At 42.1% G+C, this 270,225-nt stretch overlaps 10 protein-coding genes across 14 annotated transcripts; 6 read left to right on the top strand and 4 right to left on the bottom strand.

Moving 5' to 3' along the window:
* The first annotated feature begins 11,939 nt into the window (after positions 1-11,939).
* Positions 11,940-104,939, top strand: col19a1 (collagen type XIX alpha 1 chain). The gene is given in 56 exon segments (XM_070977388.1): positions 11,940-12,026; positions 12,028-12,098; positions 12,877-12,879; positions 13,660-13,781; positions 14,474-14,548; positions 14,622-14,721; positions 19,899-20,022; positions 20,128-20,403; positions 20,986-21,066; positions 21,654-21,773; positions 22,561-22,623; positions 27,721-27,765; positions 31,252-31,296; positions 39,807-39,860; positions 41,636-41,671; positions 43,385-43,414; positions 43,519-43,545; positions 44,109-44,162; positions 60,862-60,906; positions 62,541-62,576; positions 66,171-66,233; positions 66,308-66,352; positions 68,486-68,518; positions 71,331-71,369; positions 71,504-71,548; positions 72,305-72,340; positions 72,863-72,907; positions 74,110-74,154; positions 74,635-74,688; positions 75,760-75,840; positions 77,377-77,418; positions 81,386-81,463; positions 81,840-81,875; positions 82,073-82,126; positions 82,374-82,427; positions 83,153-83,194; positions 85,922-86,026; positions 86,203-86,256; positions 86,694-86,747; positions 87,631-87,684; positions 87,825-87,878; positions 88,368-88,412; positions 89,447-89,497; positions 89,670-89,714; positions 90,662-90,688; positions 91,848-91,901; positions 92,868-92,912; positions 93,237-93,281; positions 93,379-93,441; positions 93,847-93,882; positions 95,433-95,477; positions 95,956-96,099; positions 97,152-97,218; positions 97,308-97,445; positions 100,581-100,658; positions 104,008-104,939. Coding segments are annotated over 56 exon segments (3,591 nt in total). The 3' UTR covers positions 104,109-104,939.
* A 3,090-nt stretch (positions 104,940-108,029) lies between these two features.
* col9a1b (collagen, type IX, alpha 1b) lies at positions 108,030-121,661 on the bottom strand. Its single transcript, XM_070977455.1, has 32 exons — positions 121,434-121,661; positions 120,906-120,968; positions 120,767-120,802; positions 120,610-120,672; positions 119,532-119,585; positions 119,143-119,178; positions 118,992-119,015; positions 118,849-118,902; positions 117,867-117,920; positions 117,633-117,665; positions 117,485-117,541; positions 117,334-117,387; positions 115,846-115,899; positions 115,703-115,756; positions 115,495-115,548; positions 115,354-115,407; positions 115,206-115,259; positions 115,066-115,119; positions 114,881-114,934; positions 114,195-114,239; positions 114,034-114,087; positions 113,893-113,946; positions 113,743-113,796; positions 113,021-113,092; positions 112,773-112,808; positions 112,621-112,665; positions 112,474-112,506; positions 112,213-112,359; positions 111,483-111,537; positions 110,362-110,550; positions 110,158-110,235; positions 108,030-109,018 (listed from the first exon to the last, which is right to left on the bottom strand). Exons 1-32 carry the CDS (start codon positions 121,506-121,508, stop codon positions 108,822-108,824), a joined length of 2,040 nt encoding a protein of 679 aa, XP_070833556.1. The 5' UTR covers positions 121,509-121,661; the 3' UTR covers positions 108,030-108,821.
* A 5,068-nt stretch (positions 121,662-126,729) lies between these two features.
* Positions 126,730-142,177, top strand: fam135a (family with sequence similarity 135 member A). Of its 2 annotated transcripts, XM_070977543.1 has the most exons (21): positions 126,865-127,003; positions 128,993-129,122; positions 130,542-130,621; positions 131,442-131,581; positions 132,307-132,377; positions 132,493-132,666; positions 132,903-133,029; positions 133,954-134,107; positions 134,591-134,668; positions 135,062-135,111; positions 136,234-136,392; positions 136,521-136,594; positions 136,747-136,901; positions 137,021-138,971; positions 139,091-139,251; positions 139,346-139,437; positions 139,566-139,663; positions 139,937-140,088; positions 140,251-140,361; positions 140,460-140,573; positions 141,026-142,177. In XM_070977543.1, exons 2-21 carry the CDS (start codon positions 129,046-129,048, stop codon positions 141,229-141,231), a joined length of 4,224 nt encoding a protein of 1,407 aa, XP_070833644.1. In that variant the 5' UTR covers positions 126,865-127,003; positions 128,993-129,045; the 3' UTR covers positions 141,232-142,177. The 2 variants fall into 2 exon arrangements, with proteins under 2 accessions (XP_070833645.1, XP_070833644.1); XM_070977544.1 differs by lacking the exon at positions 134,591-134,668 and having other exon boundaries at positions 126,730-127,003.
* A 1,204-nt stretch (positions 142,178-143,381) lies between these two features.
* Positions 143,382-153,600, top strand: LOC139341709 (FERM domain-containing protein 6). The gene is made up of 14 exons (XM_070978353.1): positions 143,382-143,524; positions 146,549-146,739; positions 146,907-146,997; positions 148,233-148,312; positions 148,528-148,604; positions 148,757-148,952; positions 149,100-149,255; positions 149,764-149,829; positions 150,305-150,373; positions 150,480-150,654; positions 151,176-151,460; positions 151,792-151,923; positions 152,055-152,125; positions 152,221-153,600. The coding sequence occupies exons 2-14, from the start codon at positions 146,662-146,664 to the stop codon at positions 152,509-152,511; spliced, it is 1,767 nt and encodes a 588-aa protein (XP_070834454.1). The 5' UTR covers positions 143,382-143,524; positions 146,549-146,661; the 3' UTR covers positions 152,512-153,600.
* Positions 153,601-153,886: 286 nt separating this feature from the next.
* On the top strand, positions 153,887-165,895 carry tarbp1 (TAR (HIV-1) RNA binding protein 1). Its single transcript, XM_070978429.1, has 29 exons — positions 153,887-154,817; positions 154,910-155,007; positions 155,098-155,167; positions 155,439-155,593; positions 155,683-155,735; positions 155,845-155,942; positions 156,025-156,160; positions 156,248-156,344; positions 156,834-156,923; positions 157,029-157,176; positions 157,272-157,538; positions 157,799-157,893; positions 157,976-158,134; positions 158,219-158,445; positions 158,574-158,817; positions 158,954-159,142; positions 159,263-159,462; positions 159,538-159,609; positions 159,734-159,854; positions 160,405-160,515; positions 160,589-160,738; positions 160,822-160,908; positions 161,005-161,210; positions 161,304-161,385; positions 161,481-161,652; positions 161,736-161,921; positions 162,521-162,645; positions 162,907-163,043; positions 164,651-165,895. Exons 1-29 carry the CDS (start codon positions 153,893-153,895, stop codon positions 164,829-164,831), a joined length of 4,881 nt encoding a protein of 1,626 aa, XP_070834530.1. The 5' UTR covers positions 153,887-153,892; the 3' UTR covers positions 164,832-165,895.
* A 277-nt stretch (positions 165,896-166,172) lies between these two features.
* Positions 166,173-168,712, top strand: LOC139341520 (5-hydroxytryptamine receptor 1D). Its single transcript, XM_070978074.1, has 3 exons — positions 166,173-166,323; positions 167,098-167,258; positions 167,405-168,712. The coding sequence occupies exons 1-3, from the start codon at positions 166,173-166,175 to the stop codon at positions 168,710-168,712; spliced, it is 1,620 nt and encodes a 539-aa protein (XP_070834175.1).
* A 443-nt stretch (positions 168,713-169,155) lies between these two features.
* slc35f3b (solute carrier family 35 member F3b) lies at positions 169,156-218,984 on the bottom strand. 2 transcript variants are annotated; one of them, XM_070978280.1, is made up of 8 exons: positions 218,722-218,984; positions 217,598-217,812; positions 181,397-181,739; positions 175,539-175,758; positions 172,800-172,925; positions 172,131-172,323; positions 171,909-171,998; positions 169,156-171,633 (listed from the first exon to the last, which is right to left on the bottom strand). In XM_070978280.1, the coding sequence occupies exons 1-8, from the start codon at positions 218,820-218,822 to the stop codon at positions 171,392-171,394; spliced, it is 1,530 nt and encodes a 509-aa protein (XP_070834381.1). In that variant the 5' UTR covers positions 218,823-218,984; the 3' UTR covers positions 169,156-171,391. The 2 variants fall into 2 exon arrangements, with proteins under 2 accessions (XP_070834381.1, XP_070834382.1); XM_070978281.1 differs by lacking the exons at positions 217,598-217,812; positions 218,722-218,984 and adding an exon at positions 191,515-191,870 and having other exon boundaries at positions 169,272-171,633.
* An 8,528-nt stretch (positions 218,985-227,512) lies between these two features.
* Positions 227,513-235,843, bottom strand: kcnk1b (potassium channel, subfamily K, member 1b). The gene is made up of 3 exons (XM_070977605.1): positions 235,302-235,843; positions 233,235-233,630; positions 227,513-230,654 (listed from the first exon to the last, which is right to left on the bottom strand). The coding sequence occupies exons 1-3, from the start codon at positions 235,654-235,656 to the stop codon at positions 230,398-230,400; spliced, it is 1,008 nt and encodes a 335-aa protein (XP_070833706.1). The 5' UTR covers positions 235,657-235,843; the 3' UTR covers positions 227,513-230,397.
* Positions 235,844-238,642: 2,799 nt separating this feature from the next.
* On the top strand, positions 238,643-259,435 carry map3k4 (mitogen-activated protein kinase kinase kinase 4). Of its 3 annotated transcripts, none has more exons than XM_070977775.1 (27): positions 238,643-238,844; positions 244,436-244,626; positions 244,751-246,165; positions 247,840-248,100; positions 248,320-248,472; positions 248,596-248,753; positions 248,977-249,093; positions 249,197-249,296; positions 249,449-249,532; positions 249,631-249,894; positions 249,978-250,127; positions 250,475-250,636; positions 250,854-250,987; positions 251,946-252,024; positions 252,129-252,207; positions 252,669-252,762; positions 253,151-253,273; positions 254,708-254,808; positions 254,905-254,985; positions 255,093-255,284; positions 255,375-255,445; positions 255,541-255,657; positions 255,745-255,904; positions 256,035-256,157; positions 257,747-257,853; positions 258,235-258,414; positions 258,537-259,435. In XM_070977775.1, exons 1-27 carry the CDS (start codon positions 238,813-238,815, stop codon positions 258,555-258,557), a joined length of 4,749 nt encoding a protein of 1,582 aa, XP_070833876.1. In that variant the 5' UTR covers positions 238,643-238,812; the 3' UTR covers positions 258,558-259,435. The 3 variants fall into 3 exon arrangements, with proteins under 3 accessions (XP_070833876.1, XP_070833878.1, XP_070833877.1); XM_070977776.1 differs by lacking the exon at positions 238,643-238,844 and adding an exon at positions 238,995-239,127; XM_070977777.1 differs by lacking the exon at positions 253,151-253,273.
* A 2,830-nt stretch (positions 259,436-262,265) lies between these two features.
* agpat4 (1-acylglycerol-3-phosphate O-acyltransferase 4 (lysophosphatidic acid acyltransferase, delta)) lies at positions 262,266-266,492 on the bottom strand. Its single transcript, XM_070977606.1, has 9 exons — positions 266,192-266,492; positions 265,295-265,476; positions 264,980-265,149; positions 264,722-264,883; positions 264,431-264,584; positions 264,192-264,294; positions 264,025-264,100; positions 263,414-263,612; positions 262,266-262,761 (listed from the first exon to the last, which is right to left on the bottom strand). Exons 2-9 carry the CDS (start codon positions 265,470-265,472, stop codon positions 262,670-262,672), a joined length of 1,134 nt encoding a protein of 377 aa, XP_070833707.1. The 5' UTR covers positions 265,473-265,476; positions 266,192-266,492; the 3' UTR covers positions 262,266-262,669.
* Between the last annotated feature and the right edge of the window lie 3,733 nt (positions 266,493-270,225).

Below are 270,225 nucleotides of genomic sequence, written 5' to 3'. Positions count from 1 at the left end.
ATCAACATGTCAGCAGAATTCAATTTTTTGTCACAGTCAAGGTTGAGCTAATTTTGACAGTGTTAGGTATTCTCATTAAACAATAGATCATATCTTATAAGCTGATAAAATGTTTTTTATATAAAATATTCTGTTTAAAAAATAAGTAATATGGACTAAAAGTATTCAGTACTTTATTAAGTATTAAGTAGTTTAATAAAATATGAGTGTTAAATTAAAATACCTTAAATGTATACTTTGCTTACACTTACAGGATAGTGTACTATCCAGTCAGTAGTGGAAAGTGAACAAATTTCCACCACTACATACAATTAGACTGACATGCACATATCTGTAATCTCCAATATTCTATACAACCAACTGACATCCACAGACTATAGAGGGCAGGAGAAACACCTCTATGCCTGCAGGTTTAGGTTTATGTTTTGGATCAAACTTCAGTTTTTGCCCAAAGGACACATGAAAGTGCTACCTGTGCTAAGCAGTGAGGCATTTAGGCCAAGTTATACCTTGGCCAACCACAGGGCACTTTGGCTTACCTGATGGCCACTTCTGGGACAATTGATCTATCCATTAGGCATGCGGTTCACCAGTGGGAAGGGGTCACTTAAGCTGACCCGAGAGACATTTGGACCACCATTTTAACACATGCTTTTTTAAATCTAGCACCTCTTTCACATGCACCATACTCATATTATATTTGTCCAGTATATCTGGAAAACTAAGCTTTAAATTTGTTGAAAAAGTACAAGTAGGTCACAGAAAATTAGGGTGCAGTGCATCTGTAGGTGCATTCCCATGAATGGGGCAGATCATTTGGGTAATACTTGCTATCAATTATCCACAGTGGCCCACACCAGCAAATAGCCACTGTCTTTGATGCTGAAGGTAGTCCCTCAGCTGACACAATAGTGTACCGTTAATGAGCAAAAATTCCCTTTTAGTGCAGCTTTTGGACCAGTTTCTTTTATGAGGAGCATAGATCTGCTTTCTATACATTACAGAGCAAATTATTCAGCTTTCTTTCTTGGCTTTGGTCTCCTACATGTTTCTCTTTTTTTGGTTATATTTCTTCTTCTGTAACTCTTCTTTGGTTATTGACCAAACATGTGTGGCTTTGATTGCCGAGGTGGGACAGTGGAGGCCAGCTCTGACACTGACACACTAGGCAATAATCACTACGCCTTCCATCTTGTGATTTACATTTGTAATTTTTCGCAAGGGTCTCAGGAATTTGTAAAACCAGTATTTTTTTCACTACCACCTGTTGTGTGTTATATAATGGACAATGTCGAGTCATTTTCAATATGATTTTCACCATATCACATAAATCAGCACTGTCAGATATTTCTGCTGTGACTTGAGAAACTTGTTAAGGTGTTTCGCCTTTTCTATTCTTCAGCTGAATGACTAGAGAGGCCATGAATCCCTAAACGCCACTGTATGTACTTATTTGAAGTATAAAAATGCATCCATAGCAATACCACTCAAATTTTCAAAAAGTTGACTCTTCAGAGGTATGAGCTTCTGTTTCATTCAGCAGGGGATCCAAACTTATGCAGCAATGGGATTATATAAACTTTTCCAGACTCTAAGTGAAGTGTAACAGTCAGCGTGGGTTTTTTAATGCATGGAGAGATTCCACACAAATGCCAGGCACTCTCACCATTTCTTTCGGTTTTTATCCAATTTATCTTGCATGCAGACCCCATGGTATCTCAATATAAAGAAACTGCTGTCGTTTCTTTCTTCTTTTCACAGTTTTTGAGCGCATGGCATCAGGAAAAGTCTATTCCATTTATGGAGTATATTGTCTCTTAAATTACAACAGTCTAAGAGTGTGCAGTCATGCTTCACCATGTCTGGAATTATTGAGACAAAATTAAATTATTGCTTGAGTAATTACTTTTGCAAAGGGTAGGCTATAACGGTCCACAGTGACATTGAGGCTCCAAAGTTTCTGAAAGTGAAAATAATAATTCTCTATATTGTATAGGAAGAAATTAGTCCGTTACTAATTGGAATGAAGAACATTCTTACCAGTTAATTAGCCGGTCACTATTGGTTTGGACACTTTCAAATTCAACTCACTAAAATCAATAACCATATATCTGAACTTCATTTATGTCCCTGACTTCAAAATTTTTAATTAAACTAATGTAATTCGTTCACAACCCATTATTCACTTGCACAGAGAAGGTAGGTCTACTTAATTCATGCAACCTTTCAAAACTGCAAATGGCTTTATCGTGCAGCTTGGCAATCTGCCCTGATGGAAACCATGTACCAAAGTCTATTAAACAAGGCTTGCTGAGAAAAAGGTAGGGAATTGTCAAGATTTCTGCCAATCAAGGAAGGATTTGGGGATTCGATTCCTTACATTTGATTGGTGTATTTTTTTTTTTTTTTCTTTTTTAATCCTTCTTTTAATTTTATAATGATACTAGTCAGCTGCAGGGGTTCCGGCAGTGTGCAGATCACAAAACCCATGTTAGCTATTTCATGTTTCCTCTTGAGGATGATATTTCTGTCGCTGCAAAATTACAGTATCACATCCACCTCTAATCCACTGTTCTTTTTCCCACCTCACCTCAGCTGAGGAGCACAAGAGAAGTTACAGAAATAGCTCCCAATATGTCCAATAGCTGTGGCCCTGAAGTGCTTGCCCCGCTATCGAATTTGTCCTTTAACTCTAAAAATGAAAATTCACTGTCACCATTTAATCTGAGAAAATAAATGGAGCTCATGCAACTGACACACAGTGATAAAGTATAGGGATTTGGTTGGATGTGGGATATGTATGTATGTATGTATGTATGTATGTATGTATGTATGTATGTATGTATGTATGTATGTATGTATGTATGTATGTATGCATGTATGTATGTATTTGCATATGGATGACATCAAGCTATTTTCCAGGAATGTCCAAGACATCAACTTGCTGAACCACCTCAGTAGGATCTATAATGACAACACTGGGATCTCATTCAGACTGGAAAGGAGCTGTTGAATGGGGACAAAAAGAGCAAAGGTTGTGAGAACTGAAGGTACTGCATTACCAGACAACATGGTAACAGACATACTGAACAGTTTCAAGTACCAGGGTATCCCTCAGGCAAATGGAAACCACAAGGAGGCAGCAAGGAGGTCAGCTATAGCCAAATATCTTCAGGGAATGAGGCAGGTCCTCAGGGGCCAGCTCAACAGGAAGAATAAGATCCAAGCCATTAACACATATGCTCTACCAGTTGTCAGATACCCGGCTGGAATAATAAGATGGCCAAAGAAGGAGATAAAGGCTCCAGATATCAGGACACAGAAACATTCAACCTGAAGTCCAGCAGCCTGAGACTGTGCCATAAAAGAAAATATGGGGGAGATTGGTGAGCATTAGAGCCATTATCCAGGATGAAATGAGGAGCATCCACTAGGACATCAGAAAGAGGGCCCCCCGGGATGAACTGCTAAGTGAGTACATCAGGCAGCTGGGACCGCTGAGAAAGAAGAGGAGGTATCATGAAAGACTAAGTCCCTCCATGGGATGTACCATCAACAGACAGAAGATGTGGTTAACATCGAGAAAACCTACCAGTGGCTGGAAAAGGCTTGATTAAAGGAAAGCACAGAGGCTCTGATCATAGCAGCACAAGAACAGGCACTCAGCACCAGATAGGTTGAGGCAAGGGTCTACCACATCACATTTCAAGGTTACCCCACAGAATCATAGCTGCAGGCCAAACTGACATGTTATTGTATCTTTTTAAGCCTTTTTCTTTTTTTGTCTACATACTGGAGGCTTTCATACCCAGGTGAGCCACACCAGTCAAGACCCAAGATGCAGGCTGTGAAAAGATGCTCCTTAGACAGCCCAGCCCTTATTAGAAAGGTGTGGGACTTTAAGATCCAGACTGACAAGCAGGTGCTGGCTAAACAACCAGACACTGTGGTGGTCGACAACAACCGAGAGGCAGCAATAGTAATCAAAGTGGCAATCCTGAGTGAAGGCAAGAAGGAGCATGAGAAGCCAGAGGAATACCAAAGGTTAAAGGCAGATCTACATCATTTGTGGAAGGTGAAATCTACAGTAGTCCCAGTGTCAACAGAGCACCTGGGGCTGTGACCCCAAAACTGTGAGGGAGAGTAATCCTAAGAACAACATCTGAGGTCTCTGCAAGGAACATGTTTAGCCAAGGAGGGTTGAATCAAGGGCAACCGGACCTGGCAGTAGACACTTGAAAACATGACGCCGGTCATACTAAACAAGACATCTGATGACATCACTTTGCTCTAAATTGTGATGGACATTTTTCACTATTTTCTAATTCTATGTAGACCAAACAATTAATGGAGAACCTAATCAGTAGACTGAGGGATAATGAAAATAAGCAGTCCTAATACCATTGCTGTAATAAGCCTACCAGAAGAGTTGAATTCTATACGCTATAGAAATGGACTCTAAACTATATTATAAGACATAAGAATTGCATTTTAAATTTATGCCACCTCACACTGACTATGGTGATTTTGACTGAACACTTTAATCAGAATAATCCACCATACGGCCTGTTCCAAACCACTGATTTTTTGAGTTGATATCAAAGAGAGCAACTTTCACACAGCGGTCCCAATGAGGTTGCCACCAAATGATTTTCTTTCATTAACTTTCAATAGATGGGTCAATTATATGATCATATTTCAAGGTTACCCCACAGAATCATAGCTGCAGGCCAAACTGACATGTTATTGTATCTTTTTAAGCCTTTTTCTTTTTTTGTCTACATACTGGAGGCTTTCATACCCAGATGAGCTCTCAGATGTGATGAATGAGACTACTTAATGACTTTTGTGATTTTTATGAGCACATGAAAGGTACACATCAATGGTTATGTCTACATACAGATTAGTGACACACAGTACACTGTCTTTGTCCCGTGCTTTGCCATATGTCAATTTAGTGAATGATCCAGTAAAAGGGACAGGTGTTTTGCTTTTAAAACCCTTTAACAATAGAGACTTGACTGGTGTAATGAAGACTCAGAGAACAGCGATTAGCCTGTTTGCTTTCAAGGCAAACCACTGCTTGCCCGAAACAATAGTGTTTGTTTGGTTTAGGTCCGTCCATATCAATTATAAGTACGATGGTACACACGCAGAAACACAAGCACACAGACACACACCCCCAAAGAGGGGAGGGTTGTATCTGATATACATGTTCATTATGAGATGCACTTACACTGCATTAAGGGAGGCAGAATAAATAATGAAACACCATGAGCAGTAAACTTAAAGAAAAATTCATATTCTTGAAGCATTTAACATCAAAAGAGATGCTTCACCAAACACTTATGTCACGATCAACAGATTCATTAAAGATGCTGTAGTGCAGGCTGATGCATGTGATGTTGGTGACAGCACACTGAAATCTAATGGTTTGTAAGCAGCTTCTGGTCTCTTGAACACCATATTGTGAAAACAGTGAATCGTAGACAGATTTTACAGTGATCCACTGAAACTCAGGGAGTTGAAAATCTGCTTTATCCTGCAGCTACTGTATCACAGAGAAGTCATTTTGTTTGGAAGCAATGTCCAGGTCATGAATACTATCACTGAGAGTCAAATCAATACACTGTAAATGTGTCCCATAACAAACCACCCCCTTCACAAAATATGAAAAGTAACTTAGAATAACACCAAAATGTTGTGTCAAGCCAAGACAAGACAAGACAGACGGGCAGATGTTAAGAACCGCAGTGTGGAATGGATGATCTCACCCACACAGAGTGTGCTGTGTTTCTTATCCACAGGGGAATCTGACAAAGAACATCCACAGCATTGAACTCCACTGATGGAAATACTAACAATACAGAGTCACAGAGGCACCCAAAACAAAATTTTATGCAGAAAGGAGGCCATTTACTGATCCTGGTTCAGCACGAATCTTCTATTTTTGTATAAGTCATGCACACTAACGGCCACCGGGTAGCAGACAAGCTGAGAATGAGTAAATGAAAGAAGTTGTGAGTAGATCATTGTCAATCAAGTACTTTGCATCAAAATAAGTAAAACTTGTATAACTAAAATTAAAATATGCTTTTTATGTAATAAATCACATGCATGCAAATGTAGGGTTCATGTAATTTGGGTTAGTTAGTTAGTTAGTTAGTTAGTTAGTTAGTTAGTTAGTTAGTTAGTTAGTTAGTTTGTTGAATGCACCTAGAGGTATTTGGATGGAAAAATGGTTTCCACTACATCGTCTGACTTCAGAACAACTGCTGGCTACAGGTATTTAGCTAGCTTTGTGGTAACATTAAGATGATTGTTTTAAAGCCAAGAGAAAGGGAATGAAAATGTTATCACTAGTCCTTTTGGTTAAGGTTACAACAAGAGTTAACAGTTAGCTAGCGTTAGCTAAGTCATAGCTTCTTGCGAATTTAGCTAACTTACAGACAAGGCTATGAGTCCTATGTCACATGAATGTTTAGACTAAGATGTTATCCAAGTGACTTCCTGTTTCATCTTGTTTGACATATCCAAAAATTGAGTTCTGTCAGGTATTTGCATTATTTTTCATTCCAGCTGGATTGACTAATTTTCAGAGATACCTCAAACACATTCAAAAGTGTTGTCAGAGGTGAAGTGGGGTATTTGAAATTTAGGCTCTTTTTTTTTTTTTTAAGTAAAATAACAGCTAACTCAAATGATATCACCAAATGCAAAACAATAATTGAGGCCACAAACTAACATCTAAACATGTTAGAAAAGCACTTTCTGAATAAAACGTGCTGTTTTAAGTGCACAGACTCTGAATATCACATGGGGAAAATCTCTAAAAGGGCAATTTTTGGCATTATGTCTTGGAATTTTTTTTTGTGTCATGTCTAGAGGGTGCCAAACATGTAAATGTTTGTCTTGGGGTCAGAAACAGCACGACCATCTGTTGCTTGCCACATCCCCACATTTCCCTTGTTAGCTGACTTTTCACCCAAGTGTGAACTGTCTGTTAAAGCTGAAATGCCATGAAAATAGTATTTCAAGGGGCAATTCCCCAGAGATGCTACAGGTTTAGAGGCTGCCTCTTTCCTGAGAGAAATTTTGAGAAAATCAGCCCTCAACAACAAATTTACAAAGAGCTTTAAATAACAGAATTTATTACTGACCTCTGACATCTGGTTTAGTTCATATTTCTGTATTCCAGCATCAACGAGGAAGAAAAAAAGAACCTTGTATCTTTTCTTGTAAATATTGGATATGTTGCTTGATTATTTGATATATTATTTTTTGTGATTAAGATTATGATTAATCAAATGTTAATTTGTGTTGTAAAGTGTGAAAGAATAATGAAAAATGACCATAAATCAGTATTGGACATGGCCTATGCTTGTCCTGTTGTACAACAGTTAAAACCCCAAATTATTACATTTTTAATATTCTTCAATGCTGAGATTTTTGCTTGGAATTCAATGCGGCAGAGGTCAGGGGAATAGGATTTAATTTCAGCTGTTCACACTGAATCAACAACAATGTGTCTTTTTGGAAACAATGTCCTGGTTACTGTGCTGGATAATCCCCAGACCTCCCTGAACAGTTTTCATTGGAACTGTCAAAGAAATACCCTGAAAACTTTTGATGGCATGTGATTAAGTGAGGATTTTAAGGTTGGCACAAGCATGGCAGCAACCCTAAATTCAAGTTAACAAATGATAGAATTTCTCCCTTTTTCATACAGGTTTGGCACTCAACACCCAAACACTCTGTCTTTGCCCAGAGAGCAGTGACCAAGCAACAGCATGGCTATCCACAGCATTGTGTGTAGAGGACTGTGTTCCAAACAAAGATAGTGAAGCAGATTAAGTTGGACTTCTATCAAAAATTATTAGTCTCATTGAAAGGAGAAGTCAGAAATCCAAACATTACTTGGATAACAACTAATGAACTCCATCATTTGGAAAAACAATATTTTTAGCATGAGACTTACAAATTTAATTCCCCTATTTTGTGGTCTTCTCAGTTACTTTCTCTCTTGTGTTAATACCTTCTTCTCAAACTACAATAACCTAGAGCCTCCTGTCAGCTTTGGGGACCTTGGAGTTTATAAGATGTCCCTCCAGTTTGGCGTGCTTGGAACATTTACCTTGATGCAGCAATTGGTGGGTTGCATTCGTCGCCTGTTTTCTCACTGACACACACTCTGTCTCTTTAGTGACAGCAAAGGCACACACATTTAAGTGATTTAGATGACTAACTGTGATGTCAGACTAGAGATGGTGCACTTCCCAAATATGTTTGCTCTGTCACTATTAGTAACTCTGGATTCTATTACTTTCTTAATACAAAAAAGTCACTCACTGAAATTTTGCACAATTTCATTAAAATTCTTGCTTTTCATAGTTGTGTGTTGATCTGGACCAGTCTGTGACAGATGCATTTTAAGGTGCAATCCATAGTATCTGCACACATTGGACGTGAAAAGGCAGGAATTTATCTTGTGGTTAAAGACATTAAAGACCAAGACCTTAAACCCACACCAATGAACTCTTTTAAAAGCATATGTGGTGTGGTTGTTAAATGGTACACGATGTGGCCTGCTGGCCCATCAAGGCGCCATGCCCTTTTCATTGCTTCATCATGGACCCAATTTTGCCCTTACCTTAAAGGGTCAGTTCACCCATATGAAATTTCCAAGTGGTGCTGAGCCATTTGGAAAGTTTCTCTCTTTATTGGTGAAGGTTTGGAGTCATCCACAGCTGAGACTTCTGCTGCCACCTCAATACAGTAGAGGTGAAGAAACTGGGACATTGTTTCTTTTCAGAACTAACTGCCCACAGACCTCACACTGAACCATTTTTATTTCAAGCATTTTGAATAGAAGAAATAGATGGCATCTCGAAGAGACGCTGGAATTTCCTCCCGGCATGTCAGATTACAGAAATCCTAATGTAAAATAATCTGATTGCAGATGGCGAGGGTGTCCTTTTTCTTGAATGGAGAAGCCGTCCCTCTAAATGCCTGTGCGCAACCTTTTTATCAATCCATTGTTAGTTCTAAAAAGATCTACCAGACTCTGCGCTGTGGCTGATACAGATTGTGGGAATGAGTGAAAATAAATGCATCAGCACGGCAGCTGAAAAGACAGTCAATTTGCTCTAAATGGATGTTCATAATATCTGCATTAAAATTCTCCCACCAGTACCGCTTTCATGTAATGTGTTCACTTTTTTTCAAAGGAAATTCCAGTTAGAGAAAAATCCAGTAAAGATAGCACTTTTCCTTTGTTAGCTTATTAACAGCTGCTGGTGATTCAAATAATTCATCCCCTCACTCACACAAAACCAAAGAAGTACAGAGAGACCGGAAAATCATGCAACAACTCTAAAGTAAAAATGGTTCTGTTTGCATAAAGAAATAGAGCCATCTGCTTCCTTTTTATCTTCAGTTGTTCATAAAAAACATTTTTCTTTGTTTCTCTTTCATCACACTACTGAAAAGCTTGTCTGTCTCTCTCTCACTCTGTGTGTGCGTGTGTGTCTGTGCATGTTGTGAAGGGGACGATGCATTGAAATCATCTGTCCAAACAGTGTGTGTGTGTGTGTGTGTGTGTGTGTGTGTGTGTGTGTGTGTGTGTGTGTGTGTGTGTGTGTGTGGTGCCAGAACACCTGTTTGTGTGGGGGGTCTTGAACAGCACAAACTTCAAGGGACAAAGTGCCTAAAAATGTTCAAACTTCCTCCCGTCTGGCGAAACAATATATGTTCTCACAGGAAAATGCACACATTTGGGAATTAGAGTGTGTATTACTGATCTGTTTCATTGTACTTGTATACTGCATCTGTATTCTCACACACATATTCAGCTGAATTTCTTGTTTGAGAGGTGTTATACAAATAAAGTGTATGATTATTATTACATTCATTTATTGCTCTACCTCCCTGTCCAGAGACTACAGCTAGAAAATAGCAACTGCTAAACTGGTACTTTATATCTCTGCTCGTTTTATGTAAGATTAATGTTTTTGAAGCATTTTCTCTGTTCAGATAAAGACACATGGAACAGTACACATCTAGTTTTCAGCCACAGCCTCAGTTTTAACAAACACACTAATACGTGGAAAGAAACACACAGCGTAATTAGTCCCTCAGTGGGTTTTGAATGCTGGATGAATTACAGCATTTGACAGAGTAAAGTTGTTGCCTTCCATATAGCAGTATAGTATTGCGACAGGGGCGTCTTCTGACTAAAATAGTACTGTATGTGTATGGAGTATGCTGCTGGAGCACTAGGCCTGCCTTTACAGCTGAGAGCTGCCACTTTATTATCTGTGATCATCTCCAGCCTGTTCTGCCCCTAACACACGTCTAATGTCTGTGCTGTAGGCTATCACGGGATGAACAGACAGGTAAGATTGTTTGTTTTGCCTCTTTTTTTTCCTCCAATCAAGGTGAGTCATGTTAAAACTTTTTGCATTGTTCCGATATTGACTTTTAAGCTTGACTTATTTCTCCCTGCTGCACGGAGCCACCTAAAAGCCGAGCCAAATTGCATGTGAATTAGGCCTTGTATTCAGAACAGTTTGATGAGATGATAATACATCAAACGCTGTTTAATTCCCGCACCTGGTTCAGTCTAATAAGCGAGTTTGTTTGAACCCCCGCTGGGCATTTATTTCCCCTGATGTGAAAGCTTTCGGTGTGTGCTCCTGTTGTTTGCTCAAGTCTCTGTCAGTGCATTTCAGTAATAATGACAGAGTGGGAGGGCCACTCGGTGCAACTAATAAGGACCGCGATCCGGCAGGCGATCCCACTGTGACTTTTATTTCCAAGTCCTGGAATCCGGAATCAAGACTGATCGTAATCACACATGGATTATGCTTTTTGCGCTGTTTTTTATTTCTTCTTGCCTTAGTGGAAACTTTCTCCGCAGCTGTGAGTACTTCTAGAGCACATTCATTTCACTGTAAATGCATAAAATCGGCTCAGTGTAAATAACAGCGTGTTAATACATTGAAATCCCTTTATAACGGACTCCTGCAGCTTTTGCCGCTCGATGTTTAAGTGTGTTATTTTGCAGGCATGGCTTGATCTGTGTAACTTGCCCGTGAGCCGGGACACATGCCTTATGCACAGGTTATTTCTGATTTATGAACGCTCTGCAGCAGTCAACATGTACCGTATTGCATCACTTAACGGCAAAGTGCGAAATGTGCCGGACACTGAGAGACTGTCAACCGCTCCGTCCCGTAATTATCAAAAATAAAACCACCCAGCCAATCAGCGGTCGCGCAGAAACACGCTTCTTTGAATATTGCAAAGTGTTACAGTGAAGTTATGGCCACTGAATGAATGATGGAGAGTGAGCGTAGAATAACTTCACCCTTCAGGTCTGGCGTTTCCTCAAACTGTGAGACGTGTGTGATAAAATAAATAGTTTGTGCCAATTTATTGCTGAAATCAACGCCGTTTCATAGCAGATGGTGCAGCAGCATTGCTGTACGCTAAACTGCATGAGGTAAAACAACGTGTGCTCCTAAAGTAGCAATTAACTCCTCCACAATCCTCAATAATCAGAACCAGCCGTGCAGAGATGGAGGATAAGTGTGACTGCAGGGTTCGGCTTCGGAGCTCCATGTGGTGCATGCATTTGCAGTAATGACAGGAATAACATTACACCTTCACACAGATAAGGAATGTGATACCTCTGTAGTCTGCGGCCCATGCATGGTTGTTAGTGGCATGGTCACTTTACCGCAAAGCGCCATGATGGTGAAGGCCCGCATGCAAAACTTTATGATCCGGTGGGAGAAGGCAGAAGTGTGGCGTGCATGGAGGGAAAAATTAATTTGGATAAGACGGTGGCAGTTAAAGAAGGAGAGTGTCAGGAAAAACAGTATTGGTCACACTTTGTGAGACTGTGCATATAAATGAACTTGTGTCCTGGGTGTATTATGGTCTGTGGAGGTCAAGTTCATTAGTCTACTTTGGCCTCAGTCTCTTCTCCAGTGGAAACAGATGAATGTGCACTAGGAAGGAGGGAAGGATTATAGTCTTTGTAACGGGATTATGGCTGTGTTGTCACAAAACTACATTACAGGTGCTGAAAAAAGGCACACGAGTTCTGATTTGCCACTTCTGTTACTGTACTAGCAGATCCAACCTGTTGGCTGAAGAGATTAATCACAAAACCAAATAGAGTTTAAATTCATTAGTTCGAAGTCACACGTGTGAACCTGATTATATTCCTCTGTTGGGGTTCTTCCTTCTTTTTCAAGTCCTTGAAAGTCCTTGGGGGTAAAAACTCTTGAAATTATTTTCTTTTTCTGTTCAGTCATGGTAATATGGAGTATTCAGGCACTGCAGTTATTTTGCAGGCAAAGTAATCCAAAAGTTACTTTAAGTGTTTTGCTTGAGCCAGAATTGTCTGCTCGAATACTTCACTGACTTACCCTCCACGATTACGCTGGCCCAAAAAAAAATTCTTGCCGTCTTTGCAGTGGCATGAGAGCAATGCAGAAGATTATGTTTGGCACCACAGTCAAATGTTTTGAGAGACTTACTTGTAACTGGAGGTTTCCGGGTTTGATCCCTGGATGTGACGTCCTTGACCAAGACACTGCTGACAGCTTCCAGATCAAAACACTACAGAGTGTTAATAGAGTGCTCACATAGATCAAGGCTTTTCTATTATTACTAAAACCAAACAACCTAGTACAGCGCATGAGGGATCAATGATCATGGATTGAAAATGTATTGAGCACAGTAGACTTAACATTCAGCAATGGGATGATTACATTGCAGAGAAAGTACAATAACAATGAAAACTGCCTCAATTTGCAAGCTTACTTTATCAGACAGAGCAATATCTGCCCATTGCGCTGTTTTTAGCTTGTTGTTGCGGATTGTATTCTAAACAGATGAAGTGCGTCGGCACAGCTCCATGGCTAATTTGTGGCGATGACATACAGAGCTAATGAATTACAGCAACTGTCTATGGGGAACAGGAGGCAGCTTGGCTCACTAGTAAAGTAAACCTTAACATAAACATAGCTTAAAGTATAATGATTGCACTGCGGTTTGGACATCTTCATTCATCACTCTGTGGCAGGTGTTCATGAAAGCTAATGAATGAAGTTACACAGAAGTGCTTTCCCGTGGCTGAAGTGCTTAAAATAAACACACAAAGAGGCTTTAGGGAGTAAGAGAGAGCCAGATGTGATTTACGGTTCAAATTAAATTTCACAATAATACAACTTAAACTAATACAACGCAGACTCTTTTTCAGAGGATGCTTTCCAGAATTAAAACACCTGCTTTGAAGAGAGAGGATGTAACTCTGTGGAACATGAAGGAGTGACAGCTTCTAAGTTGTATCCATCGCAGTTTGCTTAATGATCACACAGACAGCAGATTGTTTCAGTGCCAGGTCAGCTGAATCAATCCAACTGAAGTTGCTGTGTCACCCAGCAGAACAGCAGATGTATAATACAAATCAGCAGCGCCACATTGTTTGCTTGCGTCTGCTGTTCCGTCTATTTGTTCTGCATTTGATGGCACTTGTGTGCGGAAAAATTGATTAGTGTCAGGCAAGTGTTTCATTCATTATTTCAGTTTTACCAGATATGAGGATTAAATTGAACTGAACTGTTAAACTATTCTGTTTGCATCCAGGTTTTCAAGTGGACTGTTGTCTAGTGTCGGAGCCATGATTTGCTTGTTAAGATGGGCTGCTGTCTTTTGGACTGTAAACTCCATTCCTTGCACTTTGGGAATGGCAGTGGGTGAACAAACAGGTATGTACGTTTGTTGTTCTCGACTTGCGACAGTTGTGCTCTTTCTCTTTAATGTTAACATGACGCTGAAAATATATTAAAATGTTGAATTACATGCCAAGTCCCTGCACAGAGGATAACACATCACGCTCTTGTTAAGCATAACTTTTTTAAACAGCTTTATCTTTTAGACATCTTAATCTTATTTATCTTATAATGTTTTTGTTTTACGATTAATGTACAATGATAAAGTATACTTTATAATGCCATTATTTGTGGAATCCACTTGAAAAAGACTGAGTCTGACAGCTTTGACCCCAAACTTTGGACTGTAAAAAAAAAAAAAAGCCTGTGTACAGGGTCCAGAATTTTATGCTTCGCCTGTAAGATTATCAGTATTCATTAAGTCAGTCTCCATTTCATTTTCTTTAAAACAGATCTAGGCTTGCCTCGAAATTACATCTCACAGTCTTGTCTCTTTCGGCGGCTTTTTAAAGTTTAAACTCAAGTTTAAAAGATTAATGGAAACAACTGCGAATTGATTTTCTGCTCTGATGTGGAAGAAGTTTTGTTTTTAAAATGAAAGCAAATGCACTGTGGAAATCATTTCATGATTTGTCATTTGCTTTTCTGTCATCATAATGAAAACTGCTTCCACATATAAATGAACATCTGCACCCAGCGCAGCCAACTTCTTTGTGGCTTTCCTCTAGATGGCTCATGTCCCCCTCTGAGTGTAGAAGACTACAGGTTTTCTGATGTTTTAGATCGTCCGTTGGAAATCACAGGTACGTTCTGTTTTGTAAGTAACTCGACATTGGCTCATTCCAGTCAGGTGAGACTTTATGGTCCTGTTGACAGGGTTTGACCTCACAGAAAAGTTTCTTCAGCGAAAGGGAACAATCACAGAAGACCTGCCGTCATTTCGTTTAGGAAGCAGTCCTCTCATTAAGCCAACAAAGTGAGTAGCATCCTCATGTGTTCTCGCATGCATGTGTTTTTATTTTCTGCCTCATTTGTGTTCAGATGTTGTACTCTGGTTCCTCATAACATGATGATAACTCAGACAGACAGCCTGAATATAAGACATGACCCAGTAAATACTCTCTCTATATGCTGTATGTCACTCATGTTCCTTCAGTTTTCTAACAAAAAAATACCCCAAATCAATGGAGCCGTAACTTTCATGAAAGGATTGACTTGAGGCAACCTAGATATACCCTGCTCAGAGCAATAGTTCCATTTGCCTTGGCTAATAAGGCCAAGCTGTGAGGTGAGCTGTTAGACAGGGAATAATTTGAACAGAATTAATATATATTGCGTTTATTCTAGAAATCTCCTAAGGGCAAAAAGTGGGACATAAAGGAATGAAAAAAAATGTCTGAGCACGTATAATAAGACAGGAATATTAAAATAACTACATAAATGACAGACTGAGGTTCCATTTACTGACGACCTTTATTCCCCTGGTCAACTGGCGGGACCACTGTGCGACTTCACCTTGATGCTGATATGATGACATTGTGGGGATTTGAATTAGATGTAATATTTATTAAGGCCAATTGCGCTTTAGTACCACATTCTGTGTAAAGGACGACTTGTGGCACACATGAACCTGTAATGTTTGGCAAACTTAGCATTCCAGTGATGTTTTGGTTGTTAAAAAAATGTATTTTGAGATGTTCATCACGTTGTGTCCTTAGGCTGAAAGAGAACACTTAGTCATTCTTTCGGGAGGGGAGGATATTTTTAGCATTTTTACACGACACGCAACTGTAAACATTTACTGCCAGTCTCTCTGTGACTGGGTGAAAAAAATCTTTGAGCCAGGTGATTTGTGATCTCCCTCCCCGTTCAGTCAGCCAGCTGAAAATACATTTACTTCAGCCCTTCCCTCAGTCTGGGCCCATAGTGCAAGAAGATGCTGGCTCTCAATGACACTGCTGACAGTGTCATTGGTTATAGTGGCGAGACCGCAATCCCTCTCATATCCAATTATCTAAGTACTTTGACAGGTGATACTGCATGTCAGCTGAGGAGGGAAAGCTAGGGCAATTGCACGGAGCAGGAGGCCCCCCTGCCCCTGCCACAGCCACTAAAACATTGCTCACTTTACTCACAGGATATGCAGCAAAAGATGCTCAACCCTCTAGATCAGGCTAATGTGCTGCCAGCTCCTTGGTACAACACACATTATGGGCATGAATTGGAGCTGACATGCTCAAGGAACATTTGAGTGAGGTGACAAATCGGCCTACGAAATGCAACATGTATTCATAACATGCTGCCCTGCAGTATTAAAGCACTGTGTTGCAGTTGCTGTTCATCTTTAGAAGCATATCTGTGTTTAGCCTTTATATCGTATATGAACCTCTGTCTCATATTTATATGTGGTGCATATGATATTTCCATGCACGACATTCAAGGTTGTGTGAGTCAGGCCACACTGGGCTGACCAACATTATAATTCTTGTTTTTTGCAAGACAAATCATACCCAAATACAAAGGTAGAAAGTACACTCATCTTTATACCGAATACATATTCTCATGCCTTTCTGTATCAAATCACCAGGGTTTGTATTTATTTATCTGACCGTGGCTTCAGTGGTTTGTGACTGTCTTGTCAGTCAATTGATCATGCAAACTTACTGCAACTGATACTGCAAGTACGGTGTGTGTGTGTGTGTGTGTGCGTGTGTGTGTGTGTGTGTGTGTGTGTGTGTGTGTGTGTGTGTGTGTGTGTGTGCACAAGGAAGCAACAGACAGACAGCAAGGTAGACTGAGCAAAGTAAAAATGGCCACTGTAACAGCTTGTTTCAAACAATAACAATGTTGATCGGAGGTCGTGAAGGAGCCTAAATAAATTTTACATCATGTTGTCATGTATTTTTGAGAACGTGTGTCTGTTATTGGTGGCCTGTTGCTGTTGCAGTGCTACCTCTCCATTAATTATGCGTGCAGAGGAACACTTGCTTGCACTGGGACGATGATAACATACCGTAGACTTCTTGTACATCTCAACTACGCACATACATGCACTTCTTCCAGATCACAGGCGTGGAATAGATTTGGCTTGATCAGTAGCAGTCTTCTATCAAGCTGGCAAGCACAGCACCTCCACATTTAAGAGGAAAGAGGAATCACGCTGAGAGGAAGTTATAGTCCTTGCTAGCATGAATGATGCATTTAATAGAAAACTGACATGGCTGAGCCTGCTTTGATCCGTTGGAGGATGGCCGATCAGTAATAGGGATGTGAGCCAACTAGGCGAACATTTGACATTTGATTGTTTCAGCTACAGCAATCTGATTCCTCTGACTCATTTAAAAGGATCCTCCTGGATAGGATTTCTTACAAGCCAGGACACTAAAGCCGCTTCCGGGAGATTCTCTACCAGGCCGGTTGTGTTGCTATGACATTCTGTCAAACCATTGTCTCTGATTATACAAAGGGTAGTGTCAGCCAAGCAGTAAGCATGGTCGAGGAGATTTTCCAACAGTGGGTGATAGTTTCCAGAAAACACATGGCTGTTCCTTGTAAAAATGGAATTAGTGCTGATTATAACGCTGGTGGCATGCAGGGCGTTGCTCTGTGATCTTTTGTTCTTCTCCTGGTGGGTGTGTACAGAGTTTTACAGTGTACAATACATGTGCGCAAGTAACTCGCCTCTAAAAGACATGGTAGTCAAGAAGATGTTATTTTTTTAGCTTTTCCTTCCTGCTGTAACTATTTCAGTGGTTTGGCTTGGGACCAGACTCCACTCCTTCACAACCCTGTAGTAAACCAACATCACGTGACTTGCATTGGAACAACACATTGTCATTGAATGTAATCCAGGGGAGAGTTGCATTTCTTCCAAAACATATTTTCCAGTGCAAAGTCATTATATATAGATGGAACTTGTACAAGACTGGGTTGGCAGAATCCCATACATTATATTGTAAAAGTTGTTTTGGTATTTGGTAGCATGGGAGCTAGAAAAATAAGACATCCTTTTCGTTCACTCATTATTTATCACTTACTTAAACATGCAGTAGAATAGTGTTTTTCTCTAAGAATCAGGACCACCCTGTCCTGTTTAAATGATCTGTAGCACATTGTCTAAAGTTTATAGTGCAAGTGCATTTAAAGGCACTTCTGTCCAACGGTGCATCATCTGACTGCAAAGTGTGGTGCAAGGCACAAGGGGTTGTATTCAGTCTCTTAATTAGTCACAGGTGTGTTTTAGGTACAACATAATTTAAACCAATCAGTCGTCATCTCCCATTGTCTGTTAGAGCCAGTTGTGCTTGCGTGCAGTGCATTGCTATTTAAAAGGCTGATATGGCCCGAAGTTGGAGAAGTGAACAGTTTGCTACGGAGAAAACAGATCTGCTTGTGTGCAAAATGAAAGCTCACGAGCAGACCATCTATGGGAGCAGCAGGACTCCACCACAGCTCTCTGAGGTGAAGCAGATGTGGGAGGATCTTACCATATGAAAAATCTGCCTTTTGATTTTAGACTGACAGCAATGTGCTAACAATGCTCCTGACCGCACCTCATTTTAAGATCAACACACAGAGACGCGAATACGTTTGCTACTTGCATAGTGTTGGCCCTGGGCATGAAAATTACAACAGCGAAGATCAGGAACTAGCAGTAACAGCTGCTTTGCACCAGGTGGTAGATAGGGCTCACAGTGTTCAAACCAACCTACACCGAGCTCAGGGTTCTGCCGTTTAGCCACAGATGTGCAGTCAACACGAGGTCAAGAACTTTAACCCTCTGAGCCCTCACAGATCAAGTGTGCCACACTGTAGACAGACCGTGTTTTGAAATAAGAGTAGCCTTAGCTGGAGACTTTGCAAAGAAGGGTGTGAACTCCAAGGCCCTAACAGAAAACAGCCGTGCTATGTGTTCTGCAGAGTGTCTCAGTGATATTAAACCTGTTTAAATTTATTAGGTTACATAAGTTGTAGTGTAGTACACACACTCTTGGAGTTCGCTTTTACATTTCTCTTTTACGTTACTCCATGCCCCTTGTTATAATGTGTAGTATACTTTGGTACCAGCAGTTACTAGTATGTGCAGCATGGAAATATTCTGTGCTGAGTTTATTTCATAAATCCGTATTGTTATAAATTGCCCTGCCATTTTTCATATTGATTTGCAGCTGAAATAGTCCTTTAGCCCTTAGGCAACAAATAACCTTCCCAGTCCTTGGCCTCTCAAAGAAACATTTGATTTTTTCGAGAGCTTTAACTTGGTGTATTTATCATTTTAGTCATGTACCGTTTACACCGAAATCTCAAAGAATTCAAGGGACACAATAGAAGAGGGTATGAAGCACTGAGAGAATAGGAGATGATATATTGGAGTGAAAACTAATTTCCAGCCTGTCTGAAGAAACTCTCTCTCTCCCTCCCCCAGGCTGTGCTCTGCCTTCTCAATGACCTTATCATTGCATTATTATTATTTTTGCTGATCTTGATTTATTATGTTTATGCTCCTCCACTTTTGACTGTTAATCTGAGTCTGGAGTTAGGGCTAGGGTTAGAGCGTTCTGAAGGGTACAATGCTCTGCTGTTCTTTTTATGCAATGTATAAAATTAGGAAGGGAGTGCGCATGTGGGCTGAGAGATCAGTTACTGAATAAGCTGTAATTCATGTGAGGGTGGGTGTGATTTGAAATATGATATGGTTTTTCCTGTATATCCCCCCTGTTTTCTGTGCATATTTTCTGCTGGGAAACATTTTCAGCTGTGAACACAGAATTGTTATTGGACTTTACGGCTTTGCAGCTGAGGTCACACACATAAACCTATAGCTGCATTGCACTCGGCATCTGTAACCCTATAACTGTAGCGCATGGTATCTCGGTGAGGGAAAAAATTGTCTCCTGTGACTTTGGATCAATGAATGACAGGGAGGCCAGTATAAAATTCATCAAGCTAAATGGAATCAAGTTTGTCAGGTTTATTTATGTGAACGACTCTGCAGTGAGAAGAAATGTTTTATCGATCACTGAAAGCTTTAAAAGATTCAATATTGAGAAATGACGCTTGAAATGATTATTTTTCATTTTTAGGTTATTTTAATTATAGATTTCCTATTCATATTCTGTGATAATCTGACTGTGTTATATGATATTTTTTTAGATTAATATTTCCAAATGGGATTTCAAGTGAATACTCCCTTGTCACCATTTTCCGAGTCAGAAGAACGACAAAAAAAGACCGCTGGTATCTTTGGCAGATATTCGATGAGTCGGGAGGCAGTCAGGTGGGCTTCACTGTATGTTTTAATGTTACATAGAATTTTCAGTAGCTACAGATATGATGGGATAGACAAGATCCCTGTTATCAAGTTCTTTTTTTTGCTTCCCAGGTATCTATTGTGGTTGATGGCGGTAAAAGGGCGGTGGAGTTTTCTTCCCTGGGCCTGCTAAAGAACGCTCTCCGCTACACGTTTAAGAGCCGTGACCTGCATGCCCTCTTTGATCGTCAGTGGCACAAGCTGAGCATTTCTGTCCAGAGCAACATAGTCTCCATTTACATGGACTGCAAGCTAATAGAAAGGAGACTGACTGACGAGAAGGACAGCATTAACGCCAGCGGGCGCACTCTCATCACTACACGAGTGGAGGATGGACGGCCTGTAGATGTTTGTACCACAAAGACTTGTCAAAACATTTTTTTTTGTCTTAAGCTAAATCCACACTGTCATTTAAGGATTTACCAGTTTTTGTGCAGTAGTTTTGCTACCCATCTCCAGTTTCAATCACTAGCATCATATTGTCTAAACACTTTTGAAACGCACTGTCAGTGCTTTCAGAAACACACTTCAGGGCCATATTTTCTTAATCTGTGTGAAACCTCTATTGTGTCATATGCGCTCCACTCATTCTCAGAGATTCCCTGAAGTGCTAGAAAAATACAAGGCCTCTTGGTCACCCAGCTGACTTTTTAAGCCACAAGATGTCAATCAGTAAATCTGAAGCAGCTGCAGCTCATGCAGAAGTTGAATCCTTTTCTTAAATTCCTATTTTAGGTTTAGATGCAATGTTTTTGAACTGATTTGTGACAATAAGAAAGATTAGGACCACTTCAAGCTGACGGTTGAACAAACCGGACTGTCTTAACCGGTGAAGAGCAGACCTTTGTCAGTGAAAAGAGGAGCATGATTTGATGATGAAGCTGTTGTATGATGCTGGAATGGTCCCTTAATGACAACTCTTTTCCACAGATTGAAATGAAGCAATTTTTGATCTACTGTGACCCTTATATGGCTGAAATGGAAAACTGCTGTGAGCTCCTGGAGCCGAAGGTAAAGTGCTATGATGTTTGACCGCAGTAACAACACCCACTGTTTATTGTACATAAGCAACAACATTTATGTCACATGTAATGTAGTTCACAGCAATATGCTTGCGTCCAGAATTTGGAGACAGAATGCTTTAGTCGGTCACAGATTAAAGTACTGTGAGCTTATGCAGCATGATCAGTCAATGGCAGTGAAACAAGATTTTTTTCGTGTCCATGAGGGTTTGCCTCCCCAGATAGAAACTTAATAACAGAGATCTTCCATCATCATCAAATCAATAAAAGCTAATGTTACGCTGGTTCCAAATGGAGAGATGAGCTTTGACCCGTTACCATTACATGCCTCCATAAGCATGCTGTCATGTCAGTGTAAAGTTACTCCTGTGGAACTGTCACAACCTTGAGAAGGACTTATCACTGTTTGTCTACTTAGTACTTTCTAAGTTTCACTGCACAGTATGCATTTGCAGCATGATGTAACGCCAGGTTACCTCGGGTTAAGTGCTGCATTACAGTGGATTTTGGAGGGTTTTTTGGAGCAAATGTGACAAAGGAAGGTCTCTAAATGGTGAAATTTTTGTATTGATCCAGTGTGAAGCCAAGAAGACCTTTAATGGGACTTCCCCTCCCCTGGTTACAGCCCAGCTCCCCCAGATGCTGTCTCAGCCGGCCTCACAGTCAATTGACAGATGTCACTGTCCAGCTGAAAAGGTACAATCAATTTCACCCAACAGGGGCCTCTAATTGAGTAAGTGTACTGGCTGTTGTAACTGAACCAGCACTGATTTACGCTGCAGTTGCTCAATCCTTTATAGGCACTATAGGACATTTTAACCAAAAGATATTTTCTTTGGATGTCTACCGCTGCCTTTGGTGGGCATCCAAAGCCACAATATTTTAGTAAACACAGGTATATTCTCCCAAACTGTTCAAGCATGGTGAATCTGCACCGTGGTATAAATTTGTGAAAATGCAAAGGGATTCTTTCAACTGCAAACATTAATTTTAGATTGAAATGCAAATTGAGACCTGAAAGCTTGAAGCCCTCTTTGAAGGGAGCAGATGGTACAGCTCCAAGGTGATGTCCAATTCCACACCCAGCCTTTTATGATTTTTACATTTTGCCTTTAAGTTAGAAACAGAATCAACTTTTCATAGACTTACAGTCAAATGAACATTTTGGGGTCCTCGATTAGAACATAATGTTGCTACCATACAAACATTTCAGCTATTTCTGTCAGTAGAAAGTGTGTTCAGATATTAGAATATATTAAAAATTGTAAGAGTTACATGGTTTTTTTTTTTTAACGTTCATATTACCAGAGTGTAGAGAAGTAAATAGTCTCCCTTCCAGTAATCTGCTCGCTGTGTTGGTAATAGGAAGGTACAGTCTTAAATCCATTACACAAACCCAGACCAAGATCCAATAGCAACAGCCACTTTCTCTCTTTTATTACGAGAACTCTTTTAATCCCACTAATGTATACTGTGTGCACAGGGGGATGCTGGTCTTCCAGGTGTGGTTGGACTGCCGGGACAAAAGGGGGATAAAGGAGACAAGGTATGGACGATATTTTTACGATGCTGATAGATGCACTTGTTTGTTCTTGGTATTTATTTAAAAGGAAACATGCAGGGGTTAGGTGAATGCTAGAGGTGCAATATTTCCACTGCACTCTTAAGTATACGAGAAGCATCCCATTCAACATCCACAATTCACTGTAAGTCATACATAATGCAGAAACATTGATTTAATCATGCAGAGTATTATCACAGGGCCGCTGTGCTTTGTCCCTTGTTGTAAATAACCACACTTTTTGTTTTCAAATGATGCTCTCAATTGCTGCTGTGGGCTTTCTCTGTGACAGATAAGTCTGGTTTCATGGACATCTACAAGGTCTAAAAGTCAAGACAGAGCACAAGTCCCTGTAGGACAAATTCATACTTATTCATAAAGTCACTGTCAGAGGAAGAAGGATACATCTTTCTCTCACCAAGCAAATGTCTGTGCTGTGTTGTCTGTCAAAGTTTCATGTTCAGCAGTGAAGGTCCATCAGATATGCTACCGTACAATTACCTCTGCAAGGTGAATTTTCTCCCAAATCTCCCAAGGTGTGTGAATTGGGAAATCATACATTTGTCCAATCACCAGAAAAATACATAGTCCAGAACGGGAAGAACCCTTTCTCCATGACAGCTCAATAGACAGGTGGAACTGTAAATGCTAAATGCCCAGTCACTGAAAATTGCGGGTGTTGTGTTGGCTGGAGGACAACAAAAAAAACATAATTGAAGCACCAAATTCGCAGACAAAAGAGTGTTCCCAAGACAAATCACAGGATGAAATCCCTTTTTAGCTGTCTGTGCAAGGTTAAAAAAAGAACCAAGGGAGAATATGTTCAGCTATGAGTGGGATTCATAGGGATGAACAGGTGTTGGTACTGTATGCCTGATAAGACCAGATGGCTTTTGGGGTCAATGTCCTAATTAGCAGGATGTGGCCGTGGGATTAAGATATGCTGGATGACTGTTAGACTGCTCCTGAAAGGTGCACAAGCCATATAAATGGAAAAATCATTATACCTGTAGAGCCCAGCACTGCTATTTCTTTTGTGCTGTCAACACAGTGAATTGTGACAAAGTGTTCAACACTGTTTACCCTGTAAGCAACGTTGTAAGTGACAATTTTGCACTCTAAAGCAATCAAATCTTTGTGTAGAAAATGTGCCATGTTGGACACCATTTTATTTAATTTTGCTATCAGAAATTAAAAAAAATATATTATATTCAAAACTGTCTGTCTATAGCAACAGATTGTACTAATCACATTTGTAAATGTGTTATAATTGGCCTCTAATGACTCGTAATTGACCTAGCAGGGATCGGCTCTCAAGCTGTAATGTGTCCGTGTATGTGCACTTTGAGTGTGTCAGCGGTGCCGCTGATTAATTACTTGCTGCTAATTGATATGACTATATTCTGTGGTAAGAATGCATCAGGCAGTTCATTTCACAAAAGGCAGCATGTATTGTTGACACCGTGACGGGTTCTTTTGCAAATAGTTATATATTCTCCAAGTTCATGTTGAACCAGATCGCATCCAAAGAGATGCTCAGCACTCATCCTTTATCGGCAAAGATCACCTGCGTACAAAAAAAACGCATGTTCAGAGTGTTCTTGTACTTGTACTGAGCTGTTATGTTACAATGCTCAATAGTTATTTGAACACTATTTTCAGGAGCACAGGCCATTCCATTTTTTTCCATTAACTCTGCAGGCCACGTCTTGTGCTATAAGTCAGTGGCTCATACTGTTAACATCTGAAATCTAATTTCAGGTCTTCAACGAATCAATACTTGGCACCATTTGTTTACTTACTGAGCAACAAAATTCATAACAAATCCTATTACAGGCTTGAACACTAAATCAATAAAGTTAAGGAAAAACTTGATCAGGGACTACACATTCAAGACTAAGCCCTCTAGTTTGGTTGTGGTAAACGGGCACGATGATCTGATAACACCCCACCGTTACTTCTACTCAGAAATACATAATCTTCATTTTTTAGTATTTTGATGATGGTGCTGGACTTGTTCCACTTTGTGTTAATTTTAGGTAAATGGGATTTCTTGCCTGAGGGCAGATAAATCCCAATGGCGAGTTGAAATTGAACCCAAGCAAAGTGAAAGCCTGTGATAAAAGTGGTTTATATGGCTGGTATACAGACAACCCACCCAGCTTTATTTAATTAGCACCAATTTTACAGATACTGCCAATCTAACACTTTGTTTTTCTTTTTTTTTTACTCTGTGATTATTATTTAGCCAATATGGCATATGTAAGATAAAATGTTTCTTTAATTACTGCAGCAGTACTTTTTTCCTATATCACCAACCCCTAACGTAAGCAGATTAATTATTATTATTATTCAATTACTAATTACTAACAAGTGATACAAACACTTGCTTAAAATGAGGTTGTAGCATCAAAGAGTAATTTGCTGAATCTGAAGTCATCTGGTTTTCCTGCTTTGTCTGCAGACTTCACTTGAATAATGATCCGTTCAAGTAAATCTGAACAATTATGGATTCTATTCTTGACATTGATTTTTTTGCCGAGACAAAGTGATTGTGGTGTAAATATCTGACCTACTTCTCTCCATGTGTTCCTCCCACCTCGGGTCTTGAGAGGTTCATCTTCTTCATTTTAACCTCCTTTTCCTCCTAATCCCCTTGTTCATCTTGCTCATCTACATAAACTGTACCAGCGTAGTGTAATGAATTGTTGTTGCAGCATGAGAGGTGAAGACGTTGTCGGTGTGGAAAAATACTGTGTAATCTTAGGTTAAATCTTGACTTAATAAATCTCAGGCAGGGAGACATTAAATGACGAGTGAAACCAATGCTTTCACAGAGCAGCAGCTCCAGTGTCATTCCGGCAATTAGTACACTGACAGTGGTGCTTTGAGATAATTTAATTTACACAGGAACTACAATAGCTGTGTTTGATGGGCTGAGGCGCAGTATAGTTGGCGACATGCTTTATTTTTCCCATGAAAAACTAGAAATAAATCATTTTGTGTTAACATTGTAAGGGGTTAAGGTATATTTGGTTGAATAGTGCAGGCAGAGCTGCACATTCGCTGACAATAGCTGAAATTGTCATGAAGTTAGTAGCTGGAACAGAATCATCATTCAGAGTGAGAGCAGCGGATACTTAAAGACAACAAAATGTCACTGATCATCGAGTGAAAATGTTTCCCATGTCTTGTGGGATTTGCAAATGTTCATATGCCACTACCACTTTTGAGCCATCTGTGCAGTATATCAGAAATGTCATGCTTTGACACTATTGTGTGTAATTGCTTTTCTCTTATTCACTCTGACCTTGTTGCGCATTAATCTGCCTGGAAAATTATAGTAGCAGTGCACTTCTGCAAAAGCATGTTTAATTCATATTGATCCCTAAATTTCCAAGGGACTTCCTGTGATTATTAAACGGTGCTGCACTCTTAGATTTACATTGAAAGGGGGTAACAAAGTCATAGCAAATACTGTTAATAAGGTAAGCTCATGAGACTTTCAATTACCAACATGAGAATCTCAATCTGTATGAGATTAAAAAGTAGTCAGAGTGTACTTATTAACAATTTAACTTGACTTTGTAGAGATTAATCAAAGACATCTGGGCAATTTAGAGCATTTAAAACACCCATAATGGGAAGTGCGGGCCAATCATCGTGACCTACACAGAGGGTTTCTTGGGAAAGTGTGTGTGGATTACTTTGGCTGTGTTACTCCACCAGAAAGTACTATCCCGCATTACAGTCAGAGTTTGATGGAGGATTCTAATGCACTGCAAAGGGATTAAACTGCTATGATTAATCCAGAATCCCTCAGGAAATTAAACAGATAAGGATTGGGTTATAAGAATGCAGCTTACTTGAAAGGAAATCCATTTTCTATGGCCTTGCACATAAACCCTGGTATTACTAGATTTACAGCTCCTGCATGTACGTGCAAAAGGAAAAAAAAACACAGGCATAATGGTGAAATTAAAACTTCTTCCCCTTTTACAATACCCTTAATTTGTTGTGCATCATTTACAACCCTCCTGCCCTTATGGCTTGTGTTTTCAATTAGTACCTTCTAATTCAATTTATAGCCGTTCTACCTCCAAAGTGAATAATTCCACAAATTTTATTCCAGTTTATTATTGCACTTATGCTGAATTTTGCGAAGCTGTCAAAACCTTGCATTGTTTCTAGTATATTTTCATATCACTGGTTGAATTGAACATCCAAATGAAGACTACTCTGAACGCATTGTGAACTACGGACATTCCCGTATGCATTTTATCGGAGGTTTATCTGTTCTTAATGAACGGCATCAGCAGCTGAAAATTTCTATTGTCTCATAAAAATCATTTAATTGCTGAGTCCAGGGAAAATATTATATCTTGCCACATGCTTCATATCTAGTCAATTGTTCACCTCACTAAAGACTGTGTTTTATACACATCAAATGCTAAGTATTCATAAAAGGTGGACTTGTAATGTGTCTAGAACAGTGGGCGGAATAATGGGTTCATAACCCGTGGAATAAAGATGGCATCTCAGTTATTGGGTTTGGCTACATTTTCTTGTATTTCTTAAACAAGTCTATTGAGTTCTACCAAACAGAGCTTGAAATGAAGATGTGACCATGAATGGACATCATGTTTAATTAGATTCTTAGCTTGCAGCAAGTTCCACGCTATCTTAATTTGTTGAATGACTATCTACCTCGATCTTCTCTCTCTTAACAGCATTGTGGACAATTTGTTCCCTTTCCTTTCCCATTCTGTTTTGTGTGCAGTTGTACCACAAAGACAAACACACTTTTTTCTCTTTCTTGCCATGTCCTGCCCTCTTTTTTTTTTAAATAATACAATTATTAAGATAATACAATGAACCTTAACAAGGTTCAGATTTGTGCTTTCCAGTTGTTGGGAAATAGTATCCGGCTCTGCAGCTGCTGAGCCACCATGTCAGCAAGAACTTGTGGAACAGCTGTAGGTGCAAGATCGCTGACAAAATGACAAGCCTTCATAAAGCTATTCACTAATGTGTGAACGAGAGACCTTTCACTAACTGTTCTGTGTGTTGTTTCTGTCACAGGGGGACACAGGGGAGGCCGGGTCTCAAGGAAACCCAGGACACAAGGTAGGCTCACTCATGAAACACCTTAAAAACCTTACCCTCAAAAGTCCCTGGTGCTGCTTTGCCCCTAAAGCTGTGATTAAAGCCGCAATTGGCATGAACTCGATTGTCAATGCTGTAAATTTTGTTATAGATTAAAATTGATTTTTGCTTTTACTGCATGGTTTTCATATCTAGCAAATAGCAGATGGCAATTTTTCTTTTAGTGATTTATGGAATCTGTCACTGCCCCTCTCTGAGATTATTTTCTAACACCATTGGATTGAATCATTGCCTGGCTTTGTGTTGACCCCATCACAGCAACACAGAAAACAAAGCAATCTCAAAATCAGATTAAACCAGCAAGTGGGTGCCTGGTTTGCGCAGGGTGAATGGTACCGCCACAGAGACAAAGTTCAGTCCCAAACAGCAGTGCTGCTGGTTTGGCCAGGCGCCCATTTGGACACAGTTGGCAGTATTCCTGGGTGGGAAGCCAGTAAGGGATCGTGTCCTTGTCGCTGCACTAGCAACTTCTACTAGATTGCTTGGCTGTCTGTGCTGAGGGGGGCTGAGATCTGAGTGCCAGTCTCAGTGACTCAGTTATGCTCTTCACTGCGGTGTGAAAAACAAATGGCTTGCATATGTTGCATAGGTGCATGTTTGAAGCAATATGTAACTGTCTACACCCTCCCCAGACCCATAGTGGGGCCACAGAGATTCCTGTGGAGTCAGATGTTTTAAATGGGGAGAGAAATACATATACTATCAGTTGAAGCTTTCAGTTTGTCATGTGTTTGTTTTGCAAATCACTGTTGCTGTGACAGAGCTGAGGAAATTGCCAGATTTCATGTCCTATCAGGAAATTACATTTTACTGGGATCACTATTTCATTGCTTGCTTACTGCTTTCTGTGATATTGCCATCAGTAAGATTGTGAAACCATCAAATGTAGTATCTTGGATGCCTGTGTTAAACTGGGGGTTGGGGGGCTGTCCAGTCACCAGGAACCACCACTTACTGTGATGCCAGTACTTGGCCGTTGTTTCCATGTTTTAAAGGAAGAACTTCTTGTACTACCACTGCATTTCGTTGTCTCTGTTCTGCACTTTGACGATGACAATAAAGTTGAATCTAATCTAAAAATATATTGAAAAGAGAGGGAGTGGGAATCTATTCTCTGCAAAATTAAGGAAGTACACAGAAAAAAAAAATCATATTTCATTACATCCCAGTGGTCAATTGTACTGTAGTTTATGCATCAGCAATAAATAGGATCATTCCTGGATGTGGAAGATGGCTTAATCCTGCACCTATATGCACTGAGGATGTTATGCTCACTGTGGGGTGACATTTTTGCCGATCAACCTTGATAGATGCAATATGGAATAACACTTAATGGCACAGCTCTCTCCACTTGTGCTTTCTGAGATGAGGTTCAGGAGCCAGCTAAAGCCGATTCGTTACACAACAGTGCACAAGAAAAGTCTACATCAAGAGCAGGACCAGCGGTATTGATATTGATATTGATGCTAATGCTGTTGGGAAATGTTTTGTAGTATTTTATACCTAATCTCAATTCCTTGTCAGTGATTCTTTTTCTGTTCCAGAAATGTTTCATGAAACCTGTTTAGTGTCCCAATCACAATGTATTTGGTTATATCATAATCATCATAAATAGCTGTCTTTCCAGTGATGTATTTTTGTGTATGTTGAAGCATCGCTTTAGAAAAGGTCGATGGAAACATCAAAATTCGGTTCACTCGAGGTGGTTTCTATCTTTTTTTTAAAAAGAGTGAAGGAGAGATTGAGGCATCCTTTTTGAATAAGTTCTGACATAGCGAACATTTAACTCACATAACTGATCAACTGTCTGCTCTGAGAGAAGCCAAAGAAGAAGAAGCTGTTTCCACTGTGGGAATATACCTGAAGGCGTCTATCAATTTTCTCTCATAGTTGGTGAAGGCGACTGGTTTTGTTTCTTATCGGTGGCTGACAAATAACTGGGCTTGTTCACGAGCCGTATTTCCTCTATCATGTGTAACATAGCCTAGTGTATTCACTATTTCAAATGTTCGCTTCAAATTTGCCTGACACTTAGATGGATACATGGCCAATGTGTCACTGTGTGTTCGTCATATTATAACACTGTTTTTTATAGATGTATGGACACATGTTCTGTTCAGTAGACACGCACACATTTTCAGGTTTTTTGGTAGCCACATTATGAGAGCAACAATTTCATGCAGCTGTCGATATGAGGGTGTCCATGGACACTATAATATGGCAGTTTGCTTGAGATTTATGGGCCAGCTGAGGTCATGAAAGTGTATAGGTTACACTCTTATAAGAGTTCCAAGACATCTCACACATTTCTGGCAGAGTGTGTGGAAAGTAGGGGTTGGGCAGCTTGAGAAGAATAAATGATCAAGAAGATATTTGTGGAAATAAGCCTCTAACAGCTTATTCCCTGACAACATATCAACATCAAAGAGCAAACAGCACAGAGTATCGCTGGGAATTTGGTATCTGGTTCCCAAAAGTGTTTTTGTATTGGTGTCATTGTGGAACATGTGTATGCTTCCTTGCTAAGCTCAGTTTGCTGTAAGCTGTAAGTGAGTTTTAGAGGTCGGGCTTTTGACTTTATGGCATCAATGAGCACAGGACAAAAAGTTCTAGACACTCTGACCCCCTTTAGCACAGTTTTATTTACACTGCATTTAGAAAGGATTTCTTTTTTATGTCCTGTCACCGTGGCACACGGTAGTACATGTGGTACACAATGGTGGCATCTGTGTCGACTCATTCTTCTAACCAGAACTCAAGAGCATGATCGAGCATGGTAGCATGATGCTAGCAGAAATCATACCAACACCACACTGTCCAACTGTACACAAGGAGTGTCTTGGTGCTTAAGTTTGCATGTTGATGAGGATAAAATTGTTTTCTTGAAGCTACTATAACTCCTTAATGCTTTATCTATAACTTTGTCTGCTTGTTCATACTGCAGTTTGACTACTTTGGTCTATTCTGTGGGGGCGGCTTGCTTTTCCTGATGCTTTCTTCATTTTTTTTTTTTTTTTTTTTAATCTCTTAATTTTTTTTTTTCCTTCACCAAATCGAGATAGAGACATAGGGTGTCATATGCTGTGTATTTTGTAAAGTTTCTTAAGGCAAATTTGTGCTTTGACATACTGGGCTATATAGATGAAACTGACCTGACTTGACTTAAGTGAGTTTATACAAATCGAAGTTTAGTGGTGGATGTGTGGATGAATGTGTCCCTCATCTTTTTTTATTGATCTCTGATCACAGATCATATCCTCCTTATTCTTGGTTCAGAATTTCATTAGTGTCTACTTGGTTCCAATAATACTTAACAGTAACGTGATATTAAAGCACGATGCCAAATTGTTTAGACTGACTGAGTGTAAAAGTGAAAGAAAACAGTAACGTGTGAACTTTTCAAGGGTTTTTCCTTTGCCTTTTTAACTTTAAATCTTGTGATTGCAGGGGGAACTTGGATCAGAAGGGCAAAAGGGAATCGATGGGGAGAAGGTAAGTACCACTATCTCCAGCAGACATATATTCCATACATAGCACATCAGCCAGATCTCGTTTCGTCAGGGAATCAATTCTTATAGGCTTTTCATTTTCTGTGTGATGCCCTGGGGGTAGGAGTGAAGAACACTTTCTGTGTGGCTGTTTTCAGGTGCCTGTCATATCTGAAGCAGATCTAAGTGTGTTCTAGTCCTCAATGTCCTTCTGCAGTGAAATTAATTGATATGTATGCTACCATAGGCTCGGCATACTAATGGCCTAAACTAATTTTTCAAATTACTCTGAGCCCCTTCTGTGTCATTTCAGGTCAAACTTTATTGCATGCTTTTAAATCTGGCTGCAGTGATGAAACTAATGTATGTAACATAAACCACAACAAGAACTATGAGCAAATGATTTTGAATGAAACTGAATGCTAATGCGGATGAAAGCGGAATTAATCCTTATTCTTCTTGGAGCAAATTAGTGCACATTCCTGTTAAGTGTTAGTTAAATCATGGGGTGTTTTATGTTGTACAGCATTTGTTTGCCTTCAGTGGCACAGTCTCAGGAGGTGGGAGCCGTGCAGATGGTCAGTTTAAAGTGGCTTAATAAAGGGACTTCTCGTCATCACCATTCACCACTTGAGCAGGCAAACAGCTGCCACAGAAATCAGCCTCCCTGCTGGACCTGCACTCTGACTGTAACTTTGAGAGAAATCAGAAAAGAAAACCAGGGATAAACAGAGTATTGAGCTACAGTATAACAGTGGTATTGGAAAACTATTTAGCAAGAGTAGGAAGGCAGCCTCTTAAAAATACACACAGAGTAAATTCACAGGAGAGTTTATAGAATAATCTCTGCATAAAGGTGTCAGAATATGGCAAAATAAATTGAGTAGAAATATCCTTTGCAGAGCATTGTGGTGTTTTTGATAAGAGGAAGTAGAGAATGGATAACTAAACCTTTAAATAATAACTTTCTAAGTGCAGTTTTGTACAGACCTCATTTATTTGATGCCTTCAGACAACTTGGATTATATTTATGCATTTTCCATCACTGTAGACAAACTGCTGTGATAAAGTGACATATGAAAATGTCATTCCTTTGTTTAGGAAACTCTACTCTGGCTGAATTTAATTAAAAATAAAACCGCAGAATTTGAAGCAGTGATTCTATCTTTATATGCGTTCAACAACAACAACATTGCAGTTGCTGGTGAAGAGTTGGAAAGACAGACAGCTCAGTGTTACTATACCTTTCATTCAAAAGACCAAGGAAGCTGGTCAGGAAGGGTTCTGACAGGATCGTTTCTGTACTTCCTGCTTGCTCTCCCTCTGCCACCAGCAGTATGTCCCTGAACTAGCCTGAGAAGGTTACCACGGATAAATGTAATTGTGCTGTAATCCAAAGTTCAACCATAAAAAGTAAAATTCAGGATGAAGAAAAGATTAAAAAAGCAAAGAAAAATAAACAGAATTGGCAGGTTATAAACTTGAGCATTAGTTTGTCTTCCCACAACCACCACGGCTCGCTTTGTTCCAAGGTAAGTAGCTACTGGCAGCTTGAAATGTCAATGATGTCATTTGTACATTTGCATATGAATGATAAGAAGTTTATTTACATAGAAATTTCAAGGAGAGCCAGACCACCAAACTGGAAATTAACTCCATCCACATCGAAGACACTGATTTGTAGTCATAATATTACACAAGCTATATTAATAATGTGAATGTATGTGATTCCTCGGATCAGGCTTTGTATGCTTTTGTCAGTGACTGCTGCTGGTGAAAGACTGACAGAGCTTGTGAGCAGCCCTTTTTTCTTTGCTCACTGGTTCATCCTGGGCTCCAGTTGACTGGACATCAGTGGTACATAAACTGGAAACAGCTGGAAACTTGTTCACTATGGAGAGACTGAGACTGTGTTGATAACCCTTTTCCAAGAAAAGCAGCTGCTCCACACTTATCTAGAACTCACCACTTGATGTCATTTGCATATCAGCACGCTGAATCCAGCCCTGTTTGGGGAGGGAGGGGTCTACAGTTACATTCTTCAGGCTTCAGTGCAAATCAGAATTAGCCATTTGTCAGCATAGCATTGTGGTCATATCAATCAATATCCATTCACCAATCAAAGTTATTCAGGCATCCATTCGGTCATTCATTTATGTGCAGGTAAAGGAACCCTCCAACATTTTGAGAATCACGCTTTTATGCTTTTGAGCCCGCAGTCAGATGACAAGATCGATATCAATTTCACCTCTATGTGTCCAGTACAAGGATGGGTGCGGGGCACAAATCTTTTTTCCTAGAAGGAAAGCTGACTCGATTTGAAAGCTGCAGAGCTGACTTGTTTTTGATCTTTGTGCATCCCTTGTGGGCACTTGGGCTTTCTTTGGCCACCCTCACTTGGCTTACCATGCATACCCTCCAGGGATTTATTATACTGTGCCCCACTTCCTTCAGTGATTTGAAACAAAGAAAAGTTGAGAAACAGAAACTACATTTGTGAAGCGTTGCTTCTAGCAACCTTGTTTGTCCAGAATTGCAGACATTCATTGTGGATGATCATGTATGGTTCAACATAGCTTAGCACAAAAACAGCCAGTCAAACTGAATCAAAAGTGAAAAATACACGCTTCCACATGGCTGTATCTTATTAGCTAGCAAACTACCTACCAATACATCCGAGAGTCACTTCATCTTCATGTCCTTGACCTGTCTGTCTCCACTAAATAACTGTAGAGTAGGTTATTAAAGCTTTTCTGCTGAAAACAGTCACCTGAACAGTTAAGTCATGGATGTAAAACCAGACAATGAGCTGATAGACTCTAAAACGCTCAGTAGAGTTTAGGGGAACTGCAAAAGTCGGCTGATATTCTCTGTTGGCTTGTCACCACAAGCAGCTTCTTTCACATACAGGTCATAAGGTATCCATTGTTAAGGTAAAATATTGATTGCAGCTGCTTTAAAATGAAGAAATTAAACAGAATTTGTCATTTTTACCCTCTGAGGTTTTTGGCGAATAATCCCAACAGCCATTTATCACATTTGACACAACACATTACTTTTCCTTGTTCGCACCCTTCTGGTAATTCTCTGGAAATCAAGAAAACCAAAGTTGGAACACAGTCTCCGTACCCTTGAAATTACACCACAAATCAAGCTGTGATGGGATGCTCATTATTCGTCTTTTCTGCAGCTATGCTGTTTTCTGTGATTGATTTGATCTGGTGACCTAACCCTTGTGCTTAATTTAGATTAATATAAAGGCGAGATATGGAATAAAAGATATGAGGTCACCTAGCCCCATGTCTCATCAGTAAGCATTGAGCCCTGCAGGATTAACGGGTTAAAAACAGTATCAGTGGATGAAGTTGAGCCTCATCAGCTAAATGAGACTGCCTGTTCTTAACCACTTAATCACCTTCAGTGACCAGTTGTTAGAATTTATTTGCAGAAGCTACACTGCAGATATTTGAACAGCAGAAGATGCAGGTTACTAACTTTGATTTGAAATAAATTAAAAACTTCTACGTTCCTCGAGTAAACTTGCTAGATGATTTCACTTAACCTATTTACCGTGACTACCAGACTCTATTACCCGATCTGTCCCTTTACTGCAATTAGCTCATATTCCATTTTTAAAGCTAGTATGTTATTTAAGGCTGGAGTAGACACCTGAGAAGGCAGAATTCTATGTATGAGCATGTGATCTGGTATCGTTTTCCAGATACACGTCCTATGGGACAGAAGGAGTGCACAACTTGTTATCTCGTGGGTAATCCAAGTTACATTTGTGGTTACATGATGTTCACTTGAAGAGTGAAGTGTCATAGAAAAAGAAGTCCAGTAGCTCTGATAGAACATGATATCCTCTGCACTAGAGGATCTCCGACACCGAACTGTACTCTGCCTTTTGTTTCCCTTAAACAACTGCCCTTTGTTTCGCTTGATAAATGATATTTATTCATAGAGTGTAGTCGACATGCTAATAAGTTATTTTTTAAGTGCTCAGTGTCAGTGTGATTAGTCTTATAGCACACTGTACATGGTGGTGTATCGCTGAGCAAATGGAAAGTCACAACAGGCATTTCCTGCTGTAACCTCCCTGGCATTTGTAGGCCGGCACTCGAGATATCCGTGTTACTTAGAGATCCTGTTCCACGGAGCTTTAAAGGCCTGTCATTCAGTATACAACATTTCCCCACCAGAATGTTCTGAATACTTCATACATCTATACGATTTTAATTTAGCCTCTCCCCAATAGGCCAAACCCAGTTTGTGATGATTAAATTGTGCACAGTAACTAAAGCTTGCAATTACTCTGACCTGCACTGACCTGCAGCTGCTATAGTTGGTAAAAGGTATAAGTAAACGTAATTAGACTGCATTTGTGCATCCCCGCTTCTCTGGCTCTGTTTATTTTACTTGCTTTAGTTGTCTGGAGCTGGGGAGTTGCCAGATTGTCTTGTGGCCCCACCGCTACAGGAGTGACGAGACACAGTGGTGTGTGTAATTAGCAGGCAAGTGTACACAGCTCCCCACAGTGTTCTGACCTCGTGCTGCAGGAACGACAGCCGCACAGCCAGCGCCAGCCTATTCCCAGCCCCCTCTCCCTCCTTCATCCCTCCCTAAAAATGCAACAAAGCCCACAGCTTGCAACAGAAGCTAACAATATATCCAGCCCCTCTAGTCTACATCTCCCTCCATGTCACTGTGCGCCTGAATTGGGCCTATGGGCTCACAACTGAGTCCATTAGACAGAAGGGCAGCATCTTAACTAGGCTACAGTGTGGAAGGTGGGATGATAAAAAGAAAGAGAAGAAGAAAAAAAAGAAAGTCCCTTAAGGGGTCATTAGATGTTTCCGACTTCATAGATGGGACCCTTTTGACAATCATCAACATACATCATAATTGAATAATTTAGTGTTGGGGCTAAAACAGTGTCATTTTGAGTTATTGCTTTGCTAACAACTACATTTAGCCATTTTGCTTAAGGAATCCTTTATTTCGACTTGGTTTACAGTATATTTCTAGTAATACTACCTAGTTTTTGAAATTCAAATCACCATATTACAAAACATAAGCTTCCCAGAAATTCTTTGCAGCTATCGCACGTGTGTATATGTGGATGCTATAAACATATATATAGTCTTCTATAGGTAAGTAGTATGTCATTATTTTCAGTGGCAGCGTTTAGGATATTGTGACATTTAACATAATTCAACCCCACTTTCTACACTAGCTGATGTAGGCATTTAGTTTTATTTATCCATTATCTTCAATATCTGCTCTCCCAAAGGGGATAGTTGTTAAACTGAATCCTTCGTTTGTTATGTGAGAACCAAATAATGAATTAATTAACACGGCATATTATTAAAACAGCATAAGATCCTCTTTCTCTTTTTGTTTCTTTCTCAAAAATGATCCCATTAAATCTTTTTGATAAAAAAAAAACGAAGCAGTCGTTTGTTACCTGATATTAAATAGAAAAAAATAGAGTGAGCATATTCAAACCAGCAGCTCTGAATGAATTCACAAAGCATGTAAGAAAATTACACAATTAGAGTGAAGATTGGCTTATTGCTTATGTTCATTTTGTGTGTGTCTGTGATTTAATGCAGTATGTGCAAGAATGCCAAAAACCTCAGCCAAAAAAAGTGAGCTCTCACTTCCATCGGTTGCCATTATGTACATTACTGTAGACACATCCAGATGTTGTGCAGTTCCACAGGTCCCATCACTGTCGACACAGGAATTATCTGAATAATCCCAGTTGAGCCAAGTTTTTAACAAAAAGTGCTTTTTTTTCTTTGCTAAAGGATCTCACGTCATACTAAATTAACAGCCACAAACACAAAAGTGAGCATCACTGAGTGTGAGCTGAGAGTGCGCTGTTAGCATTTGGCAAACTTGATGAATCCTGAATCTTTTATGTAAAACTGCTTTGTGTGCTGTTGTAATTAAAATATTTACCAGCAGGAAACATTTTTTTTGTGGCAAACAGATTAGCCGCAACAGTCGCAGAGCTCACTGTAACACCGGGTGTGCGATTCAATATATGGTGAGAGAGTGACTTTTTGATTGACTGAGCTTCTGACTGACCTGAATTTGGTTTCTGATAAGGACGTGTGCCACGGGAAAAATAACTCACGACCTTGCACAATTCCAGTTACATTATTCAGTTTGCATCATGGCAGTTCCCTGTCAACTCTTCTGTAAACATATTGTCTTGTGTCTGCAGTCTGCAGGGGAAGATGGTGGGGAGGGCAAGTTCATTTTGCAACAGTAATGTAAAACATTACCTTAAATATTTATGAGTTATAACAAAAAACCTACATAGTGATGGTATTCTTTGCTAACTGTGTAGTAGCTTTGGCGATTCGTTTTGAGACGGTCCAATGTAATACAGAGCCCACTAATTTAAGATTAGATTATTTGAATTTCCTCTGTTTTCCATGCTCATTTCAGGTGAATTACAAGCATATAAATACAAACAACACAAAAAGCATATAGTGAGAGAGACTGTGTCATAAAACATGGCAATATATAGTTTCAGTTTAAATGTACAGAGTTACTGTAACTGCTAGAGATGGATACTGGTCTTTGTGCTGAAGCAGTGGTTCCCAAACAATGTGCAGCATCACACTAGTGTGCTGTGAGGCAAGTCCAGGTGTGCTGTGGGATTTTGTGACGACCTTATATTGCTACTGCAATACGCAACATAAGCCAGTCAGGGTTTCTTCAGGAGTGACTTCTGAGTTGTCTTTGGTGTTGTAATTGTAAACTGCTGTTTTGTTGTGCGGACATTGTTGCACCATGTGATGCAGCTCTCTATCAGTTCTCTGTACCTTTCTGTAAAAATAGTCTTTAAGTGAAGACAGCATGCTTCTACCTGGAAATTATTGACTAAGATCATACATGTCATACATTTTATTATTACACTCTTTTGTATATACTTGCTGTTTTTTACCTAATTCTATCTTTTACTGTGCTGCTGTAAATTGGAATTTCCCCTTGCGGGACAAATAAAGGTATATTAAATTGAATTGAATTGAATTGAATTGAATTGAATTGAATTGAATTGAATTGAATTGAATTGATGTCAATATAGTGATCAAATACACTTGTACATCGTACTTTGCACATGCCTTTTATTAAATTCATTCAAAGACTTCACTACATATGATGTGGTGGTGGTGTGGTTTTAGAAATGTGAAATGTAGAAATTTGCCCTTAGCTCACAGCCACAAAGCTGTGAATGGGAGCAAATGTCAGCCGTGTGATGACTGTAAAGGATCACAATAAGAAAACATGTACAGGATCCATTTCACTGAGACAATGAGACAAAACGTCCTTATTACGAAAACGATTGAAAAATTCTCACAAAACTAATCAAATACTCCTCCACAGTTGATAGAACCTGAAGTTGTTTACGTCCTTGTTATCAGATGAGCCTCGTGCTCGTTCGTTTCTGCCACAGCTCTGGTAATAAGTGCTTCTGGATCCCCTTGTGTCAGATTGCCCCAGTAAAGTGGTTAGGCTGTCAATTTAAATAAAGAATTGGGCTCTCATGTACAGCTATGAGACAGCTGCCCTATTATTCACGGTGTGCGTGGGCTGAGGGCCCACATAAAGTGATACAATCTGATAAAATCATGTCACCATGAGTGCAACTTATAGGAAAGTTGTATTAGCCGGTGTTACCATAGGGGCAATTATTTTACACCAGTATTACCGCGGCTTCTGTTTTCTGAATGGCAGTGTTTAATATGAGGCTTGCAGGGAATAGGCAATGAATTAGTCACGTTTCTGGTGGAGCCAGACGTAATGTGATAAAGGTAGGTAATCATCTTCTGCAGATATATAATTCACTATTAATAGCCTTTCTGACTCTAAATTTAACCATGACAAATTATTGTATTTCTGAGTCATTTTACAGGCCGCTCACACTCCCCATCTTTCCTCTTCCCCCCCTAACCTATTTCAATGAGTTGCTGCTACTGGCCCAAATGTGTCACACCTAACAAGGCTTGCTGCAAATTTAGCCTGTCAATATGTGTCAAGCCTCATTCATCAGCTATCATCCTTTATCTCAGCTGTCCTTCTTTCACATTTCACCACCGAGAGGCTTGACTTTGCCCTGAGCTCGTGCAGTTCACTTCCACCCCCAGGTCCTCTGCTTCAAGGTGTAAAAGCAATGACAGTCACAGTCCTTGCTAAACCTGAATGCAGCGAGGGAAAACAGAGAAGGTGTTGGGGGTAGACACTGTGTGACCAGCTGATTGTACATCTCTCAGCAGACTTCGGGTACAGGCGGTGCCTAATGATTGACATTATCTGCTCTTTTCTCACTGACTGGTTGTGACAGGCATGAGAATCTCACACCTGCATGAGATACTTGTCTACTGAGTGTCAACATACTGACATACAGTAACACATGTTGGCTTTTTTTATTTTTTTAAACCATCATTTGCCCTAAAATGAAATATATTTCAATATATTGTATATTTTTGTTCCCAGGGTCTGAAAGGTGACCCAGGGCCAGTTGGTCCAGTTGGTCCTAAAGGAAACAAAGTGAGTGACTCTGCCATACGTGCTGGCCTGGACAAAATTGCACCGTAATTGTTTTCGATTTTGTTTTTTTAATGAAAATAGATACTTTGGGGGGATCTACTTGACTTTCATGAGCTGTAATCCCAGTCTCAATAACCGGTTCGCCCATCTGTTTGAAGTGCTGCGATGATTGCTACTCCGAACATGGCCAGCTGAAGAATATGGTTATTGCTATCATGACTTAGCAAGACCTTACTGATGGTCACATAGAGTAGCTTTTATCCCAGCTTAGAGAAAATGTTCCACACAGTATATTTGCAGAGTATTTGGATATTCATAGGGATAGCTGTTTGTAATGAACATACACAACAAAATCCCTTTATCTTGCCCTCTCTAAACAGTTTTTTTATGGAGCTAAAGCTCTCAGCAAAAATGTGGATTGCATACTATTGCCTTCTTGTTTGAGGACTCTTCACAGAGACTCTTGATTTAGAATATATTTGATATTTGGTCTCATATATTACAAACAGATGTGTAGGTATGTCCTGTACACTAGGCTATGACTGGTTTCGTAAGCCTGGGATATAAGACAAGCTGGAAGCGATGCAGAGTTTGATGCAAAACCGTGTTCTTATCTGCAGCCCCTTTATGGTCGATTCACTGACATCACTGACATGAATTAGATTAACTCTTGTTGCAATGCAGAAAATATTGGTCTTTTTAAAGTTTTTCTTTTCTTTTCATCCCACAGTGGGATTATTTTCCATGTATGAGATGAAATGTTTTTCCTGTAATTAGTTGCCATCTCTCCCGCTCTTTTATTTTTCCTCCCATATTGGGGCCTTTTTTTTGCTGTTGTTGTTGTTGTTGTCTTTTGGAAGAACTCACCACATAATTGTAGGTGCAACGCTCTGTCTGCCAGCCTTGAAGTTATAATGAGGTCTGTGTGTTTCTGTGAAGACAACAGAGAATCACAGGGTATTTTATCCTATTTTCCGGATGGGAGGGTGGGGGTGGGGGTGGAGAGAACGTTTGTTTGTATTGAAACTGACAGAGGGAGGCAGATTTGGAAGCATAAAGTAATGAGTCCCCTGAATATCCCATAGCAGGCATATTTAAGCTGTGACATTCATTTAGACAACAAAATGGATATAAACTACAAGCCCCCCTCTTTTTTTCCGTTTCATCCACATCTGATAAAAGGGTATTGCGAGTTGTAAAGTCCACTGATTCTCAAATCAGTGCTTTATGAAGTACTATTGGGTTTGTGGTGAAAGGGGAGAGAACTGCAAAAATACTGGACAGTGATATATGAGTTTTATCTGAAAAGACAAAAAAGAAAAAAAAAACAAGAGAGGCGGTAAAAAGTGTGTGAGATCATTGCTTACATTGGGTTATGCTGTTGTCAAAAGACATCCACTTCTTTCCTTATATGACTTTTTGTGACTGCCTGTATGTCACAGTCACCAAACAATGTTATCATACCTGTCTATTGTTAATACTGCAAAGCTTTTACATGATATAGTATGGCTGTGTTTATTTTAAGGCCTGTCACATTTAATAGCACCAGCCCACCTGCCAGTTGTCCGAACGTGTGAAAGTCATCAGACAGGCTTCATTTCAAGACATACTGTAAATACCATTAATGGTCCTCTATAGCCCATATGTGTCTTATGTTACTTGACCTTCTGGGCTGCATGTTTAAAAGTAAAAAATGTATTGTATTGATTTAGCCTTAGGCAAGATGTTATCGACTGAAGTTAGGGGTTTTCACTGATTGATATCTTCCTTCACAGGGGGATGTGGGTCTGCCTGGAGCTGCTGGGCTGCCTGTAAGTTCACACTGTTTCATTTACATCTCATTATGCTATCTCTATATGTAAGGACATTCAAAGAGCTACAAATGTTGAAATGTACTCATGCGGGTGTGACCTGAAATGGCTGGACAGCTCTGTAAATATCACAGCCTTTTGGCTGACCAGGCACTACACACAGTGTTAAAACATCTGGCCCACAGAGATGGAAAGTGAGGCACTCAGGTGAGCATTGTGTGTGTCACATTACCATCTCCTGGGAATGGGTCAAACAAGGAGCAGATAGACAGGGCTCAGTGGGCATCCTCACTTGGGCCAAAAAGGATAGGCATGAGCAGCCAGGCAGAGACGAACGGGGCTCCGAGCCCTGCGGTGTGGGTGGAGGCTGACAGGTAGTCACCGGCTGTATCCTACATGGGTGAGACATGCACTTATTGGGTTGGTGGCTGTCCCTGAAGACTCCTTCCATTTACAGACACCCATGAAGAACTACACCACGCTTTATACATTTCGATCTCATAATTGGACCGGCTGCACTAGTGTTGTCTCTGTGGTCTTGTAAATTCCAGAGGACAGAGAACATAACCCACAAATGTACTCATTCCAGTGTACACACAAACTGAGGGGACATATGTCAGCACACAGCAGATATATGTATTTGCAGACACTTGCATAGTCACCTATCAACACACACAGTGAATGTGTGGGCAGGGATGCAAACACACAGCCTCTCAATGCATTGCGACCAGGGAGTTGACGGCTACTGGAGATTAAAGGTATACTGCGGGTGGTTAGCTAATTACATACACATCATAATGGGATCAACTTGCCAGTTTTCATCAGCACTGGAGTGATACAAAACCTGTGTCCCACTGCCTCTGGTTGCCCCTTTGATGTCACCAAAGTGCCCACAGAGCACTGCTGCCATCCATTAACTATTCTGTAATGCAAATTTTGCATTCATAAGGACAAACAAAATAACAGTCTGTCACTGACTACGAACATGGCTTTAGCAAACTTTCTTACATCACGCCAGTAAATTGGTTGGTGAGCGTGAACAGAAAATGTTGGGAGGAAGTAGTATGGACACGCTGCGAGAGGATTTGCATTGTATTGCTTTTTACCCAAGGTCAAAATCTGTGCTCACAACAAAAGATGTACCATTGTACATCTGTAATCGCAAAAGCACTGCAGGGAGATGGAGACATGTTTTATTTAGGGTGTCACAGGTCAGAGCTACCACTCTTTCATAGATACAGCTGCAAATATCTTAACCTCCTTGTTAAATAGTTTTTTGTTGTAATTGTTGTTGTTTGTTCTTTGCCTGAGGCCTCTGACTGAAGAAGAAGACGTGCGTTGTGAATGTCCATTTCTGCAGCTGTTTCCAAGAAAAGTCAACAGTGTTTGACTTTTGGATGCCAATTGAAACAGGACACCAATTATTTGGCTTGTATTTGAAAGCTGAGATGTTTTATGTGGCCTTGTGTCCTTTCTGTGGCCCAGTGGATAGACAACTGTCTGCCCTTTCCTGACAATGGCCAGCAGGGTGTCTGGGGACTTGTAATAGTCATGCCCTAACTTCTCTGCAGGTCATGGCAGCCAAGGATAATTACCTCATGACCAATTGTGTTGCTTGCCTGTAAATGGCAAACGTGTATTGCTATACCGTATATGAATTGTGTGAGTCATGTTTTCTTACTGAATTACATGTTTTCATTGTTTGATTCCCAGGCTGACAAAGAGTGTCTCAAAGGCGATCAGGTACTTTAATTCTGTTAATATTGTTTTCACTGAAAATATCTGAACAATGCATATTCTTTACATTGTGCTGTCGCTTTGCTTAATTCTGTATTTGCCACATACAGGGCCCTCAAGGGGACAAAGGAGAGAAGGTAAGAAATGAATCACAACATCTAAGTGTAGTATCTCATTTTAATCTGTGTTTCTTGTCGGACAAAGTGCACAGAACATGCTCTCAAGCAATCACACACAACTGTTACGTTCAACAAGCAATTACTGAAGCACCATAAGCATATCCTTGCACAAGAACTTCAAAACAAGATCAGTCAGCATACCTTAGCATACCGTAATTAACTTAAGATACTGTGTAGAATAATGGAATGAAGCTCTGATCAACCGAGGCTGCAAATTGCCTATTAAGGGGATTTTGAGAAGTCGCCTAGAAACTGTTCATGAGTAAGAACGGGAAACTGCAGCTGTGCTTTCTCCCTTCTATCTATTCATGCAATTTTAAACGAAGCTAATGCTGTGTTTCCTATCATTGCAAATAAGCCCACTAGTTATCCACTGGTCTGCTGAGAACATGTGGCACAAACATCTGTCTGCATCAGTTTTTTTTTTTTTTCTACAAGAAGCAAGTCATAATCACTTCCTGAAATCCCAAATGCACATGAATGTAGCACCCAATTCACTATGATACATGTCCTTTCCGCAGGGATCGGCTGGGGTGCCAGGTCAGGCAGGGGAACCAGGCAAAGAGGGCAAAAGGGTGAGTAAACAGAAACAGTCCACCGGTTGTGTGGCCTGGTTAGTGGTTGCATTGAATGTGAGGACTTGGCCTCAGGAAAGGCCAAACAGCAGCTGACTGGCTGTTGTTGTTTTGGGGAGGTGAAGATGATCTGTGGGCCTGTAAAGAGAGAAGGGGAGGTGTGGGCCTGTTGTATGACAATTAATGAATGGGCCTCATGGTCAAGGGGTCATGCACACTCACAGTATGACTGGCAGCACACATGGTTAAGTCCCACTGGGTGACTGTGGTGGACAGTATTCAGTTTCCTACGTGGCCAGCTTGATTTGGGATAGAGACAATGTCCATGACTGAATAGGCTGAGACATTGCACCACATGTATTTATTCCTCACCTCTGACTGTGATAGCTGTGGGTAAGAATACATGTGTCAGGATGCCTCCCTAATACCTTATATTAAGGTACACATATTGACCATTAAGTAAGTACTTATTAGTATGCAAATTAGTATCATATTGTGCTCTTTATAAGTCATTGTAAAGCACTTATTAATGCCTTACTCTGGGGGTTAGGGGGTTAGCGTTATTAAGAAAATGTACAGCAGCTTCCTTACTTACTATCAATAAGCAGTAATTAGGGGGTTATTGAGGGAAAACTCTTTAGTTAATAGTCTAGTAGTTGCAGACTGAAGCATTAGTAAGTGTTTTATAATGACTATTACATTTTCTTCCATTAATATGCATGCTATAAGCAGCTAGTTCATAGTGAGTATGTGTACCTTATTATAAAGTGTTACCATCAAGATTTGTTCTGTAAATCAAAAGTATCTTCTTGTTTTCAAAGCTTTGTAAAATAAAACTCAGTTTATTATATTTAAGTACTTCAGATTCGAGTATGGTGTCCTGGCAAACATTCTAACACTGAGTTGGGCTGAGATTGCCTAACAGCAAGAATGTTATTGCTCCTTGACATCACAGCTGAAATGCAGCGTTCAAGGACAGGTGGAGAGAGTGTCCTTTTGTGTCCCGCTTAATTGACTTGGCGTGAATACCTACGCCTGTGACACTGGGATCAAAATAGGCTCTTCAGTGTTCTGCTGTTTGTCTTAACAGAGAGTGGTCATAAAACAGCAAGAAAGCATTTGGCCCCACTACAGCAAACTATGAAATATATAGCAGGTTGAGCTGTCGAGCACCCATAAGTAGGTCAGGCAAATGTTCTTTTCAGATTCAGCAAGAGCCGAGATGATGCACAATACTCGAGACATCTGGACACAAGCATCTCAAGAATTCCACCCTTGTGCATGTGTGCGTGAATACATTCAGACTCAAAACTTGTTCCAATAACATTAACAATTTATGACTTATCATCTTTTGTATTTCTCAATGGATCATTTTCCACAATGCAAAGAAGTAACAGAGTCTGTTTTCAGGGAACGTCTTCACGGTCAGCAGAAGTGAGCTCAGAGGCTGGTGCAGATGTTTTTTCGGCGCTGTTGTCTCTCTACCTCATTAGTTAGGTGTTATATTCTGACTTAAGGAGGATGGAGCGTCAAAGGGACCGAGTGTCAGAGGCATCAATTATGCTGTGCACTTTTCTTGTGGAATACAGTTTTATGATGAATCTTTCAATCATAATTGGTTTTGAGGAAATAGAAAGCCGCTCTGCGTTTGATGTTGTGGCTTCTTGGTTTTCCTATACCCGTTAAGATTTCTTGCACTAGCTGCGTCTTTGAAGATTTTGTAGGTAAAACTGCCTCAGGGCTGTCAACTGGTCACTTCAGACTTTCTGCTGTTGTTGTTGCTGAAGACACCGATCTGATCTATTAATACCCTGTCTTTGATGACTGGCTGACTTCATGGTGGCTGTTAATGTACTAAGGTTTCTGCTTATTCTTAGCTCTGGGAGTCACATGTGGCCTCAAAGTTGTTGACCAACCTGTGTTTCTGCAGTTTGACAGCCTATTTTAGGGAGGTGGACGTGTATCATTATCAGGGGCTAGCTAGTGGCCAGCTGATACAGCAAGAGACTCTCACCCAATTAGCAACTCTTGCCCAAGCTTGCAACTCATTGGTTTCACAAAGAGCCATGGCTGCTGTACAAATGATGCAGAATATCTTGACGTAGACTGACCACTATGCAACCTTCATATAATCGCCGGGAGAGGAAAGCTTTCACAAGGCCTTAGATTCAAGCCAGACCATCTTTCACACTGTCTACTTCAATTTATTGTTGAGGAAAATACAACCACTCTAAGCTATTTAGATTTACTTCAAGGAGATGTGGAGGACATTGTAGCGGGGAGAAAGGAATGATGCCATTTGCACTGATCCTTCTCTGAAGCTTAAAGCAACATATGCAAGAGAGAATATCAAGGGCAGCTACCCAACCCCCTTCTGTGACCCCATGTCTAACATTCACAGAATCTTGATTTTATCTTATTACCTTGATGGATGACTAGTTCACTCACGGTGGAGGTAAGGGCCAGTCCAACCATCTCTAGGAATTTATGGGAATGTATTGCCCCCACATTACACATTGCCATTAATAGTAATGTGAATGGCTTGGTTTTATCTATTATGGATGGCATTGACACGGAATGGCAGGCAAAGAGTAGGACTTTGGGATTCAGTGGCACATTACAGCAGATCAAAAAAAGGAAGATGGGGAGCACCAGTAAAAAGGACATGTCCCCCTCACTAACTGTGGTGTGCTAAAATTTTCATCAGGCGCTGTAATGATGTGCTAAGCTCTGTGTTGTCATTGTAGACTGGCCCTGTCCTACACAGGTTGAGGCGGTGAAAGACATGCATGCTGAAGGGAACAACCTTGGAATTTTAGAGTTTCCAGTGGTCGTTTGTAAGCCGAGTATTAGATATGCTCACACAGCATGCAGTGCAGAGAGGCGCCTGCCCGATAAGCCATCTACATATGTGAGGGACTGTATGATAAAAGTCTTGTGTGCATACAAGAGTGATGATGGATTTGGTGGCAGAAAGCAAAAGCACCAGATGACATAATTTTGCATGCTCAATATAGTACTGGAAACCTACGCTTGGTCAATGCACACTGCTTCATGAAAGCCAAAATATACAGGAACGCCACGGCAAGCTTGTTTTATTCATGTCGTGCCAAGTCTTCCCAGCATACTCTGCTTTGGTAGTTGGCACAAGGCTGTGAGTGGGTTCAGTGCAGACATGGGTTCATATTTCTATAGTAGTAGGTTCCTGTGGATTAATAAATAATCACCTTAAGAAATCCCCCATTACAAGGTGGGTCTTGGAGTTTTAATCCGCCATATTAAGCCTTATTAGCTGTATAAATGTACCTGTATAGAAAAATAAGTCCCTTATAAATATAAGTCACTGACAAATGCAGTGTTGATTCCCTTGGCTACGTAATAATGGACTGGCTCTTGTTCTAATTAAAGGTTTCATGACCTCATAAGCGTTATAAATAGATTTTTCTGTACATAGACTTTTTCTCTTGATTAACAATGCGTTGTTTTCTTTGATGCATTTTTCAGAATGCGAATAATGTAAATGCAAAGCATTTGAAATCCCCTTTAATCAACTGAGGGCTTCTACCATATCAAGGATCCTTTGTGCCCTGCTTTGGAAAATGGACAGATGTGCTGCACAGTGTTTGTTCTTATTACACATAGATTTGCTAGTGCAGAGATGATGAAACTCCAGCAAGCCCTCGAGGAAGCAGAACAGTGCAACTGCTCTGTCTACGGATGTGTTCTCTTCAAATGAATTATGCAATGGAGATCCTTTTACTGATTTATTTATTTATTTATTTATTTATTCATTCATTTATTTGAATCTGGTTAGTTGGTTATTTATTTAGCTATTTTGCTTTGAGAGTGAATTAGTTGGCACAGTTGTTGCACCTCATGTAGTAAGCATGTAGGTGTTTTTTTGTTGTGTAAGAGGTGAAGAGATTTCTGTAATCTTTGATGCTGCAAAGAATTTACCATCAGGTAAAAGGTGACATTCTCAGCTGACTACCTTTGCATTGTCTCTAATATCTCTCTTCTGTAAAATTACTTCCGTTTCTCATAGAAATACTCATCTGCATACCTCAGCCTCATGGGTGGATGACATTATGCCACATGAGATGCCTACCTCATATGTCAAGGAGATAAGAGAGCACAAAAGTCACAATAAAGGTGAAAAGGCCTTGAGAGCTAGATGTGGAGGGAAAAGCCATTAAAAGAGAGACTTTTAATCTGTCAGGAATCATTTTCTCACTAAATAATGCAACGTGCCACATCACATGGTACGAACTGTTAAAGGACCAGTGTGTAGGATTTAGTGGCATCTGGCGGTGAGGTTACAGATTGCAACCATCTGAATCCCCCTCACCTCATCCCTCCCTCTCCAAGCATGTAGGAGCACCTACAGTTGCCACTGAAAACACAAAAGGCCCTTCTTAGAGCCAGTGTTGGGTTTGTGCCCTCTGGGCTGCTGTAGAACACGGCAGTGCAACACAGTGGACTCAGTGGAAGAGGACCCACACCTACTGTAGCAATAATGAGCTCATTCTAAAAGATACTAAACAGAAACACAACAATTCTTAGTTTCAAGTGATTATACATTAATAGAAACATCATTAGGAATATTATATTCCATTTCTGCCAAGGGATCCGCCTGAATCCTGCACACTGGACCTTTCATAACTGGTGAAGAAACATTAGAGAGTGGAGCTCTAAGATATGACTTTGATTTTACTACCAGGCTATTCCTCCTATGCTGAATCAGCTCCCCCCTCTCAGCATTTGTGTAAGAGACCCGCTGTGGTCACTAATTACAGTGTCTGACAAATCATTCATTATTTATTTCCAAGTCATGTTCTTACATCTGTTCACTTTACGCTGTGGTTATTAGACTGTAAAAATATTCTTTATGTTAATGTTTTTCACAAGATACGTTTATAGATGCAGGTTCCTCTAATAGTGTCTGTGTTTAACGCCTTTATATTCTGTGACAGTGGACATGCAGCAGCACAGAGTCTCATATCAGTGTACTTCTTGTTTACCCACAAGTGCGTATCAGTAAAGTCATGCGATCCTTATGCCGGAAGTCAAATGAAACCAGAGAACATCTTTGGTATAAACATGATATTCACTCGCTGGTTGTTGGGTATGAAGACAGTTTCTCAATAAGGAGACTCTCCTCCAGTTATATGGGAGATATAGCTACTTGTAAAATAATATGTGTCTCTATCTCAGAACTTCAGCTGCTGTCAGAACACGTTCGACAGCTGTCATCACTTCGAATCATGTGATAGCACAGTCCCAGATCAATGTGTGTCAGTAATTGTAGCGCAGACACACTTTCAGATCTTCACTTGTGTCAAAAATTTGAAACAATGTAACCACCGTCTACAACAGCTGCCGCACGCTTTAAAGTGGCGTGGATGTGATCTGTCAAAGCAGTTGAAAAGATCATCTGTCATGTATTTGCTTGGCAACTGGACGGGTCCACATTTCCAAAGAAGAGGCAGGTAATTGCTGTCTTTTGGAAGCGGTCCTGGTGTTTACGTTTTCCATTCAAGCCCTGTGCTGAATGACTGAGACAGCTGTCTATAAGTCCTGACCAACGGTGCAGGCATATTTTCCTCCTTCGCCCTTGTGCTAACACATGTGCCTACTTGATTCTATTGTAATGTTTTCTCTCAAACAAGGGGACACCTGTATAATCTTGCACTTGTGTCATTTTCTCTGCTACCAACATTTTCTCAAAGCAAAGAGCGCACGTGTGTTTGCTTGACTAGGCCATTTTTCAAAATGCACGCATGTCTGGACAGGATGGAGCAAGGAATCCTTTTAACGGGGCACCAATACTGTACTGGTACTGTCATGTCATGTTGAATGGCATGTTGCAGGAGGTCAAAACATTAGTGTCATTTTAGATACAATAACATTAATCTGCTTTAAAACTAAATCTATGTATCCTCATGCCGCAGTCAATAGCTTTTGTCATTTAACCTAATTTGGTCTGAAAAAGTACGGCGTTCTCTGAAAGCCAAATGCATGCTGTAACTGGAATTTAGATGCCTCTCCTCTACAGGGCCGAGCAAATGTTGTTTTGAGATAATTGAGCCACCACAGTGTATATAATATTCATATTATATCCAATGGACTTGGCTCAGGTTCATTTGGATCAGCCTGTGTGTCTGCAGAGACCAATGCAGGCAGTGACAGTGATAGGGGAAGGAGTTATGGTTGGGTTTGTGGGGACTGGAACATTTGGCAGCGGTTTTCTGCTCCATAGGTGGAGACAGACATGAACAGCGACGCAAGTGTAACAGACTGTTGACCTCTACCAGAGCACCCGCAGGGCGAGATTATTAAGTAACGAGTCCCTGGTGAGAATACCAGCCTTGCTGCCAGAAGTTCTCCATGGGAGGCTGCTGCTGATTTGGGTGATACAGTAAATGCGTAAAATTACAGCAGCTATTTGATTGGAGCTTTTTGTTGTCCAGTGTAGCACACAGCCAACATGATAAATTCATCTCTCCCGCAAGGCTTTTGTAAAAGGAGCCTGCATACAAGCTACATTTCTGTATTAGATTCACATTTATTTTTGAGTTTGATCTGATATGCCACTGATCTGTTTACTATACATAATGTATTTTACATGGGTGAAAAATAAACTATGGCTGCATGTAAATTGTAATTGTAAATTTAAATTGAGGCTGCCTTTTCCAGCAGGGATGTGTCACCTTGATACATTTCACACATCTGTAGTCATTTTGTGCTACATCTTAGAAAGCTATTTAAGAATAATTACAAAGTGGAGTGAAAATGAAATGAGGTGTAACTCAATGTAACATATATTACAATAAACGCAGCAGAGCTCCTATATTTAACCACTGACACACAGTTGGTGATCATAGTGACAGTCTGTGTCTTTAAAGCAGTGTTTAAATACAGTAGCGTGATGTAGATATGTAGTTACAGATTTGGCCCGACCCGTTGGAGCTCAATGGCAAAGTAACACGGAGAGCAGAATTTACAGGTCAGCAGGGCTCACAGCTGAGATTTTATGGCAAGATTTATACCCTGTGCGATTTTACAAGCAGTGGGAGGATTCATTAACCCTTTGTTGCGGGAAATGGAATAGGTTATTCATTTCTCTCTCTCTGCACAAATTCATGTTGAGGAAATCCAGAGAGCCACACTTTTGACACCTGTATTACACCAGGAGGTAACACGTTTGCCCAGTGCACAAGGCAATTAATCTTGTCAATGTCAAGTGCATTGGGAGGGAGGATGAAACAAAGATTTGACCTGATTGGCTATGAAAAGGTCTCACATTTGGGCCCAGCTGGGAAAGAGGAAGGTTACAGGGGGAAGCGTTTGGCACATACAAGGACAGATGCACAGAGCTTTGATTTATCTGTCTGACTCCCGTCTTTCCCAGAGAGCCCCCAGTATGGCTGCATCCATGGGTGTCCAGAATAAACACACATTAATTGGCCAATTAATTACAGGGACGAATACAGGGGGCAAGACTTTGAGAGGGCCACTTTGATTGCACAATGTTCACTGGCTTTTATAGTCACTGTGTGTGTGTGTAAGTTGATGTGTGTGTGTGTATATGTGCAAAAAGCTGATGTTCAACAAGGGGTAATGTAGGTCAACACATCCTCTGAGCATTAGATCGACTTGATATAGTTGGCCAGAGCGCGGCCCTCATTCACACATCTACAACCTCACGACTTTCTCAGGAGACAGAGCTGTGCCATGCAGCGGGGACACTGCAAGCATTATACACGTCCCTGCCGCTCTGGTGTCAGAATTCATCAGGGCCTGGCATCCCCTTGGCCTGTGTCTAATACCTCTCCAACATTTTCAAATGTTGTTTCAATGTCTGCCAGGTCATAGCAACACTAATGGAGTGTCATGTGTCAGATAGGGTCAGCTGAACTGAATTCACTCGACTTGTTGAGTTATGTCAGCGGACAGGAGGTGACTGGCCCCGGTGACTGTTCTAGGTATTGTGGTCCACACCGTTGGCTTCAGTCATCCAAACAATGGGATTTTCTCTGGCTCCAAACAGTCTAGTAATATACAAAGACACTCTGCTGGCATTTTAGGTCAGTTGAAGGAGGAGACAGAGTTTGAGAAATGCTGAGAATGTAAATACCTTTGAAAGGGCATTTTGGATCCAAGATGCTTGGATTGAAGCATGCCCCCATGTAAGCTCTATCTATGTCTGCCGATTCCTCGGGCCAACTGGAGGGAGGAGGACGCAGGGAGCTCAGAGAGCAGGGGCAAAGAGGCTGGACGGGGAGGCGGTGTAGCCTGAACGCTGCAGAACACAGAGGCGCCGTAGTGGGAGGCTGCATCACTGTTACAGCCTGCCATCCATATTCTGATTCTTCACACTCTCATCCTGCCCGCGACCAATTTAGATACATTCATCTGTGTCCACTTTAATGGCATGCCAGGGAGCAGCAGTGGCCTGATATTATACAGATGGTAGTGTGCAGGACCTTAGTGTAATCTGTTATGCGTGGTGAGTGATATGAAGCATAAGACTCGCTGAGGGCTACAGTAGCCAGAGTGAGCGCCCTGTGGATCTTTGCACAGTGTATTCTCTCTGACCTCAAATATTTGGTTTGTAAAATGAACCAGGGTTTATTGAAAGTAGATTTTCAGCCTCTCCTATTCACTTGTTGGATAATGCATTAATGAAACACTCTGTATCTGTAAATATGGGACGGGAGCAATCTGCTCCGGATGAATAATACGGCCAAAAGTCCAGATGAGACTGTGAAATTTCCAAGAGCCAAGACTAATAACAGCATCCATTAGGAGATGAGAACATTCAAGAGGCAATGCTGGCCTAGTGAGGAGCCAGTGCAATATGCACCCAGCTTGCGTGGAAACACTGCACAGACATTCAGCTGATGGGTGGGAATTGAGCTCATGGTTTAATATAGATTTATCGGCTTCACCACATAAAAATGCAAATTCCGATAATATCATCAGCCCTCTTTCCTCTCCTTAGGAGTTGTTAAAGTCAATGAGCTCTTAAAACTCATCGGCGAAGACGTGGTAGAGACGTGGCTGTTGTAAAGAGCTGTTCTGAGGCTCCCATGGGACAGCCTTGGCTTAGTTTCCACAGACATCCACTGTCTGCATTTCCCATGTTTGCCTTTGGCTCCAGTGTTTGCATACTGTGTGGTAGTGAGATTTTGATGTTTGCGGAAATTGCTCTATAATGGTTATTTTATGAAATCATATGCTGCGTTCTGTGACTGGGTACCCTTGTAATGCCACCTGTGTCCCTTTTGTATTGTGTGGCAGTTGAAAAGAGGCATAATGCGGTATGAAAATTATTGTCACTCTCTCATACAGCTTCTTGCACTTGTCTATTACCTTCTCTCATCGTTGTAAGCCCTCTACAGAAAAAATCTCCTTTACGGTATTCAGTGCCTAATTGCCAGACTGCCTAATTAGGGATGTTACCCAACACACATCATACATTCATGCATTGAGGACATCTATCCACTCTCATAGAGAGCTTACAGTCGCCTCATTGGCTCTGTCCCCCGCCGTGTGCAAAATTTGAGATGAAGCTAGTTTGCCATCTAGTGGCACATGTACAAATCACCATTTATTCACTTGGGATCAATGATTGAGTCTCTGTGAGGAAAGCCTTCATGGGAAGCTTTAGCCAAGAGACTATAGGTGCAATCTTGGCCAGCTGAGCTGTGTCTTAAGTCGGCTGCAGTGTCAGCCATCTCTTTATACGTCCCTGAATATTTAGATGGCTGGGAGTTAAAGAGAGCATTGTGTGCCAGTCAGAATGGTGAAAAATGCTAAGCTGCATTTGAGCCCCTGCCAGGCAGCTGTCGGCTTTGCCGTTCTCTTCCTGCCCCGGCCGCTCCTCTTAACCCTCAGTAAACAACTGGAACAAATCCTATTTTATTGAGGCTTTTACCAAGTGCAAGGGATCTCTGCAAGCTCCAGTGCCCAGGCATTTTCTGAGCTTGTGGAGTGTCCTAAGATGGCACCCAACGAGGGCAGTCAGAAGTAGGGAATTTGCACTGCCTGTCTCTAATTGGATCCTTAATCAGAAGCAGGTGAGGCTGTGTTCTCTGCAGTGTGTTTTGTGACATTTCATACGAGCAGTCTAATCAATACTTACCTCAGACGCGCTGATAACAGATTTGACACAGTGAAAACGGGTTTGGTGAGAATTCTGTCAACTGCAGCATATCGAGCTGCACAGTTGGTTTAAATTCTCTGACTATCTGTCCCCTTCTCCAGCTGATACTCAGCTGATATGTTGAAGCTAACGCCCAGAAGCAGCTGTGCTGATGTTGTGTACGTTCAGAAAACATTGTTAATGTAGGTGAAGCTAGAATGCTGCTATGAGATAGTTATAAAATCACAATGAGCAGCTATACTGTAGATTTTACATCACTTTTCTGCAGTCTTTTTGAAAAGTTTTGGAGTGTTCATATTCATTTCCAACGTCTCACTTAATAATTAGACACATACTGGAGTTGAGCTAAACATGATGAAAGGTTCAAGAGGCTGCTGCAGTAATCTTGGTATTTTCGAGATCCTTTGTGCATACTTCATGTTGTTTTTCCTAGTCGTGTTGATTCTTATGGTTCATGGTGCAAATTCTTAGATGAGAAACCACAAAATATTTGCAAGGGGAAACGATGACATTTCAGAATTAATTACAGAATAAATTAGCTTTTGGTGGCAGCGTGACTCAGCGTCTGCATCTTGTCTGATTCTGGATACCACAAGGTTTGACCGAAGGACTGAGGGGATCAAATGTGTCGAGTTGCAATGTTCTTTTTTCCATCTTTCACAGGCCAGGAGCAGACAAGCTTTTTCACTTGGGAATAAATATTGTGACAGGCTGTGTTGTGGCAAACTCTCTCTTGCTTGTGTCTGTGTGTGCATGCAGGATGTGCACATTTGTCTGTTTGTGTTTGTGTCTTTTTTGACTTCTGGATGTCCATGTGTATTTTTGTGTCCAAATCATCCCTTCAACACCGGTGTGGCTCCTCAGTGCACTACCAAAGTACAGCTTGAACACAAAAAACTCAGTACCACCTACTTTGTTCTGTGAATTGTTAAACGACATGAGGAAATTATGAGGGTTTATCATCCTCACTGTTTTGTTTACCAAGCAAATACAGCTGCTGCTCACAAGCGGCGTAGTCAGTCCCAGTTAAAGGAAGTACAGCAGTTAGACAAAAGGCTCAGGTGGCCTGAGTACATGTCCCCAGAGGGAGACAGGACTCAGCTCAGGCAGAAAGAGTGGGAGTGGCATGTGAGTTTTTCACTAAAGAAAAGGTCATCTCTCCCATGAGCTACATAGCATTGTCGCAGACCAACTTGGCTTGGTAATGTCAGATAGTTTCCCCTTCAGGACATTAAACTTCAGTGTCACACGTGAGACAGGAAGAAGAAAGGAGGATGCGTTGTGATAAGCCCCCTCCCGTACATTTGGTTAAAAGTGATGGTGAATTTTGGGGTATGAACAATGTGTGACTTAGCGGGAAAAGCGGGTTTGTCCTAAACATCAAGGCCAAAACATCACTAAAATGGCCATATTGTGACTCTAACATTAAATACAAGTTTAAATTTGGATGTCAAGGTAAAAACAGAATGGATTTATAATGGAGCATGAGAAAATGAAGGTAAATAGCAAGAAGAGATAGAGACTTCTGGAAGCTTCAGTGGTCTTTATCATTTTTACATAAAGTGGCAAATGAGCAAAAATCAAAGATGAGATAGTGTGTTTGCAAAACAAGGAAATTAAAAATGAATTTAAATTGATTTACCTGCTGATAGCTATCTCTGCATATGAAAGACGGCATCTTGTTGTCCCTCTGTGCTGTGTGTCAGGTTTGAGTCGGGTCCTATGGTGTTCATTTCAGAAGGCTCCCCCAGCTTATCTACTGACCCCTCTTGACAGGGGCATTTGTCAGGTGGATTATGTGGCTTTTTTGATGATGTATCTGCTTTTTTGCTAAAAATGCATCAAGTTCTGGCCTCTCCGTTTTATACCACTGTGTTGTCGGACATGGAACATCTCAGCGAACATGTTGGCATTTGGGATAAGGATTACGGAGTCGTCATAAACGGGTGCCTCTGCCGTGTGTTGCCGTCGCTGTTGACTTGTGTTGCAGGACTGAGCCAGGCCACATGTCTTTGCTCTGCTTTTACACTTAACTACACTGCAACTCAGAGTGGAGTTGACGCCATTTAAGAACAAGATCATGTGGATTAAGTTGGACGTTCAGAATATGCTGTCAGTCTACTCAGGCCTCCTCCTCCAGCTCAAGTGTGTACTCACTTTAGCTTTACTAGCACCGGTATTGAATTAGTAGTTAATGTGAAGTGCTTTTCATGCTTCTCTTATACGGTTTGCAGGTTTCTAGAGTGGAACAGATAAATAGTACTAGTGAATATCCGTTTGGTCTTGTTGGCCCGTCTTTCATTTACCTGAGAAGCTAGTTCATCTTTCTCTCTCTCTCCTTTCCTCTCCTCCTCATTCCCTTCATTTTTCTCTTCCTCCTCCCCTCCCTCCCATCCCTAATTTCCTTCCTTGCCTTCCTGTATCCCCCCCACCCCTCCAAATCTACTGCAATGACCTGAAGGAGGGCTTCATACTGCAGCGCTCAAATAATAATCAAGCACTAGGATGTTGTCAAATTTATAGGACACTGAGCGTTGCATAGCAACAGAGATTGGCGGGGTGATCCGACAGAGCTGGAAGTTGGGTGAGGGAGAAACGGGGCGAATGACAGGAGACAGGAGAAGGAAGGAGAGACGACAAGAACAACAGGAGACAGCAGAGAGGGATGAGATGAGAGTAATAGGGCTATGATATTATACACAAAGGGAGAGATAAATGAGAGATGGAGGAGCGAAAAAGGAAATGAGAAAGTTAAGGTTGGCTTAGCTGAAAGAAAAGATTCATACACTCTGCTGGCTGTGCTTTTTGGCTTGCCGCTCAAGTTATAATTATCATCATCTTGACATATTTTACGATGGCATTTTGGCACACACAGGTGGTGTTTAGCTTGAAAGTGAATGTAGCAGTGGTCCAACCACAGGCTTCTCTGTTGCTGTCGCTAAAGCCCTCCAATATCAACGAAAGCATTTTTCGTTTTGTTGTTACACAGTTCTTGCGTTTTTCACACTGTCTCACACGTCTTTTCTTTCTTGGATGTTGAAATCCTCAGTTCCAGTTTCCTGTTCATCCTTGTTGCCTAGAGACTGCTTTGGACTGCAGGCAACCTCTGACACTTAACTTTCCTCTCGTGTTGTGTCTGCCTTCTTCTGCGGAAAAACTGTAAAACAATAAGACAAAACTACAGTGAAGCTTTGACTAAAGTCTAGAAATCATGGAATTTGCTTTGGATCTGGGAAAAAAAGCAGCTTTGATTATCATATTCTTCAAGTGGAAAACAATCATCATCATGTGTTGACAGTGACAACATACTGATTTCTGAGGATCTGAGGTAAATATTCTTTGGGATATTTTTAGTTGAGGTAACACAAACAACAGTTCTTAAAGCAGCTGAAGGAAAAATCTCAAACATGGCTGAACATGATTATAAAATGACCTCAGATCAAACCGTCCAAGTGTCCCTATAGTTACACTTTTACAAAAGTCTAGGATGTCAAAATATGACGTTTAGAATTGTTGAAGTGGCATTAAGACCAAATTCAACACAAAACCTTCAGGTAACACTTCAGGTAAACTGTTGCTGTGATATCCAGGTGCTCGTGGGCACTACGGTGGTTGTGGCAAGTTGATTATCTGAGTAGTCCAGAAGCAGTATGTCCCTTCAGAGGCTGTTATCTCGCTGTGTCACTGGCAGGTGTTTCAGTTTGGAGAGCAAACTGAGTGCAAACGGTGATGACAGCTGTGCTCCAGACTAATTATTTCTTGTCACTGTGCTCAGATTTGTTGGGGATGGTGTGCTAAAGTGTCAGTCTAACCCCAAGGTCACCTGGTGAAGTCTCTTTAATGGATTGCTTTATTGTGAAAATGATTGAGCTGTTGAAGTTCATAAATATTGAACGAATAAGTTATCAAAGAAGAAAAACTCACCCCCAACCAAGATTATCAACACTCAGCTACACATAGCTAATATGCTAAATGCTCCACCCCATTAATGTCAATGAGAGGAGACTAAATATCAGAAACACCTTTCAGAATAATGCAATATAACACGAGCTGCAGCCTCCAAATGACCATAAAGTTGATTCAACACCTTTCCACACCAGTATTATCAAAAACTTAATGTTATTAGGGTCATAAAGGTAGGATTTATAGCATGGCCATTTTATTATGGTGCATTAGAAGTCCAGTGATAAGGGCAGTAATCCAGCATTCAAATCTAGCATTTGTTTTAGCAGAATTAGATTTTCTGAAACAGAAGAAAACCATCCCACCTTATTAAAAACCATGTAGGTAACTGCACGCTTCAGGTTAACGTTTAAAAATATGGAAGTAACCCCAGATCACCATTTAGTTGTTCTGACTTGAGATCTAGAGTACCTCTCTAAATTTTTATGATAATATGCAAACACATGGACATAAAATCCGCATGCCTTTTGGTGTTAAAAGAGATTTAAGGGCAAATGTGGAGAATTCATTTGGAAAGCTGCATAATTCATGAGCTGCTTGGAATAATAGCATATGAAATATTCATTAGCTAAATTACATATCTGTGTAATCTGCTTTTGTTGTGGAGTTCAGGGGAGAAAGGGCAGTGGCAGGGGCTAAGGCTAGAACAAACAGTTTGCTCTTTTTGCTCTGCTCATTTTTTTTGCAAACTTTGCAATGATTCAGTGTCAGCTTATTCGCTATAGGTGAAAGAGGAGAAATAACAGTATTCACCCTCAAGGAACGCTGCCTTTGTTTGTGAGAAAAAGACCATTTACTGCACACAAAAGCGATGTGTTTGGAATCTACATATAGCTCCCAGTGAATGTAAAGGCACTCACTGAATAGTTCGCTGCCGCTCTGACTGCTCTTTCGGTGCCACAAAGGTAACCAACCTCAATTTCATTTCAAAGAGGTTATTCCCTCATTCAGGATAATGGCAGTCATTTGAAGCAAAGGATTTTCAGGTTTTAAGGTGCTGTTCCTGTCACATCAATGCATTCTGACATCTTCCAGTTCTTCTCAACGTAGCACTCATTCATGCTCGCATTAAAGCAGCCTCAGAGCGACATTAACGCTGATAATGAAAAGACGCCGGCCAAGGCTGCGTTGGTACATCAAACAGCGGCGCGCAGTCCCCATGAGGAGGCACACACTGGTTCCACTGTGTCATTATTAGGTTTAATATTTACTGTACTACAGCTTGGCTTCTCCTGTTTTCATAATCCTGTAATCTGTGGACTAAAAACAGAGAAACACACACAGTGCATAAGCATGAGCGCACGTGCAAACAGATGATTAAAAGCAATAGCTCTCAGTGAAGCTCCTTCCTTTGTCTTTGTTGCAGGCAAACGAACATGTCAAATTCGACCCAGTTAATGAAAGTCTGCGTACATGGAGTGTCACAGGGAAGAATCGGGGGCGTTGCTTTGTGATTCTCCACTTTTCTTTTGGCAGCCACTGATCCTTCCCTCTGCACAGATCTACACCACCACTAACTCAGTGTAGGGAAGACGTGTTTTTGTGTGTCATCCATGCTGACACATACAGTAGGAGAGAAATCCAATGTTTCAATATCGCAATTGTGTCAGATGATGAATCTCCTATTAGAAAGAAGTAATCATATTTAGCCGTAATACAGATATCTGCATTGTCTTGTGCGTCTGCCGTAGATTACACTGCTGTACAGTGAATTGATATTGGCCAGAGTATTACCATCTCCTAATTGAGTTGATTTTACATCCGTCTTCTGTGTGTGAAAGCCAGCTAATTTCAGGCCCTCCTTACAACGCACAGCCAGTGATGCTCTGCCAGTTTATAGGATAGCTGTAAGGATATCCACAGAGCTTTATCCTCTTTTCTCACAAGGACATAAACCCTCTTGATGTAAATTATACCAACTTTGGTTTGATTTAGATAGTGTTACATCTCATTAACATGTCAGCATTTCAAGACTTGCGGACTTTCAAGCACTAAGGCCTTTTGCAATTCAGAAAATGTCAAAAAAAAAAAATTATCGCTTCCTTCTGACCTCGTTTTGCAATGCTGGACAGCGCTGGATGGTTTGGCCTGTTTGCTCCTGTATCTGCTCTTTGGGTTGATTAATGCACCAAGGGACTCACACAGCTGGAAAGGAGGCAGTAAACCAGAGGAGGGAACAAAGACTAGTGGGCCACATGGGGTGCAACAATTAAGCTGTTTTCTTGTTGTTAATTAAAAGCAAATTAGAGACTGCGACAAGAGTTGCTGTCTAGCCTTAATTGTTGGCAGCATGCATGCCCAGCTACACCTGTTATTGTATCTTCACTCACTCATCTTAATCTTCTGTATGTGTGTGTGCCCATGTATTTCTCACATTGTGGGGACATAAATCTGTTTATACAGTCACATTGTTGGGAGTCGCTGTACAAAATGCATGTCCCCATAGTGTAAATCATTACATTTTAGGGACTTAACGTTAGGGTTAGGGTAAGTCTCCAGGAAATGAATGCAGGTCTATGTAATGTCCCCAAAAGTGATGAAAACCTACCGTTTGTGTGTCTTCCTTAGGGACGGAGAGGAAAGACTGGAGAGCCTGGACCCAGAGGCCTGCCTGTAAGTGATATACAGCAACACAGACAAACACAACACACATATTACCTGTTGATTTGAGGTAAAGAGATGAACTCCTTTAAAAGCTGCAGCGCTGTTCTATAAAAACAACTAGAAATCCTGTATCTTTTACCTTCATGCGTTGTTCTGACCATAATTCAGAATCCTGTGAAATACATGTCTGCAGAGATTGCATATGAAACCGAGTGATGAACGCCGAAAGCTTAGCTCAATACAATGGCACCTCATTTTCTAGCTTTTCCACCATTCAGAATCAATTTCAATTTAACTTTATTTCACCAAGAATGTCCCTGACATTAGCAGTGTCTTTCTCAGTTGAGACTTGGCAAAAAAATTGAACACAGTTACAAAAGTTACAAAGCGATCGTAATTATAAAAGCATATTAAAGCAAACAGTCACACGTGCAATGCCACTTAAAAAGAGCAATCACACAGGCTGTATTGATCTCTTTAAAATCTTCTCCCATTCTGCCACACGCCTGCAAGCTGGCTATATTATTAGCACAAAACCACAAGGAGTATATTAAGGTAGCACTTGAGAATGCTTGTATTGATGAGAAGGACAAGTCTGCCTGTAAGGCTCGTTGACTCCTTGAATTATGGTCTTTTCCTCAGGCATCCAAACCAATCCCAGATACCGTTTGTGTGTTTGTGTAGTGACCCACACACTAAAGGGCACAAACACCACAATGCGTTAAAGAAGACAGCTTGTCAGACTCTGAGCTGCTCTGATGTCAGGACAAACAGGACTGTTTAGGCATCATGCAGCTCGGATGCTTTGGGTGTCCAATTATTTTCATGCCCTATTGCCCTGATTACACTCTTGATCAGCACATAGGGTCTGTCTTATTTTATTTCATCCAGAAATCCAGAAAAATTCAGTTCTGCTTCTATCACCGTTATGCTCAATAGGTTCAATTATCTTTAGTATAATCGAGCTACTCACTGTTAAACCTCTCCCGCATGACTCAAAGAATCCCCTGCCTCCTTAATAACTCATAAAGTTGTAGGACACGAAGTCATAGGACAAAAGAAAGACAGGCTGGAGAAGGTGTGACATTTCTAAATGGCAGTGTCCTGATGACACCCTTAGCATGTGCCAGCTTTGCCGCCATCCCCTGGCACTGGCATTTATGAGTCACCTGTTTTGCTGAGGTAGATCTCAGGGGCAAAATCGTTCAAAACACACACCGGGGCATCACTCCTTCTTGTCCACTGGCAGCATGACAGTGCTCGCAGTTAAGGGGGGCAGCGGATATTTTTCAAAGTCAAATTAGCATTGTGCGACAAAAGGAAAGTCTGTGAAAGGCACACAACAAAGACACGCTCAAAGATAATCTATAGACTGCTGGGGGCCAGCCACGTCTTTATGAGAGCTGGCATTAGTACAAAGGTTAGAAAATATAATACAGCAGGCTTTTGCTGTAAACAGGAGTATTTTTCAAGTGATCTTACCGGTTTAAATGGGTTAAAGAAAGGCTTAGGATGCTTAAAGAGTGATGATGGAAAATATATTACGTGCTGTTCACCTGTTTTCATATAATTGTGTTTTTGTGATGCAAAACCTTTTGTACTCCCTCTGTGTGAAAAGACTATTTCATTGCTTGTAATTGCAGGGTCCCTCAGGAACCTCTGAAGGAGCAAGTGTCAAGGTATCATTCAAAACATTGTTCATCACAAAACAAAGTACCGGCATGTGGCATTTAAAGTAGATTTGAGCTGTCTTCCTCTTTGATAAACCAACCCTTACCTGCACTTCCAGCAAGGGTGAATTGTCAAGATGACTGAGCAGTGTTCACTGTAGCAGTCCTCCAGATAGGCGAAGAGTTTTATCATCTGTACCGTGTTGTCTGTATAAAGATGTTCCTAGCTGTCCCAGAAAAGCCAGCCCAGGCAAAGGCATGACCAGACCGCCTGTCCTTGACTGACATTTTTGTGTTTGTAGTCAGGAGCTGGTTTGTCATGTTGGAAATGGCACCTCTCAGTCAATTGTAGCATATCTGCTGTGCAAGTTAAATAGCTGTTCCCTCCCTGCACCCCCTGCAGCGCGGCACAGCATGACTCAGTGCTCATACTCCAAACAGACAGATGGCCATTACGTACAGTGCTTTTGCAAAAAGAGCCTGCAATCATTTTCATGAAGCCCAGGGGTGCTGTAGCTCACCAGAGGCACATGAGATATGCGGTGTAAAAAAACCTCTCAGACATGGACCTCTACCAGGCTTCCCACCGTCTCTGTTGCTACCTGCTTCCTTCGCAAGCCAACCCCACCTTCTCAGCCCCACCCGCTGCCAACCAAGGCTCCAGTGGCCCGCTTGTGATCACGCTGAGAGTGAAAGCTATTGTGTAGTGGACAACCTCTTGACCGCAGCTGTTCATTTGATGTATAGGTGCGTTGTTTGCTCGGGTGTCATTTTCAGGCCGCAGAATTCCTCCTGCTCCCTCTGCCCAGAGGAAGGAGAAGTGTCAGCTGGCCAACCTTGAAAAAGAAAGTTGTCTGTATGAGGACACGCTTATTTTACCTCGAAACAAAAGGGATTGCAGTAGGTATACCATAGGCAGAGGCGCAACGGATAGAGGTTTTCATTTGGATGAAAGTAAGATGTTCCGAATAAAATGACAGAGGTTACCTTCATTAAGTTTTCACGCGTTTTTCAGTAATTGCCTGCCGAGTTTCAGCTTAATTATCTCACTTCAATCAGCGTCATATCATAAAATGAAGCCGCAAAACGCAAACCCTCCCTTGGCAGAAAGGAAAACCGCTCAGAAATTGTGGGTTTCAGCATCATTTTTGCAAGTACTTACTGCACTTTCACAGGTCTTTTGTTAAATAAATGATTGAAGAGTTCAAACACAGTGACAAAAAGATGTAAAGCTGATTCCATATAACAATATAATTATTGTAGAACTGCGTGTTTAAGTTTTTGAAAAAGTGCACCTGTTGGCTCACTGTAACTTACAACATTAAACTAAACTCAGAATGATGAAAAGTCCAAAGCTTGAGATTAGATTAAAGATTGCATTATGATATAGCGCATGAGTAAAGCATTTGTTAATATAAAACCGCTGACCATTAGTTCGAGATGTGAGAAACATTGTTTTAACGCTCTAATGCTTACATTAAATGTGCACACCAGCCTTGCCCCTGCCATGAATCAGTCATGCCCTTACATTGCGGATGCGTCTTCGCTTTGTCATTACGAATTCATGCTTGCTGTGGGTGACGAGAAAACCCCCTTGCCTCAGAGAATCGCTTCACATTTGAATCTGCTAAAGTGAAACAAGTATGGCCACGCATTGAAAAAGGAATTTACACAATCCAACATGATAAGTGAGAGCAGCTAAACCAGCACCCCTCAGAGAGGAATGGAAAGGAACAGTTTCCACGAGCAGTAATAATTGAGCGGCATCAGGGATTCTCCCCACTTCTCAATGGCCGACCTTGTGCATTTTTTAGCTTGGACAAAACGGACGCGAGTTAGACTAAACTGCAGCTTGTGTAACATCTGTGTGAGCTGAGCCCCCACTCGTTCACTCAGCAGAGTGTGAATGTTTTCAAGTGAAAAAAAATGGGTCTGTGCAGTGAATGATGTGCAGGGAAGACGGTGTTCTCATGAATCACATCTCCATAACTGTATCTCCCACTGACAGTCTCAAACGGGCTCTGACAGAACGCCGCAGATATTGATGGAGAGACCGCGAGGGATGCAGACAGGCTTAATTGCAGTTTGATGACTTGAGGTGTCTCAAAGTCAACATCACCCACAGACTCCCGCAGGTGGACCAGTTCCCTGTCCTATCCACGCTGGGCTTTGCCATTGTGTAAATACAGTGATAATCTGGATAAATACTGGCCGCGCAGCAGTTAATCTCATTTGAAAGGTTTATTAACTTGTTACATGCCACTCCGCCAAATAAATTGAATTTGAATGATCTTTCATGGAGATGTAACAATAACGAGTCTATGCCAGAGGACAATTTACACTGAACGTCAGTCATAACTCAGCCCACTGCGTCAACAATGGGAAACCAATGTAGTGTGTGGTTTACAGTCACTGTAAGACGGATACTGTACAGATATTGTGTTGTAAGCGGCCTTTGTTAGAAAAAAAAAAGCCTCATGACAACAATGCTTTAATTGGTAAGATTATGGTGGTGAAGTCATGAGATCCCATGTGGTTGATAAAGCTGCACAGGATTCAATTAGTACTCAAAGTCAATTTTGTCACTAGTCTGTCGTCCCCGCCTAAAATATTAATAGGACAATCCATCTGTTCATACATGGCAGCAGTCTGCCGACTTAATAACGGCTCATAATTTGGACGAGGAAACAGTGATTATACCTTTTAAATGAACGGTATCACAGCGGCGGTCGAAGGAATGGGGGAGGGGCTGAAACTGTATGGCAATTATTGACGGTTAGAGTCCAGGTGCCACTAAGGAGTGTGCAAATACGCTGTCCTTTCTCAGATGTCTCTCTGTCTTCTCAGATTGCTGAACAGATGCTCCATAATGTCCCAGCACAGAGTATCTGAAGCGTTCCCTACAAATCTTCACACGTGTCACACAAAACAACAACAACAACAATCTTGGATGAACAACCTTTTTTTTTTTTTTTTCTATGTTGTTCTCTTTTACTTTTTTGGAAAAGAACAAAATATAACAAGTGAGCTTTATTAAACAGTCAGGAGATGTGAGCATCATTCATGTTTTAATGATTTGCCACAGATGTGCTGTGTAGCTAAAATAATAGGTGGTAAAAAGAAGGTGGACCTGCACAGAGTTTGATGAGCCTCCTGCTTATATATGAATGGAAATTATTAGAGATTAGAAATATGTGTCTAATTATTCATTCACTGTATGTCTTGACCGACATGCAAGTATGTTTGTTTTATAGTTGTGTTTACTTAGAGTATTCTCCACATAACTAACAGGGAGAAATCCTATTAAAAATACTCCAAGAACAGCTCACAAGCAGTCATAAAGTGCCATCTATTGGCAGATGGGGGAATGATTTTAACATGAAAAAATGCTGCAATGCAACAGGGGCTCGAGCTGTTCATTATCCTGCTGGACTTCGAACCCCGTAGTCTCATAAAGCCGAGAGACGTAATTACAAACATTTTTTGTCTGATTACTTATTCATAACATCTGTCCTTGCCTACGTTTCATTGGCTGAGCTGTCTGTCTTTTTGCCCTGCCTCTGCTGTCAGTCACTGTCTCTGATCTGCTCTGTTCACATGCAGGGGGAGAATGGTGAGTCTGGAGTCTCAGTGGGAACAGGGGAGAAAGGAGAGAAAGGAGACCCTGTAGGTATTTTCTTGCAGTGACATTTACAATGGCGCCGTGTTACAGAGTCATTAACCAAGGCCTCCTCCCACAGGGTCAGCCAGGTGCTGAGGGGGCCGGTGGGATGAAAGGACAAAAAGTAAGTCACATCAATGTCAAGTGTCATATATGATGATTCCCCCTGTTTGTACTCCCTGAGACTCAGCCTGTGTGTGTCGAGGAGAAGTAGAGATGAGGAAATCAGAGAAAGAGGCGGTGGAGGTAAGGTAGTTCAGGGGATATAATTGGTATGATACACCAGAATTCAGAGGCAAACCCTTTTGAGTTAGTTATCCTCCCATTTCTTGTGAAATCCCCTGCAGGTGGCACAGAGCCAAGGCAAGGGTTTTCAGTTTTGCCCTTATGTCCTTTATTTAATTACCGAAGTTTGCCTGTTTATTTGCCACTTAGCAGAAAAATATATTTTAGCAAAATCTTCAGTAAAGTTGAGCCAAGTGTCAAGAAAGAATGTATCAGTGTTTGTGCAGATGGTGCCACCATGTGACCAATCGCATCGCACTTTACATGTTAATCCATTGACTCCTGGCTGCTGAACTATGAGAAGCTCAACTCACCACTTTCACACATTCACTCATCATATAGCACACACACACACCTGCGAATTCCATCCAATCTTCATCACAATCGAGACACAACAAACAGACTAATGGTTTTGTGAATTCTTGTATCTATTGCCTATTCAGCCTTTTTTACAATTCATTCATGGTCAAGTGAAAATTGAAAAAGGCCCTTTAAAAGGGAGGAATTTTGGATTTCTGAAGTGGGGACTTTTATGACTGAAAGGCTGAAATGAAAATCCAGATTTCAATCTATTTTAGATCAGTGGATTGCAGTTGTTTGCGAAATAAGACGAGTGTACAGCTGTGCTCGCGGCTCTGTGAGGCTCTATGTTGGTACAGTGGTGCTAAATGCTCACAGTGACAGCTATAATGTTTACCATGTTCGACATGATTATTATACCCATGGAACAAAATGACCGAGTTCATCCTAAGGAAGAAGCATATTTGATGGCAGTCCATCCAATATTTGTCAAGACATTCATCCAGTCTCAACCTCATTGTGACACTGGAGGAAAAATTAGAGGATCACCAAAGTCATCAGGATAGACAGCTGGACGCCATGACTGTATGTGTTCAATTATGTGCAAGTGTATCTAGTAGATCTTGAAGTATTTCACAGGTTAAGTTACGATTCTGACCTTCTGGTGACTCCAGATGAAACGTCAGGAGATCGCCACAGGATTCATCCTCTGGCAACCATGAATGTCCCTTTAAAACGTCACACCAATTCATCAAACAGTGATATTTCTGTCAGGACCAAAGTGATGGACCGGCCAACATTACCATCCCTAGAGCCATGTCACGAGCATGGCTAAAAAGCTTTACCTGAATAACATGAGAATAAAGCATTGGAGACGAGTGTTTAATTAAACCATCAAGCCCTTATGTTTGCAGGATTCAGGCATTCGTGTGTATTTTGATCCAGATCCAGATGGGGGATTAAAAACTTCTAAACCTTTTGTGTTATTAAAATTAAAAATTAAGAGGATTATGTTGGTTTGGTAAGGTACAGGGTGCATACTCTGCATACTTTTTAGGTGTTTATAGTACTGCGTATGCACAGATGTTGTGCTATGTTTTCTTGTTTTATTAAAAGCACGAAAGCTATACTGTAGCTTGTAAATTATGAATGGAAGAGTGGAGGCTCCTAAATGCAATGTATCACAATTAAGAACCTCCTATGGTTCCCTGGAGTGTCCAATACACCCATTACAGAGGCTTATGCACTGTATAAGTGTATATATATACACATGAGATGAGTACGACAGCATTCCACATGATGCACATTAAATGCACACCACCACAGCATGCTTTTAGCAAGAACTCTTTAGTCTTTTCTTTCCATTCATTTCATGGCTCCTCTCATATCGCTTGGGTTAGAAGGTATTTTCTCTGAAGTCTGGTCATGTTATTGCCTCCTTTATTGTTGCTCCAGAACCTATTGATGCGGCTGTTCGAGGTCACCCATGGCAACTTGCTTTCAGAAGTAGTTTCTCAAGTCCATTTTCATGCTGTGTATTTCTTTTTTGTTTGTTTGTTTGTTTGTTTGTTTGTTTGTTTCTATTGTATCTTTTTTTTTTTGGTCACTATCTGTCTGTCTCCCTGTCTATCAGTCTGTAATGATTGATGTTTTGTTTCTGCTGTGTTTTCAGGGTGATGTTGGGCCCCCTGGTCCTCCTGGTCCAGTAAGTACATTGTCAATTAGTTGAGATTTTAGCAAAGATTTGTCCTCAAAAGGACAACACGCGATGTTGGATGAGTAACCACAAAATGAATTATTATAGCATCGGTGTTTTGTTCTCTGCAGTTTTACAAATTGTCCACCTTTTGTGCATCAGCAAGCCGCTCATGTCCTACTGAAGAATGTGTTGTGAGTTGTGGTGTGTTCAGGAAAAGGCAACAGCACTGCAGTGTTTACCTTTGCTGTCACACCTCCAACATGGAGGCAGGTTGTCTAGTAACCAATTTCCATTCATTGACAAGCCTGCAGATTTGTTCAATCTTCAGACATGTTAGTTTTCCAAAAAACAAAACAAAACAAAACATTTTTTTCTGTGCAAACAGTGGATTTGTGTTGATGAAGGACAGGAGACATGGGCAGTGGAGAATAGTTGAGTTTCTCAGAGGAAGAGAAAGATAATGAACTGACTGATGTTTGACAGTCAGTTCCCATTCAGTGATATTATCTGAAATATGCACACAATAGCTTGCAAAGGCATTGAAAACTGTGACCTGTGATTCCTTGCCTATCTAGTATCAAATTAAAACATTTGCAGTGGCCAGCATCTGCTGATGTTGTAATCTTTCTCTTGGAACAAAAAAAAAATTATAGTGTGAATTAATGGGGGCCATGCAGCACTTGGCCCGTTCATAATAGTCATAATTGTAAATTATAGGAAAATATTGTTGGAAGACACTAGTGCTGCTTTTAGTAGAGCTGCGGATAAAAACAGAAGTCCTGATGTCATGGTTGTCTGATGTACGCTGAAGGTGACACAGAGTGGGTGGCACTGGGATGATAGAACTCATTGCTTCGACATTTTAAAGTCGAAATCGCGCTGTGGCAAATCAGTTAAGGATCTGTCAGGAGCCAGTGATAACTCCAAAGACATGCTGTAACTGTGAGAATTAGTATCTATTTTTTTATTATTAAAATGAAATATGAAGGCCTGCGTGTCACAAAGTGAGTGGTTTGACGCTTAGATGACTGTCCTAATGGGTTTTGTTCTAAATATCTGCTGCCTATTGAGCCTTTGAAGGCTTCAGACATGAGCTTGGAAACAAAGTTTGATGGCTTTCATTCTTACTCTCATTCTCCGTGCTTGTTAGCAAGTGATTCATATGGAAATAAGACAACTTAATTGTATAGTGAACAAATATCACTCACTCTCCACTGGTTTCACTGGTTTCTCTCACACACAAAAAGTCTACTCCCTTAATAAGAACAGATATCAGTGTAGGCGGTTTTAATCACCATTCAAAACACTGAGGTCTTGCGTTGCAATTATTTTTGAATAGTTGTCTCCTTTCCCTAAGTTTCATTTCAACTGGGAGAGGAAAATAAAGTGAAAGTGTTCTGTCACAAAACTGAAAAGCTAAGTTGTGTTCATTGTCATGTAGTGAGGTATGGGCCACACAGGATATAGGGGGTGTATACTATAGCGCACAGCAGAGGGGAAAGCATTAGTCATTTGATAAATGAGGCTGTTTGAATATTTAGTGCCAGTCTCTGTCTGTGCTCTCTGCTTTCCCGTGGCAGATAATTTTGGCAGTTAAGCATTGATTTCCCTTACACAGCAGAAGCAAGGGTTCAGATCATTACCCTCCCTTCATAAACCTTCTTGTGCCTCTGTTTATTAGTGACGGGGAGGAGCAGAGGGCTTACAGGCATGCACGGCCATCACTTCCCCCGCCGCCCTTAACGGGGCAAAACAGTTGGAGAATGTCCTGCTTTTATTGCTGCCAGTGTTGCTTTACAGTAGAGTTTTATAAAGTATTAAACTGGATCTGTTATTCCAAGTTACACGGAGTAAAAGATTCTTTGCAGTATTTCGCTGCTTTTGAGAAAGAAATCTAATCTGATCTCGTCACATAGTGATGTTACTGAGACATTGTTCGACATCTGAGGCAAGAAGATTGACAGCAGCTGCTTCGGTGAGTGACTGCAGGTTGAAGGTTGACTGATTATGCAGACGCTCCACTGGGACAAAAGGGGATTCAGTACCTCACTGAAGGTTACTTTGACCATGTTGCTGAAGGAGGCGCTTCATGTCAGGTTTATTTGTACTGTATAGCCTTTAATCACAGAAACACTCTCATAGGACTCGCAGGCACACGTTCGTCAGGATAAAAAAATTCTAAATGAGAAAAAAAACAAGGGAAGAGAGCAATGACAAAGGGCCATGGGCGCACCTACCTGATGCAGCTTTCAGTTCCAAGATTGCATTTATTATCTCTTGCTTCTTTTATTATTATGCTAAAACCACCCAAGACTGGGCTGGTTATAACTGCATACAACAGTGAAACATGCGGTTAACACAACACAAAGGGCCTGGGGACGTTCAGATGTAATGAGCTCTGATGATTGTAGATAGATCATTAGATTTTCTCTCTGGATTGCTTTGCTTGTTTTCAACACGCTGGGCCTTAAACACTGCCCCTGCTTTGTGCAGTTTACACAAACATTTCATTGTGAGTCTCACATCCAGATTGTATCTAGACATGCCTGTGCTGCCCACTATTAATACATGTCTGCAGCACTGAAATGTGATCCTGAGCAGTGCTGCTGAAACGATGGCTCGTATCATCAGTAACTGTTCCATTGGTAACAGGAGAATCACGTTTGGCACATAGATTTGTGAATAAAGAAGCTGTTACTTCTTTATGGCTTTAAGAACAATCAGCAGCTCAGAAGGGTTTTCCTGATTTTTCCTTGCAGTAATATTGAAATCAGTGGAGACTGTTCAGACAACACTGTGTCTTTTTCATTTCTTCTAGGTAATGACAGCTCACGGATTAAGACAGCTCCCTGGATCTGTAAGCAGATGTTTATATCAGAAGGCTTGAAATGTTTATGTATAGTGTCTCATCTTCTGTGGTTGCTTTTCAAATTGTACACAAGGTTGGCTTCAGTCAGATTTTGAATTGTCCTGTTTTCTCTCGTGTTTGAGGATGAAATAAGGGAGAGGACCCAAAAGGGAGAAAAGGGAGATCAGGTAACTGTTTCTCTCATTATTATTGCTCAGTGAAGATAATTTAACCAAGAGACTCTCGAATTAACATTAAATATTTGACACCACAGCGTGAAAAATGTTTCCATTGCTTATGCAACATCAACAAAAGCGGCGCTGACATTTGATTTGGGAAAGAACAATTGAACACCTGATGTTCAGAGCTTGGTGTCGCCTTTGTGCTCTGCAAAGGTGGAACACAGAATACATTGCAGAACAATTATTGTTTGGACCTGAAAACAACAGATGCATCTACTTGAGGCAGGCAGATTCCAAAGGCCACTGACACAGCTACTGGCCAAACGTCAAAAGACTGCGAGCTAAATTAAAAAGAAAGAGAAATTACAGGTTGAGATACAAGAATGTGCTAATGAAAGCAGATCTGCTGAATTATGGCAGGCGTCAAAACCCAAACACTCAGCATACGACCAAGATAAGTGGAAGTGGTATGGAGGCAAAAAATGTTGTATGGTATCTCAGAGGTAACTTTTTTTTTTTTTTTTAAGAAAAGTTGCTGCTTTGATTATATTCACATTCTCAGAACAAAGAAGCAAACTTGGCAAAAGAAATACTCCATGTTCTTAACCTTCACACAGTATGAAAGCTAACTTCATGAAGGTCCTTGAGGAAAGTTTTTTTTAAACCTTACCCCAGTCAGAAAGAGGAATGGCTTACTTGACTGTTTTCTTTTATGCACATGTTTGAAAAATGATGGTTGTCTGTCTCCTTTACCTTCTACAGGGGGAGAGAGGCACTCAAGGACCGCAAGGCCTCAAGGTAACTTGTTGGAGACTTGCGTGAAAAGTATCGATATCCACTGCAAGCTTAAATACGTCCTTTATGTCCATTGAGTGCCATCCTCCACTGTGTCTGCGTATGTCGCTATGGAGTGCGCAGATTGATGGTCAAAGCCATTTCTGTTGTAGAAAAGGTTATTTCTTTGACATATAATAAGTCCTGAGCTAGACCGTGGCCCTGCAATATGCCAGAGATTATACTGTAGATCCAGTACATTTTTAAACTGCTGTCAGAGGGCATAAAGTTTTCAGCAGTGCACCAAAGTAATTCTCTTTGAGTTGAAGCTAAAGTTGATCTTCACTGTCTGTTTGTCTGTTGTCGACTTTTATGCCTCTCCTACAAACTTTTGGTGCAACAGTTCTACTGTATCTCGAATTGGAGAGAGAAATCAGATGTGTGTTGCAGGCTCTTTTCTCTTAGTAGTATGTGTTCTAGATTCTGATGTTTCTCTCTTCCATTTTCCTTCCTTCCCCTTTCTCAACCTTTTTGGTGATGTAACAGGGAAACACAGGGCTGCCAGGACTAAAGGGAGATCAAGGGCCAGAGGTGAGTTTTTACTGTATTTATGTCATGTCCACTGTGCCACTCACAGTAGGTCAAACACAGATATCTAAAAACCTGCTGAATATAACAGTGAGACAAAGGCTACTTGAGTTTAGGTAATTCATAGAACTGGAAAAAAAATCCCTGACATGATCATCTTTAACGATATCATAGATAATTCTCTTTTGGGGCGGCAGTAGCTCAGTCTGTGGGGACTTGGCTTGGGAAAGGGTGGTTGGCCCAAATCCAGCACAGACCATGTTATGGAGTGTGGACTGTAGTGGAAGAGGTGCCAGTTCATTTCCTGCCAAGGTGCCCTTGAGCACCGAACACCTAACTGCTTGGAACGACTACATTCAGCAGCTGGTTCAGGCCAATATTAACTAGCATAATGAAAGATTAACATCTTGTTAATATTTGCTGTTTCTTCAGCTGGTTTTGTTGTTTCCATGGTACTAATTGTAATATTAGGAGATTAACAGGATATTTGTCAGTGGAATATGGAGATGAATGCAAAGGAATACTTGCATGTTTAACAAGCTACAGCTTAGTTTGCATATGCACAGTAAATGCAGTCACTCTCAACACACCAACTGAAATTAATTAAATGGAAAGCTCTTATCATAACTAGAAACTTTGAACTACAGTAGGTTGTGAAAATATTGTAAAGCTTTCTCTGTCATGCAGATACCTTTTTTTATCCCAGTCATGGAAAGGAGTATATATATATATATATATATATATATATATATATATATATATATATATATATATATATATATATATATATATATATATATATATATATATATATATATATATATATATATATATATATATATATATATACATAAAAAAGCAGCCAGTATACTGATGCTTGTGAACTCCTTTTCTCAGTTATCAGTCCACATAAGCTCAGTTTCCATGGTAATGTGGATCGTTCAGTTTATGCATGTATACAAAGACAATATCAAAAATGGGAATGCATGTAAACAGCTGATCATGAATAACAGCATAACCAGGATATGATCCTTTTCTTAAAAAAATAATGGGTGCAAACCTGCTGTAGTTGTCATCAAACTAACCATGGTTAGGGTCTACAGTGTACCTGCCTGGGCTTTAACATTTAAAAGCCGAGACAATTCTGTCACCAAACAAAGAGAGAAAATAGCCCAAAGTATTGGTTTTCCTTTGTGTTCTGCCAGGGGAAGCAAGGCCTGCCTGGACTCCCGGGACTCCCAGGCGAGCCAGTAAGTATATTGGCACTAGACACTAGCACTTCATGTCAAGCCTTCTTTTCTCTCATTGCTTCTGCTGTTACCTCGCTGTGTCTTTTCCTCTCTAACTCAGTCTGTCCAAATGAAAGAGAGAGATGAACTGATACACGTCAACAGGCAGAGACAGAGCGGAAGCAGGAAGAAAAGTCCAGAATTTTTACACAGACGATCAGTAATCAAATTTAAGAATTAATTAGTGGAAAGAGGCAAATCTGAGCACTTTATGCCAGGAACGGAGGCAGAGGCCCAATCTGTTCTCCACACCTGCTTCGGTAATGAGCATCTGTCTTTACTCAAAAGCAGGGAGGGAAAAGAGGCATTTCATAAATCCTGGCTAAGGGAAATTATGTTGGAACACGGCAGCCCGCTGAAGCAGTGAGGAGGAGGAGATAAATGTGTGTGTGGAGATGAAGGCCTGGTGATAGATGTGTCTCTTTTCCCCACTATTTACAGGGTTCACCGGGGGAGGGAGGGGTGCCTGGGAGAGATGGCCTGAAAGGAGAAAAGGTAGATAAACTTCAAATCAAGTTCTCACCTCAAAGAAAAATATGAAGCAATGATGTTTTATCACAGGTTGAACATGGTAGACAACTTGTGAAGACACATTTCAGGTTACTTGCCCTGCATGCCATCCTCAATCATGTTGTAACTTTGTGTTCTCGCCTTTGATGCCACTGACTACTCTGTTATTTTTACATTTTTTTTTTTCTTGCAGTAGGGCTTGTGCCAAATACTGTGGTGAAAGTGGGAAAGTGTGCAACTGACATGCATATTTGATGGGGTTTGTCACTTGTCAAAATAAACGAAGCTCTGCTCAAGACTCTCCACCCACTGGAGTCACTCTGTTACACTCCAGGGCAGAGAAATAAACCTAAAGTGCTTAAGCCTCCTACACCCATTCATATTTATAATCCCCTTTTGTCATCTTTGCTACTCTGATGCAAGAGGCAGTTCTGGTTATACATATGAATAAATACATATGAAAAAACAAGCAATGTCTGTATGCTAAATATGAAGCCGGAGCCAGGAGACAATTAGCTTAGCCTAGCACAAAGACTGTGAGGAAGGGGCCTAACTGCAGACAAGCTCTGTGGATATGTGACATTAATCTGCCTAACAGCACCTCTAAAGCTCAATAACTTACACATTATATCTTGTTTGTTTGATCCATACAATCCAAAATGAAGCAAATTTTGCTCTTGTGGCAGATGATTAAAAACATCTGAATGAAACTGTGTCCGCAAGTCACCAAATATTTGAAGCAGGAACCAGAAAGCAGACGCTGCTATTTCTGCCTCGTGGACAGCAACCTACACACTTGATGGTTTTGTAAGAGTCAGGGTGCCACGGTACCAAAAGCTGTCCCCTCTAACAAACACTATTCATGTTTATACCTATTGATGCACAAAATGATTCTGGTAAATGGTGTCTGCTCCTGCTTTACCCTCCAGACTCTTCCTCGTTCACCTCCCTTTGCATAATACTGCACATCCTTTGCATTGCTGCGATGACACAGCCACTCTAACCTTTTCCATCTTTCATTCAGCATCTAGATACTGTCTATCTTTCTGTCTGTAGGGGGACTGTGGTACAGTGATGGGGCCACAGGGAGCTGCAGGTCCAAAGGGTGAGCCTGGAGAGCCTGGAGGTGGATACACGGTGGGTCACTTTCATCTGACCATGTCTACTTCGGCCCTTGAGTCACAGGACTGTTAGACTACTTTCTGTTCGGTAATGTAGAGCATGAAACAACAGAGGAAAATTCAAATTTACAAAGCTTATCATCGGCACACAGCTGGTACAGCAGCAGATATGTTAAAGGAAACTAGCTCCTCCAGCTGTGTAGCTGCCATGACATCATGTCGATGCAGTGCCATTAACTAATCTACCATTGTGTAAGCCCAGCACTATGTAATCACCTGTCCTACCATTTTGCAGCTTATAGCTGTTGAAGCACTCTCTCTCATGCTCACAGCTTTGTATATAGAAATGTTTATTACAGCTTCACGAAAAAGGTGACGCATGTGCAGCCAAGACCTCGGTCCTGGTTAAGGGCGCTTGTACCCCTCAATCACCACCAAGTGCTCTATGGGTGTAAACAATCATGTTTGTTTGTGTGTGGGAACGCTGAACTCAGCATTAAGCCTGACAGCAGGCCTACTCATCAAGCGAGGGGTACTGTGTTCAGTTGGGCAGAGTAATAAGGGAAAGATTGCACTCAGGCAGCAGTATTTAAAGTTCTTTAATGTACTCCAGCACTGTGAAAATAGGAGTGGGATTGGAAAAGCGGGCTGTACGTGTATAAGTCAGGGGGGATGTTTACAGCAGGCCAATGACAAGTTGTTACACAGCTGGAAAGCTAAACAAAAGAAAAGATGTCTATTGTAGCAGACGTCCTTTTGCATAGATACCTGATACATTTTTTGCTTGTTTTTTTTTTTTTTTTACAAATGTCATTTCTGTGGAGGAATTGCAGGAAAATGGACTCTCAACATTTTATGGTCTTTGTTGTGAAAGACAAAGAACAGAAAAGGAAAAAGCGATAAACAGAACTCAATGCAGATGGTCTTTAATGAGGCAGCGCGCTCAAAGAGTTAATGTCGCTTTATTGATTTTGCCTTTAAATGAATAATGACCAATTTACTGTTTGCTTCTTTTGACTTCTCTTATTTGCATAGATTAGTAATCTCCCTCTGCTTTGAAGTACTGATTTAAAGGTTTTGTTTCAGTAGCAAGCGAGAACAAAATGGTACGTTTCTGCCTAAAACTGTAGAATTGCTGTGTTTGTTCAAATCCAACTTCTGCGCAGCTAATTTACATTGTGCAATGTTGGACTTGTAACACTAATACATGCTGACCACAGAAATCAATGTCTCATCTGTACTGTGCTGTAAATAATGCTTACAGTAGCCCCGATTCCAATCAAGGTTTTTCTCTGTGGTATGGCATTATCAGTCTGCATCTTTACATAGAAGCTATTAACAAACGCTGTAAAACAGTATTGAAGATGAGCCCACAATGCAACACTGTTCAGTGTGATGCATTGTGCAGTGTAGCTCATACAGATTCAATGTTCCTGTTTAAGTTGCAGCCCCAGAATGGCTTTTTTGGGGCTGTATCTCTGCTTTGAAAGTGAATTGCTGATTAATCTGGAGTGAGTTCCTATTCTGATGTCTTCTTCCTGTTGTTTTGTAGGGCGATGGGTTGTCTCTAACTAGAGGGTCTCGCGGGCCCAAGGTAGGAAGCACTGTGGTGTTGGAGCATCACCAACACACCCTTCTATATAGCCCACTGTATAGATAGACCCATGATGTCTATGGTAACTATGTATGTTTTATGTGAAGTACTGTTAAGAAATAATGTCATATTCAGGTAAAGTATGGGTTAGTGGTTCCCAATCTTTTTTGTCAGACTTGCCCCTGCAGCTCTGTCCGATGTGCTATTAATTGTATGAGAGTGGATGTTGTTAGCTTACAATAATATTGTCGTGCAATTTGACTATCAGTTTGACTTCAAGTGGTTTTTGTCAAGTTTGCATTTATTCTACAAAAACAGAGAGCAATCCAGGCACTCCAAATACAAGAAAATGTGTCAAACAAAGAAGGAAATGTTGAAAAGCCTTTATTATAGTGGCTAAATCACTAAAATGCCGACATTGACCACTAGGTCTTCATCAGGGCTCCAAACAACATGTGGGTCCTCACCTATACAGTAGCAACAGCCAGTCAGAGGCAATCACATGACCCAGATAATAATGTAACAGGTGAAACAAATAGAGAATAATGCTACATGAGATGAGAAGATATATAAAAATGTACATGCACGCAACATGCAGAAAATAGACACCGATATATATGTGATACCACAAACGGCTGTGAAAAAAGTGGAGCCTATAGCCTGCAAAAAAAGAGCAATCTGTATCCCTTTTGAGACCAGGTTTCGGTATTCTACCACCTCCCCTGACCCTGATTTCATGTGCTCAATGCCCTGTGTGCACAATAAGGAATCACTTGCACTGTGATATTCACTGAAGTGTCTGGCCATTGGGTAAGTGTGATTCTAATGGCATATTAATGCTTGGCAAGACGATCCCTCAGGAATCCTTTAGTACAGCCTTTGTAAAAAAAAAAAAAAAAAAAAAAATCCACACATGAACTAGACAAATGGTAGTGTTACAGTTAATGAAGTCCCATTGTTTATACAGTACATTGTACTGCATTTGCACTCCAGCATGGAGTGCTTTAAGCTGGATGTTTTAGCCATTTATCCATTACTTTCAGCTATCCATCTCAGCCATTTATACCAGGGGTGGGGGAGCTTTTTCCTATCAAGGGCCATTTCAGTTTTCATAACGTTCTTTGAGGGCCATACTAAATTATTCAACACATATATCAGACTAACCTGTGCGATGGCTGGAACTGCTTCTCTTTGGTGAGGCGTCTGATGTCAGATGTTAGTGATGATGTTGCTACTAGCAGCTGGTTGTTCAGGGTTGGGTCAGTCAGTCTTGAGTGGAATAGAGCCTCTGCGAGAGTCAATTTTGAAGTTTTTGTCGCACATCAGCTGGTTCCACATTAAACCACATGGCAGATATGTTGAGTTCTGACAGTTGCCGAGATGGTGTGTTTATGACTTCCTCACGGGTTGGCTCAAAACATCCCAGGGATCCCTGTATGCCTCCCAATCCCTCATCTGTTTCAGCTGTTTATGCATTACTTCCAGCTGTTTATCTCAACCATTTATCTATTACATTTTGCCAGCTAGTTCAACTGTTTAACCATTACCACAAGCTTCCTTCCTATTGGAACTTGTGTGGTCATGGTTACTATATGGAAAGTTGAGTGCATGAAACGCTTGGTGTTCAAGTCGTTAAGTCGTGAGAACACCACCGCCGGGCAACAGCAACATGTTGGTGTCCAGAAGCCCCTGAGGGTGACTAGCAACCTGGCGAGAAGTTGTCCTAATGTGTGAAATGCAAAGGCATAGTCACAGAGGAAAAAGATGAGATTGTTGGGAAAATCAGCAGTTCCCTCAGACATATTATAAAATTACTAAAAAAAACACTCTGTACAACTAAGATGACAATGTATTAACTTACCATCCACTGAAAAATTAACTTCCGTGGGCGCCACCATTTCTGAAAATGTTAGCAAACATGTCAGAACTTGCAAACTCTGAGCTGTCAGATAATTTCCACTTACAAGGTTGTGAATACAACAAGAGTGGAACGTTAATACAGATCCTCGTGTACGTGGTAAAAACAAGCCCATTTCAAGGCAGCAATTGACAGTAGATGCCGCGTTCGGGCTTGAATGCTGCAATCTTGCTCCACGATAAAGCTACATTTATATTGTTCATCTCTCTTGAATAAACATGCAGCCCTAAGTCATTTATTTTCACTTGTTTATCAGTAGGCTAAAAATTACACTACAACTCTGCTGATGCGCTGTTATATTTTTTGTTCTGTGACCTAAAATGTAAATTTTATATTTTTCAAAATAATAACAGACAAAATTAAATCATGGCAGTCATTTTACATGCAGTAAGAAAAAAGAACATAGGCCTAATCACGGGGCTGCCAACCTTCACACACTGACCGCGAGACTCATGCAATTGACACTCATGCAATAGGCGGCATGTGACTTTTCACACGCTCTCATGTCACACGTCTATTTTCTCACACAGTGAAAAACAAATTAATGACTGAAAACGTCATGGCGGGTAAAGAGGACACTGACAGCGTGTGGACAGACAAGACAGGGCAGCACAGCGCGACGGCAGCACCATACAACAGCACATTATTCAGACTGTCAGAGGGAAAGTGACAAATATACACAAATCTATTATGTTGTAATTTATTCCCATGCTGTAATCTCAGTCAGCGGCTCTCCCCCTCCTCTCGCAGACAGTGAGTGACTATGGTTACAGGGACGCTCTGTATGAAACTTTCCCATCATTCCCAATGAGAGGTTTTTAGGTGTGAAATCATGAATGGAATTTCGCCTCAACAGTGAAATCTAGGCAGAAAACACAATTTTGCATTGGTTGCCAACACACTCTCATGCTGCTTAAAAACAGTACCAGACAGTACCATTGGCTAATAGCTTCATTTAGCTGCCAAGATTTCAGAAGATGTATTGCCTTTGTAGTCTTATCACCAAACGTGTGTTAAAACGCCTCTGACATAATCGATCAGAAAAATGTGACAAATCCAAACAATACTTTGCCTGTCTTCTAAATCTAGACGGGCTCTCTAGTTTCATAAAATCTTGTTTGTTTTTAAAATTATTCTGCAGGATCCGCTGTCTTTGAGCAATGTGTCTTTCTCCTTCATTTCCTTTTCATACAATGTTCCTGTTTGTAACCTCCACATTCTCCTGAGAGTCCCATTTTTTAATGCCCCCTTCCCCCCCTGTTCTCCAGACTCCACATTTCAGCAACAAAATGAATCCAGAAATTCACTAGAATACAAGAAAACAATCTTTGAAATTAGCAATTTTCGCACAGAAGATCCCCACATACCCTGGCAAGGTCTGGTCTCCTGTTGCTGTGCTGTCTGGAGGTTGGCATGTATGCTGATCAGCCATAATTATTCATCACTGATCATGATTTATTACGCAGCCCTTTATCTATAAATGCTTTAAAACTGTGAATTTGGCTGCTGAACTTTTTAAACAAAATTCGTCTGGGTTGATGAATAATGACCCCGATCCCTGTAGTGGATAATGGCACAAAAAATGCCCCGACCTAACAGAAACAGAATCTCACTCTACACAAACTGAAAAGTAGGTGATAACATTCAAATAACCCAAATATGCTCATTTACCATATGAAGGCTGCTTCATTTTAAACTGTAGAAGAGATTTCAAGGTTTTCTCATGATAGCATGCTGAGTTTGGTAGCAGGTTTGGAAAATAATACATTAAAGATGCCCCAATAATCAAATGTGTTATCATGGGAAACATAATGATACATTTGAATACACATGCATGACTTCAAATGGAATAGATAATGAACATGTGTATACCGTTGGCCTTGAACATAGTTGTGTTTCTTACCCTTGAAGCCACTGAAGGCAGAAGATAAAGGGAAAATGAGTTCCAGCAGTCTGAATACTTTATGATCATGTAGTGCAGCAGCTCTCCATGACGTCTGGATTCACTATCTCTGAAACCCCACTGACTGCTGCCTTATATGTTTACAGGGAGAGAGAGGTATCCCAGGATTGCCAGGAGAGCAAGGTGAAAAAGGCGAACCTGGAGAGAGTGTCATCGGTGTGCCTGTGAGTATGATGTTATATTGATAAGTCTGCATTTCCCACAGTCATTATGTACTTTAAACTATGATACTGTTAATGTTCTTTATAGATATTGAAAGAAAGAAATCCTCTTGAATATCAAGATCAGTGTTTTCACACCCGCAGATGAAAACGCTGGTCATTACATTTTGGCATATTGCACTCTTTCTTTATCATATATGCTCTGCACTGATAGTTTGAACCTCACAGATTTGACTGTGAGTCAGTCTTTCATTTTTGAAATACAGGATGGTTGGAGACAGAGAATCAATAGAGCAAAAGGTGTCTAACACAATTCCTTTATTGGATCCTGGGTGCTAGAGGGCAGATGGTGTTAACAAGATGTGTGATGTGTTCTTAGGGCCTCATGGGACCCCCAGGAAAGCCAGGAATTGAGGTCTGTGGAAAATTCTCTGAACCCACAACACAAACAGCATGTTCAAGTTTATTTTTGTTGAGTTTCAGCTCACTGATGCTGTGGCAAGTGGCCTTGGGATCATTTTACTAAGCAAACATCACTCATGTTCGTCAGTTGTTAGCTGGTTGAATAAGGCAAGATTATTAAAATCATCAGGGTGTTGGGGTGTTTTTCAGGGCCCTCGTGGACCCCCAGGTTTATCTGGTCCTCCTGGAGCTGCGGGAAGAGAGGTTAGTAGGATCAGTCTGTCCTTCCACTCTTATTCACTCTCTCACATCATCTGCAGATAAAAGACAGCTGGAAGCATAAAAAGAATGTCAGCTACCCACTATGGATGAACAAGTACGATGTATCACAGCTCCTGGACACAAATCCCCACCAACTGAGACGGGTGTGAGGGGAGAGTTATAGCCTTTCGTGTCTGCTTGATGTCATAGCCAGGAGGACTTTTAACTCCTTTCTTTGTCTCAATTAAAGGGCTCCCCTGGTAGACCAGGCCCCCCGGGACCCGCCGGACCCCCAGGTGAACCAGTAAGTAAGAAAATCTCATTCTTGATTCCTGCAGTTCAGCACCACTGATCTGCAGTGAGATCTGAGCTCACCTCAAACACAAAGTTGCTCCAGTCAGCTCCAGTTTTGGGATAATTAGCCAACATCAATTACCAACATCACTTTCTGCAAAAAGTTGCAGTTTGCGACATATTGGCCGCACCCTGTTGTTAGAAAATGTTTTCGCATCTTTTTTGTCTGGTCATGTGTTTCAAGTAAGAAACGTTCACTGTAGAGCGTGCCATACAAACTCTGCTGCTGCTGTTGCATCAAAGCCTTATAAATTTAGCATTTTAACCTATTTACTTTCATGTGTTGTAAAGATCCAGGAAACCCATTTATAGCCTATTTTTATGTTCTTAAAAAATACATAGGCAGCAATTCAAAATGTTTTTCTCAGCTCTAGAGAACAATATTTTGAAGATGTGAGGATTCCGTCTTCCAGCGACAAAGTTATTAAACCATCTCCTCGAGCGTTGCAGATAAAAACAGAAAATGAAACGCTGAAACAGAAATTTGTTAAAAATTGTTTGTTGTGAAATCACATTCCTTAAAGGCACATAAGATGGTCTTCTGAATCGATGTCTTGAGCAATTTACAAGCTGCAGTAGCACCAAACAAACAACAGCAGAATACAGTATTTCCAAAGCATGAAAGATTTGACTGTGGCAGAGTTTCATTGATTTTCCTTCTTCTTCTTTTGACAGACTGCCCTGCCAATTGTTGGGGACATGGGAGCTTTACTTAAGGTATTTTATCTTCATAGTGAATGAGAATTACAGCTTTTCACAAACAAGAACATGCACATGGGGTGCAAAATGGTGCTATTCTATTAATATAGGGATGCTATCTGTTTAGAGAGACAGTAAAAGCCCTTGAGTGCCTCCATCAGGATGACTGCCGGAAGTATCTGTTGAAAAGATCTCACAAGAAATCCAGGAATTCACTACAGGTGTAAAGTCAAACCGTACTGTGTGTCGACAAGTTGAAGCAAGCCTTTCCATAAAGTTAATGGAATTAAGAAATGTCACACCAGTGCAATGCAAATATTCAGTGCAACACTTTAATCCAGAGGTTGCTGTATCAGGGAGCAAACATTCAGCTCTTCACATTATTTCACATTAGTTTATTTCACAGCAATAATCCGCAGAGTAAAGAAGCTTTGCAGGTCTGGTAAATGTGAAATCCTGTCAATAACATTTAATAAAATAAAATTTGCTTCTCTTTGCTGGAGGATGCTGCGTGCCTGACATAAGTTCCTACATACTGTGCAAATCAATCTTAATGGGGCAGCACCTTGGAAACTGTGGTTAAATAACACATTGTGTTCATCCTGTTATAATCAAACTAGCTTTGCAGTCTTTAAAATGTCTGAAATACAGATACAACGTTAACAAGCGTAGATAGAGGTGTTCTGATAGTTCACCTGTGAGGTTGCACACACCGTCATTAAGGCTCTGTCTTTACCACAGCAGCTTAGGTTCACTTCCAGCTGAACCCCTCGCTGTACATCATCCCCTCTCTGTCTCCTTCTTTCCCGTCTCTCTTCAGCTGCACCATCAAATAAAGACCAAAAAGAGTCTTTAAAAAACAACAAAGGTGCAGATAAAAGATAAAAATGCCAAATAATCTGTATCCTGAATAAAACCCATAATTGATTTATAATTCTATTTTCATTTTATATGTGTGTGTGAGTAAATGCATCAAATGCATTTACATACTGAAGCAGCACGCACCAGAGGGGGCTTCCCTGTAACCACAAAGCCAGCTGAGCTTTTGCTGCAGTATGAATTGCGGAGATAATGTCAGGTCTGGCGAGGCGAGACGATGCAAAAAGCACATCCACATTCCCACATCCAAGCTACTGCTGTGGTTATTTAATTGGCTTCAAATGAGGTTTAACATTCTCTTGATTGTCTAACATACTCTAACGAACTCCAGTGATGGTATACAAATACACCAACATACTTCAGGTGTCACTACTTGAAGCGAATCCTGCTTTGTATTGGCCCTCAAAGCAGTGAAATGATTAGTGCACACATGTAGCCTAAGTACAGTATACAGTCCAGTTGTTGTGGGGACAAGTTAATCCACTGAGTCTTCACTTTCTCAGATGAAGTAGATCAAGACTTTTGTTTTAGTTCTTGCAGCCAACAACAGAGAACGTGGTACGTGTTGTTCATAATTTTACCGTCCACATGTTTGTACTACCTGAGTCAGCATTACAGCGAGGAAAATAGCAGTTACTGCATGTAACTCCACTTCTATGAGTATGTGCGTATCCCTCTACCTGCCTGTTATTGCAGCCACAAAGCACATCATTTTTGATATGCTATCATCATAATGACAGTATTGCAAAACCCATGTAGTGGCAGAATGTGACGCAGAATGTGTTTGCAGTCTGGGGTGTACATAATCGTTATTGCCCCAAATTTTTCCATCAGTTGGTACAAACTGCATTCAAGGTCCCTTTTCTAAACCAAATGGAGAATTTGCACTCGACTGCCAGGCAAAGCATACAACGTGAAACCAAACATGAACAGCCTTCATTACCTGAGATTGCAGAGTAAAAGCGGAGATCAAGCAGTTCTTTTGTGGCTGTTACTTTTCAAAATGGGCATTTTCTATTAAAAACTGTGCAAATTACTGATGTGTTCTTTTCTTTTGAGTAGTCAATTAGTCACCTTACTTAACGATAATACCTGCAGGACAGCACTTTGCCAGATAATTTGTAATACTTAATGTACGTCATCTCTAACATTAAATGTAATGCCTTCTTAGATCATAGCTTGATAAAACCAGATGCCACCAATTTTCTGTGACCCCTAGTGTCAACTTATTTTATCCATTAAGTGCTCTGTTAGATTCAGCTGCAGTTTACTGCCTTCATCTGAGTGGCACCCTAATTAGTATACTTTCAACACCGTGTTGACACCTGTAAAACAAAGACCAAACACATGCAAGAGTTTTTGTTTTGTTTTTTCATTTATAACTTCAGGAGTAACATGCTTTTCTTATTTTGTTTCATTGATAGCATTTCCTTTGACTCTTGGTGGAAGATAATTACATGACAAGGATGTACTGATTATTTTGTATTTCGGACTCTAAGCGTATTTCGACGCTTCTAATTTAATGCTACTGCCTCCCTCCAACTTAGAGCTCCTACTTATTTCCTAGAAGATGCAGTGCCTATATCTAGACTGGATCAGGGACAATGATATTTAAGATTCTCACCTAAATGTCACAGTCAATGAGTTTGACAAAGTTCACCACTCACCTAGATGAGAGACACTCGTGGTGGGTTCACATTATTTCTGCTCTGCAGACATTTAGAGAACACTTTGTGTCAGTTGGGGTCTTGTCCTCCACCCAGGGGATGTGACATAATAAAGGGTGAAAATGCAGTGCTCCAGCTAAGCTTGATGAAATCTTATCTGTGCCACCACTTTTGTTTCCTTCCTTGCCTGCACTGGCAGAATGCCTGCAGTGTGTGCCAGACCAGAGTCCCAGGGCTTCCTGGGCAGAAGGGAGAGAAGGGGTCCCCCGGAATGCAAGGAGTAGAAGGCATGGTGGGAGAAAAGGTACAAGTAACTCATCAGCCTGGCAGGCAATTTGGAACAAACACTGTTAACATGTTTATCTAACCAAGAGACTGTGCATTACATGACAACAAATTTCCTCCCTGGGTTGCTTATTAAATACTTTCCGAGCAGGTGTGCTTACACCCACATTCATTGTGTTCTTCTACGTTCAACAGGGGGATCCTGGTGTAAGAGGTCCTATGGGTAATCCTGGGAAAGAAGGCCCAAAGGTAGGCATGGAAATGTCAGGCAAAAATATGCTCAGTAAATAATCGTGTCATTGTGTGCATCTAAATGAATTATTCATCTTCTCAGCATGGCAAAAGAGTCAGGAAGATTATTAATACCCTTATTTATGTGTGTTTAATCTAGCACATAGCGATTTCCACTGACAAACACTTTTCAAAAATTGCCTGATCTCTGGAAGCCTAACCAGCTGTTGTACAACTCATATTATTCTGTATACTATGACCGTGTGTGCTCGCAGTGGATGTTGTTGCTATGGATACAGTGTTGTACCACGGTGAAACAGCTTATCTGATTTCAAGTCGTGTGCTGTATGTAAGAGGGGAAGAGACATTTAGAAGTTTGCAGCCGTCAGCCTTTAGTTTTAGGCCTTTTCATGTTTGGTGAAAAACATTCTGTCACTGGTCCTGACTTCCTGCAGGGAGTAAAAGGGGAGAGAGGGTTCCCAGGCCCCACAGGAGATAAAGGTGATGAGGTGAGTGAAAAAAAGTTTAATCTAAACAAATAAATCCAGTAGTTATCTAACCGAGTCACTGTGACATTGAGAGGGAGGTTTTTCAAAAGGATGTAAATATATTGTAATGTCTGCCTCATCTTGCAGCTCTTCTACTCTGTAAGCACGTCTTCAAAAGAAACTATCAAAAGCCATCCGCAATGCTGCGTGTGCACTTTGGCCTGTCTTTTGCACTCGGAGGAGCTACTGTTTAAAGAACATAGCCTGCCCTGCATGTTTGTGTGTGCTAATTAAAAAACAACGCACTCTTTAGAGGAGCTGAGAAGCATTTCATAGGTCAGCTTTCAGCATTGAACCTCAATGGTAGGAGATTTTCACTAACAGGCATACTTGTTTCTAGGTTTTATAGGCTCAATAAAAACATGTTTACAGCCTTGTTGAAGTTTTTTTTTTCCTTTCTTTTATTCAGTGATAAAAGAATCGCAATGCAATGCCAGCTCTAAAACGATACGGAAAAGCTGTATCTAAACAAGTTAATTGAGATACTGTACTACCTGTAGAAATGTTTCTGCATATTCAAAGGTGCTGTTAAGACAAGAAAATATGAACATATTCCCAGTAGTCATCGTAGTGAATAGAGCAGTATTCAAATTCATCCTCTATATTATAGTTGCAAGCTGTGTTGTATTTTTTAATCTGTGATTGTTGCTGCCAACGGATTCCTGGAAAGCTGTTTCAGGGATGAAGAAAACAGATTTGATGAGACTTGGATCAATAAATGGCATCTCGCTTCATAGGTTCTGTGTGCTTGCCCACATCACCTGTTTTCATCATTGCCACGGATGGAAGTATTATGTTTTTAAATTTCATGTTTAAAAAAGGATCATCACTTTGTGTCCTCCAGGGGCCTGCAGGAGTACCAGGACTTCCCGGTGTGACCGGTCGCACAGGGTCCCCGGTAAGAAGCCTGTACAGAACAGACTATGCAGAATCGCTGTCATTATTTCATAACACAAAGGACCTTTTTATGGTTACGGGTCAGTGTAATTGTTATTGCTTAAAACATATTTCATTGTAAGGATGCTGTTCTGTTTGCAGGGGCTTATGGGTAGACCTGGGCCAATGGGCCAGATGGGAGGAAAAGGAGAAAAAGTAGGTGTTTTACCACTTAACTATATAATATACGTAGTGCACGTGCCTGCATTATTTTCTTGTGCAGTGTACAGTGGGTGAATGTGCGCACTGTATGACTTAAAACTCTGTTTGCTAATTTCCATGCAGTATATTCAGATATGTTTCATTGAATACTACGGCTCAAAGCCTGTAATAAATAAATGGGTTCGACTGGGACTACAATAACTTTTACACCTTTGCCCCTTTAAATGTGGTTTTATCATACATCTTGAAGACATTTGGGTAAAACAAACAAAACAAATACAGAATGACTCCAGCTCCTATAACAAAAATGATTAAGATGAAGTGCATCAAAGATCTCTTAAAGGAATCTTAGATTTTTTTTTTTTGCCAGGGTTCGCAAATGAGGTTCCGTCTCACTGGATTACATTAGCATGGGACTGTGATTGATAAACATTTCCATTTTCACAGACATGTTTAAGAATTCCTTTGGTTTGTGTTTGGCAGGGAAATGAAGGACCGGCGGGCCGACCGGGGCTTCCAGGACCTCCGGTAAGTTCTTCCTGTTTCAACAAGAGCCAAATGATGATGACAAGTCTGAAAACCTCCATTAAGGTTGCAGGTTTGAGACGTATACGGAAATACCTTTACATGTTACGAATATTGGCTATGTTGTTGCACAAACTGAGTTAAAAAAAATTCAAGGTTACAGATATCAGGCATCTTTTCAAGCACGTTGAAAACATTTAAACATTTCCGTTTTTCCTTACTTCTATCAGCACTATCCAAACATCCTCGTTTCCCACAATAAAGTGAAGGCTAGAGTCAAAGCCTTGCCTTTGCAGCTCTTCCTGCATACATGGCCATCAGCGCAGTTATATTTTTCTCAGTCTAACAGCATTTAGTGTAACAAGAAAAACATAACTGACAAACAAGTACAAATATGATGAAATTGTGGCGACCTGCTCGCTGGCATTGAATCATGTTCCCTCCTTTTAAAAGGCCAGTGAGTAAGCGCTTCCAAAGGCAAATCTATAATTCATCAGCCATCCCCTTGAACCTGCCGTGCCCCTCCACACCCTGGTCTCATAAACTGAAGTCTGGGAGGACAGGGGATGGCTCAGTGGCCTGAAAAGGGCACAGGCGCCTGCTTGCTTCTAAATGAGAACCTTGACTCCTGCTACATTTACAATAGCTGCCCTCTACCAATCTATCATGGGAAAAACATTCTTTTATGTTCTAATACTACCCAAGAAGTCTAGATTACCTAGTTCTCATACCCAAATCTCTTTTAATTAGTGTGCTCTTTTGTATTTCTGAGATGCTCTCGTTTTTCTTTGAATTACTGCTGGCTCAAGGATTATTAAGTCTACTTTTCTCTGTTTTTCCTGTTCTTTTCACTTCTCACTCTCTCGCGCTCTCTTCCTCTTTCTTTGTGTAATCACCAAATGAGCTATTGATCTCTCGCGTGTACTTTTTAAGATCTTAACAGTGTATAACTGCTCCAGACCTACTGTACAGCTTTCTGTAAAGACTCCTGGTGCCTAAAATCACAGAACAGAGATTTACTGTCGATTGTGTTTTAGGGTGTACCCTATGTGGAGGGCAACGGGATGAGCAGTCTATACAAGCTACAGGTAAAGGCTTTTAAAATGACTTAAACTCAGTGATAATGTCATTGTGATCCATTGAATGTACTATACAGTGCCTTAAATCACAGTGGCAGGAAAGAATCTGTGCTTGTGGTTAAAATGTGTTTGACCCATATTGTCAAATATATAGTCATAACATAGAAAAATGTCTTTTCAGAGCGGCGGAGCTATTTTAGGACCCCCTGGAGCTCCTGGTGCTCCGGTAAGCATAATCATTGTTATGCCTGAAGCAAATCTTTTGCAGTGTACTGTGGAGAAACACTAGCACACCGGCACATTGATACTGTATGAGCTGCAGAATCAGGGAGAGCCGAATAACAAATAACTTGAATAGCTCTCCAGTGTTATCTCTGCTTCTGAGGCCCCATCACAGTCAATCATGTTCATTGAGAGCTGGTGGTTGGTGAAGGCCAACAGGTTTTCTGACTCTCGAACAGGTGTCTCTGACCTGCCCCAGGACACACAACATCATTGATATGCAAAATGGACTTAGAGATTCAGTTGCTCTGCACGGTGCCGAGCCGAAGTGACCCGATTTGCTTATCAGCTTCCCCTGCTCCCTCTTATCAGACAGTTTGTAATCTGGTCCAGTCCTGGGAGACATTCACTCACAGGCCTCGCAAGGATCCATCCACCACAGCAAACGCTAAAGGTGGTGGCACTAAATAGACACTCCAATGTCCCTGGTGCACAGTTCACATGAACTACAGCTAAATCTTGAGGATGCTCCTCTCTGTACTGCATCCATCAGAGCCCAACAGCTCCCCTGGAGCAATCAATGAGACCATCTTCATCAGTGTTAAGAGGGACAAGGTGCCCAATTTATCAATTATTCCTTGCTTATTTAGTGCGAAACAAACACTGAAATGTTTTATTAAATATTTAAACATGCATGGTGAGTGCTTGTAAAAGCACGTGTGATTGACGGACTGGGGTATATGATCGTGATCCTTTTTAATCTCGCTTGAAAGACCACAGTAGCATATAACTCAATGTAAGCATGATTTATTAGCAGAAAGTGTAGGAAAAGAGAAGCAGTAAGGAATACTATTCATTTTAATGACAATAACATGCAGTGGCCACATGTCATTATTTGTGTGGTTTGTCACATTCGTGGGACTAATCTGTCCTTTTTACCTCTCTTTCAAGGGTCCCAAAGGAGATGATGGACCCATGGTGAGTTGAAGCTTTCCATTCTGGGATGTATTTTACTGAAATATTGGTCTATTTTCTGCGCCGCCCAAGAAATGGAGAAGTCAGAGTTGCCAGCTGCTTTCTATCATTGTCTCTGTGGTTCTCTACAACATAAGTCAATACACCCCCAAGCCTGAACACTTAACCACTCTCAGTAGAACTCCAACACACAGCAAAGAAATGATCACGTCTCCTGCAAACCATTGTAGCATATTGTCTTGCCAGTGGGAACCTATGAACTCTCTCTGCACTTCAAATGCCCTTCCCCCCATACGACGCCTGAAAACAATCCACACAGACGTGGAAACAATTCCACGCTTCTGCCATCAACTTGAATTCTTTATTCTCACGGGGCCAATTGCATTTTTTATTGTTTTGTTGCACAGTGATTTTTCACCAGGATGTTAATTTGACATTTTAATAAATTGTGTGAGCGGCTCCATTGCTGTGGTGGAATTGCCCCAATCCGTCTCACAGCTGATCCTCTGGCTGGCCCACTCTCCTCTTAGCCACACTCGCTTATTCATGACAATCTACATGTGTGACAATTACCTGCACAATCCGTCTATGTCAGCACCGGTTGCCCCTCGATTCTGTATAATGGCATTTCTCCATGGCAGCTTGAGCAAGATGAGGTAGATAGAGGCCATCACTTGCTCGAGCACTGGGAATGGGTCTCTATTTTTAGTGCAGAAAGCAAGTCTGATTGTGATTGTCAAATGGGGCTCTTTTTCTATCCCATCTGTAGCCTACAAGGTGTGACAGCATGTGTCATAGATCATATAATATAATACGGTCGGGCTGAAGTGTTGTCCTCATAGAATTATCTCCATATTGACACATGAAGGGTTGTACTAATACCTGACCGAGAATGTCAAGAGGAGAGATGGAAATGTGTGAAATCTTGGCTCCTGCAGAATTTAATTTACTTGCCTCCAGGTAGCTTTAATCTATATTTGCTTGTTTATGCGTAATGTTTACTGACAGCCTTATAATGATACCTTTTACCTTCTGGTAGCTCACAAAACTCACCCTCCTATTGAGGACTGCGCGACAAAAATAGCACCATTCTTCCCTTAGTCTACATCAGTCGTGGTCTTTTTGTCTTGACACAGCAGGTGGTGTGTTTTTTTTCTCACAGGGGCCACCAGGAGCCATGGGATTACCCGGGCTTGAAGGTCTGCCTGGTGCCAAGGTAAGCAACAGCGTCGACCTAGAGAGGCAACTCATCTGCCGTGGCCTAACCTGATTATAAAGTGCTTTCTCTGTACTTCATTCTCATTACGGAGCATTTAAAGAGTTTACTTCTGAAATGAGATATCCAGCTGAAAAACTATTTTAAAAAAATGTTTGCCAGTGTGAAAGTGAAAAACATTTGTTTCTGTTGAAGTTATGAGTCAAAGTGAGGGAAGAAAGAGAAAAGAAAAACTTTGCCAATTTGTCACAAAGTATTGGAATTATTTTTCTTTAGCAGGCCTAAACAATAGTTTAACATTTTAGAACACACACACACACACACACACACACACACACACACACACGCACACACACACACACACACACATAGAATGGGACTAGTTTAGGAGTTGTAGGAGTTTCAGGTTGAAATATCTGAAATGGATATACAGTAACACCACAGCAATTCTAAGCGAAGTCTTCATGCAACAGTTAACAATGAACTGCTGCTATTGGACAAATGTACCTTAATGGAGCAAAACTAGCCCTGTAAGCAGCGTCCTGTATCTAAACCGGTATGGACAAGTTGCCACTGTTCAACAGTGGAGAGCACGTGTGTGTCTGTGTGTTGAGAGGTGGAATATTTCAGTTAGTGTGACATGCAGATTTATTTATCCTTTAGGGTAATTCTGTCAAAGATGTGATGTATGCAAAGGTGTTTGCTCATGAAATATGAAGAAGACTTAAGTTCATAAGGAGGTTATTTATCATAAATCCCTAGTAGAAAATTATTGTGTTTTTTTTTTTTACCATTGAATATCCCCAACCAGTGAGGAGCCCAGGAGCATTCATTACACCCAGGCTTCGGCTGTTTCTGATTATCAGTATCAGTATGTGCGTCTGCTCTGAAATGACAGTGATTTATGTGCGTTCTTTATGTAATATGTATGTCATCTGTCTGACACGTCTGCAATGTTTCCTTCAGGGTGATATTGGTTTGACTGGTCCTGCTGGAATACCAGGTCTTCCAGTAAGTGAGATTTTTTTTTTTTTTTTCTTGATTAATTGACACCGACTCATGCTCGTCCATGATCAGTCATCTGTGCTGTTTAAGTCTGCTGCTGGCAACAAGTCGATGATGTTTCATAAAGAATAGCAGCTATCAAAACACAAGTCCCATAACACAATGCTTCTTCGATTAAGAACTCTGATATAAACCTGTGGTCTTTTCAGTTAATTTTCTGTGGCCTGGTCGTTATGTTATAAATGGGAGGCTGCAGAGGCGCTATGGATATGACACCATTGAAGACCTGTCAAACACGGTCTGTTCTCTTCCTATGTTTGTGATTGACAGGGGAAGCCCGGCGCTCGTGGAGAGCCAGGGATCCCAGGAGAGCCGGTGAGCCGCAGCCTCTAACGCTCTTTGAGCTGTCAATCCACGTGTCACTCCTTTGTCACTGCCGACTGACACATCGGCTGTCTCTGTTCTCTGACAGGGTGAGAGGGGGCCCATCGGAGAGACAGGATTCCCAGGGCCTGAGGGACCCCAAGGTGTTGCTGTAAGGATGCTACATGAATTCGGTTGCTCTCACTATATAGTCGCTACACAATTTCTTTGATTAACAAACTGCTCCTTTACATTAGCGGGTTTATCCACGCTCGTTTCACTATTAAATGTGGAAAAACAGAATGTGATTCAAGGACAATATGGACAAAATATGTATGTTAGCAATCACTTGTCCTGTAGATGATTACATTCCTCTATGTAATTACCATCAGAGGGTGTCTATAATTTTTGCTGTAAGAGCACAATGGAACAGTGTTCGCAGAGCAATCAGGATCATTATCCCTTGGTTGAGATATCTCATTAACCGTGGAGATTACTAGGAGTGCAACAGTGCTGATCCAATCGAAGGTGGGAGCTGATGCAAAATGTCTTTGTTTGTGTTGTACTGCTTGAGCAGGGGAGACCTGGAAAAGATGGACTTCCTGGATACAAGGTGAGTCATGGGAACACGTTGCAAATCCCCTTATAGAAAGTGCTTTACATCAGCTGAGCTACAGAAAGATGGCACAGCAGATTTTTATCCGCCCCCCCTCTAGCTACTGCATCCTGAGTGCATTAAATGTATTTGCATATTTGAGATTTTAACGATAAAAACTAAATGAAATCCTGCAGATTTAAGGCTTTGTTGACTTTTAGTCTTTTTACCCTAATTATACAGTTAATGCTTTCAGGCAATGATAAAATGTTTGTAATAGAGGGCAGTAGACACTTAGATTAAATATTCATTTTCCTGCCTGATGAACCTGGCGAAAATTGAAACAAATACCGCAGCAAAGTCTGCTTTTACATGACTGATCAAATATATTATACACTATTTACTACATAATCACACAAAATGGGCTCACAGCATGCAGAGCAGATCTACTATTAATACCCATTCCCAACAAATCATACAATCTAATTCTAAACTGGTTGGACTGTAATACTGTTTTGCTCTCTGATTTGCAAGATTTTTGCCACCTAACACCTTAATGACAGCCCCAGCAGTTCATTGTTTTCTTCTTATCCTTCCACCAAAATCTCACCATTGCATAGAGCCTTTCCACAGTTTTATCACCATGTCTCTCTGCCAATGGTGCCTGACTTTCTGGTGGGGCAACAGTGCCATCTAGCAGGTAGCTTTGCACCTCCTACCAAACTCCTTGCACACTGCTTTGAGGTTTAATGTAATACTCAGGGAGGCACATTTCAGTGGGCAAGATGATAGATTTAAACCTCCCATCAGGCATTGGGGAATACGGAGCACTGCAGATTAAAGCAGGCAGGGGAGAACAGCATCACAAAGAGATGCCCGTTTTAAAACCACATCATGCCAGATTGTCTTTTGCATGGCTCCTGTAATCCAGCAGGAAATTGATACAAAGATGCTCCCAGAGGTATTGCTGTGAGCACAGTAAAGGGAGGCAATGAGGAGTGACAGGGAGGGATTGGAAGACACAAGATGTTGTGACATGAAGTCAGAGACAGGTATTCTCTTCCAGCTCCACCATACAGTAGAGACAGCTGGTGGGAAAGCATCTCAAATGAAAACAGGAGTGATGCAGAGAAGCCGTGACATTGCAGAAGGTGAAACACTATACAGGGAGATATTATACAAGCAATACGCCTGAGCTGAGTACGAAGCAATCAATGCACAGTCATCTGGGAAGTGTATGTTTCTCAAAGTCAAGTAATTCAGGAAAAGCTTGCTGTTTTTTGTTTTGTTTTTGCAGAATAGAGACTTCTCCAAATGCCAGAGTAAATATGAGCAATATGCCAATGTGATGGGCTCAAATAGTCGAAATCTTGCTTCATACGGTGTAGAATATGGGAGCATTGTGCATGCCCCTGCATGTTACTGCATCAAGACTCTGTGTGTAGCGCTTGAAAAGCTTCAGGGTCAGCATCATTTCTTTTGCTAATTATTCAAATGTCACTCCTTTTCTTTTTTTTTTTCTTATGACAACAGAGCCTTGAAATATATTTTCTGCTTTTTTTTCCAAGGGAGCGACAGGTAGACCAGGGGACAGAGGATCCAAAGGAGAGCGCGTAAGTAGCATCATTCCTGTTTTCGTAAAGAGAAGCTGCTTTCATGACTCACACTGTAATGCATAAAAGGGTTTTGATGAACAGTAATGAAAGTCTTCACTCCAGCACAAATATGACTAATCCCTACAAGCACATAAGCGCTAGATAAAGGCTTTTAGCGCTCAGTGCAGTTTCCTATTGTATTTGTGAGGCAGAATGAAAGAGCTCTGTCACACTTCCGCTGTAATCTATTGCAAATACAGGGTACAAAATGAGGCTTTTAGCTTTATACTTGGCAACAGAACCTCAGGACAGGTGACTGACTGGACATGTTAGGAGAAACAGGACAGTGCACAGCATGATAAGTCATATATTAGTGACTGTGTGCACATTATGATAGCCAGGAAATGTAGCTTTGATTGTAATACTGCCACACTCAACCAGATTTGAACAGTTTGGTCATACAGAGCTGAGACATATCTGGGCTTCTTTACTGCAGGGTGATCCAGGGATTCCTGGAGTGAGAGGTGTTCAAGGCGAGAGGGGTCGCATAGGAGATCCTGGCCCTATTGGACCAATCGGACCAGTCGGACAAAAGGGCGACCCTGGCCCTCCAGCACAGCTGGGGAGCGCAGACCTCTTGGTAAGATGTAAATTCGCAGATACCTCCAAGTAAACAAAGGCTATCCTCCCAGATGATTATAACCCTTATCATCCAACTTCCTTCCCGTGTTGTGTAACTCGCTCAGTTCTTGTTCCCCGTATGGAAAATGCAGCTACAGATTTCTGCATGAAACATCAAACAAGGCTGTGCAAGGGAGGTTGCTGTTCTCTCTCTGCCGAACGCTTCCCACTCCTCATCTAGGCGCCACAGAAGGTCAGAGAGGGAGAGAGATGGAGACAGAGAGAAAGACAGAGATATGTGGGCGTGCCTAGAGCTCTGCAGAGCGGTGAAAACACCTCCGTATGTCACAGACGTTTTACACACACTGTACGCAGTCACAGCAGTTATATAACATTCACAGCAGAGATGAAGACTGTTTGCAATGCAGCGATCCGAGGTCCAAGGCTACGCTCGTTTGCCACCTTTACTGGAGCAGCCCTGGAAAGCTCTGACAACTTTTGTGAGAAAGATTGACACGACTGACATAAAGCGTACTGTTTTCTTTTAAACTTGCTATTTTCGGTGTCTGAATCCTTTTAGTGGCAGAGCATGTATTGTCATATCTTTAGCTTGATAATACATACATTTAGAGGCATACAGAGCTGCTACACTTTTCCTCTAAAGAACAGAGTGCATTACGACAGAACTGGACATAAAGTAACAAGAAGTCTCTTTATGGAGTTATAACATCCAATTTAATATTCCCCGGCTGAATCCGTTTTATTTCTAACTGTACTTAAGGTGCAGATGTTATATTATAATGTAACGTGGGATTTCACTCAATAGTTAGAAAAGAGATAAAAAATGTGAATTTTCGCAGTAATCGCTCCTCCCTGCCGTTGTTTTCAGCACAGATGGTTTCCATAAACTGTGCTGAGATACATGTCAGGCCTCCATTTGGTTTTCCTGCCATGGTAACTACTGTGTCTCAACTGCTGCCAGTTCACTATGAATGAAAGATGACTTACTGTTGTCTCTTTGTGTTCAGCATGTTTCAGTGAAGTTTCTGTTCTTCTTCGCCACACTCACAGGGTGATTCCGGCTTCATGGAGGAACTCAAAATGTTTATCAGAGGCGAAGTTTTGAGGGTCTTTGAAGGTACAGATCATTTCACATTTATTTTACATGATTTCTCGCCGTCTTCATTCTCGTTTAGAGTGTGAATTTTGATTTTTCTTACCCTGCAGAGAGGCTATCGAGCGCTGCCATGCTGCAGAAGACACCTGCAGGCATCTTAGCTTCACAATTCCAAGGGCCTCCAGGAACTCCTGGCAAGGATGGATTACCAGGCCCGCCCGGAGAGCCCGGACCTCCTGGTCCTAAAGGTAGGAGCAGAGGCTGCCAGACTGAACTGCAGGACATTAACATCACCTTAGGAGAATAACCACCTCTGTTAAAATGTGAATTAGAAATAACACTCCTTTAACCTTTGGTTGCTTAAAACTATTGGTGAAACTTGATTAACCCCTTGTTGCCTGATGTAATCGGTATATGTAGCCATGCCATGTGTCTGTGTTTCAATATGCGAATATCTGCTGTACCACACGTGTATTTAGAGGAGGCAGCTGTTAGGTTGACATGACATGACAACAGCTTTCAGTTAAAGATGTTTTCCTGTGTGAAGATGAAACAATTTGAGACTGGCTGGACTGGGGTGGGGGCACCAATGTAGGTTGTATTTTGTAGGGATTCATGGGTATTTTTCTCTTGCTTAGACCCATATATCAATGCAGACTGAGGGGCGGGAAGCAGAGGAAAGGCCAGGAGTGTGGTGCACGGCGGCTCTCTGGGAAATATGAAGACAAACGGAAGAATTGGCTGTGAATAAGAGAAAGTTTTATCAATGTGGACAGGAAAGAGCCCCAGTATTGATACCTCACTCCAGGAAAAAAAGCTTCTAAAGTACAAAAGGAGCATAGTCAGGAAAGAGGGTGGACATTCTTTATCAAACTGATACAACTTCCTGACTGCTCATACAACACTAATGGTTTGCTGGTCAGGCTTTATACCTCAAACTTGCTTAGATTTGTATTGTGTCCGCAGCTGAACTATGGTGTCTTAACTTTTGAAGGGGAGGAGTGTGTTACGTGTTGGTGCACATCAAAGCACCACTGCATTGGCCTTTCTCTTTGAGCTTTGTATCTACCTCACATTATTCAAGACCATTTACAATTTAACCCACTGCCATAATATACAATGCTGCTTTCATTCATGAATAATGTAGTTAAAGTAGGCAACTACTCACCTATAAATATTTGTGCTGTGTTAATGCCACTTGCATTACACATGTCTTGGACTTTGTGTAGCTTGTTTTATTTTTTTTATGCTTCTAAAGAGTGTTTTATAGGTGATTCTTAATGCAACTTTGCAATAAATATTTATTGAAAACAAAGAGGAAAGTTATTTCCCTAGATAAATCAAAAATTCAACAACTTCTTAATTTTTTCTTTGTTGACTCGTGCCTCCACTCAGCTGGGGAGGGAGTTTGGGGTAATATTTCCTCATTATTTCTCGTCATCCTCTGCTGGAGACTGTGCTCCTCTGGAATATCCAATTTGACTTCTTCTACAATATGCCAAAATGAATTGTTTATGGAGAAAAATAACCCCTTTGTTGAATTTGCAGTCTTTTTTTCCTCATGGTTAGATTTCATGTGGGTGAAGGTCTCAAGCTGTTAGAGAATACCCATAAGGACACATGGTGAAGAGCATCATTTCTTCCTTCTTTTTTTGGGGGGGGGGGGGTGTTTTCCTCCTTTGTTGTATTTGAGTGCTCATTTATTATCCTATTCACCCTTTACTTCAGAGATCGTAATGGAAGCACTCACTGATGTACGTCAAGATGTTTAAGTGCGTATTTCACAAATTCTACCTTTTGTTGTTTTAACATTCATTTTTAATTTTGTATTCTCTTGTGCATTCTGTTTATTTATGAAGACTGACTGAAACAAAGTGTCTTTTATTACATCAGGCTGTAAACTCTGTGTTTCAGAGCTGCTCTGCTTTGTGCTGCATAATATGGAAATATCAGTAAATATCTCACAGTAATTGGTCTTTGATGGAGCACCTGCTCAAAGAAAGGTTGTTTTTTTTCTTTTGTAAGGCATAGCATGAATGAAAACAGGTTGCTGTTAATACTGTTTACAGCATTGTACAACAGGTGCAGGGCTACAGTCCTATCAATCAAGCATGAAAAACCACTCTGTGGCAATGTTATTTTTTATTATCGTATTTTGTCCATTAGTGCCCCTAGAAACAATTTGTTTTCAACCAAGTACAGATGCACATTTTCGATTTATCAGAGTGCACCAATCCAGCGTGCCACCCAAGCTTATTGCCCTGTGTGCTATTCAGTATTTTTTGTGCTTAAGGTACAGTGCTCTTTTCTCCACGGAACGTCTCCTCCCTGAATGAATGCCCCAGGTTCTGTGAGTGTTGAAAGAAGTCTCATTATTGCGGCAATGTGTGGATAGCCCCTCTCTCTTTGAGACTCAGTTTTGGAGCATTCATAAGCCTTTTTTTCTGAGATTTTCTCTGACATGTAAGCGTTGAAGCGTTTCCCCTTTGGGCCAGGCGGTGCAATGCTTGATACTCCTGTCAATGTTTCTGATGCACTCTATGCAGCCGCTGGTCCTGAGACTCCATTACTTTAAGTGCCTCATGGGGAAATATTTTCGCAGAGCCTCAAATTCTTACTTGGTATGCTGCTGTTTTAAAATGTAAAGGCTTACTGGCCCTGCATGGAGTGAGAAAGCCTTTGTGTGCATGTTGTTATAAGCACTGCGCTTGCTGGCCTGACTTGAAGATTAGTGCAAATGCTTTGATTTTGTTTGATTCATCAGCCTGTTTTGACAGACTGAGCATGTCCTTGTGTTCATCACTGCTTGGGTTTTTTTGTTTTTTTTGTCTTAGAGGTAGTCATGCAGCAACCAATCAGCAATCAGCATTATTGGAAAGACTGGACTGACCTCAGATTGAAAAAAGCCTCTTTGCTTGGTTTTAAAATCTTCAAAAGATGTGTGCTTGTGGTCCTGTTGTCGACAGAAAGCTGTACAAGCCCACAACGTCTCCTTCTTGCAACACTAACACACAGATGGCTCGTTTGATGATTTCTATTTTGACAGGATGTCAGTACATATGTTTTATTATTAAAAGGTTCGGGATTGAAACTGGGAATCCAGAGTAGCCTGTCTCTACATGGACTACCAAAGCTGATTTCTCAAAACAAGTGCAGACCTGATGCTTGACATTACTGTTGGATTGATGACTTTTGTACCGTCAAGAAGCTAACCTGTATGGGTCCTGGATAGTATTAAGGTTACAGAGGTGTATCTTGTATGTCATGGCATATATATACTAATCTTACTAACTGTACTTCACGCTCCATGAACATGACACCACACAGTTGTACTTCATCTTTGCAGTATTTGTACTCAGACAGAGTGTTGTGTCTGTCCTCAGGATACAGGGGTCAGAAAGGGGAGCGAGGCCAGCTTGGTCTGGGGTTACAAGGAGATCCAGGACAAATGGGACCTCCAGGTAAGAAGAGCACATCATACTAAGAGGCATTTGATTTTATTTTTAGAGAACAATGGATCAAATGTCTGTGTAAAGAGAAAAGGAACATTGATAGTGATGAAGTCATAGAGAATTATCACCTGACTCTGCGGTTCCCCTCAGCTCTGTGAAGGCTTTTACTGTCTTTAAGATCATTGTTGGTGGTTTTAAGGGCTGGATCATTACTGTTCTGGTCCACATGTCACCACTCTTTAATCAACGTTATTTCCAGCCCCTGCTGTCAACCATTTCTAGCATAAAAGTTGTGATAAACCCATTACATGCTCACTGCCCAGCACCAAACAGCAAAGTCAGTGACTAGTTGGAGAACATAGTGGAGCGTTACACTGCTGAAAAGACATTTCCCCCAGGGGCTGGTGGAGACCAAAACGGAGCTCACAATGGAAATATGACATTTGTGTGAGGAAGGTTATATCAGAAGAAGATGAAGTGATGTTTTAATCGTCGGTAACTTCTTCTCTCAGAGTGGAAACAGCTGATCAGTCATGTGACTTGAATGTTTGCTGTGTCAGAGCTTATTTGACAAAGGTGTTTCTCGAAAAAGGCAAAAACCACCTTAAGTGAACTTAAAAATGTTTCTTTTTCTGCTAAATTTTGATGTTTCCGTTTAACGTTTTCCAGTGTAAATGCACACAAAAATACATTGAGCAACACAGCTAAAGTGTGTTTACAGTTGTGCTGCCAGCCAGTGGCCACAAATATAACATGAATGCTGCTTTAAATCTTTATTTTCAGCCTTGTATTTTGACAGAATTCAAAGTGTTCATCAACAAAAACATAAGAAGGTATTACTATATACATCTATATATACAAGCATTCCTGGCAGTCGTGCTTCAATTACACCACATTTTTCACAGAATGACCAGGCACTGTCCTGCCTCCTCCGTATCTATCATATCTATAACTGTTTATCAGGTTTTCTCAACTGTCCAGTGAAAGGAGGCAAGTGTAGCGCATCTCGCTCTGATATCAGAGAACTGGGATTCTCAAACCTCACAAAACCTTAAATTCCATTTCAGCCTTCATTTGGTATCCCGGCATGTTAGAGATAAACACAGCTCCCAGATAGCATTATGTTCTCTCAAACTCAGGCTGTGACATAAATGGGACCCCGGTAGAGGACAAAATACTGCAGTAGCGGAACAATGACATCCATCCTGAAAAGTTAAAATCCAAGCTTGGTGTTGTCCTGAACGAAAGTTTCACTGCGCTCAACCCAAGATGTCTGCTTGTCCTCTGTCTGCTCCTGTGAACTAAAAAATGACTCCCCAAACCCTGATGGAGTGATGAGAATTGGGATTACTTCACTGCCTGTGACAGTTTTTCACTGAACCTAAAGTCACTCATCATATCTATGTATGTGCATAATGCATGCGCAGGGCAAAGGGAACTTGGCTGCAGCTCCTTTGGAGAGGACAAATCACGGCTGTTGAAAGACGTCATCTCGGGGGTGCGCTGTGATAGGAAGCACCTTCGCACAACTGGAGGGCTTAGACTTCAGCTGTATTCACACTTTGGAAAGTTATGACCGTGCTGGGCCACTGCGTAGGTTTTCCCATTGCACTTACTGCAGATTTACAAGTCCCAGCACAGCGGATGATGACTTCAAGAATCTCCTTTACTTGGCCATCATAATGAGAGTCAGCTCGTACCCCTTGAATTCCACTAAGAGCAGGTTCCCCCTGGACGGGCTACAAGTTCATGAACACTGGGACATATGAGTCACATGCAGGAGACTAACTCAACTCCTATTACTACTAGTTTACAATCAGGAGAGACAATCCTGTCTCCAAGAATGTTGAGACGTTGTGTAAAACAGAAATAAAAACAGAATCACTTCTAAATTAACAGTGTTCCTCAGCCATGCAGTAATATCCTTTATTCAATCATGTGTTCACAAAGTGGTGAACCTCGCTCCATCCTGGCTTGTGAACGACTCAGCCTTCCCAGGATGCCCCTTTCATACCCAATCATGACACTATCACCTGTTAGCAATGAACCTGTTTACCTGTGGAATGTTCCAAACATGTCAAAAAGGATTAACAAATGATCACATGTTTTATTAAGTTATTATTTATATTAGAATTTAACACAGCATCCAAACAACTGGAATCAGGGTTGTCAGAAGCCCTCCTGGCAGGCTCCAGCTTCAGTGTTGTTGGTTGTCATGATGACATTACAGCACTTAAGAAAAGGTTGGGAACATCTCAGTTAATGGAAGCTACTCATAATTTCAAGTAATCTATCTGAGAGTGAGCACAGTGTCCATTTGCAGTCTTTGCCCTCACCTCTTTGTTCCCAAGTTGATGGTAATTACGCCCGATGGCGCTGCTGCCCAAGTCATGCCCACCTGTAGCATCAGTTCTGTGCTAATTAGCAGGGTTGAGCTGTAAGTAGCCACCTAACTGCCTGAGCTCACAGACTGAACAAAAAAGATTTTCGCTACTGATTGTCACTTTGTTCACCCTTGCTCTGGTATTGACAGCGCTGTGGAAGGTTTGTGTGTGAGCAGTTAAGCAGGAGATGGATGTGGCAGTGATGAAAAGGGCAAGATGTGTTTTCAGAGGGAGGAAAAGGACAAGGCAGTATCTTTGATTCCTTTTGTATGAACTGTAGAGGAGGCAGGGCTCCCTTGAGCTCTGACGGGTCTGACTGATGTTATGGACTGCTGTGGAGAGGGTTTTTTACAGGCTTATAGAAACCTGTTGGAAGAAAATGCTCTCACTGGCCCTTGGTTGCGTCTTGTATGGACAGTATATGAGAGACAAGGAGCAGTGTGGACCGCTTTGCCACTTCAGCAAGCTGTTGCTAAGTAACGTGAGATACTAATGTCTCATCTGCCATGATGACCTTACTATAGAGAACGAGGAAGTGGATTTTATCTGTCCTCATTCTCATTACAGTGAAATTTAAGACTTCATTAATTGTAAATGAGACATTCTTGTATGTAATGTTGCCACTCATACACATACAGTGACACGTACACAATACCGATATATGAGCAATGAGATAATATCTCCATAAATATGAACATTATTTATAGTCCAGCTCTAGTAGAAATATCTCCAGTGGACGTAAAGTATACTGTAGCCTTTGAATTAAAACCAGTCATGCATCACTAACACATGCACTGTGTTACCGTTTTAACCAAGAGAGCCACTACTGCTTTTCACAGCCTCCGTTTCTGCATGGACATGTGTGTCTGTGTGAGGGAACCAGCTTTGAGTTTTATCACTAATGGAAAGCTCTCCTGAACAATGATAAAGTGCAGCCCGGCGCAGGAATTAATAATGTTTAATTCTCTGTCAAGGCCCTCCAGGGATCAGTTCTCAGGGCCATCCCGGTCCTCCGGGGCCCCGTGGCCCTCCTGGGACGTGTGACCCCAGTGACTGTCTCCTTCCATCCCTATGAAACCAGCAGAGCGGTTCGAGGACAGACGTCCAGCTCTGAGCTCAGGACAGCGGCTTCCTCGGCTCTGGTTCGTTGGACAGATTTACAACCGACCTCTTCTTGTTCACTTTACAACAGCGTCTGAATGCAGTCAGGATTTTTGTTGGTGGTGGTGTCAGCTTTATTTTGAATGCCATTTATTAGATTTTTTTTTTTTTTTTCGCAATGCTGTACCTTTAAGTTATTTTTTTTTCTTTTCACATCCCCTACTGTGATGTAATGCATTCCTTGTCAACTCTCATTATGTGTTTCAAGACCATGAAATGACTTTGTTTCATCAAGTTCAGTCCTGTCCAATAACATGATCTTAATTATTTGTTTGCCTCCTTAAGGGGCATGTCTGTTCACTCTTCTGTTCTTATTCAGATAAGCCAATGTGCTGGCAGAAGGTACATCTCATGTGTGTGTGTGTGTGTGTGTGTGTGTGTGTGTGTGTGTGTGTGTGTGTGTGTGTGTGTGTGTGTGTGAGAGAGAGAGAGAGAGACAAAGAGCGAGTGAGATTAACTGAATGAATACACGTGTTTTTATGTGTGGGTATAAAGAAAATAACAGATTTTTGAAACTCCTTATGCAACCAAAGTGCAGCAAACGTGTCTGATATAGGAATTATTTATTTTTAAGCGTGTTCTTCAAGAATGTATTTAAAAGATGGCACTAATAATTATAGTTAATATAGCGTGGACATTTAGTAATATTATTACTAGAAGGTGGATTTCTACTTTTTTGGATTACTGAGAGATTTTGCTTTATGAAATTATCACTCATGACACATTTGCATTGTGCATGATAATCTTTTTTTTTTTTTTTTTTCAAAGAACCTGCAGTATAATCACTGATAAAGAGTCTTCCGATTTTCTGTGGGTGAAGCGTCAGTACTGCAGGTTTGCCATATCTTTTCTAATACTAAAATAGTTCATGGAAGACGCATATATATCGAGGGCAGGAAAAGAATGTACTTAACTTGTTGTTTATGTTCAACGAGTGTGACGTGACTGCACATTCACTTTTACTGTTTGTTGAATCTGTAAGTAAGTTGAACGAGTGATCGTGGGTTTTTTTCTCGTCTGATGGGGTTTGTTGTGATGGGACCTGACAATATGATTACATGAGCAAGTCATCTTTTGCAATGACGCGTTAAAGGTTCTCACTTTTTTTTTATAAATCATGTGTTGTTGTAAATGTTGAAGATTAGTGTTTGCGTGTGTTTCTGAGATGATGATAACATTTACTGTTTACATAGTGTTGTGGATGATGATTCCTCTGGTTTTATTTGTATATTTTTGATTTTCTGCCACACAAAGGAAATCGGACTACGACACTACAGCGTCAGACTTTTTATTTTGGTGCAACATATACTCATAAATGTACTTGAACTTTCTTGTTGTCTGTTTTAACAGCGTCATGGTCGCCATCCTGGTGTTTCACTCGCTGACCAGCACTGTGTGTCTCTACCTATCATCGGGTTTCGGGGTGTTAAGACTGGAGTTTTGATTTATTTATTTGCTCTAACAGGTTTCAGTTGTGTTATCGTTCTCAGCTAATTTCAGAAGGTTTTGAGTCAACTTTGCCTAAACAGACCATATGATATATCTTATTCATAAACTCACATTTGGACAGATGAAAATCAGTCCAGTCACTTGCAGACAAAAGTTTCTAGCATTCAAATTTTGGATTTAAATGAATGTCCTGTTTGAGGATTTTTAAGGAAATGCACAATTTGTTCATCCAAAAAGTCACCTAAACTTTATAATCACACTAAACAATGAAGGTTTATGCATCAGAAAAAGATAATTAGCCTGTAGTGTATGTTACTTTCCTCAAGCTGAGGGCTGTTTAATGAGAGTTAGACTCAAAGGCTTTAATTCGTCTTTTAAGTGTCCTGCTGTGATTAATGTTTGAAAAGTTCTGTGGGTGTATCTGAAATTTTGTGACATTAAGAACTCGGTTCTATCTTTATTTCATCCTTGAAAATCCGTTTGACACTTTCTCCCCCTTTTACTTCATGTCTCACATCATCATGCTTCTCTTACACACGTGAATTATAACTCACATCTTACTTTGAAGCTGCACAGCGTTTTTTTTTATTATTATTAATATATTTTCCTCAGCATGCAGTCTTGGTTTTATCTCTGCTAAATTTTATCAGTGTGATTTTAGATGGGTACTGAATCAAATGTGTGCAGACTTCATTTGTGAGTTGAAAGAGCCCCCTGCTGGACATGTATTTTTTCCCCTTTGCTTGTAATGTGAATGGAAAACAATTTTTCTTTGGGTTATAGGCTACATAAAATCCCCTCCCTCTATTGGCTTCTGTCCTTTCATCGCACTAATTTTCATATTCGGTTTAATGGGTTCCCCTCGGAGACAATAACACCGACCTTGACCAAATTCAAATGAGACGGCATCAGCAAACTAATGTGATCTGAACTTTTTGGTGCACTGATGAGAGCAACCCCCTGCATATATTGAATTTAGCCTGAATTGATATTAGTGTGCACCGGTTTGTGACTTCAATTTAGCTAAACAGTATGATAACTAGGGAGGACACAAAATGGCTGCTGATGTCACAGCCTGCTTCGCTAGCAATTTGCTGCCAGCCATTTTACGTCGCTCCAAGTTAAAATCCATTTATTCCAAGTGGGAAATGTCACATGAAAGCTAACTGAAAGGATGGAGGTGTTGTAGGCTGAAGCATCCTTCAAATGAAATGCTGTTATACATCAAAAGAAGAAAAATTCACTTATAGCATTCAGTTTTACACATCAGCGTGTTTGATTATTTTTACAGTAATGCAAGTTGATCCTGTTGCCACATATAATCTCATCTTGTAAATAAGCTCGTAATGAGGGAGAATATGGATCAGCCTCCCAGCATGGTCCCCCAGATTGAAAATGTCTGCCTGCTGCTCTCACTGTAACTCCTTTCTGCTCCTTTTGAGTGACTTAATGTGTGTTCTTTCGTTTCGTTGAATATCTACCTCAATCTTGGTTTACCACATGTCTACATGATTAGCTATTTTGCAAAAAAAATATCCCAACACTGACTGTTGCCTTTTACTGAAAAAAACGAAAGCAATTCAAACCTCACGTGTATGTAATACAGATATATTGCAGTCCTGGATGTTGGCTTCAGAGTCACCTTCGATAGAGAACAGGGCCGGTGGTGTTCCTGTTCTGGAGGTTGGTCCAGTGTGTATGTGGTTACCAGGTATCAGAGGTTATTTTTTACACTTTTCTTTGCAGCATCTTTTACTTACACTGATGAATGGCACCTGCCTTACACGTGTGCAATAAATGTTATTCAGTGCTTTACCTCTGGTGTTCTTGTGTTGTACTTTGAGCACTTGCGCAGCCTGGGTCTCTATTTCATGCCATGTTTCTGTGTGGTCAGCGACAGTTGAAATAACTCCTCTAAGAAGTTACACAACTGAGATGTTTCAGTTTCTTTAAAATGGAAAGAAGTTCAGTCGTGAACGTGTGAAGATGTGTATGAAACATACTAAACGGCTGTGAAAAGTTCATTTTTCTTGACCTCGAGGTCCATTAAGTAGCCGTTCTGGAACCTTTGATAACATCACCTGATCCTCCACAGCGGGTGGAGTTTGCTCAGTTGTCATGAAAAGGTGGAAGAAAAATCCTGAAAAATGAAAATTGGAGCAGAGGGCACATCATCTGCAGATAAAGGTCATGCAAAAAGGCTGAAAGGTACAGAACAGCAACTAAATGGATGTGAGATTGTTCTGTCAGCTGTGATTTATTTATCTATTTATTCATTTATTTATCTTGATGCGATCAGTTTTAATCAAGCAACTGCATTTCCTCATTAGTCACAGTATACCATCACAGACTGATGTCAGTATACAAAATAAATTAAACACTGCTTAAGTTGTGTTCTTTATTTGTAACATTAATGAGGTTCTCCCTCATCCCTAAAATGTATTTCCATATATGCACGACTGCACGCTGTTGTCATTCTGTACAATTAGACAAAATCTCACATCAGGTTGTTTTTTAGGAAATATAATTAACCACAATTCAAACATTTTTTTTTTTACAGATTTACAGCATAAACTGAAGTCAGTGTGACTTGGTGACATTTTCATCCTCTCTCCTTTTTATTTTAAACTAAAAAACAGTCAGACATACGTAGAAATGTATATTAAAAAGGGGTTTCAGGAGGTTTATCTTTGGTACATTAGCACATAGAGAACAAAAGCATTGAAACAGGCCCCTAAACCAAAAACATCCTGATCCTGATTTGTGCTGGATGATTGTTTGAAATGTAGTGTGAGAGGAGCTTTTATTTCAAAAAACAGAGTAAATGGAGAAAATGAGGAAGAAAATACAGGCAGAGGTACAAGGAGAGTGGGATAAAAAACATTTCTGGTCCTTTCATATTTCGTGCACCTTCCTGAAAATTTCAAAATATCTCTCAGGTAGAAAAACACACCAGGACAAGCTAGACTTTTGCAGCACATAAAAACACTCTCTGTTTCTTTTACGACATGAAGAGGCTGGCTCCTTCTGATGGCTGGCGCGAAACATGCTCACAAGACGAGAGGTTAATGGATCAGAGGCAGCACACCGACCGCCGCCCTTTGGAAGACAGTGTGAAAAATGCTGTGTGCTCAGGGGAGCTAATCCAACAGTCTATCTGTCTCTGCCAGAGTGGCTCTTAGTTCCCTGCTGGTCCCTTCACATCCAGGGACTGGTGGGCGGCCCCTGCCTGGAGGTTGCAGGCTGACGGGTCGCAGTAACCATTAGGACCAGCTGAACCGGGAGGCCCAGGTACACCGGGCTGTCCGGGAACACCAGGAGGTCCCCTCTGCCCGTCCCGACCATCCTGACCGTAGCCGGGTTTGCCGGGCTCACCTGTGATCACAAAACTCACTTTAGGATGCTAGTTGCTACATTTAACAAAAAGCTTCACATTGTCTCATGTTAGCAGCAGTCACATGCACTTATATACACTGTAATTACCCTTCCTGTGCATATTGGACATATTGTTTTAAGAAAGACTTGAAGAAATGTGTATCTACTAGTGCTGTCAATCGATTAAAATATTTAATTGCGATTAATCTCATGAATATCATAGTTAACTTGCAATTAATCGCAAATTAATCGCACATTTTTATCTATTCTAAATGTCCCTTGAATTATCATTTTAATGCTCTTATCAACATGGAAAAGTGGATAGGCTTGCTTTGTGTGAATGTTTTTTTATTGAAAACAACAACGTGTAGTGTTATATTTCACACTAACATTCTCATTTTGAGCAGTCATTCACATTTGAATGAATCAAATCTCACACAATTTAACACTGTCAATAAACAGATGACAAAAAAAAAAAATACTTGGTTACAAAAAAGCCCCTTCAACAGCCCTTTCTAAGGGATCAGAACAGGGTGATCCAAAATAAAATTACAAAGTGCACATTAATGCTATTATCGATAAACTAGGACTCAGGCTATAGTGCAGTTAAACCATGGCTTAAACTTTCCTTTCTTAAGTTTCCTTTGAACATAATAGCATCCATATGCCTCTGCTGTCGAAAGCCATCCATTGTCGCCTGGTTTTGACAAGGAGGCGGCGGAGAATTCGCATTCGCCGTGTGTTTAGCCATCAAGTGGTATTTCAAACTGGATGTGCTACAGTGATAATTCAGTTCACACAGATAATACACACAGATAGCTTTGGTCTTGTCAGTCGACCCATCTTGACATCCACACAAACCGATAGCCTACTCTTTTACAGCTGGCGAGCAGGCAAGACCAAAGACGTGCGTGGGGCGTGCCTATTGTTTTGTTTCTGGTTTACAACCGGATCTTGTAATTTTTCTTACGTTACTAGCAGTGGCCACACCTTATAAAAAACTACAAGTTCACTAGGTCACAAAGAGCGTTAATCTTGCGATAAAGAAATGACGCCATTAAAATTGATTTACGTTAACGTGTTAATAACGCGATTATTATCTACCCTTTAAAGGGATTTAAAAGGGAAAACTGACTCACCAGGAAGTCCGGGAGGTCCTGGCTGACCTTTAGGTCCTCGCACAGTGGGCCCTCTGGAGCCTCTGTCTCCCATTTCACCTGCAACACGTATTATGTAATGAAGATATTTGTGCACAACAAACGAAGACAAATGTCATTGTTTTATTTGCTGCATAATCCTCTAACATCACCCTAAACAGTGACATGTGCCAGCACATTCATTACCTTTGGCTCCTTTGACTCCCATAGTTCCTGGTGGCCCTTTGAGTCCTGGAAGGCCTCTTGTTCCAGACTGCCCAGGGAAGCCATTGTCTCCTGGAATCCCAGGAGCCCCTGGAGGTCCAGGTTTTCCAGGTAAACCAGCTATGCCAGACTCTGGCCTCCTTAAACTAGCAGCTAACTGGGCCAGCTGTTCTGTTGGAGCACAACAGAAAGAACAGTGATGAATCTGATGAACCATTCTAAGCAAAACAATGGCACCAAGACGCTGAATGTTTCCGAACAGTTGTAGTTCACATTTATCAAGGGAACATTTCAAGACACAATACTTTGTAATAAATCATGCCGTAGCATAAGACGGCTCATTTCTGAAAGCCCAAAGCAACTCTCGAGGGGTTGATGGTCCAACAGCTCTTGTACTTGAGTTCAGAGTGAAGCAGAGCGAGGTGAAACTGTGGTCACGATATCCCTCGAGCGGCTCCTGTTTTTCAACCTTTTTCTATAGAACCTCTGTAAATTGAGCTGAAAGGAGATAATACTCTTTATTTCGAGCAATCGGCGACAGAAAATTTATGTTCATGGCGTAAAAGATCTAATATTAATCTCCTGTGTCTCCTTGCTGCGTGGTATTTTACGCCTAAGATTCCGGTTTTCTGGCTCCTGATGAAAATTCATGCAGCTGCTGCTTGGCTGCTCTTTTTTTTTAAGATTTCTTCTTCAGGCAGACTCTTTGCTTGGAGCAGAGGCGTGCAGGTCTGCTGGAGGTGAAATTAATTTTTCAGCACATCGGATATAAAAAAATCATGAATGTAGGAGATGAGTTGTGAGGACGCAAGAGCAACAGAATGAAGAGAACAGAGGTTGTGACTTCAGTGAGACATTTCTAAAGCTCGGAGGAAGAATCTTTCATCCATCAAATAAACAAATGCTGAAGCTTATTTCATGTTTAGGCCGTGAGACCTTCCCTTTTTGAAGCTTCGGAGTATTCAGCAACCGCCCAGATCGATGAGACGAAGGAGGGCCGGCTCTGTATGCGGTTGTGTAATGAGGCATTCTGGGCAAAATTAAAGTCATGGAATGAGGCACAAGGCAGTCATAAATGGGGTCAAAGGCCCATCAGTTCTTACCTTGCATTACTCGCATGCAGACTTGTTTGATGTGCTGATCACTTGGCTCTTTACCCTGAAAGCAAAAAAAAAGATGAGTGAACACCACAGTGTCGAAAACATTTATGTCACCTTGCTGTTATCAAGTGAAAACAGCGCTCCTCGTAGTTTACTGACGTGTTTTCACAGCATTTGAGAGATGACTTGGTTCTTTTGGGAGGAGAAAATTCCACTATTCCTGGGCTCATAAAAGCTGTTTAAAAAACTCCTTTCTCCTCTCCAGAAAAGTTTCCCCTTCCAACAAAATATTGAATATACTGAATTTGAGATAGGATTTTACGAGCCTCAATAAGGAAATGTTCTTTTTTGCTTGCCTCTTCTACAGGGACATCAGAGGGCAGGTTAGCTTTTGGTGGGTACAAACATATTGAATTCCCAGCAAAACAACATTTTAGAGTTTAGAGATATCAGAAGTGCAGAGATAAATGTCTACAAGCAGAAGTATTCAGCCCAGAGGAACTGATTAATGGCCTCTACCTAAGTAGTTTTTATATATATGTTCTGTGGACTTTAAGGAAGAAACTCTTAATAAGCACGATTCCAAAAAATCATTGGGACGCTGTGCAAGATATAAATAAAAACAGAATGCAGTCATTTGCAAACAAACTGTGCTTACTGACAATGGTCCCTGAGTCCATGTAGTAATTCACTTTATACAATCATGTAGTCAAGTAATGAACCTTGGACCTACCGCAGGACCCTGGGACCCTCTGACTCCGGGTGCACCCCTGTCCCCCTGCATGCCCCGTGGTCCAGGTGTGCCCGGCGGCCCCTCGATGCCAGGCTGGCCTCGACTTCCCTCTGGTCCTCTTTTGCCAGGCTCGCCGGGATTCCCGACCTGAATAGAAAATGAGGTACCAGACCGGAGAAATTTTACAAAGCTGCAGCATTTTCACAGTTTGATGGAGCAGGAAAACACAGATGTCCAAATAATCTGTTAATCTGAATTTACCTCTCCTTTAGGTCCAGATTCTCCTTCATCGCCCTATGACAGCATGCAAACAACACAGAGGATGGAAACAAGGACAATTGTACTCTGGTGAGATTGTGAATAGAGATGTTGATTAGTTAGATTAATAGTGTAAGTGTGACAACTTACAACATCTCCTTTGTCTCCAGGGTTTCCCTCATCACCTTGTACTCCCTATGAAAACACAGAGTGTAACTGATTTATATAAAGCAACCCACTTGTTATTTAAATGCAGCATTACTCCTAACAGAGAATCAATATTTAGTATCAGGATTTCATACCTGCTCTCCCTTGGGTCCTACTTCTCCACGGTCTCCCTGTAATAAACAAAACAATTTGCTAAGTGGCTAAATGATCATCGTAGTATTGTTCTGTCTTTCACAGTTCAGAAGATCCGAATGTTCGATTTGTCCACACTAGAGGGAGCTGATCAGCTGTTTGTTGTTGACCATTAATCTCTGTCTTACTCTTTGAGACAATAGTCCTGTATTTGCAAAGGTGTCTGAATGGGACTGTGGTGTTTTCTTACCCTCTCTCCTTTCACCCCGGGCAGACCTGGAGGACCAGGGAGACCAGGAAGGCCGGGGTCACCTTTGGGTCCCTATAACAAATAAACAAGCACATCTAATGAGTAGGAGCAAGGTTACATAAAGTATGTTGAGATCCACAGCAAGACAAACTAAAGCACATCAGTTAACATTGCTATCAGTAGAAATGAAATAATAACTTGGATTTAGGCTGTGTGTACTGCACACATGGTGCTCATCGTGACCTTTTAACGCAGCTCAGCATTGCTTCTTATTCTGTGGGGCATTTTTGTGTGTGCCATTCCTGCTTTGATCACTGGCTGAGGAATGCCAGGAGAACAGAGAGCTCATTCAGACTGCTGCTTACAGGTCTCCCCTTACTGTGAAAATAGACCCCATGTGAGATCCAGCCTCAGTCTATTCTCTGGGACGCTCCACCGAAACAACAGGCAGGACTATACACTCTGAGGCTTCCCTCCTACTCACCTTCTGTCATTTAAAGTATAAGAAATGCAAGAGGTAATCACTGTCTGGTGCCTCTCACTGTGTATGTATTCTCTAAAGGTTTTTCTTTATATCACTATTATCATTGTTGGATGCTCCAGTTTAGGCCTTTCAAAATAAAGGCACAGATAAACTGAATTTGTTTTTTCAAATTCAAAACAAGTTCAATAAAATCTCAATTCATTTTAACTGTGCTCTACAAAACTTATTCATAACCTACCCTGGCACCTGGTTTGCCGGCTGGACCCGAAGGGCCTTGCTCTCCTATGGATCCCTGCAGCAAAGACGAAGAGAAAAAGATATGAAAGTTAAAGGGTTGAGTTTAAACATATGAGCAACATGAAGAAATTCAAGCAGGCAGAATACTCACAGGTTCGCCAATAGGTCCGACAGGTCCCACCTCTCCCTGTTCTCCACGCTCACCCTGTGGTGTGACAGAACAATGACACGGTGACACATCAGAGGTGACAAAAACCCCAACAGTGTTTCAACATGTGCTGCTCACACTTACCGTTTTGCCAGCAGGTCCCATTGTTCCAGGAAAGCCTGACTGACCAGCATCTCCCTGTGCAGAAACAACCAAAGTTGCTTTCAGATTTTGACAGTTTAAGGAAAAAACACAACACATACAAGAAAAAATGCTATTTTTTAATAATTGATCAAGAAAACAACCTTAGGGCCGCTCAAGCCTTTTGGTCCGGGTGAACCAGGCAAACCCTGAAAAACAGAGAATGTGTCTTGAAGAGATACGACAAAAAACAAGGAGAACAATTTCTAAGAACAAAAAGATTTCCAGCCGTAAGTGTCATTCCTAAAAAAATCAACCTTGCCGTAAGAAACACTGTAGCATCAAGACAGAAGGCTCAGTGGATAAAAGAATCATTTGTTTGAGCTTCTGACCCAAATAAGCTCAAGGTGATGAGAGTGCTTTGGATATTTAAATCAGGTGGTGATTTTAACACCTATAAAATCTTCCTTAACGCTGCCGCAGGCAGGCTGTTCATGTTTGCCAACTGATTCTCATTAGTGCCTTGCATGAGACTAATCACAGATTACAGAGAGGGAAAAACTTTGCTCTCACTTTGCCGCCTGGGGAAGACAGTGATTACTGGCTCATGCCATAGCCTCGCATCCATCAGCCTCACATCCATCACAGAGGGATGGAATTCTATAGTATTTTGCTTGAAAATAGGTCAACTTTATCTACATTATAAAACATGTCCTGTTTGAACCTCCAGTGCAGCTGCAGAGATATTGTACCACAACATGCACGCTGCTGTAAAGTGTTCCTGGCAGGTTTACTCAGGCGCATCCGATCAGAGTCGGTCTTGACAGTTTGGGTTAAAGGTCGTACTCACAGGAAGCCCCTGAAGTCCGACCTCTCCAGGAACGCCTGCCTTCCCGATGGCTCCCTGCAGGGAAACAGACAGTGAAAAACAGATACTGCTCCAAACAACAAAAGAGCTACGACATGTTAATATTAGAAACTGTAACATTAAAATGTAACTGTTTCATCAGTAAAGTAGTAGAAATGATGCTGTACCTTTGCTCCTGGCATCCCAGGAATACCCTCACGACCATCCACACCCGGTAAGCCCTGGCCACCAAAAAAGCACCAACAAAAATGAGTTTTCTGCAGACGTTGTATACCTGAACATTAACGCTCATTGATCTGACACTCACGGCCTCTCCTTTGGGACCTGGAAGACCTGTGATTCCTCTCAGCCCTTGAATACCCTGAAAAGCAAAGCAGTAATCCATTTAGTCTCGTTGTTAAAACAAATTCCAGTGAATATGTTTCCTTCGTCTGTGTTGTTGTTGAACCACTAACCTGTTCACCTTTAGGCCCAACCTCGCCCATGATGCCCCTCTGGCCTCGATCTCCCTGAAATAATGCAATGAATCATACACTACTCACGCACACCACATCTGCTGCAAAAACAAAAGCATTTGTACTGTGAGACAAGCTTACAGTGGCTCCTGCAACACCCTGTGGACCTGGATCTCCATCGAGACCTCGAGCTCCCTGCCAGAGAACAATGTTAGTATTGGTATTAGAATCTGTTTAAGGCATAAATATTTGTAATAGACAACTACTAACCTTGAATTTGAAAGTCATTCAGGAAGATTCTGGCATATATGAAAAGTATCGTGGATTTAAAAGTCACAGAAGCACTTACCTTCTCTCCCTTGGGGCCCATCATTCCCATGGCTCCACGAATTCCCTGAGGACCCTGAAATGACAACAGGTGCCTGGGTGAGCATAGGGAAGAGCAGACTGTAACTTGAAGACAAATCTCATCTAATCAATAAAGTATCTAACCATGGGTCCTTGGGATCCGACCTCCCCTGGGCTCCCCTGGTCTCCCTCCTCACCCTGAGTGAATGAAAGACAGAGAACATAAGCGGAAACACAGCTTGAAGTCAATCAGATGAACAGCAAATTTAATAAGAGGACAAACAGAGGCTGCTCCTATCAACTGTGTTAATTATGAAACTAGGCAACCATTCTCAAATGTGTTTAATACTCTTGTTTTAATGGATTGCAAGGGGGCAAAAACAGACGATTTAACTCCAAATTACCATTCTCCTGCCTTGCAAATTACACATAATTCATAAGCTGACGCTAGTGGACCTGAGGAGGCATATGCATTAAGACAGATAGTGGTTCAGGTCTGGGGCTGTGCATATTTTCTGCTGTTAAAAAGGCAATTTCTCCTTTTAATTATGTGTGTTAGAATTGTCTATTAAGACAGGCAAACAATACATACAGTTGCTGATAATTAAATATTACGTGAGAGTGGAACGGGATGAGACAGCATTTGTTTACATCACAGAAAGAAAGAGAACATATTGTGAATTCTGCTTGATTGTCTGATACTAAAAAATTAAATATTCATGGTGTTCTAATGGAGACTGTGCTTTTGTTCTCCAAACTGAGCAAGTTGGAAGCCTGAGTCAGCCAAACCGCTGAATCATAAAAAGAAATGTCTTTAATTTGCACTGGTTTGATTAAAAAAAGTCTAAAGAATCTTCCCGTATTTGCTTATGCACGTAAATTTTTATGCTATTGTTATTATGTAATGCCTAATTATTGGATCATATTGTTTCTGTTCTTTTCAAATGCAAAGTGAAGCACTGCATGTTTTGTATGTAACTGGGTCACACAGTCAGGATGCAATTTTTCAAATACATACAAATTTTATATTCCAGTATTCTCCAATATCATGAATTTATGAGCTTTCGGGCCCAGCACAACATCTTCTTATTCTATTGTTAAGTTCAAATTTATATTTGTGAATCTGTGAGTGGAAAACAGGCAGAAGGCTCTTCAAATGAAACTTCCACTAAAGGAGAAAATCATTCTCGGGGACGGAGCGCAGACTGACAGTAAATCATATCCTGGCATGGGGTGATAAAGGGAGATGGGCCCAGACTCATTTCCATTTATATAGTGCACAGACACATTACAGGGAGAGGGTAGTTGTGCTTGAACATCATTTCAAATAAATCATCCTCCGTGCATTACAAGGAGTCGGAGGCATTACACACAGGCTTGTATCACTTCCTCTTGAAATAGAGCAGCACAAATAATGCTTGTCTCAAAGGAGCTGGGAATTCCTTCTCCACGTTTAAGTCGTGCATAATGGTTTTCTGACGTGGAACGTTGCGGCACGTTGAGGGAAATGTATGTTTTCAAGAGCTATTTATACAGCGCTGTTTGAGTATGTTGTTGATGTTTAGAACATTTCACATGACAAAATTGAATCCATCCAAACTAGGATGTTTCCATGAATAAAACATGTTTTACCTTGTGCCCTTGTTTTCCAGGTTCTCCTGCTTCACCTTTGACACCTTTGTGGCCCTTGAAACATGCAGAGAATCACCACTTAAGCACATCACATCTTGAGACAGTAACATGATGTCAGTGCGACACAAAACACCTTAACTCTGCTTCTTACCTTCATGCCAGGGAGGCCAGGATGCCCAGGGGCCCCGGGCGGACAGGAGTTTTGGCACTAAACAGCAAAATAATTGACAGAAAATATTCCTGAGATTTTATGCAAGAAAAAAAACCTCATTCATAACCTCCAGAAAACAATTATTTACCAGGTCGGCACTGCCTAGCATTCCAGCTGCACCCTGAAATTTAGAGAGAGCACAAGTTAAATTCATCAACATGAAGATGGATCTAAGGAGCGTGTCAATTGAGGAAAGACATCACCATCATCAAAGGCCGAATGAATTTCCCGGTTGCATCGGGCTCCTTCCCTTTTGAAATACAAAGACAAATCTAATCGCTCAAACATCGCGTGAGATGTCAAATGAAGCTGTGTCACTTACTCTGGGCCCTGTTGGTCCACGAGGTCCCTGTGGCCCTCTCACACCTATGGCCCCCTGTGGAAACACATTAAGTGCATCAAAGACTACACAAAGAGAAAAAAACAAGTGGGCTCCACAACACTGCTGAAGCTTTTCTTGTTGGATCAGTCCTCGGTGGTGAGATGTGCTCAATGTCAATATTTAACAACTTAAACAAATCTACCTCAACCAGATTTTACAGTTTCAAGTCTGCGCATTCATTGTTAAATGTGCAAATGTCTGTTCCGGGGAATTGTAAGTTACTATTTTCACTCTGAAAGTCCATATTTTCATGCACAGTGAGAGTTCAGGCTAAATTAAATGTACTATGACACATAGCGAGTTAAACCCAGATTGTAAACTTACTCTTTATCCAAAATCACTGCTTAGAAATCCAATCTAAGATGATGCTGACAACTATAGCCAAAGGGCAAAACTTGACTGAAAATAAATCAAAAATAAAGCTTACTTATAAAGTGCAATTAAATATTGGAATACCCAGAGGTGTATATATTCAGGTGAACTGAATATTTTATATTTTGTGTTGATTTTCTAGCCTGTAAATCAATTTTTTAAAAATCTTTGAACATGTGGAGAAAATACAGAATCCATCCACCTTCAATCTGACAAGAAAATAATTAAACATCAAATACAGCACATTTCGACTGGAATGAGCATGCTGTGCACAGAGTATCTACTTATGATGTTGTGATGATGGAGGGTATGTTAGACACCAGGTTTCAGTGATGCCAATGATCCCGTCACAGTGGCTTCACCTACATACAGTATTTCTCCCTTCAGCTTGGACCGACCTTCTTTGTGTTGTTACATGTTCTCTGTCATTGGCCAATGGTAACATACCACCACATCAGTGCTCATGCTGGTAGTATTTGAAGCTGCAGTGTGTTTTCTAGCATGCAGCCCTAATTTAAAACAGATTAAAAGTCGTTCTGTCTCTACTCACAGGTGGTCCAACTTTTCCCAGTTCACCCAGAAGTCCCACAGGCCCGGGTGGTCCCTGTTCAAAGTCACATTTCAGGTATTCAATATTAACCTCAATTTTTGATAAAAACTGTGGTGATTGTGTAGCATAAACAAATTACTTACAGGGGGTCCATCTGGCCCAACACCCTAAAGAGAGACATTATATAATATGACTCAGTGTGATATATAGAATTTGGTGCACACAAGAGAAGAAAGATGGTCATGGTTGATCTGATCTTTGGTCTGACAGATTTAGAGAAGAAATGCTACTCACAGCCGCTCCACGAGGTCCAGGCTTCCCAGGTTCACCCTAAAGGGCAAAGACAAATACATTAGATACACAGAATACCGAAACACTGTGTTCAGGTAAGATTGAGCTGTGTGAGCCTGCAGACGGTCCGAGTTAACATTCCTCCGGCTCATCACATGACTGCGCCGGGCACACTTGACCCAGCAATGTTTAGCCTAATGAGGACCGATGTTGGGGCTTCATTCCCCACGGAGATTACACAGAAGACTTGCAGGATTAAGTCTCATTTGTCATGAGGAATTGGTTTATGCACTGCGGCTCTCGCTGCCATGCCAAAAGACTGGACAGCAGCTTGGCACCATTTCACTGACAGCCTCTGAAGCAGGAAAAGCAAAGGCTCATTAGTCACTCACTTTCTGTCCGGGGGGACCGTCGGGCCCAGGATCTCCAATAGGGCCGGTCAAACCCTGCAGAGGAGAGACATCATGCTTAAGTAACACATCATAACAAGCCTCGGATACCTTCAGTGTCTATATATTTTCACCAAAAATAAAAAAAACGTGCAAGTTAAATGCACCTTCTGCTTCTTTTCTCCTCTGTAAATATTTCTATATTCAGCATCAGATCTCGATGTATTACATCATCATGACACACTCATCCTCCAGTGGGAGGAGTCCTGTGTATTCATAAGTAAGCATAACTTCACGATCACCCCCCCTCCTCTGAAATGTCTCAATATAAACTGCACTGCTGCCTCAGTCTCACTGAGATTAAAGCTCCATTTTGAACTCGTCATGACGTCCGCACGAGTGTGTTCAACTTAGCAGACACACAGAAAACGCCAGAGCCAGGGCAGAGGGCAAAAGTGTCAGACTGCAAACTAAGCAGAGAGCAACATTCCTCTGGCTCCTCTCAAACAAGCACACTGAAAGAAATCATTCCACACTGTTTTGAGGATTCTCAACGGGAGATACCAACAGAGGCCAGCAACAAAGCTGCTATTGTTTTCAGAATCCTGGCCGGTTGAGGTATAACACAGGCTCATAATGGCTCATAATGCATAAAGTATGTGCCTTTTCATGGTAGTCTGAATGAGCCTGAATTAAAACTTTAAGCTGTACTAAATCTACCTACAGCCTCTCTTTGTCAGTCTATCATCAGCAGCAGTATTAAGGTCGGATGTTTTCCTGACCCTCCTTTCAACCCTGAAGGGAGCAAAGTTAATAACGCTCAGGCCCTGGTTTACCCTGCTACAAAGGAAATTTGGATTTGTTCATCCTGTTTCATAAATTCCTCACATTTTTACACCCTTTTCCCTCAAGATCCCCTGCTAAATCTGAAACTTCATGGGTCACTCTACAAGACTAAGAAGAGCAAACGTAACCTATATGGTGGGAGGATCGCAGGTTACAGTTCCACCCCCTGGCAGGTGTGTGGGATGCACGTTGGCTTGATTTAATGCAGCAAATATCTAAAACATAGAGTACTCACATCATTTCCAGGAATCCCAGGTAATCCTGAAGAGCCGGGTTTACCTGCATCTCCATCAGGCCCCTAGTAACAAAGGTTTCACATATATTATTCAGTGAAAAGCCCTCCAGTGAAAAGCAATACATCATTTGAATTTCTTATTAAACGTTATAGTTACAGGAAGACCATCCTCGCCATCTGCTCCCCTTTCTCCCTGAAACAAAAGAGATTCAGAGCTCTTAGGTGAGCCAATAGTGAACTACTTTCAAATCATTTTGGCACAATATGGATAGTGTTAAAGGACTGAGAGCACTTACAGCAACGCCATCAATTCCTGGGACACCTGCAGGTCCCGGAGGGCCAGCAGGTCCTTGGTTCCTCTGAGTAGAATAATGATAATATGGTCAGCAAATATCAGCTCAAATTTATAAAAAACAACCTTACCCCTGTTTGCCATTTATGATATTGACATGCAGCTACACAGGCGAGATGAAAAGAATGAGAGCAGGTGCACTGACTTCTTGTGTGTTTGCGACATACAAACACTGAAAAAGCTTCCAGCATATAGAGCTGATTTCTGATTGCAGGATTCATCAGCATTAGATAACACTTTCCAGAGGATAGAATAAAAAAGGAGACTCTAGACAAAAGTCGCACTCCTGACTTATTTCCTTGCCTGGTCCAATAAATTTATTGGATAAAACTCTCACCACAATTAGCAGGCAGCATGGATTTTGTCATTTAACCTGAGCACCAGGACAACACTCACCTGCACCTCTGTCACATCAGGCTGTAGAGACAAAGAGAGAGGTCAGACAGAGGGAGAGAAACATAGTTAGTCTTACTTGAGCGGAGCAGATAAGGACAAGCTGCAGAAGCAGAAGCAGAAGTGGCCCTCTAACGCTGGGGCCCCGAGCCATGATCTCCCCGTGGGCAGGAAAGGTAAAAGCTGTAAGTCCTTTCTCTGGGATTTGTTGGGCTGAAGGAGCCCCCGACAAAACAACCCAACTGAATCCGCTTCGGCTACCTAGACCGTGCGAGGTCCCATAGCCATCAGCGGCTCATGTATATTCATGCCTGGCTTGGCTACAGGAAGGGATTGGAGGGTTTGCAGGGGGGGCGCAGCAGGGAGGGGCCACGGCGCGGACGCCACCAATAGGCAGGGTCAGCGGGTTATTTGACCTCTGCTATGAACCAAAACTATTTTATTTAAACTATATATTAGCTGTGGCGAATTTAAGCTCGTTTTGGCTTAAGAACTCCGCTTTTTACGCACAGTGTTTGGATGTTGCTTGGTTTTATTTAGCCTCTCCACTAAACAGCAATTTAGGCTCGTCCAGCTAAACCAAAATTTCAGTTTGCAACTGATGGTCTGACGCTTCAAAGCACACACTCAGATTGTTGTTGATTGTGTTTAATTCATCTTACCGATGTCCTGGCTGGGAGGTCATAGCAAGCCCCTGCCCGGGCACGCGTCACGTCGCAGTGAATCAGCATTGATTGGAGTTCAAACTTGATCAATAAAGAAAGGGAAATAATAGAGTAGCATCATCATAACAAGTTCACAGATGGTAAAAGCTGTATGCTAAAGCTCCACAGCCCTGTATCCACACTGCGGCGCAAAGATCAAGAGGCTGTTTCACTAACAATTAAGCCCCGAGTCTGGATTTTCTGCAGCATCCGATAAAAAGCAGAGAGCAGGATATATTTGCACAATAAATTAGTCACAGTCTGGGGCTCATTATCGAAACATTACTGTGGGGTTTAAACGCTTATGTGGTCAAAGATGGTAAATGGGAATTCATAGTAGGATGTTGATTTCGTGGGTAATTGTGCACAACAAAGCGGCTGAATCTGGGCTGCATAGTGTGGTGCTGCAGGGGCGGTTCAGCCTGTACGCTGCTCCTCACCAGAACCTGCAACAAATTCCACATATTTGTCGGCAAAGCCTGAACGGAGAGGCAGCAGGTTTAAACTACCGAGCACTGCCACAGACAAACCAAACGGTAAGGTGAGAAGACACAGGGATTACCAAACTTTTGCATGTGAGAGAAGGACACAGAAACTCCCCTACACGAATCCAAAGTAAGAGAATCTCACAACTGGCATTTTTTTTGGTCAACAATGCTGCTGCCACAACATGAAATCATCGTAAAGTTGTCATTACTCTTACGAATAGCCTTCAAAGGGGAATACACTTTAATGTGAAAGGACACACAGGATGTTCCTCTTCACATCAAAATGTTCTACATTAGGAAATTTGGCGCTCGTGGATGATCAATCAAGTGACAGTGAGTAAAAAAAAAACAAAACAAAAAAAACGAATCAATCCATTCATCACATCCTCCCTCTGATGAAGAAGTGCTGGGATGTCCAGGGAGCGTCTGTGGCCCCTGACAGTGAGTGAACTGTAACACGGCAGGCACACTGTGGTGTTCGCCTTATTGCAAAAGTTCCGACTCGGCGCTGTAATAAACGTACCGGAATTGCCATCACAGGGTTGTCCTGGAGCTTTCCTATCAACGTGAAGCCATCCAGACTGACTTTTTGTCGGGGCGGTGTCTCCTGAGAGCCCACCATGGCACAGTCCACGAACAGGGTAACGGAGCGCCTGCTGACGTCCAGCTGGACTTTGTGCCACAGCTCATTGAAGAGAAAAGCCAGAGGGCCGAAAACAACCGTGTGTCTGCCGGAGTCCAGCGCCGTGAAGGTAAACTCCAGAGACTTCGACTCCCCGTTGAGTCTGACGGCCAGCTGCTCCTTGCCATTCACATCCTGCATTTGCCAGATATTCCACTTCTTATTGATGGTGCTGCCACTCATGCGCAGCACGGACACAAAGGCAAACTCCGGCGGCAGCCCCAGAGGATAAGCGGATCTGAAACACAGAGGAAGGGCTGTTATCAAACCCCCATCTTACATTAGATTTAAAATTAAATGTCCAACAGGAGTTTAATTGAATTGTCCATTTTATTTTTATTTTGAAGTTTTATCTCAAAAGGAATGTGAAAGTACAGATAAGACCAGTGTTTGGTGTTCAGCACCATGGACAGGGTAAATGGTGTTATACCAGCTCAACCACTAGGTGTCAGTGTTCAATCATTTTAACGCCCTGCAGCTTACCTGGTGTTGATTCTGAAGTTGAACGCTGGGCCTATCTGGTAAGCAACATGCTGAGGAGATGCTCCAGTAACCTTTTTAACGGTGCCCCTTCTCGCCAGCTCAGCAATGTGGAACTGGGCCATAATATAAAAGCCTAAGGGTGCAGGGTCAAAAGATGTGTTGCTATAAGGATTTTTTGGAGACAAGATGTTTGTAGTCAAGTGTCAAATAATAGATTTTTTCCACTCTATGATATAATTAGATGATCTTTTACAGCTTCACAAACATACAGCATCTGCATGATATTTATTTTACTGCAACCGCCTATTTATTCTTACAAAGGAGTAATATTAAGTTGTTCTTTCTGAGAGGTAAATTTCTGACAAATTAAAAAGCAAGCTGTTCTCGGTTTTTGTGAATCCACCTGGGAAATAATCCTCCCCATCGCTGATCTGAGGGCATATGGACTGCTGCTCCCGATGAATACCAACTTGAGATGAAAATCCCACAGCTGCAAGATGGAAACAGAGAGCAGCACGTTAGTAGTCGAAGTGTGTGTGTGTGTGTGTGTGTGTGTGTGTGTGTGTGTGTGTGTGTGTGTGTGTGTGTGTGTGTGTGTGTGTGTGTGTGTGTGTGTGTGTGTGTGTGTGTTGTGAAGAGGGAATAAAAGCTCAGTGTTTGGAAAGCTGCACCAGTGCCTTGAATAAATATTAGGCTATCTCTGACTGTTTGTGGTTTCCTCTTTAACACTTAAGCTCTAGATTTCCCAGTTTTTACACATCTGGACAGCAAGTTAAAGGTCTTTATCAAGTTTGAATGAATTGTTCATACACAACGGATCCTTCCTGTCTCCATTTCCTTTTCCCATCCATTGTATTACACATCTGACACTGTCCAAACATGTTATTCAGGGATGATACTGAGATATTATCTTTTGATGCTTCATCAGTGTTGTGTTTATCAATGCATTTTATTCAGGTATTACAATTTAGTGCACACTTGAACTGACACACAGGCACATAGCTGCTAACCCAATAATGTTAGTGCTGCTACACAGATCCACACAGGATACATGTCATAAAATATAGATAAGAGCAGCAGAGTGTACTGAGGGAACACAAAGTAGTGTAAATGCTTCATGGAAAAGAAACAATGGAGTTGTATGCCTTACACTAATAAATGAAAGAGGTCTGCAATATGAAACAGTGTACAGCAGTGTATGCATTAAAGAAAAGCTGCAGAGCTATTCAGCATGTCACATATGCAACAACACATGCCAAGAACAGAGAAACTGGCTTAACAAAAACGAACAGCAGTCACAAGTGCAAACTGATCAGCAGAAATATGTTTAACATGCCTGTTGGGTTGAGAGATACTGATAATTGGCATGCAAATGGACATGACTCACCTTTGCAGCAATGCACCACGCTGCTAATTTTGTAACTTTAATGTGTAAGTGTTTCCTTCTATTAAACAGTCGCACCAATTGCACCGTGCAGTACAGAAGAACGCTACTTACTCTGAGAATGAAGTCCTGTGCAAAGATATTCTGGGATCACATAGCAGCAGCACAATGAGTACAGAAGGATATTTCTGGAATCGAATCAGAAAACACCTTAAGATGAATTTTGAGTGAGAAATGTAATTGTTTTCTTTATGGTTGCCACTGTGGAATTAAAACTGCCAGGCAGCATTACCATCAAGAACATATACTGTCATATTACTCTTACGGTCACTATTAAAAATGATTTACCTTTTGACTCCACCCATTTCATAGCTTGATCTGGAAAGGGAAAAAATAAAAAAAGCACCTGCTGCAGGATGTTTTTACAGATTGGCTTCCAGGAGAGATCAAGAGTCTGGATAGTTGCTTCCTCAGCAGGAGTGGAAAAACTTCAGGTCACAGTGAGGGGTCTCTTATAGGCTTGACTGTTGTCATTTATATGGGGGAGTGAGTCAACAGTCTCCACAGTGTCAACTTTACATTCCACTGGAGTTCTCCTGCACCCACCATGGGTTTAATGTTAATGTTTCTTGAGGCACACAAACACAGTGTTGTATCCCATTTGTAGTTTGTTTTTGTTTTTTGTTTTTTTCAATGATTGTGTACCATAAGTAACACCAAGTAAATTAGCTGCTTTTATTCGCCCATGCACTCCTGGGTTCCACATTCTCTGTGTGCTCTATGGTTGCACGGTATTCAGACAGCATTGTTTCCACCGCAGTCCAAACTGAAACTCAAGAGACGCTGACTAAGAAGCAATTCAAGCTGTGTTTGCTCTGTCAGGCCAAGAGACAGAAAAAAGACTTTCTGAAATAAGATATAAAACCTGTGCTTTCCATTGTAGTGATAACATCCAGGAGGATGTGGAATGCAGTGTGTATTGTGAGGAAGCCCAGCTTTCATGATGTTTTCACAGGGAATTTGTTCTGAATACTGTTCTTAAGAATCTGGAAATGCTGGTGCAGGGAAATAAGAAATGAAACTGCTGATTGTACATGAATGCCCCTTCCTCACATTTCCTCCTCTTATCCTGCTACTTGTTTCAAGTGATGAATTGATTTGCCTCTAGAAGCAGCGGTAGGTTAAACTGAACTTATAACGAGGACTCACTGCACATACCAGAAAGAGCAGTTTGTCTCTTTGGCATTTATTGTGCAGCCAATTCACAGTTAAGTCTACAAACTAAGATGAACACACAGGGAAAGAAAAAAAAAGTCACAGAAAAGCATGTCAAATACACAAACCTCAGATAGTGGTAGTCATTCTTGTGCACTTTTCTAACCTAAATGACATGCATAGTGTCACAAGATGTGAAAAGGTTTAATAATTAAAACATGTTGTATAATTCATCAGTATAAGTCATAAGTCCATGTTTTTTGAAAATATAGCATAGTAGGAATATAACAACAACAACAACAACAACAACAACAACAATATATCTAGCTCTTCAATGTTCCATTAACAGGTAGCAATTCTGTATGTGGCGTCAACTGCGCCTCTGGTATGTGCGCAGCAACGCGCAGTTAGATGTTCGTAAACGTACAGCTGGAGCAGCGCCTACTGTCAGCTCCTCAGATTGAGCACAGTTAGCTCGATGGCTAGCAAACAGTACTGTAGGGAGAGATACACAGCCAGTCAGCTCTGGGTATCATATTAGGGCGGTCCTGCTATAACGTTAGCCAGGCTAGGAAGTGAAATAGTAATCACAGTAGTGTTTTCTGTCATAACCTCACAGCGAAAGGACGGCGGCAGGACTGAAATTGGAGCTAACGTTGGTTAGCTAGCTAATGTTAGCTTGCCAACGCAATGGTGAGTAGCGTTTGCTTGCCTGTGTTGCTAATGTTAGACCCGGTGACAAGTGTTCGGTAGGTGGCTAACGTTACGCTAGCCGTTACCACTAGCTAAGCGGCTACCTACTGAGACTTTCGTCGTTGGTCTATTCAAGTGTCTTATGTTATGCTACGTCTTTGTCGGATTGTTCCCGACCTTTTGTGGGCCCGCACCAAAATGTTGTTTGGTAGCTTCCCACCTGTAACCCTAAGGATACCCTTGCCGAGATTCTGCCCCCAGCAGGGATCTTTACCACCTCACTCTCTCCAGTAATAGCATCTAAACCATTATAACTAAGTTCTAACTTAAACAGCTGTGTCTAAACTGGTCTGTATCTGTTGTGGGTTTTAGCGATTGAAATAACTATGTCCCCTTTTAAAGAAGAAACAATCAGCCGATGTTAAGGCCTTCTCATATATGCTATATTTTTAATACGACTGTTGCTAGATGTTTTAATTTTACTTTGTCCGTCGTGGGTCGTTGACTTGAACTGTCTGAAGTGTTAGTTTAATTTCCCTATCAGCAGTCGTCGGAGTTTGGTTAGGCAAATGTGGCATTCTGCTTTGTTGTGGCTTTTTCTCAAATTACAAGTTTGTGTTTCTTGACGTTTCAGTGAAAATCCATCCGGGTTATTTGCTTTATTGGCCCCAACATTTGTGTATTGTAAACGGTCCACACCTCACTCCACCTTTTATATTGTAAAAATGAATTGACGTTACGTAAATGTAGTGTGACATATTCAGACAATACTCATGACTGAAGACCAAACCTGATAAACCTTGATAAACCAGCTGCTCCGACGGCCCCTAAACTCATCATGAAACCTTTACGGCATCACAAATCTGTAATGTTGACCGGTAATGTCAATTTATTCCTTCGGATGGCTTTCATAGAGGAGTTGTTAGCATAAACATTTGCACATCTGTGCATTAGAAACTTGGGATCTGTGTTTCTGTTGCACAGGTTAAAATGATTTAACTGACTGCCAAACTAATAATTTGTGTCATTTTTTGTAAGTAATGATAAAGTAGCTATTCGAAGGTCTTAGTCTCTTATACTTCACACAAAGTCAGTGCAAAAATGCATTAGGGAAAACCAGCTGATTAACTATTGGTGCCCTTGCATGTCCTCTGCATGTGCCCAGTGTACTTTATTTTTGATTTACAGCTTTCAAAGATCACCTCTTCCAGGAAGGAAAGCATATTTGGATATTAACACTACCTAGTTCTATTTGCTCTGCGTTAGGCATCTGTGCCGACCAGGTCAAAGTCATTGTCTCATATTGGTTTTCACTGGCATGAACACAATGACGTGTTGTCTCTCAGTGGATGATTTATTCATTTCATACATGACTAATTTAGGGAGCGTCTGTATGATTGTTTTTGCCAGCTTTATTTTGCCCCTGCTGCTGCAAAAAGGAACTTATGTGGCCTTTTCTGTAATTAGGTCTAAATAAATCATGAGTGACAAATGTTTGCATTAAATGAGAAGGATGCCTGTGTTTATTTCTAACACTACCAATTGGTGATATTGTATTCCAGGCCTATTTCTGCAACGTTATTCATAGTGTTTTCCCTTATCCTGTCATCCTACTGCTATAATTGTCTGGGCTGTTAACCAATTATGCCTCAAGGACAGGATGCCTCCTATTCCAAATGTAGACCTCATACCCTACTAATAATTCCCTGAAAAGGTTGACCATCACCCAAGTCGCACATATTCTTAAACTTGATCTTGTGACTGTATGACTACTGCTGGTGTTTTATTTTAATTGTTGGCGTCTGATTTTTTAAAATAATAGGGCTCAGCCTTGGCTTTCTGTGACATGGGGACATCATGTTAGCACCCAAGTTCTAGTCTGGTATTTAGGAGTATGTCTCTAGTGGAAATGCTGTGTTTTAACCAGGTGGACATAAAGTTTTACAAAGACCTGTTTGCTGGAGCTGAAATGATTGTTTTTACCTGTAGGCCAACAGGTGTATCCCAGATGACGTAAGGCACCTCTGCCCATAGAGACCAACATGACTGAAGTCCAGGCCACAGTGGAGTTCTCTGTGGAGCTCCACAAGTTCTACAATGTGGACCTGTTCCAAAGAGGGTGAGTATTGTCTCTAGATACCCAATTTTCCATACATTACGCACAAGTTTACCTTGCTAGTTAAAACTAGGACAGCTTTGATGCTACGCTTTGTGGTAGAAGGGGACTGAGATGTATTCTGTGAGTGTCCCAGCCAAACTGGGACAGTTGGCAATCTTGTTAAGGCCTTCAGGGGGCTCAAAGAATGTGCTTTATACAGATAGCGTAGAATATACTAAACAGTGCTGGAGTATACTATTTTAAATACGTGTGCAAGTTTACCTTTTCTCTGTGTCTATGTGATGATGAGGTGAAAGTCTGATATAAAGAGTAATCCAAGGGTACATTTTTACAGTAACTGGCCTGTACTGTAAAAAGTACCCAGTAAAGAACCTTATATCATTTAAGAACTGTAGTGAAGTGTACCACATGGGCACAGGCATTTTTTTGAGTCACCAAATTTTGATCTGTATTTTAATCGCCACAGTGCTGCAGGCAAAGTAAAGTGGTAAAAAAATCAGTTTCATTAAAAAGGTGAAAATGGATGGCTTCCGATGCCCTATATAGCACAATGTATGTAACATTTAGTCAAACAAAACATGAATAAACAGACAACTAATGCTGTTCTTGCAACTGTTCAATGAAAGACAATGCTGTAAATAATAATTAACTGTAGTACAACAAAATAATGTTTGGGTCAATGCTCAGAATGGCTAATCTGCCTTATTAAGAGGTCTGTTGGCTTTGGAACATCTATAATATTTATTGTACAACAAAGGTCTGGTATAGTTTAAGTTATACATTGTTTAAACTATGTATGTGTCGAGTAATACCCCACAGACACCGCTTCAGATAGCCATGTCAGACTCTTGTTGTTTGATGGCACTGAGCTCACATTCCAGTGTAGCATAGCACATTACACTAAATAAACCATGTAGCTGTCACTTAGTGGCTTTTGTGGTCTTCAACAGGAAACAAGCGACGGCTCAGACTTCCTGCTCCCTAATACAACTCTAGTTCTGTGTTATATGGTGTCCTGTGCTTTCCTGTCATCCTGTCGATTAGGAATAATGTGACCAATCACATATATGTGATTTCCATCACCCCCACCTGTTTTTTGTTTTTTTTAACTCTAACAGCTGTTGGTCTCTAACATCTGGGAATTCTTTTTTTACAGCAGCAGTGTAATGATACTTCACTGTGCTGGGATAAAAGATAAAACTCCCACCTCCTGGCTCATCAGTGCTTTAAGAGCTCAGGTTTACCACATGAGTGACTGCAAAAGAAAGTGCTCATTATTCATTAATGAAAGGTGTCGTGTTATTTTACAAGTAGAGCCACTTGACGCTAACCTGTGTAGTTTGTTCCCCTTTCACCGAGCCTCTAATGATGCTCTGGGCCCAGCTGCCGATCACCTCAAAATTTTCTCTGCATCTCCAGGTTCTACCAGATTCGTGCCAGTCTGAAGGTGCCCCCCCGCGTCCCACACAAAGTTGAGAACAGTCTGCTTCACCCGGGAGGTAAATACATTTTTTAAGATATGAGCAGTTTTTTTTTTACCTATATATGGTTGTATGTACACACTTCTCTGTTCTTGGAACCATTTGTGGTTCTCAGTTCTCCAACTGAAGCCATGAAAGTAACATATGGGTAACCTGCAGTGTGCAGAAAGTAAAGCACTGCTGCTTTTCTAATGAGGGGGCTGGTTGCTTCCCTGTAAACGTAGTACTAATTGAGTCATACTAATACTTCAAGTAGACTTGCATGTCTTTTTGAATTCCATTTAAGCTCTCAGATATTGGCGTTGTTGCAGATTTGATTTACTTGTTGTGTTGGCAGGTGGCTCACACGCCACTTCTTGTGCTTAGCATTTCTCTCAGGCTCTGTGCCCATGCCTCACCCCCTTGCTTTGAGACATACAGTGCTCCTTTCACATGAAGCACTCACTTTTTTGTTTCATAAATAAACAGGATCATCAAGGCAATGTATAATTACAGTGCTTACATGTTTTATTTTTGATTTTTATGACTTTGTGAACCTTGTTTAATAGTGTAGATGGGAAACAGCTACACTTTCATCTTCAATACAGACCCAATAAGATATCCTGTCAGATAATTCCTGGCACAGGTTGTAAGATTATCATTGCCTGTGGGTTGGCTCCTGTACAATTTTATTTATATTTGGATCTGAAAAATCCATTTTTGAACTGTCAGCCATGTGTAACCACACCTGACATACCGGTGATCCTGTGCCTGGTCACAGCACCAGATCACGTGTTTCTAAAGGCTCAGCTTGCTTGGTATTTTCCACAAACAGTTAATCATGGTGGTGTTTGTCTAGGCTCTGATCTGGCGTTTCCTGCTTCAGTCCAAGATGATGTAATTTGCAGCAAAACCTTCCAAATCCTGTATAAGAACGAAGAGGTTGTGGTCAACGATGTCCTCCTCTTCAAAGTGATGATGCTGCTGGATGAGAAGAAGGTAAGTTTGAGAAAGCGTTTTTCCTGGGCGCAATCCAAAATATTCAGTATTTGTATTTGCCAGTCATATTTTTCCATATGAAACACTGCTCTCTGCCCACTTGCCATAAAGGAGATTTACAGTGAAAGCCAATCCAATTTAGATGGCTTTGTTTGACAGATGAATATAGCCAACATCACAGATTGTCTTCAAAAGTTTTCTATTGTCTTTTCAATTGTGTCCTTTATTGTTTTGTGTAAAATCAATCGAGAAAGAAGCTGGTGTGGAACTTTTTGTGGCAGGAATATTGAACACAGTTTGGAAGTTCGGATGCCGCCTTCAACCAAACACTTAAGAAGTACGATGCACCTGCAAAATGTGACTGAAATGGAGAAAAAGTGATTTTTTTATGAACCCAAAGCAGTGCAGCTGTCATGATGAATATCCTCATCGAAATTCTTTCTACTTGCCGCTCCTTAGTTTACCCGCTCGAGAAGCCTAGTGTTATGAATGAGGAGGTTCAACTGTTGAAACAGGGTGAAGTGGAGTGTTTTTGACAGCTGGCGCGTCCTCAGGGCAACGGATTACAACAACCAAAGGCTTCAAAATGAATCAGGCTGATTAGAGCTGATACCATCAAATAAAAAACACCTTGATTGCTGTAATACAGATCTTGCAGATCAACTTGTGATGCCACTTGATTTTACACGTGCTCTAAGTATGACTGTCTCCACTGTTTCCATCAGGTGGAAGAGTCCCTCAATGACATGGACTTCCAGCTGTTCTTGGATTTATATTTCACAGACGGTGATTACACGTAGGTGTTGCAACATTTTAACTGCATGTCATGTTCGTGAATTTAATATTTGCATCTCCTATGCAAATATGGCAGTAATAGAGTCCTCTGTATCTTCCTTGTTTAATTTCCACAGGCCAGATGATCCAAGCTCTCTGCAGAATATCAGTGGCCGCACACTTCGTTTGCACTTTAGCCTTCAGCGAGGCATCCACCAACATGTCAATGTCATGTTCGACTACTTCCACCTGTCTGTCATCTCTGTAGCCATCCATGCCTCCCTAGTGGCACTACATCAGCCCCTCATCAGGTCAGACTGCTGCCTAACCCAAAACATGTGGACACTCACAGGAGAGGGCCATTTCTTGCACTGAATATACAATAAATGTTAACATTACAGTTTAAGAAACAACAACATAGCTGTTGAATTTTAACTTGGCATTCATGTCCAGCAGCAAATGAGAAGTAGTGGAAACCTGATTGGAAGTGTCCCATTAAATTCTTGTGCTGAGTAGCTGAGTTTGATTTCACTCTCTGTCTGCCTAGTTTGCCTCGACCCGTGAAAACCACATGGCTTAACCGCAACGCTCCGGCACAGAGCAAAGACTCAGTCATCCCACCTCTGGAGAGTGTGGTGTTCGGCAACAGTTACATCAAGCAAGTATCACCAGATGTAAGTGAACCTTCTTTATAGCAATGACAGTATCTTAATTTTTTTGTCTGTGTGAAAGATGCCGCCATAGTCTCATCAATTAACAAGTTTTGCTGTATTACAATAGGCAAAATGTAGCACCTAAGTTACCTAATAATGACTCCATATATGCAGTAGAACTCAGGTTGTCTTCCTTTTGTGAGATAGAAATAAATCTGAAAGGATAACAAGGGCCTAGTATATCCGTTGTTTAAGCCAGGCTGGACATGGCTGTGGACTGTGGATCTGACAGTTGCACACCTCAGGTAGAATGGTGTGTTCCATTCATTGCATTTGAAGCACGGGGGGGTGCATCAGGCTGTTGACAGGTAGGGCAGAAGAAGAGGAAACTATCAGACCGCTGTCGCATTTTGCCAGCAGTAATCGGCCTCTCCTGACAGAGAAAGGTGGCCAGCTGTGAATGTACCACAGTCATCCAGGCAGAACAGAGGCAGTGCCCCTCATCCCGCCCTGGATGCATCACTAATTGGTTGTATGGAATAACAACCCATCCACTGTTCGTTTCACTGCAGGGATCTGTGCAGCAGCTGCTATGAAGCATTTTCATGCAGACATTGCACACAGGATAAGGAGGGGTTTAGTGGTTGCTGTAATGTAATGAGGCACACAGTGTGCAGTAGCATATATTTTTTAATAATTTCCTCTTTTTTTTTTTTTTTTAAATATATACCTGATGTCGGAACATTACAAAAAATAATTTTCCACTACACTTGTAACCAGTGACTTTAGGTTTAATGCAGGACATTGGCAAAAACATAACGGATATTTAGTTGGTGGCTATAAATCAGATGTTTACACCTGCTTAGAATGTTCAGAACAGCAGAAATTATGTTGATCGAATGAAATCATCTCATGCATCTTCTCTCTGTCCCTCGTGATCCTCAGGGCAGGACATTCCTGGTGTCTGACCACTGTCTGCAGCACGCCTTCAGTCTGCACCATAGCCTTTGCTCCAATCTCCTCCTAGCCTACCAGGGTCTCTTTGGCTACTTCACCTCTATTACTAAGGACTTGCCCTCCTCCCATCGTATGGAACTAGGTATACTGCACCGTGTCTCAGGTTGCAAACAATGAAATCTTAAATCCCAGTCATTGAAAAGCTTTCTTTTGTCGGGGGGGGAGGGGGGGCTTTTGATGCATATGCATTGTTTTGTCTTTTCAACAGTCGTGCTTTGTTGCACATTGCAAGTTTGTTGTGTTCTCATTTCATTTCACCTGATCCCTGCACCATAACATGTTCTGTCCTTTAAACAGACACACCCAGCAACCCACTAGGTTCATTTAAGAATTTAAGGATCTAGCTGTGGTCAACTAATCATTGTACTGACAAAATCTTACTTGCATTCAGTTGATAGGTTTGTTAACCTGCAGACTAAAGCCAGATTGTAACAGCTCCCAAACACAAGTCATCGTTGTAAATATGCCTCACCGAACCTAATCCACAAAGTGGACAGACATTAACCCATCCTAGACGTCCAAGTAATAAAAAGGTTAAATATGCCTATATGTGCAATCTTACTAGCAAAGCCCAGCATGCAAGTCCTATATGAGAGAGTACTCAGAAGACCCTATCCCAGAAGTCAAAGGCACGTCTACATAGGTATGTCCCGACCCTTGCAGTACCTCAAATCAGCCTGCCTCTCTATCCGCTGTCTTCTTCACTCCAGTTTCCTTCTCGTTGAAGCCATCATGTCTTTTCCATGTCCCACTTTCCAGAGACAATATACTTGCTGCTGTCATGTCATTTTTTTCACTCTTGTAAATACTCTATACTCAGTCTTTCTTTCCAACTTTATAACTTGGCCTTGGTCAAAGAGTCTTTTAACAATGGTTCTGTAGAGTTTATAGGCTGTCTCTGGCCTCAGAAAAAGTAATTTCTGACACCACTTCCTTATTCAGCTTGCATTGAAGGTTCTTCTAAAAACCTTCTGTGTGATTAAATATATAAATTATAAAAGTGAATCTTAGTAATACTTTTCCCCTGCCTCCTCAGAACAACTCGACTTAGAGGCCCGTCTGGCTGAGTTATGTGAACAAGTCAAGGTAAGTTGAGTGCTGCAATTTTCTGTCCTGTAAAAGGCAATGATGCAAAACATTTATAGGAAGCAACAAGCCCAGCACATCATCAAATTAGTGCTTAGTTTATAGCCACGAAGGGATAACTGGAAATCTGGCAGAAGGCCATATTGAAGTTGTCGGAAAAGTGGGGAAAAAAGCAATCGTCTTGCATTTCATAAATGATGGAATTAGTACTAAGACAGTTTGTTTTAGTAGGTAATGCTGACCATGGGGTGGAAGCAAATGGTACCATACATGTGAACATGTTGACAGAAGGGAATGGAGTTTACTTTGTATGTTTGTATGTCCAGACATGTAGTATTTTTGGATATTTAAGTCAGTATTTCGATTGCCAGGTGATATTGAACTGCACAGAAAGCTCAACTGGAGTCAGTGGTGAGAACTGTATAGTTGCCAGGTCACTCAAGGTGTGTCAGCAAATTCTGGAGAAGAGAAAACTCTGAATTTGTGACCATACTGGCAAGCATTCTGATATTGCTTGACAGTTAGTAGAATGACATTGAAAACTTGTCTCTGAAAGCATTTTTGTGTAGGTGAGATAACCAGTCTTTAGTGGTTGGGTCCTTGAGTCCTGGTATGTTGGCGCTCTTTAGATCAGGAGTGATAGAGAAGGTTTTGCAGAGCTGTGGAATGGTTGGAATTTATGCAGATGATGGTGGCACATTATGCAGATCATTTGCTTTTTGTGTGTTTCAGGTTCATTGTACTTTCCAAATATAGTATTTCATATTATATAACCAATGACAATGGGTTTGACAGACACAGAAAAGGAAATAGATACACTTTATGTTGGCGACTTCATATGGAATTCAAGACTTGTTTTTATGATTGAAAAACTGTTTTTTTCAGCAGTGCAAAGAGGTGAATTAAAAAAACATTATGGCCTAATTAGGATTGCTGAACAATTGTCCGTGCCAAATGAATCATTAGACAATCAAGAAATGTTAGAGTCTATTTTAGGGTATTTTACTTCTTATAACAAAAATCCTCTTGTATAGAACTTCATTCCATCGTTTTTATGTTGATATCAGGGACATGTGCTCACTTGAGCCCTCTGGTGGGTGACTTGTGTCTCTATACTTTTAGCATAAAGCAGAGTCTCCTGACGAGCTGGCAGAACTGGTAAATATGAACCTGGCCCAGCTCTGCTCTCTGCTCATGGCGCTCTGGGGACAGTTCCTGGAGGTCGTGTCCCTGCAGGAGCATGTCGCTGCCCTGCTAGCTATGGAGCATCATACACTAAGAGTGAGTCCCAACGCCTTCGATCATCTACAGATTGAAATGTCTGACTAGTTATCTTTGAATGAACCTTGAAATCTCTGAACAATACTTTTGACTGAATCTTGACTTTGCATAATGTGGTCTTATTAAAGGTAAGGCGGTTTGCTGAGGCTTTCTTTTGTCTCGAACATCCAAGACAGTCTGCACTGGCTTATCAGGAACTACAGTAAGTTGCAGTGGCATGTCTGTCTTGATTGTGAAATACAGTGTTGCTGTTGCCAAGCCTGTGCCAGTATGTGCTTGTCTGCAATACTATAGCCCAAGTATGGAAACTCTGACTCTTTTTTTTTTCTCTCTCTCTGACTCCCCCGCAATCAGTGCTCACAGTCACCAGCAGATGACTAATGCTATCAAAAGCTCCAGCTACTTCCTCTCTTTGCCTCCACTTCCAGTGGAATGTGCAGACCTGGATGGTGATGTTAGCTCCCTGCCAATCATCTTTGAGGATAGATACCTGGATTCCATTACTGAAGGTCGGGAACACATTATTGCTCCTTAACTACATACAGTCAGTGGGCAGTGGCTTATTTTTTAAATTAAATATGTTTTTATTTGTTGTCTTTTTTGTGTTCCTCCTGGTTTGATTCTGAAGATCGTGATGGACCCTGGCTGGGCATGCATAATACAAGGACTGGCTCAGTGTCCAGCAAAACAGACAAGCCTAATTCCAAGGACTGCAGTGCAGCAGCCAGCCCCATACCTGAGTCTCGGTGTACACCTATGGATAACACCTGGCCAGACAGCTATGATCCACCGCCGAAGTCCAAAGGCAAGTCAGTCAAGCTCAAGAAAAATTCAAAGACTGAAAACTCCAAGAAGCTGATTAGACAGGGCTCCAAGGACTCTGTAGTTCTAGTGGGCTATAAGAACCTCAAAGCTCCGTATAGTGACACCAGCACAAAGTACAAGGAAGGGGAAGCTCCCCTAAACCAAGACGAGGAACGAGATACCTTGCAGGGGGGCTCAAGTAGTTATTTAAGGACTAATACCAGTTCTGTTTTTGACTCTGGTGCCACATCAGCACATTCTGGAAACAGTGCTGTTGATTCTGTTGCAGATGACGATACAACTGCCGCTCGGTGTCAAAAAGGTTTTTCCAAAATTCCTACAAACTTAGACGCACAGAATAATCCTCAGGCAGGTACTGGGGGTATTGCTACATGCAACCAACCACTTAACAAAGATGCGCAAGTTGACCACGGTAGCCAAAAGCTGCCACAGTGGTCTTCTGGGCTGAAGCAGATTGAGGTGAAACCAAGTAACAAGGACCCGTACCAAGGGGACAAAGTAACAGTTCTTCTGCCATGTCGGACTGATGGAACTCTTAGCAGCAATATTCCAGAGATCACCCAGACAAATCTCTGTGACTCAAAACAGTCTGTGGTGGACTCTGTGTTTGAAAGGCCAGGTAAAGAGGCAGCACAGCGGAGCCAGTCCTGTCTGGTCTCAGGACAGGTAAAGAGTGATTGTATCAGGCAGCCAGATGGAGGAGCCCCCAGTGCCTCGTCTCGCCTCTCAGACTCGGGCATTGAGAGTGAGCCCAGCTCCTTTGCCACTCAGCTTGTTCCAGGACCGCAGACTTGTGCAGGGCTAGGCGTCACTGATTCCGGTGTTAGTGCCCCACAGCCCGACAGGCCCCTCCTGAGCCCTGCACCACGGCCTGTTCAGCAAAGCTCAGTGCAAAAACCCAGCGGGGCAGCAGAGATTCTATACCCAGAAAACACTAGTGCTGTCAGTGGAGTCCAGTCCTCCCTCACTTCCATCAACTCCTTGCCCTCAGATGATGAGGGTGAAGGTTCCTCCAGGGGCTCCAGTGGAGCCGAGGTCCGAGGCAGGAAGTCCAGTGTCTTAGTGCAGGAGCAGAGTGTTGTCTTCTCTGGGGACACCACTTACAGACCTGCTACCGATGTGGCCTGCACCCCTGACACTGCTGCAGGTTATTCCCAACTTATAAAACCTGATATGGAAGCACACCCCAAAGTAACAGGAATTTCTGAAGTTGGACTAGAGGGAGCAGGTGGTTCTGGGACTGTTAAAGAATCCCGTAGTGAACCCCACACTGCCTGCCCCTCTAGTAACTCTGCCACCAGTAGCACTGACCTGGTCAAACGTGGGATGGTAGAGAACTACTTCGGCTCATGCTCTAGCACAGATGTGTCTGAGATCAGCCCCGTAGAAACATCTGCTATCACACTAGGAATCCAGACCGGACCACAGGTTGAGGAGGACGAGGACGAGACGGAGCATGAGATGATCGAGAACGGTTACTATGAGGAAGGCGATGGTTATGCTTTTTTGAATGGTGTTGCTGACGAGGAGCGAAGTGCGGTTGGGGAAGCAGCGGCTCAAGAGACAAGTCTCCTGTTTGAACAGCTTGGCATTGGCTACCTCCACGAAACAAAGGATTTATCAAAAGCTCCCATCTGCTCCAATCTAGCCTCCGGCAGTGTTGGGCATAGCCTGGGAAGACCACCCTGTCCCTCCAGGTCCCTTTCCTCTAGCCTGCAGTGGTATGAATGTGCACCCACGCCACAGATGAAAGCGTGAGTCATCTTGCACAGTTTTTCTCATGTCCCACATAATTTAGAGTTTATGCAGATATTTGTCCTGTCTCGCACATTATAAATGAATATTCATCAACTATTTGCTCATAATTATGCAGGTTCATTAAGGCCAAGGAAGAAATGAAGCAGCTAAGGCTGCCTGGCTTCTTGTATAGTGAGGTACCTGAGCTGGCATCCACTGTGCCCTACTTCAGCTTGGAGGAAGATGAAAGCTGTGAAGAAGGCATCCATCTCATAGTCTGCGTCCACGGCCTGGATGGTAGGAAACCTTATCTTCTTCCCGAGTTAATTACTTCCTTTTGAGTCTTTTTTTTTTGGGGGGGATTAAAAAACAACACACTGGTGTCCTTTAGGTAACAGCGCAGACCTGAGACTGGTTAAGACTTACCTGGAGCTTGGACTGCCTGGCGCTCGTATTGACTTCCTAATGTCTGAGAGGAACCAGGTGAGTGGATAAGCACTCGTTACTGTCATCTGATATTGGTGTTAGTGAGCTGTAACACCTCTTAGTGAATCAAACACACCCCAAAACACCCTTTCTTTTCCCCTGATACATGCTCTTTTCATCCACAGAATGACACTTTTGCTGACTTCGAGTCGATGACAGACCGATTGCTGGATGAAATAGTCCAGTACATTCAGATATACAACCTCACAGTGTCAAAGATCAGGTAAAATGTTTCTCTCTACCTAAAAAAGCTGCATGATGCAGTTGCACTCAGCTCTTCATTTGAGTTTATGTGTTCTCAAACGTCATAGTAGATAAATATGTAAGAAGATTGGAAAAAAAACAACTTAACCTCAGCAGCAGTTCCATTTTTCCATGTGTAAAATCCCACTTTATCGCTCATATGACTGAGGCAAACATCATGCTGACTGAGTGTGACTGAGGTGCATGTAAATGTTTGGTGTTTTTATGCTCTCTAAATATTCTCCTTTTGCAGCTTTGTAGGTCATTCCTTGGGGAACCTCATAGTTCGCTCAGTGCTAACGAGGCCTCGGTTCAAATGTTACCTGAGCAGGCTGCACACCTTCCTGTCTCTCTCTGGACCTCACCTGGGCACCTTGTATAACAGCTCTGCTCTGGTCAACACAGGCAAGTTTCAAGCTGATGGTGGAAAATCGCACATGTTGTCATTTTCAGATATTTCACTAATGCTACCTTCAGTCAGCTAATTGGTAGTTGCTATGTTTGCATTCTGTCTACTCTGTCATTGCGGTGAAGCCTGTTTAATAACTGTCAGCCTTTTGTTCTTAGGCCTTTGGTTCATGCAGAAGTGGAAAAAGTCAGGATCCCTCCTGCAGCTGACGTGCCGTGATCACTCTGATCCTCGCCAGACTTTCCTCTACAAGCTCAGCAAGAAATCCGGTTAGCTTTGCTGTTTGTTTTTTACTGAAGACATTTTTGGCTGTGCGTGTGGAATATGAGATTGTAGACATAACTTGCGTATTGATCTGCTTTTGAAGGTCTGCAGTTTTTCAAGAATGTGGTGCTGGTGGGGTCTCTGCAGGATCGCTATGTCCCCTATCATTCTGCTCGGATAGAAATGTGCAAAACTGCGTTAAAGGACAAACAAACAGGTGAGCCGGAGCACGGTCTTTGGTCGGCACGCTGCTGTGACGACTTGCCAGGACAAGATGCGTTTGATAAATACAGGTGTTCTGAACTGGAGAAGAGCAAGCAAGCAGAACAAGCCCAGTCCTATGGGATCTGACATACCAAGCAGCAGTTTAAGTGCAGTTCCTCCCAATTATTTGGAAACAGTTTCGGCACTGCTTTTTAAGGATGAGGGCGATTCTTTTTTCTGTCCCTCCTTTTTTTTTAATATATATATTCTGTTACTCCTCTCCTCAGTTTGTTCTTTCTTTCCTTCTTTGACTGATTTATAAAGGTCATAAAGCAATGTAGACTAAACAGACTAAATATTCTTTAGTCCACATCGTTAGCCTTCGTACAGTTCTGCTCATAGGGACTTACATCAAACAGACCAACTCCTGCCATGTTCAGCCTTTTTCACTCTTGTTTATTCCAGGTCCCGTGTATGCTGAGATGATTGAGAACCTGCTGCTGCCAGTACTTCAGAACAAAGACTGTAATCTAGTGCGATATGATGTCATTCATGCCCTTCCCAACACAGCCAACTCCCTTATTGGCCGGGCCGCCCACATCGCCGTCCTTGATTCGGAGATCTTCCTGGAGAAGTTCTTCCTTGTTGCAGGCCTCAAGTTCTTTCAGTAGAACGGTGGCAGAATCAAACACACGGCTGGACGAGAGGAATGTGGAGCTAATACCTCACTGCATCGAAACCTTATTCTGATTATGGTATCTGGATTCGCTCTTGGTTTTTAAACACCTACACGTATACTCACTTTTCAAAGACATAAGTACGAACAAAACCAGTTTCTTTCATTTCATGTTGTTCATATTGGACTCACGGTGGATGCTCAGTTCGCCATGTTTATTTTTCTACTGCCATTTTTAAAACATTTTTTGTGTTTGGGAAATGATTTCCTCCATCATATGCTCTATTTTCAGTGTTATTTATGTGTTATGTTTTGCCTTTTAATTATTTTTCTCCAAGTTATTCAAATCATTTTAGATGCTGAACTGGAAATGTAGCTGCTACAAAAATGAAATGGCTGTTTTGGTGAGCTGGCCCAAGTCAAGTCTGCACATACTGTCCTCACCATTGCTAATGTTTTTCCACCAATTTTAAGAGACACTGCATTGATTTGCACCACAACTACATTTTACAAGCTTTTGTACTGAAAATGGTCATTTGTACAAGTTACTTTTTTATCAACAATTTTCCATCATTTTTAAAGGCAAAGATTGCATTTGAAATAGGATTGTTGCTCAGAATTTGCAGCCTTTGCTTTGGTCTTAATACTTTATGCTGTTCCTTGCCATTGGAGCACTCTGCACAACATATACCCAACCTGGTGTTGGAAGAATAAAGCTTTGCCTACAACATAACATTTTATTACAGGGGTTTTAAGTAATGGTCATGATTCAGCAAAAGCACATGTTGGTAATATGTTTTATTGAAAGTATTTGGTTGGTATCATTTGTGATTATTTACATGTTTAAACTGGAAAGTATTGGTTGGAATTAAAAAGTGTTTCTTGGAAAATTGTTTATATCATCATACTCTACCATTAAATATGCATATTATGAATTTGTTTATCTGACTTTCTTTCTTGAGTTCAGTCTGGATCTGGAGAGCGGTCACCCCTGATCTCAGAGTAGGTTCGTACAAGAGTTCAAACATAATTTCATATTACCTAGCCGACTAATACGACTGAAAGTGGGGTTCATACATTTTTTTAAGTAAAAATGTCTCATTTTAATGAGCTGACTAATTTTAGCCCCTTTGTTAAAATAAATTACATTGTTCTAGCTCTTCACTTGGCAGGTTTCTTTAGTAGTTGTGCATTTGTTTTGCTGATTATTCTGACCGTTTTCCTTATGTTTGTTAAGATTTTTTCTGCAATGGATCAAATAGTCCTGTAGATGGCAGTGTAATCACAGAAAGATGAGGGACGTGCTCTTAAAGAGCTGCAGTATATGTAGGAATTTATGTGCAGCGATTTGCATAGATCCGGGGATCATTTCACTGATAGATAAAGATAGATGGAGGCTACAAGGTAGTAATGGTAAAGACATATAGGTAGAGTAGAGAGACACTGGATTTCTTCTAGAGAATGGAAGATTAACTACTTCCCCCTATTCTTTATTCAAATATTAAGCCCACAGAAATACATCGTGGAAATACATATTTAAATAAATAACAGCATGAAGTAAATGAGAAACATTTGTAATTATTTTTTATTCCAACATGAAAAGAATAAAAAAATATATAGGAGGCCTTAATTGGTTCTCAATCGATGAAACGCAGTCACCATCTAAATGCACAGACTATTGAAAACACAGACTATTGGAAACAGAAATGGTCTCTGATTCCGGGCCGACATACTGGTCAAAATGCAAGAAATACTTAATTAATTATAAAAATAATAATAAAAATAATTTCCAGGGATATCCCCACGACGTTCACAGCTAACAGCGGGTTCCCAAACGGACCCAACACTGTGCTTGGACCTCTAATTAGCACGAGATCGCTGTACCAACACACAGCCTGGGGGAAGGAACACACCTGTTTAGAACCGCTTCGAAATAGGATGTTGTTTATGTTCCTCTATGCATAAAGACATATGTTTACCTAGAGTTCATACACGTGTGATAAAAACTCCAGTAATCGTTGAATAGAGAGTGAAAGCGGTACCAACATTTCGAACAAGAATTCAATCGCAGCGAAATACCCCTACAACCGTCCATAAGATGGTACGGCTCAATCGTTCGGTCTTCAGGGTGGTTGAAGAAGTTACAACATGCAATGGGGAGGGGGGTAAACGGCTGTCCTTGTTTCAGTTATGTTAATATTCGGATCAAAAGGAGATTGTGTGTCTGAATGAGCTTTGACACGACCAGTTACTGAAATTTGAACTCCTTCGCTTCGTAAAACGTGATGGTAAGTAACTTACTGCTTCGTAGCTATCTTAATGAGTAGCCAGTGTAGTGATGCACTTGTTGCGGTAGAGTGTAACTAAGTTAATGTCTCCATCACACCCAACAGAACACTCTTCCCCTAGGAAAATTAAACGTTACTACGTTGGAGTAACTGTTAAACAACAACAATAAAAAACAAGTTTTTATTATGAGCGTTTAAACGCCTGTTTACAAATTATAAACCTGCTGTTTTACTTCTGTTTTGAGGTGGCTCACTAGTTAATATGTGTCAGTTAACAAACAGGCTACACCGAAACTTTGACAGAACTAGCGGCTAACTTGCTAGCTTAACCTCAGAGCGTTGTGTTGCGTTATCGTCCCAATATTGTTAATGATGACTCAGGAAGGAGAATATATGCATTAGGAGTATCTGTCGTAGCTTGCAGCTTTTCTGTACTCCAGTGCCAAAGTAATTATTCTCTAAATGAGTCACTGAACCCTGATATAAATTTGCTTGTCAGGGCTCAGAGTTAAATTTAAATAATGCACCAACGTTATTCCCGCAAATCTGAAAAGTTGCTTCACCCTATCGTTTGTAATTGCTTGCAAATTCAGCTGCCCCCTCTTATTTTCTTCATTTGTGGTTTTAGCGGGCTGTAAGGATCCCTGACACTGCAGAGGGGATGTTGTTTTTCCAGCAGCCAGCAGTGTGCTCAGAAGTAGGGATTATGACAGTCTTGCGAGGGAATTAAGACGTACAGATGGCTGCTCTCATGTGATGCCAGGTTTCTCCCTGGTCAGCAACAAGGGGGATGTCTGTGGACGTCAGCCAACACTCTTTGGGCTGATAGTAAACTTGTTTTGAAGGTGTGATGCAGTGTAGATCATATACCTGTCTGTACTCTGCATTTGTGGCTGAGTAAGGTTGGTATGGGTTTCCCTCCATTATTAGTTACTCAGAACTTGACCAGCTGTCTTTTATTTATTCAGGCATGTTTTGATGTAATATGACAGCACTGATAACCACCACAGCTTATTATTTTAAGTATTTGTGTGTTTGCTCTCTGTTATTGATAACTGGCCATGTGTTGGTACTGAAGTGCATTTGATAAGGTGGACTGAATTTGAATGTCAGGGTGCACTGAAACTTATTGGATCTGTTTGGTATGGTAGCTCTTAAGTAGATTTATATTGCATTTCAGTAAAGTATGGTAAACATAAATAAGCATTGCATTGCAAGTATAATTCTGATGTCTAGCAAGGCTTATATTTATTTCTTTACCAGTGAAGTTTTAGTTATTGATATTTAGAGTATGAAATGGTTTTCAGAGTGAGAGCAATGGAAAAACAAGCAAAAAACACCCACAAGACCTTCCAAATTCCTGTACAAAATAGTTTGTCTCCATAGAAATCTGTCTCTATTTTTTAGTCTCATTGCTTCACACATGGTTTGCTCATATATTGCTTGCAGATGTGTGCAACCTCTTCTTCCAATAGCTCAGTAATCCAAAAAAATCCATCATAGTGTGTTATCTTTCAGTTGTCATCATGCATTCTGTTGCCTCAGTGTGCAATTTTATGAATACTGAATAAAAAATAGATCTGTCATTAAGCCTGTTATATCAATGCAGAAGTATTATTGTAAGCAGCATAGCTGGCATTACAGTACAGTATATTGACAAACCAGAGTATAGACTTAAATTATATATAGAAACTTCAAGCAACAAAAACTATTGTAAAATTGAAAAGAAGGATTTAAAACTTATTTACACATTGGCGGCATGAAAATACATTTTTGTCTGTTGAGTTTTTATACCATTTACTACATTGTCAGTGTAAATGTAGAATACAGATAGTATCTGTAATTGAGAGTCACATGTTGAAGCTACTGGAATTTCAGGTTTTTGCACTGACTGTTGGGCTGACACACAGATGTGAGTGAGGCCGTGTTTGAACATGTCCATAAATCATATTTGGTATGACAAATGGTTTGCCCTCTGAGCCAAGAACATTCACTTTTGTGGTTCCCACGGCTTGTGTTGTACGCTGGCAACACCTATATAATGTTTTATTTAGTGATGTGCTGCGTCCAATGCTTTTTAACATATGTAACTCCTTTTTTCCATAATGTGAGTGCTGAACTCCTTAAGAGTTAGGTGTAAAAAGACACGAGTATGGTGCAAAGAAACAGAAGTTTGTTTGTAAAAGATATTATCAGCTTTTTTCTTTGTTTCTTTGTTTCTGTCCCATGTTTTTTTTTTTTTCTTTCTTTTTTTTAGTGGTTATTGTCCCAAGCAGGATTTAAGGGGATCGGAGTCGGTGTGCGGCAGTAATTAACCTGATTAATTGATTCTGAGACCTTAATCAGATGAGCCTTGTACCAGTTGGGGCTCCAGGTCAACATAGTGGGGCAGCCTTCAGGTGAGCCTAGTTGCCAGTAGACTGTCCGCATCTGCCATGGCTATTTGTTTTGGTATTTTAATCATCTGCATTAATACATCTCCGTTATAATTTTGTGTTGCTGTAGTTGCAGGTGGAGTACAAAAGGTATGCACTGGGATTATCTGATTGATTGTTTCCAGTTAATGACTGTTATTAGGATTATTTACCTGTTTTCCAGTTATACGCTGTTGTAGTGTTTGCTGTTTGTTTGTTAGGATGCTTTTTAAGGTTGTATCTTTTTTTGGATGATCCCTTCAGAAGATTATTGTGATGGCAAAAAATTTGGCCTGTAAACCCTCTGAGGGGGCAAACCATGTTGCATTAAGCTTTTTTTTGGGATAATGAGAGACATCCATGTCTGAGTCTGGCAGTGTTTTGACTGATTAGCACTATGCTAATATCGGTGCAAAGGGTTACATGTCTCACAGCAGAACCTAGAACATTTAGTTGGTCTTCTTTTTTGCATTTCTTGCAGTTTGGTATCTGACCTTAAGCATGAGTTGATAATCTGTTTTAAATTCCACCTTGCTGCCCTCACATTAAATTGTTGGATCATGTTTTCAATTTCTTATCCCTTATCTCACTCTGTCATCTATCTTTTTAGATGCAATATGGACGAGCTGCCCTGGAACACGTAAAAAGTGAAGGATAGCAGAAGCAAGAGAAGACTGAAGCATTTTGACAGAAAGTACTTATCAGAGACATACACAAGACATCATGTCCGCCTCGATAAAGCAGGAGAGAACCATTTGTGTTCTCCTCCCCAACAAAGACCAGCTGGACATCACTGTCGGGGTGGGTGTTAAGTATGTCTCTAGCAGTCCTCCGGTGACTATCACCAAGAGGTATTTGCAGATAACAAACTTCTGTTTATCTTGGTAATGTTTTGGCTGCACCACATAGTTTTGCATGCTGTGAGTGTGTATTGAATACAGTCTTCTTTGTCTTTTCACCTGCTCCAGCCAAAGTCCACAGGGCAGGATGTTTTCAATCGCGTCACAGAGCTTCTTGGAATGAAAGAGCTGCACTTCTTTGGCCTCACAGTGGTGAAGGGTAAGCTCACTCCTCACTGGTCCCTGAGCATTTCAGCAGTCTATCAGTTAGTTTGTGGATGGAAGCATCATATTTGGATTATGACAAAGATTTCCTGCAGGGCTTTGCCGTGCCACTCTTTCGGTGGCACTTGTTTATGTGATATTGTAGAAAATGTTTTCTGCCAAAAAAACTAAAAAAAAGCCCTGCCAGTCTGCATATCTGAATGGTGTACATGTAATCCACTTTAGCTGCTGAGCAAAGTTCTGAACTTTGTGTTTCCTTGTGTTCCTGTCCTCTTTCTTTGTACAAATACGTTGAAATGCCTCAGTAATCTTGTGTGGCTCACCACTTGAACAAGCAGCCTTTTGTTTTTGTGGTGTTGGTTCAGCGATCACTTAGGCCTGGATTCCTGCAATATTAACTTCATTAAGCCTGGAATGCACCCTTGCATTCCTCCTCTTCACCAAGGGGTGGGATGGATTGATGATGGGAAGAGGGGGGTGGGAGTGGAGGGAAAAGAGGTAGGGGGACTCGTCATGATGACACAGGCCGCCTTACTCAACTCTTCCTCAAAGGCCTCAATGAAGGATGAGAGGTGAAGGGGTTGGAATGAGTCAGAGTTGGAATGAGAGGGGCTGAAAGAAGGGATGGATGGTTAAAGGAACGAGTTGTGAAACAGGTTTGCAAGATTCGGCTGCACAAAGTTGAACCAGAGATAAGGTGGATCAAATAGAAAATGCCCATGTCATGACTCATCGGACCAGGCTGGGAGTGATACAACATCCTCATTCTCAGCATAGATTGCAAACAGCTCTGAAAAAGATTTCAAATGTGCTTTTGATGAAACAGGATTGATGTTGTACTGAAATTGACGTCAAATTTGCTTTGGATCAAACAGCATTAATTTTGTTAAAGGGTTGCATGCAGCATACATAAATGACAAACCATTAAGATACAAGCGATGCTGTGTTAAATGCATCAACCCGTCTCTTCACACGTTTGCAGAATTTTAAAACCAAGAAAGCCCCTACAAGCAGTGTCTGTGCTGCCAGTGGAATTAGAAAACGGATCCATTAACATTAGCATTGTTGTCATTGGCTTCTGAGTAGCCTCATTCACAAATGGAAGAACAAGAGCTTTTTTTCTTTGACCCTAATGAATCCCATTGTTGGTCAAATTTTACGCTTGGTTGCATTATTGTTTGTTTGCTGCTAACTGTCTGCTTGTTTCCTGATTGTCTTTCTCCATCCCAGACAATGAGCACATATTTTTAGACATGGAGGAGAAACTGACCAAGTACTTTCCTAAGGAATGGAGGCAAGATTCAGGAAAGGTAAGGGCAGCCTGTTTGTTAAGCGTAGCAAATTCTGATGAGGTGAATGAGGAACATTTTGCTGTGAGCCACTCCAAACTATTGTATGTGTCAGTTAATTGGGAAGCACAGGCCAGTGGCCTACATGCCACTTTTCATTTAGCATGACAAAAAGATGCTAACACACAGGCCTTTAGTAACATGCCTGTTCTGTTCATGCATGTTTCTGCACACAGGGATTACAGAAGAGGCCGTTGCTTCCAATACTCTGCCTCAAAGTGCAGTACTACATCGAAAATGGTCGACTCATTTGGTATGTCCTTCTTTATACAGTAAGCATCTATAAGCATCTGCTTCAGTACAGGACAGGTTTACAGTACATCCATCTTCGCACTCCTTTCTGACATCTTTTTGTGTCCTTCCCTCCCACCCCCTTCTTTTTTCTTCCCTTTTCTGTGGTGCCAGTGAACGAAGGGCACGGCATCTCTACTATTCTGACTTGCGGGAGCGGGTGCTTCGCTCTGAATGTCGTCAGCAGGAGGAGGTGTACTTCCAGCTGGCAGGTTACGCCTTGCAGGCTGACCTCGGTGACCACCCGCTGCCCAGGGAGGATGAGGAGATCACGCCTTACTTTGAACCCAAGCAGTACTTTCCCCCTTGGGTAGGTGTAACAGTGTGGCAGCAGCATTTAAGACTTTGAATCTAACATGATGTTGAGTTTAAAAGTTTAATGCATTTGATTTTAATGTTTTGTATTTTGAGGTAATGTTGTGTTTTTATACATGTCTGTCCGGTCATCCCTCTGTAGATTGTAGCTAAGCGTGGAGTAAACTATCTCCTCTGCCATGGGCCCAAGGTGCATCAGGAGCTGTGGGGCATGTCTTCTCGTGACGCCACCCTGCTCTTCATCAGGGAGTCGTGTCGACTGGAGGATGTGCCAGTCACATTTTACAGACTGCAAAAGGTCGAAATCAATTTGTTATTTTGCTGTTATTAATTGAAACCAGTTGCTTGAATTAAGATTTGTAGCACACATCATACTGCAGGGTGTGTTTATTTGAATGATTGGTTCATGTCATTAAAATAAGAAATGATGGTTATTTAAGCAGATGAGTAATGTAATTTGTTTTCAGCAAATTTTTAATCTAAAGCCTCCCCTTTGGCTGAAATACTGTCCCAAAATAAATACAATCAGCGTGGCTTCATTTCAGCTGTGCTGGACAAATGACTATGGAGCAGTTATGTAACCCATCCATCTATTCCAGTTTATTGTCCTCCCCAATACAAAATCACTCATCTACTGAGTGACATTTTGAGGGCTAGCCCATCCATTGCGTAATGTGCTCCCATGTTTAATTTGTTGTTAGCAGCAGTGTTTCCAAGTGAACTAGGAGAGGGGCTCAACTGTGGAGTCGCTATCTTATCTGAACAACTCAGATGCCTCTCTGACATCTCATCATTCATTTGTCCAGGACAAAAAGGAAGAAAGAGGAACGGCATTGCTTGGTCTGACCCTGCGAGGAATGCAGGTTTATCAGGTGCGTGCATGTGTGAGTGTGTTATTAATGCACAGTATGTACGTCAACACGTACGTGCATGAGCATGAATCTGCATTTGCTCAAAGACTGAGTCTTGTAGTGCTGTAAAACCTCTGAATAGACGTGTGAGGAATGTGTGGGATTGTGACCAACAGCAGTGCATCAGGAGATAGGAGCTGTCTGCCATGCCCGTCAGTTGTTTGATCTGTCCATCAGGGGCCATCTGGGGGGGATTAGGGCTCCAGGCCTGGCTGATTAAAGAGCCAACAGACCGTGAGATATCTCGAGAAGCCCTTGGCCTCTTCACCAAGTCCAGATGGCCCGTGCAAACAAAAGACAATTGATTATTGATTGCTAATTTAGAAATATAACCAAGTAGATTACTCATCCTGAAATCTGTGATGCTTTTTGGAAACACAAAAACTCACAAACATTTGAGCTGTTTTTATGTGGGGTTTTTTTTTTTTTTTTTTAGGAGGTGAACAACATGCGACAGCTGCTGTACGACTTCCCCTGGTCAAATGTGGGACGTCTCACCTTCCTGGTATGCACACTGCTCATTTCCATTCTGTTAAGATTATGTGGAATCATTGTAATTATTTGACAGGTGTTAGCTACGTATACTACATTTAATATGCTGTTCTACTCAGGGTAAGAAATTTGAGATCCAGCCAGATGGTTTGCCATCAGCCAGGAAGCTGGTATACTACACTGGGTCGTCGTTCCGCTCTCGCCACCTCCTGCTGCACCTGAGCAGCAGCCATCGCATCTACCTCAGCCTCCTGCCTGCCCTCAAACACCTACGCCAGCTGGAGGAGAGCGAAGGTAGGGAAGGGAGAAGTTAAGATTAGGATCAGTGATAATTACAGTTTGGCTGAGGGCCACTTGTACTCAGCAAAACACTTCAGTGAATGCATAACTTAAGACAAGTTTCTTTTTCCTGCACATAAAATCAATAAACCCATCTGTAGCACAGTAGCTGTTTAAATATGTGAAATTTTGCACTTCTGGGCTACATTTGGGAAAAAATGGAAATTGATCTCTATGAGACACACTTAATACAATGCACCATCCAAGATACAAACAAAAGTATTGCTGCTCAATTGAAAATCAGCTAATATAGTAGTGAATAAACTGTGAGACTCAAGAGTTTTTCATTGATCAGCTTAATGAGTTCCTAATTTTATGTCCAGCTCTTTAAGAGGAAGAGCGGACAGCAGCTCTGTAAAATGACCATCAGTCCTCTGGCACTTTCCAGTTTACACAACTAGTATCCTAGTAACTTCTTAACAAACACAACTGACCTCAGTTTCCTTAAATGGCTTTTGTGCTTTTCTTCATTTTAGAGAAAAAGCGTTACCGCGAGTCATACATCAGTGATGACCTGGACTTGGACCCCCCAGGCAGCGAGAGCAGCCCTGGTCTGTCCCGACACTCCACCAGCAGCTCTGGAATTGAAGCAGACGCCCGCCAGCACAGTATCTCCACAGAGATGGCCTCCATGGAGGAGGAAGGTCAACGGCGAGCGGAGAAGTGTTTCAGCTCAGCAGCCAGCCGTGGCAGCTCCTGTACCTCTGGGTTTGATGCAGGCAGCAAGGCTCGAATGGAAGATGAGGGGTGGCAAGAGGAAGGTGAGAGGATTTTTATTCTGAAATGTTTGGACATTTGCATGTTTTATCTGTCCCTCTGCACATTTTGTGACGTAAACGGATGCTCAGCTCCACATCGGTGAGATAAGGGCACAGTTTCACTTAGTGCTTCCTCAGGCTCTATGCAAAACATGTTGCTCAGTAAAGCTGGTGTCGTTATTCTACATTTTGTATGCCTCACCGTCTTTGTGTCTGTGTGAAAAGTGATTTTGTTTTTTGTTCCATTGTGTTCTTAAATGTGCATATGGCCTCGGAAAATGAGATTGATTTTTCCTTCAGATGATAATGATCAGACTTGTAATTTTTTTTTCAGAGATCAAGACCAATGTTGGAAGTCCAAAGGAGGTTCTTGTGGATGATCCTGATGAGATGTTCCAGCTGGCTGATCTTCTTGAAGGAGTGTCAGTGGATTGTGCAGATCTCTCTTCAGAGACTCACTCACCAGGTATGAATCATTTGAGTGTGACATACAGTACAAGATACTGTGTAAACATAATTTTATTTGTTCTCATCCCCCCCAGTGAAAACAAAATTGTTCACATTCTCAAACTTTTTTTTTTTTCCCCCTCGCTACAGAAAACCAACCCGGTCCCCCGGACACTGATGAAGATCTTGACAAATTGCGTAACAAGGATATGTTAAAACAGGTTGGTCATCTATCTTCTGCCTAATTTGTCTTTGCTGTCTTTGGAGTTCCCTGTTGCATTTTCTTACCTTTTATGTTTCCTACTGTCTATTCTAGATGCTGAAATCTAGGGCACAAGTTTGCGTGGATCGGCACAGCCACAGTTTAGATGATGTACGACTGTTGCCACCTCTGGCACCGCTGGGGACGACACTACCACCCGATTCCTCCCACAGCTATACCTTTGGGCTTCCAGATGCCTCAACAAACACAAAGACCCCTGCTGATCACAGTCATTACCCCCTTTTGCCCCACCAAGACAAACCTTCTTTCTATGGCCGCAGGTCTACCAACTGCCTCTCCCTGGACATGTTAGGTGATGAACAGTTCCTGGAATTCATTCTTTGAGTGTGCTGATGTCCACAAGCACGTCTGTTCTCTTCATTCATTTACAGCGTAACTTAACTCTTAGGTTGCCAACACATGAATGTCTCAGTGTTCTCTATGCGGTGATGATGACGAGGGATGTGTGTGCTTCATATTGCAGAGACGCATTATTGAAAATGGCAGGACCCTTTATTCCTGTTAGAAAAGCAGTGGATTAGATAACAGAAATCTAATTCTGCAAGATTTCAATCAGTAAACAGAGCATATTTATTAATGTTGTACATTGTGTACATACTACTTGCACTATTTTATTACATTTCAGCCTCTCTGAGCAAAACCATTTCTTATCAATTTTATAGTCCTTTGTAAAGTTCACACTGTTAAACATTTTCTGAATGTCGATAAAATTTGACACTAACAGATATTTTTAACTTTTAAGGCCATGTGCTGCATTCATAAGATGGGACTTTCCTTGCCATTAGCTTGTTGGCTAATGTAAATACTTAAATTGTTTTATTCAGGAGAATCTCTAGAAGCCATGGTACTAATGTAATGTTTGTTCTCCTGTATTCCATTGTCCTCTTTTTTAAAAAAATCAGATTTTATACTACACTCTATTTTTATATAGTCTTCTCTGTTATGTTTTTTCTGTTAGTCCGCCATAGCAACGTAGCTGCCGACATGGAAAATTGAACCTCTTTACAGCTGGTAATTCATTCATCCAAAGCTTCCCCAGTCTATACTCTCCTCCTGCTGTCATAATTACAACATAAAAGTATTATTTGTAAAGCACTATTTCTGTAACCGCAAGTGTATAATGAACCTGCAGTATTTTTGTATTATGTAACCCCCAAACAAAGAGCCTTTCTGTTGGGTTTGTCCCAGACATTATTTTCACTGATTTGTAAACGATAATTGGTTTGCAAAAGATGTCTTTAGCCAGTATGAACTCACTTTGAAAGGTTGTCAGTCATTAAACACAGAACAACTTTCTGTCAATGCCAATAATGAATTACAAACTCTATTAATTCACACCATTGAACAATTATTTTTTATCTAAAGCAATGGTTTTTTTTATGCTGGTGAAAATAAATTCTTATTTCTACGAAATGTAACCAGGTCTTCTCACTTTTTGCTTTGTTGCACTGATGTAATATCATGTCTCTGTAAATTTCCACAAAATATATCCACTTAATGGATATATTTTTATGTATATAATTTGCGCAAAGCACGGGTACTGTTTCTCGTCCTGACACCGCCACCTCTCGCGAGAGTTGGAGGTTACGTTTACGGAAGTTTACATTCCGTTTGTGAAAACGTGTTGCTCATGGCAGCCGTGAGTAAAGCCGGTTGCGGGTCATCTTTAGCTAGCTTTTTCAGGGCAGTGTAGCAGCTCTCTGCAATGTATTCTGTTTTAGTAAACGCCGTATTGTCCAGCTCTCCTGACTATGGCCTTTTGTTCGAGTTTCTGTCCTGGCCGGGTGACTCATGGCCAGAGACGGAGCGGGTGGACGCGCTGACAGCTTTTATCGAAGGACTCGGACCACTCATGGCCGAGTCGAACACGACTCCGTTTTCACCTGCGACTAGAAGATCTATTAAAGATAAAGTCGAGTCGGTGATCTGGACCCAGTGTCTGCCTCTCCTCTCCAGAGTATCAGCAGAGGCCGGTGAAGGCATGCGGTGCAGGGAGAGTACCGCTGCTCTCTGCCGGCTTGTGAGCGTTTGTGTCCCGCTGTGTGACGAGGCTGTACCGGGGCGGGTAGCTCTGTCTGTCTTGCCGTCGCTCCAGCTGTCGGAGGAGGAGGAGGTCCCCGGTCCGGGACGCCTCAGCGTGGAGGTTGCCAGTGAAGTCGTGGCTGCTCTCATACCTTCTCTATCAGCGGATGAACAGCTCACACTCACCACCCTGGCATCTGCCTTGACCTGCATCAAAACACTCCCAGATCCACTAGTCTCCAAAATCACAGTCAGGCTCCTCTTGACCCTCCTGAACTGCTGCAGCGGTGCGAGGTTAGGGAGCCGCCTCAAACTGATCCTGGATGATCTGTGCAGCTGGCACTCCACTGACCGCGCACCTGTGGTTACGGAGCGGGCACTGCTGTGTTTGACCGCCCTGTCAGACCACCTGCTGAACCCTCACAGTCTCTCCTTCTCCTCTTCCTCCTGTGAGCCTCGTCTGTCTCTCCAGTTCTGGAGGATGGTTCAGGATGGACTGACGCACAGAGACAGCGTGTCACGTAAGAGGGCGTTGTACCTGCTGAAAAAGTGCGTGGCCCTGTCAGAGGAGGAGGGGGTGGACTGTCCTCTCAGTCCATCAGTGGAAGGTAAAAAGGCTCAGGCTTGCTGACGCTGTACAAACTCTGTATCCACTGCTGTTGCATGGTCTGTTTTCTTACTGTTCTTGAAACTGTTGCAGATCAGATCTTGTTCAGATGGGCCCCTCACAGGAGCCAGTTGCTTAGAGAGTTCTGGGAGGATTATGCCCTGGTGATGGAGACCCTGGAGGAGAACCAGGTAGAAAATCCGGCATGGCGACTGTTGGTTCACAGCAGGCTGTCATGATGCACAGCTGTGTAACGCTGCCTGTCTCTCTTTCCTTCGTAGGTCCACGTCGTCCGGCCAGTTCTAAACAGAATAGACACGTTGATCCAAACAACAGTGAACGACAGTCAAGGTAACACTCGAACTGGGCAAACTAAGGAGTCACTTTTGTTTCTTTCTGTGTCTTTGAATCAAAAGGACTCAACTGATCATATTAACTTATCAAATATTCACAAGTTCATCACCACACTTTTGCTTGTCTTATTGAAGCCACTTGTAAGGAGAGTTTTCCAAAATAGCTTTTTTTTTTTCAATTACAAACTTGAAAATATAATAGAAGATAGTAGAAAAAATGTTGTGGTAGTTTGTGGCTGTTCTCTTTGTCAGTCCGGTCTGTGTCGCAGCTTCAGGTCAAGGCCTCTTCCACCCCTCCTGGCTGCTGTGTGTGTACCAGCGGATGTTCCACAGTGAGAATAAGTCCTTGATGAGAGAAGGAGTGTGTCATCTGCTCGAGCTGCAGGTCCTGCAGCAGTCAGACTTTGCTGTGGCCTTTTCTCAGGTGCACGCTCAGATGCAGTGTGTTCAATGGGATTTATGTGTATTTGTGGATAATTTGTGCCTGAAGGTTTCCTCCTCTTTGCTCCTCAGTTCATCATTGGCCCCTTTATGGATGTTCTGTCGGAAACGTCGCTCTTCCACAGGTGATGGTTTAAAACCAATACACCAAGCAAAAATACTTCAGGAGTTACTATGTTATGAAGGTTTTACTTTGTACCGGTCCTCATTAACCCACGTTCTGTCCACATATAGGTCAGTTGGACAGAGTGTAGGAGATTGTCCTGAGCTCGGAGCCAAACTCCAAGTTTTCATGGCCACCTTCTTCAGCAGCCTACCATACGAGCATAGAGGTACAGAAGCCACGGCGCACACATTTTAACAAAGCTCTGACTCAGTTCCCATAAATAACCGACTGCTGTGTTTTCTCTGTAGGCCTTACGTTGCTGAAGATGATCCAGCAGCTGTGCTATAAACACTGGTGTGCTGTACCCCTCCTCTTCCTCTCCCAGGCTCTGTCCAAACTTCCCCCAAGTCCATTGCTGGGAATTGAAGGGCTCACTGCTCTCAGGTACGTCATCACGCTCACAGTTCGACAGAATGTGTCAAAGCTGGTTATACTGTATGGAAGCTCATTTGAATCTGTGGGGTTTCACAGGGAGGTGCTGCGCTGCACCATGATCACCCATCAAGTCCTGCTGAGAGGTGCTGCTCAGTGCTTCCTGCTGAACAGTGCCCTCCGTCTCACAGACGTGGTAAGACACAAATAATGCACATCATGCTGAAATATCACCTTACAGTATACAGCAGCTGTGTTGTAAACAGCATTGGATCAAAGCTCATAATGTTTGGCTTTTTTCTTGAGTGAGATGTACCCAGTATGTTATTGTTTTAAGTTAATATTCAAGTTTATTTCAGCCAATGGTGGTGAGGGTCAAGTTATGAAGTTAAGAATGTAAGGATTTTCTGCTCGCGTATGCCAAACGAAGGAAAAGTGCTTTGACAACGAGCATCAGTGGTTACACATTAACCTCCACCAGAAATGAGCAAATGGGATATTTGCCCACAAGCTACAGCATCAGTAATAGATTTTCAGTTCAGTGATTTTCTCCAGCTTTTCTCTGAACTCGTTGTAGGGCTGTTGTACTGCAGTGTCAGGTGTTTCTGGTATTTTGCCCAGCCCCTGTGTTTTCATTCACAGCTTTGAAGTCAGTGAGCTGCATAATTGAAACATCTCATTTCAGAGTGCAGTGACCCTGGATGATGTTTTTAGTTTCTTGATGGATTTCCGTGCAGACGAGTCTCTGTGCAGAGGCACACAGATCTGGAATCAGGTACGTTCTATTGAAGACACTGGAAGAAACCTTCTGTAAGCTGTTACATTAAAGTGACACATTCGGGACTAATTGCTACCCTGTGTACTGGTGACATTGCTGCAGTTGTGTGCCTGGCTATTGGACAATGAAGGCAGTTTCAAGCCAAGGATTCTGGTTGGAGATGGTTCTGGTGCTGCCACGATGAAAGAAACTGTAAGAGGCTACGTTCAAAGCGAGATATACGCCTATCTCCAAGTCCCAGCTAGCATAGGTAAGTTTGAAGTGAGACAGTTACAGATAAATCTGTGGACACAATCGTTGAGGTTACACTAAGAATTGGTTTAAGTTTGTCTCCTTGCTCCTCAGGTCACGCTGAGAGGTTGCCTGACCTTAGAGAGGCTGATAAGTTGGCCAGGGCCATTCTGCTGTGTGTGGACATGGAGAGGGGTGAACTCGGGGCAGAGATCAGTAACACTCTGGAGTCATTACTGTCTCCGCTGCTGGACACCCTGAGCAGAGTCAGCACCAATATCTACTTGCCCGTGCGTAAGAGTGACAAGAGCCTGCAGCTTGTGCTCCGACTGTTCCAGCTTGGAAGAACACCAAGCTGTCAGCATGCTGGAGAGGAGCAAGGTTTGTAAGAACAACACTGATTCATTGTTACGTCAAGTCCGCCCTTGTGCATTTGCAGTCGGTACAGTGGGTGGATACGTGCATTTGTGCAATGAACAAATCGTTCTTTGATCCATAGATAGCCAAAATACCGTCGTAACATTGTTTGGATTTGGTCCAGTTAGCTTTCAGAAATCCACAAACTGTCATGTGATTTGATATTGAACACATCTGGGCTCAGCAGAACTTCATTTTCCTGTGTGTGACTCTGCTTTTCACAGATAACGTGATGATGGCCATGAAGAGGCTCATTTTTAAATTTGTGGATCCGGTCCAGGAGTTTATCCTGAGGCGGCTGTTTGGGGAGCTGCAGGAGGTAAGCAGCAAGTCAAGCCCATCCCCCCAGTGAACAAACAGTAGATGCCCCTCGTGGCTAGCTTTGTGCTGTGTCTTTCCAGCTGTTTGATGTGGAGCGGGCAGAGCTGTATCTGTGCGTCCTGAGGCAGCTGGTGGCCATGTACAGTTCTGCACCACAGCACCACAATAAAATTCAGCAGACCTGTTTCCCTAAACTCATCCAGCACAGCCTTAAGGTCCTGCAAGAGCCAAGCCTGCAGGTACAAAGCGAAATATTCGAACCCCAATCATCAGGCAGGAGTCAGTTTATTCAACACTGATTGGGTTTTTTTTTTCAATGCCAGGTCCACTCTGTGGCAAACCAGGTGGCTGCAGCGGTTGCAATGGCATCCCTGGCTACAGCATGTGGTCTTGTGGAGCAGGATGTGATTGACATGCGTTCAGGCGCGGTTTCCATCCTGAGATCACTGAATAACTACTTCTACAATCCAGTGTCATCCTCCCGAAGTCCGTCCTCTCTGGGAAACTTCAATAAACGCCTGCAAAGACCACAGACAGGAGATGATTCAAGGTTTGTGAAAGTCTGTTTAGAGTACTCAGTGAGCCTTTGAATGTAGGTTAAATGGAAAAACTGCATTGATTTAGGAGACGTCTGGCTTGAAAGATGGCCTGAGAAGGTGTATTTTTTTTATTCTTTAGTGACGTAGGTGTGCAGGGTCCTCTGCTGCAGGACTGGGGACGCATTGCTGCCAATTTCATGCGGGACCAGTGGATTTGTCTGAGCTTCCTGATTAAGGCTGTTGGGATTCCCGAGTCTCCAGAGATTTCCAGAGCGTCCGAGACTCTCAAGGCTGCTCTGAGCTGCAGTGTGGAGGCCCTGGCTCTGCTGCCCAGTGACCTGGTGCTGCCTGTGCTCACCTTTATGGAGACAGTGCTGCCACAAGTGAGCTCAAATTTAAGCAATTGAAATGAGATGTTCTTCGCAGTTCTAAAATACAGAATTTCTCACAAAACCAATGTAGTGTGTGACAAAGTGCGTTTCTGATGGAGTGTCTGGTTTGGTCATGTTTTGCTCTCAGTTGCTGCTTTCTGAGGAGGCCCTCTGCGTGGAGGCTCTGACTCTGAGCTGGCAGCTGGTGCAGGGGCTGAGCACTAACGCTCACGACTTCTGGCTCGCCCTGAAAGGCTTCATCTCCATGGCCTTCCATCAGAAGCTGCTCCAGCTGACAGACTCCCAGGCTCCGACACTTGTCTCCACACTGAAGCAGGTGATTAAAATCATGCCGGGTGACTTGGAAAGGAAGGGTGATTTAAACGTTCAGCACACATTTTCTGTGAGATAATCATGTATATATGTGGTGGTGGTGGTGTTGTGCGATTGTTTTCAGATTGCCTCTGAGCTGATGGAGCTGTCTCAGTCGAAGAGCGGAGTGTTCGGCGTGCTGCTTCAGCACTGCTGTCAGACGTGGCTGCCCACAGACCGAGGCAGCGGCGACGCGGTCGACGCAGTATTTTCTAGTGTTTTCAGCCACATCAACATACTCTCTGAGGCTTGTGTCTATGGGCCAGTGTTCAGGAGAGATCAGCGGTAACTCTCAGCAGCTCAGGTTCGTTCAGTTGATTCTCAGGCCTTTTTCAACTGTTTTATGTTGTTCTTTCACAGGCTCATCCAGGACGTCCAAACATATGTGGAGCAACTTGGTGAAGAGTGCGCCGCCAACGTCACCGTTACAAGGTGAGCTGCAGCTCTGGGTTGCGGTAACTTTCTCCTTCGTGGCTGTGGTTTAGAATAATGCCACTAGGGGTCTCTCTCGCTGTGCAGATGTTTTCACAGTTGAATTACTGCTTTTGTTTTCCAGCGATAACAGAGACGATCAGTTTCCCCGAACATGTGCACTGACCTTTCTCAGCCGCCTGGATTCCTCTAATCTGCAGCATCAAAGACTGATGGAGGAACTAGTCATGGATTTGTTGAAAAAGGTAGGCTGCACATTAGTGTGAGCTGTATGATACAGCTCACACACAGCGCCACACACAACCCGTGAACCAAAACAAAACCTCAACACTGTAAAAAGTTCTTTTTTAAAATCACATTCAGCTTTAAGTCATTAATTTGAGCATAATTTTGCATAATAAAATCCCAGTATGACCATATTATCATGACTGAAAGCCAAAGAAGTAAATCCCAAAGATCACTTTTAAAGATTTGTGTCTCGTTGGTTTTTGTTCTCGTCTGAGAAACATTCACAGATATGCTGGTCGTGACATTTCATACAGCAACCTAAAAAAACATCTTCATGCCTTCTCTAATGTTCTGATCCCCGGCTGAAAAGAGCAGACGAGGCGAGCCGGGCAAACATTATGTAATGTGTTTGTTCTTTGCTTACATGTGGAAACAAATACTTGTTTTGCTTTATGATATTCTCCATTGCATTTGGCATATAGGACATTTTTTTCATTAACATAATAAGTTCAGCATCAGTTGCAGCTTAACAATACTTGACACCATTTCCCATTATCTTCTCTCCAGGATAACGACATATCGAAGTCAAAAGTGCGTTACTATAGCAACTCCCTGCAACATCGTGTCAAAAACCGAGTGTGGCAAACACTGCTGCTTCTGCTGCCCAAGCTCAGAGAGGTAAGATTGCACCCACTGAACGAGCACACAGGAAAGAGCCTCTCAGAAAGTAACAGTGTTTGTGTGTGCGCAGGAGTTTGTCGCCGCGTCGCTGAACCGCGTGTTTGAGGCTGGATTCTGCAGTAACCAGGCCTCAGTCAAGTACCTGATCGAGTGGATGATGATTCTGATCCTCGTTCACTACCCGCAACACATGGACAGCTTTTTGGCCTGCTTCAGCATGGTGGGCTCCCACTCTGGTGTTAGAAAACACAGCGGTATGAGTGAAATAGTTAATTAATAGACCAGCGTCTGTTTTCTGCACAGGATCATGAAAAGACCAAGACGAGCAGCTGCACCTTCCTGTCAGTCCTGGTGCATTTCAGCGTCATCCTTCCTAATCTTAAGGATGAGGTAAAGCCTTTGATGTTTTTCCTCCACTCAAACACCGTCCTTCTTGCAGCGCCTGTCAGCATCTACAAGACCTCCCTCCCCCTGTGTGTTTTAAAGGCTGTGCACTTGCGTAAAGCACTGGACGTCATCCTGCAGTGGTGTTTCAATCATAACTTCAGCGTGCGCCTGTACGCTTTGCTGGCCCTGAAGAGGGTGTGGAGCCTGGCTGAGGTCCGGGCAGAGGACGGGGCTGATGGTTTGGGAGGGCTGTCCACAGTGATCAAGGCCTGTCTGAACCAGGCGGAGGCCATGCAGAGCACCGGGTGAGAGCAAAACTGCTGCAACATCTGCAAAAAGTTAGTTCAAGTATGTTTAATGTATTTATGTGTGTTTTTATTTGTTGTCTCGCCACTTAGAAATGCCAACAAGAATTGGACGAAGATCCAGGAGCACTTCTTCTTTGGTGCCTTTCATCCTATCAGGGATTACAGTGTTGAGGTGCGTTAGCATGTTTCTTCTGAACAGATGAAACCTGCTAAAATACACTCACCCTGTGTAATAACATATGTCTTTCTTATGTTTTTCTTTTCCAGACCGTATTCTATACTTTTCCCAGTCTGTCAGAGTTGGCTGATGATGAGTGGATTCCACCCTGGAAGTTTGAGAAACTGTCATGTTTCTGCGAGAGTCCATCTTTTCCTTTGAGGAATCCTGCTCCTGACCTGAGCCAGCTCCAGCCTGGAGACTGGATCCAGCAAGACAAAGGTACAGCAGCACCTCCCACAAGCAGCGGGGCCGTTTCATACCCCACGCCACAATCTTACCTCATCTCCGGCTGTATCTCCCAGGTGAGCAGTGTAAGGAGGACCGCTGGGCCGAGGTGCAGAAGAAGATCACTCCCTGGAGGTTGGGGATCCAGGAGCAGGAGCCTGAACTTCAGCTGGTCCCACAGCAGAGGGCGGCTCGACTGGGCAAACTGCACGGCTCCCTGCTGGTGGTGGCCTCGCTTATCGACAAGCCCACCAATTTAGGAGGTTGGGAGCAGCACAACAAATTATGTTACTTCACTTCTTAGTCAGGACATAACATTAAAATGTCAGTGGATTTCTCCTTGATTTATGTAACATAATAGGCTTTTGTTTGGCTTCACAATGATGATCTGGGCAAAGAGGTCAAACACAGCTGCCACTGAAACCAATCGCTTATCAGAGTTTAGGCAGGGAATGTTCTTCCTTCGCCGCAGATACTCCTGTTTTCTGTTCTGTGTTAGTGTACTATGATGCATTTGTCTCAGATGATAAGCGGCTGAATCAATCAGAATTTGTTTAGAGAGGAAAAGACCCATTTTCAAAACTAATATTGATACTGGATGGTGTAAGCAAGAGGACTGGGCGTTCTGTAAATGTTTCACTTGAAATCACCCACTGAATGGTCTGCTCCCATGATGATAGACTGATAACCGTTTTATGCTGAGTCATGGCAGCCACAGATTATGTAAAAAATAAATAAAGATGATATCCTTTTAGATATCATGGGGCTTTTAAAAAAAAACAAAAACTCACAAGCTGATATTGCAATACAATATCGTATGTAGAAGATGTCACTTTTAAGGCTTTCTCCTCACTTCTTCTAGGTCTGTGCAGGACCTGTGAGATCTTCGGTGCCAGCGCTCTGGTTCTGGACAGCCTCCGCCACGTCAGCGACAAACACTTTCAGTCCCTGAGCGTCTCGTCTGAGCTGTGGCTTCCTCTGTTAGAGGTGAAATGCACCGAGCGATCGCACATTTAACTCCGTGATCTGGAGGTTCAGATGGCCTTTCCCAGTGGGCTGGTGACCTGAGAAATGTGTGACATGGTTAGCTTAAGGTTAAAACGACCTCAGTCAAGATCAACATCAAGAGCACGTAGCAGCTGACACAGCAGGAAACTGGAGTTCTCCTAATGAAATGTACACTGTCTGTTGTCTCATCTTGATTGTATGAAATGTTCATCTACATCACCTCTATGAACTGTCCATCAGGTGAAGCCTGCTGAGCTCACTGACTTCCTGCAGGTGAAGAAGAGTGAAGGCTACTGTATTGTTGGAGTGGAGCAGACAGCCAACAGTCAGAGCCTCCAGGACTACCAGTTCCCCGAGAAGACCCTGCTCCTTCTGGGGTATGACTGCATTAAAAATTCTTATCTTCCAGTCAAGTGAAGTCAAGTCCTCCCCTGTGACTCTCACACAGATAAAGGCGTGAGCTGACGGCGCTGTTCAGTGTTATCTCACCAGTTTAGCGTGTTTCCCTGCGGTGTTGCGCCTCTCCTCTCCGTGGTGTACGTGTCGGGGCATGCTGGCCTGTAATTGGCTCTCCCAGAGGAGGAGCGCACAGGAAATCAATTACACAAACCAGTACGAGCAGTGTGGTGACAGCAGCAGAAAAACCTCGACCTTCGTCTGGTGTAGTTTGAGTCGTGATGCTGTCCTAGTTTGGCTCGATGGGACTCAAATAGTCATTTTATTAAACCATTTGCAGCTGCTCAGAAGTGTAATTACACACGTGCAGTTTGCGACCGGTTGCATGATTCACTCTCCTCACTAAACTGCAGTTGTGCGGCTGGCCTGGCAGCGAGGGAGAGGTGATATTTATCACGACGCCCGCGTGGGTGTCGGGCTTTGTTTTACCCCGCTCAGTCACAGAGGTGTGAACAGCGCCCATAGCTCAAACACCTGGCGTGTGAGCTGACTCCCAAGTGCCTCCCCAGCTGCGCTCTCCGCAGCACAGCACAGCCCGGCTCTAATCCCTCATCAGGTCGCCATTATCTCAGCCAGTTGCACTCATGATAAGTGTAGCTCATCAAATCACGCTTTTCTTACTGCGCGGCACCCTCTGCAGACTCATTGAAGGCCAAACTCATTACCTCTTTATGTTTGCTTTGCATGGCCCATATTGCTGGAGTTCAGTATATACTTGATTACAGTTTAAATTGCTCTTGGACTTGAGTTTATGAGTCATCTGTGTAAAAAGCGCATTCCTCATAAACGTAGGGACTTGAGAAAATGAAGGATTAACTTCAAAGGTGCGTAAATTGAATCATATGAGTCGCATCATTAAACCAAATGAAAGTGAAAATTGATAAAACATCCAGTTACAAAAAAAAATAGACCGTGGTGTGTGTGATACACATCAGGATTAGACTGAAACAAAGCAAACAGCTGTTGCCTTATTGCAGACAAGATGTCCATTCCAGTGCAAATACTACAGTGAGATTTATTTCCCTGACCTTTTGGATACAGTTCAGTTATTGTTTTGTGTAAATCAATTCACCAAGCAGAAGAAAAAACCCTCTGTTGAGTTCAGTCTGGGCTTTGGATGCTCCTGCGAGCTCTGCTTCGTCCCTGACCACGGTAGGCATGAAAAGGGTCAAGCTTAAGGATTTCATTTAATATTCTGGAAAATGCACACAGAGGCTGCAAACAGCTCGCTCTGTCCAAAGTACGCCTACCAGCACCTCCAAAGCTCTCTGATTAACATGTTATATCTTGTTTATTTAAGCCGTACAAACACCAAAGTGTAAAAACAAAGGTTTTACTGCCAAGCTAAGGCGAGCTAACCAGCTGCTGGCTCCAGCTCCATTTTATTATACAGACAGGAGAGTGGCATCAGTCTTCTCATCTAAATCTCAGCTGGAAAGCGAATAAGCTTGTTCTATGAAAGATATCTGTCAGCGCCAAATAGCTCCCACTCATCTGGTTTTTGTTTGCTCTCTTTTCCTTCTTCTAGGAATGAACGAGAAGGTATTCCCGCCAATTTGCTCCAAATGTTCGACGTGTGCGTGGAGATACCTCAACAAGGGGTCATCCGTTCACTCAACGTGCACGTGAGCGCCGCCCTGCTGATTTGGGAATATACCCGGCAACATCTCACCTCTGGCTCAGCTGAAGTCAACTCAAAATGCAGCTGATGAAGAAACCGTCCTGCTGGATGTGACCTCTGACCTCTGCGTGCTGACCTTTCTTGCTCCTCTTTGGGAGCAAGTGTTAAATGTATTCAGCTGCTGAACATGATGGTGCTTCATACAGTTAATGTCAGGACCTTGCTCTGTCTGTCCATCCTGGCAGGTTTTAATGTGGTCAGCAGTCATCAGGACAGTGCTTGTGCCTTAATGAGAGTCATGAATAGAGATGGGCTCTTGTTATTACACCTAAATATTCCACCGGGCATGCCCATATATATTAATGGAGGCAATCTCTGTGTCGGTGGGGCAGAATCATAAATGGAAATTTTCCCCCTTTGGGTAGGAAGTGTCTTGTTTACGTGAGCAATTAGTTTTTGCCACAGAGCACCAGGACTGGACCATACCAGCAAAGTATTACACAGTGGTGTGAAGAAGCTTGGGGCAAATCTGTGAATAGCTAAGCTAAAGATGACTGATTCCCAAACAGCATCATGTAAAGATGACCCTTTTCTTTAATGCTTCTTTTACAGTTTGAAACTGCATAAAAAAGAAAAGGCCTGAGGTGAAAGTTTGGGCCCCCTGCATGGTCAGTACCTTGTATCACCTCCTTTGCCAAGTGTCACAGCTGGTAAAGGCTTTTTGTAGCCAGCTGAGAGTCTTTCAGTCCAGTATTTATAAAGTTTTGAAGTTTTCATCACCTCGCCTCTCCTCACGACAGCTGTGAGAGCTCAAATCTCTTGAGGTGCTCAAACGTTTGTATGGTGCTTCTTTCCTTTTTTCCCTCTGAGATTGTACAAATCCGAAATAATACGCTAATATTGCTTAAAATGTCGAAGAGGATGTTTCATCTTTATGGCTTTTGGAGATCAGTCCATCTTCTACTTAACTCCTCACAGTTACACTTTTTAAAGCCACTGTGACCATACCATGTGACGTATAACTGCTGCTTTTGTTGGTCATTTTCCTCATTCACAATGTTTTTATTGCAATTTGTGATTTTAAATTGTAAACTTTTTTTAAACATACAATTGAATAAATATATAAATAAAACTTTGACATTACTATCCACTTTATGTACATGTGTTTTTTTATTTCTTGTGGTTGGAGGTTGCATCATAACAGGGAGCACTGAAGGGGTTAAACAAGGTACAGCAGGTGTTCATGCATCCTCCTCCTCCTCCTCCTCCTCCTCCTCCTCCTGCCCCCCTTTAAAGACTAAAGGAGTTGGTTCACCTGGAGACCGTCCCACCACAGGGGGAGCAGATGGAGTACATTTGATCACACTCATTTTTTTTTCCGCACTGTGCATGTCTCATCATGTGAGGACAGCGGTTAGCTGCGTGGGACATGGGTGACCCAGGTGGCTCCCGGTCGTCCCTGCAGACAGCTGCAGCAGTCAACGCGAGCTGGACGGAGGGCACCGGGCTCGGTGTGTCCGGACGGGCCCAGCTGATCCTGGAGATCCTCATGGTGCTGATGTGTTTGGGTGCTGTGACAGGTACACCATTACCTGTTTTGTTTTTTTGTTTTTTTATTTTTCAGTAAACTAATTCCTACTGATTTTAATTATTTTAATTACTGGTTTAGTGGAAAATTCTTTATTTGTTCTAATAAGGCAAACTTTATACATGATTTCATCAGAAAGCTCGCTCTAATCCTCCATTTGACCTCTGACCTTCAGGAAAAGAGCTTCAGAGCATCTGGACCTAAATGAATTCATTAAAAACAAGTTAAAATATAACAGCAAACTTGATGAAATGTTGTAAAACCATTGTTATTAGAGGTTTATTCAACATTTCAAACAGCATAGTTTATTTGAAGCTTAGAGCAATTTAACTTTATGAGTGACTGTAACATTTATGACTGCAGATTTATTAAAAAGTCTAAAACTCATGACCTTTTATTATTGGCCTCCTTAACATTTACATCTGCCAAACTGATGGCTAATTAAAACCAGCCACAAACCTTTATTGATTAATATAAAAAAAAGTTAAAAAAAAACAAAAAAAAAAAAACAGGCTGAAGAGTAGAGGCAGTACTGGAGACACTGTTTGTGGAGGTAAGTAAAGAAAGAAATGTCATTTTTCAGTGTTTTATGTGCACCAACAAAATTCAATTCGCTTGTTTTATTCTGTTTGTGGCCAAAATACTAGATATACCAAAGATAGATAGATGGATACTTTACTTTGCCTCTATTGCTGGGCTACAGATGGAAAAGATGCTTGTGTAGTCTGAAATCCAGCCAGTCTGACCTGTGTGTTATTCTCTGTAGGTAATATTCTCGTCATTGCTATTGTGGCTGCAACCAAGACTTTCCACTCGGTGACATCAGTGCTGATCATGAACCTGGCTATCAGTGACCTCCTGGTGGGCATCGGTGTGATGCCTTTTGTTGCTTTGTCCATCATGAACCGTGGATGGGTGGACTGCACTGTACGTCACCTCTGTCCACTATAAAATGCTTTACAGTCATGTAACCTCACAGCATTCCTGTCTGATATGGCCTAAAGCTGACCTCTTGTGATTTCCTTTGATCCAGTGAGTGTGCATGTGATGAGATTCTCTCTTCTGTCTGACAGGACCTCTGCTCATACGTGGGTTACACCTCCTCTGTGTACTGTACAGCTTCTGTGCTGACATTAGCAGCTATTGCCCTGGACCGCTACCACTCCATCATAGACTGCCTGCGCTACAGCTCCCGCTGCACCCTGTGGCGGACCTGTACTGTGGTCCTGTGGATCTGGCTGCAGGCTCTGGCCACCAGTTGCCCTCCACTGCTGGGCTGGAGCTCCGTCAGCTATGTTGTTCCCATGTATAGCTGTGCAGTCAACTGGGCCAGCAGTCCCAGCTACACAGCGTTCATGGCTGCTCTTTCCTACCTCATACCAGCGATAGTCATCCTCTTCTGCTATGTGAACATCGTCAAGGTGGCCCGCAGCCATGCCAGGAGGATCCATACATTGGAGGACTCTGTCCAGCGCAGCAGGAGTCCAAACTCTGCCTTTGCTCCCGGTGGATCATCTCATCAGCACTGTGGGAGCCTCCACAGCCCCTCGAGGCTGATCTATCATGTAAGTGGACAGTTTGTGTCTGATGTCAGCGGAGAAGAGGGGAGTTATATCAGCCGTGCTTTCCCTGATTCCACCTCAGAGCAGAATAACCCTCCACCCAGACGTTTGTTCTCCTTCCTGGCTCAGAGTGCCTCGCAGACACCCCTGCAGAACTCCCAGCAGCACCTGAACCACCATGGAGTGGTGCGTCTCTTCCTGGTCATCTCAGCCTTCTTCCTTTGCTGGACACCTTACATAGGTGTGGCCCTGGTTCAGGCCACAGAAACTGCAATCTCAGGCAAATCCAGGCTGGTGCCACCCTCTGCTGTTACCTTTTCATACTGGCTGGTGTTGCTGAACTCTGACATCAATCCGCTGCTGTACGCTTTGCTTAGCAAGCGTTTCCAGGGCGCTCTTCAGGGACTGAGGCAAAAAATAAGAGCACGGCTAGGGAGTGTGGTGGGCAGGGGAGGAGAGGTCAGGACAGAGGGGGAAGACGGCAGGAGCAGTGACCCCTGCACCCTGACCTCCACCCATCCTGGTCCTCCCTCCAGCACTGACACTTCAACCTGTGATGACTCCAAGTATTCCTCCTCCATTTTTACTGTTAGCACTGACTTCAAACATAATTCAGACGATCTATGCAAAGTGTGTCACCATGAAAACACCCCTCCCTCCTGCACTGTGTGGCAAGAAACTGCTGGAGGGGACTGCCTCCATGTTCCCTCTCGACCACAAGAGGGCAGCAGACTACCTTTCTCTGCTCTGACCAAGGAGCGTCAGGCCACCTTCTTCTACGGCCAGATCACAGTGAGAGTAGAGCACGATGTTTGTTAGTCGGATTTCTGCAAGAATAACCCGTCGATTATTTTCTCAATTAATGGATTAATCATTTTTGTCCATGAAATCTCAGAAATATATTTTTGAAATGTCCACAACAACTTCCCAAAGCTCAAGTTGGCCTATTCATTCTGCTTGTTTTGCCAGACCGGTATTCTCAAACCTAAATATATTTGCTTTAATATCATAAAAGACTTGACTTAAACAAGCAGTTGATTACGAATCATGAAAATGCTGATTCATTTTCTTTCGATCAACTAATTGTTGAATCAGTCATTTCAGCTGTGAAAACATGTTCAAATGTCTAACAAGCATTCCAAAATATTTATTTTTCTCTCATATAAGACAAATAAAAGCTGTAAATCCTCACATGTGAGTAGCCGGAACCAGCAAATGTTTGCATTTTTGCTTGAAATATGACAAAAACAATTCAAAGTTTATCAAAATAGCTGTATTTTGTATTGATCGATTAATCAACTAATTATTTCAGCTCTTGCTGCACTCTTGTCATGTTGCCATTTCAGCACTGAAGAAAAAACAAACTTGGACAAGGAAATGTATTGAAAAGAAGTCTTTTATATAGTACATGTGATTACACTTGAAGACACCCAACAGTAGCAGATCTAATAAACCATCATTTATTCACGCTCTAAATATTTCTTCCTCAAATGTGATAATCATATGTTGCATCTTAGTGTAAAAATCATCATTCCTTACAAAGGTTTACATTTATGTCTAGCAATAATTCCAGAGGAATACAATATTATTATTTATTGTCATAGAGAATGACAATGGGAAACAGTGCTATGTACTCTATTGCAAAATAAAGAAAAGGCAGTGAAGTGGACTTGTCAGCTGTATCTGCTCATACAGTATGTGCATGCTCGCCCTGCAGAAGTCACTCACTCCCCTCAAAGGTTAGTAAGCAACCAAAATGCAAAAATATAAAAAAGTCCTGTACGATGCGTCAAGAGTTTGTTCCAAAAAAATGCAACTCGGTCAGATGAGTACAAGACGGACAGTATTAAAGAGTCTCTCTGCAGCAGTCTGTGGTGGCACTGTAAAAAACAGATAGCACATATAGCGAGCATGTGTGGTCGAGTGATGTTCATACATTCACAACAAGGCAGAGTTTCCACCTGTCGCTTTACAAGGCGCGTGCCTCATTCGCTCTCGGGTTCATCTCGTTGTTAACTTGCCTCAGAAATGTGATTCATGAAAACAGACACTTTTTTTTTCTTTTTGACAAAGAGCAGAGGTGGACAAATGTCAGCCATTCTCGTGTCTCCTCAAGCCACAGTGAGACAGTTTTCATCTACTGTCTGTTGTTTTCTCCAGGAACAAAAAAACACCCCAGCAATTTAGCTGATAATTGGCGCAGGTTAGTGTGTGTGCGTATGAGTGGAGAGTGAAATGTGACAGGATTTCAAAGGGAGGCTCAGTGATAGCTATGGTCGTTGTTTAAAGTTATTAAAGGGGTAGTTCCAAGTTTTCATGAAGCCTGTCTGCTTTATTATAAGATGTCAGTGCTTTTAGTCCATCCAAAGACTGAGATACCTGAAACACTGACTGTGAAAGTCGGCTTCGTAATAATTTGAACAGCTAATGGACAGTGAATCACATTTAATATCTTTTGAATGACAATGCATGTATTACCTGTATTGCTTGGTTAATAAAAATGTTAATATTGTTTGCTGCCAGGCAACAGAAAATGTGAAGCAATTGCTTTTTCGATGGACTGAAAGCACTCACACTTCTTGACAAACAAATCTGAATCATCTCATGCATTGAAAACTTATGCAACAGAGATACTGGTTTTAGATCTCTCGTGACTTAAGTGTGGGCCTGAGCAACGGGTGTCAGCATGGACAGAGAGGGTGTTTAGCCCCAGGAAAGCACATCACCACAGGGAGCCAATCAGTGTGGTCAGAAAGGACCTGACCTCCTCTCTCAGGATGAACAGAGTGAGGTGTTGTGAAAGCTTCAGATTGATCCTCAGATGTCTGGACAGGTCCCCTCTCACCAGATGAGCCAATCGCGTCCACAGCTCCAGGATATCCGAGGTGTGAAACACAGCTATGTACAGCGCATGAAAGGCAGGTATTTGTCATTAAGTTTACACCTGAGGGATGCTGCTGCAGGCCTCCCCTTTTGTTTTCAGGCATTCAGCATTTTAGGCATTCTTCTTTGGATCTTAAAGATGTGAAAGTGTGTACATGTTGAAGACAGCAAGTCCTCAAGGTGTTAGGCCCGCCTCGAAAAGTGTCGTGTTTCTCAGAGCTGAAAAATATCAGGCAAGTTGGCAAGTCTTCTCAGGCGCAAGGATGTCGTGAATGGAATGATTAAGAGGTACAGCAAAAAGTAATACATGACTCAATCAGTTATACCTGATCATTTTTTCGGGTAAGGAGGATTACAATTGATATGAGTCCATGCACCAACTCGGAGAGCTTCTGAGTGGAATGGACGCCAAACGATGCACAGTCTGTGCCTCCTGCATCTCCCTGATTGGTTGAGATGTTAGTAATCAGAGGTCAGCCTAAAATACCTTTTTCACTCAGGGAGCTGTGTGAAAGACAGGGCAGGTCACCAGGTGGGTCAAATGTCCTTACATCGACACTAAGCTGTGTCTCCCTCCCTGTGTCTGTGTGAGTGTGTTTGTAAGGTAATATGGAGTCAATGTGCAAATGTTGACATGGAGGTCCTGGCTCTCCCTCTCCAGTTGAGCCCTGTGGTGGCGCCCGCCTCTCCGCTGCTCTCTGCTGGCTCATCGCGTTTGCGCAGCTTCGTGCTGAGCTGGATGATGCATTGGTCCCAGTCCTCCGGTAACAGCAGCATGAGGAAACCCAGGCAGATGATGAATACAGCGATGAGGCGCACTGTGTTGAAATGAATTTCGCATGTGTAGAGGTCCACCACTGTAAAATGACGAGGATGCATTAGGAGGAATTTCAAAGTAATTAACAAAAATTTATAGGATTAATGTAAACAATCAATATGCAAAGTGATATGGAAATCACCATGAATAATAATGTCACATAAAATCACAAATTACACAATAAGAAAGAACTTTATTTGAAAATTAAATGATATTCTTCATCAAATATAAATGAGAGGGATTTCAATGATATCAAATATTTATTGGTAACAGGAACTAGAAATTTAGGTCTGGGGGCAAAGCCAAAAAACTTACTGGCATTTACAGGAACACTTAGGACGATGCCAAGGGAGATTAATGTTGGGTATGTTATCGCAATGCCAAAGTTCACCAGGATGTTGAAAGCTGTGGGGAGAAGAAAAAAGTAAGCACACACTGAGGGTGTCGAACCCCAAAAACTTGCTAGATGATATTCATGGGTTGCATAATCAGTACAGTATCAGGGTTGTGCACACCAATGCTTCATGCTTTCCATACCAAAAAGCAGGCCTGCAACCCCGCAGAGGTAGGCCCAGGGGATGTCCTCAGGTGAGCCAATGTACTCCACATGAGTAAAATACAGGATGACTGGCACAAAGCTGATGAAAACAAAGTTGGCGCTTCCAACAATGCTCAGAAAGAGTGCAGCCTCTCCGAATTTGGCACTGCCCAGGACCATCTTGAAGAGCACCTGAGGATAAACAGCGAGTCGGGTTGTGAGTGCACAAAATCTGCCCCCTAAAGGAGCAGAGGGAGATTGCAGAGCGTGCACCTGCCAAGCACCTGTCATGTCTCTGGCACAGGGCCGCTACTGTCTGTTTATCACATTAGGCAGCACAGACAGCAGGGCAGAGGAGACCAGAGCGCCGTCAAAATATAGCTATCTGTCCCGTAACCTCCTTGATCGGGGCATCACAGCCTGGGGCCAGCAACCAAGCGCTCACATATCACACGCTTCTGTCAGCTAAGTCTCACATTTCATAATCTCCTCCTGTCTTCTGCCACCTGGTTACATAAGCAAAAGGGAGCTACTCCAGGATTTCTTATATAAGACAAAACTATTCATACATATGTTTTAGCTATTTTTACATTTATGCCGCTAATGTAGGCATCGCTACAAAGGAGGTTTATGGAAGTAATAATTTTAGCTCAAACGCAAACAAATACCTTGTAGAGTGCTGACATCGAAGCAGAGGCCACTACAAAAGTAATGCCGATCACTGAGTGGCTGTGGAATCCATCAGCGTAGGTCATCATTACAATGCCTGCTATGGCCAAGATAGCAGCTACGATCTGTGGAGAGAGAAAGAGAAGGAGGACCATCAGTGAGTGACGGATGGAGGACAGGCGGCTCGCAGCGCGGTGATAAAGATGCCTGAGCCTTCACTGCTGTGCGGGGACACAGCAGGCACACATGGCCTCCACTTAGTTATGCACTGCAGAAATCACAAGCCTCGCAGGACAAGGCTTGTAATGGTATAATTAGTAAGTTGGTTTTATTGTATCGTCAGCAGACTGCTCATTTGGTAGCCATGTTTCCTCACATGCAGGCAGCAAACCAAAACAGTGCTTCCAACACGGGACAGGCAGCTTCTACAGTGTTAGCTTGATTGTCTGACATTGATTTTCATTACACAGCCTTCATATTTACACACCAAACGCCCCCCCTCCGACTCCATCCAGCAACCCCCACCTCTGACGCCCACTCCCACTCCATGCCTCTGCGATTATCACAGCTTCAAGAACGGCACCAGACCATCTGTTTCATCCTGCTCGCAACTTAAGAAGCACAACCCAAATCTTTCATCTGAGACTGTTCTTTATTACACTTAGGACATTTGTCTTTGCCGTGCATATGTTTGAGTGCATGTGACATATCCGTGCGTGCTGGTGCTTTGGGTTGAAGAATAGTGATAGGGACAGGGCGCAGTCCAGCTGAGTGGATTAGCGCTGCATTAAGGAGGTGTCAGGAAGATAAATGAGCCGTGTGTTTTTGCTTGGCCAAAGCCCTTGAGCACCTTTGGCCAAATGGCTCTCTCTGCACTGCAGGCTGCCTGTCAGTCACAGACACACCTTACATTTCGCACGATGGGCTGTTTGCTTACAAGGTCAGCGACCCTGCTGGTTGGTGTTTTTACTTTCTTGAGCAGCACAATGTGAGGGTGAGAGGAGGGAAAGGATCACGACACCCGCGCAGCTGATGTGATTACAGTGTGATTACCACAGTATGTGGACTGAGCTGTATCTAACCCTTTTTACAACCTTTACATCAACCAAAAGGCTATTCACATTTATAAGGGGCCGTCTTTTTATGCACACGAGCAGCGCACATCCCTGTTTAACACGGATGATTTATCAACGTCCACCCCCTTCACTTTCACGACAAACTCGTCCAAGATCCCCTGCATTGCTGCAGACATCCTAAGACTGCAATCCCCACCACTGAGAGAAGGAGAGAGAGAGAGAGAGAGGGAGAGAGAGAGAGGGAGGCAGTGGGTGTAAGAGAGAGAGGAGCTGGATTATTACAGTATTTGTCTCTTACTGAGGCCTTTCATCGCAGATAATGGGGGTGGGGAGCAGGGGCATGCATGAGGGAGAGATGGGCTGGTGGTGAGTGTGTGAGAGGGAAAAAAAGGGGGGAAATCCATTCTGCAGGAGTGCAGGACGGCTGCAGATATGAAAGCATCTGAGGAGGTGCAGTGGGAGGAGAGCATAATGCTCTTCCACTCTGCTCGTCTTTCCTCGCACGGACAAAATCAGTGACAAACATACAAGCGCGCACACGCAGACGCACACCAGGTGGCACATTCGAATGAAGCGGTGATCACGCGTGGGAAACATCACTGTCACGCTACTCAAGCATGCTGTGTGTGTAGCACACGCGTCAACTGTGCGTTCGGTCAAAGCAACCCAGTACGTGTTATTTGCAGTCCTTTGGGTGTTACATGCACTGGCTTCATTTGACATCAAAAGTGAACTCCTGCACAAAAGAGAAAATAGTGGAGTTCTTTCTCTCCACCAAAGCAAAGAGAGACACAATAAGAAACCTAAGAGTAAGTGGACGTCATGAACACGATCAAATTGAATCAATCTGAGCAGAAACAAAATCACTCCTTGACGGAACTACTCATGAATCAGATAAACCAATATGTAACAAGACTTTCATGATCTTTTTTTCTCCCCTCTTAAATATTGGAATTGGCCTCAAAAGTCGAGTACTGGTCAAGCTCTGATCTAAAGTGGATGTACAGTATTTATTCAATTAAAAGATAAAATCGCCTCATTTTTTAGCTTCCAATAACCAAAGGCTACACTGATAAAATGCAAGCAGACGTACGAAGAACATTTACTTAAGATGTACTTAAGTAGAATTTTGAGGTACTTGTACTCTACTTTTAAATGTTCGGACAAATGTACTAAAGGAGCTGAGAGTTTCTGCTGAGTAATGGTAATGTCTCATTATTGTTTCAGTTTTCAGCATTTCAATGCAATAATCTCTCTCAGTGTTTTTGTAAGACTTATGATAGTCCTTTTCTTTCACCACTCTCGTGTGCTTTTTTGTTACGGTGCCTACCAGCCACGTCCAGCGTTTGTCCTCCCTCAACCCACCTTGTGGTGTTCTTTTGTTCGTTATCTCCACTCCTCGAGCGCGCTTTTTCTTCACCATTATTGTTAATAAATTGTTTTCCTTCCTACTCTTGTGTCCTGTCTGCATTTTGAGTCCAACTATTGTATTTAAAGGCATAGCCTAACAGAGGGGAAATCATAATTTTACTATCCACTCTGCTTTTTGTGGACTGTGCTTAACTGTTATCCAAAAAAATAAGCTGCAACATTTTCTCTCAGGACGTGAAAAACTGCAAACAAAAATAATTCCCACACACACATGCAGGCACGTGTACTCACCCTGACCCCCATGAAGCGGTCTCTGAGTACAATCCAAGACAGCAGGAAGACGAAGGCCTTGTTACAACAGAAGAGCGCTGACACGTCTGTTGTGTTGATCTTCCTGAGGGCCTGCAGGTACAGGTAGTTGGTGAGGATCCACAGCAGGCCAAACGGAGCTACCTTGGTGAAAAACACCTTAGGTGTCAGCCCGTCGTCCCCGAAAAACCTACAGCACTCCCTGTGCAGAGGCACAATGCAGAGCACAGTGTTGGTATATTAATAAATGTGGGATGATTAATTCAAGGTTGAGAAATATTATCATGGTCTGGTACTTTAATCAATATTTATGAACATAAACAGCTCAATCTGAACACATAATACCAGAGAGACCAGGCAGAGCAGTGAGTGTGCAAAGCAATTCCCATTTTAACTTAAATGAACATTGCATCATAGCGCATGTGGGACCAATGCCAGGCTACTGGAGAAATAACTAAATATTTACTAATGCAATCAGATCTACCACAATGTGTTCAGTTAATTATGTCTGAGCGGTCTTCATTAAGGAAACTAAAACATTTATCTCCTCCTCGGATGTTTTGCATGATTTCTGGTTACGCTTAAGAGTTCAGGTCAGTGAAATGTCAAAGCAGATGCAACGCAGAAGAAACGAAAATGAAATAATATATTAAACACTGTAAAATACACTACCTGGCCAAAAAAAAAGTCACCACCTGGATTTAACTAAGCAAATAGGTAAGAGCCTCCTATTGAATAATTACTGCAGGGGCGACTATCTTTCAGCTGGCAACAAGTTATTTTACCACAACTGATGCATTGAGTAGCTTCTGATTTCTTAAACAACCATGTCGAAAGACGCATCCCGTGGTCGTGAAAAGATGTTAGTCTGAGAAGGGTCAAATCATTGGCATGCATCAAGCAGAGAAAACATCTAAGGAGATTGCAGAAACTACAAAAATTGGGTTAAGAACTGCCCAATGCATTATTAAAAACTGGATGGAGAGTGGGGAAAGAAATATGGTCGGAAAAAACATCCTGATTGATGGTGATTGGCAATCACTTAAACGTTTGGTGAAATCAAATCGTACAAAAACAACAGTAGAACTCAGGGCTATGTTTAATAGTGGAAGTAATAGCATTTCCACATGCACAATGTGAAGGGAACTCAAGGGATTGGGACTGAACAGCTGTGTAGCCTTAAGGAAACCACTAATCGGTGAGGCTAATCGGAAAAAAAAGCTAGGATGCTAGGGAGCATAAAGGAAGGAAGAAGGTCATGTGGTCTGATGAGTCCAGATTTACCCTGTTCCAGAGTGATGGGCACATCAGGGTAAGAAGGGAGGCAGATGAAGTGAGGCACCCATCATGCCAAGTGCCTACTGTACAAGCCTGTGGGGGCAGTGCTATGATCTGGGGTTGCTGCAGTTGCTCAGGTCAGGTTCAGCAACATCATGTGCCCAAAGAATGAGGTCAGCTGACAACCTGAATATCCTGAATGACCAGGTTATTCCATCGATGGATTTTTCTTCCCTGATGGCACGGGCATATTCCAAGATGACAATGCCAGGATTCATCGGGCTCACATTGTGAAAGAGTGGTTCAGGGAGCATGAGACATCGTTTTCACACATGGATTGGCCACCACAGAGTCCAGACTTTAACCCCATCGAAAATCTTTGGGATGTGCAGGAGAAGGCTTTGCGCAGTGGTCCGACTCTCCCATCCTCAATACAAGATCTTGGTGAAAAATGAATGCAGCACTGGATGGAAATAAATCTTGTGACATTGCAGAAGTTTATCGAAACAATGCCACAGTGAATGCGTGCCGTAATCAAAGCTAAAGCTGGTCCAACAGAATATTAGAGTGTGTGACCTTTATTTTGGTGGTGACTTTATTTTAGGCCAGGCAGTGTAGTTTATAGTCTTAAGACACAGAAGCTTCTTACGTCGAAAGAAAAGTCTTTTGTCCTCCTCAGTTTCTGAATATGGTTCCATCTGCGTGCAATGCTGGAGGCTCCAACGTGTCAATATTTTATAAACACACCAGGGAAATACACAAATAACTGTTTTTGCTACTTGTGCATATGCTGAATATCTCTAGTTGTGATGACTCAGTATATGAGGAATTATAGTCTGCTCGGTCTCACTTAACATACACCTGAAACAAAACTGACACATTTTGACATTTTGTGAAGTGATTCATCTTCAAGGACTGTATTCCTGATTAAGCATCAGGTCATATATTGTGGATGTTTTTCATCTTTACTCAATTCTGGCTGAAGTCTGGCTTTGATCCTTGTCCAGAAGAGCTTTTAACTGCACATCACAAGTCAATGAGACGCAATCCGTGACATTATGTATCAAGTATCAAAGCACTTGATTGTGAGGACGTGATGTAGCGTCACTCTGCAGTGGTGCCATGAAATATCCATTTTATTCCCAAACTACACAATTCCACCCTTCGCCATGAGTCAAAATATAACATTATTGCATTTTCCGAGACGCTGGCATTTTAACTGCTACTGTTTACATTGCTCTTGTGTTACACAGTTTATCCAGAAAGCATCTGGCTCTGTGAAAGTGATGAAGCAGCAATAAATGTAGAGTGGCAGGTAGCATTTGTCCTGCCGGATACTGAGGAGCAGCATTGTTCTGAATTAGCTCCAGAGAGCTGAGTCAGCACTAAAAATACACTGCCAACACCAATTCACTGACAATCACATTAAAGCTGGTCATCATTTCATTACAGATTGTGGAAACACCACCTTGAGAAATGCCTCGGACTTAAGAGTTGCAGCTCTAGAAATGTGCTGAGGAAGGTGTTATGGAAGCAGATTTGAAAGCATCAAGCAGCTCGTGAAGTTGACAGTTACACTTTAAAGCAGTCAGAGCATTTTACATTTATTTTTTTTATTACATTTTAGTACAATGTATTTCCAAAAAGGGCAATATTTCACTGTTGTGTTTTGATGGCCCTTTTGTGTTGTGTGGTATTCTGTGTTAATCTGTAATCTGTGACACTCCTGAAGGTTTGTAGCTCTACAGAGCTTTTAAACACATCTGGGGGTCTTCCTCAGCAGACGGAGTTTACTCAGTAAAGAAGCCTAACTCTTGTCAGTGGAAAAGTAAAATCTAGCAAGTGGACCTTGCGTTCAGGAACTCTCAAATTAATACAGCATAATACAAAGGTGATTAACAGACAATAAAGAGTATCCGCCTCTTACGGCGTATCTCCTCTCCTGTCATAGATATGAGAGAAGACAGCTGATACTAATGTCAGCTCTTTGGCTCCTTCCTTACCCACTGTTTCATATAAAGAGACAGGACAGCTATTACAAATGTCAACTCTTAGTCTCCTTTCTGTGCATTGTTTGAGCTTCACCAGCAGGTGCAATTTAAATAAACACAAAGGAAACACTGCATTTAGCATTCAGAGCACGACGGCTCTGAGGCCGAGGAGTGGGAGCCCCAGATCCTCGTGTAAGCCCTCAAAAAGGAAGAATTACCTCACAGAGATGCAGCAGAACTACGGAGCCGATCCCTCCACTCTTTGTCTGTCTGTATTAAAGTAGCACAGCAGGTAGAAGAGATAAGACTATGATTCTAAAGACCATGATTGATGGACTTTCAACTGTGAAAGCACTTCTGAGACAGTTGGGATTACCTTCTCTCTGTTTGCTGCTGCAGCAGCATAACTAAAGATAATGGGAACCTGATATTCCAAATTAAGCAAGTTGTGGGCTTTTTCTGGATATCATGAACAGAGAGTGACTGTGCATAACCAACCAGCAAACATGGAAGGTAAACAACTCTCGCTCCCTCAGTGAAATCAGCAACAGGCTTACATTACGAGAGTGCTGCTGTTCTAATTGTAAGCAGTTGGCCGGACAGATTAAACACGAGTGTTTCCTCAGACAGAAAGATTGTGGTTATGAAATGTATTAGCTATTTAAAGCGAAATACCCCCATGGACACACTACTCCAGTGCTAAATATCACACACTGTATCTTTGATGTTTAATGTTGCTTTGTGATTAAACTGACTTGTTTTATGTACCTGGAATTAACGGATTTATTCATATCATCTTTGCCTTGCAGAGAAAAATGTTAAATGACCCTCCAGCTGTCACACCGCGGTGAGGTATTTTCTTGTTTTGGGTTTTTTGTCTCGTCTTTTCCTGTTTTATTTTGAAAAGTAACTCTTCTCTCATTTCAGGTCACTTGCCTTTCCTCATGTCTCCAGTCTGATTGTCTTCCCGATTACCTGATTGTTTCCACCTGTTTCCCATTACCCTCATGTGTTCAAGTAGTCTGCGTTTCCCTTGTCTTGTGCCAGTGTGTTTTGTCTCTGTATGATCACGTCAGCATTCTTCGCCACAGCCATAGATCCACGTTTGAAGCCTTGTTGTCTTCCTCTGTTAAGAGTGATTTTTCGTTGTACTTTTTATAGATCAGTATAGTTTTCTTGTAGATATAGACTTAGGGTATTTTCCTCTGTTAAGAGTGATTTTTCGTTGTTTCCTTTATAGACCAGTAAAGTTTTCTTGTAGACATAGACTTAGGTTTTTCCTCGTTAAGAGTGATTTTGGTTGTAGTTTAAATTGTTTTGTTGGATCTGTTTTTTCCTCCTTTGGAGTGATTTTATGTTCTTTATTTTATTACTCTAGTTAGTATAGATATTCCTCCCTTTAGAGCGATTTCAGTTTGTAATATTTTCATAGCCTGTTTCTGTTTTCTTGTTTCTTTGTATATGTTTCATAGCCGGGTGATTTCCTGTAAGGAAGATCACTCATCAGGAAAGTTTCATAGCCTTTTCGTTTCACACTCTGCCAAGAGGATTTTCAGACTTCTTTAATAAAGGCTGAAATTGTGAACACGAGTCTCTGCATGTGAGTCCTGCTTCGAGCCATAGTTTGACACCAGCCTTGTCTCACCACCCTTTCTGGGGATCTCGACCTCAGATGGGGAAGCACTGCATGAATATATCTCCCACAATGCTTTTCAGTGGTCTCCGCAGAGCGTGCCAGAGTATTTTTGCTGTATGTTTTATCTGTATGGAGAAGAACACTGAGACTCCTTGTCATCAGCGGAGAAAACAGCTTTCCACAAAATGATTTCTAATGACTGCATTGCATTGTGGCTTACTGAGGCTGCAGCTGATGGGGAAATTGCTTTCTATAAAGTGAAATTGTATGATTGTTGAAGTTTGTGCATCGTCTGTGACTGCAGAGAAAACCGCTCTCGATGACTGTAGCTGACTTGACATTTTCTATTTTTCTCTTGGTCATTTCTGTTGTAGAAGTATTTTGACTTCACATCGTGGTGTGTGGATTTGGCTTGTTAGCCACGACATTAAGAAGAAACAAACACACTTTTAGTAATTGCAGGAAGAAACATCGCCAATGTATTCTTTTTAACAGCATGTACATATCCTAGGGTGGACAGTGTGCACTGTTAAGTTGACTTCTATGCACTGAAATTCATGTTACTCTCCCCCTAATTATGGTTCAGGTCACTGGCATTCAGTTGTGTTTGCCTTTGAGCTACATCTTGAGCTCCATATGAAATCTCTGCTTCAGTTCAGCTTTTTCCAACTAAGGCTAAGGCTGCTGAACAAAAACTAAACTTACACTGCACATTACCCCAGTGTTAGCTTCTCTCCATTGTTCCCCTGTGACTCTGAGGATTGATTTAGAGGGGATTACATGGTCTGGAGTTGTTGTGACCGCTGAGCACTGACAGGATCTCCAGACCTTCAAAACAGATCTCCTTCACTCTTGAACTTCTGTTTCAAAAAGTGCTTTGTAACTCATGTTTACTGCTTGCTTGCAGTGTTGCAATGCAGCAACAGTCCCCTCACCTGAATCTCTGTCTGGGCGTCTGCCTCTCTGGACTCTTGCACAGGTGGCCGATGTAATAGAGAGGGAAGAAGAGGCAGTTCCAGGAGGTGGCGAACCAGGTGAGGGTGAAGGGGGCGTCAAAGTGCTTAAAGGTCAACTTGGCCAGCTGGGTGGAGCCTGCCCAGGACGAACACACGCACATGACCATGGCGACTCCCCACAGGGCCTTTTGCACCTGTACGGTAGTTACTCTGATGCAGCAGTGGAGCCTCCGTCTGTTGGAGCCGGCCTCTGGTCCTGCAGCACCGCCTGCTGACTGTGCGTCCGTGGTGCCCACCACATTCTCCCTGGTGCGGTCTTCTCCTACAGGCGGACACACATCATTAACAGCTTATCACACCAACAATGCAAACTTGCTCTGTGATCGGGAATTTTATTTTTCAATATTGCTTCTGCTGAGGGAATTGTGCTGTCTTTATCTAGTTTATCATTGTACATCTGCATTGCTAAGCGATTTTTCTTTTGCAGTAAATCTGAACTGAAAGCTTCGACAGGACACTCTTCGATCTGTGTGAGCGACTTCAGGTCAGCCACGTCTTGACATCCGTTTCCGGATAAAAATAGCTGCTTTCTCAGTTTAATTGAACTTGAAGGTAATCAATCAGACATCTGAGTTCAAAATGTGGTGATCAAGTGTGACAGGCTGCAGCCGAACAGAGGACAAAAGAGGGCAGATCTGATATCCAATCCAAGATGACCTCTTCTCCACCTCATGAGTTACAATGACATGTGTGTGTGTGTGTGTGTGTGTGTGTGTGTGTGTGTGTGTGTGTGTGTGCGTGTGTGTGTTTATGCCCTTGATTTTCTGTATTTGTGGGATCCAGGATCCCACTCACAGTGTGGGGTCCAATGACTTTGTGGGGACAAAAATGCTTGAACCTACGATGCAAAACATTAAATTTTAGGGTGAAGACCTGGGTTAAGGGTAAAGTAAGGGTTTGGGGTAGGTAAGTTGTGGTTAAGGTTGGATTAAGTCTCCTGGAAATGGATGTCGAGTCCATGCAAAATACTCACAAGCGAAGCTTTGTGTGTGTGTGCATTTGTGTGTGTGCGATTGCCTGAGCTCCCTGCGGCACACACTGCAACACTTAACTTTTCTATTGCTCCTGTCAAACCCTGATAGCCACCATACTTCTTCAATAATGTGCGAATTGAAGCAAAGTGTTGACACGCTGCTTTCTGTCCCACTCACACCCACTCTGCTTCAAACATGATTCATTTGCCAAGGTCATTTTGTTCCCTTGAGCCATTAAACTTACTTATGGATACCTTCTCTATCGTCTTGTTGAAACAAGCCAGTTAAAGCTGAATAATCGGCTGTGAAAGTATAAAAGTTAATAAAAGCTCAAACACAACATTCAAGATGATCATCCACCTGCTCATGTCCTCTATGTGGACATTCATTCTGCATATAATAACATGTACAGAATCCCTCAAACAGGTTTTCTGCCATCCTTTGTCTCTCGGTCACATTGAATGTCGATGATACGTTAACATCAGCACTATCGTCATCAGTAAAGCCCGAATAAATCAGACCTATAGCTATACCTTCACTACAGAGAGCAAAACTACATCACTACAACAGATCCAGATCATCTCTCTTACATAACAGCAGTATAATATGCAGCATGTATCGTCTGTAGTTTCCTGCCTTCCAACAAGTTAAAAATGAGGGACCTCCCTAATGGGGTCTCCAGAGGCGATGATGTGCCGCAGGGAGCCTTTTGCCGATTCATCTGCACTGTACACTGCTGACTAGAATACAGAACGCACTTCAAAAAGGCCTCCGTGAGACGAGGAGAAATCTTAAGCTGAATTTACACTGTAAAAATCATCATTATACCGCATCAACAGGACCTTGAACTATCTCCTTTTTTCCGTTGTCCTGTGTCATTTTATTGCTACATACCTAGCTCTGATTAAGCACCGTCTGCCCTCATTTTAATGTGATATAAGTTATCAAAGGGACATCAATCCCCTGATGTGAGCAGCTTGCTAGGTATTTTACAAAAGAGCTGTATAAGAGACATCCATCATAACCAATGAGGCGATTCGTTCTTCCTGGGAGAGCTGCCTCTGACCTTGCCAGGTGGTCTCATCATATCACAGATTAACTTCCCTGATGACTATCGCCTCCCATTGCTAATGCTCCTGGCTTCCCCAGGCGCTCTGAATGCACGAGAGATTCTTATTTCTGTTTATCAACGACTGGGAAAAAATGAATGCATGATGCAATTAAGATGAAATTATGCAGCATTATTTGGGCATCCTGAACAATGCTCTCTGCTGCTGCACAAGCACTTGACAGCTCTGGGCAAATTTGGCACCAATGAAAGATGATTCAAGATCATTGTCTGTTACTGCAATGAAATGATGAATCAGCAAAGCCCAGAAAAAGAAACAGACACATGTGGATGTCTGTCAAAGTCTTGCACACAAGGGTGAGAATTAAGTTTCTCTATTCTGAGCTCCCAAGCCTCTTTGTCTTGTTCTGAAGGTCATCTCTTGTTTACGCTGCTCAGCTTTTGTCCTTCCTGGGCCTCCGTCCCACATCCCGTGGCCCTGGCCGCTGCTCCGTACTGCAGCACAGTTTAATCTTCCAAATGCAGTGATGGGCCAAGCCAATCAGCCCCCAGAGAGGCACTGGGACCCAGCTTGTCATTTCCAGCTCTGGCACATGTGAACACACACTTAGTGAAGTGTCATGACAACATTCAGGGGCGATATTCCTGTCACACAGCCGGCATTCGTCAATGAAGCTGTTACCAGACTCAGAACATAATATATTCTCTCTCTGATTAAAGGAAACACATTTATATGAATTATTAATCAAAGCTTCAATGATTAAATGCTGGGACTCAATGAATTAAAGGTAATGCACTTCTTTTTCACATTCAGCCTGATGATGACTGATGATACTGTACCAACCTTTCCTGCTGGTGATGAACAACATGGAGCACCGCTGAACTCATCAGAGTGAAAGAGCTGGGTCAGTAGAGTGGCTGAGTGAGGTAGAAAGGCTCCTCTGCTAATGACATTTGAAGCCATTCTTATCATGACTCAAACACTGAGAAGGAGTCTCCTAAATGAATTGCTAAATGATTAACTGGAAGCTTTTCAGCTTATCGGTTTATCTTCAAATGTCAGCTGTCAAGGTCAGCCCCTGACTCAAAGAAGACTGTAGCGAAAATCCCAAAAAGCAATCACGGTTTGATTTAATACAATATTTTAAACAATATTTCATAATTAGCCTCAGCCTTTTTCATGCTAAAACAGACGTAGATGAAAATATCTCCTTTCATTCAACATTGTTCAAACATACTGAAATGAGTCTAACAGGAATCGGTGAATCATTAGCGGCAGTGAAGAAACTGTTTGGCATCCTCGTACGACCTGCTTTGGATCCACTCTGACAGCTGTGCGCCTCTTCTCCTTGTTGCCTGCTCTTATGGATCTAACCCATCCAGTCGGCTGATAAAAGGCATGGGATAACGCCATGGGGCTCAATATGCACAGGTAAAGGGGGGAGACATTATAATATTTTAGCTGTGCTGGGTCTTTAGCACAGTGAACCATAAGAACACTTGTCTCCTTCACTAACATTTCAGGACTAAATCCACTTGTTTGGGGTGACACCGCTCCTCCTGTGTGAAAATCTATAAATGAATCAGTCTCTTAACCACTAAAGGCAGTGAATCAATCTTTATCGTATATGCTCATTTGTCTGCCTCTAGTGTTTTAGTACACTGAGCACCTCGCAGGCTGGGTATTGAATACACCTCCTACTCCCAGCAGGGTCGAAGCACCCCGACTGTGTGTTGAGATTTATCTGGCCACTAACCATCCACTTTTCCAGCTTTTCCTCCTTCTCTGTCCGTGCTTCCCTGCTTCCCGACCAGCCTCCTTCCCACTCCCGCTCTCCTCCCTCCCCTGCAGACTCTGCAGTGCAGATCTCTCCTGCTGATAGCTGCAAATCCCAAACGTGCCAGCAGAGCCCTGCCTTGACTGCCTGTTCTCACACTTCACAGAACCTGGCCATGACAGGCCAAGAACGCCACAGCTACGTCCCTCTGTAACTCCCTGAGCAGGCTGCCGCCCACGCCATCCACCGCTCTGTCTGCCACATCCCCGAGCAACAACAAAGATCCTTGCAGGCAGCAGTGACGATAGCATCAGGCTAGGGTTGGTTTGCCAGGGTGGACATACAAGCGTCGGGAGTGTTTCACTGGATCCCCGACACAGTTGGACACACTGAGGTAAGGGAGGCTTGTCTGTTTGGCGACACCTCTGTGGGAGTGAGAGTGCACTGCAGCGCTCTGCCTCAGTGATTCAAGTGGGTAAACAGATCAATCACCAATATACACTTCAGAGGAACTCTTCTCCTTGTCTTACTGTCTGCTGGGTCTCTGCTTGATGATGAATATGAATTGATTGGTACAACTTACTCATTCTGTCATGCACATAATCAAACACTATAGTGTGACATCCTTGATGCACACTTTATATCAAACACCTTTCATACCTTAAGTTGACCTTTTCGGGGAAATAATCTACATTTTAAAACATGAAAGAGCTTGTTTGCAAAAAATGTAAGATAAAGTCATCTTCACTGTCACATAACATCAATCACTAGATCAGTACTCTCAATAAAAATAAATCCTTCAGTCCCATGTTGGCTAATGCAGTTTGTCATTTCTGACACGTAAGTCAAAGTCTGAGCCTTACAGTCTGTATTTGTTTAAAAAATAATGCAGTTTCTAGGAATTTGCTCTGAACTACAAACTACGAATGTCACATGGCAGCGGGGTGGTAGTTCCATCATGGCACCCAGGCAGGCAGCAGTCACTGTCTTTGTAATGTGTATCTCTGACAGACACTGGGAGTCTGTGATACTTGGCTGTGACAGCTTGGTAAGGCCAAGCTGTCAGTCAGAGGCCTTTCAACACACCAGAGCAGGCTCATCTGACAAGCCTGTCTTGCTCAATAACGCAACAGAGAGACGAGCGGAAAACACACCCTGCTGCGTCAACCAGCTGATAGGTGGGACCACATGGGCTGAAGGGACAAAGGCCCAGGAGGGCAGACAAGGGCGGGACAACTGTTACTGATCCTGCTCTACTTAATTCCCAACCGGTTTCTCCTTGAACCTCAAAGGACAAGGGAGCGGCTTCCTCGGCGAGTGGCAAACGTGTTGTTTGTCAGCGCCCTGACCTGCCCAGCTGGTTCAACAGATGCTCACGATACAGGTCTGTGCTGCAGTCCCCTGACGCTTCATTGGTTAGAGACATGAAAAAACACTGTTGCAAACCAGTGTTTTTTTGGTGTGTCCGTGCACTGTGTGTTACAGCAGGGCAATAGCAATTACAGGTATTTGGCACCGGGTGCGCTGCCCCAGTCTAGAGGCATCCTTGCCTCTCTCGTGCAGTCCCTTACAACAGCGAATATAGCGTGATGGACCTGCAGTTTAACAGACTGGCAAGAGTCCCAGCACTTTCCGCGACAAATCAATATTTAAAAGATTGGCCACAGTGTCCCTGTTAAAGTAATGGATAGGCAACCACTGCAGGTGTACATTCTTGAGTGTCGACCCAAACAGCAGTTTTACTCCCTCCCTGCACCCCGTGGCCACTAATAACCCAGGGGCTCTATCAGACTTACATGAACCTGACGTATGGCTTCACCTTTTTCAGATACATCTTAATCTTCCTGTTACATCACAAGAATAAAATGACTCTTACAGTCTAACAGCTGATTAGTTCTTTAATGCATTAAGAAGAAAAAAAGGAGTTTTTCAAGTGAGATTCAGATGGACTGAACTGCCAACTAAGTCATTTTCACAGATGAAATGCACACAGCACACATTTTTGCTGACACTATTCCTGAGCTGGTCACAATTACTACAACTGCTGTCAGGATGGCACAAATATTTTGTTATTTCAGCTTTGTAATGATTAGCCCTGTAGGCACACCACAAATGTACATCTAGTCTGCTGGCTGCGTTAGACATTCGGAGAGGACAGGCAGCCTTCCCGCACCCTGAAGGAAGCTTTCGGATCAGCTCTCTCAATTTAGGATTAGAGTTTAGAGCTTTGCTCTTTACACACTTTTGCAGATGATTTTGCTCAAAGATGAAATGCTACTATACTGTTACTGGGGGCATTTACTAACTTGAAAAACAAATGAAATATGCAGCAAGGAAGCCATGGCAGCAAAACCTAATGAACTTACATAATGAATCAATTCAGAACTAACATCAATCCATCCATTCAAATCTCATTCATTACAGTGGAATTGATAGCCTTCTCTGCACACGGACTCGGCCTCTTACTACAATAAAAGCTCCGTCATTGTGTATTCACTGCACATTTATTAAGCAAGAAAGGCCTGTTTCACTCGCTTTTAACATGAATTTAGACTGCAGGAGGAGCCTCATTTTCACTCCTCTGACTGTCTTCAAAGTCAGTTACAGTCAAAGGATGAAAGTAAGACGGAACATTTTTAAGGAGCTCAGACATGAGAACTCCTTTGTCAGATGTAACCTCATGTCTGAAGTTGCTGCTTCACGGACCTGAATAAATATTTTCATACAAATAAGACAGACAAACAAGCACAAGACGTAAGATTACTTTTATGTGCTTTCCAAGTGTGCTTGAAGTAAACAAGTGGTGTTATTTTCGTATTTAACATTGATGATGGTTCAGGTTTTCGTGTTCTGATCCTCAACGATTCATGTTTTAAAGTTGTAATCTCACTACTTTTTGGCTTGTTTCTTGCTCAGAGGTAAATACTGCTGAAGACGACACTCACGCACCTTGCACAAAGAGCGGGACAGGTGGGCCAAATTTACCAACTTTCATCCATCACTTCAAGCAATATCCACACAAAGCATTAATCTTCTACTTTCACTTGCTCCATTCCTAAAACCATCTTTGAAATCTCAAAGCAGACAGAATAAATGCAAACTGCTCAACTGTCCACAATAAAATGAATCTTCCTGATAATCCACCTCACTGGGAAGTTCTTTTTCAAGTGTTCATCATCTGTATGCCTTGACCTACACCTGCACCTCTGCGTGAACAGTTATAAGTTGCCATCATTCGCTTGATATACAGCCCTCTGTGGTCAAGGTGCAGCTGGTGAAATATGACCGGCATCCCGGGGGACGAACGTATGCTAAATCACTTTTAAAAGACTCCTGTTTCAAAGCATGAAATGAAATTTTAGAGATTAAATGGACTTTTGTGAACTTCTTACCCCCTGATAACACAGAAACGATGCAGACAATCCCCAAAAGACATCATCACTAGAAAAGCATTTGAAGACAAATCAATAATTATCCGCTGTGGGCCGCTGGTTGGCTGAATTTGTCACAATGACATATAGAGGAAGAGGTAAATGCTTCAGATGAAGACGGTGAATCAAACTTATGGCTGCAGGCAGAGGATACCTTTGGCTTTGTTACAAAACAAAATCAAGAAACGTTAAAGGAACATAAGATGATTCTGGGATGTGCGGCCTGATTATAGATTGTGGTGTTACAAGCCTCAAGGTGATGATTTTATAGCAAAGCCTGATGTCAAAATTGATTGGTGACAGCTCCACCTTTGCCTCAAAGCACAAATTATGTGTCTGACTAGGGATCTAGTGACAGTACCAAATGTAAGAAAACCAGAATTTCATGTTCAAATCAGAGAACAGTCAATTAAGACTCCTGAATTGTTTTGCAGAGCTTGAATATGTCACAACATGTCCTCAGTCTTGCTGTTTAAAGACTGCATTGCCACTGTGTGGAACAGCATATGTTCACTGGACACAACAAAAGGAGAAAAAGAAAACCAACTTCAGATGTCAAAACCAAAAACACAACAAAAACATCTCTTTGACAGTCTGGTGCAGGTTGTTAGTGAGGAGAACAGAGGTTTAGGAGCTGGTGTTACATAAGCAGCAGAGTCTCTGTAAAGCTGTGTGTTGATCCTCTGTGGACCCCTGTGATTCCCTCCTCCTTCAAAGCAGCTGCTGAAATGGGGAGCTGAACATCATAAACTCTACAGCTTTGACTCGATTCAACAATTTACAATACTGTATCACCACCGACGAACACACACAAGGACGTTCACAATCCTCCTCCATCGCCTTGTGTCACAGCATCGCTTTTGTTAATGCCGCATACAGAAGCTTGTCAAATAACAGCCCGCCACCTCAGTTATTCTGAAAATAAAATATTTCGAGGCGACGATCGCGCTAATGAGCTTAAAATCTTTGGTAATCCAGCAGCAGTGGTTATTCGGAGGTTTTCCAGAATGCCTTACAGTGCCTGAATATATGCAACACAGTTTCAACAGCTTCAGCATCTCAATTTGATAGTTTAGTGCAGTGTCTGTACAAAGCTGCATGAAAACTCCTCATTGACATGCAAGCAGCTGGTCCAGTCATTAATTATGAATAATTTCAGACGTTTTCATATTAATATCCCAGACTGTTGTGAACTCCCAAACAACAGGAGCGTCGATAGAGTTAAGCTTCACTGACAGGTCCTTGTCAGCAAGCTCTGTAGCTCCAGTTTGGACTCCCAAAACTACTTACACAGATTTTCACATGTATTTATGTCATTGTCTTTAAAACTAACGTTTGCTTGTAAAACAGGAGGCTGTTTTACAACATTTTGGTAAATTATCTCCACTTGCTGTGGTATCAGCTCATCAGTGGCCAGGATTATTTTAGCACTTCCTTACTGCACCACAGAAAGCAGCCAGCAGACACCATCTAACATAACACTGATTTGATCTGTTAGTCATTATCATCTCTTTTCATGTACCATGACATGTGTTTTAATCATGTAACAATGAATAATATAATAAGATTATAGAGTCAAGTGCATGCTGGAATGAAACTTTATATGCTCAAATCAATTATTAATTCAACTTAATCCTTTTTTTTTTTCTTTAGGATGCCTGAGAGATGCAAAGCGCTGAAGAAGAAACGCTCTGAAAACAGCAGCCAATTCAGTGCTGCTTCTGACAAACACTGAGGCGTTCGGCATAGTCCTGTGTGCTGAGGGGTGGATTAAAAAATGCATAACATCGCTCCTTTGCACAAGCATGAGGCTGAGGGGAACATCAGAGGAGGCGTACTGTACAGTCAGGAGGAGAGCTATGACTCTGTACTTGGTGAAGACATCAGGACAGATGTGTTGGGAGTGATGCTGCAACACACACGCATGCACAGAGAGAGAGAGAGAGAGGGAGAGAGGGAGTCAGGGAGGAGTTTTCCCTTCGTGATGAGAGCAGGAAATGTCAGAATCCTCCTGCAGATCAGTGGGACCCTCAGACAAGGCAGGGAGACCCAATATGAGACTGATCCATCATGAACTGTACCACCACAGCAGCACACTAGCAGCCTGACAGAGCATTCACAGGGACCACTAACATGTTTACTGCTGAGGCTCACGTCCCAGCTGCCGTGAAGTGATGCTCTGGTATTTTAGCTGAGACTCTGGTGCCCGGTGATGGGTGGAGGATGGAGAGTGAGAGGGGAATCCCTGCTGCAATAACAACTTAAGATCCTCCCAATGGACCAGTAAAACAGTGTTCAGTCGCACCGATTCCAAGATTAAACATACCAATGCGTCAATATCACAGAAATTGGACGGCACACGTCTTTTGGGGGGCTTCATTTCAGCGACATCACATGATGAAAGAAAATAATAAATAAAAAAAATGCTTTTAAATTCCGAATGCATTTGGTGGCACTTCCATGCAGACAACTGAGCAGGGTGCTGTCTGATGTCAAATTATTTGCATGGATGTTGCATCATTGATTTAACGGCAAGTTGCGCGCTTCATTGATTCCCGTTTTGTTTTACATTCCTCGCGGTAGGATTTCCTAAAGTTGATCCGCGGCTTGAGGGAAATATGTGAGTAGCCTTTAGAGGAATATTTCAGCTGAAACCCTCCATCAGGTCAAAAGAGGGAAGCTTCTAAATTTAGAGTATTCTGTGACAAACCCTAACGGGCTGCCCGGCAGACAGCCCCAGTTTACGCGGACGCAGGCGGTCAGGATGGATGCGAACTCTCCCTACCTTCCACTTTGGTGAGGGTGAGCACCGGACTGTTGCAGGCGGACAGCGGGGCGACCCTTGCGGAGTGTTTCTTCATGATGATGAGCTCGGATGGGCTGAGCTCTAAACCGCTTCGACTACATCCCTGAAGCTGATTTGGTGCAGACACCAGACCTCTTAATGGGACCCTTAACGTTTCTAGAGCCGGTCTCCTGCTCTCTGTGCCCGCACATCCATCCAACTCCCTGTGGGTGTTTTTTTTATTTTTTTTTTTATAACTCTGTCGTATCCCCCCACCCCCTCCCTCCACTTGCCTTCCCTCCTCAAATCTGCTGTATCCAGTGCGTCCTGGCTGGTCTCTCCTCACGTACAGTTTGGCAATTGCTGCAATTCGCCAACGTCACACATCCATCAGTCCACCCACCCCGAACCCCCCCCCCCCCCGCCCCACTACAGCATCTCAACCACCCGGCGTGCCCGGCTGTCCTCCACGACGCCCCATGGCCGTGGTCCCCGGGGTTCAGGGTGTCAGGCAGATGAACTCTGGGCTCTAAGTGACAGACATGATGGGAACAGTGCAGCTTAGGGTGGGAGGGCGGACTGTGCAGTCAATAGACACTCTAATTGGAGTTGTTTCTAGTGAATTGAATGATAATGAAATTAACTAATCCTTATTTTTATCTGGAGACCACGTGGAATAACCCTAATTAAAGCTCACTTAAGGTCCCCAGACTCCAAATTGTATTACAGCCTATTGATTGGCTTTTGAAGATTTTTCTCTCCTGTTTATGCTCCTGGATTTCGGTTTATGGCTTCAGTGACAAACTCTGTTGTCTGCCTTTAAGGTTTTTCTGTCAGGTCAAAATTAACACAGACATGGTGAAGAATAGCCAAAGCGTTGGTTGTGGAATTGAAGACAAGATGTTTCTTGAACATGTCTTCAGTACAGTTGATACAGTTCTTCACACTTGGCTTAGTTTGGTGTTAATAGTGTGCTCAGGAGTGGGCGTGCAGAATTATTTGCAGTGCAAACTTAATGTAATGCAGCTAATTTAATTGCAGGTGATTTTTGAAAACCTAATTTAACATAGGCCTAATAAAAGAATCTTTTTAATTCCTGGTTTTCTGCTTCTGATGAGAATCTATGCAATCTGCGATACTCTTCATAATTACATTATGTAGCAAATGACTCACTCTATATGAGCAATAAAACTTAAATGTGCCTCATGCTTCCTTCTCATCTTTTGTCTTTTCTTTTCTTTTCTTTTCTTTTCTTTTCTTTTCTTTTCTTTTCTTTTCTTTTCTTTTCTTTTCTTTTCTTTTCTTTTCTTTTGAATTAATGCAAATTACAGCAGAAAAAGAAACGACTAATCTGTGCTAAATGTCTGTTTTATAAGTTTACATGTACCCATACTTATCTGGTGTATTGGATTCATGCATCCCAAACAAAATGCTACACAGCCTCATCATAACTTGGCAAATCTCCAACTATTTTGATTCAATATAGGAGAAATATCTGAATCCATTACCATGAAAAGACACTAGTGCCTTGTTGTTTGATCTCCAGAGCATCCTGTCAGCTATGTTTTATTGAGTGAATGCACGGCAAATTCCAGCTGACTGACTGACCTGGGTTACAGTCTAGATAGCTTTCAGTTTCATACCACCCCTTACATGTCCTCTCTCTGACTTAGCCAAAGCGATCACAGTTGAAATTGTTCTGATAGCAGCCTTAAAATGGGTCACGTTTTCAGGTTCATCCATGAGGAGAGCGAGACCTGACAAAAACATTGCAGAGTGTCTCGTGACTCTTGTCTATTAGGTCTTTCTGCCAACGGCAGAAATGGGTTTTGAAGTGACAATCCAGAGAGCCACATCACACTTTTAAAAAGGAGAGCTATCCCGCTCCTTCTGTGGTAGCAGCTGGCCACCAGAAATTGTGCCTGACACCCTTTCTGCGTATCTTTATCATGCCATTCGACATGTGTTTCCTGAAAAGCCATTGCACGCAAACAGATAATACATCAGAGGGAAGCAGATTGCTGTCAGTGGTACAAGTTGACCTGCTCAGTATTGATCTGAGAATACGTCTGCTGTCCCTTCTGTCCCCTCTGTTAATGTCTTTAAAGACATACACATGTATGTGTGTGCAGTGGCTCTGCATGTGTGTGTGAAAGCTGCTGAGTGTGAGCATACCAAAAGGAAGCTGCAATGAATAATTCACTGCTTATACTCCACCTCACTCAAGCAAGAATCCCCTGCCCTGCCTAACTAGGACAGGGAGCTCTAAAAACAGTCTGTCCAGACCCATTCTGATGTTCCTCAGCAACAAAATCCACTGGATCCTTTTGCTTCCTCTGCTTCCCGCACCTGTGTTTGGGTTTGAAAATGGGAAATGTCAGGAACAGTGGATGGGAGCTAATGGATGAAGTGCAAGAGCTCAGAGTGAACAAACTGAAAAGGCAGCACAGGATGTCTCACGGATAAACACTATAAACATGTCACCTATGAATTACATTGTTGTGTGTCATAGAGAAAGAGTCCCATTTGGGCTCTGCAGCTGCCAGCTGTCTTTGGGAGCTAATGTTGTCAATTTTCAGCAGCTCATATGGTAGGAACAAGAAGATTCAGCCATAGAGCGCATGCTATTATTGATAGAAAAGACAGGGAGGTGAAAATAGGTGGAGCGGGTGAAATCATTAAAAGATCCCAGTCAGTGACTCATAGACTTTTATCTGCGAACACGGAGGAGGATCAAACCAGTCCATGCTCTGAGATGCCACATGACAACTCCCTCTCTCTCTTGCACACATTCACATACAGTATATGAATAGGGACAAGTGTGTGTGAGTAATAAAGAAGCGTAAAAGGTTTCCTGCATCAGCTCAGAGACTGATGGGAGCAGATCCGGGATGAGAGGCGATTATTCTTCCATATACAGTGGAATGTACTTGTGCGCTCCAAAGAGGTGCCTGTTCTTCAATGTTTATTCATGCTGAATAATGAGGGAAGCTGTAATAGCCATTTTCCAGGTCAAACAATCTTTAACTGCACCAATCAGTGCTGCAATAATGTTCCTACTAATGGTCAAAACAACCAACATGGAAATTAAAAGCTTCATATAAAGCCTGTGCAGCTATTACATACATTATTCCATATAGGCCAGGGATGGCTAAGAGGGAAAACTAGGTTGGCTATACAAGACAGACAGAGATACCTCTCAAAAATTTTCCCTGTAGCTGGCAAAAAAAAAGCTATAACTGGAAATTACTGTGAAGCCTATCTTCCAGGGAAAGAGTAATAACTTCATATTGCTCTAGGAATGTATTTGATAGAAAACTTGACCTATCTTTTCAGAGTTAAAGGAAATATTTTTGCTAGAAATTGGGGTTATGGATCGTATATGTGAAACGAGAAGCAAAATGAACACAACTGTTTAAATGTGCAATAACAAGAAATGAGAACATGTAAGTTTGAGTATTCCAAGTATTTGTTATGTTGCCTTTGTGCTACTGTCACGTGCTGTTTCCAAAATAAATAAATAAAATGTTAAAATATAATTGCTTCATAGAAAAAGATACAATAAATCACAATCTGCCCAATAGTTGTTGTGACTTCTCACTCAAAACCATATGTCAACCTCCTGATGGTGCAAGAGGAAAAGTCAAAGGGTCTCCAAAGTCATTAGGATCGATCTTCTGGGGAAGATTAACATCTGTACAAAATTTTGTGGCAATCCATCTGATAGTTGTGGTGATATTTCAGTCTGGACCATAGTGGTGGGCTGGCAGGCAGACTGACAGATAATGCAGTTCATCGGGCCATAACCCATAAGCAAAGGGAAAAAAACAAACATGGGATCATAGTGTTGGACAATGTTCAGTGGATAACCACGTAAAAAACAAACAAACAAACAAACAAACAAACACATAAAACAGAGTTTAAGAGGAAGAATTTACACTATAATCCATTCATAAAGAAGTTCAACTAAGGTAACACAATCTGTATCTACTTAATCCATCATTTATTCCCAACCTTCACAATTACAAATCAGCTGTTTACTGTAATCCCACAGAGCAGGATGGGAAGGAGCAAAACGAGGTGCTCTGAAATCTCTTCTATTGATTATGCATAAAAAGCTGCAAATCAGACTGCACAGAGCACTTGATAGTGGAAGATGATTGACTCGGAGTGCTAAAAGGTGTGCATAAGAGTAAATGATTTCTCGCCGTACGATATAAATTAACCAATAGTGCAAACGTGAGTAAATGTGCCTGTCTTAATTTGTGTGGTCTGCAGCAGCTGTTTGGTGCGGACTGTCGGAGCTGTTGTAGCTGCCTCTTTGCCAAAACATTAACAGACTTGTTATTGGCATTTCCTATTCAATTACACAGTGAATCCTGATTTAAGATAAATCAATTCCTTGTCCAACACAAACAACAACGACTTAATGTGGGTCTTATTCAGCTGAAATTAAGAAAGCTTGGAGACACTTGAGCTCCTGGACATAATGTGAGAGCAGAGCATGTAAGCCCGTACAGCAGGTGGTGCAATTTCCCAGGGAGTTCCACCGTAAGTCAGACTTATTTACCTAAAATTTGTGTTTAGAGCCAGTAGAAACAAAAAATGAGTGACAAAAGCCAACAAGAGGGACACACTATGTTGGATAAATAACAATGAGCACAAACATAAGTGTGAAGCAGCTTGTTTGCAGTTGGATATGTCGAATTTCCCTGACCAGTCAGACTGAGGGAATGCTCACATGCTGATATGCTATGCTAGCAGAGTTGCTTCCAAAGTGAAATATTTCAACAACTATTGGGTGGGTTGCAATGAAATTAGGTGCAGACATTCATGGTCACCAGAGGATGAAATTCACTGAGATTAGTGATCCCCAAACTTGTGGCTGTGGTTAAGGTCAGGTTATGTTTAGGCACAAAAACCAAACAGTTAAGAAAAGATGATATTCTGGCTTGAAATAGCATTCAGTTGCTCCAACACAGCTGAAAAATATCCTGACATCTCATTAAAAAACACCCTGTTTAGTCGCTACAGACATGGCTGGAAAATGTCCCAATGTCATGTTAAAATGATCTGCTGCTTGGCAGTTGTCCTGCTGGTTGTCCTGCCACCATCATTCACTCCAGCCTCCTGATAAGAAAAAGTCATAATCTGAACTACGTCACTTTGATACCTGTTGTAGAAACATTGATATGACACATACAAAAAAAATGCAAATTTAATGTAACAAAATGTAAAATGCCAACATTTTATTGAATGAATTGTACTAATCTCTAATTTTTTCATTGAGTGCCATCATAAAGTTGTCATAAAGCCAATTAGCAAATGGTAGCATCCTAAGATGTTAAGCACAGATGGTGAACAGGGTAAACCGCTCACAGAGATGCTAGCTGTGGGCTCCTAATCCTGGTGCACACTGACACTTTCAGTAATGAACTAGCTTGATTTTTTTGATTAGCCTACTTTTTGCAAACTTTTCCCTGCTTTAAAATGGTCAGACATAATCAAGTTTTGCAGTCTGAGCAAAGCAGTTGATTATGTGCACAAAATAAAATAGGTCAATTCATTTTAATTTTACTATGAATATTAATGCTGCAGTGATTAATATTAATATCAAATATTGGCAGTGTTCTCTTATAAGCAAACTAAAGAGAGGACCTCAGTGTTTTCCTCTCTGTGGAGGAATTAGGAGATTTTCTTATCTTCTCTGAACCATCTTTCCTTCCTCTGCTGCTGTCCAGGTCACTTCTGGCTCCTGCTTAACATGGAGAGCAGGTAGAGGAGCAGTAAACATGAGAGCTGAGGGTTCATTACAAAACTGAAGAGGACTCTGAATAACATGAAGTCCTAAATAACAGCTTGTTTCAAGTACCAGAAAGGTCAAGTCAAATTAACTTTCCCTCTTCTTGGGGCCAATACATCTTCAGAGCAGACACAGCTCATCTGCGGAGGCAAGCGGCTGTCAAGGTACTGCAACCAACAGCAGTTTATTGGATTAATGGCCTCGGCGGGCTCCCCTGGGCTGCGGTGTAGGAGGGAGAAAATACTTGCCAAAACACTTTGTCCATTTTAGTTACATTACAGAGAGACATGGTGGCCCACACCTGCATTGACCTGACTGTATATAAATAAGTGTGAAACCTTACCCTTCAGAATGCTGTGTCACGTACTGTCGGCGATGTTTTTATGAGAGAAATTCAGCAGGAAATATACTCCTCGACATGACTTTTAATTAGTCTTTTGCAAAACAACCCCCAGGGTTGATTATCTGGGGGTAAATTAATACCTTCGTGCATTATTGTAATAAAACTTCACTCCATGTCAAGAGCAGAATGAAATGTGATGGTGTAAACATTGAGTTCACTCGATGGGCTACACTTTCTGTCGATGTTGCTATCAGATCCACAACGCATAACTTTATTTTATTACTACTCTCAGTGGGTTTTATTCGCCATCTTATGTTACGCATTCTCTTTATTCTACTTTCATCCTTATCTTTTTCTTATTTTAACTGTTATTATCACGTGCTTTTTACTCTCCATCTTATTTTACACTAATTTTCTTTTTTTTTATGGGAAGCACTTGCATGTGATTTCTTTGCTCTAAATCACTTTGAGCTGCATGTTTGAATGGTTTGACTAGAGGTCAGATTCTAATAACATAACATCCAATGAGCTGGGCTGCTCTTAATGTTCAGCATGCATTCATACTGCAGGAGGACATAGAAAAAGTAATGCATGAGTTTGCTGACTTCTGATTCATTTGAACTAATTGGATATTTTTCTAAAAGTGAAACAACACCTGCTGCCCTGAACACTAACATTAGTGCACATTATTGTGATTATTAAAATCACTATGATTTGTTTATTGTTGGTCAATTAATCAACCAATTGCTTCAGTCTAGATTACATACATGCAACCTTCCACATATGCTGGCTAAGACAAACACAAAAATATAGTCTGACTGGGATCTAATTTAAGAGTCCGTGGTTCAGAGAGCTTACAACCTCCCATTCAAAACACAGAGCAGTCCAGGAGGGAGTCAGACAGAGCCAGACTGGCTGCCTCTTTAAAATAAAGTAATGTAGGACTTCCTCTTAATTACAACCACAGCTAATAAAGTCCAGCACCATCTATTAAATGCCGTCAAGTTGTAATACCAAGTGATAGCCCTTATAATCACACTCTACCCCAGTGGCCCATGTTTAATCAGGAAGAGTGAGTCTCCATTAAATTTACATCCCACCAGAGGACTCAGCCCCCGACAGCACATTTCTCCTTTCCAATTAAGGGTGTTTCAGAGCTACAACATGTGATGTGTAACAGTGTGACTTGTGATGCAGATGTGCATCAGGTCCAGCGGCTGTGGTCCAGTGTCGGGTCCTGTATGCTGCAGGACAAATGGGCAGAGACGCTTTAGCTCATGATTCTGACCAGTGCATGACACAATGATACCAAACAAGAGGGCTATAAAATTGGACTTGACACCTAGGGGGCAAATTGGAGACAGCTGGTGAACCTTATCTGTAGAAAGTATCCTAGAAGCCCTCCTTAATAGGAAGCAGATCGCCTACCATTTGCATAAACTGTAGATTACAGTAAATGCAGTAGAAAATAATGCAGCCAAAATGAACACGTACTCATTTTATACAATTTCCTTATTGAAGTTCCTTTGTGTGTCTCTGTTTATGGCAGCTAAGCCACACGGAAATTGTTTGATCTGAGATCAAGGAAAGGTTGGAGGAGACACAGCGCATGCTTCGCCAGGTGTATGTCTTCTGTGAGCATACAAGTAGATGTGCATTTTTAAATTTTAAATTTGTTCAGGGAAGTTTTAATGGGAGCTAGGCTCTCATTTTCAGAAACACCTTGATTACTCACACAGCTGCCAGGTACAACCGCTTTCCCCAGTCAGAAACATGGTTTTGAGGTGGCTCCATGAATAAAAGTGGTCGTTCCATTTTCAGCATGGTAATACTTGCCAAATTATCTTTGAGGAGGGTGCTTAACTCAGACACCATCAACACAGAAACTGACCCTTGAACCCCAGCTGTTGGTTAAAGAGAGAAGTTTCTCTTTGGAGAGGGCACTGGCTCCCTCTGTTGTCAAGCTACAGTATTACTATTTTAATTTTTGTTTTTTAACTGGGCAGGCAGCGTGGCCAGAATTCCAGATATATGTAATACACTGCCTAGTAAACTTTGATTTTGTGCCTGTCCAATGTTTAAGTTAAATTTCCTTTTTGACATTCAGAGTTGCCCGTGGAGCTGAAACAGAAAAAAAACTCCTGACTGTTTTTGCTGAAATGACTCCTCTTTAAACCACACTTATCTGGCTGTGTTGAAAATTATTCAAATTGTTCTTAATTGCTGTAATTATTGGGCGCCATTTCCAAAAGCTTCTCTCCGCCACTTGCTTTTAGACCAGGCTATCATCTGAGCCTAAAAAGGGTGGGCATGACGTTCCAACACTGTATTATGTTCTGTAATCTTTTCCATTCCACCATAAAACAGTTTTTATGAAAAGAAAATATGCAGCTTGTTCCAGTGATGGCAAGCACACATGGCGGATCAACAAGTAATATATACAAGCAGCCCCAAAACATGTATTATTTTGAGTATGAAAGAAAAGAAAGAAAGAAAATGAACACATACAGAGGGCAGTCATATATCCTGTCTTTAGTGGCCACCTGTACGTACAACATCCTGACACTGCAGAGCCTCCACTGAGCCTGTAGGGGGCACTCTGACCACATGGATGCAATGATGAAAATTTCATATAGAGACACCTGCTCAGGGTTTCGATGAAAAATGACCAAGAAATCAAAGGCAGCCCAGCAGTGGAGCAAGAAGTGGAACGGCAGAAATGGAAAGCGATGAGGTGACCCACATACACACCTGTACAGTACACTTAAATGAAAGCAGACAGGATACACTTTCACAACCACACACACACACACACACACACACACACACACACACACACACACACACACACACACACACATACAGGCAGCTCTCTGTGACCATTTTTCACTTTCTCCTCTCCTCTCTGTCCTTTCTAAGGACATTGTTAGAGCTCTGTCACACTGTGAGGAACTCTCTCCCAATTTTGCCTTTTTTATTTTTTGAGGGACATCCTTGATAGTGAGGTGACAAAAGGCTACAGCGAGTCCCAAGTGACATGAAAGAGCACTGAGAACTCTATTAGCAGCCATTTCTATTGGGTTTCCAGAAAAGGAACAAATTCACGGAAAATAATTTTAGTTTAAAGTAGCTAACGAAAAACACTGTGACAAAGGTGGACCATATTACGTTGAATGCATTAACAGGATTTGTTTCAAAGGGCTTTTCAGTATAAGCACTTTGAAATTTGACAGGTTTCCAAAGACACCAAATCATGTGCAAAACTGCAGGTGGCAAAAAAAAAAAGTATTTTAAAGATAGGTCTGGGGTTATTGTAGAATTTTCCTATTGTCAAAAAATCCCACGAAAAGCCTAAAATCAACAATGTGTTAGTCCATATCCTAGTGCGTTTGCTGGGGACTGTGACAGTCACAGTTTAATACACATTTGGTTATTTGTGTCTGAGACACACACATACACATAAGTGTTTGAATATCACAGTATGAGGCAGCTGTCTTGTACTGGTGCATTGCAGGTTATTTTACAAGGTTAATTAACATTAGCAACTGGCAACATGAACAACACAACACAGAATTTCTCTTTCCCTGAATTTTTGATATACTTTTATTGATCCCTCGAGCGGGAAATCTTTTTTTTCCCTCTCTAGTTGGGATGCGGCACTAAAAACCCAGTATGTTACTGTTAATTAAAAGGGTTGCAGAAGGTGTGAGGAGCTATTTATGCTGCTGAAGGATGCTTCAACACGTGTGTCCACACGGGATCAAACCTCTAACATTGGGTTTGGAGACACCCTCGCTAAATGCCAAGGAAGTTCATTAAATCACCTAAACAAGAAATGGAAAGAATATTATCTGAGTCTGAGCGGTGACCAGAATCCTACTGTGGATGCTGGAACCAGAGGACCTGTTGCCACCTTTCATTAGACCCCCTCCTGCAGAAACAGTCTACCTGTCCCCTGCCAGCAACAGGAGACCTTAAATGAGGGATTCGACTCATCTCCATCACTGTTACAGGCGGCCCCATAGAGACAGAACTGTGAACATCCTGCCCATAAATGAGACCGGTGAATAACAGTTTAATATTACACCTGAGACTCTACACCTCAATTACGCAGAGATTTGGTGATATGAATCAATTTGCTTGAACATAATTGTGGCTGGCAGACTGACAAAAATTGGGCGTGGGACTCTGCCTTTAGTGGTGAATAATTCATAGCTAGGGAATAGATTCAAACACCAGGACAGAGACTAGTGGTTAAATACAGTTGGCAGCTCCAGCAGTAACAATGCAACAACAATTTCTCATGAGGGGGGGTGATGTTTATTGATTGCCAAGTGGAGAGAAGAGGTTAATTCAGCCCTGTATAAATCACGTTATCATTAAGCTTCAGATCCATCAGTTTTTGTTTTTGAAGCGTTCAGATTGGAAGTGGAGTAACGCCAGGTCGCTTTCAACACTGATCAAACTGGTTTCTGATCACTTGCGGACCGATCTTTGCATCCACAACAGCAGCAGGTGTTTGGAGGCCCTTCAAAAGACCTGGGGCAGGTGTTTGTGATCTGTCAGTAGTGCAGAATTCACACTCGTACATCTCCACTTCTCAGTCCAGCCTCAAACAGTGAGAGCAACCAGGCAAAGAGTGAGCAGTCCACGCTGGACAAAAATAAATCTTGATGCCTTTGCGTTCCTAAAGCAGTGAATGCACCGCTTTGTGCGCTTGTTATAGGGTTTATGGAAAAGCTGTTTTCCTTATGAGCTGGTGATAGAATTGCCAAAAATGAGGCAATTTTTCATAGCAATGAGACTGGTTCTCATTAGAGGGATGTCTCCTCATTGCAAGTGTGCTGTAAGCAACATGGGTGACAAATGTCACCTGAAATAATGCTCCATTCTCCACTGTAATTACCTTGAATTCACGCCGAGAAAGGGAGAGGTGCTCTACATCTGATGAGTTGTATTGTCTGTGCTTCAGACCATTTACATTATTTGGACAGCATATAAAATTAACCTTTAAAAGCTGTGTGCACGAAGAAACAGTATAATGATCTCAATAAGCTGTTATAAACACTAAGCTCTTCCCTAATTTATTATGCTAATATATTAAATGTAATATATTCTGACTGTGGCCATATTTATTTTTGCTCAAAAGTACTTTCAAATCTGCATATTTTTGGCATCCACTAAAGATAAAACACAGTAATCAAAGCTTTTAAATGCTTGATACATTTTTCAGTCATTCTGTCAGAGTTCTGCAAAGCATGTAGAGACTGTGCATAGTAAGTACTTGGACAAATGGAGGCCTGTGCATTGGTTTGATTTGAATAAGCATTGTGATTAAGTGGTTGTTCTGTACATGTAGTGGGCTGAGGGATGTGAACCAGCCAGCTCCCTGAGGGGGAGAGGAGGTTCAAGCCTTCCTGGCTCCTTCTGCACTCCCCCATTGGCTGTCGGCTCTCATCCATGTCTACAGTTCCCATAATTGCCTGATTTCCTGACCCCACATTGAATACTTTGTAGGCTGGGGGCTGGGGGCTGGGGGTTATAATAATGACTTATACTGACATGCATGGGGAAGAGTCGCTCCCTTGGCTATCACAACTCTCACCGACTGACTGCAGCCCCATCACAGACCTCTTGATTTAACACTTAAATCAAATTCTCATATTAGGCCGAGCCAGAGCGTCTCTCTCAGAGACCACAACTTTCAGATGAAACCAATGAAGAGGGACTTTATTACTCTCCCTCTGTTCAGATAATCACAACCAACCAACCAACATGTGAACACACTAAACATCACCATGGTAGCATTATTAAGGATTTTAGCACGCTGATGTGAGCATGTAGCTCAAGTGCAGCCTCACAGAGCCGCTAGCATGGCTGGAGACTCTTCAGTCTTGGTGGACTATTCGACATTTGAAGATGTCACTTTAGGAAACTATAACAGGCATTTTTTTTCTTATATTCTCTGACAATAAATCAGTCAATCAGGAAACTAATTGTAACTGTAAATAAGAGGCAGTTGTGTAACGTAACTGGTGAATCTGACTTTTATTTCTGATATCGCTCCACGTCACAGAGAATTGTTAAGAATGTAACAAAGTAAGAAAGTGTGAAGATGTTGCTATGCCTAATTAAATGTTTTTGGCTATTTTCTTAAAGGAGTATTTAAATTGATAGTGAAAATAGTGCCAAACATTTTGCTGGTTTCAGCTTGTCAAATGTGAGTGTTTGCTGCTTTAACCTTTTATATTCTTAACTGTAAATTGAACATCTTTGAGCTTTGGACTGACTGTTTGATGAGACTTCGATCAGACAAAGCAAGTCGATGGAAGATGTCACCTCAGTCTCTGGTGTGAAAATGTGATTTCCATTGACTGTACATATGAATTGCTTATTACCACTTCTGTGGGTGACAATATCATCTGACTGGGATGTGACTTCACTGTGAGATGATAAAATACTGAGTTACTGTCCAGCTCTTCTTTGAAGTAGAATCTTTAAAACCATAAAAACCTAGAATGCACTTTGACTTTTGTGTTGGCAAAGTAGGCGACATCTTGCTCAAAAATGTATTCCTGACATTTGCCTAGCTTTGGAAGAGTCCATGAGAGGCGGAACATGAAATATCTTTTAAGCCGTGTCCTGCTCATCGTGTTGAACAATTTGTAAAATACTTCATAGATACTTTAAAGCACTTTAGATCTACGACAGTCAGGACGCATGAAAACTCATCGTCTGGGGAGTTCTCTGCACTCACACTGTGCTATTGTTCACTATTTATGAAATCTCCATGCAGGGAGGAACCAGAGAGATGGTCGGATGCGCTTGCTCACGGCTTTTGCATTTCAAAGGAAATCAACTGCTTACACTCACACAGTCATTAGTGATACTCCTGCAAGCACACCAATAATCTATGAGATGGAATGAGAGATTGAGAGACTCGATGAGAGAGCAGTGTACGAATGTGATTCTGATGTGAAATTACAAGTAAACAAGTCAACTTTCAGTCTGTCTGCATGACCTGATATACAGTATTTCAATTTATGACCTCCTGCCTTATGATCTGAACTAGAGACACCCATTAGCTAGTTGTAGTAAGAAATTACGTCCATGTTAATTAAATCTCAGCCCAACCAGCCCATTGAAACACAAGATAACTTTCTAAAAAGATTAAAGCTGGAGTCTTCAAAAGGGATTATTCCTCTTTGAACAATTTCAGACAAAAGGGATCAACTGTCAAACATTCACCAGTGATCATATTTCTCATGCAGAGACGCCAAGTAGCTGGTCTATCACAGCCTATGCACACCACAGAGGCCGTATGAGCGGCTCTATAATCTAGAAATAGATTCATCCAGTTGATATTTTGTTGTTGTTCTGTTCAGGCTTTTGTGACTTGCTCTTGCACGTTGACAGCAGGTTTTGTGTAGGGAGTCTGCATGTTGCACCACCATGCTTCGACAGTAGCCCTGAACAGACAAACACTGGCTATATAGAGGACCTCTCATACAAGCTCCTACTTGCTCGGAAAGGGAGGTGTGAGGCGAGGACTATTCAGTTGGTTGCAACCTGCAACCTCACCACTTGATGCCACTAAATCCTGCACATTGGATCTTTAATGGAATAGGTCAACGTTTTGGGAAATATGCTTGTTTGCATTCTTGCTGAGAGTCAGATAAGAAGCTACTGTCAGCAGCTGGTTAGCAAATCTTAGCATAATGACTGGAAACGGGAAATCTCCTCATCCTTTTTAAAGCATGAAAGCTTGGTAAGAGATATATCTGATCCTTCAATGGTAACACCAAGCACGGCATCCTGGAGGCTTAACTGTACTGTTTCCCCCCTGCTGGTTTGCCCCAGGCTGCACCATCACAACCCCCACCCCTCCTCCACCACAGACTCTTTTCTATCTGTAAACCAAGATATGAAAAACAGTGCTGCTTCTATATGATTGCCAGGACCATCTAAGGGTGATCCATTTGTGAAAAATGCTGCCCGCAGGGTCGTGTGAATCAACATGCCTAAAGCACCATATTACACAATGGGCTGAAGACAAGCTCAGGGTTGCAATGCCTTCCAAATAAATTCACATAATTAATGGCTGATCAACAAACTCCTTTTTGTTTATTTTCCCTCCATAAATCATGTTCATTCGACTTTGTTTCACTCCATATTTTTCCCCTAATCATCCAGTGGCAGTGGCTCTATGCCCAATCTGCCCCCATTCCCCACTCCCACCCCCCAAATTTGAGAACCACTGCCTTAGACAACAGAAACCGTCTCCAAACAAATCTCAAGCGTCACATGCTGAGCTTGTTTGATTGTTGCTGCAGTAGTGGCAGAACTGGCTACAACACGCTTCTTTCTTAGATGTCTCTGGCTGCCTTTTACCCTGAAAAGGAAAGTTACTTAGACAAAGAGTAGGGGTAAACAAGGACAGGGAGGATGAGACTGGAGAATTAAGAGATGGTGAAGGTTCAGGAGGAAGTGGTTTGATCGATGAGAGTGTAGCTCTCACTCTGTTGCCAACATCCACACATACATTATACAAGAAATGCCTGTCAGAGAAATTAAAACAGACAAAGAGTGAACAAAATAAGAAGGTGGCATGAACAGATGTTGTATGACTGTGCAGGGAAGAAAGAGGACAAGAATAGAGCATCATCAAGAAGGATCCTCAGAGAGAATCAAACTTAAATAATTTTCATGTTCATCTATATTTTCCTTTATATAACAGATCTGTGGAAATTGTGCACATAGGACACCTGAAAAAAGTCATCAGTTGCGAAACAAAGAGAGCTGCTGAAGGGTAAAATATGAGTGACTGTGGCTTTGTGCATCTTTGCGACCAGCAAAATCTTGTATCTAGACCGTGTGTAATCCCGGCATGTACTGTAATGCCTGCTTGTACAGTAAAGTGATGATGTGTGGTGCAACACAGCAGTCAATGTCAGTGGGTCAGTGCTTACATTGTTTGTTATTTCTAAGTGATTTTGTATTTAAAACAGCCACTGTATAAAAACACACTGCAATCAAAGTATAAGAGCCAGAAATGAAAACAGCTTTGATGCAAATAAGACCATCAAATCTCTCAATCTCTGCAATCAAAATGCCCAACCAAATTATATTTACCATGCATGCATGGAAGAGAAATCACTTTGTGCAACAGTCTTGATTGCTATTAATCTTTTTTTTTGTTTGTTTTTTTAACTACTTTGAAAAGGGCTTTGTCTTTTAGCTAATCATAGATAAAGTTTCAGGGCATTTAATCATTCGCAACTGGACTTTGTCAGTTTGTGACAAAGTCCAGTTGCGAATGATTAAATGCCCTGAAGCTTACAATGACCTGGATGAATGAGAATATTCACAGGCATAGATAAAGTTGGAAACATCAATCAAGAAACATTGAATCTGCAGCAACACAGTTTATTGACAATACAACTGATGCTGCGATAGAGTAGAAGCTCAGTGACAGTGGCAAAGAGGTGGAGCAAGGGGTGGAGCTGAAGCCTGGTTGAAGGAAATTAGCTACAAAAATAAGTTTTTTGTACCAAGCTATAAACATATTCATTTCTGCTGTAAATTTGGGTATTTTGATATGGGGGTCTATGGGGATTAAATGACTTTTGGAGCCAGCCTGCAGTTTATGACACTTGAGTATTGGCTTCATTTTTCAGCCCTGAAGGTTGCTGCCTGGGACCAAGTATCAGGCTCAAAACAAACATGAATTAACACTTAAAGGATTAGTCATCATCTCGTCGTTGTGAGCCTCTGGACAACGTGAGTCACTAATGTTGATGATAAGAGCGTTAACCCTGGAGAAAGACAGAAAGTGCACCATGTATTTACTCACAGTTAACAATATGCTTAGTGCCCTGTCTTCTGATTTGTTGGTGGAAAGGTCACTAGTAAGTAATGAATATTTGACCTTTTTTTTCTGATTATGCAACGCACTGTATGATGATTTATATACTGTACAATGAATGTGGTAGAATATTTTAATTTATCTACTGCCTATATGCCTCTATCACATCTATTTGAGTGATTTGGAACATCAAGGAGAGTCCATAAAGAGTGTGCAGTTGCAATCTTGCAGTACAGTGGAAAACAATGTATGAAAAACAAGTTGTGCAACCATCTGCTGCCTTGTGTTTTCTTGCTGCTGCTATACTTGTCTAATTAAAATGCTTCCTAATCAGCTGGTAAGGAAGCATCGTGACTACCGCTAGGCTAGTGTTGCGTTCTATATCATCTCAGGGGTGGACACCAATCCTGAATGTTGCCGTGGGAATACAGATTATGAAAGGCAATATCAGTACAGGAGCTTTGTGTGGTCCTGATGGGATATGCTAAACCGGCAGAGAAGGTTGAGGAAGCTTATATTTTCCTCAGAATTTAATATAATTGAAAATTTTAAATGGAGGGTAAGATTGCTGTAAAAAGCAACAGAGGCACACGGATATGACGACGGTGCCCAACTTTTTAGAACTAGGTCAGTTGATACAAAACTTTTCTCCCAAACCATTGCTAAAACTACAGGACTGAGCTATAGATAGAGCTGACTTCTGTTTCTTTTTTTTACTCTTCCACACAATAACTCTCGACAAGTGTCAAGAATGCAGTCATCTCTTTTTTGGACCATTTCCTTCTGTTATATTAATGAGGTCTGCATTTGCTGTTCTGCTGCTATGAGTAAAACAAGTGGACACAAGAATTGCATTTGAAGATTTAACTACTGTAGGTAATAGCAGTTATCGAAGGCTTATGTTTGGGTGTTTCAGTGCCACAAGCTGCCATCAATACTCATCCTCTCCTAGATGCCCATCTAAGCCTCCTACAGTAATTACTTGCACAAGCCCATTTACACTCTGCTCTCCCTGTTCCCGAGCACTGCTCTTCTGTGGCCATACACAGACAATGATGTGCTGTGTATGGCCACAGCAGACCCTGGATTAATTACGCAGAGGTAGGAGTCATCACTTCACAACTTCTAATTAACAGCAGATAAAAGGAGTGAGGAGGAGAAAGGGATGACAGCAGGACAGGTTTTGGCATTAAACTGGCAGGATTTCTATTACAAGGGCGAGTGAGCACTGAGAACGGAGAATTAAAGCTATAATTCAGTTAACTCTATTGTGTTCAGGATTAATCCTGAGAAACACGAGAAGTAACAATACCGAGGGGAGGAAAGCAGTTGTCACAGATATTACATAAGGTATACAGATGCTGCACAAATTCTTGCATGCAAAATAGGCTCAATTAAAGTGTCTCTGTGCAAGAAATGCCAAAGAGGTCTTCTAAGAAATATGAAGCTCTGAAATTAGACTGAATCTTTTCCACAATACTGTTGCAAGCCCACTGAACTCCTGTACCCCTGGCCCTCCCTCCATGGTAATCTCCACCGCTTTGGATGACACTGAGAGCAAAGACGAGCAGCTGACAGAGACAAGGCTGGAGGTTTTCCTCTTCAAAGCGGTATAGCAGATTTGCAGCTCCTCCAGTCCGCCGGGCACAAGCGGGACTTCAGGAGCAGGTGTGTGATGATCTATGCATCCTTCTCAATTATAGATGTGATGTTATGCAACAGAAGCTGTTTCTACTCTGCTGGAGATGGTAAAAAAGCCTAAAATACACTTGTTCAGAGAAGCCTTGCTTGCACCACTTGGACAGAACACAAAACTTGAATTGTTCATCTTGAAGAGTGTTTTTTTAAACTCAGTGGGGAAATGATTTCAGGACCGGGCAGATTTAGAAAGTCCTAATGATTTTGGTGCCACTGCAGGAAAACCTTTCCGACATGGCAGCACAAACCTGTAACAACGCACTCAAAAACATCAGTGATTCTAATTCTTTTTCAAACATGTTGAACCAAATGAAAATATTTTCCTGTTCAGTTCCTGCTGATACTTGACTGAATCTACATATACTTTAAGCTCATAAGAATGCACTGAATTGTGTACTTGTTCCATCATTGCTGACTTTCCGGTCCCTTCGGTCGACTGAGAGTGTGAGCTGAAGCAGGATAATTTGCTGTTCAGTGCTCATACTCCTGCAGAGGCAACACCTCAGCTCCTCTGGTGACGGGAAAGACTAAAGTTATTGATACATAAATACTCACAAGTGGAAAAATGGATCGTATGTCTGAATAATGCTGTTCAGACAGCATGTCACATCTTGTCAGCAGCCCCATATGGATTTGGTATCTACCCAGAAACTCATAAATATGTGTCCCACTGTCATATAACCCACTTACATTAAATATTAAATATATCATGAATATCAAGTCCTCTGGGAATAAGATTTATTCAGGATGTTGTATGTTATGCTTATCACTAAAACATGTAGCAGTGTTTTAAAAATGTATGCATAAAGAAAGAAGAACATTATAGAGATGAAACTCTGCAGGGCAATGAACTGTTTACCTAAATGCTGTACTGTTATTGTCTCCATTTGCTCCGTCTCTTTGTGGATGACCGTGCATGCGAGCATGTGCAAATCTGAGTGCAATGTTGACTCTGTTTGCATACGTATGTGATCTTGCCACCTGACTGAACATCGGCCGTGGTAAGACTTATGCGCCTGGTCTGTGCATGCGTGCAGGCGCCCGGCTTGAATAAGGGCTAGAGATGTGGAGAAAGTTGATCGAGGTAAGGGAGATCACATAGTTCCAAATCAAACAGAGAATAAAAGGATAAAGCAAATGAATAAATGAATTTATGTTTGTGTGACTGTGACAAATGAAAAACTGAAATGCCAGCACTGTTGTCGTATGCACCATTTACACAACATTTGGTAAATAATGGCAAGGCTACAGATTTTAAAGAAAATTTCACCCACTTACACTCTTATAGATCACCAGTCTGAGAGTTACTTAGTGGACACTCACTTTCTCCGAGCTCTCTCATTGACTTCTATTTGAGGTAGTTGTTGTCTACATTTCCCAGACTGCCTTTCCTGACAACATGCTGGAGCTTGTCGCACTCGACTGTAGATTATACTTTAAAGAGAGTGAACAACACCTCTTCTGTGTGAGAACAAGTGCGAGCTGTGCCTGTCAGTCACAGAGCAACACCTTGTGGCCAAACTGCATTCTGGTCCAACAGGAGGGTCAAATGTCTTAAGAAGAGATAACAAGATGGCTTGAGTCGCAAAAAGATTTTTATTTCTTGTCACCTGTCTGGTTTACAGCCACCCTCCTCCTGCACTTAGGTGGCAAGGGTATTCCCCCAAGACCAATCAACCACCGATCAAATAAACTGATCATCTTTGCACAGTATATACCTTCTAGGCATCACCACATCCCAGCTAAATACCTCAAATAAACCTCTAAACTTTCACACATTTTCTTCAACAAGGTCAACATCACCTGATCCAATTAAACACAGTATCTTCCACCATCAGCACACCTGTGCATGATCACTGAAGCCACTTTATAACCATTTTCTATGCCGCTTATCCCTTTCGGGGTTGCGGGGGGGCCGGAGCATATCTCATCTGTCAACCGGCGGGAGGCTTGGTACACCCTGGACCGGTCGCCAGCTGATTGCAGGGCACATGCACACAACCATTCACACTCACACTCACACCTAGGGGCAATTTAGAGTTACCAATCAACCTAATGAGCATGTTTCTGGTCTGTGGGAGGAAGCCGGAGTGCCCGGAGAGAACCCACGCATGCACGGGAAGAACATGCAAACTTCACACAGAAAGGCCCGACCCGGGAATCAAACCGGCGACCTTCTTGCTGTGAGGCACGCGCACTACTTGCTTGCACCACCGTGCAGCAATCGCTATATAATCAAGCAATTCTCATTGGCTCTGTTTCATGCCCTGGGAGCACATCAGACATGTCAACACCTCGACAAAATAATTCTTTGTAAAATGAGTATGAACTAACCCTGAATCTGAGTTCATTAAACAGTCTTTTTTCCAACATGCTATGTTACTGCAGTGAATATGTCTAAAGTTGTGACTATGGATCAATTGTGAGGTGTGGACTCTCAAATGTTCATCTGAATGTCTGGTTGTGAGTGTCTTCATTACTATGCGGTGTCTGCAGTCAGTGACAGTCTTCCTCACAGTGTAAAATGCAGATTCTAGGAAATCACTCTTGTTCTTTGACTTTGAGGCGTTTGTAGCCTGAATGCAAGCTGGACTTATCTGCACAGAGCTGAGCAAGCAAGTGTGTGTTTCTGCATAACTATTCCCGCCTTTCTGCTCAGCTCCAGCTGAGTTGAAAGTAGTCGTTCTCGTCATGAGTCACAGTCGGCCCACACCTCGCCCATCCCTTCCAGCTGTCCTGTTACTGCTAGTAGTGAATGTGTACATAGGGTCTCTACAACCTGCTCCACTGTTGCGTCTCACCATGTCCAAACCCTGAGCTTAAAATAGAACCCAGCCTCATTTCATGCCTCGTGAAGCTCTAAATTTGCACCAGAGGGGATGTTACATTTGTGATGGAATAGTGCGAGTAAATTAGGAAAAGAACAAAGTCTGTTTGTCTGACAAATGTTTCAGTTCTCAGTGGAACTTGACAAACCTAAAGGGACGATTTTACAGGCAGAGAAAAAGCCTAATCTTAGAAAGCACAGTTTTTTACTATGAGGATCTGAAGTAAAACAAACTTTTCAGCTTGAACTAATTTAACTCTGGACATGCCTCTAACGTAAAACAACCTCTTCTGGCTTTCATGAATACATTTAAAAACAATTCTGAAGCCAGCAGTTGGCAAGCAGCTCTCCTTAAGGGCCCCATCTTCAGTAGGGCCTGCTATAGGCACACACTCTGCCTCACTTTTAGATCCCTAGAATTTAAAGTCTGAAGTGTTTTTTCTTGTTGCTACAATGTGAGAAAAGCCTCTTCTGAATATATTCTGTTTGATGAACTCAAAAGGCCAACATAAGCAATCTAAAACATTGTGCAGTAAGATAACCAAAGAGAAAATGAACTAAACTAACAAGATCAAAGATGATATTAAGTGGTATCGCTTTGGCTAAAAGCGCTTTTTTGTCTTGTGTCCTGAGGACTCCTCAGACAACTGGGGAAGTGATGTCACCCTCAATTTAAGAGGAGGTCTTTACTTCCATTTTTCATGCATGCGAAAGTGATTCCCTTGCATATTGAAGACTTAACCTGCAGCAGCAATATCAAATTCAATTTCTGTTCAGACATAATTCTAATGAGCCTGCGAAACGGACATTCAGTCATGTTTTATTAATCATGACGTGGGCAGGTCTGATAAGATAACATTTTGTTCAAATTCAGCAAAAGCAATCCCCCATGGTGGATGGACATAAATGAGATGTCAGACTTGCCGCAGCATTGATGCTACCATTGCTCTGCTGCTTTACATCAAAGTTGACCAGTGGATATCTGTGTTTAAGCGGACAATCAATTGTTTCTTTGATTTGAAAGTGCAAATCATTGGCCATGAGTTTCAGATATCCCATACAGAAAGAAAAGGACAACTGTTAATAGTTTTTTTTATACGATTATATAGAGATACTGCAGCTCAATATATTCTCTTCAGTAACCTTTCTCCAGTCCCCACTGACCTTTTCTTTGATAGACACATCAATCCTCTCATCTACAGCCATTTTTCACAGTGCTTCTCTCTCAGGTACAGCTTGTGTGATAATTTGTTGATCTGCACTGAGAAGAGAATTGATTGCTGGAATTTTTGGCTACATCTATGTGTTTATCAATCTAATGTAGCCACATAAGTCTGAGATTAAAATATATATATATATACATAGCTGGGTCCAAACAGGCTAGACACAGCCTGAATGCAGCACTGTGGCATCCTGGGATAAAGGGGACAAACCTGCCATGTTATTCACTTATATGTACTCCATCAAAAGCAGACCTCTTGCTTAACTCTGCTTTGAGCTTGCATGTGCACCGCTCAAGGGAAAGTGACTAACATGCAAGTTTGATAAATGAGCAAGGATTTCATGTTCTATTTGGATGTGTTAGACAGGCGGACAGTTACGCTCAGGGGGCTATTACAGCCTCCTGCGTGCTTGTGATCCCTGTAGGCTCACATTCAGGATATTTAGATGATCCATTAATTCACACAGAAAAGCTGAGTCACACAGCCACCTTTCATCCTCAGCCCGAGTCATGGCTTACGACCAGCTCCACTTTGCCTCTCACTCTGCTCACTCCTGTGTGAAAAAGCACATGTGCTGGTTTGGAAAGGTTGGTGGTAAATGAAACAAACAGGCATCTCTTTGCACTCAACTGACAACTATTCAGCCTCCCACCTCTCCTGAAATTGGCTGCCTTCAGCATCAGCCCTCCACTCTCCAGCCATTAGCCACTGCTTTCTAGTTGCCAGTGAGTAGTCAGGTCGTGTGAGCTGGAGGGAGCCGTGGGCTAATTCTGTTCAACACATGGCATGCGATTGTGTGCAATGTGTGACAAGTAGGACTTCTGTCCCCATGAAGCACAGCTGCAACTACTGCAGGTGGTCCAGAAGGGACTGAAAACTGCATGGATATGGAAAACGAACTATTTTTCTTGATTATTTTACATTAGTTTTGGTTTGTTACAAACAAAATGCAACATCAATTAATTGAGAAGGGACATTTCCCCTGATTGCCATGAATGCAAAAAATGTCTGATGCAACAATGCAACTCATCATGAAATATTTCATTTGCAATGTGACTGTAGTCCACAAAGTACTATTGTGTTACGGAATGCAATTTAAAGTGGCACGCAAACATCTGGTCAAAATCTGTCCATAGTCAAGTGAGTAGAAGATGGACTGATCTCCAAAAGTTAAAGATGAAACATCCTCTTCAACATTTTAAGCAAGATAAGAGCATTATTTTTGTTTTGTACAATTTTAGACAGAAAAATAGGAAAGGAACACTATGCAAAGGTTTGTGCACCTCAAGAGATGTCAGCTCTTAGATAACTTTTACCAAGAACTCTGACATAAATTAGCTTGATAGGGCTATGGCATGGTCACAGTGATCACTAGGAAAGGTGACGTGATGCACATTTCAAAGCCTTATAAAAACTCTGCCTTCTCAAACCTTGTCCCAACAATCAGCAGCTGAAGATGAAAAAGAATGGCTTCTACAACAGGATAATGATCCTCAAAACCTCAAAATCCACAATGGACCGCCTGAAGAGGCACAAGCTGAAGGTTTCGCAGTGGCCCTCACAAAATCTGTGGCTGGGCCTCAAAAGAGCAGTGCATGCAAGATAATTTAAGAATTTCACAGAACTGGAGGCCTTTGGCAGGACAAATGGGCGAAAATTCCCCAAACAAGGACGAAAAGACTCAGCTGGCTACAAAAGGCCTTCACATGCTCTGTTACTTGTCAAAGGGGGTGACCATGCAGTGAGGGTCTTTCTGGCCCTTCTCCCTTTTTGTTAATTGAAAATCTAAGAGACGGAAATAAAAAGTTATCTCATCTGGCTATTCACGGTCACAGAAATTTTGGTCCCCAAACGTTTGCAGTGTATAACTCAAGTAGCGGCTGTTACTTTCAGGGGGACGTCTCTTTTCTCAACATGGACACCATGTTTGGACTCGTACTCACCATTTATCTCATTTAACATGAGCGTCTGAGTGCTTTTGGGAGAATGGACCCTTGTGTCATAACTCTCCTTCAGCTCCATAAAAACACAAACACTCTCACAAGCAATACTTCCACAACAGCTGTTAGAATTAGGGGACAGCATGGAAAATTAACTGTTTGAATGCTTGAATCAGTTTGAAACACAGTTTTTAAAGTTCTTCAGGAAGTGTGTGAATAACCTGCACATAAAAAAGATGATTTCAGACCGGGGTTTATATAAATGATGCCAATAAAACAACTCCTTTTATTACTGTTTACATCTATAAATATCAGCAGTATTTGTTGATCCATTTGGTGTTTTGGCAGTAATGGTACCCAACTTGCTTTTACTGCTGTATGAAAATATGAAGCACTGTCTGTCAAAGAACATGGAACAATTGTGCTTTGGCAGCCAGGGGGCCCCGCTTATGACACTCTAAAGTATTATGTTTTCTAAGAATTTAAATTCTCTCTTCAAAAAATGTCTTTATTTCAACCGTGATAAATGGTCACATCGGCCCCTATTCAGTGAGGCTGTGGTGGAATATTCCTCTTTACTTCACTTTGCCTTCCCTTGTCACAGCAGCCGCAGCAAAGACAAATTCAGATCTGAGCAGCAGTTGTTCTGTGAAGTCTGAAGTGTTCACATGTTATGTATAGGCTTATGAATTTTGAAATAGCCTCGCAGCTGTTTAATATTGCAGTCTCTCTTATGAAATTTACAAAAATTTTCCACTAGCTACCAGCTAAAGGCCAGCAAACTCCTACTGAACATATCCACACCAGAGTAACAAAAACCAACAAATGAACAAAGGCTTGACAGTTATGACTGATGATAAGTGATTGACAGGTAGGCCGCAGTTTGTCCTGACACCACACAGCAAGACAGAGCTCATTCGATGAAGCCGCAGACCAAGTGAGGCAAGACCATAATCCATCATCCAGCCAGGATCACTTGCAGTTACACAGCTCAGACATTTAATGCTGTGCAAATGTGCACAGCATTAAAGTGATGGAGAGAAAGAAAGTGAAAGGAGGGAAATTAAAGCTGCGTTGTCAACTTTTTGCTTCAAAGAGCCGCCTGCTCCGAGCACTGTCTGACGCCAAGCTCAATAAGCTCCAGTGAAGCAAACATTAGCTCCACTGTCTGCTGCAACCAACAGCAACACTGACGCTTCAGCAACTAATTGTCAGAGTGAAGAGGGGAGCTAATTTAGATTCAGTGAAAATCATAATGAGTGACTGACACCATCTGAATCATTATTTACCAACTCAGTTGAACAGCAGCTCTTGTGCTTTTGCTTTCAAATCCTATCCCAGCTGTCAACGGGCGAGAGGCGGGGTGCACCCTGAACCGGTCGCCAGTCGATTGCAGGGCAACATATACAGACGAACAACCATTCACGCTCACACTCATACCTAAGAGTTAATGATTAATTATTATTAATGAGCATGTTTTTGGTCTGTGGGAGGAAGCCGGAGTGCCCGGAGAGAACCCACACATGCACGGGAAGAACATGCAAACTTCACACACCTTGCCCGACCCAGGGATCGAACCGGCAACCTTCTTGCTGTGAGGCACAGGCACTACCTGCTGTGCCACCGTGCTGCCCCTAAATGTGTCTCTGGTTATGAAAAGTGCAACAGAGTGCTTTCCATCATCCTGTGAACTCTCACAGTAACAACAAGAAACCTGCAAATGCTTGCACAAAAGCAGCAGTGAGACGTAAGTACATTTACTCAAATAATGTACTTAAGTGTCATTTTGAGGTACTTTTACTTTACCTGAATATTTCCATTGTATGCTGCTCTATACTTCTACTCCAATCCACTTTTTGCTCCAACTACATTAGTTGTGAGTTACCTTGCACATTCAGAATATGAAGTATTATTATGAATGACGACAAGACTTTATTGGCCTCTTGGTGCAATTCACTAGCTGGCCGTATATATAGTGAAAAATGTACCCTGCCTTTACCTCCTGCAACATTCATGTAATGTGCATATTGATGCATCAATAATTATAATTCAATAATATAATATTTATGACTCTAAAATGGGCTATCCTGCATAATGAGAACTTTCAGTTTTAGTACATAAGGTATATTTTGATGTGAACTAAAATTTTGTATGCAGCACTTTTACTTAATTTTACACTGTGGTATTACCACTTTATTGAAGTAAATGATCTGAATACTTCTGCTGCCCATAGGTTAGTGCTCATTAATACACATTATACTCTCACATACAGTTATTTTAGCCCCTGCTCCCGGTCCTCTTGCTCCATCCACCCACATGCAGCATGTTAACCATTGTCAGTCAGAGCACAGCATCAAGCTGCAGCTGCATGTATGTAAACTCACTATTGTAGCTGGCACTCCAAGGCTGATACCCATAATAGCCGGTGATTCTCAATATCCGCTCCTCTATGGACGCGCTGTTGATGTCCTCAACTGAGCGGGAGGACTTGAGGTCCTCTTTGATGGCCTCGTCCACCACCAGGTATTTGAGCTGTCTGAGCTGAGGGCTGATGTCCGAAAGCCTTCTGGGGCTCACGTCGGGCGACTTGCGCATCCCGCTGGGAAGAGAGAACAAGGGGTGGCTGTTTTATAAGACAAAGACAGAGCGCTTGGCAAAGAAAAAGGAAAGCCAGTAGACCTTGTATACGCCCGGACAAGACAAGAGTCCTTCGTGGCTAAACCAGGGAAGTCAGTGCTGTATGTTCCGTAGAGACCGGCGTGAGGGGCCCCTGCAGCTCCTCTCTTGTACAGTACAGAAATCATCATCCTTCACTGGCCCTGCGTCCGCACCACAGCAGCGCAGAAGACACTAAGCGAAAGTGACTGGTCCTGCAACTGTTGTATACTATGCACTGTGCAACTCCTATTATAGCCTTATAGGAATTTGAAACTAATGAATCGATCATGAGCGGTTTGTGGAGACGGAGAGGGAGCACTTGTGACAGCTCTGGGCTCCATGTATAGGCAGTGGAGCATACAGCCTTTCACACAGCATCAAAGAGCCTATCAGAAATATCTCTGTAGCATGCAGAGGAGATAAATGCTGGTTACTTTGAGTCCAGCAGGTGAGATCAAACGAATATAGCTTTTAATATTGCACCAATTAAGCTCTGTAGAAGGCTATATACCTGACAAAGTGGCACAGTGGTGACCTGACAGCCTCTGAGCTGTTATGAAACCGTCAACATACGAAGGCAAACCATGATTTACTGACCCAATCAGAGCACATCGGCGCGTAATGTTTTGCAATCTGTCTCACAACAGTTACTGCTGTGCAATAACCCTCAGTTAAATTTAAAACAGAAAACACATTCACGGACAATCATACTTGGACCTCCCAGCTTGACTGAATATGTTAACACTTCTCCTCAATAAAGTCAATTTACTTTATCATCACCTGTGAAACCAAGTGCGCAACAGGTGCGGCCTGTCGCTTGTCGGCATTTGTAAAAGTTTAAATGTCTTACATCATCGGCATCAAAGTAGTAGGAGGTCCAAGGTAGCACATGCAGTCCCGGTGGGGCCGTCCGACCCGGTCCCACACGGTGCCCTCTCCATCACCGTACATCCTCAAGGCCACTAAGCAGGGCAGCTGCTGGAAATGCTCTAAATCCTCATCCAAGCTGACGGGGAGACAAGTACCATGGTCCGACTCCTTCTCACCACTACTAACATATGCCTATCCACTACAGTGCACGCTGTTTCAACGTTAAAAGGATGCGTGCTGCTCTGGATGCTGCTGGGTCCTGCAGGCACTGCAACAGCGCTATCTAGCGGACTCAGTGGGATTATCCACACCTTTGGAGTACAGAGGATGAATTGTAGCAGCTGCAGTCCTTTTAAACGTGGAGGAGCTGCAGCGCCTCAGAACATTGGCCCCAAACATTGTACGCAAAGTCATGCAAATATATATACACAATAATTCCAATAGTTAATCTCTTTTCTTTGGTGACGTTTAATATAAAACTGAATTTGCTGTCGCTCTCAGGGCCCAAAGGGACCCATGGTGGCTCTTTACTGTCAAAATGCACATTTCTGTGCCTCTATTGACTCAACTCTCCATTGTAACTGGTCTAAAATGTCAGAAAACGTATTTTCAGTGGCTCTTTGCCTCAAAACGTCAGATTTGTCATTTGTAAAGCTCATGCCAATCAGCAGCAGTCATACTTTACAAATGAGCTCTTTTTGGTGCTTTTTTCTCAAACTGTCATAATCAGACAGGCGTAGCAAGTCTGCTTAGCTCAGAATGAGAAATAAAAAAACACATAACCCTACACTGAAGTGTGAAGTAGTTGTTTTATTTTTAATTTGACAGTGCCAATTACCTGTGGCTCTGAACAGTATTGGGTGTTCTGGATGGTATTCAAAAGACAATCAAGCAAAAAAAAAGCGGATGGGAACGTAAGCCAGAGGAACAAGTGTTCAGTTAACTTGATGATATTAGCATCTGTCAAACAATAAAGCCCCTGCACATGTCTTGTGAAATCATTACATTTTAGGACATTTTATGTCAATGCAGCAATCATAATAAAGGGAAAGACAAAAAAGCTGTTTTCCTGGTAGCTTTATTCTTGATACTTTTCATTTATCTGTGCTGCGTGGGTGTGAAAGAATGATTCTCTGCTTTTATCCTGCAGAATATCACAGGAATACCAACAGTCCAGGCTGTTCGCAGACAACTTTTTGCAGCAATTATCACTATAGATTTTCAACAATTCACAGGCTACAGGGGTCTCCTTTGGTCTATTTTTCATATCTACTTCATCACCAGCATTTCAAGTTTGTATTTCACATGTCTGGGTGAGCAAAGGTAGAAATAAAACAGTAGAAATTGTTGTTTCTGTTCAATACCACAGAATCAAAGACAATTACAGGGATTTGATTGCATCCAATCAGAGTTATGCCTCCAGTAATGGTGTAATTATGTTCACTGGTGGTGATTATATCGACTTGGAAATCAAGTGACTGTCTTTGTCTCTTGTGTTCAGAAGTGTGAGATGTGCAACAATAAAAGTACAAGTAGTAGATTTTCCATGCTCTCGTAGCTAAAAAGTGAATCCTGACTGTCAATAATTCAAACGTGTGAATTTTGTTGCGTGGGAAAATTCCCCCTAATATTTGAGTCTGAAGGAGATACATTTCATGCTCATTTTCTATTAAGTTTGGCAAAGTTTAGATGAAATCTTGTCTTCTGTGCATAGACAAACCTGAGCAGTGCATGCAGTTCCAACTATGAGGATGACTGGAGATCTACCTTGTATGAATGGGGTAATGTTGCCCATAGGTCCCGGGTCTGTGGTCCACTCGCTGCATTGCGTCGGCATTCTGTGAGCTCCTGACTGCGGAGAGCAGCACAAATACACTGACTGTTTTTTGAAGACAGGTTTTTGCATCGATCAATGACCAGCCACAGCTCACAGTCCACACAATCAAGGGGCTGGGGGGGGGGTGAGTAGGGACCTGTGCTTACTCGAGCAAAAAAGTGGAGTCTAGTCATCAATAAGGGGGTCAACACCTCCCATCGACAGGCTCAGGGAGGAGAGGATCAGGTTCATCTTGCATAATGCACCTCTCAACTTCACAGCTCAGCCAAAGCTAAATCAATTCTCACTGTTCAACCTTCTGCTTTGCCAAAACCGAAAGAATGTGGACATTTTTCCCGTGAGACACAGCCCATAAGTGTCAAAACAGCTGCTCTAAAAAGGAGTACTGATATATTCAAGTCATCTGCTGCCATCCAGTTCACCATCTTCCACTTCAGTAGTCGTCTAATAGCGATTTAATTGGCGCCCTCATCTACAGGGCACTGCACTCCTTTCTAAATATGGATCAGTGATGAAGTGGGAGCCAAAGCTCAAGGCCAAGATAAAACGAACACAGTGAGAATGATCCAAATTTTGCTTCACACGCAAGAAGCTGACAAGGATAATACTGGCCAGTTATTAAAGTATTCTAATGATCAATTCATTTCTATAAAACAAGGTTTATTGGAGCCTTACAGCAGGCATTTTCAATTATAGTAACACAAAAAGGTTAACAATGACTTCCAGCACACACCATATCTGGGTCCTGGAACTGATTCGCCTCAATACAATGCAGCCATCATTAAATTGCATCTGTGCTTTTACTGTGAAAACTGCTTTTGTGAAAAAGGTTTATCGACTTTTCTCACAGCAGATATGTTGGCCTGTGAAACCCAGGTGTACAGTTAAGGCTCTGGTATTGTGCATGCTGGCTCACTGACATTGCTAACAGTGAAATGGTACGGAGACATCATTAATGCTGTCAGTTACACCTGCGCTTTCCCGCTCATGAGAAAAATGCGAAGAGAAAGGTGGCAGATATATGTCACGTTATGTGGCAAGTTTAGAATTTCTCCAAATGCCCGTGCTTTGACAAACATTTGTTATTTTTCTTAAGTTTATCTTATTTGACACGGGCATAGCAATAGCAACACACAAACACCACATGTACTGTATTTAGTGTTTGGAGTGAAATGCTAATTTACACCTGTCTACAGGAGGCTTTGTTAACTATATCATTATTACTAATATTAATTCAAAGCACTCTCATATTCCCCACTTAAATGCTTTAAGCTTCTGTTTGTTACTTTTACAATAATTCCACTATATGTGTGTGTTTTGGATATTCAATTAACAATATACTACAAAAACACATTTCAGTTACACAATATCTTAAATAAGATACATTATTTATATTATGTAGGAATTGTATAACTTTGGAGCAGGTAGTTTTCTTTTTTGACAAAAAGAGCACGGCACACAGTTGTCATGGCGGGCGAATGATTACTGATAACATTAACGATGGAGTCAGCCAGCATGCATAATATCAGGACCAGGAAACTGAAGCTCCTGAAACGAATTCAGCTGTTGTTCATTTTAGTATCTGCACATGCTTTTTCTATTGTGGCATGACTTCTGTGAAAAAGGGCCTATTCACATAAGGCAAATTTCTCAAGTGAGGATGACTTTTAATATTGTGAAACACAAAAAATCTAATCAAAATCTGCACAGTTTTTCCCTGAACATGACGGCGCACATATAGCAAGGTGGTGTTTTAAAGGGAGAGCGCTTCAGGTAGTCATGATGAAACGCTGGGTTGAGGATTTCACTTTCCTTCGTCATTGCCACCCCTTTAGCTATTCTCTGTGCACCTCAGTGCTTAGTCAGGAACAAAAGCCAGAATATTTCTCATATCCTCTTGTGTCCAGTTTCATACAATTTAAAAAAAAAAAAAAAGATGTAAATCCTCTCGCTTCTCCCCGTCAATATTTAATGCACCTCTCAGCCTGGAAACAGTGTGACAGACCTCTGCTGATTGGCCAGAGCAGGAAGAGAGGTGAAACTCTGAGCCAGTAAAAAAGGTCACACCCATCACTGTGCATTTAAGTACTCAGGGGTTTTGCAAACATTTAATTTCTCATTACTCGGCATTTGATTAGAGCCTTTTCACATTTGAATATGCCAGCTTGAAGAGCAATTTATCATTAAAACCCATAGAGACGCACATCTATTATCCTGTTGCAGACGAAGGCGTTATCTGTTGAAATGTTATTTCAGCCAGGAGGAAACGTAACCTTTATGGAATCGGCACCCTGCAGTCCCAAGAGCCTCTATGATTTCTTAAGGGTATATTTGTTATTCAGCTGCCATTATTGGTAAGGTTGACACACAGCTGGAGAGTGGCCAGAATCTCTGTGGATGAGTGGGCCTGCTGATGCTATTATGTGTCAACATCATGAACCAGTTAGCTGCTGAGGCGAGCAGCTCCAGTGGGGAGCAAAGATTGGCATCTTCTGTCTTCTTTCCTGGCCGGCCGTAACTGCCCTGATTTCCATTCTTAGATAATCACTTTTTAGTTTTGCTGACAAATGAAAACAAGGCAAAAATGTATGATGAAAGCACCGGAAGTCTGCTGTGCTGCTATTAATATGAAAAGACACCTCTGAAATACTAGATAAATGACAATTCACAGGTGGTTTTCAGCTGAAGTCGTCAGCTCACACAGAAGCAGTTATGGAAAATGTTTTTCATTAACACGTCGATGATAAACTCTGCTGTGCTTACAGCCATCAAATAAATGAAATCAGTGATTGAACTGGGGTCCCTCCCACCACTTTTGACACAGTCATATTGTTATTATAAATAGAACGTGCTTTTCTGCATTGTGCAGCTCTTTACTTCTTTCCCCACACACGTTTGCATGCCATATTAAAGCATTAGTCCTTAACTAGATTTAAAGGTCAATCCACTGCTCTTTGCATGTAAATCGTCCTTAGACAATGTGCACCTCTACGGCCAATAAATGTCTGTTTTGCATTTTAGTTGCTCCTTTTGCCAAAAGGGACTTTTGGTAATTGGTCACCCTGTGTTGGCTGTCCAGTTCTTGAAGGTTGCTTGACATTCACAGCTTGAAACAAGCAATTGTTTCTTTTGAATATTTATAACCAATTATTTTCCTTTAGTCCTGGGGTGGAAGACTTGTTGAGGACCAGATCTCGCCAGGCCATTTTGAGGTTACTGTAATGGCAGCCTGATAACAGGCATGGCCATTAAACTAGCCAGTATTTCTCCTTTGTGTGTTTATGATGTGGCTATTTCCCTTTTGTCATCCAATTAGTGGCCACAACATTTTTCTCAGCATTTTCACACGCTTGCTGAGCTGGTTATCAAACTCAGATCTGACTAACCCGGCTGTCAGCTTTAGTAGGATAACAGAGCGGCAGAGACAGAAAACTGTGCACCGTGCTCTTGCATTCCCAGGAGCTGCTTCATATATATCAGCCTGATGATGTTCAACCTGTGATGGCTTTCGTCAGAAGTCTGAACTCTTGGGAAAACAACAGCACAATGCAGTTTTTTTTTTTCTGTTGCTCTTTTCGTGCATTCATGTTTGTGATCCAAGCATCAAGTAAATGTGCGGCATGTGCATTCACTGTATGAAACATGACAGCTGTGAGTCTTGATGTTCTCAAAACATCACACGCTGCAGAAAATGGAGGTTTCGCTGCAGAGTGTTTGCAAGAGAGAGAATGCTCATGGCTGTGGCATCCATCCACCCCTCCTTCCCTTCTCTCCTCTTTTCTTCTTGCCCTGTCAGTTTGTCTCACCACTTATACATTTATGACAGAGTTAACTAGGGCACAGTGTATGTCCTGCTAAGTGTTTGCTATGTGCATGTCTGTAGATGGTGTATATGCCAAGACAGTAAGACCGCCATGCACAACCACAGTCCCAGTGGGCAATCCCATATCGCATTTCAGTTATTTCTTGGGTGCATTAATAATAAAAGTAAATCAGCGTTATCATTTTGAAAATATAATCAACAGTCCGTTTAGTCCAGCAAAATAAAAGCCTCGTGTTTGTAGCAGCGAATGAGAGCAGTTAGACAGTTGGCAGTGGGGAATGTTTGTGCTTGAGGCCTCATGCTTCCCATAGTCCCAGTGTGTGTGTCAGGATATAAATAGAGCTGCACCACCACCAGAAAGCGGTGCTATAGGGTAGATGTCAGTCGTCGCCTCAGTTCAGCCCAACCCACCCCCTGCCCTGGATGACCCCGGAGTCCTTGGACCACTGGTGCACGAGGAGCCAAAGTTGCAACAATGGACTTGTTGTAAAACCTGACTGATGAAATGTCAAGCATTGCACAATATTCTCCTGGGAGTCTCTGCAGCGTGTGGTACTCTTGGGCTTTGCTGAAGTGAGTGTCTTGCATTATTTTCACACTAATCCAAGATGCATCTGGCTTCCTTAAGAAAAGCTTTACATTCAGTGTAATGATGCTTTTCTCACTTCCAGCATAGAGATAAGAATAACTCCGGATGCAGGATTAAAAATAAAGCTGAATGTTTTTTTTGTTTTTTTTATCTTCACAGCTCACGCTCAGGTAGTTTCCTGTGTGCATATGAATGAAGCAAAAAGATCAAATAGCAATATTAATGACGGGAAGCAGTGAGTACATTTCAGTCCGATGTGTAGCGACGGGCCTGCAGGGGATAGTCCTGTTCAGCCCTGGTACACTCCTGACTGACAGCTGGGCTGCGTCTACTGACAGCTGGACTGCATGTACGTGAGTGTGTGTGTGTTTGTACAAATTAAAAGTAACTAAAGCAGAGAAAGCGTGGGGCAGTGGAAGATGCGATGTCCCAAAGTGTGTGCTTTGGCTGGCTATGTGCCAAAGATATTTTGGTGGAGTCTCTTGAGTCAGCAGATACAATCTCACTCTGCTTGTAAGCACAGACCTTGTTTGTGCATGCAGAGCGTTTAATGTCCAGTCAAAGGATGACATCTACTCTTTTCATTCAATTTTTTTTTTAAATATTTGTGAACAGGCATGTAACACACAAAACCAGAACTCCCAAACTCATTCATTGTTTAAAATTTAGCAAGCTGCAGATTTGCTACAAGGGCTCACTGACCAGTTCCACACATGCCAACCTGCGCCACCTGCTGCAAAGCAAAGTAAGCAGCAGCAGCAGTGAACACGTGCAAATTCTGAAGCGTCAATGCCACCTCCTCCAGGGAAATTAAATAATTACTTAGCTAATTTTACACTGCCACCTGCAGGCAATGAATGATGCAACTGTACTTTTTTTTAACTACTGTTTATGTGTTTGGTTACATTCATATTTTATAGCTTTAACCCATTAAAGGCCCAGTGTGTAGGATTTAACGGAATCTATTGCAGAGATGGAAAATAATATTCAAAAGTATGTTTTCATTAGTCCATCATCACCTGAAAATAAGAATTGTGATTTTGTTACCTCAGAATTAGCCCATTATATCTACAGAGTGCAGCTCCTCTTCGCCATGTTGCATCACAATGTTTTTACAGTAGCCCGAAACTGACAAACCAAACGACTTGACTCTTTCCAAACAATAACGCATCATGTCATTTTGATGTATTGCATGCACTTTAATGAGATGATATTTGCTGTTTGCATTAACTGTGCATATGGTGGTTGCCTATAGCTTTAATGGGATGAGGGCCATCTGATTAGATTATACTTATATTATGTTTTTGATGAAACTTAGTTTCTTCTCTACTGAAGTAAGGCTGTGATCTGTGAATATTTATATTTTTAGAAATGAAGGTGCAGTTTTATGGTGACCGAAGGTACGTAATGTACACACTTTAAAGCAAATCTTATTACAATGACTTGTTATTATGTAAATGAACAGACAGTGCTGATGCTGAATATGGCGGATTTGTGCTGTATTAAAGTGGCTGACATCTCCAGCAGTTATTTTCGATTACTGTGCACCCCACAGGTAATTGTGTGGGCACAATGTGCATCCAATAAATACATTGCCAGGAGCTGCTTTCCCCTCATCTTTATTCACGTAGTTAAACTTGATAACATGGATGGCAGCTCAGCGGCTCTGCAGTGAGAGGTGCCTGCATGTCAGAGGTAATTACACTTCTGTTCAATGAGAAATAACAGCTGCTGAATAAAATAAAAGTGCACCAGAAACATATCCAATTAAATTCACCTTCTTCAGAGACACGTGTAGTATTCAGCCTGTGGCCATTAAATACAATATATTCTGTAGTACTGGGATGAACACTGAGAAGAATCAGATAATCACACTACACACTTTCATACAGATTTCTTTGTGCCAGATATTGCACGCTGACACCAATGTCACTGATAAATACTGCAAATTTCAATTTCAAGTTCTCATCATAATTCAGCATCTTTCAACAGCGAACAATGTCCCCTCTTTTATGAAGCCCCACATCTAATGAGTCTGATGTGCAAATCATTGCTTCTTATGCTCAAATAAGAAAGCATGTGCTGTTAATCACTGGCTGGGATCTCTGTGACCCTGTTGTTCACCTCCAACTTCAATTACTGCTCCTCCATGATGAAGACAAAGATGTGCTAAACATCAGAGTCCACACCCACGTTTCATATTCAAAGCTGAGATGAACGACTAAAATAAAGAATTCAGGCACCAACAATTGACGTGTTTCTTTAAAAATGACATGAATCAATGACATCAATCACATTTATTTGTTCTGCTCTGCTTTCTAGTTTGATCTAGTGGTTCTGTGTGTTCAAAAGCCTGGCTGAGTGTGTTCATTTGAAGTACACTTTTATGGTAAATACACGTTATATAACCACACGTGTCGGTGCAGGGTGACAGCTGAAACAGCTGCCCGTGCACAATACCCATGACCTTCCACTGAATCAGCTGGTTTCAGTAGCTGTTAAAATAATTAACGAGAGTCAGATTAAGTAATAACAAACCAACAACTTTATTTAAGATGCACTGATATCTTACAGTTCATGGATTCACTTGTTATGTTGAGACTGACTTTTACATGAAACCTTGATGCTCCATGGCAATCCTGTAGGACACTATTGGTACTGTAACGCTAAAATACTCAACGGTGCATATGAATCACAGTACGCACCACGACAACTGAAGAAATATGTACAGAAATTAACTGTTCCAAATACTCCAAATGTGTTACTTTTATCAGCAGAAATAAATAATGTCAGTGTGCTTCCATTTGTAATCCTTGACACAATGTTTGCTCCCTGAACAGAACTAGCACTACTTCACCTGACAGCTCTCACCTTTGAGACAAGCTGCACGTGCATGAAAAGCACAGCCGGAAACGGTAATGCCGAAGGGTCAAAGCCTTGACATCAGTCTTTTTTATGTATCTACAAAACAGTGGAATATCTTACAGTAAAACCCAAGCTTGGCAAAATTCAAGTTCTCCATTTTTCTCGCCGGACAATATGAAAAGTATCAATGCGTCACAGTTTACATGAAGGCTTACAGTGGTGGAAAATAAACAAACATGAAATACAATCCCGCTGATCTATTAAATACAATATTTAAGATCAGTGAGTATCTCTGATGAGGACACAGTCAAAGCTAATTTTGCATACGGTCATGACACTTTGCTGCAGCTCACTTGCGCACAAGCAGACTTGTCGCGACTAATAGAGCCAGCAGAGCAGCAAGGCAGCACTCTGTTCAGGCCTTGAATCTCACTGCAGCAAACAGCATAAAAAACAGCACATTCAAGACTTCATACAAGGCTGTCTTGATGTGGCGATGTAGCAGAGAACGATGAGGTCAGAACTTGGGCTGCGTACAGAGACTGAGACAATGCTGAAATTCGTAAAAAGTATATATGACAAATAAGTCTGCATGACAGCAGTACGCTACACCCTATGTGTGGGTGTCTATTAGTGCCAGATAACAACAGGAAATGAGTAAGTCCATCAACATTTTCCCTCCAGATACAAGAACTTTTAAAAAAGACACAGAGGAGTGCTGTCATACAAACTGTGTATATCCACTGGTTTACATTCCATTCATGGAAGGTTATCATTGGTTGACGAGCAGATTAAAAACGGATGTGCTGGATAGTCAGAACTGGCATGTTTTAGCTGCACTCTTGCTGCTTTTGAGGTTTCCCGAATGTGTCGTTTTTAGTACAGAATTAAGTTAATTAATTACAAGATTTTGTAAACCTTCATTTCATATTCAAAAATAGACATTTCTACATTCAACTTATGTAAATACAGTGATGTAGCTTCTGTTCAACGTCTTGCTCTTCTCTTGCTCGGAGCAATAATCAAGCCTTTACAGATCATCCACAATAAAAGTACAGTATTATTTCTCCATTAAAAATATCTCCTGTTTTGAAATCTTTGATGAAATGTTTTCCTTTCAGATAAAAAAAACTGTTATTCTTTCTGCACTACTGCCTGGCGCCAGGACATGTGCAAACTGAGCTCTCTTTATTGACAGTAAAATGCAACAGGCCGGCCGGCCCTCTGGGGTTCCCTTTTTAAACTGGGCTAACCTCACTTCCCTTTTCACACAGTCCAGCACACATTAAGCCATTCAGACAAATCAATAAGTTATAGTGCTTCTCATCACAGATGGACAACTTTGAAATACCACTGCAACATGTTAAGAAAATACACACATCTGCACACAACTATGTTCCCTTACAATGAAACATGAAGATGTGGAGCGCAACCAGAATAGTTCACACCTTTCTAAAGATGAGCCAACAGTGCGACAAAACACAGACTGTGACATTGCGCTCTTACATGCAGAGTAAATTGTGTCTCTTCGGGAGTTTCTTGAACAATGCCGGTTATTTTGCAAACTTTCATAGTCAAATATGTCACACTCTCAGCCCACCTGTTGTTCATGGAATGTATTTTCTACTCTTTCCGATGCTTTGATCAGGATCTGAAAACTGAAACCTCTCTTTCAGTCAACCCACATGACCCATATTAGAAATGGAAAAACAGGCCCCTGAAACTTTCAAAAAGTTCCCAAAGAAAAATGAATAGGAGCCAGTCACCATGAAAAGGATCCAATGAAACTTTGATCCGTCTGCAACAAGCACTGCCAGAAAACATGCCATGGTGCATTACAGAATTTCCTGTCAAAGCTCCATCTGAAAAAAAAAAAACATGGAAGCCAGTTCTGAACTCAATGATGATGATAATTACTTGAGTTGTTTTGAAGTTTTGGCCTCACTTGGCTCATCTTTAATAGGTGTGTTAATTCTGGATGGCACTGTACTGTACATCTTAAAACATTTACCTGATTATGTACATTCCACGTACCTGTCAAGCATCTCTATTTAGAAGATACACACACGTACTCTATATGTACTATTTTGTGACAGACTATGGAAAATTGTCCTACATTTCAGCTAGATCAGCAAGAGGCCAATTCCTTTCTAAAATGTTCCTAAATATACAATAAATAATCCAGCTCATAAAGGAGCTTAGCTCCTGTGAGTCATAAATACAGCAGAAGGCTTTTCTTTTATCACTGAGTTTGTCTTTATAGTTGCTGTTAAAACATGAATTTTCTCTCTTGTTCATGCACATAAATTGAATCTCTGCTGCATAGCACTATAATATTAGGATTGTGGTTTGGTAAACTAGATTGTTTGCTTGATCTCAATAGTTCCAACTAGTTTTACTACTAAAATTTGCAGGGTTGAGCTTTGCAGAATGCCTACAGCTGAGACTTAAGATCTACTCGTTCTATGCATTTATAGTCTTGCGTGTATCACCTCCTACTTTCACGTTGTCATCCTTCAATAGATGTTTGCTCTGTCGATGTTTACTGGATCATCGGGTCATCGTTGGGAGAGACCAGTGTTGCGACGCTAACGAACGAATTGGGTTTGTCCTCATTGTGGACTGTGGCTCTTTTGGACACAGTCGTGAAGGACAGGTGGTCGTGCTCCAAAATGGCGAGGCGGTCCTGCGGCTTCTCCTTCTTCAGGTAGAACATCTTCCTCAGCTGCTTCAGTTGCTGCAGCTCACAGAACGTCTCCAGCACCACCAGCATGACTATCAGACCCAGGATCAGGTAGACTGACGACAGACAGGAAGACAGGAAGTAATTAGCTGCAGTGAGTAGTATTAAATATCACCATATCAAAACCAAACCATGACCATTCTTTTTTAACCCTGATAAGAAGTTACTTTAACATTCATCTAGATTTAAGTATGTATTCAGAATTTAACAGTGAGTTTATGTATGTATGCATAGGACAAATCTACCTGATGTTGTTTCTTTTAATTTAGTCATAGCAATTTGTTGATGACATGTTGCTACTAGATTATGATTTCTGTAAGCTGCATTAATAGAAAAACACAAGTAGTGCATTTCTTCTCTCCTATCCCAAAACCTGTTGTTCATATACACTGACACAAGAGGGCAGCGGAGTGTGTGCTGGCTGAATGGTGAGCTGGGAGGGGAAAAACGGAGGCACAGTTTCAGACGATGCTGGAAATCCCCCGCAAATGTTCGTTGATCAGAGGCAGCAGCAAAAGGGTTTTCTTTCACTTCCACTTTTCAGCATCTCTCGCAGCATGAAAAAACCCTATGAAACCTGCTAGAAACCAAAAACCTGTCCAGACCGGTGTTATATAAACCGTAACACAGCTACTGTATTAGCACTAGGACCATTTCTACTATAATTAGTAGGAGTATTACAGCACTATAGGGTGTGTGTTAAAATAAGCATCCTTCACTGTATATTTGCACTGAAGCAATAGTGTTTTGTTTGAACTCAGTTAAGAAGTCAACACCTACATAGACAGAAGAGTGCTCTCACCTACATGCAAATCACAAAAGCGGTGACTGCAAATCATCAAAGGCACTGGCAAACACTTGACACAAATTGTTCATCATCTGTGGCAAACTGTTTTCTAGTTATTCTGCGTGAACGCTCCAAATGTAGCACAGATAGCGGTGAAGTCACTTCCGACACAGAAGTGTCGTTTTTCATGGAGGAAGCTGTACGAATGTGTCCGGTGTTATTCAAGCAAACAAACGCACTCTGTCACAGCTTTCTCTCCTCCTACAGACTGACACATTGTGCCTGCTGAATGACGTCCCTCTGGCTGGTGCGTACCACACACCCACACACACACGCAGGTGACAGCACACTGCAGTAGAGTTTGGCATTCATGTGCACCCACAGCTTGAATTTGACTTGAAAAGGAAAAAAAAAAAAAAAAACTGGTCACCATTAGCCCCGTCAGTGCTGCTGATGGCGAGCAGCACAATCACCCAGAAAATGCGATCGATGCATCGCTGCTCTCTGTCAGCACACAGCAGCTTAAAAATAGCCAAAGTGTGCAGAAGCGACCAAAACAGCTATTGCAACTGAACTCTTTTTAACGAGCTGTGCATTGTTGAGAAGTGAACAGTGAAATTGTTTCTGGCAGAATATACATGTGCTTCCTGTAGTGGCAATTTCTGTGACACTCTGTGTGAGGAGGGCAGGGTATTAACCACTTGTGTATTGATCATTTTTAATCTTTTGCAATAGTGGTCTATTTTTAAATCTATAGAGATGATTCCAAGTGTACTTGTCAAGGCAGTAAACCAATAAATCTCCCGTCGTTTGGTCTAGTTTTGTGTGGATTCTAAATTAAAGTGCAATAACTCATTTGTGATTTTAATGTGAGCAAACATGAGATAAAGCCACTACTGCCATATTACAAGCTCGAACTGAAACAGGTTTACAGCTGTAAATCAAGGGTTAAGCTAGACCTTACCCATGGAAAATCTATGGAAATCTAAAATTGCTCTTAGGAGGAACTATTTGTTATATTTAAATGACCCCCACTAAAAACATGCAAGAAGATCACCACCTGACCAATGGTGACGAAAGAAAGGATGGGTCCCTGGGCGCTGCTGTTGGCTGGCCGCCGGCAGACCACCACTCCTGGTCTGCCATGGAGGATCGACAGACCGAGGATGGGTCAAATGCTGAGAGTTAATTTCACAAAAAAAGCATGGCGTGTGCATGTAATGTGTGTGGTGCATGTATATGTAACGCTGTAATAATAAAAAGTACGTTCTTCTTCTTCTTCTTTGTAATTTTGAAGCATGGTGTGAGTTTTTTTTTTTTTTTACCTAACTTTTATATACCGCGCTGATTGTGTCACAGTCAAAGGTCAAAGTTCTCCATCATAAAACCTGCTATGCGTGATATTCTCACACCAGTAAATCATTACAACATCACGTCGGAGACACTGAGACCATTTAACATGAACATATTGAGACCATCACTGTACTACTTGTTACATAGTGCAGCACAGTGTGACATATATATGATTCCTTTTAATGAATTGCTTTATAGCTCAAATAATAATGTTTCCAGTGCAAACAAACCAAACAGTAATATCCTCTTTGCAGCAGGAAGCACTGGGGTTTATGAGAAATAAGGTCAGACTACGAGAAACACAGTCACTAACAATAAAACTGCTGTGTGCCAGTCATCCCATCCGTAATGTCTTCTGGATACTGTAACTTGACCATATAAATGCTGTTTATAATGCTTCACAAAGAGGCGTGACAAACACCTCAGTAAAGATGAAAATGGACAGCAAGCTGGATTCATTTGAGACCTCCAGACATGAAGAATCATCAGCACTCACCGGTGATGCCCAATTTGTAGAGCTCCCTGAACTTCTGATTCACAGCCTCTCCAGGTACGTAGTCTCCCAGGCCGATGGTGCTGAGGGAAATGAAGCAGAAGTAAAAGGACTCCAGAAAGTTCCAGTTCTCCTCCAGCTCTGAGAAGATGGCGGCGGGGATCAGGAAGAAGCAAGAGACGGCCAACATGGCGAGCACCGTGGCATGAATGATGGCCACCAGCGGCTTAGACATGCCCCAGTGCATGTGGATGTACATGATCGGCCTTCGGGTGCTGAACACCATGATCCTTTGCACCACAGCGGTGAGGAAGAGGAGGGTGAAGGGGATGCCGATCATGGAGTAGATAATGCAGAAGGCCTTCCCGCCATCCGACAGCGGCGCTGTGTGACCATATCCTGCAGGACGACAATCAGGACAGGAAAAGTTTGAATTACAATGAAGAAAGCTGCAGCTGGAAGAGCAAAACTATTCTATCAAACATTTCAACCATCCCACACACAGCAGAACAGAATTATGATAAATACTACTCTATTAATGTGTTTCTGGCTTATTTCAACTTTCTTCATACAGGGTATGTTGGCTGAGCACACATGCTCCTTTAAAGCGATGCCCTGTTCACACTTTCACTGAGAAATAAAATAACAGGAACAGAGTCATTAATTAAAGGAGACTCATTAAACAGAATAATAAATAAAGCACAGGCTCAGTTAAAGCAGTTCAGGTGGAGGATGATCACTGAGAATGGTTATGTCAATGTGAAGGAGGTGCTGCTGTAAAAACCGAACATGTTTGTGTGAAGTGGACCTAATGAGAGCTCTAAAAATACCAGAACTCACTGACGAGAGTGTGCAAATGAGGAAACAGCACGAGGTTCGCTTGTGATATGTTGTTAAAAATCCCACGCCATTCACTTTCGGCTTCTGCTTGGAAATTCAATACTTCTGCTATGAACAAGGTCAATGTATGGCAGCACACCAATGAGGATCAAAAGAAACGCCATTGTGGTCTCTCTGTCAGGTCTGTCTGTCGTAACTGCTGAGTAACAAAGGTAACAGAATATATCCAACAACAATTGACTTCAGGTGTTCTTCAGGTGAAAAAAAATGAGGATCAAGTGCCATTGTGATTAGTAAAAGCAAAACATGTGAGACTAAAAACAGAAAACTGCTAAGAGTCAGATCTCTATCTGCTCTAGTAGATGTCTATCAAGTCTGTTCAGCCAGAAAAAGATTTTTTTTTTTTTTGACACTTAAACAAAAGATGTTTCCTGCAGCCAGTCAGCCACTGCTCTACAAGCTATGTTGAAATCTCACAGATAACTGCTGCCGTGTGGTCAGACTAAAGTTCCCCAGGTATCCTGTGTGACAAGCATCTGCGAGCCATGTTGCTTTGTGCAATGCTAGATAACAGAAAACCACTGTTCACAATGTCATGCAAACCTGTCCAAAGGCCTTAAGAGAAAATGTACTCAATTATTTGTTTAAAGGGTTTGCCTAAATTAGAATATGTGACTGCCTGGGGGGTGGGGGGTGGAGGGAGATGATGATGTTGACATGTAGACACTGTCTCAAGTCTCATATTTTGCTCTTACTTTACAGTACAGGCAGTGCTCCCTATGCCAACAGAAATGCAAGATATAATGGCACACAGCTTCAGTTTCTGTATAAAAATAACAGATAACATAAAGGGTAAATGCATGTAAACACATTGTTTTTAACCCCTGACTGAAATCTTGGGATAAGAAGCATTGTATTCTGAATCAGCATGATGAAGGAAGGGACGTTAAATATGCTTCTGGCACCCAGCAATGATCACATTCTGCATGACACATCTTATTTTCCACCACCTGTCCAGTTACATTCTGTAGGCCACAGGTTAGTGTGGCCCAGAAGTGCCTCACCCTGCAAGTCACACAAAAGGATGTTTTGTTTTTCAGAACAAAGGCCAAAACAAGGCCTACTTCAGACTACAGCTGGTTGAAAATGTATGTAACATACATGTATCTTTTGCAGCGCACCTGGTGGGCAGCAGCATCACCTGCCCTACACTGTGACCTCCACACCTACCTGTGGTGGACAGCACGGTGCTGGCAAAGAACAGCGCAGAGGTGAAGTCCCAGTTCCAGTTAGCCGAGGCGTTATTGAGGATGGACACCCCATAATTACTGGCCTCCAGGGCTTTCTTTAGAAACCGCTCGAGGCGCTCCTCGGACAGACATTCGTTTTCCTGGAGGAACTGTTTCTTGACGGCCCTCAGCTCCTGACGCAGGAGGTCTTCGTAAGGCAGCTCGACCGACGAAAAGACGACAGCCCCGAACACGAGATAGAGGAGGTACCCCAACACCAGAGATGCAAAATACCACGTCGATTTGTGACTCTGTATCAACCGCACACACGAATTACTGGCTAGAGACTGGAGCATTTTCAATATATCACCTCGGTACTATTATATTAATAGTGAAAATAAGATACCGTTAGTAATGTTACCGCCTCGGGTGTTATATTGCCGAAACAGAAGCTACGGAATGGAATGCTGTTTCAGACAAAGCTCAAAGGAGGACTCGCTTCCCCCTCCGCCAAACCTGCTGTGACATTTGAGGCTTTCACGTGTAGTCGGAAATGTTGGCATTATACGAAGAGCGGAACTATGTTTTGACCAAAGAAGCCGAGATTCGAAGTTGTAGCCAAGTAATTAGAGACATCATGGGTATACAAGTAGGCTACTAATGTAAGACGACTTAAAAATAATTTTAACTTCATAGAAGAACACACATCTCTGCCATTGGCTCCTTACAAACTATCGCTATCTTAGCCGAAAAATAAAAATTTTAGGGCCTGATTTCCAAAAATGTTGCTACTACGCAACTTTCCTGTCATTTTCTTTTTTTTAATATACTATTTTAGGGGGGGGATAACACCATTTTAAAGTCTCCTGAATCTATAGCTACAAATTACCGAGCTTCAAATGGCACGTGAAGGCAACAGGTGATGTGGCGGCGACATAGGGTGTGTGACGTAAGAATTTCTCTCCTCCCAGGTGTGTTTCAGTTTCAATTCAGGACCAGCGATCAACGTCAGACAGCTAAATTCCGTCCCCTCGCCTGTTGCTCCTCTGCAAAGACGGCGATTAGGAGGGAGAGGGAAGTTGAAACGCCTCGATTCGCAGAATATAAAGCAGGGTGACTGCAGGGAAAGCTGGGGCGTGGAGACGGGCGGCCTCAGGAAGAACAGGCCCATCAGGCTGCACATGAAAGAAGCTTAAATATGAACTTTAAAAAGAATGCATGAAATAGGCGTACTCCCGCGGATATCTGTTACTCACGACAAGTTTAGCATTTAGAAATTTTGTTGCAGCTGCAGCTAATAGCAGCTTTGACGTGTTATTGTTGATATGCCTGTTAATATTTCGGCAAGGATTTATTTGTAGGCACTGTGGAATTTTCCTTCATGAAGAGTTGATCCAGAAGGAGATTGATCAGGAAATGAATATGCCGGTATGTTAAATGACATTTTAAAAAGCCATAAAATGAAACGTGTTTTATACATATAGTTATAACTGTGTATACTTGGAAAAATGAAGAGATGAAGACCAGCACTAATTCTTGTATTTGTTCATTCGTCTTTTTGTTATGCTCACAGGTATTGATACATCATTTCGCTCATAAACGAATACAGTTTGATCAGTATGATCTTGGGTCACTGGTGATATACATAACATCACTCCAGCTTGAAGATGAACATCTCTGATAGTAAATCACAAACTGACTTGCTGTCATATCATGCCTAAGCCATGTGTGTGGATCATCTCAGAATTGCATTTTGTGATCATTTCTGGTGCGACATTTAAAATCGATTCAGATCAATGACCAAGACCAAAGTGGATTAAGATCATTGTTCTGACCTTATTGTACTTCGTGGTTTCAGAGAATGTAACCATATTTCTCTACTGTTCTGCTAGCTCATTAATAAAGGCTTGACCCCTCGATTTCCCCGTTGTTTTGTGTAACATTGCCTAAATTTGTCACATAACTACTACTACTACTACTACTTTGCACTTTCATATTCTTGAATCACACACTCTTTAGTGAGTGCTGTGGGTAGACTACTACTACTATATAGACTTCTACTAAAGACTACAATAAACCTTTGAATATAGTGCTATATTAATTTGAGTAGTTCAGTCAGACACATGTTAAGAGCTCCCATTAATTCAAGATGAGTCTGACAATTAATCAGAAACTGCTATAGATGTTTCAAGGATGGATGAGTGCAATATGGCAATTGACATACATCATAATTCCTTCACTTTTTTCACATTTTTGTGAACTTGCACATGATTTTATGTACATGTCAGTGTAATCACATAAAATGTATGTACTGCTCAGAAAAGCTAACACTGGGGCAACTGCCCCAAGACCACCAGGGGCCCCCAGAGCCCCACAATATCAACTGACATGTTAACAGCCATGTGGCGTGCCTGTTTTACTACCTACTCTCAAGGCCACGTCTTGAAGAGTTACCCTGTGGCAAGATCAGTGTCAAGACCGTCATTTCAGCTGACACTGTGCACTTTCCTAAATTAAATTGTGTTTAGTCAGATTACTACATAGCAAGTACTGGTTAGTGTAATGTTACAGCATAGGAATACTGCATTCAATTCACAGAAGGATAAAAATGGGGGGGATTCATAAGGGACCAGCAGTTTATTTTTTGCCATGCCCCCTCTAACAGCTTAATTTGGCAATGGGCTACTTTTTGCATTCACTCTAAAGAAAATCCTCATTCATCATACAATAGACAGTGTTGCTGGGCCCCTGACATCATGGTGTCCTGTCCTGGCTCTGCTGAACCTCTAACTGGCTGGAGTGCCGACTATGTACAGCCCCATCACTCCTCTAATGCATATTATAGGTCCAGTGCATGTGCATGCACGCGCGTGCGTGTGTAATGCGTGTGTAATGTGACCATTTGTGTAAAAACTGAATTTCATCGAGCAAGATTAATAAAGTGCTAAATCTAATTTAATGTCTCATTGGGCCCCCAGCAGTGTCGTGGTGTTTGCGCTATAGTACTCTCTGATGGTGAAGGGCCGTCTGCAATTAGTCCCCTTGTTCTCCCACTGACAATTACAAACTAGGTTGTTATGAATAATTAACTGAAATTATCCCAGAGCAGTCCTTTGTAGCAGATTGGATTTTCCACTGTACTATAGAAAAAATGATTTAAAGTATGACAATTCGTCATATCGGTCAAGAGGCGACCATATGATAACTGATTCACTGTGACTGTACTGTCAGGATAAAAACAAGCACTGAGAATTTGCACAGTAATGGCCGGAGATGACCTATCCGGGTTGCCGTAGTAATGCAAGACTGTGGCACTCCTCCTCAATGAACGTTGGAAAGATGGCGACGGCATACGCACAAGCGAGAGTCAACTGTGCCGGCGGATAGAAAGTGCTCTAAAGAGGCACAAATCCGTCTCTTTTGCAAAGATTTAAAGGTGCAAAGTCTGTCTGATATCGCTTAGACATGGTTTAGTCCATGCACGGCTAGGATCAAGAAGCCACTGCTTTGCTATGGAGCCTCCGGATCGTAACAAGCCCAGCAGGTATGTGAATTTGTTGAACAGACGCTACACCATCAGGACCTCGCACTTGCCAAATAGGGAGCTGAACGTGACACTGCAGTCGGCTCTATGGGAGCGCTCGCGCATCCCTTAGAAATCGACTTCCTGTCAAATAGTGGTCCGCGTGCAGTTACTGCATTTGCAACACTGGAGTTGCAAACTTTTTGGAGCAACATTTTCAGGCGCAGTTCGCTGCAGATATTAGCCTCTCACCTGATTCTCGGTTGCTAGAGAGAGAGAAGCAAAATGCTCGTCAAATGATAAGGTAACATTACGAACAATTATCCACCGCTGGTAACAGTGCGGCATGTCAGGGAGCGAGCTAGCTAACATCTACTGTTAGCTGTCGCTTGTCACTTTATTGTTCACCCGCAAGTTCACTCACGGACACTGACCGAGCTGAAGCCCGATACGTTTGGCAATGTGGGCTCCTAAGGTGGACATGAAAGTGTGTTAGTTATTATTTGGTAGTGCCAGACGGTGCATTTCATCACAACACCGAAGCACAAACTTCGCTGGCTTTAGCTAGCATGTTGCTCCACTGTTATTGTTAATCCTCCAGCTAGACTTGGCGCTCGTGTTGTTGTTGTCTCGCTCTCCACTGCTGAATCATGATGTGGGCTCGTTGATTGTGAACGGTTTACCCCTTATGCATGTTTTTGGTTCGTTATTGTACCTCGTAAATTCCTTTAACTTAGTCGACAATCTGTTGCAAATGTACGTGGAGCAGCAAATGCTTCATCATGCTGTATGTGCTCGCAGTGCTCAGATGACAATGTTGATGTGCGATACATTTCTGCAGTCTCGCAGGGGAGTGCATACAAACAGACACCCATGAGATGTTTTTGTCATATGTGCGCATCTCCTAATCGAAATTCCGCAGTGTTTGCCCCTGACCGCCGGCAGACAAACCTCAGGAATCTGCTGTTATGTCTTCCCCTCTCCTCCCTTCTCCTCACAGGCAGCTGAGTGTCTGCAGAGCGAGTGACTTTGATGGCATTTATCACGTTGGATCAGCTCTGTCATCTGCAGTAATCCTGTTTTTGAGCAAGTGGCGTGTTTTTTTTTTTTTTTAATTTCAGTAATGATTGAGCACCAGTCGGTTGTTATTCTCTTGTGGCCACTCGGTGCGAAGTGGACACACAAACAGCTCGCATGATTGTGCAATGCTGGCCCTGGTAACTGTAATTGCTGTCCTGCATTGTTGCATAAAGAAAAACACTGAGGTGTTAATCATGATATTTCTGGAAATATGTCGGTGTCACAAGTTGACGTGATAACAAGAGAGTCATTTTCCTGTTTTTCCCCCTCGGTTTTATATCTATGTTGTGGTGTGTGCACAGAGTTTGGGGTGTAAATGCATTGGCAGTGTTTAACTAGTGAGCATCTACTGAGTAAGTCTAAGTTTGGCTCTGCTGGACAGTTTATTGGAGTAATGGGATTAGAACATATAAAGCCAGGACCATTGTAAACAATAAAGGTTACACGGCCGAAGCTGCGTTGTTTTGTGGAACACATTAGTTCAACCTTTGTTGTGTTCAGACTGCATTGCTCTGTGATTAAATTCAAACATCAGGCCAAAACAGCCTCATAACATGCAAAAATGAGTTGTCTTTAGTCTTTGTAACGGGCACATCTGTCTAACCAACTCCTTGAGTGTATATGCTGTAACACTAAATGCAAGGTTAGTTCACACTGGCAACTGCTCTGAGAAAGATGAGCTGTGTGCTTGCTTGGCAATTGGGGGTCGTCACTATCATTGCAAGCACAGAGGTCCTTTGTCAATAATGTCTCGTTCTCAAAGTCAGTGTGAAGACATTGTGGCTCACAAGCATTCCAGAGATTTCAGGATGTGGTGTACTGTGCGCAGTGGATGGCTGCCTGGAGCCCGGAGACACTCTTGGGTAGAACTCATTAATGCCTGCATTTGCCAGGAGCACAGGCTGCAGAATACAGATGGACCATCCTGTAGCATTTCCTATCTGCATCCTGTCTCTGCCCACACCTGCTTCAGAGAAATTAGTGCTGCTCTCACATTCTGTCACTCTCATCTGTCATTTCCTTTTAAACAATAGGATCTTTATAACTACTAAAACTATTGATGCAACTGATACTCTTCAAGAGTAAGATCATGTGAGATAATAAGTGGCAGAGAAGGAAAGGGAAGATAGCCAAGTTCTGCAGAATAAGGTGTTTGTCTGTTTGACATTTTTTGATGTGCACAATTGCAAGAAATTGAAACGCAGGTTGAAACTAACCAAGGTGTTACTTATGACTCTACAGTTTCAGGTTAAATTTTCAAGGAGGAGCAGACTCTTGCCTGCGCTGCATTTATGATGCAAGTAGAATAGGGTGAAAACGTGTCATTATGCCATTTACCTCATGCTGCAGCCCACAGTCTGCAGGTAGTGTCTGCATTTGGATACATTGAGATCATGTAACTTGTGAATGGTGTGTGTTTCCACTGGTACAGTAAGATCTTTTTGTAGACTAACGAGGTTCCCAGGTGTCGAGTGATTTATAAGGCAGTGCTTTAGAGATACACTGATTTTCTGATCTGTATGAATTAAAGTAGCTGTGTGCATGTATAGTATGCTGTGTTACAGAAGCAAACTCCTCTGTCGTGCATGCACAGTGTGCTTTGCACAGTGTGCTTTGCACAGTTGCATGTAGGAGAGCTTGGGAGGTCCACTCTTGGCAGTGTTGCACTGTTCCAGAGAAGGGTGGGGTCAAGTACGAAGTGTACATTGTTCCTGAATTCTGTCAGGCCATGGCACAAATACTGATCACTGCATCATCTCTGTCTGTTTATCAGGGATTGACAGGCCAGAGACTGTTGTATACATGAGCTACAATTCCACTGAGGTTTGGGTACATGTGCACAAATACGTTTTTTATTCTCATTGCCTCAGCAGTTAACCCTGGACTCAAAATAGTAGCCAGCAAATCAAAGGTAATCAAAAGCTAGGATTTAACCCACAGAACATCAGTTAGGCCAGCATGTGTGCTCTTACAAAACCATGGCCACCTTCTCCTCCTTTTCCTCTCTGTCTTATATTAAAAAAAAAAAAAAAAAATCCCCTTTAGTTTGGGCAGCTGTGAGCTATTCAGCTGTGGGCCTCACGGGCCACGTGTCACAACTATACAATAGAGTGCCCCTTCCTGGTACAATAGTGTGGATGGTTGGTGTCAAAGGTCAGGCCCCCCTGACTCTGGCAGCCCTTGGTATCACTGCTTTAGTCTACAGAAAAGAGTCTCGATTTTGTGCTGTTTATTATGCACTCAGTGTTTCTGCCTAAGGGCTCTAGCATTCCACTAGCCTTTATTGGAGCCCCAATGAGCCATCAGATGAGCCATTGAGACCAGCCAGACACCATCTGCAGTGATAATTCACTATCAGCAGCCAGGCAGGGACAGCTTGAAGACTATAGTGCAGCTATGGTTAACTGCAGGGCACACAGGCCAGTAACTTTTGCAGTGCAGCCTGTGCATAGATTTAGAGGAAAAAGCAAAGAATTCAGATGAGGAATTTGCGCAGTCTTTACTGCAGCAGCACAATCTGTGCTTGAAGTAGCTCATGGCAACCAAACAAACAACCGGCAGTGATGGCGTCATCGGTTCCGCTGTCATTCCTGAATGATTTAGTCATGCTGTTCTGCATAGAGGATTGTCTTTTTAAAACTTGGTCTCACATGTATGTACTATTTCTGTCCTCAGACACCACACACCCTTGCACGTTTTGGAATGTTTACAAATGTCCACACAGTCCGATCTTACTGATGGACGCAGTGGGAATGTTTACTGGGAATTCACCTGCTTTCTTTATGCATTTTCCTCATACCTGTTTTGATGTATGCCTCGCAAAAGCACAGCGATTTGCACGCTGTTACTGTGCTAAATGCCTTATTGTAACACACAACATTGCTTACTGTGCCTTCTTGTGCCTGCATACTGAAAAGATCACTGTCGTGTCCTGCTCCTGCAGAACAAGCCCCTTCACAATTTCCCATACAATACGCTCATAAAGGCACCAGTGTTCTTTCACGCCAGAGTTATTCTGTAATTTCAAGACTACCGTGGTTAAGATGGTTGTGCTGCTGATGGTTTTCCAGCAGAATTTTCCATCCCTGAAGTCTTGATTGCATCTGGAATCTTATAAAGTTGCAGGATTTGCAGCAGGTGTCTGTCTGCTTTGCACACAGTTTCACAGCTGCTCCCGGGGGACTGTGTGTGTGTGTGTGTGTGTGTGTGTGTGTGCGTGTGTGTGTGTGTGCGTGTGTGCGTGTGTGCGTGTGCGTGCGTGCGTGTGCGTGCGTGCGTGTGTGTGTGTGTGTGTGTGTGTGTGTGTGTGTGTGTGTGTGTGTGTGTGTGTGTGTAGAGATTCTGCAGTACGGCAGATGGACAATAGAAGTCTGGACTCTCTCTCTGCGGCTCCTTGAAAAGCTTAAGCAAGTGATTTCCCGATTACTCCCCTTAACACTCTCACACACGCACACACCCCCAGTGAATGTGTGCCCTTTTCAACTCTGTCTGCACACACGCTAAGAGGCGCGTGTTGGGGAATGCCTCTCAGTCAGATGATCGATGGAGGGACACATGGCGACCAGCATATAGAACGCCCGTTTCATGCCCCTCCTCTTCTTTTTCTTTTGTTTTTGTTGGCAGGGTCAGACCTTCCAACCTTTATCTCTAATCCTATTAAAAAACCCTCAGAAAAGCATTAGGGACTAAAGCTCTGACATTGTAAGCTGGAGAGGCGTGCTGCCTGCACTCTCCACACGCCCCCCCCCCCCCCCCCCAGAGGGAAGTGTTTCAAGTGATTATAGTGTTTCCTTTCTGCAGAACTTGATGCAGCATACTCTGTTATGTTCTTCTGTTATCTGAAATATCGCACTCAATGTTTTAAGCAACCGTGACTTTCACGTCTTTATTGCTGCTCAATATTTACTGTAATCACATGAAAGTAACTTGCTGTTTCGCATTGGCACTGCGTTTGCATACTGTTTAAGAACCTCTACACACTTTGGCTGAGTGAGTCTCAGTGTTCCAAGAAATCTTTACTTGTGCAGTACGGTTGATGACTTAGCAGACACATTTAATGAGGGTTACTATTTCTCCATCTCTGGTTGAGCCATGTTTACCTAGACCAAGAGAGGGTGCCAGTAGAGAACCCACAGCTTATTATCCTGCGTCTGGAGGGCTGTGGTCATGCACAGAGCATTGCTGCTGCACATTTGGGAGGCAGCCAGTCAGGCTCCAGAGGACAGACAACTCGTCAGTCTGCTGTAGGTAGCAGCAGACATTCAGTCTAGTTGCAGTTTAGCAACCTGTTTGCCGTGGCATTAGAGGAGATTTGCTGCACACCCTGTTATGGGTACAAACAATCCAGCACTGTTTGACCTTGCATACACATTTCTTTGGTGTGCTCGTGATATGATTGAAATTGGTTTCATAACATCAAAGCATTGGCTTGCTGTTAACATCATTTCCAGGTAACAGTGCTCATTGTAAAGATTGCAGATGTTGATGGTTTTTTTGTCGGCTTTTTCCACAATGTCGTTAAATGTCGACAGGCAGGCCAAGCCAGTGGAAGATGCATCCCAACAGAACTCTGAGGTGGGCGAGTCCTGGGACTCTCCCAGCGAGGAAGAGGAAACTCTGTATGGCACATCACCTCCGTATACCCCCCGTCAGATGAAACGCATGTCTGGCAAACATCAAAGGAACAGCCAGGCGAAGAGTGCTGGTCGGTCTCCCAACAAGGGTGAGTTAATCAGTCTGTTTGACTGAAGCATATATGGAAATCATTTTTAAAACTTCCTTACCTTTTTTACATTCATTTCACTGACTGGGCAGTGTGTATTTTCTGTTTCTGTTTGTTTCAGCAGATCTTAGCCCATCTTCACTGAGAGAGAGTCCCAGGACAGCAGAGACCCCTGAGGAGCATAGCTACAAGCAGGGCAAGAAGCAGAGGGCCGCACTGCGCTCCACTGAGAGAGACCACAAGAAGACCTTTGAAGGCTCCTTCATGCTGGATCCACTCTCAAAGTCGAGTCCTTTCGGTGCCCTCAACATGGATCCCAGGAAGCATTACTTGAGCTTGGGCTGCAGCAGTTGTAAACTTCCTGTGTCTATGCCCCATATGGCCCGGACGCACCGGCAGACCTCTAGGACAGACTGCCCCGCCGACCGCCTCAAGTTCTTTGAAACTCTGCGGCTGCTGCTCAAGCTCACGTCTATGTCCTCCAAGAGGAAGGAGAAGGAGCAGAGAGGCCTGGAGAACATGGCCTTCATGGGTCACAACAATGAGGTCATTTGGTTGGAGCTGCAGGCTTGGCATGCACGACGCTCCACCAGTGACCAAGACCTTTTTCTTTTCACTGCCCGCCAGGCCATCCCTGACATCATCAATGAGGTGCTGCACTTTAAAGTCAACTATGCCAGCCTGAGAGGGGCTCAGTGTTCTCAAACAATCGAGGGGGACTATCAGAGCGTCCCAGATCTAGTCTGTGGAGAGGAGAGGGAGCCTGCTGTAGCAGAGACCAACCACTGTGGAGTAGATCCCTGGGGCTTTAGCGCCTTTCCCTCATCAGCAATGAATGCAGCAGAGCCTCTGGGCTCTGGCGCTGATTGCAGGGAGCACCTTCAGCGCCAGCGGCTGGCATTTGAGCAGGTCAAGCGTGTTATGGAGTTGCTGGAGTCAGTGGAAGCTTTGTACCCCTCTTTGCAGGCCCTGCAGAAGGACTATGAAAAGTATGCCGCACGAGACTTCCAGGGCAGGGTGCAGGCGCTCTGTCTGTGGCTGAATATCACACAGGACCTCAACCAGAAGCTGCGTGTTATGGCCACTGTGCTGGGCCTTCATGATCTGTCCCGAATCGGGTGGCCTGTTTTTGAGATCCCTTCACCTCGTTGCTCCCGTGGCAATGAAGAAGAAGATAACGAGGAAGATGAGGAGAACGACTCGACAGCTACTTTTACAGCTGAAAGCGATGGAGAGGACAGGGACGCTGAGGAGGTGGGATTGGGACACGTAGCAGAGGGCGAATTGTCTCCCTCTCTGACTCCTAAATTTGCCCGATTGTTGTCTGAAGATGAGTTTCTCCCAACTGCTTATTCAATAAGTGCAGAAGCGATTGCAGGAGGGGGAGTATTCTGCCCCACAGCCATCTACAGGCCGTTTGTGGATAAAGCTCTGAAACAGATGGGACTGCGTAAACTGATCCTCAGACTGCACAAACTGATGGACCGCTCTCTGCAGAGATCCAGAGCAGCACTGCTCCGCCACACTCCTGCACTGGAGGTAAGGCTATCATTTCTTTACCAGTACACTGAATGATGACCATGGTTAATCCTTGATAATCTAACATGAAACAGAATAAAAAATGATCTTAATGGCAATATTACAGCTGTCAGGAAATTATCATATATCTATACAAGTATACAGATAACTGTAACAAGTTTCATCCCTCTGAATTATGTGGCAGAATTACTGTGTTATATTAGATCACTTATAGATGAACAGTTAGCTCGATAGCAATAACAGGATCAAGTATGCATAAAAGTGCAGCCTGTTGAATAGTGCTGGAAAAATTGATGAACTATTTGATTAATCAACTTGACTCACAGAAATGTAAGTGACAACAATTTTGATAAGAAAGTAATCTGGAAATAGGACTGTAGGCCAGACCAAGGCCAGTTTAAACACATCACCTGTGGGACATTGTGATGGAAATCAGCACAGTTTTCCAACAGAAAGGTTTATTCTGTTGCATATTGGGGTTGATTAAAGCAGTGATGCAGCTTGAAGCATGCTGTGGTGCCTCAGTCAAACTAAATATAGTATTCTTTACTCAGCTTAAATGGGCATGCTGTGGAAGATGAGTAAAAGTGTATTTAAAGCTAAATTCATTTTGCAAATAGTCACTGAAATGTCAAACAAGAATTCAAGGAACCAGAGGGTTATTTATGATATACGGTAGTGATATGTGTGGTGAAACGTTGTAATGTTATGTGCTCTTAAGCTTGTGCTAATTTATATAAAAAACATTTTCTGTTAAGTACATGTCATCTTCCAGTTATAATGGTGCTTTCCATGGTGCAGTGTTTCAAAGCAGTCATGTCTGCAGTCTGGAATTGTAAGAAAAAAAAGGGGGCAAAAGCAGTCAAACAACTAATTATAATGTTTGTGGTGCAAATGTTAATCATTTAAGTAGGCACTTAAGGAAACAGCGTCTGGAACATGGAGTCTAAATCAAGCCTGTGAACAACAAAGGATGTTTTGACACATTGAGAAAGCTAATAAAAGAAAAAAGAGCAGTAAAGAGGAGAAGATTATTATGGATAAACAGCTTATCTTGTTGGAAATGGTGAGCTTTGATCATTTCATGGAGCATTTTAGGGAGTTTCAGACACTGCCCTCCTTCCGCAAATGAGAAAAAAAGGAATTTGAGCATTTCTTGAATTGCTGATTTGTTGAATGTAATGGAGACACAAGTTGTAGCTGTACACTGATAACAGGGGCCTGTCTTTGCACAGTTTTAGAGCTGGTTTTTGGTTGTGTGTGTGCTATGTAGCAGGGCTGACAGAACTGGCCAAAAATGAGTTTTGATTATTCCCTCACACAGGTTCGAATCATCTGAATATCTGTTTTTGCATATTATGTCCATGAGATGGCAAACTGAAATATATACTCAAATTTAGAATATTCGTTGACAGCTGCAAGGTGAAATCCAGCAGGGATGCAGCTTCACAGAATCTTTGCAGATGCCTGTCTGAGACTGGCAGCCTTGATGGATCAAGCAGTGAAAACACAGTTTGAATACAATTTATTAAACAGCAAAATAAAATGGAAAACAACTCTGATATTATTATGAAGTCTTTGACCATTAATATAACTGTATTATTCCACTGATTAGTCATGGTGCTCTGTAAGACTTGCTGCTTCAACTTCACTGAGCCCAACTTCCTCCTTCAGTTTGCAGACTTCCCAGACCCCATGCTGTACAGTGATTACCTGCCAGAGCTGTCGCGCCATGAGCCCTGCAGTGGTCCGGCACAGCCAGAGCTCGGGGCGGACCAGGTTTCCTGGGAGGATTTGCTGGACATGGACCTCCCATCCTTCCGGCCAGCGTTCCTCGTTCTGTGCAGAGTCCTTCTCAACGTCATTCACGAATGCCTTAAACTGCGACTTGAACAGAGGCCTGCTGGAGAGCCTTCACTGCTCAGCATCAAACAGGCAAGCAGCACTTGAAGCTCTCAATCTTAGTTGTTGCATGCTTTCTTCTCCCTTCTCCCATATACACAGTTGGTACAACCAATAGCCGATACATACAGGTGAAATGTTCGCTTTCCATATGGACACACTTGACTGACTTTGATAGGATAAGGTAATACATGGCAGGTATGTCTGACACAAGTTGTAATCTGTTTTTTACATTTTGTTTGTGCACTGCAGTTGGTGCGTGAGTGTAAGGAGGTTCTTAAAGGGGGTCTCCTGATGAAGCAGTATTATCAGTTCATGCTGCGAGGTGTGGTGACTGATGCTCAGGGCTTGCAGACAAATGCCAATATTGATGAGTTTGAAGAGGACCTTCATAAGATGCTGGTGGTAAGACTCATAACATTTCTCCCTCCTCTACTTAAAGTTAGTTCTTAAGTGGAATTTCTGAATTATTGAAATGCAAGTTGTGCATAAAGATCCCATGGTTATCATCCGATGCTGTTTTTGTAGGTCTACTTTGACTACATGCACAGTTGGATCCAGATGTTGCAGCAGCTGCCTCAGGCCTCTCACAGCTTAAAGAACCTGCTAGAGGAGGAGTGGCACTTCACCAAAGTCATCACTCCTTACATCCGAGGAGGAGAGGCCCAGTCTGGGAAGCTTTTCTGGTCAGTCACTTGCCTGCAAACCAAACTTTCCTGTTTTTTTTTTTTGGTTCAGAGCGAGGGCTGTGGATTTTGTCCCCTATCACTTGCATTGAGATCGATTTGGGAACAGATCTTGATTAAGGCAAGCAGTGCCTTCAAAGCTAAAGAAATCTGAACCTATCTGTTAAGACAATTCATTTTATGACAGTTGACTTGAAACTGAAGACTTTTCTGCTCTTTGCAGTGATATTGCTGGAATGCTGCTCAAATCCACTGGAGAGTTCCTTGATGCTGGCCTGCAGAAGAGTGGTAATGAATTCTGGGAAAGTGCAGATGATAGCACCGCCTCAGATGAGATCAGGTAAGGAGATAACATGAATATTATATTTCTATCTCAATCACTGTTCATATTTTTTTGTATCCCAGTAGAGGTGTTTTAACTTTTAACCTTCTGATTCTTGGAGGCGGTCGGTCATCGAGACCAGTCGCTCGCTTAAAGAGCTGTTCCACGAGGCCAGGGAGCGAGCGTCCAAGGCTCTGGGCTTTGCCAAGATGCTTCGCAAGGTGAGAGACAGCAGTAAAGACGTCACTCTCTTGAAACAGAAAGCCACAACAGTACTGACTTTGCAGTCTGTCTGTGACCCTATTTTCTCTGCTCACCAAAGAACTGGGACTTTATGTTCTGACACACACTTTGTTTGCTTCCCCCTCTGCAGGACTTAGAAGTTGCTGCAGATTTCAGTATCGCTACTGGGGTGACTTGTCTCCTGGAGGCACTGAAGAAGAGAAACTATGTCAAGGTGCATCTGCTTTTCTGTTAATTCTTGCATGTTTCTGATCTTTCTTTTCTGTCCTCAAGTCATTTATGTACCCGTTAACCTCCTCCTTTCATATCCAGGTTCAGATTCCAGGCCTCGAGGAGCTGCAAGTTTTCGTCCCCTTTGGCTTGAAGGATCAGCGGCCTCTCATCCTGCAGCTTCTCAATGCTGCCGCTGGCAAAGACTGCTCCAAAGAGCCTGATGAAATTGCTGAGGATGAGGCCTACCTGCTCATGAGTAAACACGGAGCTGGAGACTCTGACTCTGGATGGGCTCAGTGGGAAGGAAAGCAGCTCAAACTGGTCCCCCAGATGGAAACTGTTGACACTTTAAGGGCCATGAAGGTATGTGACGTGTGTGTACGTGCACACATGCGCAGGCGTGTGTGTCCATTCAGTGTTTACAAGCTTGTCTAATGTGCTTTCAGGTGGAGAACATGCTCTTGATCGTGATGCAGTCCGCTCACCTGGTGGCCCAGCGAAAGGCCTTTCAGCAGTCCATGGAGGATGTGCTCACTCTTAGCCGGGAGCAAACATCTAGTCAGCCTCTCATCGCCAGTGCTCTGGAGGAGCTGAAGGTTCTTACATAACCACTGCTGATGTTTTCTAATCTGTTACAACACATGTTTATTTTGCGTTGTTCTAAAGACAGGTACATGTTGCTGTCCCACTTTCAGATCTGTTTTCCACTTCAACTGAAATCAGTTACCCTGAGTTTCTGCTCTGTTAACATTACCTAAAAAAAGACACTGTGCTTCTGTCAGGCCAGATTTTAGAAGTGATTCTCAAAGTCAGTCAGTCAATGAACATCCATATCTGTTACATTCAGAGCCACAATACCACGTGTTGTTTCTCACATGAATGCTAAATATAAAGATGAAAATAAAACTCCTCTTTCTACTTCCTTCTCTCTCGCCTACCACAGGATGAGGCACTACAGCTATGCATTAAGATCGGCACTGCCATTGACCGAGTGGAGTACATGTTCACCACAGAGTTTGAGGCGGAGGTGGAGGAGTCCGAGTCAGCCACCCTGCATCAGTACTACAGGGAGGCAATGATACAGGGCTACAACTTTGCCTTTGAGGTAACTGTAACACGGTTTATATTCTTCAAGAAACACATGATTTAGATGCTACACATCTAATCTGTCCCTTCTTCAGAGCTTGTGATATAACATTGCATGTGTTTAGTGTGTAGTGTAGGGACCATAAAGCTGCATATGACCTGAGGACATCAGATGAGTTCAAGTTCAGGCCGTAATCCTAAATATACTCATGTTTGCCTGTTCTTGTTATTTACAGTACCACAAGGAGGTGGTGCGCCTGATGTCGGGGGAGTTCAGGCAGAGGATCGGTGAGCGCTACATAGCTTTTGCCCGCAAATGGATGACCTATGTCCTGACCAAATGTGAGAGTGGCAGGGGCACCAAGCCCAGGTAAGGCGGTGCTTTCTATCAGCTGAAAAATGGTATACATTTGAAGGTAATTCGCTTGCATCGTCTTGATTGGTGCAGGGTCTGCTAGCTAGTGTGGTGTTCCTGAGGGAGCATTTAAGGGTTTTAAGTATGCTGCTCAAGGATGCTCTAGCCCTCTGGTGGGGCATAAACCTCACTAACCAACAAGCCATCCTACTAATATAAGTAATCTTGGGTCAAAGAACTTACAATGTTCCCCGTCACTTTAAACAAACTGCAGACTTTAATGAACAAAACAAGCTTTTCATTGGTCTAAGTTCATATCAGTTGCTGGATTTTGTTTGTGTGATAAATTCCTCATGTGCCCTTCTGTTTGTCAGTTTTACTACTGTTATTAACTGCATAAGCAGATATATTTATCTCCTGTGTAAGAGCCTTGGTCTTGAAATACATTTATTTTAGCCCTCTTTGTGAAGAGCTTTCGCTATGAGCCATAACAAGCTACCATGGCAACATTGTACTCTGATAATAGAGTGAGGCCTTTAGGTTATTTCATGGAATATAACTGTAACAGTAGCATGACATTTTGAAGACATAACCAAGACCTTTTTCTATAAATATGACAAATATGCAAACAAAAATAGGCAAATTTAACAGAGAACATGAGTCAGTTATCATGCTGTTCTGACAGAGGAGAACACAAGGATGGAGGAAAGATGAGGATACTGTGATCTGGTCCATGGTTAATCACAACTATGTCAGGTGTTTTGCATGTCAACGTTAAAGTTCACCTGAACGTTGCCCCCAGTGGTCTCAGTCTTCCCTTCCATGCCTTCCCTCCTGTGTTGATTTTGTTGTCTTAAATAAATCTGCCCATTTTATTGTGTCAAATCACCAATGATAAAGAGGGAGAGAATGAAATGAGCAGCAGCACAAAGTTTTGCGACACACTGATTGACAGCTGTGTTTTCATCTGCAGGTGGGCGACTCAGGGTTTTGATTTTCTTCAGGCTATCGAACCTGCCTTTATTTCAGCATTGCCAGAGGATGATTTCCTGGTAAAATGGCCCTTTGTCTTCTCTTTATCCCAGTCTACAAATTGCACACAAATATGACATATTTACTGTCATTTCACTGTGATTTTTTGCATGTCTTTCTGCAGAATTTACAAGCTTTGATGAATGAATGTATCGGACATGTGATTGGAAAACCTCATAGCCCAGTCACCGGCCTGTACATTGGTAAGCTGCTCGGCTGTGATATGAACTGTGGATGACTTCCATGTCTGGAGCTCAGGATTTAACTAAATCAGTTCTCATAGAATAGCGGAGAAGCATGTATATGACCTGAAGCTGGCTGAGAATAGAAAAGAAAACAAGCAGGCCAACTGCAGAATGTCACAGCCTCACTCATGCCATTTAAACCAATAGAGAGGTAGTGTTTATAGAAAAACTAATGCTGCCACGTGTCTGTCTTGGATGTGGATGATGTAAAGCAACACAATACACTGTCTTTCATTCATGTAATAACCTGACCCCTGGATGTATGTGGTTGCACAAACAGGAGCACTTCACCCCTTTAGAGCAGACTTAATGTCATTTCTGTGTTGTTACTTCATTGTAGATTTCTTCCAAAACGACAAACAAGGCTTCCTTTTGTCGGTGGCTTGACTGAATCATGCTTTGGGTGTTTTTCTTTTCAGCTCCCAGGAACAGTCCTCGCCCTGTAAAGGTCCCTCGCTGCCATAGTGACCCACCAAACCCCAACCTATTCATCCCTAATGCTGAGGGATTCAGGTAGGCAATTACAGCTCAAGTTTTGACAATATGTGTGCTTAACGTGTTTGACTTGTAGTACTCTTTCCTGCATGGCTCATTTCCTTTCCTTTTTATGCCGACTGATGTTTTCGCTCTGTAGTTGTTCAGCTTGTGTGTGACGTGAGTTTCTTTCTGTGTGTGTGTGTGTGTGTGTGTGTGTGTGTGTGTGTGTGTATGCTGTGAGTATGTCAGTGGTCATTTTAGTATTTTTTTTTTTTTTGTTGATATCGTGTCTGAGAGAGTGAGCGTGTGCGTCCGTCCCTCAACCAGCCACCGAGTCACCCCCTTAAACACATCTGTTCACATCCCACGCAAGCCACCTCACCTCCCAAGGCAGAGCTCCTCAGTTTGTTTTTTCACCATACAGCTCTCGAAGTCTCCCCTGTGACCTCCGGAACCAGCTGTTCCCCAACGGCCCTCGCCCCGTCCCTCAGGGCCCGGGGGAGCACAGCCACACCAAAGCACCCAGCAGCAGCCCCAATGACGTCAGGTAGCCATGTCCCCAAGTCACCTGCTAGAAACTCTGTCCAGCCTCAGATACAAAAATGATAGCCATCAGGATAGCACTCTCACAGTGGGATATAGTTTATATTGTGCTTTTTTTTAGCTCATTGTTTTATTAATTTCATTGTTAGATTGCAGATTTCCTGCTTTTAGCCCTCAGATTGCATCTAAACAAACACTGTAAATATGGATATTTTGACAGATATTGGATTAACTAGCACATCTGCAAAGTCTCCTTTTTTTTTTTTTTTTTTAAATTAAGCATTTCCAGGCTCCGCTTGGGTGCATCACAGATTGAAATCTAGCATCCATCTTTGGTAGTTATAGAGAAGTTTTAGCTTGTGTTAGTGCATGTAGTTTAAAACATTGGACCGCAGGAATTTTTAATGCACGATGCTGTGTTGTTTACCACATGGCTGTTCAGACATGATCATTTTAAGCAATGTAGACTTCCTACAAATTACATTCTAGAAGATGCATCTAAATGATATGCATGGCATTGATGTAGGCTGCAAAAAAAGTTGTGTTGAATTTAAAAACAACAAACTTAAAATGGCAGTTTTTCCGTCCTTGAAAGTGTTAATGTAGCTATACAAGCCCTGCAAGCTGTCACCAAATCAGAAGAAATGGCCTTTCACAAATCTGGTCAATGGAGGAGACTGTGATGGTTGTGCATGGTGTGAAAATGAAAAAAAAAAAAACACACTCTACCTCATTGAAAGAGCGGCTATGATATCCTGCTTTTAGTGCTATTAATGTCAGTCTTGCTTTGATGCTGGTGACTCACCTCCATTAGATTTTTGGCTTACTTGTGTGTGCGCTTTTGAAGTCAGAACATGCACTCAAGAGATCTAACCTTCAGATGTGTTTGATTTGTATAATGACGCAGATGCATGCTAAACTGCTATAATGACTTTCAAAAGGCAAACTGGGAAACTTTCTTCTGCTTCAAAGGTCATTTGTCTTTTTTTCAGTTTTTCTATATGATCTTGAAACTGGCTGTTCAGAAGAGAAAAAATGTGGAATTTGATAGACTGCTTTGTTTGTGTAGTATTTATGTAACTTTAATTTAACCACAAGTCTGGGAACATTTTCATCTCAAAGACCATCTCTATCCCTTTGCACGTCAGTGGGTCTCATTGCTAAAAAGCTTCTAGGAAGGAGTGTCCTGTACTGTTTAATTTTCCACAGTTAATTAAACAGAATGGATGTACTTAGTGCGTGAAATTTTATCAAGGGCGTACTCAGTCGTTTTGAGAGCATGAAAATAAAGTGCAACCCTGGCAGAAGAGACTGCACGCTGTGTTGATCCTTAATTTGGCCATTAACGAGGACAAACCCCAGACTGAAACAAACTGTCTGAATCCGTAGTTTCACATTGAACCACAGTGTTTCATCTATTTCTTCCACGTCCTTGCAGGGGATCCAGTTTCCATGAGAATGACCGTCTGTCGTCAGTTGCAGCAGAGTTGCATTTCAAATCTCTGAGCCGCCACTCCAGCCCCACAGAGGACAGAGAAGGTGGGCACATTCCCTGATCTGCATGCTTTGGTCCTTACCGTGCAGATTAATCGTTCTGATTGACTGAATTTTCTCATGTGTTCTTCTTTTCTCCAGAACCCTCCTATCCTAAGGGAGACCCAAACAGTGCTGCACGTCGAAGCTGGGAGCTCCGCACCTTCATCAGCCAGTCCAAAGGTGAGAGTAATGACTGATGAGGCATTTTGGATTGACTAAAACATATAACTGGGAATGTTTTCTTTTTTGTTGTTGTTATAAATCCTCTTTCCTGTCTCTAATCTCAGACACAGCAGCAAGGCAAAGCCCCATGGAGGCCGTGCGTCGATCCATTCGCAAGTTCGAGGACAAGCGTTACGCTGTGATGAAGCAGCGCAACATCATCGGCCAAGTGTGTCACACACCCAAATCCTATGACAACGTCATGCACGTTGGGCTGAGGAAAGTGACCTTCAAGTGGCAGAGGGGCAATAAGATAGGTATGGCCGCCTGCTGACTGCTTTTCTTATGATGCGGGCTATTTAACGCACATACAGGCAGTGATGTTGTGTTTGTGTGTGTGAGAACAGGTGAAGGCCAGTATGGGAAGGTGTATACCTGCATCAATGTCGACACTGGAGAACTAATGGCCATGAAGGAGGTATGTACTCCAGCAAGATCACTTCAGTAGTTTTCAAAATAGTCACAAGGTCTGCAGGTAGCAGTAACACACTCTTTTGTTTGGTGTTCAACCAGATCCGATTCCAGCCGAACGATCACAAAACAATCAAGGAGACTGCAGATGAGCTGAAGATATTCGAAGGGATTAAGCACCCAAACCTGGTGCGATACTTTGGAGTCGAGCTCCATCGGGTAAGGGGCCCGTGTTAATATCAGTTCAGCCATCATGTGGTGCGTAATGAAGCAGTTTGGTATAAATGTCCATGCACCCACCTGTAGGAGGAGATGTACATCTTCATGGAGTACTGTGACGAGGGCACGCTGGAGGAGGTGTCCAGACTGGGGCTGCAGGAACACGTTATCAGGCTCTACAGCAAACAGATCACTACAGCCATCAATGTCCTCCATGAACACGGCATTGTCCATCGGGACATCAAGGGTCAGTGTCACATGCCCTTTCTCATATTTTGTCCTTTTCCTCATCAGAAGCGCAGGAAGCTCTGAATGAACTCAGCATCCGTTTACCCACTGTTAATTCTTTTTCCTTTTCTTTTCTTTTTTAATATCAGGAGCCAACATCTTTTTGACATCGTCAGGCCTGATTAAGCTGGGCGACTTTGGCTGTTCAGTCAAGTTGAGGAACAACACTCACACCATGCCAGGGGAGGTGAACAGCACTTTGGGAACAGCAGGTAAGAAATTCTTCATTGTGTGCAGTTTACATTCCACCACCAGGGGTCACTGTGGCTTGATATTTCATTGTCTTTCCCCTTGCACCAATATCTGTCCTCCAACGTGCTCTAAGTACAAAAGTATGTCATGTGGTCATTATGATGAATATGTGATGCAAATGTTTGATATTTTATGTGCACTTAATATGAATCTTCATGTTTCTGTAATTGCTGTATCAGAAACAACAACCTTCATTTTTTATGTATTTGTTTTTTACGCATTTTTATATCAAAAACATCACCCATTGATCATATACACAACATATTTCTTGAGCCTGCAGTGTGTTATATGTACTGTAAGTTTATAGTAGACGCAGACGTTCCTCCTGCTTGGTCCCTGCTTTGCTTACATTCTTTCATACAACAGAAGGCTGCCATCATATTCTTTTTCACTTTCATTATTTCTCTGTACTTTGTGACCATGACCTCCAAACAGCACAATCCTTTTTGCTGTGTCTGTGACTGGAAAGCTGAGATCAGAACAGAGAGAATATGGCAAAATCTGTGAGCTGCACAGACTGTGAGCAACTGGCTGAGAGAATTGCAGGTTAAAAAGAAGATTGAAACGCTGCATCAATGAGCAGCCTCTATACATGCTGTTGGACATGGACAGGCTTCTTTACATGGGATTACTTCAGCTGTGGAGCATCCTGGCACAGAATTGGCTGACACGCTGCCCTTGACGTGTCCTGACGCCACTGGATCAGCTGTTGAGGCTCCCAAATGAGCCTTCCGTAATGACGCTTTGTACTGCTGCAGCACTGGCGCCAGATCGAGAGCACCCACTCCAGCCCAAGGTTTGGTCTAACGTCGTCCACCGCAAAGGCAAATTCCAGCAAGAAATTAAATGAGAGGGCACCAGCGCTCACTCCACCACTTGGATCTGACATCGGCATGCATCAGTCGTGGCACAAGGTTATTGACAACTTCAGTATCTTTTGGAACTGTAAAGAACACTTTAGGCCTGGTGGGATACATCTAAACATCACTGGTTGGAGACTGCTCGGCGCCAACCTGTGTCATGCCCTTGGCGTGGTGTACTAAAACAAGAATACCCAGATAAGTACCAAGGTCAGCCTGCACAGGCAGAAAGTTTCATCCGACCCTCTGCTTCACATCACCCAAGGCATCCAGAGGATGTCTCCAACACCCATCACCCCCCTCTCCGCCTCCATCTCAAGTAGTTGCTTAAGGCTGCCACACTGAAGCTCAGTCAAATTGCTGAACTGTGAAACAACAGTAACCACAGACATCATCACTCAGGTGTCTTTCAGAACTGAGACGGACCTCATGCCGCTTCCTCAAACATCAGTGATCTTAGACGGCCGGTGTCAGGGTCAAACACATCATAGCAATCACAGACCATCTGGTACCTGTCTCAGTAATCTTAAATTTACGTATTTATTTACGTAAAGCTCTCACTTGGTGTCTGTTATTTCTTTCTTTTAAAGCACGTTGAGCTGCAAGTCCTGTATGAAAGGTGCTATACAAATCAAGTTTTTAATTTTTATTATTTTTATTATTTAACTGGCATTTTCTGTCTTTACCAGCATACATGGCACCTGAAGTAATCACCAGAGCAAAGGGTGAAGGTCATGGACGGGCAGCAGACATCTGGAGTTTGGGTTGTGTTCTCATTGAGATGGTGACTGGAAAAGTAAGGAGTGACAGAGAAGATCATAAATAGCATTTCACATAACATTAATGTTAAGTAAAGTTTCCGTTTGTGTTAAAACAAGCCGGTTTTAGATAAAACAGTTTGGCTGTTAGAGACGATTTGCCTCTTATTATAAAGTCTCTATATTTAAGTTGCTCTTTCCATCTGTTGAAATCAGTAGAGCTGGTAGCCCTTTTAGCTTCCAGAGTAATGAAACTGCAGTGGTTATTTTTTTTATTATTTTTGATTGCTATTTGAAAGTAACAACACCTAATGTTAGTTCAGCCTTTCTTACCCCTTCCGAAAATTACCAACACTCAAAACAGGAGTAAAAACCACATGGAAATGATGCTATGTTCTTACTTTTATCTCAACCTGCAGAGGCCCTGGCACGAGTATGAGCACAACTTCCAGATCATGTACAAAGTGGGAATGGGCCATAAACCGCCCATCCCGGAGAAGCTGAGCACGGAGGGGAAGGACTTCCTCGGTCACTGTCTGGAGAGCGAGCCTAAGCGCCGCTGGACAGCTAGCATGCTGCTAGACCACCCGTTTGTCAAGGTGAGACACCGCAGACTAAAACCCCATGTGATCACAAAACATCTCACGACGGAACATTTTAAAGTTTGGTGTCAGTTATCCAACAAGTTCTCATTGCAGCTGCTGTCTCTTGGCTGTTTCAGGTTTGTACGGATGAAGAGTGAATGGGACCTCTTCTGCAGCTTTTAAGTTTACAAGTTCAAGCACTACTGTACATGCTTTTGGCAAAAGAAAAAAGAACTGTGGACGCGGAGAAGAGAGACGTTATGGCTGAAGGCACATGGATTTAAACTGAGGAACTAATACAATATCATTTCAGAGGACAACTGGACCTATGGAGTATAGGGTTGTTGTGTCTTTATGTACCCGTGGACTCGGGGGAGGAGGGGCTGGGGTGGGATTGTACATACTGTAAGAATAGGATTGGCTTTAATTCTTGTATAAACAATATTGTAAAGTTAAAGTAACTATTGCCACATGTGTTGTTCTCACTGGTGAAGAGACCTCTGAAAAGGCATTGAGGAATACTTTTTTTTTTTTAAACAAGTGGGAGGGGGTGGGTGGGGGGGACAAAATCTATGGCACTTTTAAACTGTTTACCCAAGGGGCAGTTGAGGAGAGGAGGAGGAATCTTATTTCAGTCACCCTTTGAGGCTGAGAAAGTTGTGGTAAGCCTCGCTGAATGGATGGTTTAATGAAATGAACACCATCCAAATATTCAAATTAATTTATCACTTGTCATCTGGCAGTGCGGGCACCAGGAAGGATTTTTGTTCGTGTATTTTTCTTTGCCTTTGCTGAGGAGTAAATGTCAAGTTGGAGCAATGCTCAAGTCTGCCGGTCGCTGGTGAAGAGCTGTTCGTACGACTGGAGCGTCGCCAACTGAGAGGAGAAACGGGGCCTGCTCTCCCTCCCTGCTGCTGAACACGAAACATCCACACAACCAAACACACACACTGACACACACCACAACTTCTGGTCCTCTGCTGCTCTTACAGTGTTTGCTATGTACAAACAATATTAATAAACCAATCGTTTTTTTTAATGAGATGTGTATTTTCTTTCACTTTTCTTGACACGTTGTGCACCCAAAGCAAAAAATGCATCAATGCAGTGATTTCTATTGGAGGATCATGTAGAGCCAGTATTGTAAAAAGAGTTTGTCTGCATTTGCTGCTTCATGCTGACTGGTTAATATCGCCACAGAATCCAGCAGCAAAACATCAACCAGCACCCGCAGACTGAGGTATCACATGTGCAGCAGAGAGTAAGAACAGTACTTACTGCCACTGATGCAGCAACCCAGTCTGTTGTTGATCTTGCGGGCCAGCTGCTTACTGATCAGCCACAGAGGTAAAGTACAGAGCTGCAGCAGGTTGATAATGACCAGGAACACGCCGCTGATGATCAGGTGGCACAAGAACTGGGATTTCAGCAGCTTATTGTTGTGTTAAAGTTGCACAACTTCAAGCATTGGAACACAACGATCTACTATCGCACACCTCTCAGCTCAAGCCAAGTGTTGTCATAGGGTGTGACTTGCAGCTCTCAGCCTGCACTGACATAAAGATAAACTTTGAAGAAGTTGAAACTCCAGCAAAGCTGTAATATAAAGAACAACTTGGCTTGCAATGTGTGTGTACATAGCACTAAGTTTTACTCCACAGGATTGGTGCATTTTGGGTAGACCTCAATACAAGCTCAAGCAAACCCCTTAAATGCTACTAAGTCAGCTTCATACGTCTTATTTAAATGTTCATTGTGATGTGTTTTATGACACATGAGAGCACTTTGAGCTGCATTTATTGTATGAAAGGTACTATACAAATAAAGTTTATTATTATTATTATTGTGATTATTATTGTTATGACACCCTGATGCATGCCAAGAGGAGTTTGTCTGATCGTTAAATATTTCCTCAGTGTTACTTGAGTTTAGATCTCTTAAGACTTTTTTTCTCCCTTCCACATGCAACTTGGAAGCAGGTAAAGTTGTGCCATTAAAACTACTCTGTTTACTATTATAGCCCAACCAACAACACTGCTGTAAGTTATGTGAGAGCATTTCCTAAAAGTCAAGGTAATATCAATTTAGACACATGGCGTGACAACGGAAAACCACTTTACCTTGAAAAATGGAACTATAAAGCTGTTTAGGGCCATTAACATCACTCCTGCTCTTCTGCTGGTGACTCACTGCCATTTGATTACTGGTGAATTTGCGTGTGCTTTCTCAAAGGTGTTTGAACTGTAAAATGATTCTGATGCGTAGTGAAAGGTTAATGGGTTTAAACAGGCGCGGGCACATGATTCTTTACTCAGTTGTTATACTCTATTTTACCCTCTTTTTCTGCACTTTAAACACCGATCAGGCATACCATTATGACCACTGACCGGTGAACTGAATAACACTGATTATCTCTTCATCATGGCACCTGTTAGTGGGCGGGCTATATTAGGCAGCAAGTGAACATTTTGTCCTCAGAGTTGATGTGTTAGAAGCAGGAAAATGAGCAAGCATAAGGATTTGAGCAAGTAATTGTGATGGCTAGACGACCAGGTCAGAGCATCTCCAAAACTGCAGGTCTTGTGGGGTGTTCCCAGTCTGCAGTGGTCAGTATCTATTCAAAATTGTCCAAGGAAGTAACTGTGGTGAACCAGCGACTGGCTCATGGGCGGCCAAAGCTCCCTGATGCACGTGTGGTCCAAGCCAACAGATGAGCTACTGTTGCCCAAAAAGTTACTGCTGGTTCTGATAGAAAGACACACAGATACGCAGTTTGTTCCGTATGGTGCTCATGCTGGTCCCTGTCCACCTCTGAAAACGCCAACAATAAATATATATATATGAGATAATCGTCACTAGGGCTGCACGGTGGCGCAGCAGGTAGTGCGGGTGCCTCACAGCAAGAAGGTTGCCGGTTCGATCCCCGGGTCAGGCGGGGCCTTTCTGTGTGAAGTTTGCATGTTCTTCCCGTGCATGCGTGGGTTCTCTCCGGGTACTCCGGCTTCCTCCCACAGACCAAAAACATGCTCATTAGGTTAATTGATGACTCTAAATTGTCCGTAGGTGTGAGTGTGAGTGTGAATGTTTGTTTGTCCTTTCATGTGGCCCTGCAATCGGCTGGCGACCGGTTCAGGGTGTACCCCGCCTCTCGCCCATTGTAGCTGGGATAGGCTCCAGCCCCCCGCAACCCCGAAAGGGATAGGCGGTATAGATAATGGATGGATGGATAATCGTCACTATAGTTGTTCCTACTGTCCATTAGAGATCCCAACACAATGTCTCCAGATCTGTGCAAAATTGCTCACACGAGGCTTCAGTTGTCTGACTTTGCACCCTCCATAGATATATGATGAGGCCTGTTCAACAGACTACAATATGGAGGACTTACACTGCAGGGGGGAAAAAAATCCAATAAAAAAAATGAATTGAAATACATTGTTATTATTATTTTTATACATTTATGTCATAATTAAATGGCAATATATGAAAAAGGGACAATTATTTACTGTCTTTTCTAACCAATGCCTTAAATTTACTATGACACATCAAAATAAAATCAAATCATAGCCCTGACTGAGGATTGATACTCTGTGTATTTCAATGGATGCCAGCACAGAAAATGCATGGGAAGAAAGACGAAGGTTCAGTTTTTAGGATCTTATCTTTCTATATGGTGAGCCAAGAATATTGTGGCATCACCACAAGGGGTCACCAGAGCAGGAGTTTCATTCTTTCACATTTTTCCCAATAAATGTCTTGGCCCTGTGAAGTGCCTGTGTGAATGTATGCACACTGACACACACAGCCTCTGCTCCTCTGACAGTGTTTGCTTTGTACGTGTAGTGTCGATAGCGCCATGATGTGTCTTTAAAAAGTGAAATGTTTATTTTCTTCCACCATGAAAATGCCATTTATTGTTTACATTACAGTGACAGAGGTAGTCCATTTCTCACTTCATTGAATTTCAGTTTAGTCTCGACTGTATTCAAATATTTACACTTTGATTTGAGGAGAATGTAGTAAAGCCATATTTCATCTTGCCACACACTCTTATCACAGGTTTCCTGAGGGAGGCTGCCCACCACAGTCCAGTTTCATCATGTCACATGTTGAGTTTCTGCAGCGTTCTGTTCACGCGACCACATCTACAGCAGGTCTGTGCTTGTTAGGACAGCAGATCCCGTCAGACTGGTGTTTACGCTTTGTGCTGCTGGCAGTCTTGCATATTAGTAGCTGTGCAAAGAAGCAGCTGTGGGGAGGTTAGGAGTCGTTAGTTGTTGTTTAGCAAAACCTCCTTATTCCCATAGTTTGAGCCTCTATTGATCTCAGTCTGGCCAATCATCCAGCGAACTCCCACTGAAGCTGTGAAGATTCAGAAAGGGTGTAGTTAGAATAATATTTGAGCAAGTCACACATAAAAAGTGGAGACAGGTGTTGAGTTCCTGCACAGGACATGGTTATTTCCACAGTCAATTCTCTTTTTTATTTCGGGAATTTCCCCTCAAAGTAATTCAGGGACATGGTTCAATTTGTCACTGTGAGATTGGAAGCTAAGGGTTAACTTTGGCAGCAACCAGTGACTGCAGAAAATCCCAAACTTTGTACAAATTTTGCTTTAGACAACTTTGTAATAAATGTCTAAGATTGCTCAGGTCTCCTTCAAGAGAGCAGAATCTGTCACTTTAACCTCAACCACAACCACAAACACAGGCACTTATTTCTTGTGGAAACTATGACATGCTGTTAGAAAACTCATTTCTCCATTTTACACCGAAGTGAAACTATTCAGATGGGTGAATATTAACTTTGTTGAATAAGCACATGCCTGAGTGCTGTTAAAGACATGCTCCCAAGACTGATAAATCATATTTTCCAAAAAAAAAAAAAAAAAGGGGGAAGACTTACATTTCAGCGGTCAAATCTGCTGCTTTATGGAATGTTTGGACAAAAAGGAGCTGGTTATATTGAGGGAAGGACTGGTAAACCTCTTTGGGCATGAACGCATGAAACCAACCTGCGGAGCAGAGAACCACGGAAGCTAAGATGGTCAGCACTGATCCAGAGCTGATCAGCTGACAGAAAAGCAGGCCGAGTGGGTAGAGGAGCAAGCAGGCCCAGAAGAGCCAGTTAATCAGGGTCCAGGGCCGGCGGGGTGGGGTCACTACAGGGCTCGGGAAACGCCCCGTCTGTGCGTAGTGCTCCTGAAAGCTGTCCTGTTGACACAATGAAAACAACTCAATACCAAATCCCCGAACAGAAGAACCTGCCTAAGCCATGTTGCTATCTTAAAAAAGTGGCAGGAACCAAAATGTAACTGGCTTGGTGTAACATTTAACATGTGCCAGTTCAGATAGATGAGTTGCATGAATCTGGGAGAAGTAATGAGAGAAGCTGCATCATGTGAGAGCCAAATCCACAGTGTTTGACAGACAGGCCACCTCCGCCACCTAAAATCCTACTTACAGCACGTCTTTCCAACTTCAAGAAATAAAAGGAGAAAGAGCTGAAGCACTGTATCACACAGTACATGCTAAATGAGTACAGATGCTGTTCAGGCAATCAGGATCTGGGTGGTTCCAGCTTTAAACAGCCCCTCAGAAGCACCCACCCTCAAAACACACTAACCTTCTCCTGGTAGAGTTTGTGGAGCCAGGCAGCACACTCTGCTTCATCTTCTGGGACCAACTCTAAAGGGATTCTCCTGCAATTGTGAGAGGAAGTCAGATCTCTCAGATAAAGCCTGCTTACACCAGCGAACGGGAAATGAAACGTGGCAGGACGCGTCTCTGTACCTCACATACAAGTCCGCGTGATATTTCTTCCCGTTAAGAATTCCCAGCAGGGTTGGCGATTCGTTGTTTCTGAAGTTCAGTGTGGAGTCGTAAACGGCTGCAGCTGCTCAAGGCAAAGCACACAGCAGAAGTTAACTGTACAACTCATTTGATTTGCAAATGCCTCCAGCCTGTCCCTCTCACAGACGTCCAGCTCACATCTACAGGTGGTCATATCTGACCAGTTCGTGGACACTCACCAGTTCCTCTGAGGTTCTGAACAGTCACCGAGAATCCTTTGGTCCTGGGCAGAAGATGATACTTCAGTTTGGGTAAACCTTTGCTCTCAGCCACCTGCATGCTGATCTGGTGCTTCTTTGGTGTCATGCGTGTTCCTTCACAGTGAAGCAAAAACTGTCCCCAGGAAAGCAGATTTATTATTATTATCATTAAAAGCATTAGAACAAATCCCAAATGATGTCTGTGATGTCACGCAACAGCTCAGCGACCACTTTGGGTTCACACTGATTTTACAACAAGCTGGAACATACCCAGAAGTTCTCTGGGTAATCGTGCAGGTTCTGAAGACTCTCAGCAACCGTCCTTCGGTCCTCCTCCCACTTCCTCTTGCAGAAAACGATCTCCAGGAAGTACCACATCCAGCCAATAATAGGTACATAACTCAGCTCTTTTTTGGCTAACACTTTCGAGCTCTGGAGAAAGATTGAAATTGAAAGCGTGTTTAGCAAATGAATGACAGCACTGAAGATGCAAAACCCCCTCAAGGTCTCCAGGACCCTTGCTCTTACCCCAAGAACTCCAAATCTCTCGCAGAAGGTCCAACCACACAGGAAGTCGATCTCAAAACTGTGGTTGAGAACCACAATTGCGTTCTCATTCCCATACAGCGGATAACTCTTTGGGTCTGTGTAGAGCGTGCATTCTGTTCCAGACCACCACTCCAGGGCAGCTACCATCTCTGAGGATCATTAGGACACAAAAGGAGAACGTTGACTGCATGTGTGAGTGGTCTTAAGCTTCATGCAGACTGATTCATAATTCCAGTGCGTGCATGCAGAGTACGGTTGAAACACAGTATCAACAGAAGGAAGAACAGTACTTACGGCTACTGATGCAGTAGCCCAGTCTGATGTTGACCCTGCGGGCCAGCTGCTTGCTGACCAGCCACAGAGGTAAAGTACAGAGCTGCAGCAGGTTGATAATGAGCCCGCTGGCCAGGAACACGTAGCAGATGATCAGGTGGCACAAGAACTGGGACTTGAGCAGCTGCAGGAGGCCCATTGCTCTGTAAACGTTGCACAAATTCAAGCATTGAAACACACTCCTCCTATCACAAACACACACCCAAAAAGAGGCATGTGGGCGCAGATCAACAGAGCTATCAGCTAGAGTCGCCCTGAGCTGTAAAAGCAAGTAAGTGCCACCCCGGCCCACAGTGACATAAAGGTTTTCTTTGACTTCCTTCATCTGCTGAATGGAGCCTTTGAGCTGGACTGTGCACAAACAGCCAATCACGTTTGCTCCTGATAGTACACATGAGTTTTTCAGGCACAGTGCCATCACTTAGTCAATCCTAACTCATAACTATGTTGTAGGTTAGTCGACGTGATATCAGCCTATAAGCTGCCTGGTTGGGTTAGTGTGCTCTGACAGGTTAGGCCAGTTATACTGCAGTTCAGCAGCTGATGACAAGGCTGCATTTGCCATTATCACCTCTATACTATTTATTGTTTTTGGTGGATGAACACAAGCCTTCAAGTTTGCAAAGTAAGTGGCAACTAACAACCATCTGATAACATTTCATATTCTCGAGCGGTGAGACGAGACAGAATCAAGGCTGAACAAACATACACACACACACACACACACACACACACACACACACACACACAAAGGTGATTTCAACAGGCTGCGTTTGACAAAGGTCAAGTTATTACTCACCTGTAACGTACATTACACAGACACACGTCTTATATTCGTCTGAAACACGTGACATTTACCTTGATCTGAGAGCTGTCCTGTCCCGGACACTTTCAACCTTTTAAAGATGGCAAGTTATAAGAAAACCCTAACGTCAGTCTTCACTGTATGTCCATGCCTCTTGGAGTGTCCTTCTTTGGGTTGTCGTCACGATTCATTCAACATGTTGTACATTCACTAGATGAAGTCAACTTCCTACGCGGGGCACCACACCCATCTGCAAGCCCCGCCTGGAGCCGAGGATGGATGGAGACGTAGGAAAGCTCCGCGTCTTTCCAGAAACTCTACAGCAACACTGGCTGCGAAGATCGTTTATGCTTTGCGAGACCGATCAAAAAACATTGGGGAAGCAAAACGTGGTCGTTGCTTTCAGGACTGCACGCAATGCGCAAACACCACGACCACCGTAGCCGCTCTGGTACGATGAAACTCCGTAATAAGTTATAAATTCTAACATTGTAGCCACGAAGACGTTGATTCAACCAGACATACATTCAGTTTGTGGTTCATGTGGACAAAGTAAAGCAAAGCCAAAAATGTTTTTAACTGCACAACATAATCTCGCAACGTTTCCTGATGCTGACGCAATTACACGTTGTTGATGTTAGGCGCCACAGACTACGACTGAGTGAGACCTCTTGCGGGGTTTTCTTCCTCTTAGCGTTGCTTTGATTTGGCAATAGGAAAGGCACGAGGATGTCAAACTAGGTGTGAGACGCATGCGCAGTGGTCTTTTCGGCCGAAATGTGACAAAGTATCAGGATGTCGAGAGAAGTGTCAGCGGCGTATTTGCAACAAAGTTTCGTCCTTTTTTAATTTGGACTGAATCTGAGTAATAACCACTGGTACAGAGTGGCTTCCCATTGTCTTCGCACTGTTCAATGTGTAGCCATGATGTCAGTGATTTTTACAGAAAACTGGTCAACAGCGCTGCTTCTTGGTGGACAGCGCCCCCTGCTGGTAATACACCATGTGTGCATCAGGAAAAATGAATTTCCTTAAAATGCAGTCAAAAACCTAAAATCACTGGAGGGGGCTCTTAGCAGCAGTAAGGCTGGAGTGTGACTGATATTGTACTACCTCTAAATCACACTTTCAAAGTGTCACTTCAGTCCTGGACTCATTCATTTCGAAAGTTTTTAATCATAGCAATCAGAAATGTTCCAGATGTCTTCTGCATTACTTGTTGTACATTTCCTTCAAATTCAGGCTGTCAAAGATTTGTGAAACTTTTGGATTTTGCAGCTCAGAGCCAGGAAAGCTTTCCCTCTCCTGTTAGATTCTGATATGAAACTCCTTTTCTAGATAAAAAGTCAAGTTTGATGAACGCAAGATCAATCGATCGACTCTGCAACATGAACAACTTTAACAGTTGCTCATGTGCTTTAAATGACCCACATCCCCAAATTGAAGGTTCTCCAAGAGGCATAACAAAAGTCGCATTCAAGTGAGTCAAGCACTCGGGCATCAATCAGGCTTTTCGCAGTTAATAATTACATCTGTATGAGTTGGCCCATGGAAACACTGTTAAATAGATGTTCTCCTCTCATAGAAAATAATATCATTCCTCAGCTAAAAGCATGATCGTGCTAAAGTGGAAACACAGCTACAGTCATTACTTTTTCTGACTGATGTTAAACCCAAGACTCACTTTTAATAAAAGACTATATCAGACAGTTTCCTCTTGCCAAGACCAGAGGGAAGTAGAGATGCACTGAACGCAGCTTTGTTAGATGAGAAAAAACTTTAAGAATACGTTTCTATGGTATGTGCAACAAGGACTAACAAAGCTGTTTGACTTTTTACCGTGTGCACATATTTCCTGTTTTGTCTGCAAAAGAAAAGTTCTGTTATCTATATGCAGCCTCCATGCCAAAGCAAGCAGTATTTGATTATTTTTCTTTGCAATCCAGAGACCCCTAAAGGGAGGTCAATGGGGTCTTGTGACCGTTCCTCCTTCAGGTTTCTGAGAAGTGTTTCCAAGCTCTCTCTCTGTATATTTTACAGGTCCCATAATGCTTCAGCTCTCATGTCCTTTACGACTGAATAACCTTGAGGAGAAGACATGCCTGTCTGAGGAGTTCCAAACATACAGTAAAGAAGCTCAGGAAGCCCTTTGTGTTCAAATACCAGAGATAGTGTGAGGAGGCTCAGGGGAGTAATGTTCAGTAAGTACATTCAAATCACTTTGTGCTATGGAAGTGATGAAGCACAGCAGGTTTTACACTGTGAACTGAAGCGAGGAACAAGCACAGAGTTTGAATACATGTGTTAGCTATTCTAAATCCCACAGCACCTTTACAAAGTAGCCAAAGACAACACTGATGTATCTCAAAGTCACTTTCAGTTTGAAGAGCCCATGTAGGAGTATGCCTTATACAATCATGTGTTGACCCCCGCTCCACTGACCCTTTCCAGGATGCCCCTTTCATACCCAATCATGACATTATCACCTGTTGCCAATGAACCTGTTTACCTGTGGAATGTTCCAAACAGGTGTTTTTGGAGCGTCCCTCCTCTTTCCCAGTCTTTAGATGCTCCTATTCCAACTTGTTTGAAACATGTTGCTTGTATCAAATTCAGAATAGGCATTTCTAAAAATCAAAAAAGCTGATGAGGCAAATCATTAAAGTATATTGTCTTTGTGCTGTTTGTCAGAATGCTTAGCAAATGATCACATTCTGTTTTATTTGTTTTACACAGCTTTACACCAACACAAGGTAGGACAACAGAGAATACATACACTAGATGGTGAATGCATGCACTTAAAAGTAACAACTCATTATTTCTTATATGTGAAGTGAAGCTGTCTTTAGAAGCAGAGGATAATTTGTGAAGTATCAAGTGGCCTAAGTACTGATTTAATTACTATAAAATGAAAGTTTGAAAATATCTAAAAAAATAATCTTCTTTAAATAAAAATTTGTCTTATATGGTTAATTGTAATAAACTATGTATGAAATATTAAAAGTACTCCTTTTCCCTCATTAATAAACCCAAATGTATTAAAGTTTAACTGCTGGATGCACGACGTTTTTCTACTTGAGGTGAGGTGAAGTTTCCACATCATGCTTGTTTAAACTGGTTTCCAAACAATTTGTGACGTCACAAAATCCTGCTCATATGAACACGTGATGAACGCATGAACTTTCCTCGTTTGGTGGATGAATGTGGAAACAGTGTATGTCTTAAACCTTTGTTTTCAGTGTGTACACAATCATAAACAGACTGGTAGCCTCCTCCAAAACAAGCTAATAGATGTATAAAGTCAAAGTAAACTCGAATAACCCGACATTCATCTGACTGCCTTATAGATGTACTCTAGGACAGGCTAAGCTGCAGCGCTGCAGGACATAACCAAAGCCCAAGTATGCAAGTACATGGGAGCGACTGTTGCATGGAAAACATAAATCACAGTGAAAACATACGTCTTGAAATTGGCTTTTAAACTGAAAAGACTAACTATCAGTGTGCCTCCTACTCAAAGTGGGCAGCCAGAAAGGAGAGCGTCTCATTCACATTTCACTGACTCTCCAGTGGAAAAGTGCAGTTGATATGAGGTTACTGATTCTAAAGATGTGTTAGGAGGGGGGCACCTCACCACGAGAAATTGCTCTGTTCCAAGAAATGTCAGCTTTCATTAAATGAGTTATGTTTTTCTGTGCAGTTGCCCTTCTCGGGCCCTTCTTTGGTGCAGCAGGCAACTGGATACCATATAAGAGTAATGTCGTGAGTTTGAGTACAGCTCTTGACATTTGTTGCATGACATCCCCCTACTCTTATTTATTGTTCACTGTTAAATCAAGCAGGGAGGCTATAAAAATAATTTAAAAAAGCTTCCTTGCGAGATCAAACTAAAGACCAGATGTAATGAAGCTGCACTACATGCCTCTTTGACATGTGGCAAAGCCGGCCAACTCAGCACCAAAACATTTGCTTTAATCTTGAAAATATCTCTGTTGTCACCCCATTAGGAGTGTGGAACAACTTTTTAATAGCCGATTCTTGTTCCTTTATTCATTTATTTATAGAAATTAATTACTTACCCTTATAA

This window comes from Chaetodon trifascialis, chromosome 13 (assembly GCF_039877785.1).
Source record: "Chaetodon trifascialis isolate fChaTrf1 chromosome 13, fChaTrf1.hap1, whole genome shotgun sequence".
NCBI lineage: Eukaryota > Metazoa > Chordata > Actinopteri > Chaetodontiformes > Chaetodontidae > Chaetodon > Chaetodon trifascialis.
Note: the sequence above shows the minus strand (reverse complement) of the source record. Positions and strands in the feature narration are given on the sequence as shown.

What these genes read in the sequence shown, in the direction of transcription:
- LOC139341520 (XM_070978074.1), top strand. Translation starts at nt 166,173, where the DNA reads ATGGGTGACCCAGGTGGCTCCCGGTCGTCCCTGCAGACAGCTGCAGCA. An exon ending in GTGTTTGGGTGCTGTGACAG is followed by an intron (nt 166,324 to 167,097) that starts GTACACCATTAC and finishes TATTCTCTGTAG; the next exon opens with GTAATATTCTCGTCATTGCT. An exon ending in GTGGATGGGTGGACTGCACT is followed by an intron (nt 167,259 to 167,404) that starts GTACGTCACCTC and finishes TCTGTCTGACAG; the next exon opens with GACCTCTGCTCATACGTGGG.
- agpat4 (XM_070977606.1), bottom strand. Translation starts at nt 265,472, where the DNA reads ATGGGCCTCCTGCAGCTGCTCAAGTCCCAGTTCTTGTGCCACCTGATC. An exon ending in TCAGAACCTCAGAGGAACTG is followed by an intron (nt 264,295 to 264,430) that starts GTGAGTGTCCAC and finishes TGCCTTGAGCAG; the next exon opens with CTGCAGCCGTTTACGACTCC. An exon ending in CACGCGGACTTGTATGTGAG is followed by an intron (nt 264,101 to 264,191) that starts GTACAGAGACGC and finishes TCACAATTGCAG; the next exon opens with GAGAATCCCTTTAGAGTTGG.
- col9a1b (XM_070977455.1), bottom strand. Translation starts at nt 121,508, where the DNA reads ATGGCTCGGGGCCCCAGCGTTAGAGGGCCACTTCTGCTTCTGCTTCTG. An exon ending in CTGGACCTCGTGGAGCGGCT is followed by an intron (nt 119,016 to 119,142) that starts GTGAGTAGCATT and finishes GTCTCTCTTTAG; the next exon opens with GGTGTTGGGCCAGATGGACC. An exon ending in CTGGAAAACAAGGGCACAAG is followed by an intron (nt 115,900 to 117,333) that starts GTAAAACATGTT and finishes TCATTCACTCAG; the next exon opens with GGTGAGGAGGGAGACCAGGG.
- slc35f3b (XM_070978280.1), bottom strand. Translation starts at nt 218,822, where the DNA reads ATGTACGGTGATGGAGAGGGCACCGTGTGGGACCGGGTCGGACGGCCC. An exon ending in TTGGAGTGCCAGCTACAATA is followed by an intron (nt 181,740 to 217,597) that starts GTGAGTTTACAT and finishes GTCCGCCTGTAG; the next exon opens with GAGAAGACCGCACCAGGGAG. An exon ending in AAGTGTTCCTGTAAATGCCA is followed by an intron (nt 171,634 to 171,908) that starts GTAAGTTTTTTG and finishes GTCATTTTACAG; the next exon opens with TGGTGGACCTCTACACATGC.
- tarbp1 (XM_070978429.1), top strand. Translation starts at nt 153,893, where the DNA reads ATGTATTCTGTTTTAGTAAACGCCGTATTGTCCAGCTCTCCTGACTAT. An exon ending in AACAGTGAACGACAGTCAAG is followed by an intron (nt 155,168 to 155,438) that starts GTAACACTCGAA and finishes TCTGTGTCGCAG; the next exon opens with CTTCAGGTCAAGGCCTCTTC. An exon ending in CTGGATCCAGCAAGACAAAG is followed by an intron (nt 161,653 to 161,735) that starts GTACAGCAGCAC and finishes TGTATCTCCCAG; the next exon opens with GTGAGCAGTGTAAGGAGGAC.
- LOC139341709 (XM_070978353.1), top strand. Translation starts at nt 146,662, where the DNA reads ATGTCCGCCTCGATAAAGCAGGAGAGAACCATTTGTGTTCTCCTCCCC. An exon ending in GAGGAATGCAGGTTTATCAG is followed by an intron (nt 149,830 to 150,304) that starts GTGCGTGCATGT and finishes TTTTTTTTTTAG; the next exon opens with GAGGTGAACAACATGCGACA. An exon ending in ACAAGGATATGTTAAAACAG is followed by an intron (nt 152,126 to 152,220) that starts GTTGGTCATCTA and finishes TGTCTATTCTAG; the next exon opens with ATGCTGAAATCTAGGGCACA.
- fam135a (XM_070977543.1), top strand. Translation starts at nt 129,046, where the DNA reads ATGACTGAAGTCCAGGCCACAGTGGAGTTCTCTGTGGAGCTCCACAAG. An exon ending in CAGTCTGCTTCACCCGGGAG is followed by an intron (nt 130,622 to 131,441) that starts GTAAATACATTT and finishes GTGTTTGTCTAG; the next exon opens with GCTCTGATCTGGCGTTTCCT. An exon ending in CCCACGCCACAGATGAAAGC is followed by an intron (nt 138,972 to 139,090) that starts GTGAGTCATCTT and finishes ATAATTATGCAG; the next exon opens with GTTCATTAAGGCCAAGGAAG.
- map3k4 (XM_070977775.1), top strand. Translation starts at nt 238,813, where the DNA reads ATGGAGCCTCCGGATCGTAACAAGCCCAGCAG. An exon ending in GCCACACTCCTGCACTGGAG is followed by an intron (nt 246,166 to 247,839) that starts GTAAGGCTATCA and finishes TTCCTCCTTCAG; the next exon opens with TTTGCAGACTTCCCAGACCC. An exon ending in TGCCAGAGGATGATTTCCTG is followed by an intron (nt 252,025 to 252,128) that starts GTAAAATGGCCC and finishes GTCTTTCTGCAG; the next exon opens with AATTTACAAGCTTTGATGAA.
- kcnk1b (XM_070977605.1), bottom strand. Translation starts at nt 235,656, where the DNA reads ATGCTCCAGTCTCTAGCCAGTAATTCGTGTGTGCGGTTGATACAGAGT. An exon ending in CACCGTGCTGTCCACCACAG is followed by an intron (nt 233,631 to 235,301) that starts GTAGGTGTGGAG and finishes GTCGTCCTGCAG; the next exon opens with GATATGGTCACACAGCGCCG. An exon ending in CTACAAATTGGGCATCACCG is followed by an intron (nt 230,655 to 233,234) that starts GTGAGTGCTGAT and finishes GTCTGTCGTCAG; the next exon opens with TCTACCTGATCCTGGGTCTG.